This window comes from Rhinoderma darwinii, chromosome 4 (genome assembly GCF_050947455.1).
Source record: "Rhinoderma darwinii isolate aRhiDar2 chromosome 4, aRhiDar2.hap1, whole genome shotgun sequence".
Lineage (NCBI taxonomy): Eukaryota > Metazoa > Chordata > Amphibia > Anura > Rhinodermatidae > Rhinoderma > Rhinoderma darwinii.
In genome coordinates, this window is record NC_134690.1 from 299,645,902 (window position 1) to 299,934,259 (window position 288,358).

General features: G+C 42.7%; 1 protein-coding gene across 1 annotated transcript; it reads right to left on the bottom strand.

Annotated features, from left to right (window-relative positions):
- Positions 1-19,220: 19,220 nt before the first annotated feature.
- On the bottom strand, positions 19,221-173,921 carry SNX9 (sorting nexin 9). The gene is made up of 18 exons (XM_075862664.1): positions 173,668-173,921; positions 119,018-119,104; positions 90,001-90,075; positions 88,925-89,032; positions 79,923-80,076; positions 78,410-78,563; positions 72,756-72,840; positions 71,215-71,340; positions 70,756-70,873; positions 61,435-61,565; positions 50,349-50,452; positions 46,510-46,613; positions 41,457-41,534; positions 40,684-40,760; positions 38,989-39,078; positions 35,244-35,358; positions 35,061-35,152; positions 19,221-19,986 (listed from the first exon to the last, which is right to left on the bottom strand). Exons 1-18 carry the CDS (start codon positions 173,677-173,679, stop codon positions 19,939-19,941), a joined length of 1,758 nt encoding a protein of 585 aa, XP_075718779.1. The 5' UTR covers positions 173,680-173,921; the 3' UTR covers positions 19,221-19,938.
- Between the last annotated feature and the right edge of the window lie 114,437 nt (positions 173,922-288,358).

Here is a 288,358-nt window from a genome sequence, read left to right on the forward strand (position 1 = left end):
AACAACTTGGTCAGGCAAAGGCAGTCCATCTACCGAGGCTACGATCAATGGCCTTTCCAGACGGACAGTGGGCAACTGGAGAATATCCACAAGGTCTTGACAAATGAAATTAGCTGCAGAGCCAGAGTCCAGGTAGGCAGAAACCGGATGGAGCCTCTCGCCAGCGACGATGGTCAAGGCAATAAACAGTTTGGAAGAGAGTTCACGATTAAATGCAGTAGCACCCAGGGTTGTCTCTCCAACCAAACCTAGGCTTTGGTGTTTTTTTGTTTCTGTGGACACAGACGCACAACATGGCCAGCGAGGCCGCAATACAGACAGAGTCCAGATGTGCGCCTGCGCTGTTTCTCTTGTACAGACAATTTTAGGCGATCCACCTGCATCGGCACCTCGGGCGTAGCAGTAGATGAAGGCAAGAGGGGTTATTGGAAGTTGGGCACCAATCTAGGAAGTCGTCTCTCCTGTTGCACCTCATGAGACCTCTCCCTGAGCCTTATATCTACCCGAGTAGCCAGCAGAATCAGGTTGTCCAAGGCAGGTGGTAGGTCTCGGGCAGCAAGTTCGTCCTTGATCCTGGGCGACAGGCCATGCCAGAAGGATGCCACCAAAGCCTCATTGTTCCAGGACAGCTCTCCTGCCAGGGTCCAGAACTGGATGGTGTATTCGCCCATGGAGGTGTCCTCTTGGCGAAGGTTGAAGATAGCCATGGCTGCCGACGAGACACGTACTGGCTCCTCAAAAACAGTATGGAGCAACTGCATGAACCCCTGGAAGTCTCGGGTCCCTGTCGTTCCCAGATTGGGTTTGCCCATGCCAGGGCCTTGCCAGCAAGTGGAGACATGATGAAGGCGATCTTGATTCCGTCCAACGGAAATGCTCGGACGTGCAGAAGAAAAATGGATATAGCTTTGGTTCAGAAATCCCCTGCAGGTATTTGCGTCTCCATGGAACCGAGAAGGTAATGGCAGCGAGAACCAGAGATCTGAATCGGAACCATCAGGAGATGTAGCAGAAGGTTCGGTCAGAAGAGCTTGTATAGAGGCAGAAATGGAAGCAGCTAGCGCCCCTAGCTGCTGCGCCATGGAGACCACTGACATGGATCCTGCATTTCCGCCAGCATGGCTTGGGAGGGTGACATGCCCTTAAATTGACCAGCGGAGTCCATGGCTTGAGCGTACCGTCACGAGGCGGGGTGTGGACCCACTGGGCCGTACCGCGTAGTGGGATGGCAGCTGGCCAAACAGGTAAGATATAGAGTCTATAGTCCAGAAAAGGGTACCTGAGGCAATGTAGACAGTAGCAAGGCAGGCTCGGCTGGGTCCAGGCAGCAGGTAGACGTCAGGCGTGGAGTAGTGGAACAGGCGTAGAGATGCAGCAAAACACGACAACAGTTCAGCACGGCAGTAGAGCAGGATGGTACTGATAGCACGGGAAACAGGATACAGGTACGGGGAACACTGGGAAGCTGGAAGACACTTAAGATACCATTTGCAAGACAGACTAAGGGAAACAACAACAACCCTCAAGCGAGGATAAGAAGGGCGGTGACCTTCTTATAGTCCAGGAATTCAGGGGTTGATGATGATGATTTCCAGGTGCACGCGCTGGCCCTTTAAGAGCAGGCACGAGCACGTGAGCGCACCCTCCGGGAGACAGGCTCGATACTCGGAAGTGAGTGCCGGCGCCTCACAGGGGGACCACGCAGCACAGCAGCAGGACATCCCCCTGGAAGTGCATCATCTCCGATGCGGGCCTCAAGATGGACCCTGAGAAGGTTAAGGCTGTCCTGGAGTGCCCACGCTCCCAAGTCTTAAGGGCCATTCAACGCTTCCTGGGATTCGCCAACTTCTACCGGCTGTTCATCCCCAACTTCTCATCATTGACAGCCCCCATCTCTTCCCTCACAAGAAAGGTATGAATGCCAAAGTGTGGACTCCGGAGGCTGAAGCCGCATTTGAGACCTTGAAAAAAGCCTTCACGTCAGCCTCCATTCTTCACCACCCTGATGTGTCCCTACAGTATTCTTTAGAGGTGGACGCTTCTTCTGTTGGTGCTGGCGCACTTTTGTTCCAGAGAGGTTCTAAAGGCAAGACTGTGGTGTGTGGCTACTATTCCAAACCTTTTTCTTCCGCAGAGCGCAACTACTCGAGAACTCCTAGTTCCACAGTGGCTCCTGGCAGTTCATCAGGGACTTTCGAGGTAAGGGAGATTCTAGCCACAAAGAAGGTGGGAGGAAGGACATTTTATTTGGTGGATTGGAGGGAATTCGGTCCAGACGAGAGGTCTTGGGAGACAGAGGAGAACATTGATGCTCCTGTCCTCATAAGGAAGTTTCTCTCCAATTCTGGCCCCAAGAAGAGGGGGCGTAAGAGGGGGGATACTGTAACGTCTATAGCCGCAGTCTGTCATTCTAACTTACCCCTTGATGACCGCGGCCATGGATGTCCTGCTGCTGTGCTGCGTCATCCCCCTGTGAGGCGCCGGCACTCACTTCCGGGTATCGAGCCTGTCTCGAAATCATCATCATCAACTCCTGAATTCCTGGACTATAAGGGGGTCACCGCCCTTCTTATACTCGCCTGAGCGTTGTTGTTGTTTCCCTTAGTCTTTCTTGCAAATGGTCTCCTAAGTGTCTTCCAGCTTCCCAGTGTTCCCCGTACCTGTATCCTGTTTCCCGTGCTATCAGTACCATCCTGGTCTACTGCCGTGCTGAACTGTTGTCGTGTTTTGCTGCATCTCTACGCCTGTTCTACTACTCCACGCCTGACGTCTACCTGCTGCCTGGTCCCAGTCGAGCCTGCTTTGCTACTGTCTACACTACCGTTCAAAAATTTAGGGTCACTTAGAAATTTCCTTATTTTTGAAAGAAAAGCACAGTTTTTTTCAATGAAGATAACATTAAATTAATCAAGAATATACTCTATACATTGTTAATGTGCTAAATGACTATTCTAGCTGCAAATGTCTGGTTTTTAATGCAATATCTACATAGGTGTATAGAGGCCCATTTCCAGCAACCATCACTCCAGTGTTCTAATGGTACATTGTGTTTGCTAACTGTGTTAGAAGGCTAATGGATAATTAGCAAACACTTGAAACCCCTTGCGCAATTATGTTAGCACCGCTGTAAACAGTTTTGCTGTTTAGAGCTGCTATAAAACTGACCTTCTTTTGAGCTAGTTGAGAATCTGGAGCATTACATTTGTGGGTTCGATTAAACTCTCCAAATGGCTAGAAAAAGAGAGCTTTCATGTGAAACTCGACAGTCTATTCTTGTTCTTAGAAATGAAGGCTATTCCATGCGAGAAATTGCCAAGAAACTGAAGATTTCCTACAACGGTGTGTACTACTCCCTTCAGAGGACAGCACACACAGGCTCTAACCAGAGTAGAAAGAGAAGTTGGAGGCCTCACTACACAACTGAGCAACAAGACAAGTACATTAGTCTCTAGTTTGAGAAATAGACGCCTCACAGGTCCTCAACTGGCAGCTTTATTAAATAGTAGCCGCAAAACGCCAGTGTCAACGTCTACAGTGAAGAGGCGACTCCGGGATGCTGGCCTTCAGGGCAGAGTAGCAAAGAAAAAGCCATATCTGAGACTGGCTAATAAAAGGAAAATATTAATATGGGCAAAAGCACACAGACATTGGACAGAGGAAGATTGGAAAAAAGTGTTATGGACAGACGAATCGAAGTTTGAGGTGTTTGGATCACACAGAAGAACATTTTTGAGACGCAGAACAACTGAAAAGATGCTGGAAGAGTGCCTGACGCCATCTGTCAAGCATGGTGGAGGTAATGTGATGGTCTGGGGTTGCTTTGGTGCTGGTAAAGTCTGAGATTTGTACAAGGTAAAAGGGATTTTGAATAAGGAAGGCTATTACTCCATTTTGCAACGCCATGCCATACCCTGTGGACAGCGCTTGATTGGAGCCAATTTGATCATACAACAGGACAATGACCCAAAGCAGACCTCAAAATTATGCAAGAACTATTTAGGGAAGAAGCAGGCAGCTGGTATTCTATCTGTAATGGAGTGGCCAGCGCAGTCACCAGATCTCAACCCCATAGAGCTGTTGTGGGAGAAGCTTGACCGTATGGTACGCAAGAAGTGCCCATCAAGCCAATCCAACTTGTGGGAGGGCCTTCTGGAAGCATGGGGTGAAATTTGTCCTGATTACCTCAGCAAATTAACAGCTAGAATGGCAAAGGTCTGCAATGCTGTAATTGCTGCAAATGGAGCATTCTTTGACGAAAGCAAAGTTTGAAGGAGAAAATTATTATTTCAAATAAAAATCATTATTTCTAACCTTGTCAATGTCTTGACTATATTTTCTAGTCATTTTGCAACTTATTTGATAAATATAAGTGTGAGTTTTCATGGAAAACACAAAATTGTCTGGGTGACCCCAAACTTTTAAACGGTAGTGTACATTGCCTCAGGTACCCTTTCTGGACTATAGACTCTGTACCATACCTGTTTGGCCAGCTGCCATTCCGCTACGCGGTATGGCCCTACTGTAGTGCCTTATAAAGTGAGAATGCATAATTTCCAAAAGGCAATTCAATAACTTAACCCCTTCGACCTCAGTGACGTAGTATTCCGTCATGCTGACCGCATCGGTCGCGCTCAGTGACAGAATAGTACGTCATGGTGTAAATGCATTGCCATTTTCCGCAGGCGTGTTCACGAGCTGTGACAGCTGCTCAATATGCCGGGACCTGTCGCGATGGTCCCGCCTCGTCGATCGCCGCTATTGGTCAGTCAGTGACTAACTGACCGATAGCGGTGATCTGTCTCTAAACATCCTCTACCTGACATCACATCCTGCTGCAACCGCCTTGAACGTCTCTGTTGGAGATAGCAAGGCATTCAGAGTGGTTGTGAGAAGAGGGAGAGAAGAGCAAAGAACGGAAAAAGTTATAAAACTACCACTACCTACTCCTGTTCCCTTCCTCCTTGTGTTCCCCTCACATTTTTGATCAGTGATCTCCTATTACTGACCACTTCTTAGTCTTCAGGACCAAATTTCTTGGTCACTGGGGATTATTTTTTCTTTCTAAAATATATAAAACCAAAAACCTAATAAAATGAAATAAAAAATTGTTAGTTTAGACAATTTAACTGGTTAGTTTAGTATTGGGGTTAGTTAGTGTCAGGGAACCATCAAAAAGCGTAGTTAGGTAAAGTGTCAGGCATTTAGTGTCAGGAATCCATCACCGTAGTTAGATCTAGCATTAGGGGTCCATCACCGTAGTTAGGTTTAGCGTCAGGGAAGCTTGTAAAAATCTAGTTAGGTTTAGTGTCAGGGAACCGTTGCCGTAGTTAGGTTTAGCATCAGGGAAGTTCAAATTCTAGTTAGGTTTAGTGTTAGGAACCCTCGCCCTTGTTAGGTTTAGTGTAAGGGAAATCCACTTGTTCTATAAAATAAAATATTTATTTTTATATATATATATATATATATATATATATATATATATATATATATATATATATATATATATATAAAAAAAAAAGAATATAAAAATTAGTTTGGATAGTTATCTGCAGCATCTCAGCTAGTTAGTTTAGGCTTAGGGTTAGTTAGAACCGTCAAAAAGCAGAGTTAGGTATAGCGTCAGGAAATTTAGTGTCAGGAAATTTAGTTTCAGGAATCGATCACCGCAGTTAGGTATAGTTTTAGAGATCAATTACCGTAGTTAGGTTTAGCATCAGGAAAGCTCGGAATAATCCAGATAGGTTTAGCGTCAGGCACCCCATGCCTGTAGTTAGGTGTCAGGGAAGCTCGGAATAATCTAGTTAGGTTTAGTGTCAGGGAATAGTCGCCATAGTTAGGTCTAGTCTCGGGGAAGTTCAAATAAAATCTAGTTAGGTTTAGTGTTAGGAACCCTTGCCCTAGTTAGTTTAGTCTCAGGGAAGCCCACTCGTTCTATAAAAACACATTTTTTGGCTAGTTTAGGTAGCAGCCTATCGCTCCTAGTTAGGGAAGCCTTTTTTAAGCCTTTGATATTTTATTTGCTGTATAAATAATAATACATTTTACACGAGAGTGCATCAGGGTATACCTACAAATTTAGGATATATGAAGTGAAGAACACCAGTATTCAGCCCCCAGAATGCCCCCCTTCACTGGAAGTTAATGCAAAAATTGTGTGGGATTTGGTGCACCCATTTCTGGACCAGGGTTACCCCCTCTACTTGGATATTTTTTATACCAGCGTCCCACTCTTCAAGTGCCTTGCTTCCAGAAGTACTGCGGCATGCGGCACTGCTAGAAGAAATCTGAGAGGCCTCCCTAAGACTATGCTTGGGCAAACACTCAGAAGGGTTGAGAGCAGGGCACATTCTAGCAGCAACATATTGTGTGTCAAGTACAAGGACAAGACAGATGTCCTTGTATTGACAACAATACATGGCCACACCAGTACCCATACGTGGTACCAGTACAGAGACCCCAAACCAGACTGCATCCTGGACTACAATAGGTACATGGGAGGGGTGGACTTGTCAGATCAAGTCCTGAAGCCCTACAGTGCCATGCAGAAATCGAGGGTGTGGTATGAGAAGCTGGCCGTGTACATCATACAGATGGCATTGTACAATGTGTACGTGCTACGTCGATGTGCAAGCCAGAGGGGAACTTTCCTGGAATTTCAAGAGGTGGTTATCAAGAACCTAATCTTTAGGGACCAAGAAGGGGGGCACCCAGTACTTCTGGAAGCGAGGCCACACGCATCGTACCTGGGCAACACTTTCCAGGAGTAGTTCCCCAAACTGGCAAGAAGGGAAAAAGTCAAAAGAGGTGCAAAGTCTGCTTTAAGAGGGGGATAAGGAAGGACACAATATACCAATGCGACACGTGTCTCGAAAAACCAGGGCTCTGTATGAAAGATTGTTTTGGAATTTATCACACATCCCTTGATTTTTAATTTACCCTGATGCACTCCGCACAGCTTATCCCCCTCATATTTCCCTTTTGAGCCCTGCCGTGTGCCCAGGCAGCAGATAACAACTACATGTAGGGTATTGCCGTACCCGGGAGAACCCACATTACAGTTTATGGGGTGTATATCTCCGGTGGCGCATGCTGGGCACAATATAATCGGACACAAATGGCATATATATATATATATATATATATAGAAACTCACAAATCTCAATCTGCACCATCTGCTGCGTATTATCTTTTACACAGTACCTGTGGGTTCACAATGCTCACTACACCTCTAGATGAATGTCTTAAGGGGTGTAGTTTTAAAATGGGGTCAATTCTCGGCGGTTTCAACTGTACTGGTATCTCTGGGGCTCTGCAAATGCGACAGGACACCCGAAAACCAATCCAGCAAAATCTGGACTCCAAAGAACGCATAGCAATCCTTCCCTTCTGAGCCCTCCCATGGGCCCAAATGGCAGTTTATCACAACAAATGGGGTATTTCCGCACAAATTTGGCAACAATATGGGGTATTTTATTCCTTGTGAAAATATGACATTTTTAGCCAAAACTATGTATTATTGGAAAAAATTTCATTTTTTTAAATTCTCAGCCCAATTCTAATAAGTTCTGTGAACAAACTGTGGGGTCTAAAGGGTCACAACACCCATAAATGAATTCCTTGAGGGATGTAGTTTCCAAAATGGGGTCACTTCTGGTGGGTTTCCATTGCTTTGATACCTCTTGGACTCTACAAATGCGACATGGCACCCGAAAACCAATCCAGCAAAATCTGGACTCCAAAGAACGCATAGCAATCCTTCCCTTCTGAGCCCTCCCATGGGCCCAAATGGCAGTTTATCACAACAAATGGGGTATTTCCGCACAAATTTGGCAACAAAATGGGGTATTTTATTCCTCGTGAAACTATGAAATTTTGAGCCAAAACTATATATTATTGGAAAAAAATATACTTTTTTTAAATTCACAGCCCAAACTCAAAGAAGTCTTGTGAAAAAACTGTGGGGGTCTAAAAGGTCACAACACCCATAAATGAATTCCTTGAGGGTGTAGTTTCCAAAATGGGGTCACTTTTGGGGGATTTCTACAGTTTTGGCACCACAAGACCTCTTCAAACCTAGCATGGTGCCTAAAATATGTTCTAAGAAAAAAAGAGGCCCCAAAATGCACTAGGTGCTTCTTTGCTTCTGGGTCTTGTGTTTTAGTCCACGAGCACACTAGAGCCACATGTGGGACATTTCTAAAAACTGAAGAAACTGGCCAATACATATTTAGTAGTGTTTATCTGGTAAAACCTTCTGTGTTACAGAAAAAATGGATTAAAATATAATTTCTGCAAGAAAAATGAAATTGACAAATTTCACCTCCACTTTAACTCCTGTGAAACGCCTAAAGGGTTAAGAAACGTTCTAAATGCTGTTTTGAATACTTTGAGGGGGTCTAGTTTTTTAAAATGGGATGTTTTATGGGGTTTATAATACATAGACCCCTTAAAGCCACTTCAGAACTGAATTGGTACCTAAAAAAAATGGCTCTTGAAATATTCATGAAAATACGAGAAATTGCTGGTTATGTTCTAAGCCTTGTAACTTCCTAGAAAATAAAATAATGTTCAAAAAATTATGCCAATCTAAAGTAAACATATGGGAAATGTTAATTAGAAACTATTTTGTGTGGTATAACCATCTACCTTACAAGCAGATACATTTAAATTTAGGAAAATGTAAATTTTTAAAAAATTTCGGTAAATGTTGCTTTTTCTCACAAATAAACACTGAATGTATCGACCACATTTTACCACTACTATAGAGCCCAATGTGTCACAAGAAAACAATTTCAGAATCACTTGGATAGGTTAAAGCATTCTGAAGTTGTTACCACATAAAGTGAAATATGTCAGATTTGAAAAATGGGCTCTGAGACTTAAGGCCCAAACTAGGCTGCATCCTTAAGGGGTTAAATAACCGAAAGAAAGGGTGTAAACTGATGCTAAAGCATTAACTTTTAAGAATACATTGCCTACAGTTCAGGGCTTATGGTAGAAAATTATTAGAGTCTCGTAAATTAGAGAGGAAGGCGGCTGTAAAAGAAACAGTCAATGAGATACTCATCTGCTTGCCATGGTAAAGTCAAGCAATTCACTGTGTAGCTGGTTCAGGTGACTAGGTGTGGTGAGGTACTATCAGTAGGTCTCTAATTGCAATGAAGACTGGAGACTTCACTGGTTCTGGGGAGACAGATTTACCACGATCAGGACAGGTATCCTCTGGGTCAAAAGTGGAATCAAATCTCATTTGTTGGAAGCATTTGTGGACTCTATCAGGCGACAGGATTGTATGAACTTTGTCCTTGTAAGGGAAGATCAATTTAAAGAGAAACCCCCACTTGAATCTAATAATCTTCGCTTGTAGAACTGCCAGAAAGGGCTTGAGGGCATGTCTTTTACTAAGGGTATGTGCACACGGTAGCAGGCTTTTACGTCTGAAAAGACAGACTGTTTTCAGGAGAAAACAGCTGCCTCGTTTCAGACGTAAATGCTCCTCCTCGAATTTTGCGAGGCTTCTCTGACAGCCGTAAATTTTGAGCTGTGCTTCATTGAGTTCAATGAAGAACGGCTCAAATTACGTCTGAAAGAAGTGTCCTGCACTTCTTTTGACAAGGCTGTATTTTTACGCGTCGTCGTTTGACAGCTGTCAAACGACGACGCGTAAATGACAGGTTGTCTGCACAGTACGTCGGCAAACCCATTCAAATGAATGGGCAGATGTTTGCCAACGTATTGTAGCCCTATTTTCAGACGTAAAACAAGGCATAATACGCCTCGTTTATGTCTGAAAATAGGTCGTGTGAACCCAGCCTAATAGTTAAGAGAGCGAGATCCAGAAATAGTGTACGATAATAATGGAATTTAGTGATAATGTCTCGAAGTGTGCATCCAAACTTAAGTACTGTTAGGGCTGTGTACATTCTTAATTTCCAGGCATTTAACCGGGATATTAGGGGCTTGTTCATGAAAAAACCCTATAAAAAAAAAACCAGTGCTAGTGTATTGCAGGTCCACAATATGTTCGGGGGCTGTATGCGCACGTTGCAGCACCTAGCGTGGTATTCGAAATCTTCCAACTTATTTTGGAGTTTGTCATTTTCATTTTGGGCATCCGCCAGGTCTTGTTGGAGGGTCACTTGTGAGGCCACCATTTTATCCACCCTGTGTTCAAGGAAGCCGGTGTGGTTGCCCAGCACCACGAACCCTTGAGGGTATGTGCACACACACTAATTACGTCCGTAATTGACGGACGTATTTCAGCCGCAAGTACCGGACCGAACTCAGTGCAGGGAGCCGGGCTCCTAGCATCATAGTTATATACGGTGCTAGGAGTCCCTGCCTCTCTGCAGGACAACTGTCCCATACTGTAATCATGTTTTCAGTACGGGACAGTAGTTCCACGGAGAGGCAGGGACTCCTAGCATCGTACATAAGTATGATGCTAGGAGCCCGGCTCCCTGCACTGTGTTCGGTCCGGGACTTGCGGCCGAAATACGTCCGTCAATTACGGACGTAATTAGTGTGTGTGCACATACCCTTAGTGAGGTCTGTTGTGATTTTAGTGGAGGTCTTACTCAGCGTTTTCTACAGGAGTGTATGAAACTGTTGGAGCAAGCGGGCTGGGTCCGAAGACAAGGACAGAGGGCTCCTATCTGAGCACTTATGAGAAGAATTTAAACAGGAGTCTGCAGAGTCCTGCAGGGAGGATCTGGGGGTTTTGTCTACGGGAGGGTGGCTTGGCGCCATCTTTGAATGATAGGCCTATGCGGAGGATTTAGCAGATTTTACACAGAGTGGCGTGCCTGTGCGGTAAAATCATGTTAAGTCGATTACTAGCAGCTAGTAAGGGTAAGTTCACACGATAGACTAAAAACGTCTGAAAATACGGAGCTGTTTTAAAGGGCAAACAGCTCCTGATTTTCAGAAGATTTTTAAGCTAATCGCGTTTTTCACGGCCGTTTTCAATAGAGTCTATGAAAAACGGCTCCAAAAACGTCCCAAGAAGTGACCTGCACTTCTTTTGCGTGGCTTTTTTTTTTACGAGGCCGTTTTTCAAAACGGACGTGTAAAAAAACGGCCCTTCGGAACAGAGATCCGTTTTTCCCATTGAAATCAATAGGCAGATGTTTGGAGGCGTTCTGCTTCCGATTTTTCGGCCGTTTTTCGGGAATTTACGGCCCGAAAAACGGCCGAAAATAGGCCGTGTTAACATACCCTAAGAGTGGGAATCCTAGAGAGTTCAGCCGCCATTCGACCACAACATATGTCCCTGATCAACTCATCAGTAGCAGAGCACTTTCAATGAGCGACCATTCAGCTTGAACACGCGCATGTGCCGCATGGGGTTATTTATTTTAGTAAATAGTGGACTTAGAGTTGTCCTGATAACTATGTACAAATATATCAATGGACAGTACAGAGAACTATTTATACCCAGGACTGTAACTTTAAGGGTATGTTCGCACGGCAAACAAAAACCGGCCATAAAATACGGAGCTGTTTTCAAGGGAAAACAGCCTCCGATTTTAGGCGTTTTTTATGCATCAAATGTTTTTGCAGCTGTTTTTCTATTGAGACAATGAAAAACGGCTCAAGAAGTGACATGCACTACTTTTTTACAGGGCTTTTCCCATTGAAATCAACGGGCAGATGTTTGGAGGCATTCAGCCTCCTGTATTTTCAGTCGTAAACGCCCTGAAAATAGGCCGTGTGAACATACCCTCAGGGTATGTTCACACGCTTACTAAAAAACTTCTGAAAATACGGAGCTGTTTTCAAGGGAAAACAGCTCCTGATTTTCAGCCATTTTTTTTAGCAAAACGCATTTTTCTTTGCGTTTTTTAAGCTGTTTTTCTAGAGTCAATGAAAAACAGCTCCAAAAACGTCTCAAGAAGTGACATGCACCTCTTTTTCGCAGGCTTTTCTTTTATGTGGCTGTTTCTCAAAACGGCCGCGTAAAAAAAATGGCCCGTCTGAAAATATTGATATTTTTCCCATTGAAATCAATGGGCAGATGTTTGAAGGCGTTCTGCTTCAGATTTTTCGGCCGTTTTTCGGCCAGTTACGGCCCGAAAACAAGCTGTGTGAACATACCCCAACAAGGAAACATTAACTATGTTTAGACCAGAGAAGGTTTCTACACAGAGAAGGGGATTCCTTACTATAAGGCCTTATTCACATGAACGTGTCCATTTTGCGCACGTAAAAAACGCAGTTTTCTAGCGTTGCAGTTCCGTGTGACATTCGTGTATACGCGTATGTCACCCGTACATCACGCGTTTTTTTACATCAGCAAAAAAAATAAAGGTGTTTTTCTTTTTCACATTTCTTTAGCAACTGTTGCGTGAATCACGGATAGCACACGGATGACGTCCGTGTGCTGTCTGTGATTTTCACGCACCCATTGAATTCAATGGGTGCGTGATGTGCAAAAAACACACAAGAATAAGACATGCAGTGAGATTCACGCAGCTGACACACGCTGCGTGAAAAACACAATGTCTGAATGGTCCCATTGAATTGCACAGGTCCGTGTGACGTCCGTTTCAACACGCGTAGCACGGACGTGAAATACGCACTCGTCTGAATAAGGCCTAAGAGCAGTGAGACTATGAAACTCTGCCAGAGGAAGTTGACATAGTTAATGAATTGAAATTCTGGATGCCTTGTATAATTAAGTGATTTTATTCTTCATCCAATTTTTATTGTGTTTCACTGTGTGTTTTGCATTCTGTTTCTTTAACCCCTTTAGGACACAGCCTGTTTTGGCCTTGTGGGGACACTTTAGGTGGTGGTAACTTTGGAATGCTTTAACCAACCAAGCGATTCTGAGATTGTTTTCTCGTGACATTTATTACTTTGTTAGTGAAAAAATGTGGTCGATAAATTCAATATTTATTTGTGAAAAACTTCAAATTTTAAAGAAAATGTGCAAAAATTTGCATTTTCTAAATTTAAATGTATCTACTTGTAAAACAGAATAGTAATACCACACAAAATAGTTACTAGTTAACATTTCCCATATGTCTACTTTATGTTTGCATCGTTTTTTTCACGTCCTTTTATTTTTCTAGGACGTTACAAGGCTTAGAACTTTAGCAATTTCTCACATTTTCAAGAAAATTTCAAAAGGCTATTTTTTCAGGGACCAGTTCAGTTGTGAAGTGGTTTTGAGGGCCTTATATATTAGAAAATCCTCATAAATCACAGCATTTTGAAAACGACACACCTCAAAGTATTCAAAACAGCATTCAGAAAGCTTATTAACCCTTTATGCAAATCGAAGAAAGGAACTGAGGCACTCAAGATAATCCAAAGAAGTGTATTTGATTTATTCACCAAGCATAAAAACACTTGCAACGTTTCAACCCATGAATGGGTCTTTATCAAGCATGCTTGATAAATATCCATTCATGGGTTGAAACGTTGCAAGTGTTGTTATGCTTGGTGAATAAATCAAATACACTTCTTTGGATTATTTTTAGTGCTGCAGTTCTTTTCTTCTATTGCATATTGATTGTCTGCCTTAGACCTGGGATTCTTTGCTGCGTGCACCACCCATGTTTGGGGAGTTGTCCTTTCACACTGAAGAATTTTTTGTGGCTGTGCTTCTGTTTTCCTGAATATGTTAACCCTTTAGGAGTTTCACATGAATTAAAGCAAAGTTGAGGTGAAATTTACAAATTAAATTTTTTTTGCTGAAATTCATTTATAATACATTATTTTCTGTAACACAGAAGGTTTTACCAGAGAAACACAACTCAATATTTATTTGCTCAGATTCTGCAGTTTTTAGAAATATCCCACGTGGCCCTAGTGTGGTAATGGACTGAAGCACCGGCCTCAGAAGCAAAGGAGCACCTAGAGGATTTTGGGGCCTACTTTTTTTAGGTATATATTTTAGGCACCATGTCAGGTTTGAAGAGGTCTTGTGGTGCTTAAAACAGTTGAAACCCCCCGAAGGTAACCCCATTTTGGAAACGACACCCCTCAAGGGGTTTTTCTAGTGGTATAGTTAGCGTTTTGCAGAATTTAATGGAGTCTGGGAAGATGAAAAAAAAAATTTTTATTGCTAAAAAACATAGAATTTTTTTCATTTTTACAAGAAATAAAGGGGAAAAAGCACCCCAACATCTGTAAAGCAAAACAGTGGAAACCCCCCAAAAGTGACCCCATTTTGGAAACTTCACCCCTCAAGGAATTTTAAAGTTAGCATTTTGACCCCACAGTTTTTTTTTGTAGAATTTAGTGGAATTAGGCCGTGAAAATTAATATCAACAATTTTGTCCACTAAAATGTTGCATTTTTTAATTTTCACAAGGGATAAAAGAGAAAAACCACACCAACATTTGAAAAGCAATTTCTCCCATTGTTTTTGGGGTTTTGTTTTTACGTCTTTCACCATGCGGTAAAAACGACAACTCAATTTTATTCTGCGTCTCAATAAGATTATGGTGATACCAAATTTATATAGATTTTTTTTTTATATTTGACTACTTTTACAAAGAAAAGACTTTGTTAAAAAAAAATAGTTTTCTATCATCACATTCTGAAAGGCTGGCATAGTTTTCCATTTTTTATTTTTTTTTGCGGTGTTCACCGTGCGGGAAAAATAACATTATAGTTTTATAATTTAGTTAATTACGAACATGGGTATACCAAATGTGTACTATTTTTTAAAGTTTTCATTTTTTCATGAGCTTTTTTTTTTTACACTTTTGTTTTTGACTTGCAGCACTGATTGCTGCTAGAATACATTACACTACCTAGTAGTGTAATGTATTCCAACTGTCAGTGTGACCAGAAGCTGGTCCTCATAGGCTTCCATACATGGCAGACCCAGAGGCCGTTGTCTGGCCTCTGGTTGCCATGGCAACCCCGATTGCATGGGGGCTGCCGATGTGCTACAAACCCCTTGAATGCGGCGATTGCAATCGATCGTGGAATTTAATTGCCAAAATCAGCGGCGACAGCTGACCTCCTGGTTCCCGATGCACTCTGTCGCCAACAGTGTACATCGGGAACGATGCAGTGACTTCCTGTCACTGACAGGAAGCCTATCATGACCACCCGGAGGACACGGAAGCCATCGTTTGCCATCGGCAAACCCAGCGATTTCAGGGTGGGGTCTAGAAACCCCTAAAACGCAGCGAACCGATCGTAGCATTTAAGCGGTTAATTACCGAAATCAGCGGCAAAGGACCGCTGGCCGTCAAGAGTGGAATGTCAGCTGTCGGAGACAGCGAACCTCCCGGTTCCCGATGCACGCTGTCGCCGACAGTGTGCATCGGGAACGACTCGTAACTATACGTCCTCGTGCGGGAAGTAACCTCCCGCAACGACGTATAGTTACCGAGCGGTGCGGCTAGGGGTATAAAGTGGAGAAAATAATATTCCTCACACTGACCGTTGAAAACATCTGAATTGATTCATTAGAACATTCACCGTATGTTTGGACTATTAGCTCCTTTATTCCTCCTGGAAGACTGGTGGTCAGAGATCATGTGAACTTTCTAATATTCACTTATTTGATCCATGTGGAGGAATTGATAAATTTTAGTTGTATTTTACGGATTCCTCTAGTTCTTTATGTTTAACTCTTGACTGAGCAAATTTTGGACTTGAGGACAGAACAATTTTTTTTATATTTTTCCTCTTTGCATCCCGGCGCTCATATCTTTTTATTTGACGTAGCTGTATGAGACTTTGTTTTTGTGGGACGAGTTGTAATTTAGGTAGGTACCATTCTGGGTACATTTACATTATTGTTTTAATTTATATAAATTTTTAATCAGGAAAAAAGCAGTTCCGCTTCAGTTTTAATTTTTTTCCCACATCATACGATCATAAATGAAGCTATAAATTTGTTGTGCAGGTTATTACGGTCACGATGATACGAAATATGTGTATATTATTTTAGGTAATTTTTTAACTTAACCTTTTTTTCAAATTAATTTTGCTTTTTTGAATCCCATAGGGGGATTTTTAATTTCAATTTTTTTTCGCTTTAACGTACTGGTTTTCCTCAGAAGGTATGTGCTTCGAGCAAAAGGGGGGTTCCCCCTTCTCATTTTGTTTTCAATGTCGAGATCAGGGGTTGTTTTGATCTCTGCCGTTAGAGTGGGGCGGTGGTGTTTATTACAGCCGTTTCCCCACTCCTGATCGTGCCTGTGCGATCAGAATGACGATTATCATGACGCAGCAATGTCCTGATGTATATAGGAGATAAATATAGGCAGAAAAGAGAGATTTCAACTGTTACCTATGTGTTCCCTATTGTTAGCCATTAATCGGCCACATCCTTTCATGCAAATAACCACTAAGATAGTCGGGGAGATTCATCAAAACTGTGCAAAAGAAAAAGTGAAGTAGTTGCCATTGGCAATCAATCAAATCGCTGCTTCCATTTTGCAAAGGGCCCCGGAAAAATGAGTTTGATCCCGATTGGTTGCCATGGGCAACTACTACACTTTTGCTTTAAACCAGTTTTGATATGTCTCCCCCAGTCTATCACAATTTTAAATCTTTGTAGAGGTTTATACTGTAACTTGAAGTTTATGTTTGTAGTGGTTGCCACCAGGAGTCAGATAACTGATCATCCATCGATGAGGCAGGACACCTCATGTCTTTGGCCAGGTTTAAAAATGAGGCAATAAGAAATGTAGTTCAGGTCTTTCTCAATGAATTAGAATATCATCAAAAAATTTATTTATTTCAGTAATTCCATTCAAAAAGTGAAACTCATTATAAAGATTCATTACCAGCATATTTTCTTTTAATGTTTATGATTATGTCTAACAGTTAATGAAAACCCAAAATTTAGTCTCTCAGAAAATTTGAATATTATATAAGCCCAATTTTAAAAATGATTTTTAAAACCGAAATGTAGACCTACTGAAAAGTATGTACAGTATATGCACTCAATACTTGGTCGGGGCTCCATTTGCATGAATTACTGCAATAACCCCTTAACGCACCTTGACGCAACTGTACCTCATGGTTTGCCCTGCTTTAAGGCACCATGAGGTACAGTTACGCCACGGTTCCTTCCTGTTACCCTGTCAAAACACATGGTGACAGAACAGTGACATCGGCTGTCATAGACAGCCGATAGTCACTGTGACTCGTCGGGGGAACAATCGCGCCGCGGCGCCGCCAGGGATCGCCGATTGGTCAGTCAGTAGTGACTGACCAATCACAGTATTGCAGCATGGTTACCCGGCTAAAAGAGCCGGGTAGCCAAGCTTGTCGATCGGCTGTTGGCAACAGGAGGCCTAACAATGGGTTAAAGGCGTTTTCCGAAAGAAAAATAAAAAAAATGTAATTTGAGATTCTGGTTAGGGATGGTGTAAGAACACTCCAAGCATTTTTTTTTTATTATTCAATTTACTTCCTGCATGCGTGCTTCGCTCGATTTGTGCTTTGCTTACCTCTGATACTTCCTCTTATTGGCAGTTTCCTGTAAGCCTCTTTGCCTAAATTCGGTGCAGGCGCTGTGACAGCAGAGGATCGGGTATGCGTGGTGAACACTATTTGTCTAGCAACCATGCATGCTCAGAGACGGCTGAGAAAGAGGATCCGGTCCACCCCTTCCCTTAGTGTATAGTGACGTCAGAAATTACGTACCCGTCCATTGAGCCGGCCGGAAAAGGGAAGTAATAGCTCATGTACGAGGCAGTGCCAGAAGTTCAGATTTTACTGTTGGAGACGTATCACGTGAACGGCTTTGGAATAGGGTGTTAGAAACAACAATGCAAACGCTAGTATATTACGAACTGCATTCATTTTAGATATTCAGTAATACGATTGGGTAAATTGGTTCCAGAAAACCCCTTTAATGCGGCGTGGCATGAAGGCAATCAGCCTGAGGCACTGCTGAGGTGTTATGGAAGCCCAGGTTGCTTTGATAGCGGCCTTCAGCTCGTCTTTATCATTGGGTCTGGTGTCTCATCTTTCTCTTGACAATACCCCATAGATTCTCTATGGGGTTTAGGTCAGGCGAGTTTGCTGGCCAATCAAACACAGTGATACTGTGGTTATTAAACCAGGCATTGGTACTTTGGCAGTGTGGGCAGGCACCAAGTCCTGCTGGAAAATTATATCAGCATCTCCATAAAGCTGGTCAGCAGAGAGAAGCATGAAGTGCTGTAAAATTTACTGGTAGACGGCTGCGTTGACTCTGGACTTGATATAACACAGTGGACCAACACCAGAGGATAGCAGTAAAAAAGGTTATATATGTTTTCAAAAAAACATATGTTAAACCTGGATATTTGAGAAAGCGCTACACAATTAGATTAGTAGATTTATATATCAGTTTTAACATATATGTTTTTTTGAAAACATATATAATCTTTTTTACTGCTATTCACTTGCGGCGCAATACCATTGTTGCCGGTACCTGGATACTAAAAGCTGCAACCTTGTCACAACACTGCTTACATCCCTAAGCTGTACCTGCCAGTACAAGCTCTTACGGTGAGTGCAACAACTTACCCTTGCTATCCATTACCCTACCTATCAAGGTTCATCTTGCACCATGTGGCGCTGTGTACTTTTTTCTTTTCTCAGACAACACCAGCAGATGACATGTCTCCCCAAACCATCACTGACCGTGGAAACTTCAGACTGGACCGCAAGCAACTTGGATTGATGCCTCTCCACTCTTCCTCCAGACTCTGGGACCTTGATTTCCAAATGAAATACAAAATTTACTTTCATCTGAAAACAGGACTTTGGACTACTGAGCAACAGACCAGTCCTTTTTCCACTTAGCCAAGGAAAGACGCTTGTGACTTTGTCCCTGGGTCATGAGTGGCTTGACACAAGGAATGCGTTGTAACCCATGTCGTGGCTCCATCTGTGTGGTGGTGGCTCTTGTGGCGATTAGCTGATTAGAGTGTGATTCCATGAGTCTGCAATCTTGAACTTTTACCCAATATTCAAATTTTCTGAGAGCCAAAATTTTGGGTTTTCAATAACGGTTAGTCTTAATCTTCAACATTAACATAAAAAAAAAATGCTAGAAATAGATCACTGTGTGTAATGAATCTATATAATATAGGAGTTTTTGAATTACTGAAATAAACTTTTTGATGATATTCCAATTCATTGAGAAGGACCTGTATGTGATTGTTGTATACCCTGCTCAATTACTGGGGTGTTAAAAGCTCATTTTATATAAGTAAACAAAATAAATGTTATCATTCATACATGAAATATCAGTTTCCCTTGTTTATTAATAAAAAAAGAAACATTTTTTTTTTTCCTTTCTTAATTTTTTTTTTACCTGAGTTGCACAACCAAGTTTAATTAAACATGAGGAAATATGCAGTTGTAACAAGGCTGGGCAAAGACAATGGTGTGTATCACATGTAAATTGCACAATGAATAGAGCACAACTAGAAATTATTATTTGCTGTGCCTATAGAAATTTTTCTTTTTCAATCGCACTTAGTGTTAGCGAATATAACGCATTACAATTTCTTGAATTTGAGATAGTTCAGAAAGGAAATTAAGGGTCCAATCAAATAGGCAGCTGTGATAGTCATTGGCAAGAAGGTACGAAATGGACCTGAGGATCTTTCTGGTGTCGATTCCTCAGATTGTTTTTATAGCACCTCTATTGTCGTCTTGCTGGGACCAGGCTGAGAAGCAGAAAGCCATGATGTTATGTACGATATTCTGATATTGACTAAACCTGGACATGCATTTAATAAAACTATGATATTTAAGTGCACTGGGAGAAGCTTCTTTCTGAAAAATATAACTGACTTCAACTTGACCATCTCAGCGAATGTACACTCATCTTCTGTATTTGCAAAGCAACTTGCAAGTTCATCCTTCTGAGGGCAGCGTACAAAGGGCTTGCAATGTTCACCATTAATACATAGAAAGGCACTTCCAATTATCCTTTAAATCTGGGTGTCTCATTATTTACATGACAGGAAAACGGCCAAGCGCTTGTTTTAGCTTCTCAGCAATCTGTAAAACAGAGAGGAAATAAATGTATTAACAGTGCTTAAAGAGGCTCTGTCACCACATTATAAGTGCCCTATCTCCTATATAAGCAGATGGGCACTGTAATGTAGAGGACAGTAGTGCTTTTTATTTAGAAAAACTATATTTTATACCACTTTATTAGCGATTTTTAGCTTTATGCTAATGAGTTTCTTAATGCCCAAGTGGGCGTGCTTTTACTTTCGACCAAGTGGGCGTTGTACAGAGTGTATGACGCTGACCAATCAGTGACCAGTCAGCGTCATACACTCCTCTCCATTCATTTACACAGCAGCATCGCGTTCTTACTAGTAAACGATGTGCAGCCACATACACAGACATTAACATTAATCAAGTGTCCTGATAATGAATATACATGACCTCCAGCCTGGACGTCATGTGTATTCAGAATCCTGACACTTCTGAATCTTTTCTGTGAGATTCCAGCAGGCCACGCGTAATCTCACGAGATTACGAGGTAAACGAGATTTCGTTTCCCTTGCTGGAAATCTCACAGAAAAGATTCAGAAGTGTCAGGATTCTGAATACACATGACGTCCAGGCTGGAGGTCATGTATATTCATTATCTGGACACTTGATTAACGTTAATGTCTGTGTATGTGGCTGCACATCGTGTTGTACTAAGAACGCAATGCTGCTGTGTAAATGAATGGAGAGGAGTGCATGACGCTGATTGGTCAGCGTCATACACTCCCCTGTACAACGCCCACTTGGTCGAAAGTAAAAACACGCCCACTTGGACATTAAGAAATTGATTAGCATAAACCAAAATCACTAATAAAGTGGTAAAAATATAGTTTTTTTTAAATAAAAAGCATTACGGTCACCTACATTATAGCGCCCATCTCCTTATGTAGGAAATAGGGCACTTATAATGTGGTGACAGAGCCTCTTTAAATCTTATGTATGTTTTTACATTTTGTGGCTTTTTTGTCTATAGCATAGTATTTTCTCACTTTGATCTCTCCATATTATATAAAATTCTCTAGTGTGGAAAAAAGTTCATACTAACAAAGATATCCCTTTGTTTTAAAAGACTTCACTTTTCCAAACTTTGTTTTTAAATATATTTAATGGTACAGTGATTAAATGAAAAACAGCTGAAAAATCGCAAGCAGAACGCCTCCAAACATCTGCCCATTGATTTCAATGGGAAATACGGCGTTCCGTTCCGATGGGGGCGCTTTTTTACACGGCCGTTTAGAAAAACGGCCATGTAAAAAAACGCCCACGGAAAAGAAGTGCATGTCACTTCTTGAGCCGTTTTTTTGGGCCGTTTTTCATGGACTATAGAAAAACCGCTCCAAAAACGTCCGGAAAGAAAGCAGCAAAAACCGTCTGAAAATACGGAGCTGTTTTCAAGGGAACACAGCTCTTGATTTTCAGACATTTTTTAAGCAAAGTGTGAAAATACCCCAAAGGTGGTGCATACAAGCTTACAGATATTATAATATTATTTTTCCTGCATCAGTGTCATGTAATAGGTTGTTTCTTATACAGTCGTCATTTATAGCCCTTTAAATGGTTTTTACTGAAAGTTAATTCGTTTATCATTTTGGTATTTTTAGTGACTGCTAGTCTTTCGTGTGTATTGGGAGAAAGTCCCCCATTGTACCTGGTTCCAAAAAAAAGTAAGGCAAACTCGGACAGGCATGTGCCCAGCACTCTCCATTATAGCCTCTCAAGCGTTAGGAAAACATCTGAGCACTAGTGTCAGGGATCATTAGCATGTATATTGCGTGCAAAAACATTATTACCCTAAGCTATATATATATAAGTATATTTCACAAAGAACCTGAATCTATGCAACAAGATGGAGCCTGCATCAGAGACAATGCCCATGGAGACACCGCCCTGGAATGCAAGAGGAGTGTGCAGATGAACGTCACAACTGAATAGAACCAATAGGGCTTAAGCACGTCCCACATTTCTAGGGAGGAAACTTGTAATTCTTGTGTAATAAAGCAGTTGCACTTCCTACTCCACTGAGAGAGGATCTGTACCAACACTACTCTGTCTGGTGTATTTCTTCTATGCATGCACTCAGTTTCAAATTTACAGAGGTGGTTATTTGGTGTGGAATAACAGGGAAAGGAACCCTGACACTAGGAACGTGCTATTAATTATGGACCAGGAAGGCTTCCAAAGATTATTATATATTGCCATCCCATCCCTTGTGGTTAGTGCTTGATTGGTGCATACTTCTAAGCTAGCACAGTTGCTAGATCTTAACGCTATTGAGCACTTGTGGGATGATCTTCACAATCATTATGGGAAAAATGCTCTACAAACCAGTCACACCCTTAGGAGCAGGTTTGAAATTTCTAGAATGCCAAGCATCTGGAAATTTAAAATTCTCTGCTGAATCTAAAGTGGGACGAATAGAAAATAATCATTTGACAATGTCTTATTTTAACCGCTTCCCGACCGCCGACGGTAAATTAAAGTCGGCGCTTGCTGGGCTTTGTGCAGCACCAACGTTAATTTATGTACCTCCTTATGTTGGCGATCGGGTCCCCCAAGAGTGTGTTTAGCACCCGGAACGGGCTGTTGCTATCAGCCTCTGGTCCGGGTGCTCTCATCAGGGCCTGATTGGTTGAGGTCCCAATCATGTAATCGCTATGATAGCCAATCATAGCGACCACAGGGTAAGTTTGTTGAAGTAACAAACTTTCCTGGCACTTAATGTTTATAACTTTCCCTCTCTCCTTGCCTCCTGTCAGTGTGAGTTCGGAGGAGAAAGAACACAGTCAAAAACAAATCACAGCTCCTCAGTTATCCCCACACAATTAACCGCTTCCCGACCGCTCACTAAATTCACGTCGGCACTTACTGGGCTCTGGGCAGCGCCGACGTAAATTCACGGTGAGTGTTGACAGCGCGATTGGGTGTCTCAGAGTAGCACTGACACCCAGATCGCTCTGTTAACACCGGCCTCTGGTCCCAGAGACATGATCGGGACATGATTGGTTCAGGTCCCGATCATGCGATCGCAGGGACAGTTTGTTGCAGTAACAAACTGGAAAGTTTTTTGCTACAACAAACTTTCCCGGGGACCGATTAAGGGTGCTGCCGTTGGTTGCCATAGCAATGGCCTCCGGGTCTGCCGTGCACGGAAGCCTATGAGGACCAGCAAGAGGATGGTCCTCACAGGCTTATTGTCAGTGTTATTTAGCGTCACCTAGGTATTGTAGTGTATTATCGCAGCTATCAGTGCTGCAGGTCTTCAAGTGAAAAAAAAGGTAATAAAAATGTTTTTATAAAAAAGTGTAAAAATAAGTTATGTTACCAAATAAAAAAATGCTTTTTTTTCCTATAATAAGTCTGTCATTGTAGTAATGTGTAAAAAAAAGGTACATAAAGTTATTATTAGTGAAAAAAATATTTAATATAGTTAAAGTCCAAAAAAAAAACCCTTTCCGTTTTTTCCTCTAAAGTAATGTCAAAAATAAAAAAAGTAAACAAAAATTGGTATTGCTGAATCCGTAAAAGTCCAAACTATTACAATATTCCATTATTTAACTCGCACAGTGAACGCCGTAAAAAATAAAGAATTTAAAATGCCAGAATCGCAGTTTTTTGGTCATCTTAGGGTTTCAAATTTTTTTTATAAAAACTGATCAAAATGTTCTATGTACCAAAAAATGGTACCAGTAAAAACTACAGCTCGTCCCGCAAAAAATAAGCCCTCACACCGCTCAATCGACCAAAAAAACGAAGTTATCTTGGAATGTGGTGAAACAAGAAGTTTTGTTTTTTAACAAATAGTTTTTACTTTGTAAAAGTAGTAAAATTTTATATATATATATTATATATATATATACTAATAGAAAGCAGCAGCACTCACTAGAAACAAATGTGTAGGTGCCAAGCAAGTCGTCCAGATCCAAGGACAAGGCAGTATATAAAAATAGAAATCTTGCAGCACTCCAAAAGTGTGAAAAATAAGTGGTTTATTCAGCCAACAAACAGCTGTTTGTTGGCTGAATAAACCACTTATTTTTCACACTTTTGGAGTGCTGCAAGATTTATATATATATATATATATATATATATATATATATATATATATAAATAAATATAAAAAACAAAAACTGTATAAATTTGGTATCACCTTAACCCCTTCAGGACCAAACCCATTTTTTCGAATCTGACGTGTCAATTTATGTGGTAACAACTTCGGAATGCTTTTACCTATCCAAGCGATTATGAGATTGTTTTCTCGTGACATATTGTAATTTATGTTAGTGAAAAAATGTGGTCGATCAATGCATTTCTTATTTGTGAAAAACACCAAAACTGAGAAAATTTGAAGAAATTATGATTTTTCTAATTTTTTATGTATCTGCTTGTAAAACAGATAGTAATATCACACAAAATAGATACTAATTAACATATCCCATATATCTACTTTATGTTTGCATCGTTTTATGAACATTCTTTTATTTTTCTAGGACGTTACAAGGCTTAGCAGCAATTTCTAATATTTTGAAGAAAATTTCAAAAGGCTATATTTTCAGGGACGAGTTCAGTTCTGGAGTGGTTTTGAGGGCCCTATATATTAGAAACCATGATAGAACACCCCATTTTGAAAACCACACCCCTCAAAGTATTCAAAACAGCATTCAGAAAGTGTTTTATCCCTTTAGGCCTTTAGGAATTGAAGGAAAGTAGAGGTGAAATTGAAATTTATTTTTTGCCAAAATTCATTTGAATTACCTTTTTTTCTGTAACACAGAAGGTTTTACCCGAGAAATGCATCTCAATATTTATTGCCCAGATTTTGAAGTTTTTAGAAATATCCCACATGTGGCCCTAGTGTGCTACTGGACTGAAACAAAGGCCTCAGAAGCAAAGGAGCACCTAGTAGATTTTGGGGCCTCCTTTTTATTAGAATATATTTTATGGACCATGTCAGGTTTGAAGAGGTCTTGTGGTGCCAAAACAGTAGAAACCCCCTAAAGTGAACCCATTTTTTAAACTACACCCCTCAGGGAATTTATCTAGGGGTATAGTTAGTCTTTTGACCCCCACAGGATTCTTGCTAAATGTATTTAAATTAGGCTGTGAAAATGAAAACCTTTTTTTCTGTAAAAACTTAGAATTTTCAAATTTTTGCAAGGAATAAAGGAGAAAAAGCAACCCAACATTTGTACAGCAATTTCTCCCGATTATGGAAATACCCCCTATGTGGTAATAAACTGCTGTTTGGACCCACGGCAGTGCTCAGAATGGAAGTAACGCAATTTGGATTTTGGAGCACTGATTTTACTGGAATGGTTTTCGGTGCTGTGTCGCATTTGCAACGCACTGGAGGAACCTAAACAGTGGAAACCCCCCCAAAAGTGACACCATTTTGGAAACTATACCCCTCAAGGACGTTTTCGAGTGGTATAGTTAGCATTTTGACCCCACAGTTTTTTTTTGCTTAATTTATTGGAATTAGTCTGTGAAGATGAAAATCTACTTTTTTTCTGGAAACACATAGAATTTTCTAATTTTTATAAGGAATAAAGGAAAAAAAGCACCTCAACATTTGTAAAGCAATTTCTCCAGATTAAAGCAATACCCCATATGTGGTAACAATCTGCTGTTTGGACTCACGGCAGGGCTCAGAAGTGCAGGAGCACCATTTGGATTTTGCAGCTCAGATTTTGCTGAATTGGTTTCTGGGGGCCATGTCGCATTTGCAGAGCCCCTGAAGTACCAGTACGGTAGAAATTCCCCAGGTGTGATCCCATTTTGGAGACTATACCCCTCAAAGAATTAAATTAGAGGTGTAGTGAGCATTTTGATCCCTCAGGTGTTTTATAGATTTTATTAGCATTGGGCCGTGAAAGTGGAAAAATATTTTTTACCAATAACACGTCGATTTAGCTCATCATTTTTCATTTCCACAAGGAATACAGGAGAAAAGACACACCAAAATGTGTTACACAATTTCTTCTGAGTAGGGAAATACCCCATATGTGGTTGTAAACTTCTATTTAGACACACGTCAAGGGTCTAAAGGGAAAAAGCGCAATTTCGTTTTTGAAGTGGAGATTTTACAAAATTGGTTTTTGGCGCCATGTTGCATTGCGCTGAGGTACTAGTACAGTGAAAACCACAGAGAAGTGACTCCATTTAGGAAACTACACCCCACAAGGAATTCATCTAGATGTGTAGTGAGCATTTTGACCCCAAAGGTTTTGCAGAAATTAGTGCACAGTAGATGTTGCAGATTGAAAATTGCCATTTTCCACAGATATGCTATTTCAGTGCCCAGTGTGTTGTGCCCAGCTTGTACCACTGGAGACACACACCCAATAAAATGTTAAACGGTTCTCCAGAGTAATACCCCATATGTGATCATAAACTGTTGTTTGGGCACACGACCAGGCCCAGAAGGAGTGTCATTTGGCTTTTGGAGAACAGATTTTGCTTGGTAGTAGTTTTGTTTAGTGTTTTACTGGTGTTTCAGTTTATAATGTGGGGGCATATGTAAGCTGTGCGGAGTACATCAGGGTATATGTAAGCTGGGCGGAGTGCATCAGGTCATAATAGGATGATGTAACAATGGGGTAAATGAATAATAAAATTAATTATCCATGGATAGTGACGTACGCTTTGAACCAATCCCGCAGGCCAGATTTTTGGGTGCAGGAGTCGCACTTCTAAAGGGTGTCCGTGGTATTGCATAAAATATCCGCACTCCAGCACTGCCTAGTCTTTGACTTCTTCACTAGCCCCATATGCAACACAGACCCCAAAATGTCATAGTTTCCCCTGCATTTACAACGTCTACCAGGGGGGGTGGGCTAGCAAATGAGGACGTGGGGTTTTAGGTAAAGAAATGTTGCACATATAAATTAGTCTGGGCCGTCGTTTTGCATTATTACGTTCCAAGAGTCATAACTTTTTATTTTTCTGTTGACGAGCTGTGCGAGTGCTTGATTTTCATGGGATGAGCTGTAGCTTTTATTAGTATAGTTTTGGGGTACATGTGATAATTTGATGGGTTTTTATTAAATTTTTTGGGAGATGAGGAGACCAAAAAACTGAAATTCTTTCACTGTTTCTTATAAATTTGTAATCGCGTTCTCTGTGTAGTATAAACAACATGTTTACTTTATTCTGCGGTTCGATAAGATTATGGTAATACCAAATTAATTTTGTTTTTATATGTTTTACTACTTTTACACAGTAAAAACACTTTTCTAAATAAAATAATGTTTTAGTGTCACTATATCCTGAGAGACATAACTTTTTTTTTTTTGTCGACGGAGATGTGTGAGGGCTTGTTTTTTGGGAGACAAACTGTCGTTTTTATTGGTACCATGTTGGGGTACGTGTGACTTTTTCATCACTTTTTATTAAAAATTTTTGGAAACAACGTGAAATTCTGCCATTGTTTTTTATTTTATTTCTTTACAGTGTTCATCATACGGGATAAATAATATGATGTTTTTCTAGGTCAGGCCGATACGAACGCTGCAATTTTTTTTCATTTTTTTGTAATTATAAAGGACTTGATCAGGGAAACGGAGATTATTGTTTTTATTACATAAAACTGTTATTTATTTATCTAAAACCTTTTTTTTATTTTTTATTTTACACATACTATTGCCATTGCAACAAACAGCACCCCGCTAAAATTTTGCGGGTGGCCAACGGGGTACATAGAGAGAGCCCTACCTCTCTGTCAACCATTTAAATGCCGCTGTCGCTATTGAAAGCGGCATTTAAGGGGTTAAACTGTGGCGATCGGAGAGAACTGTGATCGCCGCCGTTGCAGCGGGATGTCAGCTGTATATTACAGCCGACACCTGTTGAAGATGAAGCGCGCACAGCTCCTGTGCCCACTTCATCCTCAGGGCGTTACTGTACGCCCATTTGCGGGAACGCACCGCTAAAAAGGACATACAGTTACGCCCATTTTTGTGAAGGGATTAATCGTATTAAGTCTCAGAAAAAAATTAAAGCTGTAATTTTTACCGCACATGAAAGCCATAAAAACGAAACCCAAAAAACAATGGAGGAATAGCAGCAGTTTCCGATTTCAGCCTGCAAATCATTTTATTTTCAGTTTCCCAGTACATTAAATGGTACTTTAAATGTAGTCACTAGAAACTACAACAACTCCCGCAAAAAATAAGCCCTCACACCACCCTACTGACAGAAAAAGAAACAAACTTTATGGCTCTTGGAACACGGGGAAAAATAAAAGAAATGTTCAAAAAACTATGCAAACAAAGCAGACATATGGAATATGTAAAATCGTAACTATTTTGTGTAGTATTACTACCGGTTTTACAAGCAGATACATTAAAAATTATAGGTATCATAATTTTTGCAAATTTTTTGGTGTTTTTCACAAATAAGCAATGAATTTATTGACCAAATTTTTCAACTAACAAAGTACAATATGTCACAAGAAAACAATCTCAGAATCGCTTGGATAGGTAAAAGCATTCCAGAGTTATTAACACATACAATTAAATGTCAGATTTGAAAAAAACAGGGCTGGTCCTGAAGGCCTGTCCTAAAAGGGTTAACTACAATTTCTGATCAATTGATGAGAAAAAAAATATATAAAATTCCTTAAAAAATAAACATATTTCTTAGCGATCCTAAACCTTTGCACATTAGTGTAGATAAAGTGAGCCAGCTGGCACCTAAAGACCGTAATGTCAGACTTTATTTTAACCAGATTCTCTCAAGAGCACAGTATAGAATTAAGAATTTATCCCTTATGTTCACACGCAGTGCTTTCAGACGTAATTAGGGTTGTTTACACCTCGAATTACGCCTGAAAAAACGGCACTATTACGCCTCCAAACATCTGCCCATTGCTTGCAAAGGGATTTACGGTGTTCTGTTCCCACGAAGCTTCATTTTACGCGTAGCTGTCAAATTACGGCACGTAAAAAACGCCTGCGAAAAAGAAGTGCATGTCACTTCTTGGGACGTTTTTGGAGGCATTTTTCATTGACTCCATTGAAAAACAGCTCGAATAACGGCCGTAAATACGATTTCCAGACGTATTTTGCTAAGCGCGTGAACATACCCTTATACTATAAAAACAGAGGTGTCCACTCTTAGGCTACATTCAGATAAGCATGTCCGATTTGTGCGTGTAAAAAAAACTGAATTTTCCCTACATTTTATGTCCGTGTGCGTTGCGTATTGGCATCAGTGTGCTTTGCGTGTGGCATGCGTTTTTCACGTCCGTGCAAGCACTTATTTTTTATTTTTTATTTATTTCTCTGCTTTATTATGTAACCGATGCATGAAACACGGACAGCAGACGGATGTTGCCTGTGTGCTGCCCGTGGTTTTCACGCTCCCGTACACTTCTATGAGCGACTAGGTGCGCAAAAATGCACCAATATAGGACGTGCAGTGAGTTTCACGCAACGGACAGACGCATGTCTGAATAGCCCCATTGAAATTAATTGGTCCGTGTGATGTGCGTTATTTCAACGCACAGCACACGGATGAGTATTACGCTCGTCTGATTGAGCACTTAGCCTTTCTTTTAAGGACGCAGCCTAGTTTTGGCCTTAAGACTCAGAGCCCATTTTTCAAATCTGACATATTTCACTTTATGTGGTAATAACGTCGGAATTCTTAAACCTATCCAAGCGATTCTGAGACTGTTTTCTCGTGACACATTGGGCGTCATGTTCGTGGCAAAATTTGGTCGATATATTCAGTGTTTATTGGTGAAAAATTGCAAAATGTAGAGAAAATGTTGAAAAGATAGCATTTTTCAGAATGTAAATGCATCTGCTTGTAAAACAGACGGTTATACCACCCAAAATAGTTACTAGTTCACATTTCCCATATGTCTACTTTAGATTGGCATCGTTTTTTGAACATTCTTTTATTTTTCTTGGACGTTACAAGGCTTAGAACATAAACAGCAATTTCTCATATTTTTAAGAAAATGTCAAAAGCCTTTTTTTTAAGGTACTCTTCAGTTCTGAAGTGGCTTTGAGGGGCCTATGTATTAGAAACCCTGATAAAACACCCCATTTTAAAAACTAGACCCCTCAAAGTATTCAAAACAGCATTTAGAAAGTTTTTTAACCCTTCAGGCATTTCACAGGAATTAAAGCAAAGTGGAGGTGAAATTTGCAAATTTCATTTTTCTTGCTGAATTTCAATTTTATTCAATTTGTTTTCTGTAACAGAAGGTTTTACCAGAGAAACACTACTAAATATGTATTGTCCAGATTCTGCAGTTTTTAGAAATGTCCCACATGTGGCCCTACTGCGCTCGTGGACTAAAACACAAGCCCTATAAGCAAAGAAGCACCTAGTGCATTTTGAGTCCTCTTTTTTATTAGAATATATTTTAGGCAGCATGCCAGGTTTGAAGAGGTGTTGAGGTGCCAAAACAGTAGGAATCCCCCAATAGTGACCCCATTTTGGAAACTACACCCCTCAAGGAATTAATTTATGGTTGTTGTTACCATTTTGACCGCACAGTTTTTTCACAGCACCTATTTGAATTGGGCTGTGAAATGAAAAAAAATTCATTTTTTTCCAATAAGATGTCATTTTTTAGCAAAATTTCTATTTTCACAGGGAACAAAATACCCCATTTTGTTGCCCAATTTCTCCTGAGTGCAGCAATACCCCATTTGTGGCGATAAACTGCCGTTTGGGCCCATGGGAGGGCTCAGAAGGAAAGGAGCGCTATGTGTTCTTTGGAGTGCAGATTTTGCAGGTTTGGTTTTCGGGTGCCATGTCGCATTTGCAGAGCCCCAGAGGTATCAAAGCAATGGAAACCCACCAGAAGTGACCTCATTTTGGAAACTACACCCCTCAAGGAATTCATTTATGGATAATGTGACCATTTTGACCCCATAGTTTTTTCACAGAACTTATTTAAATTGGGCTGGGAATTAAAACAAAATTAATTTTTTCCAATAATATGTAGTTTTGGCTGAAATTTCTTATTTTCACAAGAAACAAAATACCCCATTCTGTTGCGTAATTTGTTCTGAGTGCGGCAATACCCCATTTGTGGTGATAAACGGCGGTTTGGGCCCATGGGAGGGCTCAGAAGGAAAGGACCACCATTTGGCCTACTGGGGATTTTCTGGTGCGAAGTCATGTATGCAGAAGCCCCTGAGGTACCAGTTGAAACCCACAAGAAGTGACCCCGTTTTAAAAACTACACCCTTCAGGCATTCATCTAGAGGTGTAGTGAGCATTTTGACCGGAGACATACACCCCATAAACTGTAATGTGGGTTCTCCTGGGTACGGCAATACCCTACATGTGGCTGTTATCAGCTGCCTGGGCACACAGCAGGGCCCAGAGGGGAAAGCCAAGGGGGATAAGCTGTGCAGAGTGAATCAGGGTAAGTAAAATTGGGGTAAATTATAAACCAAGGGATGTATGATAAATTTTAAAACACTCTTTCATACAGAGCCTTAGTTTTTCGGGACACGTGTCACATTGATATATTGTGTCCTCCCTTATCCCCCTCTTATAGCAGACTTTGCACCTCTTTTGACTTTTTCCCTTCTTGCCAGTTTGGGGAACTTCTCCTGGAAAGTGTTGCCCTGGTACGATGCGTGTGGCCCCGCTTCAAGAAGTACTGGGTGCCCCCCCCCCTTCTTGGTCCCTAAAGATTAGGTTCTTGATAATCACCTCTTGAAATTCCAGGAAAGTTCCCCTCTGGCCTGTACATCGACGTAGCACGTACGCATTGTACAATGCCATCTGTATGATGTGCACGGGCAGCTTCTTATACCACACCGCATGGCGCTTTAGGGCTTCAGGACATGATCTGACAAGTCCCCCCCTCCTATGTACCTATTGTAGTCCAGGATGCAGTCTGGTTTGGGGGTCTCTGTACTGGTACCTCGTACTGGTACATGGGTACTGGTGTGGCCATGTATTGTTGTCAATACAAGGACATCTCTTGTATATCCTTGTACTTGACACACAATAGTGTTTACCCTGCAGAATCTTAGGGAGGCCTCTCAGATTTCTTCTAGCAGTGCCGCATGCAGGACTGGAAGCGAGGCAGTTGAAGAGTGGGACGCTGGTGTAAAAATTATCCAGGTAGAGGTGGTAACCCTGGTCCAGCAGTGGGTGCACCAGATCCCACACAATTTTTGCATTAACTCCCAGTGAGGGGGGGGCATTCTGGGGGCTGAATACTGGTGTCCTTCCCTTCATATATCCTAAACCTGTAGGTATACCCTGATGCACTCTCACACAGCTTATACATCTTCACGCCATACCTTGCCCTCTTACCCGGCAGGTACTCGCGGAATTAAACCCTCCCTTTCAAATGTACCAAGGACTCATCAATAGAAATACACTTCTCGGGGGTGAATGCTTGGGAAAACAGGGCACTGAAACGGTCTAATAGGGGTCTCCGTTTATACAAACGGTCAAAACTGGGGTCATCTCGGGGTGGGCGCTGCTCATTATCAGTATAATGTAAGAAGCAAAGTATTGCCTAATTTATTTATTTTTTTAGGTTACAGTTGAGTTCTGAAGTTGCTTTGAGGGGCCCATATATTAGAAACCCCTATCAAACACCCCATTTTAGAAACTAGACCCCTCAAAGTATTCACAACAGCATATAGAACGTTTATGAACCCTTTAGGTGTTTCACAGGAATTTAGAGCAAAGTAGAGGTGAATTTACATTTTTTTTTTTGTCAGAAAATCCTCTTTATACCATTTTTTTTTATAACACAAAAGGTTTTATCAGAGAAACGCAACGTATTGCCCTGATTCTGCAGTTTTGAGAAATATCCCACATGTGGCCCTAGTGCGGTAATGGACTGAAGCACCGCCCTCCGAAGCAAAGGAGGACCTAGTGGATTTTGAGGCCTCTTTTTTATTAGGCACCATGTCCGGTTTGAAGAGGTCTTGTGGTGCCAAAACAGTGGAAACCCCCCAAATGTGACCCCATCGTGGAAACTAGACCCCTTGAGGAATTCATTGTAGTTTTCTTGGGGTACATGCGGCTTTTTGATCAGTTTTTATTCTATTTTTAAGTGGCGCGGTGACTAAAAAACAGCAATTCTACTATTGTTTTTTTATTCTATTTTATTTTACAGCGTTGACCGTGCGCTATAAATGACATTCACTTTATTCTGCGGGGCGATACGATTATGGCGATACCATATGTTTATAGTTTTTTTTTATGTCTTATGGCGTTTGCACAATAAAATAAGTTTTGTAAAAAATCATTCACTTTTTGTGTTACCTTATTCTAAGATCCAAAACTTTTTTATTTTTCCATCAATAAAGCCATGCGAGGACTTATTTTTTGCGTAACGAACTGTAGTTTCGATCAGTACCATTTTTAGGTACATGCGACTTTTTGATCTCTTTTTATTCAATTTTTTGGGAGGTGAAGTGACCAAACAATTGTAATTGTGGTACGGTTTATTATTATTTTATTTTACGCCGTTCACCGTGCGGGATAAATAACGAAATAATTTTGTAGTTCAGGCCGTTACGGACGCGGCAATATCAATTATGTATAGTTTGTTTGTTTATATTTTTTTATTAATAATAAAGGACTGATAAGGTAAAAAGGGGGATTTTTACTTTTAATACTTTTATTTTCTTATTTTTACACATCTTTTTTTTTACTTTATTACTTTGTCCCACTAGGGGACTTGAGGGCAGGAGGCCCTGATCGCAATTCTAATACACTGCACTACATGCGTAGTGCAGTGTATTAGAACTGTCAGCTACTCACTGACAGCAAGCATAGTGGGTCCTGACTTTGTCAGGACCCACTAGGCTTCCGTTGATGGCATAGCCGGACGCCATTGTTTGGTGTCCGGTTGCCATAGTCACCAAGGCCGTCGATGGCAGCTTAACCCCTAAAAAGCCGCGATCTCTATTGAACGCGGCTTTTAAGGGGTTAATCAGTGGGGATACAGTGATCGGTCCCCGCTGTAGGAGCTTGACAGCTGCTGTACGAGACAGCTGTTGTCACAGCTCCTGTATGTGTCGGAAGGACGGCCGAAATGGCCGTTACTCCCGAGACGTACTATTAGGTCATGGAGCGCGAACGGCACAGCTACCATGACCGAATAGTACGTCCAGGAGCGGGAAGGGGTTAAAGTTGTGTTAAGTTATACAATTTGTCAGGATACCAACTCAATACAAGCTCATGCCATCCAGTAAAACAAACATATGTTAACGCATACTTTTTTTTTTAACATGGGAGTCTACGGTTAAGAGATGTTATCCAACTGAGGCACCTGTTACACCGATCCAGGAAAAATGTATACAATAAACGTATACTTTTCTTTTAACATAGGAGTCTATGAGCGACGGATGGCATCCATCTGAGGTATACTTGTTTTGACATGTTTGTTTAAGATCTCATGTCATACATCTCAGGATACATCGGATTTAGAGGTAAGTTAAGGGAGGACACATCTGTAGAAAGTAATACTGTAAAGAAGTATGGAAAATGTTATCATACTCTGATAATGGTAATTGTAACACCCTGCTGTCAGTTCCCAAGAGGAATAACAGAGGAATGCCACAGTTCAGAGTTCTAAGGAAGGCTTCTCCAGACTTGTTATTTTATGGAGAATACAAGTATTTACTAAAATAGACATGTCAGGACAGCTGACAGGTCCTCTATAATATTACATAGAAGACTAACTGGCTTTAGGACCCCAAAAAAATAAAAATCAACTGCTAACCTAATATTCTGATAATCTGACTAATCCATGTTGACGGTTAGAAGGCTTTTATAATGGTGGCACACAGTGGCCTCATTAACCAACCAGACTCAAGCTATCATTTTAATATTGGATTCAATATGTCCTTCTAGGATTCTCTGTAGATACTGAACTGCTGCGATGTTAGGCTCACATCTCATTACCTAAGCCGAACTTTGCATTTCACAATGTGCTATCTTATTTGTTTCTTGACATAGCATATGATAACGTACCATCAAAATTCATAGAGATGTACCAAATAAAGCTGGCATTCTCCTAGAATGTTAGTATTTAAGCATTTAGGAGGACAATAAAATGCAAATCTTACCATTTCATAAAACTCTATCTGCTGCTCCAGGTACAGACGAACGACGCTGTTATAATCATAAATTCGATTGGAGTGAAAATGATTCATTTCAGCTGTAGGCAAAACAGAAGACAGGACATTGATAAACACGAGGACCATTTGTCTCACACTAGGCCTCTTGTCCATGCGGAATACATAAGTTACCTTGAAGTGCAAATGACATTGTGCTCACTCTCTTCACCATGTTTAACTTTTCCTGTTGTGTAATTTTACTGGTAGCCACCAATTTGTCACTTTCTTTCACCTTTTCAATGCCTGCCTGCAATGTTTAAAGACAGTACAATGTTTGAGAGGACAGGCACATATACAGTCAGTAACAGTAGAAACCATGATGTGGCTGGGGAACACTGGGACGTGTGCTGCATGAATCTTTATAGTCGTCCTGTAACACAGGTTGCCCCTAGTCAACATCAGGACACTTTCAACGACTTTTTAGTTGCAAATTTTCTAGCCCCATGTTTTTCTTCTTTCCATTGAGGGTATGTGCACACACACTAATTACGTCCGTAATTGACGGACGTATTTCGGCCGCAAGTCCCGGACCGACCACAGTGCAGGGAGCCGGGCTCCTAGCATCATAGTTATGTACGATGCTAGGAGTCCCTGCCTCGCTGCAGGACAACTGTCCCGTACTGTAATCATGTTTTCAGTACGGGACAGTAGTTCCACGGAGTAGCAGGGACTCCTAGCATCGTACATAACTATGATACTAGGAGCCCGGCTCCCTGCACTGTGTTCAGTCCGGGACTTGCGGCCGAAATACGTCCGTCAATTACGGACGTAATTAGTGTGTGTGCACATACCCAGAAAGAGAAACAGATGCATTGCAGTCACATGTAAGTCTAACGGTCACGTGACTCAACGTAATATGATCGATAACAGTTGTCTAGTCACAAAAGTCTGCATGTGGCCATAGCTTAAGACTCTGTTCACATTAGCATCATAGCTTCCATTCTTAGCCATGACAGCTTCGAAGGGTTCATTTTGAAACGGATCCTAACAAATCCCATAGACATATAATGGGTTTGTGAAGATTTTGAAATGGCAAAAATAGCGATGCAGACTGCACTATTCTTGCCACTAAAAAGCAATAGAAACCTGATGGAAAAGAGACTAGTGCTCATGCGAACCAAGCCTTACAGGGATAATTTATGCCCTTATCGATCACCATTCATCTTACTGAATTTGTGCACATTTTCTAGGAAACGTTGTGATTTAGACAAAGAAGCCTTTTTATATTTCCCTTGAAGAGTTGGTCTCCCACATTGAAGAGGCCTTGCCAGCGCCCCTTTCAAATAAGCCTTTGTCAATCTTGTATTGTTTCCCTGCCTTTGATGACTGGGAGTGCATTACAGAAGAAGGTGGACAGGTAAAATGCTGCAGAGCCAGTCCAAATTTAACACATTAAAAATGGCGGCACCCATTGAACATTTGTAATAGGCATACCAAATATAAATATAGATATTATTTTAGGAAAAAGGTTATGGTTAAAATATAAGGCTACTTTAAGTAGCCGGTTCCAATAAAAATGTGAGGTGACAGAGCCTTGTAAATTTCAATGCATCACCTAATTATTTTTAAATGTAATAATTAAAACACTATACAAAAACATATTGAAGAACATTTACTTTTCAAAATCCACCAGAATTCTGTCTCAAATTGAGCCAAAATTCTGGCATACATGCATTATTCACAGTTATTGATATTTATTTATTTTGCACATGCTCCAAAAGGGGCTTGGCTTAGAAATTTTGATTTTGAAAATAGCGGTGTAAACTAATCCAGCTAATAGATGGTGTAAGGAAAAGAAAAGTGTCAGCATGTCTATATAGATATCTAAAATGTATCATACAGCATTAACCAATTTGATAAGTTTGGCGCATATTCTGACTGCCTGGTATAAGTTTACGCTGTCCTATTAAATGGCCCAATACGGCAGTGAAAACGAGCACCGATCAATGAGACAGCTTGTTGATCGGCGCTCGTTTGCTCCTTTCACAAGGAGCAATGCTTGGTTATGTTACTCCGATCGTTCGTCCTCATACATTTACATCATGTGAGCAGCACATTTCCCCGTTTTCACAGGGAGAGGTGCTGCCGACAACGATATTTAATTCTGCATAAACGAGCAGATCAGCCAATGAACAAGTGTCTTCTGGTTTACACATATGAATGTTTGTTTGCCCGATAATTGGCCCGTGTAATAGGGCCTTTAGTCAGTTTTAATAAATCTGCCCCATTGTTTTTTTGTAATCTGCCTTTATTTTCTGATTGTATTTTCTTTACGTGATTGTGAGAGCCGCCATCTAGCCTGAGCCATTAACACCAGTTACAGAGATTGACGTTTTTTTTATTGTCCAAACCAGTCCAAAAAACATCTCATTGACTATTATGGAAGATTTCTGTAAGCGTGCTCTGTGACATGTGCCGAGGTCCCTGTGCAAGGAAGCAGGAAGAGGGAGGAGGAGATGAGCTGTATCCATCACGTCAATGGAGGATCCTGTGTTATTCAGCCTCCAGCTGTATAATAGAGGTGTTCCCTTTCATTGTAATCCTGCCCAATGATAGCATTTAGATGACCGAGATGAACAGTGATCTCTACAGAACACATTTTCAAGATATGGTTGTTTTTTTTTTACACAGATCGTGACATAGAAAAAAAATTTTTAACATAAAAAGTGGATTTAAACAATAGGTCATTTTCTTCCGATAGATTCCCTTTAAGCTTTAATTGCAATATGTAAGCAGATCATATATATATGTTGTTTGCGATATTCCCTCTTGAAAGATGGCGGTTTTGAATACCAAACGGTCCGTTCGCATTTACGCATGAACGAAAATTGCCTAAATGACGTTGTTTGCGTAAATGCGAACGGACCGTTTTCCCTCTTGTTGGAATGACATGTTGGATCTTATAAATTCCCCTTTTGAGATAACTATCCTCTTTTATGTAACAAAAATAGGTTATGGTTAAACTATGGATTTACCTGGCTGGGATTGCGATATTCCCTCTTTAAAGATGGCGGTTTTGAATACCAAACAAGGGATGACGTCTCTATAGTTGAATCTCGCGAGACATACTTGAGGTTCTGCTGCTCCATGTTGCCCTGACGTTATTTGATTTGACGTCCAGTTTATCCAATCTATGCGCTCCCTGCGGGCATGCGCAGTATGGTTTGTTTAACGGCGGTTTGGATGACTATGGACGATTACGTGCGTTACATATGAGTCTCATGATTACCTTTTTTCCTTTCATAGATCGGTGAGTGCCAGCTGATCTAATTTTTAATCAATTACACTGTGTTGGTTTAATCAATTATAAAGATCAATTTTTATATGTTAGCCATGTTGCATCATCTGTTTGTATTATTGCATCATGTAATAACTCATGTTCACTATCTGAATTTTGTTTCACTTGTCACTTAATATTTATAATATTTATGTATTTTTATATTTTTTATTAATTATGTACTGATTTGTAACACTGATTGTCTGGGCTTTGCCCCCTATATATACACGTGTATGCTTTAACACACCTGACTTGAAAAAGCCTTCATAGAGAAGGTGAAACGTTGCAGTGGATGCTGGATGAATAAACCAGAGTTTTTTTGAGTGCTGCTTCTATCTCTCTTTTTTGGATACACGTTTGTGCAGGGAGAGGTAACTCCCTGTTTGAAAGCTGAGCACCAGCCTTAACAGGCAAGGAATCACAGTGCTGCTCCTACCCTTGATTTGTCTATATATATATACACACACACACATATATATATATATATATATATATATATATGAAATGAATCACCCTTATTGGATCTGGCAAACTATCGAACATTAATAATTATAACTAAACAAAATAATACAAAATAAATAAAAAGTATTTTTAAAGCACCTTGTGAGCAGAGATTATGTCTGGAAAGCAGCTTAAAAAGCCCTTGTACTCATGATTGGTTTCCATCAGGTAATGAAGATCTTTTTTCGGCTGAAAAAAAACAAAAAAAACAAACAATTTAATTAATAAATAACTGCACTTTTCTTCTCCATGTAAATGCAACATTTAACCTTCTTTCATTTAAATTTTGTCACATGAAAATCCCGCAAAAGCTATGTATACCTTAGACATTTTTATTAAAAAACAAACAAAAAAAACCAACTATTTCAGTCAGTGTGATATGTGCAACTTTCTAAATACTTTTTACTTTCTGAGATACATCTGCATATCCTGTATGCAGAGCAGCTGTATCTAGTGTTGAAACCTGTACCTGTCAGGTCAGCAGGACTGATGGGTTTAGTGTCAACGGGTCCTGATCGAGCTCGACCGATCAGATCTAAGTTCATAACTTAGATGTGATCGATAACTGGTGGATCCTGCATGACCCGCTGACACTAAACCCGTCAGTCTCGCTGACCTAACGGATTCAGGTCTCAGCGCAAGATACAACTGCTCTGTATACAGGATACAGAGCAGATGCATCTCAAAAAGTAAAAATATTTTTTAATAAAAAGTAATTAGAAAGTTGTACCAAACACACAGATAGATATTTTTGAAAAACAAAACAAACCCAAAAACACACATTTCAAAGGTGTGATGCAATCTGCATGAAAATGTTTCTATTTTTGCCTCAGTTGCAAAAATTTACAAAAGCACCCTTGTGGGATATCATGATCTTTCTGAATTTGATCAAGTTTTGTGATTTGCCCATGCATTGGGTTTCTGAACAAATTTATCTATTAGAGGTGTTAATAGCAGAAATATATTTCTTTGGCCTATGATATTTCAAATCTCTTACATTCTGAAAATGGGTATGTTCAAGCTGTAGATGTTCAGGTATAGGGTCTAGGGGAAGAAGCACTGACCCACACCAATTTATGGTTAGGCTCAATCGTTTCCCAAAGTTTGTGATAATAGAGATAAATGGGGCAATGGAGCGTACCACATCTCCAATGTATAGCACCAGGTCGTTCGCATATAAGGATATAGGTTCTTACCCAGAGGACAAACCAACAATATCAGGGGTACTCATAACTTAACAGGCAAGGGGTTCAATGGCCAAATCAAAAAGGAAGGGAGAGAAGGTGTTCACTATTTATTAGAGGTTGTTTAATAAAAAATAAGGGCCAGTTCACACAGAATTTTTGGATGAGTTTTTTTTACGAGGAAACCGCACTGCAAAACGCACCAAAAACGTCTGAAAATGCCGCCCTATCATCAATGGGAGGCAGAGAAAGCGTATTTCACTTCCTTTTTTGCCCGCGGCGCTCAATGGCGGCGGGCAAAAAACGCTGTGAAAATCGGCGTGCAGGCAGAGTAAAATCTGCCCCAAAATTCCAAACGGAATTATATGTATTTATTTATTTTTTTTAAATCATGTTTATTGTTTTTTTTCCTTTGCGCCGTTATTTATTATTATTATGAAATTTATTTCACTGATGTCAGTGTGAGAGGGCAGATTTTAGACACCGCTGTTCTCCTGCTGGTGTTCATGTGGGCACAACTGATCAACATATATCCAGGAAAAGGCTTACATGTAATCCTATATGTGGGAACGGGTTAATCAAACATGCGGCTTGTTATATATTATTTTACCTGCTCTTCCACCAGGTTGGCTATTGCTTCATATGTTTTTCCAGCCTCCGTGATAGCATTGTTTAAATCAGTTTCGCCTAGAGAGCAAAAGACGTTTCTATTTAAATGGTTAAATTAAACTACAGAAGGCTGCGTTCACATCTGCGTTAGGGCTCCTTTCAGTCAGAACTTGAACCGGATCCGTCACCATTGAAATCAATGGCAATCCCAAAAAATCAAATGGTGATGGAAACCTCCGGTTTCCGTTTGTGTCAGTCAGGGCTCGATGCGCCGGAAAATTTCGACAGAACGTCAGAAAGGAGCCCTGATGCAGATGTGAATGCAGCCTTACCGATAGCAAATGTAAAGTGAACACATCATTGATAGAGAGAGATATTCTTTACAGCCATTTAAGGCTATGTTCACATCTGCACTGGATGCTCCTTTTGGAGCTTCCATCGCAGATCTGGTCCAAAACGTCACAGAATGCCAGACACCATGGCGAAAACCCTACAGAACCCATTTAAGTCAATGAATTCTGCTGCGTGCTGTTGGTGTCCGTCATGCAACGATCCAGTACTTACGGTTTTTCGATGTTCTGCTCCTATGATGGAGCAGAGAAAAGCAAAACCGAAACGCAGATGTGAAAGCCTTATCGATAGTATAAGCAACTTTAAAAGAAAAAAAAACGATTCTAGATTTACCATATTTTAATGTTATTTTCCATCTTTTTTTTTCCCCTCCAAAAATAATGAAATACAAAAAGAAACAAACCATGCACCAACAACATATACCTTGGTAGCCACTGCTGATGAAAACTTGTGACAAATTCTGTAATGCTTTCCCAATCTTCTGATACTCCTTGGGTAACGCTATAATAAAAAACAAAACAAAAAAAACAACAACCAAGCATGTTTCAACAACAAAAACAATTTTCTGAAAAGTTAGTCCAATGAAATCATTTTTATACTCTTATTTTACCTTACCGATTCTTCTCCATTACATTGCGATAATTGTGCCTACCAATCGCAGCCAGTCATTATGACTTGTTATTCGTAGTGACAGCATTGAGCAGGCAGGGATTGTCTGCTATGGTCACGTGATACCTCATTACTCTCCACCACAGACAAACAGTGGTGGGGGGAGCAGAAGGGGAGGGGGACATAAAAATTCTTTATTTTAGTCCCACTAACTTTTTGGAAACTTTTAATCCGCTTTGCCTAGGTAGGCTGTTGTTTTGTTGAAACTCACACCTATGAGAGATGGTGTTTTTGTTTTAAAAAAATCTTGTTATTTAATGGAAATATTACATTTACTTGTAATAGTTTGGGCACGTTATTTCACCCTAACAGAGAATGCAATATGGCCATTTAGAAGTTAACATTCAGGCCAGTGCTACACCTAGACTTTTTGCAGCGAGACTGATGATTTTAACTATTGAGTGACAGCTGCAGTCCAAACGAGTACATTGAGTCGCTTACAATCTTGTGGACTGTAGCTGCCACTCAATAGTTAAAATCAATCAGTAGCGCTGCAAAAAGTATCAGTGTAGCCCTGGTCTAACAAATACACACATGGTTGGGAAACCAGAAAAAGGACTGTTGCAGTACTGAGAGATATAAAATACACCCACACACACCCACAACTCACAGCAAATAAAATGTTGTCATTGGGAATTTCTCAGTAGTGCAGACTAGGCCTGTAACTTCTAGCAATGATATCTAGGCAGAGACCCAATACATTACCCCCTTAATGACCAGCCTATTTTAGACCTTAACCAGTTCAGGACCGGGCTATTTTGCGCCTTCAGGACCAGACACCGTTTAGCCCTTTTTAGCACGTGTTAGTTAAATGGCTATAACTTTTTTATTTGTTGGGCTAACGACGTGATTTTTGCGAAGTTTTTTCCGTAGACAATGCTGGTTTCTTTTTTTTATCGTTTTTATACACACCTTTTTTGGTATTTTAGAATTTTTATTTATAAAGTTTGAAAATAATAGTAAAAAATATACTTTAAGTTTCAGCAATTTTTTTTTTTTTTGGTAATAACAGTTTTACCCTAAAATAGACCTTTTATTTGTGATAGTCATTGTCTACCGTAAATTTTAATATATTACATGTCTATATTAGGGTAATTGGGTCAGCGCTAGCGTTACAACAATGATTGGCGGGGGAGACAGGACTTTTTTTTGGGGGTGGGTATTTATTATTAAATGTTTTTTTGCACTTTACTTTACTATTTTTTTATTACTATGGTCTGTCCCTCAAAGGTCAAACAATACCTTTGGGGAACTTTACATCTTTTTTTTCTTTCTTTTACACCATGTTTTTCCACTGTAACTGGAGCTGCACAGCGGCCCCAGTTACAGGGGAAATCAGCCCTCTCATAGTGACGATTGTCACTAACTGGGCTGTGCTGGGTCTAGTAAGACTAACGGCACCCGGCGATCATGTGACCAGCTGCTGTCTCTATTCCTATACACAGCGTTCATTGAGCGCTGTGTAAAAAGACATCGGAGAAGACAGAAGCAACGAAAGCTGCTCCTATCCTCTCCTCAGGGTCCCCGGCAGTCACTGACAGCCGGAAACCCGACATTCAGCTGCCCGATCGCGCGGGCAGCAAGTTAAAACCCGAGCCGTAAAAAGTCTATGGCTCGGGTTTTAAGGACCCTGACCGCTGGCCGAAAAATACAGCCAGTGGTCGGGAACCAGTTAATGACCACACGGCCCTAATATACAGGTGCTTCCTATATATAGTTCATTACAATGTATTGCAGAACGGTTAGCAAAAACGCAAGCAGTTCAGCAACAACTTTGGCATTGTGGTCATTACCCGCATGCGGTCGTACATTATGAAGATGCGGTCAACCGCACAAAAAACACATTGTAATATAATAGCAGCAGTCTGTCCATAACAAAAATGTCACCATTGACTTCTATTGAAAAGTGACTGGCTGCAGTTTAACCCCTTAACATTTTTCCATCGTCTCATTCAAAGAGCTATAACTTTTTATTTTTGCGTCTACATAGCTGTAGAAGGTCTTGTTTTTTGCGGGACAAGTTGTAATTTTTAATAGCACCATTTTGGGGTACATAGAATTTATTGATTAACTTTTATTAACTTTTTTTTGGGGGGGGGGGGAATAGAAAAGAAACTGCAATTTCGCCACACTTTTTTGCGTCCTAAATTTACACCGTTTATCGTGTGGTATAAATAACACATTAACTTTGTTCAGCGGGTTGTTACGATTGCAACGATACCAAATTTATATAGATTTACTACTTTTACATAGGAAAAACAATCTTTTTGAAAAAATTTTTGTTTTTGTGTCGCCATATTTGAAGAGCCATAACTTTTTTTTCGCTGATGCAGTTGTATGAAGGCTTTTTTTTTTGTGGGACGACTTGTAGTTTTTATTAGTACCATTTTGGAGTAGATTCGACTTTTTGATCACTTTTTATCACATTTTTTTAAGGCAGGATTCAAAGAGAACAGCAATTTTTACATTGTTTTTTATTTTATTTTTTACGACGTTCACCGTGTGGGTTAAATGATGTAATAACGTCATAGTTGGGGTCGTTACGAACGCGGCGATACCAAATATGTGTACGGTTTTTTACTTTATTTTGTTTTTTAGTAATAAAGCAAGGGGAAAAAGTGGGTTTTTCATTTTTTTTTCCAAAACGTTTTTCTTTTACTTTTTCACTAGTCCCACTAAAGGACTTTACTATGCGATCGTTCGATCGCATTTATAATACACTGCAATACTTCTTTATTGCAGTGTATTATGCCTGTCCGTGTAAAACGGACAGGCATCTGCTAGGCCATGCATACACTACAAGCAGACCTGGGGGCCTTTATTAGGCCCGGGCTGCCATAGGAGACACAGACACTGGGCGATCTTATCACCGGGTGCCGGTGGGATGAGAGGGAGCTCCCACCCTCTCTCCAAAAGAACTCAGATGTGGCGCTTGCTATCGAGCGCTACACATCTGAGGGGTTAAACGGGTGAGATCGATACTTACATTGATCTCAGCCGTTCGAGCAGGGATGGCCCCAGCCCTCAGCTACCTCTGGTAGCTGAGAGCAGGGAGATTTAACGGCTCCCTGCTGTTTATTTATTTCGATGCAGCGCCATATAAATGCTATTGCATCGGAATAAAGCCCATTAGTGGCCACCGTAAAAACACTACAGGGCGGTCACGAACGGGTTAAAGCATATGATCCTGATAACTTATTTACATAAAATCAGTACTATAAGTGAATACATGAAACTTAATAAATCGTATTGGGGGAAAGTAGATTCTTAATCTTCCAGCAGCCTGTAGCCTCCAGTTGTTAGGATCCATGAGGTTATGGATGCATGAACCTACCTCAACTAAGGCCCTGGTCAAACGGCCGCAAAATTCTGCCTCCCATTCATTTCAATGGGTGTCGGACGCTTCTTTTTCACACTACCTGATTTTTTTCGGCTAGAGGGAAAAGAAGTGTCCTGCTCGATCTTCAGGCGGATTCCACCTGAACCTCCTATTGGAGTCAATGGGAGGAGGAATCTTCCTGCCGACTGCAGGAATAGTTCTCCAGCGGATTTTGTAGCTGGACTCACCACGCAAAATCTGATGTGAACTGACACTAAGGCAGGAGTTGTCAAATAATTTCAGTATGGAATCTAAAGTTAGATGATCTACTAGGGTTCCAGGGACAGGCACATGTGATGTGCAGAGGATACTGATGCACCCTTTGTGAAAGTCCCTCATACAGATGCCTGTGTGTGACAATTATAGTGATAGCAGCCATTTTTTATTTTTTTTTGCACTTGCTCCACAGTTAGGCTGAGTTCACACGGGGCGGATACGCTGCTTAAAAGCACGAAGCGTATTCGACCTGTGCGCCGCAGGGAATTCCGGGTGAAAAAACACACCGAACCATGGAAAACCCAGGAGCATGTGATTGGCTGCAGCGGCGGTCACATGGGGTGAAGCGTCATCCCAGGAGGCCAGCCTGGAGGAAGAAACACAGACTTCTGTGTAAGTATAAGATTTTTTTTTTCAGAGTTGCATTTTCTGCGGCAGAATTGCTTCGAACCAATGGGGAAAACCCAGAACAAATCAGCAGCGTTTATGCAAATATAATTGACATGCTGCGGAATAAAATTCTGCACCACAGGTCAATTTCTGAGCGTTTCTTCCACTCAGTATTTACGTAGTGTGGATGCGATTTGTTCTATCTCATTCACTTTGCTGCCACTGTATTATACTGCGGTTTTTTCGCAACTAATTCCATGGCGGAAAATCCACAGTATTTACGCAACGTGTGAACTGACCCTTAGGCTAGAGTTCACACAGAGCGGATACACTGCGTAAAAGCGTGTCAGCATTGTGCCTCAGTTTCTGATCGGCTTTTCTCACAAAGCCGAGCGAGTGGTGTATGGGGTCATAGACTTTCTTTTTAGCGAACGGTGGGAGTCTTACCCCTCTGATCATAACTTCTGACATGTCACTATGACATATCAACACTTTTTAAAAGTTTACTTACCCTTTAAGCAAAGTTTGATCAAATTCCTCAACGGTAATTTGAAAAACCGATATGAAATTATAAGGGATTATAGTATATTGTTCCTAATTGTGCTAATAAATGCAGTCCAACTAGTTATTAATGAAGGTGTGCGGGGGAGGGGCATGCTAAAGTAAATGTAATAATTCAAAAACTGCGTTATGTAGTTACTCAGGTTCAATTTCCCTGATCTTCAAACACAATTACGATTGAGAATGACAGTATGAGTAGGAGTATTCAGTATGAAAACTATGCAATAATAATGGACAATTTTTTTCACGTCATCAACGTACGTCCTGTGCATCGCTTCCAGTGCTCCTGGCCTACGTTAAGCAAATCCTTCACACCATCATCCATTGCTTTGGTGAACCTGCTGACTGCTTCACACTTTTGTTCCCTACAGAAAGAAAAGCACAATCAGAATACAATCCCACAAAGTACTTTTTAAATTACATTTTTTCAATAAAAAAATGCTAAACTGGAAAAGCTTCTTAACCTGACATTTTCCAATCCCCAGAAGCAACTGCAAAAAAAAGGTCGTTTTCTAAATACTAAAACACAAGAAAGACTAATTAGTATGGGGGAAGATGCTTGCGAGGAACAGTGTGCCATTTTAGTCTTCCTCCAGCTGTCAGATGCAGTTAGTTCCTAGCATAAAAGCTCCACTAATCCAATAACATTCGTATTTTCCATAAAATGTTTATACACTGCTTACGGCATAGCAGCTTCATGAACCGGCATACTGCAATAGGGACGACCTAGAAGACGTTGGGAGGAGGGACACTATAGTTAATAGATACTGTTAAGATCTATATGTTGATTTCTGCCAAATGCAAACTCAACAAACAGGAAATCCTGGTATTCTGTGTAATCTTGTGACAAACGATTGGAGCTTTCTTATCATTTAGAACAGGACTCAAATCAAATAAAAACACTAAAATGTTTAACCCCTTCTTCCCACAAAAAACTTGCAATTATTTTACATTATACATTGCGTAAAGAAAAGTTTTTTTGAATAAGAAAGTGAGGGCTGATTTTATGACTTGGGGAGATTAATTGTACATGAAAGCGCAACTATATTTTGGCAAGTAAGACTAACAATTCTCTGTGTATTCCATCTTTAGCACTTTTACACGGGTCAATGATTGGGTAAACGAGTGTTCATTATGCTGCGTGGGGGCAGCCACGGGTCCATTACGCTGCGTGGAGCAACCACGGGGCCATTACGCTGCATGGGGGCAGCCACGGGGCCATTACGCTGCGTGGGGGCAGCCACGGGGCCATTACGCTACGTGGGGGCAGCCACGGGGCCATTACGCTGCGTGGGGGCAGACAGGAGGTTATTATGCTGTGCGGGCCAGCCACGGGGCCATTACGCTGTGTGGGGGCAGCCACAGGGCCATTACGCTGCGTGGGGGCAGTCACGGGGCCATTACGCTGCGTGGGGGCAGCCACGGGGCCATTACGCTGCGTGGGGCAGCCACGGGGCCATTACGTTGCGTGGGGGCAGCCACGGGGCATTACACTGCGTGGGGGCAGCCACGGGGCATTACACTGCGTGGGGGGCAGCCACGGCGCATTACACTGCGTGGGGGGCAGCCACGGGGGCATTATATTGTGTGAGGACAGCCACGGGGGCATTATATTGTGTGAGGGCAGCTATGGGGACATTATATTGTGTGGGGGGGCATTATACTGTAAGGGCTCTACAGTATAAGGGCATTAAACTGTGTGGGCTGAACTGGGTGTGTATGGGCAGGGATTGGGCGGGGTTAGAGACGTGTCTTAATGAGGGAAAATTTGATGCAGTTTTCCCTCTTGCTTGAAAGTTGGGAGGTACGGTGTTCATGCTTACATTTGTTCTCGATAATTGCCTTAAACGGGAAAAAGATCAGCCAATGAATGAGCAAATTCTCGTTCATTAGCTGATCGCATCTTTTATGTGGCCAAAAAAAATAATCGCTAGTCAGCAGCACATCAAAATGTGTTAAAACAGTGGATGTGCTACTGACATGATGCAAATGTATTGGGACGAAATATCGCAGTAACGATCATTTGTCCCTATACTAAACGATCATTGCCCCATTTGAATAGAGCAAAGATCGCCGTTTCGACATGCTGTATAGTCGATCGGCGATCATTATAGGTGGTCAACACGAGCGAATATCTGCCAAGTAAAACCACCTCTAGGGCACTGCAAAAATGTGTTCCCTATATGACCAAATTTTGGTATTCTCCGCTTACATTTTTTTCCTTTATAAAAATTGGGTTATTTCATCAGTTAGAGTAAGATGTGGTATAGCTCCTGCAAACAACCTTGCCCTTTTCTCTGCTGTTATTGCTTCAGTGGAAGTTCTGCCATAAGCTAGATTTATTGCTGGGGATGTGCTATTTACCCCTATCTCCACAGCCAATTTTCCTCCCCACCTTCAGAAAGCCATAACTTTTTTATTTTTCAGTCTACATAATGTACTATATAATGTACTGGGAAACGGACAAAATATAGATTTTATTTGTGGGGTGAAATGGGCAAAAGACAGGTTTGTTTGTTTTTTAGCAGAGGTGACCAAAAAACAGTAACGGTTTTAAATAATGTTGTACAGTAATAGTTCGGACTTTACGGATGTGGCGAAACCAGTTATGTTAATTTTCATTTTTTGTAACATTGCCTTAGGGAAAAAAAAATATTTTTTTACTTTTAATATTTTCTTAGTACATTAAAAAAAAACTTCATTTAATTGTCTTTTATAACTCCCGCCAGGGAACTTGAAGAAGAAATCGTTGGGTCGCTTGCACTATATACTGCAACACTAATGTATTGAAGTATTATGATTTTGATAGGCCCCTATTAAGCCCTCCTCTTTCGAACGGCTTAGATGTAGTGATCGCTTTTGACCGCGGCATCTAAGTGGTTAAACAGCAAAAGCAAAGTGATCCTTTACTCCGCCCGCTGCAGTGCCGCGTCAGCTGTAGCATACAGCCTACACCCAATTAGAATGAAGCATGCTCAGGCCGTGAGCACGTTCCATACTTCCTTTTGACGGCTGTCACGTACATATACGTGCCGTGTCGTTAAGGCCGCAGCCAATTAACTTTTTAATTTTTATATTTACAGAATATTCCACCATAGTTTACTGTGGTCTTTTTTTACGCTGTATACCGTACAATAATTAATAATGTGTTAGCTTTATTCTGTGGGTCGTTATGTTTACAGGGATACCAATATGTATCGTTTTTTATTCCATAAATGCTATTCTAAAAAAAAGTTACACAAGATACTCACGTATCAGAATATAATTTTTACTGGATTTAACCTTTATGTACTTAGACCATTATCATTATTGCATATTGAGGGCCTTCTGGGAGGGGAATAAGAGGAATAGAATAGCTTTATACCTTGAAAGATCTCATTAATTGAGGAGTCGGTAGGATAAAATTCCTATGATAACAGTTGTAATATAGGACTTTAATATAAATAAAATCTAATATTTTGGGGTTTGCAACATACAATATAAGAATACTGGAAAGACCCCAGTAGTTGGCAGGTATATGAATGAATCAAAGAACTGATGTGCTAATGGCACAATGAAACCCAATTTCCCAACTACTAACTGAACCATAGTAAAATATAACTTTTAATGATATGCTGTAAAAATGTCCAAGGAAAGACAAAACGACTGACGCAAAGAATTACAATTTATAGCTAAAGTCAGCAGGCACATGCTCTGTAGGAACTATGCCTTCACTGTGGCAGGATAGCGTGTGATAAATGCAAGAGTATAAATGCTTAGATCAGCAGCCGCAGACTGCTGAACATACGCTGGTATTGCCGTTAATCGTGGTATAGAGGCTAGTCTGACATAGCTGTTAAAAGTATCTTAGCCCCCCCCCCCCCCCCCCCCCCCGACATGTAAACACATTAGATCCTTTCATAAGGGTAATACTAGTGCCCTTCAATTTTGGGGCATCACACAAATTAAATTGTGTCCCAGAATTGTAATTCTTTGCATCAGTCGTTCGTTTTTCCTTGGACATTTTTACAGCATATCATTAAAAGTTATATTTTACAATTGTTCAGTCAGCATACAATATAGAAACTTTTTAAAAAAAATTAAGAACAAAAAAACATTACACTTCTGTTATGTCCAAGTCAGGTGCTTCTGGTTCCATTGTGGAAAAAATCATACTGCCCACTAGTTCATCTTTCTCTGCTTTCCTCTTCCCGGTCTTCCACTCCTTAAAATTTGAAAAGAGATAAAGTAACATTTCCCATCATATATAAAAGTTAAACACATAATCAGAAAAACAACAAGTGAGTTAAATTAGGTTTTAATTATAATATATATTCTCTGGCCACTAGAGAAGTAACAATAAGCTGACACTTCCTCTTTGCTGTATAGATCGGATCAGTATGAACATTATAATTAGAGGGCGGGGGAATTTAAAGGACAGATCTATCGTACTGTTGGAATAAGGCAGGATAGCAACATTATACACCATTCGCACAGATAATGTTCTAGTTACATCTCCATTGTCACTCTCGGTCTCTGGAAGATGGGGGTTTACTCCATTACTTCCTGGAGATTGTACAATTATTTTTTTTAAATAAATAGCTAAAACATTTAATAAAATTATAATTAATGGAAATAATGTAAACTAAATAAATACATAAGACATTGTCTTTAAATTCTTCCCAACATTTGACGTAAATGTACGTAATGGCCGGGAAGGGGGAGTATGGAACAGGTACATGGGCTGAGCCCGTTCCATACTAAGTGGGTGTTGGCTGTATTTTCTAGCAGACACCTGACTTTAAAGGCCAACATACAATCCCGGACATTTATACCATTTATACCCTCAGATGCTACAGTCAAAAGTGACCGCGGCATCTGAGCAGTTAGAAAGGTGGGGGACCCTCTGTCATACCAATCACTCGCTACCCAATCACGGGGTGCCGATGGCTGTCATTTTGGTCTGGGGGCCTGATGAAGGCCCCCAGGTTTGCCATCTTTGTGCAGATGCAGGGAATAATAGAAGCCAATGAAAATTACAATACACCGCAATACAAAAGGTATTACAGTGTATTGTACCAGCGATCAAACAATTGCTTCTTCAAGCAGGGGTCAGAAACCTTCGGCACACCAGCTGTTGTAAAACTACAACTCCCAGCATGCTCTGACAGCCAACTACTTTATTATTCCAGACAAAGGCTGTCAGGGCATGCTGGAAATTGTCGTTTCAGAATAGCTGGAGTGCAAAAAGGTTGCTAACCCCTGCCCAAGGGGGACGGAATTAAAAAAACAAAACCAAAAAAAACAGTTAAATAAAGTTTTTAAAAATGTACAAAAAAAAAAATTACATTAAAAGTAAAAAAATCCTTTTCCCATTTCTCCCCTAAAGTAATGTAAAAAAAAAAAAGAAACAAAAGATAAACAGGATTTGTATCGCCGTGTCCGTAAAAGTCCAAACTATGACAATATAACATATCTTATCCCGCATGGTGAATGTTGTAAAAAGCAAAATCTGCCCGAATTGTTTATTTTGTCACCTTAGCTCCCACAAATATGGAATAAAAAGTGATCTAAATGTTGTATGTATCCAAGAGTGGTAATAATAAAAATTACAGTTGGCCCAGCAAAAAAAAACAAAACAGGCACAGTAGAAAAAAGTTGGCGCGTCTAGTCAGTCTCGGTAGGGAGCAGGTACGCAGAGCAAAATGAGACAGGAGTTTCTTATCCAAAATTTGGCCCGCGCTCAGTAAAAAAAAAGGGAAAGCAGTCTGTTTGTATAACAAGTTAGGAAGGTGAAATTACGGCACTCACCCGTGGGGTTGTATTTCTTTATTTTATTGTGGCATCCAGCAAAAATAAAAGCGTACAAGGGAGGGAGAAGCAGATTGCGTGCCAGGTTACAGCCTGTTTTGTGCTAAGTGTAGCGCTTCTTCTGACCTAAAAGACTATTGCTGGCGGCGTTCTTTTAAACTACCGTCAGCTGCAACTTCCTTAGTAACGCTTGTAGCAACAGTTTTACACTCCCCTTTATGTTAATCAATCTCGAGAGGAGAAAATCCTCATTTCGTCACGGCAAGGCGGATACTTGAATTCCCACGTGATCACATCATAGATGCCGCTGGAGAGGGATCATCTCTGTTGCAGCTGCGTGGGAGAGTATAACTAAATACGAGGCGTACTAATAAGGTGAAGAGGCATAACATACCTAGCCTGTCAAGCAAATTATCCTTCGTTTCACAGAACCTACTACGGACCAGGGTGTATTTTATTGTAGTACTTAGTCTAAAGGAGATTAAATGGTTTTTTTTTATAGCTACATTTCTCAAACAAGAAACCCCTTCAATTAGGTGCCAGTGTCTGAAAAATCAAATTTTTTGTTATTTGGGCTTGACAAGTATATTTGAAAGTAAAAATGAATCTCTGTTCCTCTTTACTTTTATTATTTCTTTTTTTTTTATAATTTCTCGGTTTTAGTAAATCATTTTAGTTTTTCATAAAAGCAGTATTCATTGCTTTATCTAATAGCGGAAGTGCAAAACCTCTTTCCAAAAGGCGTTTCTTTAGATAATTCACCTGTTTGATGAAAGATTCTGTCATGTGCATGGCCGCGGGCCGTCAGGCTCACTCACCTCCTGACGGCCAGAGCCATGGGTCTGCGAGCGCTGGCCCCAGTCTCCTCCTCAGGAAACGCCAGCGCTCACTTTCACTCACCTCGGCCGGGTCCCATAGTTTGCGTGCGCACGCACGTGCCCGCTCTTAAAGGGGCAGCGCGCGCACCGGACTTTAATGTAAAATTAGCTCATGAGTACCCTGGACTAAAAGAAGGGCCCGGCCGATTCCTCCCATGCCTGAGCGTTGTTGTTGTAAGCAAAGTTTGTCTATGCAAATGGTCTCCTAGTGTTTTCCAGTTCCCAGGTTTTCCCGTACCTGTATCCTGTATTATCTTGGTCAAGTGCCGTGCTGAGCTGTAGTCGTACTGTGCTGCATACGACGCCTGTCCTGCTACACCACGCCGGACGTCTGCCTGCTGCCTAGTCCCAGCCAAGCCTGCCTTGCTACTGTCCGAGCTGCCACGGGTACCCTATACGAACTATAGACTGTTACATGCGCCCTGTTGGCCAGCTGCCATACCGTCAAGGCGGTACGGCCCAGTGGGTCCACAAACCCAACGTCACAGATTCATCAGTATCGTTTATCCGTCTAAGTCTTATAACTTGACCGTATGGAATCCCTCTCTTGACGTGTTGAGGATGGAAACCTTTACCCGTAGTAAAGAATTAGTAGTTGGTTTTCTGAAACCTTCTGTATGTAAAGTATTTCCTATAATTTTTAATTTCACGTCAAGGAAGTCCAATTCCGCGGGGTCAATTCTAGACATAAATCTCATTAATTTTGTTGGAGTCATTCAAATAGGCAACGAAATAGTAAAACTCTGTTTCTGTACCGAACCAGACCATAAAAATATTGTCTACGAATCTTAAAAATAATTTCATTTGTCAGGAAAGGGTTTGTGATGATATACCTATCTTCAAAGACCCCTAGAAAAATATTGGCCAGAGTGAAAGCCACAGGAGTACCCATTGCAGTACCATTATTTTGTATGTACCAAGTATCATTAAACTTGAAGCCATTATGGGTAAGAACGAAGTGCATCACAAACAGAGGAAGTGTAGTTTTCACTCTTCGTTGCTGAAGAGAGAACCTTTCTAACTGTATCAACACCTGTGTCATGAGGAATTCTAGTGTGAAATGCTCTCAACGTCACTAGAAGTCAGGTAGAAATTATCTTCCCAAGTAAAATTCTTAATAGCATTAAGGAAATCATTAGTATTTTTTAGGTAGGCTGGAATATTTTTCAAAGATGGCCTTAAAAGCCAATCAATATATTCCTTTTGGTTTTGAAGGAGACTCCGGGTATAATTTTTCGTCCGTTTTCCGTGACAAACAGACATTTTCTTTTCTACATTTTTCCTTAAGAAGGATTGTAATTTTATCTGGAATTTACAGGTAGAATCCCCTTTTAATTTTGAATACGTGTTTGTGTCTGACAATTGTCTTAAGGCTTCAGATAGGTAGTATTCTTTAGTCATAAGGACTGTATTACCTCCCTTATCTGCTTTCTTTATTATAACATCATCCATTTTTTCAATGAGCGCAGTGCCCTTTCCTAATATTTTCTGATATTACAGTTGTTTTTAAATAGGATCCATTCCACCTCATTTTTTTACAGCTATGGAGAAGAGGTCTAGACTACTGCCTGACACTATAGGGGGTGAAATAGTAGGGATTATTCCACCCTTGAAATAATCAATTCCAGTTGTTGTATGAGTAATCTTAGTATCTTCATCTGGGAGGTTGTCTACTAATGTTATAAGACAGACTATTTCCGACTGAGAAAAATTCTCATTTACACTGAAGCCTAGCGGGCCCACCTGACATGGTATTTCACATTCCTTTCTAATGTTAGAGTTATCTGTTGGTAAATTAGTGTTTAATACAAATTAAATTTCCTTACAACCTTAAATAAATTCATCTCAAAGTCTACAATAGTCTACTAGAGACCCTTCTCTAGAAGACTAACCACAGTCCTTATCGAAGGTCTGTAAGGTTGACGATATTTGTAATAGAGTCATTCTCCAACACCCCTACTTGTAACGGGTTTCCTTTTCCGGCCAAATTTTCCTTCCTTTTTTTCCTCCTTGTCTTCTCCCCCTCGTCTGATGCATTTCCTAAAGGGGCATTTGGGTTCTTTTGAATTCTAATGGAATCGTCCGATACACTCGAGTCAGAATCTGTTGTCCAAATGTCATTGTTTATATTTTTTCTTCCGGAAGAGTGATTTTTCTTTTTTTGCTGCCGTTTATTACCCCAATCAAAGACTTTTCCCAGATCAAAATTTTTCTTATCTCTAAGGAATTTATCTTTTCTCAGCTTGAATCGGGACAAGCCTTTTTTCTAGCTTCTTGAAGAAGTCATTCATTTGTTGTTCAGCAAGTCTGGTTCAAAGTTCCAATTTAGTTTTACAAAGCTCAGCTGTAATTTGTTCGTACTCCTTTTAATTTCTTTTTAGAATAATCTTCACTAAATTCAACGAGTGGATTAAATGGGCTTCTTTCCACTCTGCCTGGAAGGCTGTATCATCTTGATAGAGGGAAGCTTCTTTAAAGGCTCTCCGGCCCCTATGGGCTCAGTTACAGGAAATGTATGATTGTAACGAGTTAATAGTCCAGAAAATACGCACTTCCTTCTTAGAAAGTTGATGGATTCTGCCATGGAGGGTTTTAGTGCTTATTACTTGTAATTCCTCTCTCAAGTTACAAAGTGAAAAAAACGCATCTGCGTCCTCCCTTCCAGCTTTAAAAGCTGATTCTTGAGAACCTCCTGCAATTTCCATATTGCTATCTCTGTTGACTCACCGGACGTGGTGTGCTCAAACTTAAAGAGCAGTCAATCGACATAAACCAGGCCCAGTCGAAAAAAGTTGGCACTACCAGTCAGTCTTTTAAGGTAGGGAGCAGGTACGTAGAGCAAAATGGGACAGGAGTTTCTTATCCAAAACTTTGGGCGGTGCTCAGTAAAAAAAAGTGAAAGCAGTATGTTTGTATAACAAGTAGTGAGGAAGGTGTAATTACAAAAATATTATGGCAATACCAATAGTAGTTGGCGGGAAAGGTACATAAATTTACACCAAAAAAAAAAAACTGCCAGGAAGGCAAAAAAATGCCTGTTATTTTCCCAATTATACTGAACAAAGTATGACTAATGGATACAATCTTTATTAACCCCTTCGCGCTCAGTGACGTACTATTCCGTCATGGTAACCACATCGTTCACGCTCCATGGCGGAATAGTACGTCAAGGGAGGAACGGCCATTTCGGCCGTCTTCCCAACACATACAGTAGCTGTGACAGCTGCTGTCTTGCACAGCAGTTGCCGCAGCTCCTATAGCCGGGACCAATCGCTGTGTCCCCGCTGATTAACCCCTTAGAAGCCGCGTTTAATAGCAAACGCGGCTTCTTAGGGGTTAAACCACCCTCGATGGCCCGCTACATGATAGCGGGCAGCGATGGTTGCTATGGCCTAATAATGGCGTCCAGCTATGCAATCTACGGAAGCCTAGTGTGTCCTGGCAAATTCATGACTCATTATGCTTGCTGTCAGTGAGTAGCCGACAGATCTAATACACTGCACTACGCATGTAGTGCAGTGTATTAGAATTGCGATCAGGGCTTCCTGCCCTCAAGCTCCCTAGTGGGACAAAGTAAAAAAGTGTAAAAAAAAGTTGTGCAAAAATAAGAAAATAAAAAGTTATATCGGCACATGTGTACTCCACAGTCAAGGCTGTCCCAGTTGGTCAAATCCTCAGGATGAGGTGGATTTGCTCATCAGAAACTAAATTTGAGAAGCAATCCAAAGATTTAGAAGAGATTCTGGGAGAGAGGATATAGTCATAGGTGTATCAAACAGGGATATATACGAGCAAAAACAGTAAAGACCCCCGAAAAGTTACCCCATTTTGGAAATTACACCCCTCAAGGTATCTAGGGGTATAGTTAGCATTTTGAACCCACAGTTTTTTTGCTAAATTTATTTGAACTAGTATGTGAAGATGAAAATCTACTTTATTTCTGAAACAACTTAGACATTTTTATAAGGAATAAAGGAGAAAAAACACTTCAACACTTGTAAAGCAATTTCTCCCGATTACAGCAATACCCCATATGTGGTAATAAAGTGCTGTTTGGACCCACATCAGCGCTCAGAAGGGAAGGAGCACCATTTAAAATTTGGATTTCTGATCTTGCCGCAAAAGTTTTCAGTGCCATGTCACGATTGCAATGTACTGGAGGGACCAAAACAGTGCAAACCCCCCAAAAGTGACCCCATTTTGGAAGCTACATCCCTTAAGGAATTTTTCATGGGGTACAGTCAGCATTTTGATCCCAACATTTGTAAAAAATTTCTCCCGATTACGGATATACGCCATAAGTGGTAATAAACTGCTGTTTGGACCCACAGCAAGGCTTAGAAGGGAAGGAGCGCTATTTGGCTTTTGGAACTCAGATTTAGCTGAAATGGTTTTCGGGTGTCATGTCGCATTTGCAAAGTCTCTGAGAGGCCAAAACAGTGGAAACCCCCCAAAGTGACACCATTTGGGAAACTACACCACTTAAGGAATCTATCTAGCGTTATAGTGAGCATTTAGAACCCACAGGTCTTTTGCAGAATTTATTAGAATTAGGCCGTGAAAATGAATATCAAAATTATTTCCACTAAAACTTTGAATTTTTTGAATTGAATTTTCACAAAGGATAGAGGAGGAAAAAAGCACCCCAACATTTGTAAAGCAATTTCTCCAGAGTACGGCTATACCCCACATGTGGTCATAAATGTTTTTTTCATTAGAAATTAATTAACCCTTTCCAGATTGATCCATTTTTTGCTTTTTCTTTTTTCCCTCCCCACTTTCCAAGAACCATAACTTTTTTATTTTTCTGTCAATAAAGTGGTGTGAGGGCTTATTTCTTGCGGGGGGAGTTGTAATTTCAATTCACACCATATAAAGTACCATTTATTGTATTGGGAAACTGAAAATAAAATTCTTTGCAGGCTGAAATTGGAAAAAACTGCGAGTCCTCCATTGTTTTTTTGGGTTTTGTTTTTACTGCAATCACCGTGCAGTAAAAACGACAACTTAACCCCTTAATGACCAGCCTATTTTAAACCTTAATGACCAAGCCATTTTTTACGTTTTTCCATCGTCACATTCCAAGAGCTATAACTTTTTTATTTTTGCGTCGACATAGCTGTATAAGGTCTTGTTTTTCGCGGGACAAGTTGTATTTTTTAATAGCACCATTTTGAGGTACATATTTATTGATTAACTTTTATTAACTTTTTTTCGGGGGGGGGGGGGGGAATAGAAAAAAACTGAAATTTTGCCACTCTTTTTCACGTCTTAAATCTTCGCCGTTTACCGTGTGGTATAAATAACACAATAACTTTATTCAGCGGGTTGTTACGATTGCAACGATACCAAATTTGTATGGTTTTTGTACGTTTTACTACTTTTTACATAGTAAAAACGCTTTTTTTTTCAAAATTATTTGTTTTTGTGTCTCCATATTTGAAGAGCCATAACTTTTTTTATTGTTCCGCCGATGCAGTTGTATGAGGGCTTTTTTTTTGTGGGAAGACTTGTAGTTTTTATTGGTACCATTTTGGAGTAGATGCGACTTTTTGATCACTTTTTATCACATTTTTTTTAAGTCAGGATTCACAGAAAACAGCAAATTTTCCATAGTTTTTTATTAAAAATTTTTACGGTGTTCACCTTGCGGGTTAAATAATGTAATAGATTTATAGTCGGGGTCATTACGGACGTGGGGATAACAAATATGCGTAACTTTTTTACTTTGTTTTGGTTTTTTAATAGTAAAGCATTTTGTAAGGGGAAAAAGTGGGTTTTTAATTTTTTTACCATTTTTTTTAATTAACTTTATTAAACTTTTTTTTTTACTAGTCCCCCTAGGGGACTTTAATATGCGATTCTCCGATCGCTATTATAATACATTGCAATACTTTTGTATTGCAGTGTATTACTGCCTGTCCGTTTAAAACGGACAGGCATCTGCTAAGTCATGCCTCCGGCATGACCTAGCAGGCATTTGCTACAGGCAGACCTGGGGGCCTTTATTAGGCCCCCGGCTGCCATCGGAGACACAGACACTCGGCGATCTGATCGCCGAGTGTCGGTGGGGGAGAGAGGGAGCTCCCTCCCTCTCTCCAAAACCACTCAGATGCGGTGCACGCTATTCAGCACCGCATCTGCAGGGTTAAACAGGTGAGATCGACACTAATATCAATCTCACACGTTCGAGCAGGGACGCCCCCAGCTCTCAGCTGCCTCTGGAGATTTGACGGCTCCCTGCTCGGTTTACTTTATCCTGATGCAGTACCGTAAAAAGGCATATGCATCAGAATAAAGCCCATTAGTGGCCGCCATTAAAAGGCGTACTCGCGGTCACTAACGGGTTAAATTTTTTCTGCGACTCAATACTATTACAGTGATACCAAATTTATATCACTTTTTTTTATATTTTACTACTTTTACAAAGTAAAAACTATTTGATAAAAAAAAAAATAATTGTCTTGTTTCACCATATTGTGAGAGGCATAACTTTTTTTAAATTTTTTGGTCGATTGAGAGGTGGGAGGGCTTATTTTTTGCGGGACGAGCTGTAGTTTTTATTGGTACCATTTTTTGGTGCATACAACTTTTTGAGCACTTATTACATTTTTTGGTAGAGCCAAGGTGACCAAAAAACAGCGATTTTGCCGTTTTAAATTCTTTATTTTTCACGGCGTTTACCATGCGAGTTAAAGAATGGTATATTGTAATAGACACAGCTATACCAATTTTGTGTATTTTTTTACATTACTTTAGAGGAAAAAAATGTGAAAAGTTTTTTTTTGGTCTTTAAATATTTATTTTATTTTTTTCACTAATAATAACTATTTACTTTTGTTTTTACACATTTTATTAGTCCCCCTACGGGACTTGAACCAGCAATCAGTAGACAGCTGGTACAATACACTGCAATACTAATGTATTGCAGTACATTGTCATTTTTTACAGGCTCCTGTAATAGCGCGATCACTGTTCCTGTCCGTTAGTCCCGGGTGTCAGCTGTAATAATGCACAGCTGACACCCACAGCGTATGGTACCGGCTCAGCACATGAGCCCGCTCCATATATCACTCCCTAAAATACGACATGCTATTAAGTCGTGGTGCGCGAAGGGGTTAATGCCATTTTAGTGCACTATATGTTATGCCCAGTTTGTGCCACTGAAGACAAATACCTCATAAAATATTAATCGGGTTCTCCCAGGTTTGGCGATGCCATATCTGTGAACATAAACTGCTGTTTGTGCACGCTTATGGGGCTCAGAAGGGAGGGAGCGGCATTTGGAGCGCAGATTTTGCTTGCGTTTTACTGGTATTTCAGGTAATCTGCAGACATGTGGCCAGTGTCGCACTGATAAATGGTGCCCAATCTTATCCGCTTCTGAAACTCTTTGCACATTTAGCATCGCCATGTTCGGAGAGCCAGAACTTCTTTATTTTTTCTTCACTAGAGCTGTGTGAGGGCTTATTTGTTGCGGGACAATCTGAAGTTTTCATTGGTACCATTTTGGGGTACATGTGATCTTTTTCATCACTTTTTATTAAATTTTTTGGCAAGCAAGGTGACTAAAAATCAGCAATTCTACCAAAGTTTTTTATTCTTTTTTTTACGGCGTTCACCCTGAGCTATAAATGACAATTTTACTTTATTCTGTGGGTCGATACGATTACGGAGATACCATATGTATATTGTTTTTTTATGTTTTGCAGCATTTGCGCAATAAAACCACTTATTTATAAAAAAAATATATATTTTTTATATTACCATATTCTGAGAGTCAAAAAAAGTGAATCTAGCATTGTTTTTTGACGTATTTTTTTTTGCGGTGTTCCCCGTGTGGGAGAATTAATATTATAGTTTGGGTTGTTACGAACGCAGTGATACAAAATATGTGTACTTTTAACGTGTTCAGTTTTTTTCTTATAATAAAAGACTTCTTATAGGAAAAAAAGCATTTTTTGTTTATGTAACTTCTAACTTTTATTTTTACACTTTTTAAAAACATTTTTATTACCTTTTTTTACTTGTCCCTCTAGGGGACATTTAGACTGATCACTGCTAGAATACATTACACTACCTACGTAGTGTAATGTATTCGAACGGTCATTGTGACGTGACAGTCACTCTGACAGGAAGACTATGAGGGGCTTCCGTACATGGCAGCCCGGAGGCGATCGTCTGGCCTTTGGTTTCGTGGCAATGCATGTAGGGGCTGCCAATCTGCTCTAAACTTCTTAAATGCGGCGATTGCAATCGACCGCCGCATCTAAGGGGTTAATTGCCAAAATCAGCGGTGATAGGCAACACGGAGAGCAGGGCAGACACCCTGCACAGTTAACCGCAGCTGCGGTGTAGGGCCACGCGGCGGTTAACCGATAAAGCGCGGACGTAACTGCACGCCCAGGGGTGTGAAGTTACTGCTCACCTGCATTTACGCCCAGGTGCGCGATGGGGTTAAAAAGACAGACCTACCATATAAGCAGAGAATTAACATATTATTGCACTGTCAACATACCTTCTCATCTCGAAAAGTAAAGAACTGTTTGAAAACATCACTCTCGGACACAAGAGGATGGCGGCACATTCGCGACATCCAAGCCTGTAACCTCTCCATGCGCATCTTAATAAATTCTTCTTCAAAACGACCTAATATACATAGAATAAATATAATTAAGAAAAACTCATATAAAAAAAAAGTTTCCGTTAATTTACGAGTATATTTTGGAAAAAAGGGTAATAGAGATAAAATATCATGCATAGAAAAAAATATGTAGTGCAAAGTAGAAATGGATGCTGCCCTTTACAACCAATCAGATTCTCTTTCAATTTACAAATGAGAATTAGAAAATAAAAGCAAGCACCTAATTGGTGGCCATGATCTTACATGACACCCTTCCAGTCTAACTGTACACACTCAAGTAGATCAAAAAAATCAGGCAGCACTCCAAAGATAATGAGCAAATTAGTGGTGGTGCTTTATTAGTCCATTAGTCAATGCAATGTTTCAGCTCAGCACAAGAGCCTTTCTCAACCACTTGCTTGAGAAAGGCTCTTGTGCGGAGCTGAAACGTTGCATTGACTAATGGACTAATAAAGATGTTTGGGTCTTATGGTCGCGACCCTGGCGGGCTTGCACCCATCCACAACTCTTTAGACTGTGCGGCTAACATCTTTTTGGTATTGTACGCACAAGGAGAGGAACCGGAACAGAAAGGAGGTAACAAGGTGTCTAGGGCTCGGAGCATGAACCACCTTGGTGATTTCACTCACACTGGGAGGGGAGAGAGGGTATCTGTGGGCCAGAGGCGGCTCAGGTACTAGATCCAGTGCTGGGAAGGAAACAAGAAAAAAATAGTAATTCAGGGTTACCAGAGATGCCCGTATCTAGGGTTGCTTTCCAGGAGAGTGATCAGGCCAATGTGCTGCAGCTTTCTCCTTTTCCTGACAAGCACAGAGTAGGATGTGTGGGGGAGGCAGGAGGGTAGAGACTTTAACAAGAGTATCCAGTTTGTGGTCCAGTCTAGGCCCAGGACATGAGAGACGGGGAAAGTACAGGAAGCACCCATACGTACTAAGAGGCTCAGGAGTCTCCAGGAAAAGGAGGTGACCAGCAATAGACAATTGAAAGAGAATCTGAAAAAAGGTGATGTTACTACTAAGGTAGTAGATGATTCTACAAAACCATTTCCTAATACAATGCTTAACAACTGTGATGGGCACAAAAGTCCTACATTGAATGCAAGTGATGTTCTAGAAATCAAAAGTTCAGAGGTTCTCTCAGTGAATGGGCAGAGAACACTGGCTTTAGGCTTTCTGCAGCACAATGCCATAAGTCACCAGGGTGCCCCAGCACAGGTTTGACAGCAGTGAAAGCAGTGTTAAAGTCATTATGTTCAATGTAGCCGGATACCCGATACCGGGTAGTGACTTTTGGCTGTCATTTGAGAACAGTAATTGGTTTGAGTACATTTAAAATGGCTTGTGCCATTTTCAATTCATGCAATCTAAAATGAATCATAACCATATGTAACTGGCCACAATATAGTTAATTTCTGGCATAAAGGCAATAATCCCTTTGGACTGGTGAGGAATTTTCATTGCATGTTGTTTGGGGAAATGTATCATGGATAGCAGAACCAAAAGCTGGCGGATATCAGTTGAAGAGACAGTGTGACTTTTCACATTAAGCCTAGATTATACAAGCTTCAAAAGATGTGCCAATGGAGATCAATTTATCCAAACTAAGTGCCATATTGAGGTGAATTAGGGGACAATGAACCATTTATAAGGTGTTTTCAAATCTTGGACATTTATTGCAAATCAACAGGAGATGAGAAAACCCCTTTAACATGTTTTGTTCTTCCCCCTTATCTCACTGTCCAGTCATCAGCAATGAATGTGCCTAATGAACACCATTCCCACAGTGAAGCACGGTAGTGGCAGCATCATGCGGTGTTGATGCTTTTCATCAGCAGGGAATGGAAAACTGTTGAGGGTTGAAGGAAAAATGGATGGCAGTAAATACAGGGTAATTTGTCTACCAGTGATTTATGACTGGGACAGAGGTTCACCTTCCAACAGGACAATAACCCTAAACATCCTGCTAATGCTGCACTGGAGTGGTTAAAGGGAAAACATGTACATGTCTTGGAATGGCCGAGTCTAAGCCCAGATATCAATCCAATATAGAATCTATGGCATGACTTGCAGACTGCTGTACACCAAAACAACCCATCTAACTTGAAGGAGTTGGAGAAGTTTTACCTGGAAGAATCGGCGAAAATCTAGATATGCTAATAAACACATACTCACAAGAGACTTGCATCAGTAAATGCAGCAAAAGGTGGCTCCACAAAGTACTGACAAAAATACTTCACAGGATATGTCATAAATGTCAGATAGATGCGGGTCTGACCTCTAGGACCCGCACCTATCTCTAGAATGGGGCCCCCTATACCCCGTTCTACTGCTTTGTGTTGTGGCTGAAGCGTGTGATTCGCTATGCTGTTTCCATAACTCCCATAGAACTGAATACTAGTTACAGAAACATCGTAGCTCACATGCTACGCTGCTTCCGTAACTGCCATTCACTACTATGGGTGTTACGGAACATGCGGGCATCAATCTGACATGTCATATCCTGTGGATATGTCATAAATGTCTCTGATGAGAAAACCCCTCTAAAGAGGCTCTGTCACCAGATTATAAGTGCCGTATCTCCTACATAATCTGATCGGCGCTGTAATGTAGATAACAGTGGTTTTTATTTTGAGTAAAAATAGCAAAGTTTTGTTTCAATTTGTATAATTAGGAATTATTTTAAAAAATGTATATATATCACAGAAGATTTCACTTGCATTGACCTCTGTCCCCAGTAGGGTTCACAATCTTATTTTCTGCAAACACACACTTTACAGGACATCAATTAAAGGAGTATTCCCATCTGGGACATTTATGGCATACTCACAGGCAGGGGCGTAGCTAAAGGCTCATGGGCCCTGGTGCAAAAGTTCTTCTTGGGCCCCCCCAAATTTCTTCTCATGGTCGACGGTCCGCAGCCTTCAGCTGCATCAATGGGTCTCCTAAGTGACTCAATGATGCAACACTAGCAGCCAGGGGCGTCACGAAGATCTTAAAATATCAGGGGCAATATATATATATATATATATATATATATATATATATATATATATATATGAGACAGCATATCTATAGCACTACGACCCTATAGATATTGATAGGATTAGATACATTGGCTCAGCAGACAGTATCACACATGATAGGCTTAGATACAGGGCCCATTCGCTGACATTGCGGCTCCAGCGTTGGACCCCGGAAACGTAAGTATAAGAATTATTTTGCTTTTTTATGTGTTACAAATTCTTTTTGGGTTTGTGTTTTTTTACTGGTTCGGATGTTGGACTACTTTGATGGCGCCGTTTTTTTATTCTCAATAAAATGGTTAATGAGGGTTCTGTATTTTTTTTTTTATTTCAATAAAATATTTTTTCTGTATATTTGTATTTTTTTTTAACTTTATTGCTACCGCCTTCGTAATTGTCGCCCCCACACAACCCTCATTAACCATTTTATTCAAAATAAAAAAAGCTGTCATCGAAGTAGTCCTCGAATCCAAAGTAGTCCAATGACCGAACCTGCAAAAAAACACAAGCAAACAAAAAAAAACATTAGTAACACCCATTGTAGGCTTAGATACAGGGCCCACGTCTGTTGGACTCTGTGTTTAAGCCCAACATGAGCTAGGCTTAGATACAGGGTCCAGCAGACAGGATCACACATGGGCCATGTATGTAAGCCTACCATGTGGTTGGCTTAGATACAGTGCCTAGCAGACACCCACTGGGACCCCCGGCTAATCAGCTATTTTGAAGGGGGAGCAGTGCTCGTACGAGCATTGCTTCCCCTTCATTCCGGTCACTTGTTCACTCTGTGAATCGCCGACACACCGCGATTGGATAAGAGATAGATAGATAGACTTTGTCTGTTATGCTAAACAGTCAGCCCTGAAGTGTGACTGCTCAGCATGACAGACATACACAGTGAAGGGGTTAATAGCTGCATTACTAGCTGCTACTTACATACATCGGGTGTGGGCTCAGAGAGCAGCAGGAGTCAGGATTCCTGGGAGGAGCAGACATACACACCATCTTCTTGCTGTAGCCATTCCTTTCCCTCTGCACAGGCCACGAGGAAGAGGGAAACAGCTACAAGCGAGCTGATTGGGTGGACAGCACAGTGGGCGGGCAAGAGTCTTCCCCCTCCGTGCAATGACTATTTCACCGCCGAGCTGCCACCAATGCTTTAAAATACATTACTGGGTCTCTTTTGTACCCCAGCAGGGACCCAGCAATGCAGAGGAATCATTGTAGCACTACTGTGCTACTGCGGTGAGGGGTGCCTGCGGGCCCCCCCTAGCTGGGGGCCCGGTCGCAGTTGCGACCGCTGCGAACCCTATAGCTACGCCACTGCTCACAGGTAATGTCTTATATGACCGGTAGATCCAGGTCCCACACCTATCTCTTGAACAGGGCCCCCTGACCTCCGTTCTACCTTCTGCCGCTGTCTCTGTGACCCAGTCACTGAGTTATGAGGTTGCCGGTTTTCACGGAAAAGGCCGAGCTCATTTTGCTACTCTGTTATCGGAACTACTATAAAAATTTGTGGAAGATCCGAAAAATAGCGAAGCACAGCCAGTTACGCAGTTTCTGGAACTTGGAAGCTACTGATGCCTGATGAAGACCACAGTGCGTGGTTGAAACGCGTTGCAGCAACTGAATGAATTTTACATTGTTTTAATGGTATATCGAATAAAATCGTTATTAAGAAAATCCTGACGATTTTGTGAGGATATCAGTACAATTCACACCTGAGCGCCCGTCCAGAGGAGCAGCTTTTTCTTTCCAATTTGCATTAAGAAGAATATAAGGGAATTGCTGAGAGGAATAGCAGTTCTCTAATATACAAGATTCTCCAGGGGTAAACCTTTATTTCACTCCAAGGAGTGGCAGTGATGTGAGCTAGTCGTCGAGTATGAGTAAAGTCTTGATTGCTTTAGTCTAGATGTTTTTTTTTCTTCTTTTAAAATGATTATTGCGAAGCTTGATATTATTATCTTAAGGTTAAAATAGAACACTGGCTTTCACGGTTTGCCACAGCCGTACTCTCTCTCTTGCTAAAGCAAAATATCTCCTGTGAGCAAAGTTCTTTTCCGGTCTGGTCTTTCTGAGTCATCTGGCATAGACACGAAAGGAAAAACAGTCTCCTGAGCCAGACATAATGTAGAAAACACATGCTGTTAGTTTCATGCAACCTGTGGCTCACTCAAACTATTACTCATTACAAGTTCCCAGTATGACCGGTCAGCTGGGAGAAGTGGTTCCAAAAGAGGTGACAATCTACACTATGGCCTAAGACCCCAATATCCAGAACCTAATAGAAGGCCAAGACCCCAACGTCATTTCTAACTGCTCTTTAAAGAGAACCTATCAGTTGAGAGGAAGGAAAAAAAAAAACCTCAGAAGTTAACAGTATAAATTAAATTTAAGAATTATTTCCTATACATGTGATTAGCATTTCCCTCAGTATTACAGGGACTCAGCTTTTACTTTCATTTCAGCAGAGTGAGTTCCATTTTGTCGATTTGTTGGTCCTTAGAACACAATGGTGGAATAGTTTCACCTACATTTCCCACAAAATTCACCAAAAGTGAATTAAACCTGGCAAATTAATTCCCCAATGGATCCTACGGGTCCTTTTACACCGGCCCATTTTGGCAGTAAAAAAGAGTGCCAATCAACGGCATCATCTATTCTCAGTAATGCATGGGGACGAGCGCTCGTTACTGCGATTGCTCGTCCCCATACATTTCTATCAATATTTTCTGCTGCAGAAACGATACGATCAGCCGATGAACGTATCAGCCGGTTCATCGGCTGATACTTGCCCTGTTTACACATTTTCCCGATAATTGGCCCTTGTCAAAGGGCCCAATTGGGAGTCAAGAGAAAACTTTACTTCCCCCTAGCCAAGAGGTTTAACTTTGCTTTATGCAAAATATTGTTATTTTATCAGTCATGTAATAAGATCCTCCTGTGTATTATGCAGCCCAGCTAAAGGAGGAGGAGACAGCTGCTTTTAAAGGGTTAATCTCTGGCTGGATTCACACAGATACAGAAGCAGGAACACAAGATATCCCATGAGTGACAGGTTTCCCTTCCCTCTACTGCGGCTTCCAAAACGTCTAGTGAAAGACTCTTCAGAAAAACCAGCAGCTTCCTCCTCTGACTAAGGGCCAGTTCACACTGAGTTTTTTAACACTTTTTTTTTTTGAAGCGTGGGAAAACGCGCCAAAAAACGTCCGAAAACGCCTCCCATTGATTTCAATGGGAGGCGGAGGCGTTTTTATGTATCTTCAGGCGTTTACGCCTCTGACCTACCATTGACATTGGCGTTTTTTGCCCGCGACCCTCAAATGGCCACAGGCGAAAAACGCCGCCAAATCGGCGTGCAGGCAGAGCAAAATGTGCCTCAAAATTCCAAACTGAAATTTTGAGGCAGATTTTCTGCCTGCAAAAAACTCTGTGTAAACCCGGCCTTATAATACACCGGATAACGATCTTACATAATTGCTAATATAGAAACATTTGGAATGAAGTAAAATAGCAGCAGAGATCTTCACGGTGTACACATGCTGCACAAGGAGTCTCACCCTGCACCCTAGTCTCTCTCAGCTCAGAAGCAGAAAGTCTCAGAGCGGTCAAATTCTAGTGAGACTGACAGCCGACTAAACGGTCTCAGCTCCTATAGGGCCAGAGCTTTTTCACCAAATTACAGAGAAAATATTTGAAGTTTCTCCTTTCTTCATAAATTTTCAAAATTAGTAATAGGTCGCATTTTGCTACGATTTCACGGTAATTAACAGCAAATTGACCGCACTGTCTGAATATACCCTTAAAGTGGCTCTGTCACCAGATTATAAGTGCCCTATCTCCTACATAATGTGATTGGCGCTGTAATGTAGATAACAGCAGTGGTTTTATTTTGAAAAACGATCATTTTTTAGCAAGTTATGAGCTAGTTTAGATTTATGCTAATGAGTTTCTCAATGGACAACTGGGCGTGTTTTTACTTTTTACCAACTGGGTGTTGTACAAAGGAGTGTATGAGGCTGACCAATCAGTGACCAATCAGTGACTAATCAGCATCATACACTTCTCATTGTTCCACAGCACAGTGTGATTGTGAAGTGAAATAAGCTGGGCTGGAACAATGAGAAGTGTATGATGCCGATTGGTCACTGGTTGGTCAGCGTCATACACTCCTCTGTTCAACACCCAGTTGGTAAAAAGTAAAAACACGCCCTGTTGTCTATTAAGAAACTCATTAGCATAAATCTAAACTAGCTCATAACTTGCTAAAAAATTATCGTTTTTCAAAATTAAAACCACTGCTGTTACCTACATTACAGCGCCAATCAGATTATGTAGGAGATAGGGCACTTATAATGTGGTGACAGAGCTTATTTAATTAACTAAGCCAGCTGGTTCTACTGCACATAGTGAATGGCCCCCGAACTCCAATTGCAGGTGCTGCAAGAGAACACGAGGTCTCGGTTATCCTCTGGAAGTAATCAATAGTGGTTTATATTCAAATACTGCAGGCAGAGATTTTGAAAGCCATGAGGAAGGGACTTGAAAAATGTATTTAAAAACTGCACACATTTTCACCATACAATGAATAAACTTTTAGGGGTGAAATAAAAGCTGTGTATATGCCAGTTTCTAAAAAAACAAATCACAAGGAACAAAAGTGAAAAGCATCTATCCAAATATGCTGAGTTATCAACTATAGTGTGAAACCTCCAGGAAAGGGATTTCCTTGTGTTAGCATTACATTTTTGGTACATCCTTGTATTGTGACAATGCTTGCAATAAATCTGTGCAAGACTAAAAAGTATATTAGGGTCTATGTGACGGTCACAGAAACGCAAGTGCACAGAAATAAATGGCAAGAGTAAACTCTTAACTCTACAACAAATAAAATGTATAAACCAACAAAACAGTCCTCAGATTCAATACAGGGGCACTGATAAAAGAGAGAAGGCCCAAACAAATGCTGTTCACTATAGAAAAGCACATAGCTGAAGAGTATTGCTCATGTTCAACAAAAGTAGAGGGACAATATAAAAGCAAGGTAGAAGAAGATTTACATGTTGTTATCTCTTCAGAAGTTTTAAAAACCAATAACGAACAACAAAAAATGAAACAACCAACAGTGCTTCTTACGCGATTGTGACCCAAGAGCCAAGGGTCAGTAAGACTAGGTTCACACCTAGCTAGGGCCCATTTTACAAACACTCCTGTCGCATACGATGAATGTATCCATAGGCCCCAATCACCCGTCGTATGGCAAAAGAGTGTCCTTTTGGCATATGACGGGCTGTTATTAATAGTTGGCATACCTTTTTTGAGGGGTATGAAACTGCATAATAGATTTCAGTATTCCAAACAAAAGGTATACAGTAAAATACAAAAGCAAAAAAACATATACCATGGTATACGCGGTTTTTTTTTTGTTTTTTTTCAATGGGGGCCTAAAAGTGTGTATACCTATAAGGTGGGAGTTGACGCAGCTTTTCTTTAGAGGTATACATCGGGAGATCCTGCCAATGTATACATCCGAAATAGGGCTCTGACATGGTGTGAACAGAGCCTGAGGCATATGTTGTTTTTTTTTTACTGTGTACTGCACAAAAAAAAGAAAAAAAACTACTTATTCTGCTAGAACAGGATGCAGCAGGATAGCCATAGAGTTCGATCCTGTAGACATTGACTTATATTGTTAAAAAAACAACAACAAAAACAAAACAAACAATATATGTCTGGATTGATGAATGATACCGATTTTCAGTCGCCGAAAATTTTTGCAACAAAATCTGCCACATGTGAATGCATACTTAGGGTATCCCTGGTTATATTAGTCTGACATTTTTTTTCCGGCTACCAACAGTTGTGAAGCCACACGCAGTTCCTGAGTCACTGTAGCGAAGACACCTGTACAGATTGACTAAAAATAATTCGGAGTTGTTGGTAGATATTAGATAAGGTCTTAATACAAGGGTACATTCACACGTGGCATATTTGTTGCCGAAATTTCTGCAACAGTCCCATACATCTAAATGGGGTTTGTAAAATCCATGCACATCTGCAGAAGCAGACCATTCAGATGTATAGAATGGATTGTCAGCCTGCATCAAATCTGCCACATGTGAACACACCCAGTATGTCAAACCTGATCGCAATTCTTAAAACGTTACCTGTGACTTGTTTGTCTGGAAGAGAAGGAATAGGAATAGCTAAGCCAAACTTCACCAAGAGACGCTCATACAGCCAATCAAAGTGCTTGTATCTGTGGTTTACTGCCCGATTTGTGCTCTAGAAGAGATAAAGAATGAGCTGTAAACAAAAGAGCAGAATTACTGAAATCAAGACCTTCTGACAGTGGAGTCAGGTGGTAGGTGGTAGGTGGTGGAAGAAGTTTTGAGACTATGGATTCAGACCATGGAGGGGGCATTAAGTTGGCCACTTTCACATATGTCAATTGGCTGATATCTTGAATTTCAGACAAGCATTCATTATCTGTCTGGTTGAACTGGAAAAATGTGTCACCATGTATTTTTGTTCGCATTACAATATTAATGTATTTTATATAGGAGTATAATGATAATTAGGCGAAAAATGTCAGTTTATTATCTTGCAAGATGCAGCTTACTTACCGTTGGTGTTAGCTGATATTCTATATAACTCTTCAGACCGTACATTTTGGTTCCCTTACGTGGATCAGCTACAACACAGTCAAACGTTGAAGTTGGGTAGACCCACATTGGCCCATAATCTCCCATCTGGAAAAGCCATGCCATGTTAATCAGGTTTTAAATTTTAGTAACATTCTTAAAAAGAATAGTGTTAAGGGTGCATTCACATTAGGCAGTAATAGTGTGGCAAATCAATGCACGGTTAGGGGGAATTAACATGCTGCAGATGTTTAGTGCGGATTTGGCACTAAAACTCTGCAGCAATTTACAGTAGAATACAGGAGGATGGAGTTATAAAAAACCCCTCTACATGTAAATGAAAACATCTGCACGGAATTGAGGGTGAGCTGCAGATTTTTTTTATTTACATGTCAATTCTGATGCAGAATTGTAGTGCAACGCATAGGGTGAAATCTGCACCACCGTAACAACCTGTACAATACATTTCTAACATCATGTTTTTTTTAATTAATTTTAAAAAAAATTATAAAAACTGAAGCAGATTTGCTTTTTTTCTATAATAAAAAAGTAAAAATTCTAAAGTTGATGTGCCAAAAGATGGCACATAAATAGAATACAAGTAAAAAAACAAAGCCTTATACAGCTACATCAAGCAGAATTGAAAAAAAGTTATGCAAAGTGGCAAGGTAAAAAAACCTTTTCATGTCCTCAAGGCTAAAACTGGCCCGCCAATCAAGAAACTGATATTTTTGGAGTAAGTATTGCAAAACGTCATTTAAAAAAAAAAAAAATAAAATAAAGTGATGCAATGGTCGGTTATTAGAAAAAAAATAAATAATAATTTAACCACAGTGTTTTTCGGCTGTGATTTTGCAATACTTATGCCCAAAAAAACTGCACATATAAATTACACCCGACTCGAAGTCCTATAATTTTCACCAAATGTAGATCACATGTGCACAGTCAAGATATAATATGCCTTCTAGTTTGAAGAATTTAAGGTTGCTTGTACACCAGTCAGTATTGTGTCGTTTTTTTTCCCTGGGAATATCACACAGTGGCAAAAAAACACTGCGGCTATACAAAACTGAGACAAAACTGCCAACTGTTAAGGGACGTTTAGGCCGGGTTCCCACAGGTCGGATACCCTGTATAAAAACCACGCCACGTATCGGCCTGGAACACGGAGCATCTGAAAAACTGCACCATGTCATGGCACATTTTTTGGGCCGGAATTTCCGCTGAAGAAAGTAGAAAAAATTAAAATGGGAACACCTGCAACAGAAAATCAACGAAAACGCAGCATAAATTGACATGCTGCAGATTTAAATTCCGCACCACAGATCAATTTCTTATTGTTTTCACTGGATTTTTTTTTCGCAGCGTGGGCATGGGATTTTCCAAATCTCATCCACTTTGCGGCTACTGTAAATGCTGCGGAATTTGCGAACAGAAAATTCCACAGCGATTGCGCTACGTAGGAACCTTGCCTTAAACTTTTAACCTTTAGCAGCAGAACACACTAGTAGAGAAAAACTTACAATTATGGAGATTTTTTCTTTTGGTTTCGTGGTCTGTTTGGATAACAGAAACTGTTCAATACCAGACTTTCCAAAACCAGGAAATCTAACAAATGAAAACAAAACATGTAAGAATGGTGTCAGTGCTAAGGCTTTGTTCACATCTTCGTCGGGACTTTGTACATCGGTTCCGTCTGAGATTTCCGTCAGGGGGATCCATGAACGGAATACAAACTGAAACAAACAGAAACCATAGGTTTCCGTTGCATCACTATCGATTTCAATGGTGACTGATCCGGTGCAAATGGTTTCCATTTCTCACCGTTGTGTAAGGGTTCCATCGTTTTGACGGAATCATTACTGTAGACGACTGTCAAAACTATGAAACCCTTACACAACGGTGACAAACGGAAACCATTTGCACCAGATCCATCACCATTGAAATCAATGGTGATGCAAACAGAAACCTATGGTTTCCATTTGGATGCCATTCATGGGTTTCCCTGACGGAACCCATGAAAGGAGTCCCAACGCAGATGTGAACGAAGCCTAAAATGTACATAAGCATGTTGATAATGTTTTAAAGATTAGAATTTTAAACTCTGTTTATTGTATACAATATACAAATGACAATCATAATAGACATTGCAGAGGATACAAAAAGCCATACTAATATACAGAAACCTGCGACAAAAACAAAAACAGTCCTGCTCCAACACACGTCACATTTTAGCCAAGAGTGTCACATAGATAAAGAGGAATAATCCAAAGTAGAACAAACAAGGTCACTGCACGCAGGCGGGAAAAGGTACATGAAAATATATAAATTATATAAAACAGATGACAAAATAAATTAAAAAAAATAATGAAACGAAAGAATCCAGCATGAAGCAATGCATGAATCAGAAGGAGAACAGGATATGGTACATAATCGGAAGTCAATAAATCACACAATGCGTTTTGTGGTAAGGAAGCTCGAAGGTCGCCCACGCTAAAGGAGGTATGAGAAGATGAGCACCAACCTCCACAGACTTTCATAAACTTATGTTGACATCCTCTGGGTTTATACACCAAATTTTCACATGGGACTATAGAATTGATAATTTTTTTCCACTGGGAAATCCCCGGAGAGAGTTCACCCATCCAACGAATGCTTATCGCTTACCTGGTTAAGAACAAGGCTTCACGGAGAAAAACTCCCTCATAGTGGGACCAGACATCAAATGTAATCAGCCCTAATAAACATAGTCCAGGTTCACAAGGAACCAATCTGTTCAGAATCGAGGAGAGCAGGTTTGTTACTTCTCTCCAAAAGTGTGCTATGACTGGACACAACCAAATCATGTGTTCAAAATAAGCCTGTTCTTGGCAGCATCGAAGGCAATTTGAGCTAGATGCTCTGCACATATGGAGTAGCCTAGTCGGTGTAATATAACATCTGTGTAGAATTTGTGTTTTAGTGTGTGAAGGAAAACATAGAAACATACAGCCAATTTAAAAGCGGACTGTAATTCTGCAATTTGGAATATCAAAAGGTGTCTGTTGGACCCTTTCATGTGAATAGAGTGTCGGCCGAAAAAAACGTTCGTTTTTTTCGGTCGTTTTGCATCCGTTTTTTACCTGTCCGTCTTAAAAACGGATGAATTTAATTTGTAAATTTTTTGCCACACATTTCTCTCTAGATAATGCCACATACTGCCCTCTTCAGATACTGCCATGGCCCCCTGTAGGTAATGCCACACAGCCCCACTGTAGGCAATGTCACACAGCCCCCTCCTGTAGGTAGTGCCACACAGCCCCCCCTGTAGGTAGTGCCACACAGCCCCCCCTGTAGGTAGTGCCACACAGCCCCCCGTAGGTAATGCCACACAGCCCCCCCGTAGGTAATGCCACACAGCCCCCCCGTAGGTAATGCCACACAGCCCGCCCTGTAGGTAATGCCACACAGCCCGCCCTGTAGGTAATGCCACACAGCCCCCTTGTTGGTAATGCCACACAGCCCCCTGTTGGTAATGCCACACAGCCCCCCTGTAGGTAGTTCTACACAGCACCCATTTACATAGCATCCACCATAGATGGCACCCCCCTACCTTCCTGCAGATAGTGCCACTGTAGGGGATTGTTCCAGGAGAAGTCCCTAACTTCAATGTTCATATATGGAGAGTGAAGTCAGCGCCGGGAATTCCGTTTCAGGAGTAGGGGAACGCGCCAGGAGAAGTCCCTGCCGTCATTGTCAATATATAGACAGTGAAGTTAGGGACTTCTCCTGGAGCGGAATCCCCGGCCACAGCTTCGTCAAAGCGGTTGCCGGGGATTGGGGATTCTGCTCCTACAGGGAGCAAACAAATACCCTCCTCCTCACAGTGTGAAGTGCATGTGGGGAGGAGAAGAGAGCGAACGAGCGGCAGAAAAAACGGCCGTGTGTCGGATCACATCAGAGTGACAGCCGTTCTTTACATGGCCCCATCGACTTCTATGGGAGCCGGGAGATCGCCCGAAAATAGAGCACGCCCCAGTTTTTCACGGCCCCATTTAGGGTCTATTGTTCATACAACAGCCGTCACACGGCCGGGAACCTCTGTCGTGTGAATAGGGTCTTAAAATGTTGCCCATAGTGACCATTTATGTACGTAGGGAGGGTTACACAAGAAAAAATATATGTATAATGAACATAAGCAAGTATTAGGCATGTGCAGTGAACACATTGTAAAACAATTCACAGTTAAAGCGTAACGAACTTTTCTGATGACTTTTTCTAGTATATGCTTTCATATGTGTGTACGTGAAGAATAACACTATTTTTGATCATGATATTTACTTGTATTGTGCATTTTTTAACAGTTTTCCACTCTATCTTTAATTCTCAGTTTTCTGAGCTGGTGGGTGGGGCCTAACCACTATCATGTCTGCCATACACAGCACACAGAGAAGAGAACATCCTGGTCCCCTATCTCTAAATATAACATATATAGTCATACTCCCCTAGAACTCCATTATGGAGCAATCCCTGGTTGTCTAACCTTGAGTCTCTGCCGGGTGTGGCCATATGGACTGGGGCGGGGGTCAGGTTTCTGGGTCAATTATACATTTATACATATATAAAGATAGTGGTTTTGTATCCTTTTCTGAGCTTGAGGAGCGGTTTGGAGTCTCGAGAAAGGCCTTCTTTCACTATCTCTCATTATTTGATTCTATTATAAGTGCAAGAGACTTTCTGATACAGTCTCATTTTATACACCGGATCTACTATACAGCGGTCAGATAACAGAGAATTGGAGCCCGTTTTGGATAGAGGCTTTAGGTGTCAATCCGATGTTGGCACATACCTCCATTGTATATGGCTATGTTCTAAGATTTTGCCCTTTTGGTCTGAGGTATTGGAGTTCCTTCATGTTCACTTTGAATTCTCTAGGCCCCCACCCATGTGTGCCTCTTAGGCATTATGAATGAGGTTATACAGGACCATTATGATAAAATATGTTTTTGCTTTGTTCTGTTTTGTGCTAGAAAGTTTATGAATATGCCTTGGAAAGCCACGACGTGACAGAGTTTGGTACACTGGATGCAGCTAGTAAATGAATATGTACCTATGTATCAAAAATTGTATCTCAACAGGAAATGCCCTGACAAATTTGGAAAGATTTAGTCTAGGTGGTTGGAGACCTCAGACACTGCAGTCTAATTCATACTTATATTAAAACGCTGGGATGGGAACAATTTGGGATGAATGGAGCACTAGGTCAAACGGAGTGCGACTGTTTCCTTTTTGGGCAATAAATACGGCCACCTTCGTCTTATTTAACCCCTTCCCGACATTTGACGTATCCATACGCCAAAGTCGGGTAGGGGGAAGTATGGAGCGTGCTGGAGCACGATCCCGCTCGTTTAGTTAAATGCCGCAGTCAATAGCGACTGCAACATTTAAATTGTTAGAAAGAGGGGGCGACCCTCTCTAACAGGTCATCACGCAATCGAGCGGGGGGGGCGGGGCGATGGTTGCTATGGCTGCCTGGGGCCATCTTTGTGCTCCTATTAAGCGCTGCCTCCGGCAGGGCTTACTAGAAGCCTGTCAGAATCACGATATACTGCAATACATTAGTATTGCAGTATATTATGCAAGCGATCTAACGATCGCTGGTTGAAGTCCCCTAGGGGGACTAATAAAAAAAAGTAAAAATGAGTAAAATAGTGTTTTTTTTATGTAAAAAAAATAAAAAGTTAAAAGTTTCAAAAAAAAAACCTTTTCCCATTTCCCCCCTAGAGCATAGTAAAAAAATAAATAAACATAATTGGTATCGCCGCGTCCGTAAAAGTCTGAACTATTACAATAGATCATTATTTAACCCGCACGGTGTACGCCGTAAAAAAAATTTAATGTTTAAAAGTGATCAAAACGTCGCATGTACCCCAAAATGGTATCATTAGAAACTACAGCTTAGCCAGCAAAAAATAAGCCCTCATACCACTTAATCAACGGAAAAATAAAAAGGTTATGGCTCTCGGAATTTGACGTCACAAAAGAAAATTTTATTTTTTACACTTAGGATTTTACTTGTAAAAGTAGTAAAAATATAGAAAAAAAACTATATAGATTTGGTATCGCCGTAATTGTATTGACCCATAGAATAAAGTTAACATGTTGTTTTAATTGCACAGTGAATTCCGTAAAAACAACGCGCAAAAAACAATGGGGGAATCGCTGTTTTTTTCATTTTCTACCCCACAATTTTTTTTTCCCCCTTTCCTAGTACATTATATGGCATAATAAATGGTGCTAGGAAATACTACAACTCGTCCCGCAAAAATCCAGCCCTCATAGGACTATATCGACGGTGGGGAGGAAAAAACTAAAATGAAAAACCTGAAAAAGGACTGCAGCGGGAAGGGGTTAATCGTGACTTTTGTACATTGATGTCATGTTCTTCTATATGCAAATTGCCTACTCAGGAATGTTAATGTAATATAAGTATTGGTGCCCCGTTTATTGCCATCAAGTTTTGGTTGGTAATTAAGGCTCTGTTCACATCCTTGTTGGGGTCCCGTTCTGACGTTCCGTCTGAGCTTTCCGTCAGAACGGGACCCTGAACAGACACAAACGGAAACCAGAGGAAGCCAGAGGTATAAAATAATTAAAATGGCAGAATCATCTCCCACAAAAAAATTCCACCCACAAATTATTTTTTCCCAGCTTCCCTGTAAAAACAACAACTCGTCCCGCAAAAAACAAGCCCTCATACAGCTATATCGATGGAAAAAAAAAAAAAAGGAAGAAGGAAGAAGAAAAAAGAGGAATGGCTTTTGGAAGATGGGGAGAAAAAAAAGCGAGAATGGGAAAAAAAATGAAAAATGGCTGCGTCTCCAATCGGTTAAAGCCGACATAATAAGTATGTTTAACCAATGCGTACACACTCAAGTGACCATTTACCTGTTTATGGTGCACATGTCCCGCTGCTGAACAGGGAGTGACACTGCAGTGACTTTTGCTAAGCAATATCACAAAAGTTGCCCAGCAAACAGTGTGCGATTCTAAATGATCTATTACTAATAATACAATTAGAAATGTCACTTTTTCCTGGTTCTTATTAGACACACATCAGTTCTATTTGTCATATTGGTAAAAATGATATTTATCAATATTAAATCAGTATCTAGTACAAATATTAAATATTATGTACTTGTTAAGAGGTATCTTCATAGAGCTTTGCTTCCCTGCTCCTCTTTGGGCTGCCCCTGCATCTGAGGTCTCCGAATCTTTGTACCCAAGGTAACCTGGGGGAGAGGATTTTGGGTCATCCCATTCATCATCCCACTCATCATCATCAACAGCTCCTAAAAAAAAAAAAATATCAAAATTATAATATAATAAAAGCATGGGAATTTCGTATCATTCACATAATACTCATATTTAGGCAAAATAATTTTGTATTTCGACAACATGATAAAGGAGCTACAGGAATATGGTTGGGGAGAAGAAGAAAAAAGTTATTCAAACAAGTCATTGTAAAGTAATACATAGTTTCAAAATACTTTCTGTATCAATTCTTTGCGGTTTTCAAGATCTCTGCTTGCAGTCAATACATAAGAATAATCACTGTTTACTTCCAGTGGATAAAAATCTGTCCTGGTAAAGTGATGGACACAAGGTGCAGGAATGGTTACAGTTACAGTAGGTGTATCAGAGCGGTGTCTTCCAACAAGTCGAGTACCTGTGTGATCATCATCATCAGAAATTTACCCCCTGGGCGTAGACAATGAAAGTTCCTATGGAATGACTACAAGCAGAGAAAGTATGGGAGTGAGAGTAGGGTGTTTCTGTTTTGGGTTTTACCCGGCTAGACCCATTAATGAAACAAGGGGTAGGAGTAAGTCACTATTTTTGATTTAAGGAGGAATGTAGAGAATATTTTGAATACAGTTACAGAAGTTGTGGGATTTCACACCAGGACAATTCTTTTAACTCTAATATGGCACATCTTCCAATTATCTAACTTATGGAACGGTCGGCCAAAAACTCTCTCCCCCTAGGGTTAGCATGCATGTAAATTTGAATGTGGAGAGGGACATTAGCCGCAGCCAGAAACATTTGGGAGCAGTTTATCACCCAGGAGCACTAAGGATAGGGCATGTTGAAATCAAAACATGGGGTACTGACGGTCTGCATCCATTTAAGACCCACAATGGACCTATAGTATAAGGAAATGGACCTGTAAGCTAAATAACAGAATGGAATTTCTTGAAAGAAAAGTATTTGCATATTTTTTCATTTCTTTGCTACTAGAAAATACTTCCCACAACTAAAAAAAGGAATTATTTTGCAGATCTGACATAAGTATTCTCTCATTTGGACACAAAAGAGCAATTTCTCATGTTCTATTCTTTACAGACATGTTTCTTATGCACTGCGTAGTTCATGTTCATTTTATCCAGTAGAGCCGTACTCTCCAACTTGTTGCAATGCTACAATACCCAACATGCTGGAAGTGGTAGTTGTGCAACTGCTGGAGAGCCACAGGTCAGAGACCACTGTAGTAGAAGTAATTGTGAAATAGGATTTTGGAAACATATTAAAAGAACAAAAAAAGGCCATTGTTCTATGAATTTTAATTTATAAGCAATTTCCTAAAACACTGTTATTAGTTGGATGCACATTAGAATTACAGATTCACATCAGTATCATGTTTATCTCACCTGGACCCTGGTATGCCTGTGGATGACCAAATGCAGAATCCCAGTTGTTTGATGTGGAATTTTTCTGGCTTGAACCCCAAGGATCACCTGAATTTTCGGTTGCAGAAGGCATAGGTGGATTCCAGCTTGACCAAGGGTCGTTTGTAGCTTGCACCTTAATAATTGAACAGCATGATCATTTTCTGATAAACAAACAGAATAGTGCAGTATCAGCTATAAAAACATAAAAATAAACTTGCAACTATAATAATTATCCAGTTATTAGGGAGCAATGATCTGCCCTCATTAGTGGGCAGGTGATGGAGGTCACTATGAAGGTCACCAAGAAACAACCCTGATTAAGTGATGGGAGTTTTTGCCAGGTCAGTAGTTGTTTTATGGGAAAGTGACAAAGAAAAACTTATATGAAATCTTGGGTACATTTTCCAAAAGGAGACTGAAATCAAGTGAAAAAAGGTCATATAATCAAATGTGACGAAAACAAAGTTATATTTGTCATCAATTTTATTTTTCTTCTATAATTCCATGCATTTGGAATGAAAAAACAAACAAACATTTAATGCATTTCCGATTGAAAATCAATTTCAGCTACTAAAAAGATTAGTCTAGGGAAAACAGCTCCTGATTTTCAGACGTTTTTTAAGCCACACGCGATTTTTGCTGCATTTTTTACTTCCGTTTTTTGGAGATGTTTTCAATAGAGTATATGAAAAACGACTCCAAAAACGGCCCAAGAATTGACCTGCACTTCTTTTTCGCAGCCGTTTTTTTACGTGGCCGTTTTTTATAATGGCCGCGTAAAAAAGCAGCCCGTCGGAACAGAACGCCGTTTTTCCCATTTAAATCAATGGGCAGATGTTTGGAGGCATTCTGCTTCCGATTTTTCAGGCCATTTTTCGGGCGTTTATTGCCCGAAAAAGGGCCAAAAATAGGCCGCGTGAACATACCCTTAGGGACAACCCGTTGCTTCTCTGTCGGGAAAACGTAGGTCATGATCAGGCGCCACCTTAATCTTTCAGCCCAAACCTCCCTTTATCTCCCGTTTTGTCATAATTACAATTTCCATGTGGGCAGGGCACACCCGATTTTCCATCGGTGGATGTCGCAGGGCATTTTAAGGTGGGGGATTTGGTGGACATTTCCACGCATAAAGCGCTCTCGTTCTCTCAAGCTTGCGTTAAACATTAATTCATACGCCCACATTTCCATCACTTCTTGCAGGTACAAAGCTATATCATTGGTGTGTTGCGCTCCATTTCGGAGGAGGACTGGGTCGACAATTTTTGTCGTCGGCTTGTCACCTTGACTGAATCCCGGAAACAAATCTTCACTTACTACTCGCTAGTCCGGAAACAGGTTGATTATCAGACACTCAACTCGGGATTGGGGCGGTGGACTTCTCATGACTGAGTTTACACCTGATTTAATCCATCGCATTCTTGGCAAGGCACTGAAATACATACCGGCTATTTACTACGAGGAAAAGTTCCTGAAAATCGCACATAAAGGCTACATCTCTCCCCTACAAAACTTCCATATGGGAAATGTCCCAACCGCAGCTTGCTACAGGTGCAGATGTGGCTAACTTGTACCACTGCTTATGGGTCTGCCTAGCGTCCCAGTCATTCTGGAATAGGATACTGCTTTTCACCCACACACACTAAGCAACAGATTCCCCTAACCCCCAGTTGGGCTCTTTTTGGTCATCTGCCTGACATCACTCCTCCAGTCTCCCGGCCCTAAAAGAGGCTCATTTTCTGCATTTCCACTGCTGCCCGGAAAACCATCCTGCAGACCTGCCTGGGCCCAGGCGTCTCTTACCTCCGTTTATTTTTAGAAAAGTTGGTCTTTCTATTACGCATGGATAGGGTGAACGCCTCCCTCCAAAAAGAATAGAGAGTACGTGCTTTCTTTGGGACCTGGCAACCCATAATCCACATCCTCCCCACACACACATTAAGACCAGAGATTGTTTTAGTCCCACCGTCTGGTTCCTGGAACGGACGTAAGTTGGTGATGATCCTCTATAGTGGCCCGGTATAATCATACACACTAAGTGATTGTTTTACTTTTTTCTCATCGGTCTATCCCTTTGAACCATTGGGGTGTTTATGGTCTGCGCGTCCTCATATCCCTATTACTCTTCCTCCTTCCATTTATTTCCATAATTTTTTTCTGCTCGCTACCGCTAAATGCCTGCCTTTAATACACAACTGCAGCTGAAGCCCTGTAGTCTGGAATTCTGTGCATTGAGAATAAGCAGACACCACACCCTCCTGTATTTCTGCAGGCTCCCTAGTAAGGGTATGTGCACACACACTAATTACGTCCGTAATTGACGGACGCATTTCGGCCGCAAGTACCGGACCGAACACAGTGCAGGGAGCCGGGCTCCTAGCATCATACTTATGTACGATGCTAGGAGTCCCTGCCTCGCTGCAGGACAACTGTCCCGTACTGTAATCATGTTTTCAGTACGGGACAGTTGTCCTGCAGCAAGGCAGGGACTCCTAGCATTGTACATAAGTATGATGCTAGGAGCCCGGCTCCCTGCACTGTGTTCGGTCCGGTACTTGCGGCCGAAATACGTCCGTCAATTACGGACGTAATTAGTGTGTGTGCATATACCCTTAGACTCACCCTGGATGACCTGCTCCCTGGAGCCATCATCGGAATGTCCCCTAATTGGCCAAGAGATTTTTCTCTTTCTGGACCTTAAACCTCTCCACCCCTTTTTTTTTCCACCCCTCCCCCCTCCTTTCCCTTCTGTTCCTGTTTGCCGTGGAATTCCATGGCTGGTTGTAAAAAGTTGGAAAGTAGAAAAAACATGTTTAACCCCTTAATGACCGCCGATAGGCCTTTTCACGGCGGTCATTAGTGGGCTTTATTCTGATGCAATAGCCTTTTCACGGCGCTGCATCAGAATAAACAGAGCCGGGAGCTGTCAAATCTCCCTGCTCTCAGCTGCCAGAGGTAGCTGAGGGCTGGGGGCATCCCTGCTCGAACGTGTGAGATCGGGATTAGTATCGATCTCCCCCGTTTAACCCCTCAGATGCGGCTCTCAATAGCGAGTGCCGCATCGGAGTGGTTTTGGAGAGAGGGAGGGAGCTCCCTCTCATCCCACTGACACCCGGAGAGTGTCTGTGTCTCGCCGAGTGTCTGTATCTCCGATGGCAGCCGGGGGCCTAATAAAGGCCCCCAGGTCTGCCTGTAGTGAATGCCTGCTAGGCTATGCCAGAGGCATGTCCTAGCAGATGCCTGTCCGTTTTACACGGACTGGCATAATACACTGCAATACAAAAGTATTGCAGTGTAATATGCGATCACCCGATCGCTTTTGTAATAAAGTCCCCTAGTGGGACTAGTAAAAAAAAAGTTCAATAAAGTTAATAAAAAAATTTGAAAAAAAAAATGAAAAACCTACTTTTTCCCCAAAATGCTTTACTATTAAAAAAAACCAAAACAAATAAAAAAAGTTACACCGATTTGGTATCGCCGCGTCCGTAACAACCCCGACTATAAAGCCATTACATTATTTAACCCGCATGGTGAACGCTGTAAAAAATTAAATAAAAAAACAATGGAAAAATTGCTGTTTTCTGTGAATCCTGACTTAAAAAAAAATTTGATAAAAAGTGATCAAAAAGTCGCATCTACTCCAAAATGGTACGAATAAAAACTACAAGTCGCCCCGCAAAAAGAAGTCCACATACAACTGCATCGGCGAAAAAATAAAAAAGTTATGGCTCTTCAAATATGGAGACACAAAAACAAATAATTTTGAAAAAAAAAAAGAAGTGTTTTTACTGTGTAAAAGTAGTAAAACATACAAAAACGATATAAATGTGGTAACATTGCAATCGTAACAACCCGTCGAATAAAGTTTGTGTTATTTATACCACACGGTAAACGGCGTAGATTTAGGACGCAAAAAAGACTGGCGAAATTTCAGATTTTTTTCTATCCCCCCGCCAAAAAAAGTTAATAAAAGTTAATCAATAAATAATATGTACCCCAAAATGTTGCTATTAAAAAATACAATTTGTCCCACAAAAAACAAGACCTCATACAGCTATGTCGACGCAAAAATAAAAAAGTTATAGCTCTTCGAAAGTTTTCGATGGAAAAACTTAAAAAATGGCTTGGTCATTAGGGCCCAGAATGCAAGCAGGGGGAAGGGGTTAAAAAAAGAAGTGTACAGGGTCTTAATGTACCTTCGTATGAATTTTTCTATCGGATTCCCTATTACGCTGTATTATGAAGGTATTCGTAACTAAAAGCTTTACTAGACGAGAATAACGCTGTGATACGGCGCCATACAAAGCACCATATCGCGGTACAGAGACGGACTACAGCTCCATAGTTTGGTTCTCTGCGTGCCTTTGTACATCTTCCTGTACATTGCTCTGCCATATGCAAGCCCTAATTGGTGACCTTAAAAAAGAGCTATTCAATAATCTCCAATAAAAAAAGTTTAAAAAGAAAACTTGGACAGCTCTAGCCCATTTATAATGTTTAAACTCTAGTCACAAAAGCCTTCACTGACAGGCTGCCAAAATATTTTCAGAGGGGACATATTTTTGTTATCATATTCAACAAGTAGAAGGGCAACCTTGACCTAATGCTGAGGTTTGAGCGCAGTTATCTAAAGCTAACTGTGCCTGTACGGATAAGAACATAATAGCAGAGCTATTAGTAGACTTCTAGACATTATTCTTCAGAACAATGGAGCTTGATATGGAGTTCATTATACAAAAAGTTTCCCTCTTCAGATAACAGTAAGGGCAGCCATATTGGTTGTTACTTTTGAATTATTTTCCGATAAAACGGTCACTTTCTTATCTATTTAATATGCTGACAAAGTGACAGTTGACCATCGATTTGTTAAAATGTGACACCCATGATAACTGCACTCCCGCAGCAAAAAAAAAAAGAAAAATGCAATATTGTTAAAGCAATCAATCGTCAATCTTGTTGACTTTCACGAAGAACAATGGCCTATAGTATTTGGTCAGCGAAACCATAGGGTTCTTAAGTAGACCTCACATTACCACAAAAAAACTATAAAGCATGTTTCCGATCACCCCCGATGTCGTATAAATGGCCATCAATCTAACTTACATTATGTAATGTGCTGAGTTTGTCTTTAAACCTTAGTACTTTCTTTATAAGTTCCTACAAAAAGTTCCCCTAAAATTCTTATTGAAGGCACACCTAGCATCAACACAAAGCTAAAGCAGCCATTTTGCTAGTGATGACTTGGACAATTACCAGGAATAGGCACCATCATGAATGTCAACTGTAGGTCGTATCTAAATCTTAACTAATGTGTGTAGTCCAATAAACTATTAAATGTTTCTTTATTCAAAAAATATAAAATATATTTAATGCAGTTGTTTCACTCTAAAAAAAAAAACGGCACCCTTTTCCTTAGAACGGCCAGAATCTGTAATATTACACGGTGCTCATTCAATTATTGATCTCTTTCGGAGCTGCTCTCCGCACTCGCTAATAGAAGCGGGTCCCAAGGAAATTACATCCTCTATGAGATCCATATTTCCCGACAGGGTATATGGAGACAGGTCGTCTTCATGGGCCATGGTTACAAATGTAGCAATGAAACCAGCTTTGTCAGAAGCCTATAAGAACAGAAAAACTACTTTTTAAAATTATTTTTCTTTTTCTGCACAGACATTTAAACTATCACCTATGTTCATTTTAATTCCATATCAATGTTTTCAATCTCAGCCCACCTATGTGCACTGCACAAGGCTAGGGTCTTAACCCCTTAATGACCAAGCCATTTTTTACGTTTTTCCATCGTCGCATTCCTAGAGCTATAACTTTTTTATTTTTGCGTCGACATAGCCATATAAGGTCTTGTTTTTTTGCGGGACAAGTATTTTTTTAATCGCACCATTTTTAGGTACATATTATTTATTGATTAACTTTTACCAACTTTTTTTTCGGGGTGGGAATAGAAAAAAACCTGAAATTTCGCCACTCTTTTTAGCGTCCTAAATCTACGCCGTTTACCGTGTGGTATATATAAACACAACACCTTTATTCAGTGGGTTGTTGCGATTGCAACGATACCAAATTTGTATAGTTTTTTATGTTTTACTACTTTTAGGCCTGATTTACACGAGCGTGTGCGTTTTGCGCACGCAAAAAAAGCCGCGTTTTGCGTGCGCAAAATGCACTTAACAGCTGCGTGTGTCTTCAGTGTATGATGCGCGGCTGCGTGATTTTCGCGCAGCCGCCATTATTAGGACACTCCATTTGGATGTTTGTAAACAGAAAAGCACGTGGTGCTTTTCTGTTTATATTCAGAGTTTGACAGCTGTTGTGCGAATCACGCAGTTCGCACGGAAGTGCTTCCATGAGGCATGCGTGGTTTTCACGCACCCATTGACTTCAATGGGTGCGTATGCGCGAAAAACGGCGAAATATAGAACATGTCGTGAGTTTTACGCAGCGGACTCACGCTGCGCAAAACTCACGGACTGTCTGCACTGGCCCATAGACTTGTATAGGTCCGTGCGACCTGCGTGAAAAGCACGCGCGTCGCACGGACGTATATCACGGTCATGTAAATGATGCCTTACACAGTGAAAACACTTTTTTTTCAAAATTATTTGTTTTTGTGTCTCCATGTTTGAAGAGCCGTAATGTTTTTATTTTTTCGCCGATGCAATTGTAGGATGGCGTTTATTTTTGCGGGACGACTTGTAGTTTTTATCGGTACCATTTTGGAGTAGATGCGACTTTTTATCACATTTTTTTTAAGGCTGGATTCAAAGAAAACAGCAATTTTTGCATGTTTTTTTATTTAATTTTTTACGACATTCACCGTGCGGGTTAAATGATGCAATAAGTTTATAGTCTGAGTCGTTACGGACGCGGCGATACCAAATATGTGTAACTTTTTTACTTTATTTTGTTTGTTAACAATAAAGCAGTTTGTAAGGGGAAAAGTGGGGTTTTCGCTTTTTTTTTTCACTTTTTATTAAACTTTTTTTTTCACTTTTTTACTAGTCCGACTGGGGGACTTCACTATGCGATAATACGATCACATTTATAATACACTGCAATACTTCTGTATTGCAGGCGTATTATGCCTGTCCGTGTAAAACGGACAGGCATCTGCTAGGCCTTTATTAGGCCCCCGGCTGCCATCGGAGACACAGACACTCGGCGATCTTATCAGTGGGATCAGGTGTCAGTGGGATGAGAGGGAGCTCCCTCCCTCTCTCCAAAACCACTCAGATGCGGTGCACGCTATTCAGCAGCGCATCTGAAGGGTTAAACGGGTGAGATCAATTCCACATGCCTCACATCAGAAAACGGAAGAACTTTTTTTTTTATTGTTGGCAAAAGTATCGTTTTGATATCAAGTATCGCAATACTACACAAAGTATCGGTATCGAGTCCAAATTCTGGTATCGTGACAACCCTAGTAGGTGGTCTCAGGTATCTAGAGCCATGCTGACTGCAGTGCATCCCACATTTGCTGGAGGGTGCGTGGGGAAGGATCCATAGAGCAAACAAGACGATCGAGGTGGTCCCACAGATGCTCAATTCAAGTCTAGCGAATTAGGAAGCCAGGGATGTACTTGGAAGTCTTGGTCGTGCTCTTCTAACCACTGTCGGACATTTCTAGCCGTGTGACATGTCGCATTGTCTTGCTAGAAGATTTCATCTGCCCCAGGAAAGACAAACAGCATGTATGTGTGGACGTGATCTGCAATGATGAATTCATACTCAAATCAGTTCAGAGCCTTCCACATGGATGAGTGGCCCAGAGAATGCCGTGAAAAAACTCCACAGACCATCATGCTGCTGCCACCTGCTTGTGTTCTTCCAGCAATGGCTGCAGGGTGCTTGTTCTCTGATGTTTCTCCCCTGACACGCCAATGTCCATTTGTTCGATGAAGCAGAAAAATGTGACTCATCAGAGAAGGCAACCCTTTGCAAATCATCGGTGGTCCAATTCCGATACAGCCGTGCAAATTGAATCCTTTCTTTTCGATGCACCTTTGTTAGCATAGGAGCAGTGACCATCAGCCCCATACGCAGCAGGGTTCGCTGAACTGTTTTAGACACACGCCTGGTAGCCCCCTGGTTGATTTTCACGGTGAGCTGCTCCACTGTAGCGTGTCGTTTGACCCTCGCGCACTTCATAGCCAGCTTTCACGGCTCACATCAATGGCATGTGGTTATTCCCAATGGTGCCATTTGTCCACTCACGATACACTTTCACCGCAGCAGCACATGAACAGTTCAAACTGCGCGGTTTGAGAAATACAGCCAATCTTGGTCCGAAAGCCAATTATCATCCCTTTTTGCAACTCTGATAAGTCGCCCCTTTTACCCATGGCAACAATGTGCTATATGTGTTCAGTCAGCCTATCGCACACCTTATATACTCACCAAGTCAGCCCACTACACATCACTTCCTTCATGAGCTAAAGTGGTATAGCCCTTTAAACAGCACATGCATAAAATAGTGTCACTGGGGCCCAAAATATGTCCGGTATTAAGGGGTTAGTGGATCCATACCCAAACTTTGTTTATTTCATAGAAGAAAAACGGACTTCATACCACTTATACTGTAAATGCACATCAAATGACAAAAGTAGAATTGCGTAAGGTGATGGGACCAAAACATTAGTAAGAAGTAACCATGCCCCTGTATGTCCTTTGCCTATGGCAATTTTGTCATGGTTTCCCTATGATCACATATACTTACTAACACTTTTGTTATAATACAGAGATCATGCCTTTTGTCATTTCCAGCTATGATACTATTTGTTACTTTCAGCAAAAGTTATTGACTCACAAGTAAGGTGCTCTGGTGTAGTGGTGCACACGTAATTTATTACTCCTCAAACACAACTAAATTGTTTTTGTCTGCACATGAAATCCTTGCAGAATCTTGAAACTTAGAAATGGCCTTCTGAAAATGACCTGCCACAAGAAGGTTCTTGCTACAAACACACCTGTTCACCATTATTGGTGGAAGCATTCTGAGCAGTACTTCCAGAAAGAGAATCCAAAAAGGCCAAATCTGCAGTTGAATTACTGGAAGGAGCATCATCCGACGTAAACTAAAAACAAATGAAAAAAACAAAAAAAGTTAATTGGAAAAAAAATAAAAATAATAATTTATTTTTCCAACAAGCCAACAACCTATAAATTACCATACCTATGTGAAAATACTAAACAATATTACAAAAAGCCATACTTGATTAGGTTGTTTAGTGAATTAAAGATTTGAAAGTGGTAAAGGAGTTGTCTCATCAAGACAACCCCTTTTCATATGCCCTGTTAGGGTACATGGACATCATAGAGGGCTACACATCCAAAATCAACTCACAAATGGCATGAAATTTGCAGCGCCACATAGAATATTGCCCATAGGTGAAAACGTACTGAGCAACCGCACAAATATTGTTGAATTTTGTTAACCATTTTACATTTGTATTTCACTTAGACTAGCCCCCCCCCCCCTTCCAGCCTAAACCAGAAACTTTAAGGCATCCTAGAAATTGATTATAGAAGGTGTTAAGTTGACTGAGCAATATTAGGGTATGTTCACACGGCCTATTTACGGACGTAATTCGGGCGTTTTTGCCCCGAATTACGTCTGAAAATAGCGCCTCAATAGCGCTGACAAACATCTGCCCATTGAAAGCAATGGGCAGACGTTTGTCTGTTCACACGAGGCGTAAATTTACGTGCCGCTGTCAAATGACGGCGCGTAAATAGACGCCCGCGTCAAAGAAGTGACCTGTCACTTCTTTGGCCGTAATTGGAGCCGTTATTCATTGACTCCAATGAATAGCAGCGCTAATTACGGCCGTAATGGACGCGGCGTTCAAGCGTCTGCACATGCCGTTACGGCTGAAATTACGGGGATGTTTTCAGGCTGAAACATCCCCGTAATTTCAGCCGTAACGGACGCCCTCGTGTGAACATACCCTTACTGTGAAGTATAAATCCTGGGGATTTCTGTTTTCAGGGATTGGTTTCTAAAATATTTGCAGAAAATGAGAGACTAAAATATATCACTTACCTCAATATAATCTGATGGCACCAGCCCTCTTTCACCTTGGTTATTCTTTGCTTCTATCCATCCTCCACCAATGTCCTGCAATTGGTGTACAAACCTCAGACTTACATGTGAATTTCATACAAAGTTACTACATGGCTGTATGCGTCAGCATTGAGAAAATTCACGGCTTTAAAGGGAATCTGTCACGTTGAAAATGCAAACCAATCTGCGGGCAGAATGCTATGGAGCAGTGGATGCTGAGCAGGTTGATATTTTTGTAGCAAAAAGATTCAGTATAATTTGTCATTTATTCATTTAAACCTCTGCTCATTCTGGGGATAAGAGTCCAGTGGGCGGTCCTTGATAGCTGTCACTGATTGACAGCTATCTCTGTATTCACACTCATACAGGGAAGACTGTAAATCACGGTGTCGGACAGACCACTGGACTACCAACACCAGAATGAGCAGATGTTCGAATCTTTCCTTATATAAATATACACAAACTTGCTCACCTACTCCTGCTCTATAACGTGCTGTCCACAGATTGCACTGAGTTTTCAACGTGACAGGTTCCCTTTAAAAAGAAGCCATCACTCGTACTGGGGCACCCATTGTATTTGAAAACCCATTAACCCCTTATGAAATTAAAAATTAAACTAAATATATATTATTTAAAATTATACCACAGTTCACATTCATTATAAAAATGACATCTCCCAGCAAAAGTTGGGTCTCGAACTTCTGGGTAGCGGTATCCCGGTAACCCCTGCATCTTCCCACAATCCTCTCAGAATGCAAGATGTCACTGGTTATTGCGAAAGCTCATGTTCTGTTTCAAAGAGGTCTATTTACTATATTGCGATAGTAATTACCGATCGATAACTGCTGTGTTAATGCATACTGATCGGTAAATGCTATATTATTATTAATAAGTAATAGAGCTCTTTTTAGGCGCATTCAGAGCCTAAATGCCTGAGGGTTGTGGGAGGATGCAGGGATACCCATACCCTGATCTTTGGGACCCGACTCCTGCGGCGTGTCTGGTCACTTGGATAGTGAAAGTAAGTCATATACGGAGGTATCTTTTATTTTAATAACATATTTAGAAAATGTTTAATTTCTTAAGGGGCTAATAGCGTTTTAAATAAACAAGTCCCCCTTTACAGGTGATAGGTACTCTTTAAGTGCCAGATATCTTAAGAATTAAAACATATCACGGAGGTTTACATTTGGTTCCTATAATAAAAAATGTCATAGCATTTGGGAAAGAAAAAGATAGATATATATCTGTGGACATGTTGGAAAGGTTGGGGAGATGGAGAGGAAGACTAGGAAGTGATGGGGGATACCACAGAGCAGGGCCGGCATCAGCACCTAATGGAGGGCCCCATTCGGCCGCCGGGGGCGGACGCTGCCATCATGGCTCCTCCAGGAGTAGGATAATGTGGCTTAGGACGCAGATACTATTGAACGCTATGGCAGAGCAGGGAGGTATCTGCCCGCTCTGCAATTTACTACGCTACAGACTCCCATAAAGAGTGCTAATAGTGCACTGGGGAAGCCCAGACATCACTGTCTATATATGGACAGTGTTGTCAGGAGCAGAGTATTGTCCCAGGCAGAGTGCTAGTAGCGCTCTGTCCAGGACCTTGGCTCTGGGGTTGCCTCTGACATGTCGGGGGCTTGCCCAGAGCCGGATGAACTGGAGCAGAGCCTTTACTAGCGCTCTGTCCAGGACTTCAGCTCTGCTCCTCACATCACTGTCCATATATGATATGCAGTGATATCAGTAGCAGAGCAGGAGTCCCAGGCAGAGTGCTAGTAGTGCTCTGCCTGGGACTATGGCTTTGGGGTTGCCCCTGACAACACGGTCCATATATGGGAAACCCCAGCCATAGCATAGGTAATACTCTGGATGGGGATTCCACTCCTAGAGGGAGCCCAAAAGCCTCTCCCTACCGGGAGGGCTGTGTGGCCCTACAAGGGAGGAGGGGGCTGCGTGGCATTACCCGCGAGGAGGGGGCTGTGTGGTACTATCTACTGGGGGCACTAAATTTATGGGGTTCAAACTGGGGCCTAGCTTCCATATGGGGGCATAAACAGGGCCTAACATCTATGTGGGGGCACAAAGTGAAGTTTTCTGCCATTTTACTGCCGCCGTAAGTTCGCCCGCAAAGGGGCCCACTAAGTCTGTGTTGCCCATGGGCCCACATAAACCTGGAGCCGGCCCTGCCACCGAGGGAGGCACCACAGGAAAATAATTAAACCACTAAGGAGGTTTGTTCAAGTATTAAATAAGTACTGTAGATTATTTAGCAAAACAGTCAAATATTCCATTGAGCAATTCCAATTATAAGCTCTCTTTACCGAATACATTCTTCCACTTAACCATGCGCCTGCAAACAGTTTCTTGTTGATTTTTATAAAAAATACACATTGATGTTCATATAAAGCATATTTCTGCTGGATTCAAAAAACACCTCATAAAAAAAAGAAGTGTCACATGTCACTTCTTGAAGCATTTCACAAGGTAATTTTCCATTGACACTATAAAATGCGCTTCAAAAATGCTTTCAAATATCAAAAACGCTTTGAAAAACAGCTCCAAAAATGCCTGGTTTCAGAGGCGGATTTCTCTTGAAATCGGTCTTGTATTTTTCTGCCTCTAACATATATCGTGTTAACACACCCTAAATATTAGAAATGAGTCTTTTAGTAGAGCCGAGTAACCAATGTACAGCTGCCCCTTTACATTTTCTTGGTAGGACAGGAGTTACCATTCTAAAATAATTCTCTATCTAGTTATTCTAGTGCTTAACCCCTAATACAATGGATTCAGACATATAAAGAAGAAGGTAATCTCATCCATTAAAGAGGTAGTAATAAAGTTATTGGACTGTGAACTTTCTAGTTATGTGAAAGCTTACCAAGATAAGATTTGTCAAGAAATGATGTCATTGTATAAGTGAAGCACATGACATCCTATTTTTATCTGGTGTGACGTGCGGCATATTACGTTTTGTGAATAAGAGGGAGCACATGACTATCATTTTAACTGGCAAAAGAAAGAAAGGAAGTGATGGCACAATACTGGCATATAAATGTAGTAGTGCACAATATTGCGACTTAAAAGCATATAGACTGACTGGATCAAGCACTGCGTTTTGGGATGTGTGGGAGACACCAAACTATACCAAAGTTAAGCATCATGCACACGACCTTTTCCATTTTACAGATCGAAAAACACGTATTTTAGTGGCTTCCGTGTGTTAATCTAGGTCACTGGGACTTAATCAATCAATAACTAGTGGAATGTCCCAGAACACTAGGAACATTACCAATAACCACTTCATTGCCATTATCATTAACCCCTTCACTGCACTAGAGAAATGGCCCTGGTCATGAGAAACGGCCTAAAAACAAAGCAGGACAATCATTGTCCTGTTTTGCTTTAAACTGATGGAGACAGGAAATACTACTTTTGATCTCCTGTCTCCATATTTGAACCGCTCTCTCTGGGTTTTGCACGCGGACGCTCGTGAGTCGGCTGGTGATGTGTTATCACCATGCCCACCCATGTTAGCCGGGGGTGAGCGCCACTCGCCCCCATTTAGGAGCGTACCGACAAGTTTTAAATAGGCATTGTGTCGGTACGCTCAGCAGAGCAGCCTACCTCCATCACCACTCCCCCGACAAGGAGCACAGCTGGGACCTGCTCTCATCACTCCACCAACAATGCTCTACTTACCTGCTCCCCGGCTCTGCCAATGGACTTCTCCTGCTCCCCGGCTCATCACTCTAGCTCCAGCAACGTCCTCCTCCCCTGGACAACAAGCGATAAGTATCAAGCGCAGCAACAGCTGCATTTAACCCTTTCACTCCCCTGGACAATGAGCAACCCTTTCACCCCCGTACTAGCCCCACACTTTAACCCTCTCTCCCCTACTCTACAGCATTTCCCTGATTTAACACTTGCTTCTCCCCCCTACACAACGAGCTGGTGCCCCTGAGTTAACCGTTTACCTACCTGCACATCCCCTGGTACACATCCCTTCTTAACTCTTTCCCATCTGCCTGCACAATCCCATTGTTAACCCTTTACCGGACTATTCCCTGGTAACCCTTTATCTTCAACATCCCTTGTTAACCCTTATTGTAGGAGGAAGCAGGACAAATAGTGTGTGTATTGTAACGTAACTTATATGTATGTTTAGGTAAGTGGGTGGTGGTATAGATTAGGATTTGTAATACCTTATACTGTACCACGTGTAGTGTATTCAATACATTACATTATTATGTGTATTGGGATACACGGATACTATACTGTGATTTACTGTGTTTGGTGTATTTTATCCAGGTGCGATTATTTTGTATTAATAAATACTACCTTTATTTCTATTATACGGTCGTATTCCCTTAATTAATAGCAAAAGCAATTATATGGACGTTGGTATAAGAAAAAGGTAGGGGAACTAAGCATAACCCTAGTGACCCTGATATAAAGGAGGTAGTAGTAGTGGGTGACAGTAGCCGGTGAACCCTGCTACCACTCCACCCCCTTTTACATTGGCGAGCCAGCCCAAAAACAGTTTTCAATTTTTTTTTTGTGTTTTGTACAATAACATTGTGTTAAAACGTGAAGTACAGATAGGCGGAGAGGCGTGGACAGGTAACGTACGTACACAGTGTAATGTTGGGTTATACTGTGCGCCTAGACCTTTTGAAGTTCAGACGATTAAGGCCTCATTCACACGACAGGGTCAGAGTGTCGGCCGGGAAAAATCGGCCATTTTTGGCCGATTTTCCCGGCCGGTTTGCATCCGTTCCGGGCCGTGTTGCCGTTTTTACCGGCCGATTTGGACCCGATTTGCAGCCGTTTTTTTCCCTGACCGTTTTTTTAATCGGATGAATTTCATTTAAATTTCTTGCCACACACAGCCCTTTGTAGATAATGCCACAGCCCCCCTGGTAGGGAATGCCACCCAGCCCCCTGTAGGTAATGCCACCGAGCCCCCTGTTGGTAATGCCACCCAGCCCCCTGTTGGTAATGCCACCCAGCCCCCTGTTGGTAATGCCACCCAGCCCCCTGTTGGTAATGCCACCCAGCCCCCTGTAGGTGATGCCACCCAGCCCCCTGTAGGCCATGCCACCCAGCCCCCTGTAGGCCATGCCACCCAGCCCCCTGCAGGCGATGCCACCAAGTCCCCTGTAGGTGATGCCACCAAGTCCCCTGTAGGTGATGCCACACAGCCCCCTGTAGGTGATGCCACACAGCCCCCTGTAGGTTGCACCCATCCCCCCCTTCCAGGAGAAATCACTGACTTCAATGTCCACTGACTTCTCCTGGAGAGGAATTCCCTGCCACAGGTCGGGAATTCCGCTTCAGAAGTGAGTGACGTCACTGTGTCCATATATGGACAGTGTAGTCACTCACTTCTCCTGCAGCGGCATCCCCGGCCATAGAGTTGGGGATTCCGCTGCAGAAGTGAGTGACTTCGCTGTGTCCATATATGGACAGTGTATTCACTTCTCCTGTAGCGGAATCCCCGGCCCATAGAGTGAGGAGGAGGAGAGAGAGTGCGGGACACATTCCGGTGATGGCCGTGTATTACCCGGCCCCATAGACTTCTATGGGAGCCGGGCGGCCGGCCACCCGGCCGAAAACAGGGCATGTCCCATTTTTTGACGGCCGGTTTTCCCGGCCCGTCAAAAGATCGGTCGTGTGAATAGCTCCATTAGGGGTCTATTATTCCTAATGCAGCCGGGTGCCGGCCGATTTATGAACGGCCGGCACCCGGCCGGGAAACCCTGTCGTGTGAATCCCGCCTAACACAATTTTATTTAAGGCTTAATACAGGATATAATTGGAAGCAGCGAACCGAATTTTTTTTTTTACGTTATTAATGTGTTTTATTTTGCTTTGCGGTGTGCTGCTCTTTTGCAACAGGTACAGAAATGTTTGCAAAAGTATCGACGTCGGTGTCCAGCTGATAGGAAAAAGGCGTTCTGGAAGAAAAAGGACCTTTTCAAAGCAGCAGTGGACAAGGAGGACAACGCAGACTGAGATGACTTCTGGAACATGGAGTATGGATTTCTCCACACTGAAACACCTGGCCAAAACAGTACATTCAATCCAATAATACCCACAACAAACAAGTCAACTGGAATGCTCTGGTCCACTCTGCTGGACGAGGCTTATACACGTGATAAGATGTGCATTAGCAAGAGGAGCGTTTTTAATAAAGCCTCTAAACGACTCCACATGCTCACTAAACTTGTGTTTATCAGGAAGCCTGAAAACTCAGAAATGAAGAGTGATTCCCCAAATTTTCACTGCCAGTGTTGTGTCAACAATGTGAAGCAGGTTTGTGCTTTGCAGACTCAACTGGCAGAGAATGCCCAATGTAAAATTGTTAAAGATAAGACAATTTGCATGCTGGAATCAGAGGTAATAGTTTTGAGAAATCATGGTGATGATATGGATGCACAGCTGACGGAGTCTTATGCTGTGATCAATGCATTTAAGGATAAGGCGACATCTACGGATGTGATCATTGCCAAGTTAAATAATGAGCTTGCTGCTAGGTCACAATTGGTAACCAGTATGCAAATATAATAAAAGGACTTATCAAAAATTTTACCAGCCTGGTCTTTTTCACAAAAATCAAGGCCTGATTCCACTGTAAGTTTGCCCTCTACAGGGCAAAAATGGGGAAGTAGAAAGAGTGATAGATCAGATGTCCCAAATCGTGATCCCATCCAGAAACCTGAAGGTAACACTGTTATGAAAGTGTTACACAAATGTAAGCGTACGATATTTAAAAGTGCGTCCCTAGCCATTCAGAACTTTAAAAGATGCCGGTTGAAGTCCAGCAGAGCATGTACTGTTAAATGTTTTGCATGTGCCGCCATATTGCGAAGTACAGCGAATCTTTGGGTAATAAGAAATGTGGTCCTGTTAAATGTTTTAAATGTGGTCAGATGGGACATATTTCTAGCAACTGCCACAGCATATGCAACCATGGAAAGCCTAGCGAAATGGGAATAGAAAATGGCCACGTTACAAAAAATGGTCGGTTTAGACAAAATGGCGGCATAAGAGTCTCCTTACAGCCTTATGCACGAGCCACGTGCTCAAAGGTCTAAATGACCAACCACAACTAGGGAGGAGTTTAGTAAGTTGGCCATGTTCAGTCAGGTGTTAGGTGTGTGATGTTTGTTTATGTTGTGTTCTGTTTGTCCCCAGTTGTCCGTTTGTTTTCATTTTGTGGTTCCTTCAAATATTCTATTGTGGTGTATCCCTGGTTATCAGTAATATGTATTTATACTATATAGGTGTTGCCTGTATTTATAATCCATAATAAGAAAGCCACTCCAGGAAAATAACTACATAATCAGCCATTGGATAGTGGTGTATTTGCGAAATGTATGGCGGATTATTTTGTGTTTAACTGGAGTGTTCCTTTAGGAAAGTTTGGACAGGGGGGGGGGGGGGGTAACCCTGGCATTACACCCATATCTTGATTTTAAGATAATGGGTTTGGCAAGACAGGGATATAGTTCCACAAACCTGAGAATTGTGAAGAACCACAAAATGGTGCCCTCATCCACAGCTCCCCTCGTGTATCCGGACCTATGAGGGCAGCCACCTAATCGGTTTGATACAGATGGAGGTTGGAAGAAGGAGGGTGCTATCCTCTGCCAAGATAATTATGACCGGGTGCTTAGACACCAGTGTTGGGATACCGAGGGGTCCTGTGAAATGAAGGCCAACCCAATACCCTTTTCAAAGTTCAAATACATGGATAAAGGGTATTGGTATCAAATGCAGAATGTTTCATATACCATCCACGAGACTAACTGTACCGGACGAGGCATACTCCTCCCAGGAGCATATTGTACTGTTAATCCCGTACTAGGCATTGATGTAGAGGATCAGAAGGGAAGAACTCCGGTGACTCCTGAAAAGAGGCTCAACATCAGTCGAGACACCCCTGTAAGACTCCAGACGACTCTGAACAGAGAAAGATCCTGCTAGACTTCAGTGAGGAAGAGAATGTCGTGGAGAAACTGAAGGATTTCCAACATCAAGCCACCATTCAGTTGGAACATGACACAACGAAGATCGCAGGAATTGTAAACAACCTTGACATGGACTCGGAAGTGTCTTGGTGGGAGAGCTTGTTTGGATATAGTCCCAAGGCCACTTCCTTCTTTAACTTGCTCATCCACTCGGTGATAATCATTCTCATTCTCGTAGTAGTCATGTTCTTCGTGTACAGACGAATTAAAGGACTGGTTGACCAAGTACAACAAGGTCAAGCAGAAAGCCACGAGTATATTCGTAGAAGGGGTTTAAGGACATAATGATACAGTCCTGCAACCCAGAATTGTTTATTATGTGTGCATATATATTTGTAAAGTGTAAATCTGAATCAATGGGTCGTACAAAAACGTTCAAACTGTACATATAGACATTCTAGGTGTAGATATGTGTCCGCAACATAGGCATACTCAGTGAGGACATGCCCGTCCCACAGTGAGTGAGTGAAATGTGTACGAGTAGGCAGGCATATATTTACGGCCTGTAGTCACCCCATTTACATGTGTACCTTTTACGTGTTTATGGAGGATTAGTGAGAGATGCTGTCTAGCATGAATCTCTATATGTACATATACCTATGGTTTGGGAGGGAATATTTTTTGTATGTTTGGTTATTTTACACTTTGTTTGTATGATTGGGTGGTGTGTAGGAACCCTTAGGGACAGGTAAGGCGCACACACACACATCCTTGTAAGTAATTGCCACCCCAAACTTAGAACTGGTATAGCCAATTCGATGATGGATTGAATGTTAGAGGGGAAATGGAAGGCGATGCTCCGCCCCAAAATTAGATTCCTAGGTACCAAGACATCACCTCCTCCTCAGGGATGTTAACCTTTCATGACAGAGACCTGGATATCGGCCCACAAAGATTGTTTAGTCTTTAATCAAGATGCTGGAAAGATTTGGAAAAGTAACGGATTGCCTACAAAAGGTTTTCGAAAGGCAGGCTAAGCCATTCCAAGGCTGACCGTGAGAGGGCATAAGCAACCTTACATGGGTCGGCATGCTAAAATTGGATCGGCCGCTGGAAAGGCCTGCTGACGCCTCTAAAGAGGAAAAGATTCATAAAGAAAGATCAAGATCCAAGAAAGAAGAACATCCAGGACTTTGAGCTTTGAGTTTCTATGGACTATGAGGTTTCGTCTCAACTTCGTTCTATGGACGAGGAGGTTTAGTTTCTATGGACACTAGACTCCTGAGTCGGAGGACTGGCGGTAAGGTGTCCTTGAGGAGAGAAGTGATGACAAGTACCTAAATCCAAAAGTATACTTTCTTCTATCTTAGACCATTACCAGTAAGGGTATGTTCACACGGCCTATTTACGGACGTAAATCGGGCGTTTTTGCCCCGAATTACGCCCGAAAATAGCGCCTCTATAGCGCTGACAAACATCTGCCCATTGAAAGCAATGGGCAGGCGTTTGTCTGTTCACACGAGGCGTATATTTACGCGCCGCTGTCAAAAGACGGCGCGTAAATAGACGCCCGCGTCAAAGAAGTGACCTGTCACTTCTTTGGCCGTAATTAGAGCCGTTATTCATTGACTCCAATGAATAGCAGCGCTAATTACGCCCGTAATTGACGCGGCGTTCAAGTGCCTGCACATGCCGGTACGGCTGAAATTACGGGGATGTTTTCAGGCTGAAACATCCCCGTAATTTCAGCCGTAACGGACGCCCTCGTGTGAACATACCCTTACAAGGGAGTTTGAGGGGGTAATTACAACCCCACAAACACTTGCCCAAGCTGCATTGTCGTGTCCCCAACAACAGGGGGACTTTATTTATGTATGATATATATATATATATATATATATATATATACACACACACACACACACACACATACATACACACACACACACACACACACACACACACTACCGTTCAAAAGTTTGGGGTCACCCAGACAATTTTGTGTTTTCCATGAAAACACACACTTATATTTATCAAATGAGTTGCAAAATGACTAGAAAATATAGTCAAGACATTGACAAGGTTAGAAATAATGATTTTTATTTGAAATAATAATTTTCTCCTTCAAACTTTGCTTTCGTCAAAGAATGCTCCATTTGAAGCAATTACAGCATTGCAGACCTTTGGCATTCTAGCTGTTAATTTGCTGAGGTAAATCGGGAGAAATTTCACCCCATGCTTCCAGAAGCCCCTCCCACAAGTTGGATTGGTTTGATGGGCACTTCTTGCGTACCATACGGTCAAGCTGCTCCCACAACAGCTCTATGGGGTTGAGATCTTGTGACTGCGCTGGCCACTCCATTACAGATAGAATACCAGCTGCCTGCTTCTTCCCTAAATAGTTCTTGCATAATTTGGAGGTGTGCTTTGGGTCATTGTCCTGTTGTAGGATGAAATTGGCTCCAATCAAGCGCTGTCCACAGGGTATGGTATGGCGTTGCAAAATTGAGTGATAGCCTTCCTTATTCAAAATCCCTTTTACCTTGTACAAATCTCCCACTTTACCAAAGCAACCCCAGACCATCACATTACCTCCACCATGCTTGACAGAGGACGTCAGGCACTCGTTCAGCATCTTTTCAGTTGTTCTGCGTCTCACAAATGTTCTTCTGTGTGATCCAAACACCTCAAACTTCGATTCGTCTGTCCATAACACTTTTTTCCAATCTTCCTCTATCCAATGTCTGTGTGATTTTGCCCATATTAATCTTTTCCTTTTATTAGCCAGTCTCGAATATGGCTTTTTCTTTGCCACTCTGCCCTGAAGGCCAGCATCCCGGAGTCTCCTCTTCACTGTAGACGTTGACACTGGCGTTTTGCGGGTACTATTTAATGAAGCTGCGAGTTGAGGACCTGTGAGGCGTCTATTTCTCAAACTAGAGACTAATGTACTTGTCTTGTTGCTCAGTTGTGTAGTGAGGCCTCCAACTTCTCTTTCTACTCTGGTTAGAGCCTGCGTGTGCTGTCCTCTGAAGGGAGTAGTACACACCGTTTAGGAAATCTTCAGTTTCTTGGAAATTTCTTGCATGGAATAGCCTTCATTTCTAAGAGCAAGAATAGACTGTCGAGTTTCACATGAAAGCTCTCTTTTTACAATGTCCCGCACAAGGGTACCTGAATTGTACAGATGGTGGCCGCAGCTCTGGCACAGATGAGATGGGTGCAGCAGATGGCGCCAAACGTGGCGGATGACACAGGAGCCGCAAGTTGCGCCAGACGTGGCGGATTCCTCCGGATGTGGCAGATAACACAGGACGTGGTGGATTCCTCCGGACGTGGCGGATGACACAGGACGTGGCGGATGACACAGGACGTAGCGGATTCCTCCGGACGTGGCAGATTCCTCTGGACGTGGCAGATGACACAGGACGTGGCACGGATAGATACTAGGGTAAAGCACGGGAAATAGGAACAAGGTACGGGTAACAACAGGAACGGGAAACACTAAGGGGCCATTTGCAAGACAGACTGGGAAAACTAACAACGCTCAGGCATCGAACTAGGGGGCTGGACCACTCTTATAGCTCAGGGTAGTCGCGGGTCAAAGCTCGTTCAAGATGTCCGGTGCGCACGCTGCCCCTTTAAGAGCGGGGACGAGCGTGCGCGCGCACCCTGCGGGCTCCGGCGGAGGTGAGTGGATGCAAGCGCTGGCGTCTCCTGAGGAGGAGGCTGGGGCCAGCGCTTGCCGACTCGTGGCTGCGGCTGTCAGCGGGAGGCTGGAGCTGACAGCCTGCAGCCACGGACATTACAGTATCCCCCCTCTTACGCCCCCTCTTCTTGGGACCGGAGCAAGAGAGAAACTTCTTTAGAAGAGTAGGGGCATTGAGGTTCTCCTCTGGCTCCCAGGACCTCTCTTCTGGACCAAACCCCCTCCAATCCACCAAATACAAGGTCTTTCCTCTCAATCTCTTGGTGTCCAAGATCTCCTTTAAATAAACTGCCGGTAGAAATTGGCGAATCCCAGGAACCGCTGTATGGCCCTTAAGCCTTGGGGACGTGGCCACTCCAGGACAGCCTTCACTTTCTCAGGATCCATCTTGAGGCCTGAATCCAAGATGATGTAGCCCAGGAAGGGCAGAGAACTCTTCTCAAAGACGCACTTCTCCAGCTTGGCGTATAAATGATTCTCCCTCAATCGTAGTAAAACCTGACGAACATGCCTCCGATGAGTCGTCTGATCTGGGGAGAAAATCAAAATATCATCGAGATAAAACAACAACACAGACATAGAGTAGATCTCGGAAGATGTCGTTAACGAACTCCTGAAACACTGCTGGAGCGTTACACAGTCCGAAGGGCATCACCAGGTATTCGTAGTGCCCGTCCCGGGTGTTAAATGCCGTCTTCCATTCGTCACCCCGGCGAATCCGGACTAGATTGTAAGCCCCACACAGGTCTAGCTTAGAAAAAATTTTGGCCCCTCGTATGCGATCAAATAGCTCAGAGATGAGTGGCAACGGGTATTTGTTTTTGACTGTGATCAGGTTGAGGCACCTGTAGTCAATGCAGGGACGAAGGGATCCATCCTTCTTTTTAACGAAGAAGAATCCAGCCCCGGCCGGGGAGGAAGATTTTCGTATAAAACCCCTCTCCAGATTCTCCTTTATATAGGCCGACATGGATAGAGACTCAGGCAAGGAGAGAGGATATACCCGTCCACGGGGAAGAGAGGCATTAGGAAACAGTTCAATGGGGCAGTCATAGGTGCGATGTGGAGGCAGCGTCTCAGCTTCCATTTTGCTGAAAACATCTGCATACTGAGCAAAATGGGGAGGAAGTCCCGACAGCGACTGAGGCAGAGAAGGCTTGACAGGATGGATCTGCAACAGACAACGACCATGGCACTTGGAGCCCCATTGGAGAACCTCTCCAGAATTCCAGTCCAGGACTGGGGCATGAAGTTGAAGCCAAGGCAGGCCCAGCAGAACAGGATTGATGGCCTTGGGCAAAACAAGGAACTAAATAAATTCAGAGTGAAGTACTCCAACCTGGAGCTTCAACGGCTTGGTTCTAGAGATAATGGGATCAGGCAGAGGCAGTCCATTAACTGAGGCCACAGCCAAAGATGTCTCCAGGGGAACTGTGGGCAGCTGAAGATGATCCACAAGCTCTTTCTGGATGAAATTTGCAGCAGAGCCAGAGTCAAGATAGGCCGAGACTTGATGCGTCCTGTCGCCGGATACCAGGGTCACAGGAATAGTCAGTTTGGAAGCGAATGCTCTGTTAGATTCTGTTCCACCTAGTGTTGTCTCTCCAACCAATCCTAGGCAATGGGGTCTCTCCGGCCTCTGGGGGCACAGACGCACAATATGGCCTCCATGGCCGCAATACAAACAAACAAAGTCCAGAAGTGCGTCTGTGTTGTCTCTCCTGGGTAGACAATTTAACATAATTACTCTGCATCGGGTACTCTGGTGGGACGACTGAGGAGGATTGCGGGACAGCAGAATCCAGCCTAGGAAGTTCTCTCTCCCGGAGAACCTCTTGGGAACGTTCCCGGATCCTCATGTCGACACGGGAGGCGAGTAGGATAAGATCGTCCAGGGTAGATGGCAGATCGCGAGCAGCCAGCTCGTCCTTGATCCCTGAAGACAGTCCCTGCCAGAATGTAGCCACCAAAGCCTCGTTGTTCCAGGTCTATTCAGCAGCCAGGATACGGAACTGAATGGCATACTCGCCCACGGAGAGGTCTCCCTGGTGTAGGGTCAGCAAGGATGCAGCAGCCGAAGAAACTCTCCCAGGTTCCTCAAAGATCGAGCGGAAGGTCCGTAAGAAGCACTGCAAGTCCCGGGTCTCAGGTCCCTGATGTTCCCACAGAGGATTGGCCCATGCCAGGGCTTTGCCGGTAAGGAGAGAGATGATAAAGGCGATCCGGACGTCATCCGAGCAGAAGGACCTGGCATGTAGTCTGAAATGGATCAGGCACTGATTCAAAAATCCCCTGCAGGACCTCGGATCTCCGTCATAGCGTGGAGGTAGCGGCAAGAAACACAGGGGGTTGGTACCGGTACAGACAGGAGGTGTAGCAGGCGGAGCCGCAGGAACGGGTGCGGTGATGACTGTGGACGGAGCAAGAAGCCGATGGGCTATGGCGTTCACCGACAGGAGGTGCTGGTCTTGTCGTGGCTGGAGATCCTCCATCTCAGCCAGCATGGCTTGTGTAGTCAACGTCTCAGTTTGACCAGCGGGGTCCATGGCCTGAGCGTACGGTCACGAAGCGGGTTAGTGGACCCACTAGGCCGTACCGCCGCAGCGGGGAGGAAGCTGGCCAAACAACAGGACACCCCAGAAATACAATGTCCCGCACAAGGGTACCTGAATAGTCCAGATGGTGGCCGCAGCTCTGGCACAGATGAGATGGGTGCAGCAGATGGCGCCAAACGTGGCGGATGACACAGGAGCCGCAAGTTGCGCCAGACGTGGCGGATTCCTCCGGATGTGGCAGATAACACAGGACGTGGTGGATTCCTCCTGACGTTGCGGATTCCTCCGGACGTGGCAGATGACACAGGACGTGGCGGATTCCACCGGACGTGGCAGATGACACAGGACGTGGCAGATTCCTCCGGACGTGGCAGATTCCTCTGGACATGGCAGATGACACAGGACGTGGCACGGCTAGATACTAGGGCAAAGCACGGGGAACAGGGAACAAGGTACGGGTAACAACAGGAACGGGAAACACTAAGGGACCATTTGCAAGACAGACTGGGAAAACTAACAATGCTCAGGCATCGAACTAGGGGGCTGGACCCCTCTTATAGCTCAGGGTACTCACGGGTCAAAGGTCGTTCAAGATGTCCGGCGCGCGCGCTGCCCCTTTAAGAGAGGGGATGAGAGTGCGCACGCACCCTGCGGGCTCCGGCGGAGGTGAGTGGATGCAAGCGCTGGCGTCTCCTGAGGAGGAGGCTGGGGCCAGCGCTTGCCGACTCGTGGCTGCGGCTGTCAGCGGGAGGCTGGAGCTGACAGCCCGCAGCCACGGACATTACAACACCTATGTAGATATTGCATTAAAAACCCGACGTTTGCAGCTAGAATAGTGTTTTAGCACATTAACAATGTATAGAGTGTATTTCTGATTCATTTAATGTTATCTTCATTGAAAAAAACTGTGCTTTTCTTTCAAAAATAAGGAAATTTCGAAGTGACCCTAAACTTTTGAAGGGTAGTGTATATATATCTCAAAGAAGAAAAACCAGCACGCAGGTGAGCTCCTGTGTGCATGCTGTCAATGGGATAGCTAATCCAGCATCAATATGGTCAAGGAGGACACCGCACCACGGAGACTCTTTAGCAGTGTAAAAAGGTTGCTGTAGATTTATTCACAGGTACATAAAAATAAAAAGTGCATACAGAGCTGCAACGTTTCGGTAGGCAAACCCACCTTTGTCAAGCATTGCATAATAATTCCCTTAATATGCTGTCCAGTAATTTGGCAACAGAGATCACAGTACTGTAAAAAAAAAAATCATAAGAAAAGGATAAAATGCTTAAAAGAGATAACCCATTCGATTTTATTAATTCAGGATCTGGTAGTTAACTTGATGATGAAAGCAAAGGATGACTACCGGATAATAGTGCTGTATTCTAAGATCTCCCATCAACCATGCCAATTCCTCGACTGGTGTAATACTCTGACTGGTGTAAATTCTCCCATCACACTTCCGGTAGGCGGGGCATCCAGGATGGCCGCATTTTAGTTGAGCTCCGGAGCTGTGATTAGAATCGGGCCGAAATCACCGACAAGCGCTGCAGAGGCTTAGGTGTCGGGGGAAAAGTACGACCTACCTGAGGAGAGCCATATTACTCAGCCAGAGTCCGCTCTGAGAGAGAGCAGGAGGAAGAAAGCCGGAACGACGAGGATACGGGGCCGACATCTTGCCCTCATAACCGGCCGGGAGCTGAGTCGGTGTGCCGTGTGGGAGAGCGGAGGCTCGGCATATGGGAGAGTGAGGGGAACAGAGGAGACCCTGAACCCCAGGAGGAATGGAGACACACGACGGGGGAGCACGGAGATACAGCCGACAGCCACGTGGCGCAGGACAGCACGTGGTCAGAGCAGAGGCTGCAGCACTGAGACGGAGCAAAGCACCAGGACTACCACACAGAAGCACCAGCGCGGGACAGATAAGTAACCCATATATTCATGAATATCTGTGACTGTTGGACCTCTGAACTAATTAACGGGAGGTGAATCTCAGTGGAAACTTTAAGTGCACCCTGTGGGGAGGGGACAGTCTGCCTGGAATACTGGTTGGAGAAGACAGGCGGGGAAGAAGTGAAGGAAGGCCGCAGGGTCTGTGCTTCAGCTTGTATACTTCCGCCACAAGGGCGCGGTGGGACCGGCCACGGAGGGGAGACATATAACAGTTTAAAATAGAGCTGTTGGGTCATAAAGTACGCAAGCTATCAGAGCGACACAGACCTACTTGCTCTGAACTCAACATGCAAGAGACTGTTCTCTCACTTTTGAACGCTACCCTGATGACACACATGTGAAAGCATAACTAGTTCCTCCACAGTTTATACATATCCAAACTGCCTCATTATCAACCATAGTGCCGCGGAATACTGGGTTCATGGACAAATACCTACAAGCAGCTGGGACACCTAGGTCTACACGCTCATCTGCAATGCCACACACATCTGCTGGTCACTCTTCTACCGCCTCCGCCACACAAAGAAAGCAGGGGAAAGGGCTGTCCAAAGGTACCAACATGGATAGCGCCTCACAAAAGAGTGAATTATCAGCGGCAATTTCAGCATCTGGGGACATAACTCCACCAAACCTCTCCGGTCCACCTAGCCCGACATCCTTGCATCTGGCAATACAGTCTCAGGCGGCGGAGGTAGCGCAGGAGGTGTCGAGTCTTCTGGCCCCGATATTTGAAAGGCGTTTGGATCTCATACAAACTTCTATAAATATCATGTTGGCACAGGTGACCACAAATTCGCAGAAAATTGGGGAACTGGAAAACAAATCTTTATCGTGTGAGATGGAGGTTACCCGTTTGGAAACATTATCGACGGAACAAGGTGGCCTTATACAAGCACTACGGGAGAAGCTGGATGATCTCGAAAACCGGGAGCGGCGCAATAACCTGCGGTTTGTAGGAATTCCGGAGGAGGTCACAAACTAGGCACTTACCACGTATCTCTCTACAGATATACCTAGGGCCCTGCGAGTACAGCTGCCAGAGGACCCGCTATCCATCGAAAGAGCACATCGCTTGGGAGCCCTAAGAGAAAACGAAAATGGCGGGAGGCCTAGAGCGGTCATGGCCAAATATCATAATTGGACAGTAAAGGAGAAAATTTTGAAGGCCTTCAGACAAACCCCGGAGCTTAGAATTAATGGGCACAAGATCCTGCTGTTCCAGGATTTCTCAATACAAGTATCCCAAAAGCGTAAAGCTTTTACGCCCATATTTAAGTACTTGCATGAGAATAACATCCGATTCCAACTGCTGTACCCAGCGAAGCTGAAAGTCACGGAAAATGGTCGGACCAGACTGTACGAGACGCCTGAAGCTGCGCATAGAACATATCGCCCAGCGGAGGCGGTTTTATCAATGTACCGGCTTTACGTGAAATTTCCTGTGGAGGAAACGGTTTTCCCAACTGGTTAAGAGACTTTAACATTGTTTCAGAGGTCTTTGACTTCTGTTGATAGAGTGCCCTAGGCACTGGTTTAAGATAGTTTCTAAATGTGCAAATGTATTCTGGTTTGATTGTATGTTGACCCTGCCGCCTCTCTTTTATAGATTTCAACAGTTTGTCAGGGACCGACCGGGGTCCCCCTGCCCTTCTTTATCAGATAATCCCCACGCTCGCTGGGACGGGGGGTGGCATCGTGAAGACAGAGAACAGCGTACACATGTCGAGAATCTGGGACACAGGATGAGTACCATATCACACACACCTAAGGACTATAGCTCAAACCCAACCTTGCATATGGTATCATGGAATGTGGTAGGGCTGAACACGCCAGAGAAAAGACGTAAGGTGCTTGCTCACCTGAAACGTCAGCAGGCAGATATCATGCTTCTCCAGGAAACACACTGGCGGACAGGTCATTATTTGCCTCTAAGGGCCGCCTGGCTGGAGGACCAAATAGTGTCTACATACTCCTCCAAAACAAGGGGGGTGGCGATATATTTTAGGAAAGGCCTGCCATATTCCATAACGGACCAATTTGCAGATAACAACGGCCGATTTGTTTACATAAAGGTCCAAATACATCAACGCACATATACCTTACTGAACATCTACGCCCCAAATCAGCCTAATGACAGCTTTTACCCTAAGATAGTGGATTTCTTGGCCCAAAGGGACAACCCCAATTTGATGGTGGCCGGGGATTATAATGTGACCACACACCCAGCCATAGACAGGTCAGGATCGGATCATGCCACAATACCGCCTAATTTGCACATAGCCACGTTTATGGAACAGCTATCTCTGTGTGACCCATGGCGATTACACAACCCCAGAACAAGGGATTACACTTTTTACTCATGATTCCTTTTCACGAATAGATCTAATAATGCTTGACACGCAATTATTCCCAGAGGTGGTACGCGCAGACATACACCCTATTGCAATTTCAGATCACGCACTGATTTCCATAACGCTAGGGGGCCAACCTACGAAGCCTCTTACAAGGATCTGGAGGTTCCCTGCTCATTTATATGAATCGGAAGATTTTAAAGCATACCTAGCAACACACTGGCATGATTATATCCAGGACCATAAGAATCAATTAGATGAGGTGGCACTGATATGGCTCACGTCTAAAGCGGTAATGAGGGGACACATAATTAGCTACATAGCACAAGAATTTTTAGAAGCGCAGAGCTTGTTGAACACATTTTTACAGGGGAATGCTATGTGGCAGGTGAAGGCCACACAAAACAAATACTATAGATGGGGTAATAGAGTGGGCTCCCTTCTGGCGCACGTAACACGCCCGGCTCGCGGGAATGGTAAAATTCTACTGGCAAAGGACCCGGCTGATGGTTTGACAAGCTCTGACACGGGGAAAATAGAATCGATCTTTACTAGTTATTATGAAGATTTATACAGGGCGGAACCAACGGATATGACAGCTATTGATAAGTTTTTGGACTCAGTAGCGATGCCAAAGCTGACAGAGGAGCATAGGACCTTATTAGAGACTGCTATTACAGAGGATGAGGTGGGAGTGGCTATTTCATCTGCGCATAACAAAAAATCCCTTGGGCCTGATGGCTTCCCGATAGAATATTACAAACTATTGTCTCCAGACATTGTCCCATATCTCACGAACCTATTTAATAAGATTTATTTGGAGGGTCTAACGCCTGACACATTTACAGATGTCAGAACTATATTGCTCCCTAAGCAAAATAAGGATCCGACTTTGCCCCAATCATATAGGCCCATATCACTGCTTAACCAAGACTACAAGTTATTGTCTAAAATATTGGCGACCCGAATACAGACTTTCCTCCCGGCGGTGGCACACCCGTTACAGATGGGCTTTGTCGCGGGCAGATATACTTCCAAAAGCATACGAGCTGAGATTGCGGCGACGGTAGTTGCACAGGAGGAGGCTCATCCCCCCAACTACGTTGCGGAGTTTAGACGCGGAAAAAGCGTTCGATAAAGTTTCCTGGCCGTTTTTGGAAGAAACGCTAAATAGACGAAACTTTGGAAATATCTTTGTGGAATACTTGCACTCACTGCAATCACAGGCCGGTACGCAGATACTTATTAATGGACACCTTTCTCAAAAGTTGGATATATTCAGGGGTACGAAACAAGGGTGCCCGCTCTCGCCCATTTTATTTAATCTGTCACTAGATCCCTTGCTCTATCACATATCGTCTTCATCCATATTTAGGGGTATACCTATCGGGAACAGTGAACTAAAGGTTGCAGCATATGCTGATGATCTTTTGCTGGTGATTGAGAACCCCAGGACCAGATTGGCTCAGATATTAGCGGAACTTCAGGCAATTGGTAAACTTTCGGGTTATACGTTAAATATGGATAAAAGAGAGGCTTTAATATTAAAAGGCCCAGCTAGACCCCTATGGACATCAGGATTCACCCTGAAATAATGTGTAACAGTGCAGATTACCAGACACCCAGAAAATGTATACAAACACAATATCACGGCATATATTTCTAAACTAGAACAAACAGTAAATCTCTGGAAACATTTCTCGCTCTCGTTCATGGGGCGGGCTAACGTACTAAAAATGGTAGAATTTCCCAAACTTTTATATATTTTTCAGTCGTTACCTCTGTATCTTCGACCAAAGGATGAAAAATATATTAATCAATTATACAGGGGTTTTATTTGGGCGGGAGGCAGACCGACGATTCCATTTCATGTCCTGAGACAGCAAAAGTTTAATGGGGGCATTAATTTTCCAGATGTTCGCACATATAATTTGGCAGCCCTTGCTATCTGACTGGGCACGAAACACAGTGTACTATACCACACCGCACATAGACCAAGCCTTCCTACCGCATATCTCACTCATGAACCTGCTACATCTGCCCTATGAGCAAGTACCCCAGGGGGCAAAAGGGAACCCGATTTTAATGGCTATTTGGAAAATGTGGAATAAAGTGCGTATGATACTACATCTAGACTCACAAGTCTCACCATCCCTTACTCTGGTTGAGAACCCGAAATTTCAGGGGGGTAATTCGCACCACATATTTACCACCTGGCAGAGGGGGGGTATAATTGACGTATCGGACCTGTTGCATCCTACACAACACACGATATTATCACTCTCGGAACTGCAAAGCAAATTTCCAAATGTGTCCTTTCCTTTTTTTAATTATCTACAGGCACATAGCTATGCGTCTTTGGTAGTGGGTAAACTCTCACAGAATTAGTGGACGTCACCCTTTCAGAGAATAATACTTATCCCTGGGTTGAGGTCTGCACAGATCTCAAATGCATATAAACTACTGCGCACACCTATAGATTATTCTGCAACGCAATTGGGCCTGGCAAAGTGGAGCGAGGATGACTCTTCACTAACAACCTCAGTAATTCTGCGAGCCACTATCGATGCTTATAAATTTCTACCATCGGCTAGATATATGGAGATGTGGCTGAAAGTGATCCATAGAGCGTATTTGACACCACAGAGGGGGCATAGAATGGGGGTCTACTCATCCTCTGACTGTTTTAAGTGTGGTCAACAAGAGGCGAATTTGTACCACTGTATGTGGCTGTGCCCGCTGATTCAGAGTTTTTGGGAGAGAGTTAAAAAATTTGCATTAGAGCACATGGCGGGACCTTTTCTCGGTGACGCCTTGTGGGCACTGTTGGGTAGTACAGAGGCGGACCCACAAGAGCACACTAGGCGGGAAACCCGCATACTACACATGATAGCTGCAGTGGGTAGAAAGGCAATACTACAGGTTTGGAACCACTCACAGGCACCAACCTTTCGCATCTTTCTGAATAAGTTATCGTTTGTAATGAAAATGGACTGGGTTGAAGCCTCCCATCACAAAGAAAAACAGGTACAAAAATTTTTCTCAGTTCTGGGAGGGATTCATCACGCTGTTACCACCGCATATTAAGGATAAAATACATACGTGCTTTTGCTCAACAACGTGGTACCAAAAACAAATACTGTCGGGGGAGGCTCCAGTATGATACCCTGAGAGGTGCAGGGAAGACATGACGCTAGCGCAGAGACCAGACGACATGGGATAGTGGGACAGGGGGAGAAGTGCGACTTCTGGAGGAGGAGGAGGCGGCGGGTCTATATCTGCTGAATATGTTGATTATGTTCAGTTGACAGCGCACCACTATAATATCTCTTCCGTGAATAAAGGCTTAGTATAATTGACCGGAAATGGTTTGAAGGGGAGTGGTTGAATTTAACATGACATGTATAATACTGAAACCTGAAGTGGATGCTGTATTGTTGTTGATAAAATGTTGAAAAATGAATAAAAACATCTTTTAAAAAAAAAAAAAAATTCTCCCATCAGTCTCCTACTGGGACATGGCACTCAAAATCTCTCACGGGATCTTAAACCCTTCCCACTCCTTGATATACTATTAGGTCATGGTAACTGCATCGTTTGCGCTCCATGAACTAATAGTACGTCACGGGAGAATCGGTCATTTCGGCCATCCTCCCGGCACATACAGGAGCTGTTACAACTGCTGTCTCATACAAGTCAGGACCCACTATGCTTGCGGTGAGCGAGTAGCTGACAGCTCGAATACACTGCACTACGCATGTAGTGCAGTGTATTAGAATTGCAATTACGGCCTCCTGCCCTCAAGTCCCCTAGTGGGACAAAGTAAAAAAAAAAAGTTGTGTAAAAATAAAATGGTTTAAAAAAAAATAAATAATTGGAAAAATCCCCCTTTTTCCCTTATCAGTCCTTTATTATTAATAACAATACATAAATAAAACTATACATAATTGGTATTACCACGTCAGTAACGGCGTGAATTACAAAGTATTTCGTTATCTATCATGCGCGGTGAATGCGATAAAAGAAAATAATAATAAACCGTACCAGAATCACAATTTTTTTGTCACTTCACCTCCCAAAAAATGGAACAAAAAGAGATCAAAAAGTCGCACGTACCTAAAAATGGTACTGATCGAAACTACAGTTCGTTACGCAAAAAACAAGCCCTCACACAGCTTTCTTGTGGAAAAATAAAAAAGTTATGCCTCTTAGAATATGGCAACACAAAAAGAAAATTATTTTTTATAAAAGTATTTTGTTGTGCAAACGCCATAAGACAAAACAAAAAAAACTATAAACATGGTATCACTGTAATCGTATCGCCCTGCAAAAGTATATGTCATTTTATAGCGCACAGTGAACGCTATAAAAAAACAGGAATAAAAAACAATCGTAGAATTGCTGTTTTTTAGTCACCACGCCTCTTAAAAATAGAATAACTGATCAAAAAGTCACATGCACTGTTGATAAAGAAAAAAAAAAAAAAAAAGTCACATGCACCCCATGAAAAACTACAGTGAATTCCTCAAGGAGTGTAGTTTCCACAATGGGGTCACTTTTAAGGGGTTTCCCTTATACTGGTACTTCAGAAGCTCTGCAAATGTGACATTGTGCCCAGAAACCAATCCAGCAAAATCTACATGGAGCCCTGCCGTTTGTCCAACCAGCAGTGTATGACCACATATGGGGTATTGCCGTAATCGGGAGAAATTGCTTTACATATGTTGTTGGGGTGCTTTTTCTCCTTTATTCCTTGTCAAAATGAAAAATTTGTACTGAAGAATCTGGGCAATAAGTATTGAGTTGCGTTTCCCTGGTAAAACCTTCTGTTTTACAGAAAAAAAAAATTGAATAAAAAAGGATTTTCTGACCAAAAAAATGAAATTTGTAAATTTCACCTCTACTTTGCTTTAAATTTCTGTGAAAAACCTAAAAGGGTTAATAAACTTTCTAAACACTGTTTTGAATACTTTGAGGAGTCTAGTTTCTAAAATAGGGTGTTTTATGGAGTTTTCTAATGTATAGGCCCCTCAAAGCCACTTCAGAAATAAATTGGTGCCTAAAAATAGAGGCTTTTGAAATTTTATTCAAAATATGAGAAATTGCTGCTAAAGTTCTAAGCCTTGTAACGTCCTAGAAAAAAAAAAAAAAAGAATGTTCAAAAAATGATGACAACATTTAGTAGACATATGGGAAATGTGAACGAGTAACTATTTTGGGTGGTATAACCCTCTGTCTTAGAAGCAGATGCATTTAAATTCAGAAAAATTAAATTTTTTAAAATTCTCGAAATTTTGCAGTTTTTCACAAATAAACACTGAATATATCGACCAAATTTTACCACTAACAAAGCCCAATGTCTCACAAGAAAACAATCTCAGAATCGCTTGGATAGGTTTAAAGAGGCTCTGTCACCACATTATAAGTGCCCTGTAACCTATATAATGTGATTGGCGCTGTAATGTATGTAATGACCTATTTTAGATTTATGCTAATGACTTTCTTAATGCCCAACTGGGCGTTTTTTAGCTTTGAACAAGCGGCCGTTGTAAAGTGAAGTGTATGACGCTGACCAATCAGCGTCATACACTTCTCTCCATTCATGTACTCAGCACATAGAGATCTTGCGAGATCACTATGTGCTGTCACTTAGGCCGGATTCACACGAGCATGTTCAGTCCATAATATACGGTCCGCAGGTCGGCCGCATTTCCCGGACCGCTCGGGCTATTATCCCGGAGCTGGGCTATTATCGTCATCGTTATCTATGACGCTAGGAGTCCCTGCCTCTCCGCAGAACTACTGTCCCGTACTGTAAACATGTTTTCAGATAAATATTGCTAGGATATGCCATTAATGTCCTATTGACTTGGTTCAAACCGCTGTGACCCCATGCAAATTGCTAGAACGAAGTGGAAGCGGTGCTATGAAAATGCCTTGTCACTTCAATTCTCGCACAACTTTTCTGCCGCGTGACAAAAGTAAAGAAATAGTATCCCTTTTACGATTCACCAACACTAAAAGGGAAAAAGGTAACTTTTCCCGGAACAGGTGCTTTAAAGAGGCTCCAGCCGCGCCAGGGTGATTATCCTCCTCAGCAGCAGTCTGGTCACTCCTCCGTCGCTCCGGTGAAGGAACTGCAGGAGGAAGTTACGTCACAGCATGATCTTGCGAGATCACGCTGTGCTGTGCTGTGAATAAAGCTGGGAATGAATGAAGAGAAGTGTATTGCGCTGATTAGTCAGCGTCATACACTTTTCTTTACAACGCCCACTTGGTGAAACGAAAAAAAAAACACCCAGTTGGGCATTTATTAAAAATGTGCATTAATCTAAAAATGATCAGAACTTTGTCAATAATAAACATTTTTGTAAAAAAAAAAAAAAAAAAACTAGTTACCTACATCAAAGTGCCTATTAGATTAGGTAGGAGATAGAGAAGTATTAAACTGGTGACAGAGCCTCTTTAAAGAGAACCTTTCACCTCCCCAAACCCTGTCTCATGTAAAATTATTTTTCTAACTCGCTTTGTTATTTACATATCGGTGCCGTTATATTTGGCGCCCGATATGTACATAAGCCCCTGAACAGTCAATGGGGCGTTTCTAACGCACTAAAAGGCAAGGGATGTCTCCACTCGGACACTGTCCAATCAGCTGCGGACAGTGTCAGGGCGGCTAGCGCTGTGTTCTCTCCCGCAAGAACACACACAGACTTGGTGGTTGTGCTGCAGATAGCGTGGGCGCGCACATCGACGGATGTAGGTAGATCTGCTTCTCCTCCTAGTCTCTTCTCTATCCATGGCGGCAGGAGTGGTGATGTCGATGCGCGAGTGAACGGCCGTGCGTGAATGTGCGCACCCACGCTATCTGAAGCACAAATACCAAGTCTGTGTGTGTTCTCGCAGCTGATTGGACAGTGTCAGAGCGAAGACATCACGCCCCCTTGCCTTTTAGTTAGTTAGAAACGCCCCACTGACTGTTCAGGGGCTTATTTACATTCCTGTAAAATGAAAAGAGCGATGGTATTCCTGAGTCATTTCCATACATAGTGTATTATGGAGGCTCAAAAGTATCCTTGGCCAGGTACTCATGCTAACTCCCACAATGAATTAATTAAATCATTAGGTTAAAAAAAAACAAAAAAACAATCAGGGACAGCAAAAACACTAGGTGTGGCCGATTCTGGCAGATTCGTAAAGCGAAAAAACACTGAAAAGTCAGAAAAACAACTGTGGTGGGTGAAAATTTGGTCAATAAATTCATTTGCAAAAATTATGATTTTTCTCATTTTAAATGTATCTGCTTGTAAAACAGATCGTAATACCACACAAAATAGTTACTATTTCACATATTCCATATGTCTACTTTATATTTGCATCGTTTTTTGAACATTATTTTATTTTTCTAGGACATTACAAGGCTTAGTACTTTACCAGCAATTTCTCACATTTTCAAGAAAATTTCAAAAGGCAATTTTTACAGGGACCAGTTCAGTTCTAAAGCGGCTTTGAGGGCCTTATGTACTAGATAAACCCCATAAATCACCCCATATTAAAAACTGCACCCCTCAAAAGTATTCAAAATAGCATTCAGAAAGTTTCTTAACCCTTTAGGCGTTTCACAGGAATGAAAGCAATGTAGAGGGGAAATTGACAAATTTATTTTTTTTTGCAAATCATTTGTAATACATTTTTTTCTGTAACAGAGAAGGTTTTACCAGAGAAACGCAACACAATATTTATTGCCCAGATTCTTCCGTTTTTAAAAATATCCCACATGTGGCCCTAGTGTGATAATGGACTGAAATACCGGCCTCAGAAACAAAAGGAGCATCTAGTGGATTTTGTGGCCTACTTTTTTTAGAATATATTTTAGGCACCATGTCGGGTTTGAAGAGGTCTTGTAGTGCCAAAACAGTGGAAATCCCCCAAAAGTGACACGGCTTTGGAAACGGCACCCCCTCAAGGAATTTATCTAGGGGTATAGTTATCATCTTGACCCCACAGGTCTTCTGCTATATTTATTCGCGTATGCCTGTGAAAGTGAAAATCTACTTTTTTTCTGAAAAAAATATAAAAAAAAAATATTTGCAAGGAATAAAGAATAAAAAGCACCCCAAAACTTATAAAGCTACTTCTCCCGATTACAGCAATACCCCATATGTGGTACTAAACTGCTGTTTGGACCCACGGCAGAGCTCAGAAGGGAAGGAGCGCCATTTGGATTTTGAAGCACAGATTTTGCTGGATTGGTTTTCAGTGCCATGTCGCGTTTGCAACGCCCTGGAGGGAGCAAAACGGTGGAAACCCCCCAAAAGTGACCCCATTTTGTAGACTACACCCCTCAAGGAATTTTTCTAGGGGTATAGTTAGCATTTTGACCCCACAGTTTTTTTGCTGAATTTAGTGGATACTCCATATGTGGTAATAAACTGCTGTTTGGACCCACGGCAAGACTCAGAAGAGAAGGAACAATATTTGGCTTTTGGAGCTCAAATTTAGCTGGAATGGTTTTCGGGTGTCATGTCGCATTTGCAAAGCCCCTGAGGTACCAAAACAGTGGAAACCTCCCAAAAGTCCCTTTAGGGGACTGGAACGAGCGATCATTAGGTCACTGGTACAATACTCTGCAGTACTAATGTATTGCAGTATAATATAATTTTTACAGACTCCTGTAACAGCGCGATCGCTGTTCCTGTCCATTAGTCCCGGGTGTCAGCTGTAATACACAGCGGACACCTGCAGAATATGGTGCGGGCGCAGCGCATGAGCCCGCTCCATATATAACCCCCCGCACCACGACATGCTATTAAGTCGTGGTGCGCGAAGGCGTTAATGCGCAGCGGATGGTGCAAAGTGAAAATTAAAATTTTCCACTGATATGCCATTTTAATGCACAATATGTTGTGCCCAGTTTGTGCCACTGAAGACAAATACCTCATACAATGTTGAGCGGGTTCTCCCGGGTTTATAAAATATCATATATGTGGATGTAAGCTGGTGTTTGGGCACGCTGTGGGGCTCAGAAGGGAGGGAACGCCATTTGGTTTTTGGAGCGCAGAGTTTGCTTGGTAACTGTTCTGTTTGGGGTTTTGCTGGTATTTCAGTTTATGATGTGGGGGTATGTGTAAATTGGGCAGAGTACATCAGGACATAATAAGAGGGTATAATAATAATAATTCGGTAAATAAATAATAATCCGCAGATATGTGGCCAATGTCGCACTGATAAATGGCGACCGATCTTATCAGCTTTTGGACACTGCACAATTTCTGTCGCTATATTCGGAGAGCCAGAACTTTTATTTTTTCTTCACCGGAGCCATGTGAGGACTTATTTGTTGCGGGACACCCTGTAGTTTTCATTGGTACCATTTTAGGGTACATGTGATTTTTTTTATCACTTTTTATTAGATTTTTTTGGCAAGCAAAGTGACAAGAAAACAAATTCTGACAAATTATTTTTTTATTTTTCAGTCAAAAAAGCTGTGTAAGGGCTTTTTGATCACTTTTTAGTCTAGATTTTTGGAGGGTTGATGACCAAAAAAAATTGTGATTCTGACATTGTTTTTTTTTCCGCTGTTCACAGTGCGGGAAAAATAATATTATCGTTTTATAGTTTGGGTCGTTGTGAACGCGGTCATACCAAATATGTGTACTTTTTTTTAACATTTTCATTTTTTTCCTATAATAAAAGACTTATTATAGGAAAAAAAGCATTTTTTGTTTTTGTAACTTTTATAACTTGTTTTTACACTTTTATAAAACATTTTTATTACTTTATTTTTTACTTTTTACTTGAAGACTGGCAGCACTGATCGCTGCTATTATACATAACACTACCTAGGTAGTGTTATGTATTATAAACTGTCAATGTGACGCTGAGAGTCACACCGACAGGAAGCTTATGAGGACCGGCCTCCGGCTGGTTCTCATAGACTGCTGTGCATGGCAGACCCGGGGGCCGTTGTATGGCTTCCAGTTCTGCCTTATAACCGATTGCAGCACCAGCAATCGGTCCCCGGGAAAGTTTGTTGTAGTAACAAACTTTCCAGTTCGTTGCTACAACAAACTTTCCCTGCGATCACAGGACCGGGACCTGAACCAATTAGGTCCCGGTCATGTCTCCGGGACCAGAGGCAAGGGTTAACAGCGCGATCCAGGTGTCAGCGCTACTCTGAGACACCCGGATCGCGCTTTTAACACTTACCGTGAATTCACGTCGGCACTGCACAGAGCCCAGCAAATGCAGACGTGAATTTACTGTGGACGGTCGGGAAGCGGTTAAGATGTGATCGCACCATGCACTAATATCACAGACAGTTATACAGTACATGTAGCAGCGTGATCACATATTTATGTATCCTTCATTGGTCAGGTCAAAATAAACTAGACATTAGAATAAAGCAATAACAACGACCTTTAAATTATTTCATTTTTTCTCACCTTATTGGTTATTGTAATAATGTCCCCTTCTTTCACGGTTAGCTCATTATTTCCAGGTTCAGCGGCAAAATCATACAAAACTTTAGCCTAAAGACGTAACAAAGATATACATATTATTCACCTTAAAAATTTGTGCTGGTATAGATTTGTCATTTCAGATAAACTAAAAATACCTGCTGACTCAGATCTGCTCATCAGAATTTCTCTGTTCTCTATCCTAGCACAGTAAATCAGAAAACCTCATGAAAGTTAAATGTCCTATTTAAATATGTTCTTGCAGATAAAGACATTTGAGAATAAAAACGAATAAACATCGAATTGCTTCTTCTACTTTCGGAAACAAGATAAACAGATCAGGCTTTAATGTCAAGTTCTCCTGTAAGACTCATGTTGGAAGACATCAATACAGAAATTTTGCAGCCATTCACAATGCTGTATTTTTATTCTCGTATTTCAGTGCAAAGTACAGATCTCAGTACGTGAATACTAAGAAAAAAAGGAGCTTGCTATTTAGAGTTGTATATTATCTTTATTTTTATCTGCCATATTAAAATACAGAAAAACACTGAACAACATAGATCGAAACAAAAATATCAACGGATTGTTGTGTGTGTCCATTCAGCTCTGTATTTCAAGGGTATTAGAATACATTCATGAGGCCTAATAATGCAGTAATTGATGTGGGCTATATCACACAAGCTTTTCTAGAGTACAGTACATACACAGTGATGCAGAATATTTATTTTTCCTAGGAAATATATAGTCATTTTAGCAATTAGAATACTTCACAATAGCAAAATAATGCCTAAACAGCAAATACACTGCATAAAAAAAGTTATACATTCCACAGAAAAGTCCACTACATCAGATATAAGTAACTAAGCAACTATTTCTCTCTAATACGGAATAATTAATATGAAGAATGAGAACTCTTATTTTTCTATCATTGTGTGCTAGGTTTTCAACTATCTCTTGTAGTTAGATCCAGGGAGTAGTAGTAACAGAAGTCGTACCTAGAAGTACTGTGCTTTACAATGGTACAATAAAATATGTATGGCACAGGTTTAATGCACTGGACTCTTGTTGCCTACTATTGATTGTACAGAAACGGCCAGGCACATAGGAGAGAAGACGTTTTTTCACCACTTCTGTCTTTTCTGATTTATCATGAACACTGTGGGGGGAATTTAACAATTTTTCAAAGCCAGTTTTATGGCATAGAAATGTCCCAAAGACAAACTCACAATTTGCAAGATATGGTCAGTGATGGCAAGTGCTTTTCAATGCCGGATTTCCCAGCCAAAGCATCGGAAGTGCTCCGGCCGGGGACTCCGGCCCTGTAGAAGCCCTTGACATCACTGTCCATATATGGACAGTGAAGTCAAGAACTTTACGATGTCGGAGTCCCAGGACACAGTGTTGGCAACTTTGTGGCCAGGCATTCCAGTCCTAAAGAAGCCCTTGACATCACTGTGCATTTATGGACAGTGATGTCAGAAGCTACAATACCGGAGTCCCCAGCCAGAGCACTTCCGGTACTCAGGCCGGGGACTCAGGTATTGTACCGTAGCTAGGTAGCTAGGATAGGCCCTGAAGTCACTGTGCATATATGGACAGTGATGTTCGGGGCTTCCTCAGGCCCAAAGTCTGTTGGCAGAGCACTCCTGATGTTCTCCCCTAGGACACCAGCACTGACATAACTGTGCATATATGGACTATGATGTCAGGAGCTTCCTGACGTATACATTTAACATATACATACAGTAGCATCCATCACCCAGAGGCTCCCATGTTTAAAAAAAAACAAACAAACTGTATACTGATATATACCAGTGTGACAGAGACCAAAAGCACACTTTGTCTAAGTCGGGCTAATGGAGCCCTAGGATCACGTTCATCATGTACGTCGGGAGCTTTCCAGGGCACAAACGTGATGTGTAGGGTGCCTAAATTTGGCAGCCATGATTTGCTACAGTCCATATTTACAATACCACTTCAGTTGTGCTGCCTTATAAATAATCTTAAGCTTCCTTGTATATAAGTATTGTGTTTCTGGATCTGTTTAACTTCATTTAGTGTTTTCTCTACCTTATTCAGAGTATTCGTTTAATGTCTATTGACAAATTGCACAATCTGAAATATGTTGATACTCAACTGTACTTTATATACTAAATGCTTAAGATCTCACACAAACTCTGCACCTTGTACCACATTTCCACAAAACCACATTCACTCATAAGGTTAGCATCTCGGCTAAATTATTACGTTACTAAGTAATTAGGATTTTAACCCCTTAATGACCAAGCTCGTTTAAACCTTAATGACCAAGACAGATTTGTCAAATCTGGTATGTCTGATTTTATCAGAGAATAACTCTGCGAAAGTTTTGAATATCCAAGTAATTCTGACATTGTTTTTTCGTCACATGTTGTACTTTATTTTAGTGGTAAAAGTAGACAGATACGATTTGCGTAAATGAATTAAAAAATAGAAAAATTGAAGACGTTTTGAAAAAATGTAACATTTTCTTATTTTTTACTGCAATATGTCACATATGTACATACAACTGTACAATTTTTTTTAAGTAAATATAGATTTCCATCTCTTTACTTTAAAAATTATTTTTGAGCAAATTTAGAAGACTTACAAATGTAATAATAATTTTATACATTTTGAAGTACATTTTGTTTTCCTGCACCAAGCCAGATTTTCAGAGGCTCATAGGTGTCACAATGATGGAAACCCCCACAATTGACCTCATTTTGAAAACTACACCCCTTAAGGTATTTATTAAGTGGTGTTGTAAGTATTTTGACACCACGTTTTTTTTTAAAGAATTCATGCCACGCAGGTGTAAAAAAATATAATTAAAATTTTTTCACAAATGTGTCATTTTAAAGACAGATTTCTTTGTAAAGCGAACATGAGAATGAAGAAACACACCCCAAAATCTATCACCCGGTTTTCAAAAACCTCCCCATTGTGGCCCTAATGCGTTGCCTGGACACACAGCAGGGCCCAAAAGGGAGGGAGCACCTGGAGGCTTTCAAGACTCATATTTTGCTTGAAAATGTTGTAGGCCCCACTTGGTACATTTGGAGAGGCTTTGAGCTGCCAGAAGGATAGAAACTGCCCATAAACTACCCTATTTAGAAAACTGGACCCCTTAAGGTATTTAGGGGTGTAATGAGTATTTTGACTCCACAGGTTATTTGCTAAATTGAATGCATAGCAGGTGAAAAAAAAAAAAAAGTCACTTTTTTCATAAAAGTATCACTTTGAAGACCGATTTCTTTGTAAAGCGAACATGAAAATGAAGAAACACACCCCAAAATCTATCACCCTGTTTCTCCGGTTTTCAAAAATACCTCCATTGTTGCCCCAATCTGCTTATTAGACGTGTGGCTGGGCCAAAAAGTGGGAGCACCCTTTGGCTTTCAGGGCACAATTGAATAAATTTCTAGGCTCCATATCATGCATTTAGAGACATTGAGATGCCTGAACAAAAAAACAAAAACAAATAAACACCCATAAATGACCCCATTTTAAAAACCAGACCCCTAAATGTATTCATCTAGTGGTGTAGTGAACATGCTGACAAAAACATTTTTAAAGGAGGAAATAATGGGTATTATTTCAGACACTATGGTATATGTTTTCTTCAAATTCTTATTACATTTCCACATGAAATAGGGGAGACATGTAGTAAAAGTTTATTTTGTTATAAATTGCCACATTAATAAATTTGTGCGGCATACAAAGGGGAAGTGAAGCCGTGTATTCATAACGGATGCATGTCGCTATAGACGTATTTGCCTGTGATGACTATGTCTTGCTAAAGAAGCAGTTGTTCCTCATCTGTGCCATTATGATGTCATTGTGGACAGAATTCTGTCCTAATAGAAAATCAGTCAGAGAGGAAAAAATAAACTGTACTGGAGTGATGAGCAATATTGTAAAAAAAAAAAAGAAGGAGGAACATGTATATAAACTATGTAGCAAACTTGAGTCTGTTCACTAGATAGTGAGAAAAACAGAGGTCCCAATTTCCCAGCCACCATAGAATTGGTGTCAGTAGTAGCAGTTAAAATATAACTTTTATTAATGAATCAAACAGACAGACAACAACAAAAGGTTAAAATTGTATCAGAAGACGGCTCGTATGTATCGTGAGATCAAAGTGCACGCACCCAGCACATCGCTGGACGCAATGAGAGAGACTGATTCGGCAGCTGCAGACTGCCGTTCGTAGAATCAGTCCCACACAATTAGAGAAAGTAACTAAGCCGTCAGTGATTATTAAGATGGCGATAGCCCCCCCGACATGTTTCGTTGCAGAAGCAACGTCCTCAGGGGATAACACGGGGCTAATGAGCGCGCGTGTGAATTCCTGCTCCTTATATAAACTCGTATACCTGACGTATGTGTGACGTGTGTGGCAACGGCTCTCCTATCTGCCAATCAGGCAGTCATGAATGACGAGCCCCCACGCCGAGGAGAGTGGCAAGGCAGGGAGCCAATAGAACACCGTGACATTATGTCAAATCATAACGGGAGCTGTGCGCATGCGCACAGCAGCCGAAACGGGTGATTGTTATCCAGAGAGCTCTATATGCAGGAAGAGTGACAAAAAGGGCAGCCAATAGAGAGTCCAGAACGGCGCTCAAATGAGGTGCACTAATCAAAAGAGTAGATGACGCCGAGATCCTCAATAAGTGGTGGCAATAGATGCCACACAAGAATAGCGCATAAATCACGTAATAATTACAACATGAACATCACAATATCCGCAAGGAGAGCACAAATACAATCACGAGTGTCACACATAAGATAAATATACACAAGTGCATAATAAGAAATGTTCCCAAAGGAGTCTAATAAACAGAACTAGATAGTAGGGAAGAGCAGGGAGCAGATGAAGTTGTCTGTTATGTCAATGACAACAATCAATAGTAATACCTACCGAACATTAATGTAGTATAGCTAGATATGCATCAAGACTATATGAGTAGTAATCAGTGTGTCTCATGAACTGTCAGACCGACAGAGGTATCACATGAAAGAAAGAGGGATATTCAGCAAGAATGGTATATACAGCAAGAAAGGTTTACTGCAAGGGAAGAAGATAGTTTAGTATTTTTTACAGGAAGGCCATAAAAGTAAAACCCTCATTAAGGCCATTGGGGCTCAAAGAGCCGAGCCTATGTATCCATCGAGCCTCCTCCTGCAGTAGTCTCTTATCTAGGTTGCCGGCCCTAGGGCCAAGTTTTAATTGCGTAATGCCCCAGAATTGAAGGACCTTAGAATCGCCCCCATGAACAGATCTCACATGTCTCGAAATGGAGGTATCCTCTTTCATATTAACACTGCTGACATGTCTGGAGATCCTTCTCCTGAGTTGCTGAGTGGTCTTGCCAACATACAATTTGGGGCACGGACATCTGGCAACATATACAACGTCAGTGGTTTGGCAATTGATAAAGTGTCTGATGGTAAATTGACGACCGTTTAGGTGGTTGGTGAAACACTTGGTCTTAGGCATGTATATACAGAAGGAACATCTGCCACAGGGGAAGGATCCCACTGTGGGAGATGAAAGCCATGTATCACGAGGGATGAGTGGTCTGGAGTAATGACTCCGCGTTAGAAATTCACGAAGATTTCTACCACGTCTGAAGGTCACATTCGGAATGTCGGAAATAGCGTCCGCTAAATCCGGATCAGACCGTAAAATAGCCCAATGCTTCTTTAGAATCTCAGAGACCTGAGTGGAACAGGTGTCAAAATTACCAATACACCTGATGTTGGAAGTTTCAGATCTTTCCTCTATTTTAGTTCTGCCATAAAGCAGTTCCTCTCTAGGGGTGGCCTTAGCTCTAGCATAAGCTCGATGTAGAATTTTTTTGGGGTAGCCTCTTGCCAAGAATTTATGGAAGAGGGTGTCACATTCTAATTTGAAAGTGTGTTCCTCGGAACAGTTCCTTCTGGCCCTGAGGTACTGACCAATGGGTATTCCCCTCTTAAGTACTGGTGGATGAAAGCTGCCATATTGTAAAAAGCTATTGGTAGCGGTCTTTTTTCTAAAGACATTAGTGTGGACACCGCCACCAGAATCCAGAGAGATCTGAAGATCAAGGAAGTCAATGGTATTTTTATTTATGTGGTGAGTGAATTTCATGCCAATGTCATTGTGATTAAGTATATCCATAAAATCAAGAAAAAGTGTAGTGTCACCATCCCAGAAGATCAGTATATCATCAATATACCTCCCCCAGAAAAGTATGTGACATGTGAAAAAAAGTAAATCTTCGTTAAAAATTAAAGTGTCTTCCCACCACCCTAGAAATAAATTTGCATATGTGGGTGCGCAAACTGTGCCCATAGCTGTGCCTTTTACCTGATGGTAGAATTTGCCATCAAATAAAAAATAATTGTGGGTGAGTAAGAATTTAAGAAGAGAAAGTATCAAAGTGTTGTGTGCCTGAAATTGTATTCCCTTGGTGTTCAAAAAATACTGTACCGCCTGTAAACCCAAATCATGCTTAATATTAGTGTAGAGTGATTCTACATCCACAGTGGCAATAAAAGTGGTGTCAGTGACATTGATCCCCTGGATTCTGGTGAGGGTGTCCTTAGTGTCCCTCAAAAAAGAGCATATAGAGCTCTCTGGATAACAATCACCCGTTTCGGCTGCTGTGCGCATGCGCACAGCTCCCGTTATGATTTGACATAATGTCACGGTGTTCTATTGGCTCCCTGCCTTGCCACTCTCCTCGGCGTGGGGGCTCGTCATTCATGACTGCCTGATTGGCAGATAGGAGAGCCGTTGCCACACACGTCACACATACGTCAGGTATACGAGTTTATATAAGGAGCAGGAATTCACACGCGCGCTCATTAGCCCCGTGTTATCCCCTGAGGACGTTGCTTCTGCAACGAAACATGTCGGGGGGGCTACCGCCATCTTAATAATCACTGACGGCTTAGTTACTTTCTCTAATTGTGTGGGACTGATTCTACGAACGGCAGTCTGCAGCTGCCGAATCAGTCTCTCTCATTGCGTCCAGCGATGTGCTGGGTGCGTGCACTTTGATCTCACGATACATACGAGCCGTCTTCTGATACAATTTTAACCTTTTGTTGTTGTCTGTCTGTTTGATTCATTAATAAAAGTTATATTTTAACTGCTACTACTGACACCAATTCTATGGTGGCTGGGAAATTGGGACCTCTGTTTTTCTCATTGTTCATTTATCCCTGCCAGCCACTAAGGGTCTTCCTTTTGCTTTTCATGTTCACTAGATAGAACACCTGCAGGGCTGTCATGACAAGCTTTTTTTTTCTTTTTATTTCAGTGACTGGTTGTACAGCGTCTCTTTAGCTCCACCAATCCCTATAAGTGACGCGGTACACCATAACAGGCCCCTGCCCGGCAAGGTAGGAACCGCTATGTGCATAAAACATATATATATATATATATATAAAAGGGGCAGTGTCCAAAACCATCTTTAGGAACAGTAAAGGATCACTAATCCCCAAAATGATGTCAGTATTTCCAGAAGCATTGTCGGTGCAAGAGGTCCTGCGAAAACCTGAATGTAGTAAAGCCCATAGTGTATTGATTAGGAACAGCTCGATTATTAGTGATCCTCCAAATTAAAAAAAGATCATGCCCCTATCACCATACACAAATATTAATAAAAAATAACAGCTTTGTTCGGCAGGACATAGTCATAAAAACACTCAAAAGAAACAAAAATGATCAAAAATACGAAAGGGGTAAAATATTTTCTGAAAAAATTAACTGTATTACTTCTCCCAAAAGAATTCCTCCCCACTTGGAAAGACCACAAACTAAGATGAAAATATAAATTAAAATTTACTTCCTAAAAAGACCCCCCTCACCCATTTGGCATTCCCTAAATAAAATTATCAATTGTAAACTGTGTGGTACGTTTCAAAACAGGGGTAGTTGCAGAGTCCTGGTTGAGATGGGCACATCGGGCAGTAGAAGAGACTATCCCTCCTCCTACCATGCTAACTGTAAACCCGGCATCTTTTTTGGGGATATCTTGCGCCTCGGTGGAACGGACAGGGTGAAGAAAGTGGCGCTCTGCAAGTCTTTGCACATCCTAAGACTCGTAGGGTTGTGCAGGGGCATTGGATTCAAATAGTAGATGCTCAATAACATCCTCCTGGAACTGAAGGAAGGTGAGCGTCCCTTGGGATTATTTTTATAAAGAACAAACCCATTATATGTAGCAATCTCAATTCGGTAGATTGCTACCTTTTTATACCAGGCCCTGGTCTTCCGCTTCACCGGTTGAAGCACCTAGTCCGACAGATCTAGTCTGTCACACAGACAGGCTTATGCTTTTCCATGGTGGCCCCCCTCTCTCTAACTGCCACCGTGGTGTCTGGATGCAGAGTGGACAGCATATAGACGTCCTTCTTGTCATTCCACTTTACTGCAAGTAACTGCTCACTTGCCAGTTGAATGACGCCCCGCTTTCCACACGTCTGGACACCAATTGCTTTGGTAGTCCGAACCTGTTTTTATGGACCGTCCCGCAGGCCCCTGTATTTGCAGCATGGAGAGATTTAAAAAGGGGGACACTGCTATAAAAGTTATCAGTGTAGACGTGGTGTCCTTGGTGCAGGAATGGCACCATTAGGTCCCACACAATTTTTCCGGATGTGCCAATTGTGTCTGGGCAGCCTGGGGGGGATTAATTTGGCGGTCTTTACCTTCATAGATCAAGAAACCGCAGTTGTACCCTGTTGCGCTTTCGCACAATTTATATAATTTAACGCCATATTTGGCACGTTTGGAGGGGATGAACCATTCCTGAACATTAGCCCTGCCTTTGTTTCTGGGTAGGGATATCTGCAGGCTTTCCTTTTTATGTTATTTTGTTCAGTTCTCTAGTTACTATTGCATAGGTCTATAGACCCCTATGTCCGTTTTATTGCATATTATTATTTTGCTCATTTCCAATATTCGATTGTCTGCAATATATTTCTACAGTTGTTACTATGGCAATGTCTCTATACTGTATTTCGTGGAATGTCCATGGTTTGGGAACGGTGCATAAACGTGCATCAGTATTCTCACATATTAGACGATCCAACCCCCACCTCATAGGCCTACAAGAGACTCCCTTCACAGCGGATAAGTCAGACTGCCTTAGGAAACTGTGGGTACAATGGGCATGTCTTTCTTTCAATACCTCTTACTCGAGGGGAGCCTCTCTCCTAATCCATCACTCTATATGTTGGTTACAGGTACGCAGAGACCCCGTGGGCAGATTTATATTTGTTTATGCTGAAATTGATGTGTATCTATAATCCTCCACAAGCTAATACTGCTGTTCTTCAGGCGGCGATTGCTTTTGCCCATCAGTTTCCTACTTCTTATGTTTTATTAATGGGAGAATTTAATCAAGTAATGTCCTCACCTATGGACCGCCACCCCCGGGTTCTCACCCCCAATTTGGCACCTATGACCCCTTTAAGTCAACTGATAGGGAGTGTGGGTTGGATCGATCTATAGGATCCGCAGGTTCTGGAATATACCGGTCACTCCTCTGGGCGGCACGCTCTCTCCAGAATAGATTATGCCTTTGGTTTCCCGAATTTGTCACTGTATACTTCTTCGGTGTCCCATGACCGCAGAGGCATCTCGGACCACAGTGCGATACTTGTTAAACTGGAATTTCCAGGGCGGCCTTTGATACCCAATTGGAAGTTGCATTCTTTCTGGTTGACATTGATCGGCCCCTCAGATCGTATTCCAGATCAAATAGTGTATTTCTTTCAGGTTCATGGTCTCCCTATCCTCCATACCCTAAAATGGGATACCTTTAAAGCTTACCTGCGTGGCTGCTTGCGGTGCACGATCTCCTACATAAAAAAATTCACAGCCTACTTAGAACCAGACATGGAGAAATGTGTGGCTGCGGCGGGATCGTAATAAGTTTAAGACCCTACAGAAGCTCATTAGGCTGGATGGTTGACTCTGACTTGTTTATATAGACACCAACTCCACCTTAAAACGAAGAGCAAACTTTTTTTTACACGCCAGTATTATTTTGAAATGGGCAATCAATCCAGTCAATTGCTAGACCACTTAATTAAGCAGGAAAACACCTCGAATTCAGTTCTAAAGATCAGAGATGATAACGACCAAATCTTGACAGAGGATGGGTGCGACTGCCACCAGATTCAAAGAATATTATGACGCCCTATATAGCTCCTCCACCAATCACACTGTAGATGATCTTCTGGCCTATTTGCATGATTTATCCTTTCCTACTTTATCACCAGAACAGGTCACTCTGTTAGTTGCTCCCATCTCTATGGAGGAACTTCAGGAGGCCGTTCGGGATATGGCACCTCATTAGTCGCCTGTCCCAAATGGACTTACTATTGAAGTCCCGTGGTTACTTGATACCCTTAATCAGGCCTTGCTCACCCGTTTACTTCCTTCCACATTTTATGAGGCCTCCATAATAGTATTATTGAAAGCTGGTAAAAACCCTGAAGATTGCGGTTCATACCGACGGATTTCCTTAGGTCAATGTAGATTATAAAGTTCTAACCAAAATATTTGTTAAAAGATTAAATCAAGTTATTTTGACAATCACTCGGATCAAACCGGGTTTATGCCCAGGAAGTCTACCTCTATCAATATTAAAAGGGTACAATCATATAGGTGGGCAGGGCACAGAACATGACATGGGCTATAGCATGATTAGACACCATGAAGGCGTTTGATTCTGTTGAATGCCCGTTTCTTATGGCTTGCCTACAGTGCTTTGGTTCTAATTTTATGGCTTGGATCGAACTACTTTATAAATCCCCTACAGCCAATGTGGTGGTTAATGGCATCCCCTCTGATTCTTTTGCTCTTGCCCAGGGTACAAGGCAGGGTTGCCCCATCTCCCCAGCTTTATTTGCAATAGCCATAGGGACCATAGCTATTCGTTCACGATCTGACTCTTACGGGGGTGCAATGGGGGGGCGGATTAGTATAGTGGGCCTATATGCAGATGATATGGTACTCTTTCTGCGTAATCCCAATGTATCTTTTGGTCTTGTTATCCGTTTGCTTAATTCATTTGCACAGTTTTCTAGGCTACAGGTTAATTGGCAGAAATCGGCCATTATGTATACAGCTAATAACCCGCTTTCAGATCCATTAGTATCCCATGGATTGGCTGTAGTAGATAAATTTGTATATCTGGGAATCACTATGGTTCATAATCATACTGCTGTAAAGGCTGAAACTCTAGACCCACTACTAACTCATATAGGAATGAAGCTAAAATTATGGCCTATACATCCTTTATCGGTAGCGGGATGCATTAACCAGGTGAAGATGGTCATTCAGCCCAAATGCCTTTACACATTGCAGCATGTACCGATCTCAGTTCCTCGGTCTTACTTCCGTTTGATAAACTCACAGCTCATTTTCATTCATTTGTGATTCCTCACGATCTGCACTTAAACGAACTACCCTACAATGCCCTAAGGTGGATGGAGGAATGGCCTTATCAGATATACATATATATTACCTGGCGGGCCAATTACGTGGATTGAGGGATTGGTTGGTAGGTGCACCGGTTTTGGATTCTACTCATTTCCTGGCCTCCTTGGTAGCTGGAAACAGTTTAGTCAGTTATTTAGAATACCCCCGTTTACAAGTCCGACTAAGCTGCTCCCCTGCATAGAGAGGCTTTGGCGGTGTGGCGAGCTTCTAAGGCTTTATTACATTTTAGTGATACTCTCCCAGATTTACCTTTGTGGCAAAACCCCACCTTGCCATCCCTACAGACCATACCAGACCCTCAATTATGGCAACGCATGGCTGTCGGGAAATTTGGTTATGTGTTCAGGGATGCATCCTTCCTCACATTAACTCAATTAGAGGACTCTTGCCAATTCCCTCAACTTGCAATAGTATAGATACCTCCATAAAGTACAGTTAAGTTTACCGCTCAGATGGCACTGGTAACAGTCCAATATCATTCAGTATGGACACTCTCTCCCAGAAAAATGAAGTGGACAATCCGAAAACCAATGAGGGTGTCGATGGGAATTCTTATCCCTGTAGTCCCACAGAGCTCTTTATCATCTCTCGACGTTCAAAGAACTCCTGGTTGGAAAAGGAACTAATGTCTCCAATAGATGGAAAAAAGGAAGACACATAGTGCAACACCCTCTGAAAAAAAGATTGCTCCACGCCAAGTTTAATCCACTCACAGAAGTAACAAGAAATAAAAGCATCAAGGTAAGTAAAAATCTTTAAACTATCTAGACGGCACGCCAAACACACTCGCCCTGGACAAGAGTACTTGATTTCCTTACATCCCTTCTGCCTGTCCCTGTGCCCTCTTCCCCTAAAGTAGCTTTATTTGGGATTTTGGATGAAGAACAATGGCCACACTATACCGGAGAGAATCTTTGTTTCCAGCCAGGAAAGTCATAGCGATGCACTGGATGGCAGACAGACCGCCAACACTCTCACAGTGGAAAACACTGGTAAATACTGCTGTATCCTATGAAAGATTGGTGTTTCAACATCTGGGTTGCCCTACTAAATTCGATAAAGTGTGGGGCCTATGGTTGGGAACGGCTGACTCCATCGCTATAGAAGACTTCTAAATTAAAAATGTACTTGGAGTTTCTAATGCTAGCACTCACTGATTAATTTTGGGTGTTTGCTCTATTCTCATTTATGTATCTGCAAAATGGCATAAACGAGAAGTTGTTTCGGATTCCCTTTGTTTTGTTTATTTTTTGGTTCTCCGAAAGAAAAACAGTTCCTATAATGTTGCTACGATGCTATATTCTTTATTTTCTCTACAATTGAATGTAACCTTTTCCTATACATCTGAGATGCTATATCAATGTGTATTTTATTCGGTTTGCAACATTTTTAATAAAACGAATTTAAAAAAAATAAAATTATTTTATAGATAGCCCCCACATGTGGTGGATTTGTTGCTGTTTTTTCCGCAGTGAATTTGCAGCAAAATACACGGGTTATGTGCAGATTTTGGTGCGGATTCCCGTGCTTTGATATCGGTGCAGCAGATGTCAAATCTCATCCACATGGCTGGGACTGTAATCCACTGTGGATTTTCCTTGCACAATTAAGTAGCACTTCCGTCCCGTATGCAGGGGCCTATAGGTTTTTACAAGTGTTTTCCCCCCACTGAAGTCAACAACCGCAAACAAAAACAAGGCTAGCCAAAGACCGTTTACAAATGAGATTCCCTGCTTGTAACATCTAGTAAGGGCTTAACAGAATTGCTGCGTATTTTCCATCCGGAATTGTGAATGAAAAATACAGCTGCAGAAAAGTGGGTGAGATTTACCAAATCTCATCCACATGCTGCGTAAAATTTTCAAGCAGAAATTCACCTGCGGTGCATATTTTTTGTACTGCAGCATGTCAATTCCTGCTGCGGAAAGTAGACTGAATTGCTGTGTTTTTCAGAGGAGATATTACCATCTCCCAGCATTAAAAAAAACAGCAAATGTCGCACCATTTTCTGCAGTAAAAAACGCAGGAAATGGTGTGGTTTTTCTTCAGCGGAATTTCTGCTAGTTTCTGCGGAATTGCTGTAGCAACTCTGTTACATATAGACACGACCTTGCTGTGTTTTTTTTCTGGCGCTAAAAAATAAATAAAAATAAATGGACCAGCAAAAACAGAAAGCAAAAAAATTTATCAGTAGTGTTATAATGGGAATGCATTTAGGAGTAAAAATTGCACCAAATTGTCCAAAATGGTGCGCATGGCATGATTTCATGCTTGACTAATGTCTCATTTCTTTAACAAATTTGGTGCTTTTTATTTCAGGCCACCGTCGCGATCACATCATGATATCACTGCTGGTCTGAACGCTCAAATGATCAAACTGATAATTCCTGCCCAGCATAAAGAGCAGCAAAATAAGAAGTCGAGGGAAGTGCCAGCCATTATACAGAGGTAAACGGGGAGATGGGACAACCCCTTTACATCTTCCTACATCTAAAGTTTCTACAGCAGAAATTTAACTAGAATAACATTTTCTTTTTATTGCTGTACCCACATAGGTTATAGGTTTTTATTTTGCTAATATCTCATGGGGAGCAATGCAGTTATCAGGTATTTATATGATCATCTGATCACAATTCAGGCTATCCGTTTCAATGGTTTCCTTGTCAGGGAAAGAGTTATAGACTTTCTAAAATGCCAAACTAAAAACATATTTGAATTTGTGATCAATGTTAAATCCAGTAAAGAAGAAACAGCAGAAGTCACAAGGTTGAATGATGCACCTTAGCAACTAACTCACCTCTGTACCTAGAGAACACAAGACTGTCCCCTGGTAGAGCAAACAGCAGCCATTGTATTCTGATCAGCAGGCGCTGACTCATGCGGTTATGTATTACTCAGCAGGGACCCTGGCTGCTTTATCATTCAGTTGTTTTCTTATTTATACATGTAGAGCTCATCTCTAGAACGAAGTTCTAAAACAGTGATGTCATTGCCTCTGTCGCAGATTGTTCAATTTGACAGTATAAAGGCCCTATTACCTAGGCCAATGATCGGGCAAACGAGCGCTCACATGAACGCTCGTTCCCGCTCATTGACAATTGTGTAATAAGGGCAACGATCAGCCGATGAGTGAGCAAACGCTCGTTCATCGGCTCATCTGCTCTTTAATGCAGACTTAAAAATCATCGTTGTTGGCAGCACATCTCCAATTGTAATCAGGGAGATGCTCTATTGACATGATGTAAATGTAAAGAGCGCTCTTCCCTATACATATCCAATCATTGCTGTGCCCACACGATCGCCGCGGGAGCCCGGCTATGACTGACAAGAAACCTTCAATCTCAGCCGTTTAACCCATTGAATGCTGCAGTCAATAGCGCACGCGGCATTTAAATCTATTGACAGAGGAAGCGATCTCCCTCTGTCACCAATCGGCTGCCCGCGAATGCGATCTCCGGCCGCCAACGAGTTGCCATGGCAGACGGGTGTCTAACAAAGACCCCTAGGCCTGCCCTGGCTGTATGCCTATTAAGCTGTGCCAGAGGCATGGCATAATAGATTGCCTGTCAGTTGTACACTGACAGAAAATTAAGAGTTATAACTCTTGGAATGTGAAGATGAGAAAAATAAAAAAAGAATGCTTGGTCATGAAGGCCAAAATAGGCCTGGTCGTTAAGGGGTTAAAGCAGATTCCCAGTTATAACAGCTCAAGTGGATATGTCTCTCATGATGCTATATTAAAACTGTATATAAAAGAAAGCTTTCCACTCCCAGAATTTGGGCCTCTTTATCTGAAGGTTACATCTAACAGGAGGATCATAAAAAGAAGAAAGGGGAAAGCAGGGACAGTGCATTTCTATAAACTAGAATGCATCCATTAACCATTACTTTGTATAAAGTAGGGGGAAGGGCTGGACCCCCTTGCGGACTGTTCATTTCTGGTTATCCTCCCTGAAATTTCTGCAAAGACAAACATAGCTATAGTACACTAATAGCAATGATAATGTATTTTTGGTTTAGTTAGATTCAAAAATGCTTATAAAGTTTTACCTACGTCTTACTTTAGTCCTTACTACCTTCACTGTAGTTTAGGGGGAAAAATTATTCAGATCTACTATTACTGACCAGCAATGGTAGCAGAGTCATAGGATAGTGACATGTATACAATTACTTTACATCTAATATGAACATGAAAATGTCAAAGCATAATTATTGCTTCTCATGTTGGTTATTTGTACCCTATATGTATATGTTATTTGTCATTAAAAAGCAGAATTCAATAAAAACATATTTGGGGGGGGGGGGGAGAGGGTGTTATCCATCTGGACATTCGATTCTTTAAATGTAGCCACCTCAGCAAACAGTTGATCGCCAACGGGACCAGCTGATCTATTCCCCATATGCATGCGCACACTGCAAGGCAAATGTCCTATTACATGGTGCGCATTCAAATGAATAGGCAATCATGCAAATCATGGTTGCATCAAGTCCACCAGAGTGGAAGATGCCCCAGAGCTGGAGAAGCCTAGGCCACCGAGCGCACACAGCAGTTTCCAAATCTCCCAGAGAACAAGGCAAATATGTTGTGGATATTTCTACCCTATAATCAGTTCTATGCATCTGAATGAGGTTGTTTCTGCAGCATGCGCGTTGTTTTTTTGAAAGCACATTTAGATGAATGGGACAGTTGCAGTAATGTCTGCAACAAATCTGACGTGTATGAACGTGGAAGACAAATTTATGCACAGCTTCCTCTTCTCTGCAAATGGTTACTGTAAAAACACCTATTCTCAGTGGATGGGACTGGGACTGGACCCCCCCCATGATCAAACATTTCTAGCATATTCTATAGATCAGGGCTTCTCAATCTGGTGCCTCACCGGCCAGAACATGATGGTGTTTGGGGCTCACCATCGGTTGTAGTCCATGCCAAAATTCTTAATAATTACCTCAATTCATCTCAAAATGTGTCTCCTGAACCCAGTAGAACATTAAAATAAGCACATGGGGAGTCTTATTCCAAACCAGAGATTGGTGCAACCATGAAAAGACCTGTGCATCACTTATGAAAACGGAGTACCCGGCCGCCTTACCAACAGGGATGCGTCTCACCAGTGAGGCCCACCTTGAAGTTTGCGAAGCCTTGCTATCGATATTCTTAAGAGGTTTATGGTGGGATAACCCCTGGTCATGGACAGTATGATTTTTTGGTATCTGTGGAGTATGTTGGTAGTATATAAGCAATGGGAAAGTGCTCAAATTAAATTCAGATGCCGGCATGTGAAATATCTGCCTGTTTATGGTCTTCTTTACTAGATCACTCTAAAGTCATCAAATGACTGCCCTTCGTAGAATTCAACCCCTTCTCGATATAGCCGGGTAGGCAGAGTTTGGAGCGGGCTTATTGTTTTGAAAGTCAAGAGCTTTTTTCTAAATATGTAAATGAGGCTTTATTAGACAACCGGGAGGTAACAACAGCGATTCTCCTGAGGTGGAGCTACCACACAGCCTCTGATGCTGTCCTATCAGCATGAAGCTGCTTCACAAAATGTGAGACAGTCTAGAGGGAAGGGGGGATCAATTAGAACAGCCATATCTCGGGCATATGAAAGATGAGATTCTAATCTTTCATATGACATCAGGATCGCAGTTCTAGCTGGGACACAACCGGAGATGTCGCCAGTTAAAAACATAGTCGGGAAGGGAACCTGTGTACTAGATCATTAGGCTGTGTTGCTAGGCAGGGAAGGGGGAGAAGCTGTGTGATGATTGGACAGCGTCATACAGAAAATATTAAGGCATTATACACTGGCTGATAATCGGCCGGTACAACGAGCGCCGATTAACGAGACATTGTTGATCGGCGCTCATTTGCTTCAGTCACACAGAGCTATGGATGGGTACGAGCCGTCTTTACTCCGATTGCTCGTCCCCATACGTTACGTCGGCAGCGCGTCTCGTTGTTTACACAGGGAGATGTGCTGCCGACAACGATAATATTTAACTTTTTCAAAACGATACGAACAGCAGATGATCGAGCATTTTTTTGTTCATCGGCTGATCACTGCCTTGTTTACACAGGGCAATTATCGGCATCGAGCATTCTATGAACACTTGTCTGCCCGATAATCGCCCAGTATAAAAGCCATTTTACAGTGCAGAGAGTGAAAAGACAGTCACCTCCTATTTGGCTACTAGAGCCAAATTACCATATTTCGAAAAAATGCTCATAACTTCGCAAATAATAAAAATTTTCTTAAAACAAATCACACTGTAGTTATCAGCAGCAAAGCGCCTATTAGATTAGTTAGGAGAAAGGGAATTAATAGACTGGTGATGGAGCCTCTTTAAGCCCTGACAGAGGCCCTCCAGAGGCAGGGCTGAACAGGAACCAGTAAATAGGTATTGCAGTGTATTGTACCAGCCATCAAACAATTACTTGTGTATGTCCCGTAGAGTGATATAAAAAATAAAAAAGAAGATTTTAAAAACAGTTCGTTTTTAATAATGTACAAAAACAAATATTGACCCCTTCCCGCCCAGTCACGTACAGTTACGTGTTAGCGCCTTCACGTAACTGTACGTGATGGAGCAAGCTCAGAAGCTGAGCCAGCACCATCACAGCGGGTGTCAGCTGTATATTATAGCTGACATCCCAGTGTAACGGCCAGGACCGGAGCTAGCCTCCGATCCTGCCGATTAACCCCATAGATGCAGCGATCAAAAGCGATCTCTGCATCTAGGTGGTTAGATCGCACCCGATGGTTGCTATGTCAACCATCGGCACTCATTAAGGTGCCGATGGTTGCTATGGCAACTGGAGGCCTAACAATGGCCTCTTGGTCTGCCTAGTACAGAAGCCTATTAGGCCCCATCCAGAGGCGAAGCCTAATAGGCTTGCTGTCCATGAATAACTGACGGCTCTAATACACTGCACTATGTAGGTAGTGCAGTTTATTAGAATAGTGATCAAGGCTTGATGCCTTCAAGTCCCCTGTAAAAAAAAAAAAAAAAAAGTCTTTTATTGTAGGTAAAAACTGAAAACATAAAAAAAAAAAAAGTGCACATATTTGGCATCACCGCAACGACCCAATCTACAAAGACATCACGTTATTTATCCCGCATGGTAAAAAGAATTTTAAAAATTCCAGAATCGCTGTTTTTTGGTCACCACCACGCCCATAACAGAATAAAAAGTGATCAAAATGTTGCTTGTTACCCCAAAATTGTACAAATAAAAACTACAGCCCGTCCTGCAAAGTACAAGCCCTCCCACAGCTTTTTTGACGGAAGAATAAAAAATGTTTGGCTCTCGGAATATGGTGATACAAAAAATAAATGATTTACAAATAGTGATTTTATTGTGCAAACACTGTAAACTATAAAAAAAACTATATACGCAACAAATAAGCCCTCACACAGCTCCGGTGGAGAAAAAGTTCTGGCCCTCAGAATATGGTGACGCAAAATGTGCAGCGTTCCAAAAGCGGATGAGATTGGGCACCATTTATCAGTGTGACACTGGCCACATATCCGATTATGATTTATTTAACTAATTATTATACCCTTTTATTATGCCCTGATGTACTCCGCACAGCTTACATATGCGCCCACATTATAAACTGAAAAACGAGCAATACCCAAAACAGAACTACTACCAAGCTAAATCTGTGCTCCAAAAGCCAAATGGCGCTCCCTCCCTTCTGAATCCTACAGCGTGTCCAAACAGCAGTTTACCATCCACTGAGCGTTCATTTCTAATAAATAAATAAAAAAAAACATGTGGGGTCAAAATGCTCACTACACCCCTTAAAAAATGCCTTGAGGGGTGCACTTTCCAAAATGCGGGTCACTACTTGGGGGTATTTGACACCAGAGCCCTGCAATTGTGGGCCAATGCTGCGAAAAATCACCAAAATAGGCCTCAAATGTGCATTTGCTCTTTCAATCCTAAGCCCTGTCATATGTCCATGCAAATGATAAATGCCTTGACGGGTGTAGTTTACAAAATAGGGTCACTTCTCAGGCTTTTTCACTCTACTCTGGTACCTCAGTGGCTCTGCAAACACGACATGGCGCCCGTACACCAATCCAGCAAAATTTGCGCTCTAAAAGCCAAATGGCGCTCCTATTTTGAGCTCTGCCATGTGCCCCAACAGCAGTTTAGGGCCACATATGGGGTATTGTCATAAGCAGGAGAAATTGAGTAACACATTGTGTGTTGTTTTTTTCTCCTATTACCCCTCTTGAAAATAAAAATTGGGAGCTAAAACTAAAATTTTTGGGGAAAATGTTTTTATTTTTCATTTTCACTGCCTAATTCTAATAAAATCTATGAGACACCTGTGGGGTAAAAATGCTCACTACACCCCTAGATGAATGCCCTCAGATGTGTAGTTTCCAAAATGGCGTCACTTCCCAGGGGTTTCTACTGTACTGGTACCTCAGGGACTCTACAAATGCGACATGGTGCCTAAAAACCAATTAAGCAAAGTCTGCATGCCGAGTAGCAGTCCTGCCATTCTAAGCCCTGCTGTGTGTCCCAACTGAAGTTTCTGACCACATAAGTGGCTTTGCCGTACTCGGGAGAAATTGCTTTACAAATGTTTGGCGGCTTGGTCTTCTTTATTCCTTGGAAAAATTAGAAAATTCTATGTTTTTTTCAGAAAAAAAAAAAAGTAGATTTTCAACTTCACAGGCTAATTCCAATAAATTCAGCTAAAAACCTGAGGGGTCAAAAATCTAGCTCTACCCCTAGAAAAATTCCTTGAGTGGTGTAGTTTCCAAAATGGGGTCACTTTTGGGGAGTTAACACGGTTTTGGTCCCTCCAGTGCATTGCAAAAGTGTCATGGCACCGAAAACCATTCCAACAAAATCTGTTCTCCAAAATCCAAATGGCGCTCCTTCCATTCTGAGCCCTGCCATGGGTCTTAACAGCAGTTTATGACCACGTATGGGGTATTTCCATAATCAGGAGAAATTGCTTTACAAATGTTGGGGTGCTTTTCGACTCCGCTATTGATTCCGTCGGAAAACTGGAAACCTGCCGGAATGGTGACGAACGGAAACCATTAGCGATGTTTCCATCACCATTGATATCAATGGTGACTGAAACGGAAGCTGTGGTTTCACTTTCACTTTCCGTTGCGGGGTTCACCCGACGGAAACCTCAGACGGAACCCCGGAACGGAAAGCAAACAGTGATGTGAACAGGCCCTAAGGCCGATGCTTTGTCCATTAGCAGACTAGGGCCACATGTGGGATATTTCTAAAGACTGCAGAATCTGGGCAATAAATATTGAGTTGCGTTTCTCTGGAAAAACTTTGTTGCACAGAGAAAAAAAGTCTTCCAATTATTTATTTTTTGCCAAAAATAATTTGTATTTGTAAATTTTACCTCTACATTGCTTTAATTCCTGTGAAATGGCTGAAGGGTTAAATCACTTTCTGAATGCTGTTTTGAATACATTGAGGGGTGCCGTTTTTAAAATGGGGGTTTCAAATATATAGGCCCCTCAAAAACACATCAGAATTTAACTAATCCCTGAAAAAATAGCCTTCTGAAATTTTTATGAAAATGTGAGATATTGCTGCTAAAGTTCTAAGCCTTGTAACGTCCTACAAAAATAAAAAAGGACGTTCAAGACACGATGCAAACATAAAGTAGACATATGGGAAATGTTAATTAGTAACTATTTTGGGTGGTATTACTATCTGTTTTACAAGCAAATACATTTAAAATTTAGAAAAATCCAAATTTTCTCTAAAATTTTGGTGTTTTTCGCAATGATTTTATAGACCACATTTTTCTACTAACATAAAATCCAATATGTCACGAGAAAATAATCTCAGAAAAGGTTGGATAGGTAAAAGCATTCCAGAGATATTACCACATAAAGTGACACACATCAGATTTGAATAATTGGGCTGGTTTGAAGGGGTTAAAAAAAATCCCCTAAAGTAATGTAAGAACAAAAAAAAAAAACTAAAACAATAAACATAATATTTAAGATAGTCATGCCCATAAAAGTCCAAAGTATTACATTATAACATTTATCACACACCGTAAACACAAACAAAAAAAAACAACCACTAGAACTGTTGTTTTGTGGTCACCTTAGCTCCCCAAAAAATAGAATAAAAAGTATTTAGAAAGATGTACCCAAGTTTGCCCTGGAGAAAAACAATCCCTCACACCGCTCCATCAGCAGAAAAATGAAAAAGTTATGGCTCTCAGAATATGAGCGAAACGCCAGAGCGCAACAAAAAAATACAACAGATCAATCACAGTTTTTTACTATTTTAGCTCACAAAGAAATTATTTTTTGTTAAAAAATGACTGCGGCGGGAAGGGGTTAAAGAAGTCCACTTTCAAAGGAGAGTTTGAGGGGAAATGATAATCTTTAGTTACATAGCACCAACATATTCCACAACTCTTCACAATTGGAGAAGTAACAAACAAGTAAACAGAACAAATGAACCAATTGACTACGCTATACCATACAGCAAAATAGAAAGTATACTGACATATACTAGCCCAAATCTCTCTAAGGAGCCCTCTTTAGGCATCCGTCGGATAAATGGAGGTCTATGGATACGTTCAGCCTATGCGCCGGGAGCTTTCAAGACGCATACCTAGAACGGACGCTAAAAAAATAAAAATAAAAATAAGTGTGAGTAGGCCCCGACAATCTACACGATATTCCAAAATTCTTCTGTTTTGGAGAAAAGAATATCCATGTACTGTATACAATGAAGCAAAGGAGAGAATATATATATATATATATATATATATAAAAATGGAACGTACATGCTTATTCAAAATTTTACCCGTTAGGGATACTTTCTGCAAGGAGTATATATCCCCCTGCACAGTGCTACAAATAGAGAAAAAAAAGTGTCAAACAGGAAAGAGAATTTGTTCTCAGACAAAAATATTACTTTCATTCTGGAAATTATTACTGCATACAAGAGGACCGCAAGCTGAAATCACGTGAAGAGTTACACAATGTTGCTTGTTTTCCAGCCTTTTTTTTTTCCATTTAGGCAGCATTTTAACATTTCACTGTAACTGGTTGTGTAACTGGTTGTGTATGTGTAATAAAAACACAACAGCTTGAACAAGACATCTCAAGCCTGTATAAGGCCTCATGAACAAGTACATTTCCGTTAGTATTATGGTGCACGGTCCCATAATAGTTGGCTTATCTCGCACGACATTCCCTCCTGGAAGCACTTAACACAGTAGATGCTGAATTTTTATTTTTTTATGCGGACTCCACATAAAAGCCTGCGTATGCATACCCCCATAGAAATACATGTTTGTGTGATACTTGAACTGTATTTTCAAGTGCAAATGTTCTACATCACACTTGTAATAGCAGATTAGATGGTATTTGCAGACTATGGCCCACCATGTTCAAACAGCCACAGTTTAACTACTAGACTTACACTGCTCACAGCAATTGAAAGACTGAAGAAAGTTGTAAACAGTAGCCGGAACTCCCAGAAGGCCCGCATGTTATTATCAGGATGCTCCCGCACACGTAAATCTAGTATATTAGGGAACCTCGTAAGTAGTAATACCAGGGAATTGCTAATTCTGCTATTCTGTAATATATTCGTTATAGGATAACTACTAGAAGTTCAGTGTACATTAAAAAAAACAAAAAACGTGAAATGCTTCATAATAGGTTACGTAACCCTTTTAACCACGAGTGACAGATATCTGTCACAAGCAGGTGCTAGTTCCCACATCGAGACAGATATATCCCTCGCTCGTATCTTGTGGGTACTGCCACTGTACCCACGAGATCAGCAGCATGCCTGTTATATACAGTCAGGCGCCGACCGCAACAGCAGGAATTGAAAAGTACTCGGATTCTGGCAGTTTAACAAATTACAGTATTCATAAGAAAAACAACCTGACCAATAAAGTTAACTCCGTAATTACACGGCCAGATAAACGGCGTACAAAAGAAAAAAAAACGCCAAATTATTTTTTTCAATTCCCTCCAAAATAAAAACGTGAATCAATAAGTCTTATGTACCCCAAAAGAGTACTAATGAATACTACACCTTGTCCCGCAAAAAACATGTCCACTTATGGCTACAGTGACAAAATAATTAATAAAGTTGCGGCTCTTGAAATGTGGCATTGCAAAAACAAGTAACTTTTTACAAAAAGGGTTTTCTAGTGTGCAAACGTAGTAAAACATAAAAAAAACAATGTACATTTAGTATCACCGCAATCGTACCGACCCATAGAATAAAAGGTAACATGTTATTTATGCAGTGAACGGCGTAAATTTAAAAACGGAAAAAACACAATGCTGGAATAGCTGACATTTTGCAAAAATTAAAACCAACATGCTATGTGCACCCAAAAATGGTGCAATTAAAAAAAATACAACTCATCCCGCAAAAAACAAGCCCTCATACGGTTATGTCGACCGAAGAATAAAAAAAAGTTATGACTTAGAAATGCGATGGTGATAAAAAAGAAAAATAATGCTTGGTCATTAATGGAAAAAAATAAAAAGGCCTAGTCATTAAGGGGTTAAGCTTTCTCATAACAGTGCTCCCCATGAGAACATGACAACACTTACTGTTCTGCGCTATGGGTTTGGCCTATAAGGGACATTTTACGATTCCACATTGTTAATGGCTTAATAATGGCAGTTATATATAGATATGAGTGGAAATAGAGAGTTGGATCCATACTGTCCCTCTAAATGTTGTCATGGGGACACAGGAGCAGGGGAGCTGCAGTAATTGGGCATTTAACTTCAAGCTCTTATAAGAAGTTATCAACTCCTTTTTGACATCTGTACTTTAGGACTTTTATTTAGCCCTTCTCATAGATTTCCATGAAATTGGCCCTATATGCGTGTACAACTTGACTGAGACCCAGTGAGGACAGAGCCTGATGAGTGAAACGACTGTGTACAGCTCCTGAAGAATATGTTGGCGCGATGTAAAAAACAGTAAATAACGAAACTATTGTATGCCTTGTAAGTGCTAAAGACAACCTGCAGTAACCACTTTACTAGAACGTCAGTACATTATGACGACAACAGCTCATAATCAAACCTACAAAGTTACTAGCATAACAGCAACAGCTTAATGGCAGGAGTAGAACATTATTCCAATTAAAAGGCTGCTGTTATTTCATTGAACTTCTGATATCTTATAGGGACATGTAAAAAAAAAAAAAAAAGGGTACTAGCAAGATATATATTTTTGCATCAATGCGTCACCAAATTTTTATCCACTTCCCAGCCGTCTGACCGTTTTTAACGGCCGTTTGCCTTCTGTTTTTCATGGCCGTTACAGAAAGTTTTTTTTGGTCCCAACCCTCTGAAGACACTACAGTGCCCATGTTCATAGTATCCACATTGATAATGCCAGTGCCACCTCCCTGTAGATAGTGCAATTGGGGCTCCCTCTAGGAACAGAATCTTTTGCCATAGCTTTGTAGAAGCTCCGGCCGGGGATTCCGCTCCTGAAGGAGCCACTGACGTCACTATCCATAAATGGACATTGACGTCAAGGGCTTTCCCAAGACAGGAGTCCCCCACCAGAGAGCATGCGATGCTCTGGTCAAGGACTCTATAGTTGAAAGTCCTGACGTCACTGTACATATATGGACAGTGACATTAGGGGCTTCCTCGGACTCAGCGCTTGAAGACGTTTTTAACAGCCATCACAAGGATTCATTTCTGAAAAACGGCCGGTAAAAACAGATCCATTGAAATCTATGGGTTGCGAAAACTGACAAAAATAGAACGTTATATTTTTTAAAGGACAGTATTCACAGGCCATTAAAAAACACCCGTGTGAATACACCCATAGAACTACACTGTTCTAAAAACTGCCGGTCGATGGCCGTTAAAAAAAAAAATACAAAAAAAAACAAACGACTGTCATACGGCCATTTTTAACTGGAATGTAAAAGTAGCCTTACAGAAAAAGTATAAAAACAATTAACTCAACGTAACAGCAAAGTGAGTTATAGTATAATTGTATTACTCCTCACAAGACAGGACTTCGACAACGAAAAAATGTAATCTTCATCTAAAAGCCGAGAGGGCTGTACCTTATGGCTTCTGTAATTATATATAAAAAAAAAAATATGTAAAACACGGGTGGGGAGAGATCAAAACTAACGCAAAGGTAAATTGAAGCAGCTTCCCATAGAAAATAAATCAGATTGAAGTGGAGGAACCAAATTGTTTGCTTTGGGCAACTGTTGTATTTTTCCTTCGCACTTGATTAAATAAATCTCCGATCTCCATGTCAAATTCCACTTAAAATAACTGATTAATCGTCCACTAATTTCTGCTTTTCTTGGGGCTTCCACCTATTCTGAATGTCTGGTTTATGTTTTGCAAAGGTCCTTGAGCCACACACGTCAGGTAACTAACTGGTTAACAATCAAATGGATATAAACATTAACGTGTGCCAGCAATTTCTAAAACAGCCAAATCTAACTAATATTATAGTGGAACTCCAGATGCGCCAAATTTTCTAGGTCACAGCTTTAAAAGCGATTCCCTTTAGGTTATTAACAGAATCACTAGCTGTGGGAACGATCTGAACGTACAATATGGCGACCGGGGAAAGGGCGGTGGTCAGCCATAATATAGCAGCGAAGTCTCAGAGAATGGGAATTTAATTTAGCAACACATTTATTTTATTTTTTTAATACTCTTACAACAAAGACAGTCATAAGAATTCCATTAAATGTCCAAAATTAGAAAAGGCAAATAATTCTTATTACAGATAATGAATATAAAACGTAAGCAAACATTTCAAGAATAAGGATACAAATGTTACTCACCATGTACAATTTAGGGAGAATGTGCTTTGTGGATACTAAGCAAACTCCAAATGAATGTAGACAAACCCTTGCAGTGCTTTAAGACTCAACATTACAAGGGTGTATCCAATGTGCAGGAAAATTACTAAAGTGCCTCTTCCTAGTAAAGTACAGCCAAACCCTAGCTTCACTCCTGCTACTTTTATGGCAGTTCCAAAGGAAAACACAAGATCAGGACACCAAGAGATGTAAAGTTCTGAGAAAAATATCACACATGGAGCCTTGCCGTATCTGGATGTTTCAATGAAAATCTTTACATAAAAAAAGAGGTAAGTGAGAAATGCACAATTTTCTTCTATGAAGTCCAGCCTCTCTCTATGTAGAGGGGAAAGCATTCCTTAAAAAATAAAAATACAACGTAATAGAAATACTACATATAGCAAAAATGGTGAAATGCAGCTAGAAACTAAAGTACTAGTGCAACTGCTGATTTAAAGAGGCATAGAACGCTGTTTGTAGAGAAGTTTAACCCCTTAATGACCAGCCTATTTTAAACCTTAATGACAAAGCCATTTTTATTTTTGCGTCGACATAGCTGTATAAGGTCTTTTTTTTTGCGGGACAAGTTGTACTTTTCAATAGCACCATTTTGGGGGACATATTATTTATTGAATAACTTTTTTTGGGGGGGGGGGGGGAGTATAAAAAAAAAAACTGAAATTTCGCCACTCTTTTTCGCATCTTAAATCAACGGCGTTTACCGTGTGATATAAATAACGCAATAACTCTATTCAGCGGGTTGTTACGATTGCAACGATACCAAATTTGTATAGTTTTTGTATGTTTTACTACTTTTACACAGTAAAAACGCTTTTTTTTCAAAATTATTTGTTTTTGTGTCTCCATATTTGAAGAGCCGTAACGTTTTTATTTTTTCACCGATGCGGTTGTATGAGGGCTTTTTTTTGCGGGAAGACTTGTAGTTTTTATTCACAGAAAACAGAAATTTTTCCATAGTTCTTTATTACATTGTTTACGGCGTTCACCGTGCGGGTTAAATAATGTAATACATTTATAGTCGGGGTCGTTACGGACGCGGCGATACCAAATATGTGTAACTTTTTTACTTTATTTAGTTTTTTTTAATAGTAAAGCATTTTGTAAGGGGAAAAGCTGGGTTTCATTTTTTTTTTAAATTAACTTTATTAAACTTTTTTTTTACTTTTTTACTAGTCCAACTAGGGGACTTTAATATGCGATTCTCCGATCGCTATTGTAATACACTGCAATACTTTTGTATTGCATTGTATTCCTGCCTGTCCGTTTAAAACGGACAGGCATCTGCTAGGTCATGCCTCCGGCAAAAAAGATTCAGAAGTGTCAGGATTCTGAGTACACATGACGTCATGGCTGGATTTCATGTGTATTCATTATCAGGACACTAGTAATGTAAGGGTATGTGCACACGTAGTGACCAAAAACGTCTGAAAATCCAGAGCTGTTTTCAAGGGAAAACAGACCCTGCTTTTCAGACGTTTTTTGACCAACTCGCATTTTTCGCGGCGTTTTTCGCGCCGTTTTCGCGGCGTTTTTTACGTCCGTTTTTGGAGCTGTTTTCATTGGAGTCTATGAGAAAACCGCTCCAAAAATGTCCAAAGAAGTGTCCTGCACTTCTTTTGACGAGGCTGTATACGCGTCGTCGTTTGACAGCTGTCAAACGACGACGCGTAAATAACAGGTCGTCTGCACAGTACGTCGGCAAATCCATTCAAATGAATGGGCAGATGTTTGCCGACGTATTGTAGCTCTATTTTCAGACGTAAACCCAGCCTTAGGGCTTGTGTATGTAGCTTCACATAGTGATATAACTATATCGCTAGTGCAGTGTAAATGAATGGAGAGGAGTGCATGATGCCGATTGGTCAGCGTCATGCACTCCTCTGTACAACGCCCACTTGGTCGAAAGTAAAAGTACACCCACTTGGGCATTAAGAAAGCTCATTAGCATAAACCAAAATCGCTCCTAACGTTGTGAAAAAAGATCGTTTTTTTTAAATAAAAAGCATTACTGTCACCTACATTACAGCGCCCATCTCCTTATGTAGGAGACAGGGCACTTATAATGTGGTGACAGAGCCTCTTTAAATGTAATTTTTTGCTTATGCATTCTTTAACAAAATGTAAGCTGATCTCTGGCTTTGGTGCCATAGCAACCAACCAGTTTTTTTGTTGTTTTTTTGTTGTTTTTTTTTGCTCAGATTGTTAAGGCGCTAAACCCAGGAATACGTAACCAATAATATTTTAGTAGGCATTAAGGTCATCCGTGCCATATCATGATATTGTAATTGGATTTAAGTTGAACCAGACTGCCTTTTATTTCTAACCGTAATATTACAAAGGAATATTTTCCTGATGTATTCAGTAGACTTTGGTTTCCTGCGAGTGATTCTTCTTAGACGCCATATAAGATTTCATGAATTTGAGAAGGTTGAAATGTAATAAACAGGTCACCGCAGCTAGAACAATGAACGTGACATTTCCAAATCCATATCTGGAGCATTCACAGGCATCTATAACAAAATGTTAAATTTCACCTTTTCCCAAAAATATTCCTCATAAGGCCTGAATAATTCCTAGCTGGATAAAGTTTCACAAAAACCATAGATCCACATGGATGCCACATACACATCTCAAGTATGGACCGGTAAAAAAAAAACACGAGTCTTAAATAACCATTTCTGTGAAAAGTTTTGTTCACATCTGCATGGGGTTTCCATTCCTCTGCTCAGTCATAGGGGCAGAACAACGAAAATACTGAAAGCATCAAATCCGTTGCATAAAGGACACCAATAGCGCCTGACAAAACCCATTGACTTCAAAGGCACCGTACACTTTTTTTTTTTTTAATAACAATGTCTATCAATGTGATTGGTGCAACTCTGTAATTAGTCTTTATTAAAAATAATACAGCAGAGATGTATCTTGCACTGAATCCTGTATCTGTTAGGGCCACGGGACTGACGGGTTCATTGTCAGCGGGTCCTGCAGATCTCTGACACGCAGGATCCAGCTGTTACCGATCACGGTTATAAAAATAAAAAAAGTACGTAGCCTTTAATGGGTTCTGTCGGGTCTCCGGCATTGTGCAAGTTGTTTTGCCAGACAAAACAGCACAGCAAGTTGCGCTATTTTGTCCAGAATTTTTGGCCGGATCTGCAACGGAGGCTCCTAACAGAGCCCCCAACTCAAATGTGAAAAAAGCCCGATCTGTGCTCGATGTTACAAACCTGAGGCGTGCAAGCTTTTCTGCTCCAATGCGTTTATGGCAACACCTAGCAGTTCTTATCACAAATCACCAGAGGACATTGCAGGGAATAGTCAAATGTAACTGTAACTTTAAGAACCAGTAATGGAAGGCAAGAAATAAGGGCCCTTTTACAAGGGCCAGTGATCGGGCAGGCGAGCGTTCATACGTACGCTTGTTCTCGATCATTGCCCTGTGAAAACAGGGTAACTATCAGCCGATGAACAAGTAAACACTCGCTCATCAACTGATCAGATCTTCTATGCGGTCATAAAAACTGTCACTAGTCGGCAGCACATCTCCCTGTGAGTGGGTTGACGTGCTGCCATCATGATGCAAATGCATGCAGTCAAATGATTGTATGAACGATAGTTTGCCCCATACAGAACGATTGTTGCTCCTTGTAAATGGAGATAACGAGTGCTGTTCGACATGCTTTATTGTCGATTGGTGCTCATTTTTCCAGTCCAGAATCGGGCCATGTAAAAGCAACTTAAGTAATTAACCCCTTAAAGCAGCACGGTCACCAGTTTATTAATTTCCTATCTCCTAACTAATGTAATAGGCGCTTTGCTGCTGATAACTACAGTGTGATTTGTTTTAAGAAAACGTTTATTTTAAGGGTATGTGCACACGATAACTGCAATTACGTCTGAAATGACGGAGCTGTTTTCAGGAGAAAACAGCTCCTGAATTTCAGACGTAATTGCATGCACTCGCGTTTTGCGGGGCGTCTTTTACGGACGTAATTTGGAGCTGTTCTTCATTGGAGTCAATGAAAAACGGCTCCAATTACGTCCCAAGAAGTGTCCTGCACTTCTTTTGACGAGGTTGTAATTTTACGCTCCGTCTTTTGACAGCGATGCGTAAAATGACAGGTCATCGGCACAGTACATCGTAAACCCCATTGAAAGTAATGGGCAGATGTTTGCCGACGTATTGGAGCCGTTTTTTCAGACGTAATTAGAGGTGTAAAACGCCTCCTTTACTTCTGAAAATAGGTCGTGTGAATTCAGCCTAAGTTATGAGCATTTTTCTAAATATGCTAATTTTCATATAGCCAAATAGGAGGCGACTTTCTTTTCCCTCTGGGGGTGTGTAATGTTTTTTGTATGACGCTGTCCAATCCGTGTACAGCTTCTCCCCCTTTCCTGCCCAGCAACACAGTGTGATCTTATAGCAGAGTTTCCCAACCTTTTCGGACATTAGGCACACCGGGAAAAAATGTATTTCCTCAGGGCACCCCTACCAAAAATCGTTTTGACAGAAAACTGCTAAAAACAAGCATTACACTCATAGGGGTATGTTCACACAGCGTTTTTTGTAATGCAGATTTTGAATTGACAGCGTTATTTGATGGCTTTTTTTTTTGCCTGCAATTTTTTAAGCTGTTGAAGCTAATGCAAGGCAAAAAAGCCCTCCAAACGAGTGCCGCAGGTTTTTTCTGCCTCCTATTAATTTCAATTGGAGGTCGGAGGTGGAAACCACTTGAAGACCATCAGCCCACCACTCACAGATGCCCCCTGTAGGTAGTGCCACACAGCCCCCTTCCTATTGATAGTGCCACAGTAGCTCCCTGAAGGAGCGGAATCTACCTGTGGCCGGGGATTCCGCTCCTAGACGGAGTACTTGATGTCTCTGTCCATATATGGACAGTGACATCAGGGGCAACTCCTGAAGCGGAATCCACGTCCATAGGGTTGCAGACTCTGTGAATGGGGATTCCACTCCAGGAGAAGCACGACGTCTCTGTCCATTTATGGATAGTGACGTCAGGTGCTTCTCCTGGAGCCGAACCACTGGCTACTGCCCTGGCAACGCTGTGGACGGGAATTCCGCTTCAGGTGTTGCCCCGGATGTCACTGTCCATATATGGACAGAGACATCAAGTGCTCCATCCAGGAGCGGAATGCCCAGCCACAGAGGGATTCCGCTCCTTCAGGGAGCTACCGGAAGGGGGGGTGCCATCTACAAGGGAGCTGTGACAAAATCTCCTCCTCACATGCACTTCACGCTGTGAGGAGTAGGGATGTCACGATACCAGAATTTGGACTCCGATACCGATACTTCGTTTAGTATTGCGATTTCGATACCAATTTCGATACTTTTGCCAACAGTAATAAAAAAAAAAAATTCTTCCGTTTTCTGATGTGAGGCGCGAGGTGTGATGAATTTTGAACGCGCCTCACATTAATAGTAATTAATCCCATCATGTTTCTCAGTCATAATGGGTTAATGTGCGAGGTACATGATGGGGTTAATTACTATTAATGTGAGGAACATGGAGGGTAAATTCATCGCACCTCCTGCCTCACAATAATAAGTGAATGAAAGCCGTGTTTATTTCATTTTTTTACAGCGCACACATCATAAATGATGCAGAAAAATTGTTGTGCGCGCCATTACTGAATGTGTGAATATTTTATGTATTGAGACTTATTTTAATGTTTATTGTAAAAAAGGTGAATGTGTATTTTTTTTAAATTTTAACAATACTTTGTTTTTAAACTTCAATGTACTGACATATCAGATATATGTCAGTACATTAGCCTGTGGACAGAGAGCACACAGGCTGTTGTTAGGACATACTTGGGTATGTCCTAACAACATGAAATATGGTAAGACAGCCCTGGGGTCCGTCAATAGACCCTGGGCTGTATGCCCATATATGGTATGGCCCTCGATCGCGTCACAGGAATCCAGGGGCATCCCCCCTTCTCACTTTCCCCTGAATGCTGCAGTCAGCTGTGATCGCAGCATTCAGGGGAATAACGGCGGAGATGAGAGGTTTCTCTGATCTCCGCCGTTATAGAGCGGGGCTGCGGCTGTGTAATACAGCCATTGCCCCGCTCCTGACAGAAAGTGCGCGCGCGGTCAGCATGAGGAGGTGCGGCCGGCGCTGCACTAATGAGCGGCGGTTCAGGCACTGAACACAGAACATGGGGGTGTTTTGCAGCGCGCCCGCCATGTTCGGTCTTCAGTGCCGCCGCTCATAAGTACAGCGCTGGCCACATCGCATCATCCTGACCGTGCGCACATGTTATCAGGACTCAGGAGCGGGGCTGTGGCTGAATTACACAACCGCAGCCGCGCTCCCATACATTCATGTATTACTATACTGAGCTGTGCGGCTGCGCAGCTCAGTATCGAAATACAGGAAATAGCGGTATCGAACCGTTTAGGGATGCAAAGTATCGAAACAGTATCGAAGTTTCGATGCACCGTGCATCCCTAGTGAGGAGAGAGCACGGCCGTGGTTCAGAGTTGTCTTGCAGCACCCCTGCAGAGTTCTCGCCGCACCCCGGTTGGGAACCAGTCTCTTATAGTATACAGCTTCTATTCCCGACTGTGCATTCAACTGGCAATATCTCCGGTTGTGTCACAGCTAGAACAGCGATCCCGGTGTCATATGAAAGATTATAATCTTCTCTATCATATGCCAACGCTGTGGTCCACAGCCCGAGATATGGCTGTTTGAAGTGATCCCCCCCCTTCCCTCAAGCTTTAGTCTCTCACACTGTGTGAAGCAGCCTCATGCAGATAGGACAGCGTCAGAGGCTGTGGGGTAGCTCTCCCTCAGGAGAATCATTGCTGTTACCTCACAGTTGTCTAATAAAGGCTCATTTACATATTTATAAAAAAGCTCATAACTTTTAAAATAATAAATGTTTTGGGACACCATTTTCACTAGCATTATCAGCATAGCTCCCAACCATCCCGGATCCGGTGGGACAGTCCCGGTTTCTCACCACTGTCCCAGGCGGTCTGCAAAATGTCCCCCTGGGCGCTGCATCAAAACAGCTGATCGCTGCTGACTGCAGCAGCGATCAGAAGAAGGCAGGAGTCTTGCGGTGGTGTTCTCACTGGGATTGATGCCGGCACGGGAGTGGACCAGTACAGTCACCTGACCTCACAAGACTCCTGCCTTCTTCTGACGGTGAGTAACATCAAAGCAGAGCGGAGTGGCAGCAGTAGGGCCGGCTACCTCTACCGCTCTTCGCTCTGGCGGCATTGTGGCTCAATGTATAAGGGAGTTGTGTGGCGCCACCTACAGGGGGGCTGCGTGTGGCGCCACCTACAGGGGGGCTGTATCTGGAGCTATCTACAGGGGGCTGTGTGTGGAGCGATCTACAAGGGGGCTCTGGTGGATTTTTCCATTGACCGGTAGCAGAGTTTGTCCTGCACCTGCTGCCGTGATGAGCAATGTTATACCCAAGTTAGGAAAAGTAACACAAAAAGACGATATAACCTGAAATATAATATCTGTGATATCCAAACAGTGCAGAGATCCGCAGTGAGAATGTGTGCTCGTTATTTGCAGAAGGATCTGGTAGTGATTTGATGTGTTTATACGGGATATTGGGCGTGGCTTAAAATGTCCCTCTTTTCCGAATTCAAAAGTTGGGAAGTATGTTATCAGTGTGACAGCGCCTATCAGATTAGGTAGGATATGGCATTACTAAATTAGTGACAGAGCCTCTTTAAGGAAGCATTTTGGTCTCAAGGATATTTTTCATTTTTGCTGATGTTGCTTTGTAATTTCATGCATGCGCGTGTGTGTGTGTGTGTGTGTGTGTATATGTGTATATATATATATATATATATATATATATATATATATATATATACACACACAATTTTTAGTACTTAGAAATTAGCATTTATATGAATTAACATGGCAGATTTATTGCAGAAATTTCTGCAATAGATAAACGTGTTCCACACGTGAATGGGGCGGTTTCTGCAGCATGCACAAGGATTTCTGCAAGCCCCAGTCATAAGTATTGAACAGTCGCAGACTATTTTGCAACAAATCTGCAATGTGTGAATATACCCTTAGGCCCCCTGCACACGCTGCAGATTTAGTTGCACAAGGAACCTTCAGATGAAGGGTACTGATTTTTAGTCGCAGTAAGGCCGGATTCACACGAGCATGTGCGTTTTGCGCATGCAAAAAACGCGGCTTTTTGCGCACGCAAAAGGTACTTAACAGATCCGTGTGTCAGCCGCGTATGATGCGCGGCTGCGTGATTTTCGCGCAGCCGCCATCATTATGACACTCCGTTTGGATGTTTGGAAACAGAAAAGCACGTGGTGCTTTTCTGTTTACATTCATAGTTTGACAGCTGTTGCGTGAATCACCCAGTTCGCACGGAAGTGTTTCCGTGTGGTGCGCGTGATTTTCACGCACCCATTGACTTCAATGGGTGCGTGATGCGCGAAATACGCACAAAGAACGGACATGTCGTGAGTTTTTCGCAGCGGACTCACGCTGCGTAAAAATATCCAGCAACTGTATGCACGGCCCCATAGTCTAGCATAGGTTCGTGCGATGTGCGTTAAAATCACGCGCGTTGCACGGTCGTATATCCCGTTCGTCTGAATAAGCCCTAAGGAATATTCAAACGTAGCAGTTGAGGTGTAGAATATACTGTAGTTGTATGGGCTGTAACAATTAAGTGGATATTTATGGTTTTTTATTCATCTTTTACGATTTTTTTTTTATTAAAAAATTTATTTATTAAAAATCATGTTATTTTGTGTCCCACAAAGAAATTTTTTCATTCTATTTATTCGGAATAATGAATTAGAATACCTATGTATCTGAAGGAATCGCCTAATGTATGCCCTATTGGGGAAGCACAGAGCTGTCCCTTACAACCATAATCCATGGCAATCAGTGGTCCTGGATCACAGCGCGGTACATTTAAGGCGCAGGATATGAAGGTGTTAAAGACTTTTTTACATTTCACAACATTGTTTTTATTTCAATTTATTTTATGTTGCTTATATAGCACCAACATATTCTATATCACTGTATAGAATTATTCATCACCCTCTGTCCCCAGTGGGGCTCACATTTGAAATTCTCTATCCCTATGTTTTTGGAGTGTGGGAGGAAACTGGAGTACATACCTTAAATATGTGATAGGTGCGAGGCTCACCTCTAGGAGCCGCACTAATGTGGAGAAAAGGGGTCCCCCGGCTCACCTGGTTGCTGAATCCAAGCGAATCATGAATGAGAGGTGGCCGCGCATTTGCTCGACTCTCTCTGTTCAATTCTATGGGAGTTACAGAAACAGCCAAGCTCCTTTGCTCTATTGTCTCTGTAACTCTTATAGAACTGAATGAAGAGAGCAGCGCACAATTTATTCTCCGTTTCAATGCACCGGTCGCCCTGACCAACATCATTCACACACTATAAGGCCGGATTCACACGAGTGTGTGTTACCACCATATGATGCGCGGCTGTGTGATTTTCGCGCAGCCGCCATCATTATGACACTTTGTATGTTTGTAAACAGAAAAGCACGTGGTGCTTTTCTGTTTTCAATCATACTTCTTACTGCTGTTGCGCTAATCACGCGCGTCCCACGGAAGTGCTTCCGTGTGCTGCGCGTGATTTTGACGCACCCATTGACTTCAATGGGTGCGCGTTGCGCGAACAGCGCTGAAATATAGGACATGTTGTGCGTTTCAAGCAGCGGACACACGCTGCGTGAAAATCACGGACTGTCTGCACGGCCCCGTAGGCTAACATAGGTCCGTGCGTCGCGCGTTGCACGGACGTATTACGCGCTCGTGTAAATCCTCCCTAAACGTGTACGTTGGGAAAACACCCTTTATGTATATAGTTAAATTTGATATTGAACAAAACGCGAGTAGAGCTCTTGGCTGTGTCCGTCAGTCCCACAGACTTTGAATAGAGTGGCAGCGCGCATTTTCGATTGCCGCTCCATTCAAACTTCTCACCACGGTCATACAGTGAGGAAGTATGGGGGACTCAGGACCCCCATTCTAGTGTTCCGTGGGAGTCCCAGTAGGGGGGTCCCCAGCAATCATACTTTTATCACCAGACCTAGGTTAGATGATAAATGTCATTTGTGGGAAGACCCTTTAATGCTACTTCAGACTTTTTGCTCAAAATAGTTAAAATTACTTAAAATTTTCTTGGCTGCCTTAAGTCCTACTTACATGAATTGTTCAAACAACTCTCCAGCAGGAGCACAAAAGTTCCCTCCGACGATCATACAGAAAAAACCTGCCGAAGTTCTGCAGTTGTTCAGTGTCTGAAAAGTAGGGTAGAAGTGCTGGTGGCAAACATTGATACACACTAGCCCTCCAAAATACCAAGTGAAACCACTTAACACCACGGTAGTTTGGAGGTCTGATGAGGTCAACGATGTACTCTAGTTGCTGTTGCCGACCTGACATATTTCAATCGCTGCTCAGAAAACATAGAAAAAAATATTCTAATTCATTAAAGGGGTTGCCCCACGAAAATACTTTATCACCTATCGACAAACATATCCCTTCCTTTCTCCCATCCCTTAGTCGAACTTGTAGACAAACGTTTTTTTTCAGCAGCACTATGTAAATGCTGATTTTCCGTGCGGATTTGCGCATGTTACCCTCGGCAAATGCCTCAGAATCAGCATTGGATCTGGGGGTTCGGGATCCCCGTTCTAACGATCAGTGGGAGTCCTAGCGGTAGGACCTTCACCGATCATAAAATTTTCACCTATCCTGTGGATAGCTGATACATTATGAGTTTGGAAATACCTCTTTTCAGGTAAACGCCCGAAAAATCGGAAGCAGGCGGCCTCCAAAAATCTGGCCATTGATTTCAATGGGAAAAACTGCGTTCTATTGCAACGGCGTTTTTTACGCGGTCGTTTTTAAAAATGGCCGTGTAAAAAAACTGCTGCGAAAAAGAAGTGCATGTCACTTCTTCAAACGTTTTTGGAGCAGTTTTTCATTGACTTTATAGAAACACAGCTCCAAAAACGGCCGTAACAGACACCGCGAAAAACGCGAGTTTGCTTGAAAAAAAGTTTGAAAATCAGGAGCTGTTTTCCCTTGAAAACAGCTCTGTATTTTCAGACGTTTTTTAGTAAGCGTATGCACATACCCTAAGAGACCCAGCGATGTAGCTGAAAGATGTGGGTGGCACACGGCCATAAAGAGAAGGCCCAAGCTGAACTTTTGCACCAGGGCCCATAAGCCTTTATCTACACCCCTGGAAATATCCATAAAAAAAACACAACAAGATAGACATCTTAATAGAAACTGAATCAGCTCTTAAAATAGTTTGCAAACTGTTATCATCTATTATTAATTTCACCACAAAGGGTGGAGATTTATTTAGCAAGAGAAAAATATGGGGCTGAGTTAGTTGTATTCTTCCACTTGCAGAACAATTGCAACAGTTGGGCCTCATGCACACGACCGTAGCCACGTGCACGGTCGTGATTTTCAGGTCGGATGGCTGCGGAGTCTCACCCGTGGGCCGCCCGTAAATCGCCGTGCACATGGCCGCGACCATTCATTTATATGAGCCTGGATCGCAAAACACGACCGTAATAATACATGTGCATTCTTTTTGCGGTCCAGGCTCCTGGGCCATGCACGGACCGTGGAAACCAGGGTCGTGTGCATGGGCCCATTGAAATGAATGGGGCCGCAATTCAACCGCTTGATCCTGCATGTCACTGAACCCATCAGTGCCGCTGACCTGAAGGATACAGGTTTGAGTACATGATACAGCTGCTCTGTATACAGGATACCAAGCAGCTGTATTTGAAAAAGTAAAAAAAATTCTTAATAAAAATTAAAAAGTTGCACCAAACGCACAGATGCGCTTTTATATAAAAAAATTATATATATAATTTAAAACATTTTTTTCAAAAAGGTGTACATAGCTTTTAAGATGAAAGGCTGGCTTAGTGCTACAGAGCTTAGAAGGCACCACATACGGTCTTGGCTTTTAACAAAGATGTCATAATTTTTATCAAAACCATCAACATGGTGACTCCTGTGACTCTTCAGGAATGTAGAACTAGTCTGCACCATATTCCTAAACTGTTAATGATTTATATCATTTCTTAGTACTGAAGGGATATGAATTTTTATAGGGTTCATTTGCACTTTAGTATGGTAAATATTGGAGTCCGCTCGTACGGTTCCCACATGGACTGCTAATAAGGCCGTGTGAATGGAGCCGTACTAGTGATGAACCCTATATAGGAGTGCGAAGCAATGTAGCTGTAGACAAGCGCCAACTGACCCTAGCCAAGGTTACTGGTGACAGTGCACCTTGTGTAGCAGGGTATATATTGCTGTGCAGAACAAGAAAAATTATAAATGATCTCCCAAAAAACGTACACCGAGGTTGCACTAAATATTTTTCATCAGAATAAGAAAATACTCCTTTTAGCATTCTTAAGGAGAATGTTCAGCCAAGGAGGAGTATAATTTGTGGTAATTACATTTAATAGTACTTAAAATATAGGTATTATTAACAACATAGGCGGTCTATATATGTAGTAACACGCCATCTGTTGTACCACAGCAATTACTCAAAGTTACTTGCCAACATTTTTTCGATGGCTGCAGGAGAAGTGGCACAATTTACCTCCTCTCTCCTATAGTTAAAGGTTCAATGGGGACATGGAGTCGGCTCAAAATGCACTGTAAAACTGTGGTATTACTACAACTCGAGGGGGACTTCAAGGTTTCCCTATGGGAACCAGCGTTGAAAGTGATCTTTCAAAAAATCCAAAATGGTCAGATGGTTAATCCCACCCACAAGTAATTGCGGTAATGCCACAATTTTACCAAGAATCAGGACAATTTTGACTTTAGTGCAGAATGGTTAATGCCTTATGGGGGTTTTTTTTTTTACTTTCCTCTGCATCAATAGGGGTAAAACACAGTTCTATCATTTCTTTCGTCACTTCCCTTTCTCCCATCCCTTGGTTGAACCTGATGGGCATATGTATTTTTTTTATCAACCGTATTAATTATGTAACTAGTTTTGATAAAAATCTCGACTACAGCTCATCTAGCTGCCAAAATTCGTGGTCTATTTAAACAATGATCTTGTCGCTAACAACTGTCAAGCATTAGGTTTGTGTATTTCTAGGCCTTGTGGACATGGTCATAGTTGGGATCTGTATTATATAGATTCTAAATATGGCACTTATACTGTACCTCGGTCAATCTTTACTTTTTATTACAGAGCTGCTCTCCCCTACAGTACTCCAAGGAGGCACAGCGAATGTAATACAGTTCCGAACAATCGAAATGATAATTGCCCAGTGTAAGGCAATTGTGTACATGCACAAAAATATCAACAATAAAGTTTATCATTGAACAAAATCAATTAAAACGGCATAAAAACCATTGATATTGGCAATGGCATCAGCGGCAGCAACATTTAGGCTGGGTTCACACGACCTATTTTCAGACGTAAACGATACGTATTATGCCTCGTTTTACGTCTGAAAATAGGGCTACAATACGTCGGCAAACATCTGCCCATTCATTTGAATGGGTTTGCCGATGTACTGTGCAGACGACCTGTCATTTACGCGTCGTCGTTTGACAGCTGTCAAACGACGACGCGTAAAAATACAGCCTCGGCAAAAGAAGTGCAGGACACTTCTTTCAGACGTAATTTGAGCCGTTCTTCATTGAACTCAATGAAGCACAGCTCAAAATTTACGGCTGTCAGAGAAGCCTCGCAAAATGCGAGGAGGAGCATTTACGTCTGAAACGAGGCAGCTGTTTTCTCCTGAAAACAGTCTGTCTTTTCAGACGTAAAAGCCTGCTACCGTGTGCACATACCCTTACAATACATTTGCCTGCCTAGTGCATGGCTCTCACATGAGCCATTACTCGTCATGGACTGCGCTGCCTGCCGACTTTGCTCTGATAAAAAAAAAGAAAAAAAAATTGTCAAATATTCAGAACAATTTTTCCATTTACTAATCGTTCATCAGTGATTGGAAATATTGTTCCGTGTGACTGGGCCTTTAGTCACAATCCTATGATTACTATTCTTTAGGAGAATAAAATTTGAGACCTCAGTGTTCGCAGTACATGCCGAAAAACACCACTTATCAGGTAATCCAGTTAAATAGGGTATTTATCATTCGAAAGTAAATTTCAAACAGATCTTGAAGCAGCAAACATTCCGCTAACGACAGCGCGTCTAATGACATCGGTTGGAACTACAGAGACAAGTGGTTGTATGAACCTCTGGAATGCGAATTCTTAACGGACAGGTACAACAAACACGCTATAGGCTTGCCTGTCACATGAATCTGTATAGCACTGATGAATGGAAACACACCATTAAATAAACAATATTTGAGGTGTACACAAAAGCTAAATTGTAAACTATTGGAAGTAATTCATGCATTCTATGCCCAACACCTCAACAGGTCACATGGGAGTCTGAATCCTATTTGGTATTGTCTAATGTTTATCCAAGGACAGATGGACTAAGTACAGTACAGTAGGTTTTTTAAATTTCTTTTATACTGATGCTGTCATAACAGCAGACTGTTGTGTGTGTGTGTGTGTATATATGTAACTCGGCTGTATCCAGCAATAGACCAAAAATTTTTTTTAGCAAATCGCTCCACTTTGGGCCATGCCTTTCTGTCTTTGACAGGTACCATAGCATATATTTATTTTTTTGTGGCGATGAACACAGTAGCAGGTCAACATACCTTCGTCACGTAAAAACCTATGGAATGTTACAGTATAAATTTGTTTTTGGTATATGTCAGACATATGGCCCAAACCTGATGTGAACAGAGACATAGTGGATTAAACTGCATAAACCGATTCATTTTCTGCAATCAACATTAGAACGGAAAACACAATTTTACCGGAAACCATTCACATTGCGCTATACTTTTCGGTAAAAAAAAATAAAAAATGTAATGACCGTATATATTATATAGGTGTGTTTTACATATTATTCTATTCATTTTCATAGTATTTGGCTGTGGTCGTTGTAATGGCTGCTATAAGTTGTAGTTACTTTTTGAATACTGAATCTGTTAAACCAAAATAACTCAGACATGCCTGAGAAGAGAGTTAGGACAAGATAAGGACACATGGAAAAGAAGTATTACCTGTTAGGAAAAGTGGTGGAGTTGCCTATACCAACCAACCAACTTCCATTCTTCAGAGGCAGAGTGAAAGCTGCAACACTATTGCTTGCAATGAGCAACTGCTCCACTTTTCATTAGCACTATTTCTCTTTTGTTATATCAGTTTTTATAGTTACAACAACAAAATGTTCCAAAAACACTTTGGAACATTATAAGTATACAAGCGGGAACAACAAGGAACTCTCTACCGGAGTCCATACAAGGAGAATGTGAAACTTGGAGTACCTATGCCACTTTTAGGGCTTGTCCACACGTAACGCAGAAATTCTGCTGCGGAAAAAACGCACCATTTCCTGCATTTTTTACTGCACAAAATCGTGCAAATTTTGCTACGTTTTTCTCAATGTTGGGAGATGGTGATATCTTCTCTGAAAAACGCAGGAATAAACATGCTTTGCTTCTACTGTATTCTGCTGCGTATTTTCCTGTCCACAATTCCGCTACATGTGGACATGCCCTTAAGCTGGATTCCCATGTAGCGTAAACGCTCCGGAATTTCCACAACCGAATTCTGTGCGGAAATTCCACAGCATTTACAGCAGCAGCAAGGTAAGTGAGATTTAGAAAATCTCATGCCCATGCTGCGAAAAAAACAAAACACTTAGGCCCCAATTCCCCCGAAAATCCACAAGACAATTGCGGCCCCATTCATACCTAAGGGGCCATGTGCACGGTCCGCGATTTGCGGGCGGCTCACGTGTGACACTCCACGGCCAGCCGACCTGAAAATCACGGCCGTGCACATGGCCATTATTTTCTATGAATTTATATATAAATTTGGACCAACTGTTTCATTGTTGATTTATCCACAACAGAAAGTAGACCCCCCCCCCCCCCCCCTCCCTGCCCCAAGGTATTCATTTAACAACATAAAGATTTGAAAATCTGCAGTGTAAAATGGCTGTGTGGATGAGAAAAATCTCACTTGCCTTGTACTGTAATCCGCTGCAGACTTTACCTGTGCAAATCAGCAGGCACGTTTGACGCGGAAACTGCGTCGTAAAATGCGCCAAAAAACGGCCGAAAATGCCTCCTATTGATTTCAATGGAAGGCGGAGGCGTTTTTCCCGTGAGCGGAAAAACTGCTCGCGGGAAAAAGAGACATGCCCTATCTTCGGCCATTTACATCTCTGACCTCCCATTGACATCAATGGGAGGCAGAGAAAGTGTATTTTGCGGCGATCTTGCCCGCGGCGCTCAATGGCCGCGGGTGAAAAACGCAGCGAAAATCGGTGTGCAGGCAGAACAAAATCTGCCTCAAAATTCCAAACAGACTTTTGAGGCAGAATTTCTGCCTGCAAAAAACCCAGTGTGAATCCAGCCTAAGGGTATGTTCACACGGCCTATTTACGGACGTAATTCGGGCGTTTTTGCCCCGAATTACGTCTGAAAATAGCGCCTCAATAGCGCTGACAAACATCTGCCCATTGAAAGCAATGGGCAGACGTTTGTCTGTTCACACGAGGTGTATATTTACGCGCCGCTGTCAAATGACGGCGCGTAAATAGACGCCCGCGTAGAAGAAGTGACCTGTCACTACTTTGGCCGTAATTGGAGCCGCTATTCATTGACTCCAATGAATAGCAGCGCTAATTACGGCTGTAATTGACGCGGCGTTCAAGCGCCTGCACATGCCGGTACGGCTGAAATTGCGGGGATGTTTTCAGGCTGAAACATCCCCGTAATTTCAGCCGTTACGGACCCCCGCCGTGTGAACATACCCTAAGGCTATGTTCACACAGAGTATTTTGGGGGAGGAATATCTGCCTCAAAATTCCGTTTGGAACTTTGAGGCAGATATTCCTCTCCCTGCACGCCGATTTTCGCGGCAATTATCGCGCCGTTTTTCGCCCGCGGCCATTGAGAGGTCGGAGGCGGAAGCGCCCGAAGATAGGGCATGTCGCTTCTTTTTCCCGCGAGGCAGTTTTACTGCTCGCGGGAAAAAGACGCCGACGCCTCCCATTGAAATCAATGGGAGGCGTTCTCGGGCCGTTTCTGCCGAGTTTTGCGACGCGGTTTCCGCGTCAAAAAACTCTGCAAAATACCCCGTGTGAACATAGCCTAAGGCTGGAGATACATGGTGACTTTGGCCGCGACACAGGTCGCACAGTCAGAGACCGCTATGTCCCATAGCAGACACCGCAAGTAATGAAAATCAATGTGGTCGCGTTGCGACCTGCAAGTAACTGCAATACGACAGTTTGGATTTCTTGCAACTGTCACTACGCAGCAACTTGCACGTTGCGAAACATCCACATTGACTTTTATTATTTGCAATGTAGGATACGGGACATAGCGACCTTTGGCGGGGCAACGTGTCGCGGCCAAAGTTGCCAGGAGGCAGACAGACAGACAGATAAATATATTTATTGAAAAAAAGTTTACTTACTAACAAACGTTTCTGTGATCGTGGTCACAGAATTCACATGACCAAAGACCACACTGACAGATGTATCCCAGAGCTAAATGCTGCCGGGGATCAGCAAACAAGCCAACTCTGCAGGACGTTCTGGAACGTCCTTGCAGAGTTAAAGAGGCTCTGTCACCACATTATAAGAGCTCTATCTCCTACATAAGGAGATGGGCGCTATAATGTAGGTGACAGTAATGCTTTTTATTTAATAAATCTATCTATTTTTACCACTTTATTAGCGATTTTAGATTTATGCTAATGAGTTGCTTAATGCCCAACTGGGTGTATTTTTACTTTAGACCAAGTGGGCGTTGTACAGAGGAGTGTATGACCAATCAGCGTCATGCACGCCTCTCCATTCATTTAGGCCGGACGTTTATAGTCTATGGGCGGTCCGCAACTTAAGGAAAAACATTTTTATATCAATTTGCTTTTAGTGTTTTATTTTTAAAAAAATTATTTATTTGTGTGTGTTTTACTTTTATTTTTTTTCACTTTTTCTTCCCTATGGGGGCTGCCATTTTTTTTTTCCATCTCTGTATGTGTCAATTAACGACACATACAGATATGGAATATGGCACATACGGGGCCCGTTCCATCCACTATGCTGTACGCCGTCTGTGTGGGAACGGCGCATGCGCCGCTCCCACACAGTCCAAATTGAAGGTCTTCGGCCGAGCAACGTCCGGCGCCATTTTCTTGTGGACCGGAAGCTGCGGCCGGACAGTAAGATTACTACTTCCGGTCGCGGCTTCCGGACTTGTGCACTTGGAGCGGAGGGAGCAGACTGAGCGGACGGACCGGAGGGAGCGGCGGCGGCAGGAGCAGGTAAGTTAGGTCTGTGTATGTACGTGTTTTACTGTGTGTTTACTAGTGTATGTAAACCTACTACACTGTGTGTTAGCTCAAAAAATGGCGCCACACAGTGTAGGAGGTTTGACCGTTCAATCCCCTCCTTTTTCCTGGCACTAGCCAGGATAAAGGAGGGGGGATTCTGTGAGCTCACTAGAGCGAGTGAGTTTTCTCAAATTTTGCAGCATAAAGCAATGTGGTTGCTTTACCACATGCCAATGCTGCAATTTTGGGAATTGCTCCATCTAGTGACCAGCACTGGGAAATGTTATAAATTAGAATCTAATTTATAATATTTCCTGACTCGTGAAAAAATTAAAAAAATTAGTGTATATGTGATTAAACATTGTTCTAACTGTTTAACCCCTTAAGGTCTAAGCCTATTTTGGCCTTGTGGACACAGCCGATTTTTTCACATCTGATATGTGTTACTTTATGTGGTAATAACTCCAGAATGCTTTTGCCTATCCAAGCGATTCTGAGATTGTTTTCTCGTGACATGTTGTACTTTATGATACTGAAAAAATGTTGTCGTTAAATTCAATATTTATTTGTAAAAAACACCAAAATTTAGAGAAAATGTGCAAAAATCTGCATTTTTCTAAATTGTAATGTATCTGCTTGTAAATCCGATAAAAATACTACACAAAATAGTTACTAGTTAACATTTCCTATATGTCTACTTTATGTTTGCATCGTTTTTTTGAACGTGCTTTTATTTTTCTAGGACGTTACAAGGCTTAGAACTTTAGCAGCAATTTCTCGCATTTTCAAGAAAATTTCAAAAGGCTATTTTTTCAGGGACCAGTTCAGTTCTGAAGTGGCTTTGAGGGCCTTATATATTAGAAACTCCCTATAAAACACCCCATTTTAAAAACTGCGCACCTCAAAGTATTCAAAACAGCATTCAGAAATTATTTTAACCCTTTAGGCATTTCACAAGAAATAAAGCAAAGTAGAGGTGACATTTACAAATTTCAACTTTTTTTTTTTTTACGAAATTCATTTGTAATACAGTTTTTTTTTTCTGTACCACAGAAGGTTTTACCAGAGAAATGCAACTCAATATTTATTGCCCAGATTCTGCAGTTTTTAGAAATATCCCACATGTGGCTCTAGTGCGGTAATGGACTGAAGCACCGGCCTCCGAAGCAAAGGAGCTCCTAGTGGATTTTGGGGCCTCTATTTTATTAGAATATATTTTAGGCACCATGTCAGGTTTGAAGAGGTCTTGTGGTGCCAAAACAGTGGAAACCCCCCAAAAGTGACCCCATCTTGGAAACTACACCCCTCAAGGAATTTTTCTAGGGGTATAGTTAGCATTTTTAGCCCACAGGTTTTTTGCTAAATTTATTGGAACTGGTCTGTGAAAATGAAAATATACTTTTTTTCTGAAAAAACATACGATCTTTTCGTTTTTACAAGGAATAAAGGAGAAAAATCCCCCCAACATTTGTAAAGCAATGTCTCCCGATTACGGCAATACCCCATATGTGGTAATAAACTGCTGTTTGGACCCATGACAGGGCTCAGAAGGGAACGAGGGCCATTTGGATTTTGGAGCGCAGATTTTGCTGGATTGGTTTTCGGTGCCATGTCGTGTTTGCAAAGCCCTGGAGGGACCATAACAGTGGAAACTCCCCAAAAGTGACCCCATTTTGGAAACTAAACCCCTCAAGGAATTTTTCTAGGGGTATAGTTAGCATTTTGACCCTACACGGTTTTTGCTGAATCTATGGGAATTATGCCGTGAAAATGAAAATCTAAATTTTTCTAATAAAATTTAGTTTTAGCTCAGATTTTTTCATTTTTACAACAGATAAAGGAGAAAAAACACCCCAATATTTGTAAAGCAAACTCTTCTGAGCACAGCAATACCCCATATGTAGTAATAAACTGCTGTTTGGACACATGGCGGAAGTTAGAAAGGACGGAGCGCCATTTGACTTTTGGAGCTCAAGTTTTGCTGGAATGGTTTGCGGCCCCATGTCACATTTGCAAAGCCACTGAGGGGCCAAAATAGTGCAAACCTGGCAAAAGTGACCCCATTTGGGAAACTATACCCCTCGTGGAATTTATCTAGCGGTATAGTGAGCATTTTGACCCCACAGTTTTTTTACTGAATTATTGGGATTATGCAGTGAAAATGAAAAATCTACATTCTTTCCACTAAAATGTTGAATTGTTTTCATTTTCACAAGGAATAAAGGAGAAAAAGCGCCCCAATAATTGTAAAGCAATTTCTCCCGAGTACGGCAATATCCCATATGTGGTTATAAACTGCTGCTTGGATACACCGCAGGGCTCAGAATGGCAGGAGTGCTACTTGGCATGTAGATTTTGGTTGATTGTTTTTTGGGTGCCATGTCGCATTTGCAGAGCCCCTGAGGTACCCGTACAGTAGAAACCCCTGAGAAGTGACTCCATTTTGGAAACTTTACCCTTCAGGGTAATCATCTAGGGGTGTACTGAGCATTTTGATCCCACAGGTGTTTCATAGATTGTATTAGAATCAGGCAGTGAAAATGAAAAAAAAAAAAAATGTTTCCCAAAAATATGTCGTCTTGCACCCAATTTTTTTCCCCACAAGGGGTAATAGGAGAAAAAACAACACATAATTTGTTACCCAATTTCTCCCGAGTACGGCAATACCCAATGTGAGGCCCTAAACTGCTGTTTGGGCACATAGCAGAGCTCAAAATGGAAGGAGTGCCATGTGGCTTTTAGAGCACAGATTTTGCTGGACTGGTGTAGGGGCGCCATGTCGCATTTGCAGAGCGCTCTTAGGTACCAGAGTAGAGTGTAAAACCCTTAGAAGTGACCCCATTTGGTAAACTACACCCCTCAAGGCATTTATCATTTGCCTGGACATATGACAGGGCTTAGGAGTGAAAGGCGCATGCGAGACCTATTTTGGCGATTTTCGCAGCATTAGCCCACAACGGCAGGGCTCTGAGGTCAAATAGTAAAACAAACCCCCAAGTAGTGACCCCCATTTTGGAAACTGCACCCCTCAAGGCATTTTATTAACGGGTGTAGTGAGCATTTTGACCACACAGGTTTTTTTTTTTTATATTAGAAATGAATGCTCAGTGGATGGTGCAAAGTGAAAATTGCAAATTTCCACGGGTATGTGCCATTTTAGTGCACAATATTTTGTGCCCAGTTCGTGCCACTGAAGACAAATACCTCAAACTGTTAAGCGGGTTCTCCCGGCTATGGCGATGCCATATATGTGGACGTACACTGCTGCTTGGGCACGCTGCAGGGCGCACCATTTGGCTTTTGGAGCGTGGATTTTGCTCGCTAGTTGTTTTGTTTGGGGTTTTGCTGGTATTTCAGTTATGATGTGGGGGCATATGTAAGCTGTGCGGGGAACATCAGGGTATAATAAGAGAGTATAATAATGGGGTAAATAAATAATTATCCACAGATATGTGGCCGGTGTCACACTGATAAATGGCGCCCGATCTTATCCGCTTTTGGACACTTTGCACATTTTGCATCGCCATATTCTGAGAGACAAAACGTCTTAATTTTTTCTCCACCGGAGCCGTGTGAGGGCTTAATTGTTGCGGGACAATCTGTAGATTTCATTGCCACCATTTTGGGGTACATGCGTTTTTTTTGTTTTTTTTTTATCACTTTGTATTTCACTTTTGTGGCAAGCCAGGTGACCAAAAACCTGCAATTCTGATGATTTTTATTATTTATTTTTTTTACGGCGTTCGCCATGCGCTATGAATGACAATTTTACGTTATTCTGCGGGTCGGTACGATTACGGCGATATCATATATATATATATATATATATATATATAGTTTTTCTTATGTTTTGCAGCGTCTGCACGATAAAAGCACTTTTGTTTCAAATTTATTTTTGGTGTCACCATATTCTGAGAGCGATAACTTTATTTTTCCGTCAAAAAAGCGGTGGGAGAGCTTGTTTTTTGCGGGACGGGCTGCGTTTTTTAATGGTATAATTTTGGGGTACATGCAACTTTTAGATCCCTTTTTTTTATTATTCTGTTTTGCAAGGGGTAGTGACTAACAAACAGCGATTCTGGAATAGTTTTTTATTTAATTTTTTTTACGGTGTTCACCGTACGGGTAAAATAGCGTGATATTTTTATAGTTTGGGTCGTTACGGATGCGGGGATACCACATATGTGTACTTTTTTTTTAATGTTTTTTGGTTTTTCCTATAATAAAAAGACTTATTATAGGAAAAAAGGCTGTTAGTGTTTTTTAACATGAAACTTATTTTTTTTTTTACTTTTTTACAACATTTTTATTAACTTGTTTTAACTTTTTCTTTTGTCCCAATAGGGTACTTGAAGGCATGAAGCCCTGATCGCTATTCTAATACACTGCACTACCTACATAGTGCAGTGTATTAGAGCTGTCAGCTATTCACTGACAGCAAGCCTATTAGGCTTCGCCTCCCGGCGGGGCCTAATAGGCTTCCGTACTAGGAAGCGATTGTTAGGCTATGTCATTAGCAACCATAGGGTACGATCTAATCACTTAGATGAAGCGATGGCTACAGCTAAGGGGTTAATCGCCCGGATCGGAGCCTTGCTCCGTTCCTGGCCATTAGGGCACGATGACAGCTGTGACAAACAGCTGACACCCGCGCCCGTGGCAACCATCGTGGTTGCCGACAGGCTACAAGCCACTTCGATGAATCGATCACGTTTATCGATGCATCGAAGGGGTTAATCGGCCGGATCTGAGCCTAGCTCCGGTCCTGGCCGTTGCAGAGGGGCGTCGGACAGCCGATTCCAGGCGGTGATAACGCTGGCTCAGCTTCTGAGCCAGCGTCATCACATACACACGTCATAGAGCAGTGATTAGTCAGTCTGCTTTGACTGACCAATCACAGCGATCGCTGGCAGGAGACCGCTGTGAATGGTCCCCTGCCGTCTTACTGTGCCGATCAACTGTCATAAACAGTTGACGGCACAGTTCTGTCACCTTGTCCTTTGACAGGGTGATAGTTTTTAGCCAGGACGCACCGGTAAAGCACTTCAATGCAGGACGTACCGGTGCGTCCTGGTGCGCTAAGGGGTTAACTAAAAAAAAAAAATTCTCGAGAGATCACCCTGTGACGTCACTCACTTCCTGCCCCAGGTCCTGCATCGTGTCGGACGAGCGAGGACACATCGGCACCAGAGGCTACAGTTGATTCTGCAGCAGCATCGGCGTTTGCAGGTAAGTAGCTACATCGACTTACCTGCAAACGCCGATGCTGCTGCAGAATCAACTGTAGCCTCTGGTGCCGATGTGTTCTCGCTCGTCCGACACGATGCAGGACCTGTGAGTGACGTCACAGCGTGATCTTTCGAGAACACACTGTGTGTCTGCACTGCCAGAAGCTGGGCGTTCTGAAGAGAAGTGGATGATACTTCTCGTCAGAACGCCCAGCTAGTAAAAGAAGTAAAAACGCCCCGATGTACGCACATAATACACGCCCAGTTGTACTTTTACTTTAAACACACCCAGTTGTACTTTTGCAAGCCTCATTTGCATAAATACAAAAATGGTCATAACTTGGCCAAAAATGCTCGTTTTTTAAAAATAAAAACGTTACTGTAATCTACATTGCAGCGCCTATCTGCTGCAATAGCAGGGGTTGCAAAATCTGGTGACGGAGCCTCTTTAAAGGGAACCTGTCACCAGCATTTTAGCTATAAAGCCAGCAATACCTGGTGAAAGTGGGTGAAAAATCATTGTCATCTAAGCTATAAATATGTTCTAAGTAAGCTCTGTAGCTTTAGTATTCCATTTTTCAGTGGTCCCACACCGTATGCAAATGAGCAGAAAAGAGTCAAATCTTCATCTGAAAAGAGTGATTTTCATTCCTCCAGCGTCTCAGAGTGGGCTCCACCTCCTTTTTTGATTGACAGCTCCTTAGCCAATCAGGGCCAGACAGGTGGCAATGGTGGGCGGGGTTAAGAAGCTGCATCCCAGAGGGAAAAATAATTACCATAAAAGGCGGGAAGAGTTTAAACGACGATATTTACAGACAGAGGAGGACTTCAGGAAAGAAGAGAACAGGAACGAACTCTGGACAGCTGCGGCCATTGAGGGGTCAGGCGAGTTTAACAGGTAAGATGCTGATGACAGGATCCCTTTAAGTAGCTCAGGCTGTATAGTAATAAGGAGTTGCACGTGCTTCGTGCACCCAGCCCTGCTATGTGCATGAGACAATGGGCAGCTGGGTTGGAATTTTAAAATAAACATGTTTGTTTTTGGAAAATAAGGGTAAGGCCACACGGTGCATTGTTGACGCAGTTTTGTTGCAACTTTGTTGCGTTTGAAAACCGCATGCAGTCAACTGCATGCATTTTTCATCTTTGTAATGCTGTAGTTCTGTTGCGTTTTTTAACCCCTTCCCTCTTTGGTCACTTTTGACCTTCCTGACAGAGCCTCATTTTTCAAATCTGACATGTTTCAGTTAATGCGGTAATAACTTCGGCATACTTTTACCTACCCAAGCGATTCTGAGATTGTTTTCTCGTGACACATTGGACTTTAGGTTACTGCCAAACTTTGCTCGATACATTCAGTATTTAGTTATGAAAAACATTTAGCAAAAAATTAGCATTTTTCTAAATTTAAATGTATCTGCTTGTAAGGCCGGATTCACACGAGCGTGTGCGTTTTGGGCACGCAAAAAACGCTGCGTTTTGCATGCGCAAAAGGCACTTAACTGCTCCGTGTGGCAGCCCCGTATGATGCGCGGCTGCGTGCTTTTCCCGCAGCCGCCATCATTATGACACCTTGTTTGTAAACAGATAAGCACGTGGTGCTTTTCTGTTTTCATTCATAGTTTGACAGCGGTTGCGTGAAAAACGCAGGTCCCACGGAAGTGCTTCCGTGTCACATATGTGCTTTTCACGCACCCATTGACTTCAATGGGTGCGTGATGCGCGAAATACGCCCAAAGAACGGACATGTCGTGACTTTTTCGCAGCGGACTCACGCTGCGTAAAAATCACGCAACTGTCTGCACTGCCCCATAGACTAATATAGGTCCGTGCTACGCGCGTACAGTCACATGCAAACAATCACCCGGCGTGCCACCAGAGCTGGATCGCCAGGGAAAGCATAGGCAAATACTGCCTCTTTTGTTAATTTATCTCATTTGCAGCCATTGCCTAATTTTTTATTTTTTTTTTAGAACCCAGATAACCCTTTAAGACGACATAGAGCGGGATACCCCACTCAATGCCAGAAAAGAAAGCTGCTCTGTAAGAACGGCTGCCACTCTGGCAGACCCGATGCGTTCACACATTTCCTCAGACAACCATTCATTTGAATGGCTGGCTTGTAATTCTACATCAGATGATCGCTAGCTTCTTTTTAAAAAGTGGTTGCCTTCATTACACACCGCCTTAAAACCTTTCCCTGCCAAGGACGTACCTAATATGTCCTGGCAGGGAAGCAATGAAATAGCCAAGGGCGTTTCTAATGTGTCCTTGCTTATATTGACCCTAGCTCAAGCTAGATCACAGCTAGAGACACAATCCTGTTCTAAAGCAAGGAACCTTTCCCTAATGAGAAGAATTTTGCCCGAGCTAGAGAAAGTTCTATTGGGAGCTGTATTTACTTGCAGCTTTCACTTCAGAGCAGGGGGGCTAGCTGGGGACATGCAGGGAGGAGGAGGATCAGTAATCCTTCTCCTGTCACTGTATGGCTTCAGATGACTCCCAGGGGAGGACTAAAACTTTTGTTAATGTTATCAACTCCCCTTAATATGGATAAATCCATCATTTTCCGTGTCAATGTTTAATGCAGATGTGAATGAGGTGTATGAAGTGTTAATATAAGCATTGAATGAGACCTAACCAATTCTATATGTATAGGTAAACATATGGGGGTATTCCAGACTGAAGCATTTTTCACCATTCCACTGGATAGGTGATAAATGCTAGACTGGTGGGAGTCCGACTGCTGGGACTACCACCGATCACCATAACGAGGGAACCCCTGCCAACCCATTCTCCCCAGCCACAAAACAGCAGCTAGGAAGAGGTTGAATAAAGTGGCGGCCAGGCATGCGCCCTACCACTCCATTTAGACTATATGGCGCTGACGGAAAAAGCCAAGAAATGTGCTCGGCTGTTTCAGTCAGTGCCATCAAAACTGCTCTGAGCTTGTGGTGTCCATGCCACAACAGGTCAATGTTCAGGTAGGTGCTACGTATCAAAGTGGCATCCACATGACTACCAGGACCCAGCAGAACACTGCCTCCGTCAGCTTGCCTTCTTCCCATAGTGCTTTCCCTGTGCCCAGGTAAGCAATGTGCACGCACGTAGCCATTCACATGATGTAAGAGGAAGCACTAGATGAGTTGGTAGCCCACACTGATGACTAAGCCTTCTGTTACCAGCTAATAGAGAGCAGGAATGCCAACTGGCTGAATCGTGGATTTATCACTATTTATTTCATTTTACTGGATTCTTCTACGTTGCTGCTTGAGGGGGTCCCAAGAAAAGGGGATTGTGCTACCTGCAAGAGTTTTTAAGAATACTACACCAGCTAGATATTACATGTGCGAATATGATATTCTGACTTCCCATTCACACACAGTACAGTTTGGAGCACAAGCGGTTTTCTCCTATGAATCACATACTCTACATCTGGCATTTTACCCTATTTTCTTAAACAGAATAAAAAACAAAAATGCATTAGGTTAAATTCTAACAAAATCACAGAAAATAAAATCGCTATTGCAATAAGGTGTCGCAGAGACCAGAAGTTTATTCAGGCAACACGTTTCAAAATTGAATTTCTCGCTCAGAACTTCTGGTCTCGGCAGCGCTTAATCGCAACAGCGAATTTATTCTCCGTAATCTTGTTGTCTTTATTCCCGGCCAACTGGTCTTCGATGAAATAGCCGCTAGACCTAAAAGCATTCCTTAGCGTTGTGCCTAACCTAGAACAACCACAGTAGGCAAGTGAATTTCATACCCATCCCCCAACCGAAAATATCAGAATTTAACCTGAAATGCAAAAAAGCACGCCATGGGGTGAATTCCGCCGGTAATGACAGTGCGGTAATGACAGTTTCACACCGTGCCAGTAGCACCCATTAGTGAGCCCAGCCTGAACTCAGCCCAGGTTTAAACAGTGGAAAGGATAAAGCAGTCCACTATTGTGAATGACGACCTAGTAGTACTGTACAGGAGTAGTCACCGGTCCCATGAGGTAGTGTGGCAGGACTTTTCGGTGAAACTCAGCTGCTCTTTGCCCCAGGGCCCCTCCCACTTCCAGGCTCGTGACAAGTGTGACCCCGGGCCTGGCTGCAGGGTGAGAGTACATAAGTGGGGGACATGGTTGCTCATATACCGTGCCCTCTTCACCTCAGCATCCATCTTTCTGTCCTCTCCACTCTGCCAATTTAGATCAGTACGGGAACTGTCAATTCAGTGCCCTCCCCCCGCTGCCCACCTGGATGTGGACTTGTAACTTTCCCCCTGCCCCCTTTGGACTGCCTCTATTAGGAATTTCTCGTAAGCCCCTCACCTCCCCTCATTCGCAATAGCACTGTGAGCTCGGTGTTATGCTTCTATTTCACTGACCACTCCGGCTTCTGTCAGTGTCCCTCATTGTGCTGCCCTGCCTGTCTCTTCCCCTCCTCCTGGTCTTCAGAAAACTAGCCCTTCCGCTCCCTCCAAACGAACTACCCGCGACCCCGGTAACCTACCTCCCCCTGTGAAGCTCAGCTTACCTTTTTGGCCATGCTGTGCCCCTCCAGATCACTTGTACCCCGGCAGCCAGAAATACAGGGAAGCTAACACAGCACTACCTCTTCCTGTCCCAGCCTCTCTCAGCCTGTGTGGTGTGTGTGTGTGTATACAGGCCTGCTGCTGCTGACTCCCTCTATCTACAGCACGGCGCCATTACCAAAACTACCCAGTGCCACAATCTTCCACTAAAGCACATATATATTGTGACGTTTTATATATACAGCCTTTACCAGCCGCTGAATGCGGCACAAGTATCCAAGAGGTGCTGCTAGCTCACTTCCTGTGCCTAATAAACTATCATATGTGCACCATGTTTTTAATCTCCATGTGGGGGAAATTAATCAAAACTGTCTGACAGTAACACTGAATTTGTTGGCCATAGCAACCAATCGCAGTACAACTTTAATTTTTCTATAGCAGCTTAAAAAATGAAAGCTGAGCTCTGATTGGTTGCTATTGGCAGTTTTAGGGCCCCTTTACACTGGCAGATCCTTGCCTAATTACAGGCGCTGATCAACAATAGTGACATGTCGGTCGGCACTTGTTTTCTCCATTTACATGGCGCAATGATTCTGGCTATATGTTGGCGGCATTTAGGTCATATTATCCCCATACAGTTTGCTTATATGTCTATATGACATTACAATATTGCCTGTACATATAAAATGAACAGACGTGTTCGGGCATACCCGGGTAAGGGATTGTGCCAAGATAAACATTCATAGACTGTCCACAGAGTAGATGATAAACGTCTGATCGCTGGGGCCCCCCACCGATGGAACCACCACCGTTCACTAGAATGGGGGTCCCAAACCCCCGTTCCTCCCCACTGCATGACCGGAGTGAGGACAACTTTGAAGGGAGCTACGATTGAGTATGTGCGGTGTTTCTCTCAGCCCCATAGACCTTGAATGTGTAGGCAGTTTGGCCGCTGCTCCATTCAAGCTCCTCCTGCGGACAGTGAAGTGAGGAAGAACAGGGGGATGAGGACCCAGTGATCGGTGGTGGTCCCAGCATTGGGGCCTGCATGATCAGACATTTATAACCTACTCTAGATAGGTAATAAATGTTGGCACACAACCCCTACAACCTGGCTGCCAGTATAAAGCCAGCAGCCTCAGCGAATTGCAGTGTACTTGTGTATAGGGATACTGAATCAAAATGGCAATTTTTTTATTTTATTTTTTTGAAGATATAGTGCATAAATAATGTAGTACATTTATAGAAGACCAATATGGCTGAATACTGAAGTAATGCTCTGTCACCAGATTATAAATGCCCTATCTCCTAAATAATCTGATTGGCGCTGTAATGTAGATAACAGTGGTTTTTATTTTGAAAAACTATCATTTATGAGCAATTTTAGATTTATGCTAATTCGTTTCTTAATGCCCAACTGGACGTTTTTTAACTTTGGTCATCGTCATACACTTCTCTTCACAACGCCCACTTGGTCAAATCGGCATCATACACTTCTCTCCATTCATGTCCATTTGTACTCAGTACAGCGTGATCACGCTGTCCTGTCACATACACCCACAGTAACTTTACAGAGGGGTCTTGAGAGTGAATAGACATCGCCTCCAGCCAGGACGCGATTTTTATTCACACTCCCAACACTTCGGTAACATTTGTGTGGGACTTAATAGCTGCACAGCGTGATTTTGCTGTGCTGTCATTCATAGCGTGATCTCGCGAGATCACGCTGTGCAGCTATTAAGTCCCACACAAACTTTACCTAAGTGTCGGGAGTGTGAACAGACATCGTGTCCTGGCTGGAGGCAATGTCCATTCACTTTCAAGACACCTCAGTAATGTTAATGTGGGTGTATGTGACAGCACAGAAAGATCACACTGTGCTGAGTACAAATGGACATGAATGAAGTGAAGTGTATGACGCTGATTGGTCAGCGTCATACACTTCTCTTTACAACGCCCACTTGGCCAAAAGTTAAAAAACGCCCAGTTGGGCATTAAGAAAGTAATTAGCATAAATCTAAAATTGTTCATAACGTGGTCAAAAATTATCGTTTTTCAAAATAAAAAACCACTGTTATCTATATTACAGCACCAATCATATTATGTAGGAGATATGGCCCTTTTAATGTGGTGACAGAGCCTCTTTAACCCCTTCCCGACCACCCCACGTAGATTAACGGGCTACAGAGCTGGTCCTTGTGCCTGCAGCCCGGCATCTCCCAGTACAGGATGCTACTAGCAGCCTTAGTACTGGGGGAAAACATCGGGTCGGATCACAGCGGTGATCCGAACCGATTAACCCCTTAATTGCGGCAGTCAATAGTGACTGCCGCATTTAAGTTGTTATGGCAATATCGGCACCTCGCTACGCGATTGCGGGGGCCGATTGTTGCGGCGGGTGATTGCTATGGCAACTGGAAGCCTAACAAAGGCTTCGGGGCTGCCATTTATTGAAGGCGATTACCTCCTGCCAGAGGCAGGACCTAATATGCCTCCTGTCAGTGTGAAACTGACAGGTATAATACCCTGCAATTCATAAGAATTGCAGGGTATTATAACAACGATCCAACAATTGGATCTTCAAGTCCCAAGAAGGACTAAAAAAAAAAAAAAGTTAAAAAAGTTACAAGAAATGTACAAAAGTTAAATGTCAAAATAATAACATTTAAAAATTGCCTTTTTTCCCTCATAAAGTCCTTTATTATTGGAAAAAAAAATAAAAATAAATAAACTATGCATAATTGGTATCGCTGCGTCCGTAACGGCCTGAACTATAAACATATAATGTCATTTATCCCGCACGGTGAACGCCATAAAAAAAATAATTCAAAAACTATACCGGAATCGCTATTTTTAGTCACTTCAGCTCCCAAATAATTTTCATAAATAGGGATCAAAAAGTCACATGTACCAATAAAACTACAGTTTGTTCCGCAAACAACAAGCCCTCACACAGCTTTTCTGATCGAAAAAGAAAAAATTTGTGGCTCTTAGAATATGGCGACACAAAAACGACAATTTTTTTTTAAAACCGTGATTTTATCGTGCAAACACCATAAAACATAAAAAAAACTATATACAGTGAAGGAAATAAGTATTTGATCCCTTGCTGATTTTGTAAGTTTGCCCACTGTCAAAGACATGAACAGTCTAGAATTTTTAGGATAGGTTAATTTTACCAGTGAGAGATATTTAAAAAAAAAACAGAAAATCACATAGTCAAAATTATATATATTTATTTGCATTGTGCACAGAGAAATAAGTATTTGATCCCTTTGGCAAACAAGACTTAATACTTGGTGGCAAAACCCTTGTTGGCAAGCACAGCAGTCAGACGTTTTTTTGTAGTTGATGATGAGGTTTGCACACATGTTAGATGGAATTTTGGCCCACTCCTCTTTGCAGATCATCTGTAAATCATTAAGATTTCGAGGCTGTCGCTTGGCAACTCGGATCTTCAGCTCCCTCCATAAGTTTTCGATGGGATTAAGGTCTGGAGACTGGCTAGGCCACTCCATGACCTTAATGTGCTTCTTTTTGAGCCACTCCTTTGTTGCCTTGGCTGTATGTTTAAGGTCATTGTCGTGCTGGAAGACCCAGCCACGAGCCATTTTTAATGTCCTGGTGGAGGGAAGGAGGTTGTCACTCAGGATTTGACGGTACATGGCTCCATCCATTCTCCCATTGATGCAGTGAAGTAGTCCTGTGCCTTTAGCAGAGAAACACCCCCAAAACATAATGTTTCCACCTCCATGCTTGACAGTGGGGTCGGTGTTCTTTGGGTCATAGGCAGCATTTCTCTTCCTCCAAACACGGCGAGTTGAGTTAATGCCAAAGAGCTCAATTTTAGTCTCATCTGACCACAGCACCTTCTCCCAATCACTCTCAGAATCATCCAGACGTTCATTTGCAAACTTCAGACGGGCCTGTACATGTGCCTTCTTGAGCAGGGGGACCTTGCAGTCACTGTAGGATTTTAATCCTTTACGGCGTAATGTGTTACCAATGGTTTTCTTGGTGACTGTGGTCTCAGCTGCCTTGAGATCATTAACAAGTTCCCCCCGTGTAGTTTTCGGCTGAGCTCTCACCTTCCTCAGGATCAAGGATACCCCACGAGGTGAGATTTTGCATGGAGCCCCAGATCGATGTCGATTGACAGTCATTTTGTATGTCTTCCATTTTCTTACTATTGCACCAACAGTTGTCTCCTTCTCACCCAGCGTCTTACTTATGGTTTTGTAGCCCATTCCAGCCTTGTGCAGGTCTATGATCTTGTCCCTGACATCCTTAGAAAGCTCTTTGGTCTTGCCCATGTTGTAGAGGTTAGAGTCAGACTGATTAATTGAGTCTCTGGACAGGGGTCTTTTATACAGGTGACCATTTAAGACCGCTGTCTTTAATGCAGGCACCAAGTTGATTTGGAGCGTGTAACTGGTCTGGGGAGGCTGAACTCTTAATGGTTGGTAGGGGATCAAATACTTATTTCTCTGTGCACGATGCAAATAAATATATATAATTTTGACACTGATTTTCTTTTTTTTTTTTTATATAATCTATCTCACTGGTAAAATTAACCTAGCCTAAAAATTCTAGACTGTTCATGTCTTTGACAGTGGGCAAACTTACAAAATCAGCAAGGGATCAAATACTTATTTCCTTCACTGTACATATGGTATCGCCGTAATCGCATCGACCCGCAGAATAAATTAAATATGTCATTTATAGCGCACGATGAACGCCGTAAAAAAAAAACAATAGAAGTTTTGATGGCCTAATTCAGCAAAAAACCTATGGGATCAAAATGCTCACTCTACCCTTAGACAAATTCTTTTTAGGGCTGTAGTTTCCCAAACGGGGTCACTTCTGGGGGTTGTCCACTGTTTTGGTCCCTCAGGGGCTTTGCAAATGCGACATGACACCCGAAAACCAATTGAGTAAACTTGATCTCCAATAGCCAAATAGCGCTCCTTCGCTTCGAGCCCTGCTGTGCGTTCAAACAGCCGTTTATTACCACATATGGGGTATTGCCGTAATCAGGAGAAATTGCTTTACAAATCTTGGGGTGCTTTTTCTTCTTTATTGCTTGCAAAAATGTATAATTTCTAAGTTTTATTGAAAAAAATTTAGATTTTCATTTTTACGGACTAATTCCACATAATTCAGCAAAAAACCTGTGGGGTTAAAATGCTCACTACACGCCTTGATGAATTCCTTGAGGTGTGTAGTTTGCCAAATGGTGTCTTTTTGGAGGTGTTTCCACTGTTTTGGCCCCACGAGACCTCTTCAAACCTGACATGGTGCCTAAAATATATTCTAATGAAAAGGAGGCCCCATAATCCACTAGGTGCTCCTTTGCTTCTGAGGCCTGTGGTTCAGTCCATTAGTGCACTAGAGCCACATGTGAGATATTTTGAAAAACTGCACAATCCGGGTAATCTATATTGAGTTGCGTTCCTCTGGTAAATCCTTTTGTGTTACAGAAAAAAATGGATTAAAATGAATTTTCCGACACAAAAAAATTTGTACATTTCCCCTCTACTTTGCTTTAATTCCTGTGAAATACCTAAAGGGTTAATAAACTTTTTAAATGCTGTATTGAATACTTTGAGGGGTGTAGTTTTTAAAATTGGGTGACTTATGGGGGTTTCTATATAAAAGGCCCTCAAAGCCACTTCAGAACTGAACTGGTACCTATAAAAATAGGTTTTGGTAATTTTCTTGAAATTGTGAGAAATTGCTGCTAAAGTTCTAAGCCTTGTAACGTCGTAGAAAAATAAAATAATGTTCAAAAAACAATGCAAATATAAAGTAGACATATGGAATATGTGAAATAGTAACTATTTTGTGTGGTATTACTGTCTGTCTTACAAGCAGATAAATTTAAAATGAGAAAAATCCATAATTTTTGCAAATTTTCTCTAATTTTTGGTGTTTTTCACAAATAAGCAATGAATTTATTGACCAAATTTTTCCACTAGCATAAAGTACAATATGTCACGAGAAAACGTTCTCCGAATCGCTTAGATAGGCAAAAGCATTCCGGAGTTATTACCACATAAAGTAACACATGTCAGATTTTTGAAAAAATGAGGCTGGTCCTGAAGGCCAAAATGAGCTCGGTCCTAAAGGGGTTAAAGTATTGAAAGCCAAGGGTTCAGAAAAAGTATTCCAGGCTTACAAATATCTCAGTAGGAAATGAAATCAAGTTAGCAAAGTTATCTACAGAAAAACAATTAGCTAACAACATTAACCCCTTAATGACATGCCACATACATGTACGTGACAGCCGTTAAAGGGAAGTATGGCGCGGGCTCACGGGCTGAACTCGCTCCATACTTAGCGGGTAATGCCTGTCAACTCACTGCAATGAGCGGAATCAAAGATCACTTTGATTCCCCTGTTTAACCCCTTAGATGCCATGGTCAATCGCGACCGCAGTGTTTAAAGCGTTGGAATCAGGGCGCTGCACCCTCCAACGTGCCATCCGCCCCCCGTGACGCGATTTTGGGGTGCTGATGGTGGTTATGGCAGCCTGTGGGCCTAAATAAATTCATTAGGCCCCCAGGACTGCCATATTTGTACTCCTTTAAAGCCCTGCCTCTGGAGGGCTTCAAAGGAGACAGTATAGCGATATACTGCAATATATTAGTATTGCAGTATATCATGCAAGCGATCCAATGATCGCTGGTTCAAGTCCCATTGGGGGAATAATGAAAAAAAAACAAACCTTTAAATGTTCCAAAAAGAATAAAGTATTAAAAGTTAAAAAAATAAATAAATATATATTCCCCCTAAAGCAATGTTATAAAAAATAAATAAAAGTTAACATAACTGGTATTGCTGCGTCTAAAAAAGTCCACACTATTACAAAATAACGTTATTTAAAGAGGCTCTGTCACCAGATTTTGCAACCCCTATCTGCTATTGCAGCAGATAGGCGCTGCAATGTAGATTACAGTAACGTTTTTATTTTTAAAAAACGAGCATTTTTGGCCAAGTTATGACCATTTTTGTAGTTATGCAAATGAGGCTTGCAAAAGTCCAAGTGGGTGTGTATTATGTGCGTACATCGGGGCGTTTTTAATACTTTCACTAGCTGGGCGCTCTGAAGAGAAGTAACATCCTCTTCTCTTCAGAACGCCCAGCTTCTGACAGTGCAGATCTGTGACGTCACTCACAGGTCCTGCATCGTGACGGCCACATCGGCACCAGAGGCTACAGTTGATTCTGCAGCAGCATCAGCGTTTGCAGGTAAGATCGACTTACCTGCAAACGCTGATGCTGCTGCAGAATCATCTGTCAGAAGCTGGGCGTTCTGAAGAGAAGAGGATGTTACTTCTCTTCAGAGCGCCCAGCTAGTGAAAGTATTAAAAACGCCCCGATGTACGCACATAATACACGCCCACTTGGACTTTTACTTTTAAACACACCCACTTGGACTTTTGCAAGCCTCATTTGCATAACTACAAAAATGGTCATTTTTTAAAAATAAAAACGTTACTGTAATCTACATTGCAGCGCCTATCTGCTGCAATAGCAGATAGGGGTTGCAAAATCTGGTGACAGAGCCTCTTTAACACCCAAATTGCTGTTTTTTGGTCACCTTAGCTCTCCAAAAAATGTTTATAAAAAGTTGCATGTACCCTAAAATGTTACCAATAAAAACTACAACTGGCCCCGCAAATCCCTCACATCGCTCAATCGAAGGAAAAATAAAAAAGTTATGGCTCTCAATTTAGCAAATATATATTTTTTTTAAATAAAAGTAGTAAAACCTAAAACAAACATTATCAATTTAGTATAGCCGTAATCTTATCAACCCATTGAATAAGGTGACAATTTAGTTTTTACCACCTGATGGACACTATAAAAACAAAACCCCCCAAAAATGGCGTAATCTGTGTTTTGCCCATTTCACCCCAAAAACTGGGTTATTAAATGTGTACTTTTCATCAGTATTTACTGATGAGCTGCCGTTGCCAGATATTCAGGGGGACAGTACTAAAGGTTCTCCACCCAATATTACTTGCTTAACACAGGAGGAAGTACAGCGGAGTCTGAGCAAACGAAATATAGATAAAGCCCCCTGGCCAAGCCGGCATTCATCCACATGTATTAAGGGAATTGAGCTTGGTAATGAACAGACCCAGGGGCATGTAACAGGTGGTAACTGCAACCGGGGCCAGAGGGGAAAGGGGTTGCGGTTAAATAGTGCGAGTGCCGCTTACTGTGGCAGAGCAGAGAGCCATTGGCTCCCTGCTCCTCCATTATCTCTGGTAAGCCACAGACAGTTTTAGACCTGTGGCTTACCAGTGGGTTCTGAGGACTTCAGCCTGAGGTCACAGATTGCATCACTGCATTGGCCATGCAGTGGCCCCCATTGGCTCCCTACCCCTCCATTATATCTGGAAAGGGTTGTTTTAGACCTGTGGCATACCAGTTCCTGTGGACGCCAGCCTGAGGTCGACGTCACTGCATCGTGCCGCCTATGCTGGGCAGCAGTCAGAAGATGCAGCAGCTGGTCATGGGAACGGGATTAGTTGAGGTTTTTTTTAAATCTCATTGGGACACTTCTAATGGAGGAGGGGGCCTAACTACTATAAGGGGGCACCGATCTACTATATGGGAGCACATATCTACTATATGGGGGGCCTAACTACAATATGAGGGAGAAGAAAAAAGAGAAATGATCCAGTGCTGTATAGGGATAAAAGGGATACTTCGTTCCCACTGTTATTGATTCAAAAATTCTTTAAAAATTGTCAAGAGACGCAGTGTCAGGGTGGTTTGAAGTGCGGGCTATTGCCAAAGCCTACGCGTTTCCAACACCGACAGTGTTCTTATTCATGGCAGAAATACACTGATCGTGTGTGCCTGCCTTGTCCATATCCTCTATCAGTGATTGGGGCGGGAAATGAGGGCACCTATCAACAATATGGGGGCACCTAACTACTGTACGGGGGCACCAACCTACCATATGGGGGGCATCTAACTACTATATGGGGCACAAGAGAAGAACAGTATGGGGGTACAAAAAAGGACTACTGTGTGTAGGCACAAAGTGGGACTTACTACTGTGTTCTGGCATAATTACTGTTTGGGGGCACTAAGAGGAGCACTATTACAGTGCAGGGCATAAAGGGGGTACTATTACTGTTTAGGAATAGATGGGAAAGATGCTGGAAAATTATTTAGGCAAAGATGTCTGTGCTGTAATTTCTGTACAGACAAGTTGTGACTGGAAGAAGTCGTCAAGGCGGTCTGGCCCAGATGAAGAAGAAAGAGAAAGTGGATGACTCTGAGAAGACATCACCTGTGAGTCACTGGATGTAACTGTACTGTATTCACTTATATAGTCTGCAAAGTGCCTGTATAGAACTGGTATCTACTACTATATCGTCATTGTATGATGGTAATATTTGTCTTCGTATAGTGGTTTGTATTCAGTATGATTGCATTATTCAGTCCCTATCTAGTGATATGTGGTCATGATGTGACTGTATTATTTAGTAAAAGTATAGTGGCGTTATATAGTCACTATGTGGTGGTAATATGTGGTCATGGTTTGGCAGTATTATTCAGTAACCGTATAATGGTAATATTCAGTCACTTGGCGGTGGTAACGTGGTCATGATTTGGAGGTATTTTTCAGTAACAGTATGATGGTATTATAAGGTCACTGTGGTCATGGTGTGGTGGTATTGTTTGTCCCTTCTATAGTAGTATAATTGGTAATATTCACCTTGTTATACTGGGATTTGTTCAGTAGCGGTATGGTAATATTTGTTCCTTGTATAGAGGATAGTGGTATTATGTGGTAAATTTATGTATTATTTAGAAGTAAATAGAAAATTATCTTATAGCTATGTTGTCTTTGAGACTTTCAACGACATTGAGGGCTTGCATCTGGGGGGGTATTTGCTAAATTTTCCTTAGGGCTCATAGGTACGGTTGCTGGAGTGGAAGAGAAGTTCCACTCCATCTTTAGGACAGTCCAGGGTTTGGGCTGCATTAGCTGCCAGCTAAGAAGGTTCCTTTTAAAAAGGTGTGATCTATTCACAGAGGGCTCCCAGTCTGGAGAAGACCGACATTGCCAGCCTGTGGGAGTCAAAAGTTCCGGTAAGTATCTATAGACAAGGAGAAAAAAACAAAAAACACCCGGCGCACATCGTGATGTATGTTTCTTTGCCTGATGAAGAGATCGGTCCGATCTCGTAACACGTAGCATTTTTATCCATCAAACATATATCTTATTTAAACTTCTTGCCTTGGATTGCCTTCAATGCCACAACATTTGGACAGCGCAGGAGAATTTTATCCACTTTTTTCTCCATTTATCTCTAAAAGATCTGGTAAGAACATATGTTTGTGAGGTGCTGGGCAGAAGGCCTTTCACCCTGATAGCTAGGAAAGCTATATGTTTAGTTTGAGGCTGGACGGCCTAGGGTTCATTTTTGTACGGTTTTGTAAAAACTGCTTTTCACGTTTGAAGCTGGTTGCGGCCAGTTTCAAACCGAATTCACGGTGTTGGAGTGAAAATCTTCTAGTGTGCCAACCATCTTGACCCCGGAGATGGCGATCCTGTGAGCTAACTTACCCCAAGTTGTGTGTGTGTGTATATATATATATATATATATATCACACAAATAATGGCAACAGTACACTGCAAAGACTAATGCCACCTAAGCCACTAAATATAAATAAATATGCATTACTGCTACATCTACCTACAATAGTGAGCGTACATTTTGATAAAATTTTGTGAGCCCACCTGCCACGACAAGGCGACCTCTGAGGTGATAACCTACGCTGCACATACACCCAGAACTGGGACTAAGCCTAGATAAGATATATCTGGGGGTGGTAGGAACCAGCATTAAACTACTTAAAATCACCCAGGGCAGAATGGGAGGCATGCAAGATCAAAAAATGGAGGCAATCACTAACCCCACATACAGTGGATATAAAAAGTCTACAAACCCCTGTTAAAATGCCAGGTTTTTGTCATGTCAAAAAAATCAGTACAAGATGAATAGTTTCAGAACTTTTCCCACCTTTAATTTGACCCATAATCTGTATAATTCCATTGAAAAACAAACTGAAATCATTTAGAGGATAAAAATAACAAAACTACAATAATGTGGTTGCATAAGTGTGAACACCCTCTTATAATTGGGGATGTGGTTGTGTTCAGAATTAGCCAATCACATTTAAACTCAAGTTAAATAGTAGTCAGAACACAGCTGTCATTATTTAAAATGATTCTGAGTAACCCCATATAAAGGTCAGCTGTTCTATTAGGATTTTCCTGACATTTTCTTTGTTGCATGTGACAGCAAAAGCCATGGTCCGTAAAGAGCTTATTACACATCAAAAGGATCTGATTGTTGAAAGGCATCAGTCAGGAGAAGGGTACCAAAGAATTTCCAAGGCATTCAATTAGATATACCATGGAACAGTGTGAAGACTGTCATCAAGAAGTGGATTACATTTGGCCCAACAGTGGCATTACCAAGAATTGGACATCCCTCAAAATTTGATGAAAAGACAAGAAGAAAATTGGTCCAGGAGGCTACCAAGAGTCCTACAGCAACATTAAAGGAGCGGCAAGACAGGGGCGTGGCTTAGACCTGGAGCTGGCCGGACTCTTTTTGCTGGTGCTACCATTCTTGCATTATTATACCCAGCAATCCTCCTGCGTACGGGGTCTCAGCACTCATCTGGGAGGTGAACCCTCACCAGCGGAGGCGGGTGCACCGCTCTACATCCGTATTTGGGTCTCTGCTCGCTTTTGGAGGTTGGAACCTATTGACCTGCCTGAAGCGGCGGGCTCTCGTAGCGCCAGGCAGCTGGAAATCGAAAAAGGCTGCGCATCAGCCACTGTTACATCTCCTCCTGTGTGCTCCTGGGTCTACGAGGTGAGCTCCCCAACAGAGTGACTGTCTCCTGGAGCGATAACCCTATTCAAGTCAGGGTTCTGCGGCTTGACATTTTCGGGCCTGGTCCGGGGCTGTATCCCCGGCCTGGATTGTTTGCAGTGGCCGGACGCAGGCTACTTCCAGCCGGACCGGAACATTACAGCTCATCTGGAGCACTACAGACACCCCAAAAAAAATGGCCCAGGCGTATGGGGTCAGTATGCCTGATGAGCCCTGCTTGCCAGCCTCAAACAGGGCCCGGTCGGCCATTACACAGCGGCTCATGCTGGTCGCGGCTGCCATTTTGGCTCCATCTAGGCGGTCCTTCCCTGCACCTTCTGCGGCCGGACAGCCTTGGACTGTACAACGTACACTGGTCAGTCCCCTCCTTGGAGGCATCCTCCCCCCTGTATGCAAGCTCTATGCCATTTGGGCTCACTGGATAGCGTTTCTCCAACACTGCAGACCCTCACTTACAATAGGTAATCCGAATGCTCCCTGCCTTGTTGTGCCTAGATGCTCACTGGGACTGTGCCATTGAACCCCAGTTATATTGATCTGATGGTCCGATACATCACGTGGCCTTATCTACACCTTCTTCTGTGCTGTAGACCTAACCTTTGCTCTGTTGCCAAGATCGCGTGACCGCGCCAACCCTGTTTGTTGGTCACCCTAAAAAGCACTGTTTTTTGCCGACCTATCCAACGGGTCCCCCCGCCTGATGAAGACCCTCTTGGGTCCCTATACTGTATTCACTACTGTGTAATGTAACGCTTTAACATTGTCTGGGTGCTGAATCCCCTCCCAGGGGTCTAAATACGCATTGGTTCTCCATACACCTGGACTTGCAGCTACTTAACTCCCAGTCATGGCGCCTCCAAAATCACAAACCAAATCAGCCGCTAAACTGGACCAGTTTCGCAGAGCGGACTCCTTGGCGTCTACACCTTCACAGATTGCTGACCAAACCCCGATGGAGTCGGAACAGCCAGCCTCTGCTGTGTCGGACTCTAATCCTGATACATTGAAGGTACTGGCGATTATTCATACATGTCAAACCACCCTCACCACTCGTATTGAGGAGATTAAGGTTGATATCTCTCTTCTATGCCAAGATGCACAGCACATCAGAGAAAGGGTGGCGGAGGTGGAAAATAGAGTCCGTACTTTGGAGGACCAAGCCCCGCCAATCTCTAGACGTCTTGGAGAAATTAAACAGGGCCTCACCAGATTACATCAGCACCTGGACTATCAGGAGAATAGACTGAGGCACTGTAATCTTCGCTTTATAGGCTTGCCAGAGGGTTCGGAAAGGCTCCTCTCCTGAATCTTTCTTGGAAAATCTGCTCACTACCACCTTTGGCAGACAGAAATTCTCTGTTATGTTTACAGTGGAGAGGGAGCATCGTATTCTGTCCAAACCTCCACTTCCGGGAGCGTCGCCACGCACGTTTATTGCTAAATTCCTCAACTACCGAGACAGGGACACTATCCTTAAACTCACAAGTGAAAAAGCATCAATTCCGTATGCCAACTCACAGATCCCAGTTTACCCTGATTTCTCTATTGAGGTCCAGAAGAAGAGAGCTTTGTTCCTCACTGCCAAGAAAAAGCACAAAGAACTTAATCTCAAATATGCAATGTTGTACCCTGCAAGACTGAAAATTCTGATGGATGGCAGATCACATTTCTTCACCACTCCCCAGGAGGTCCTTGACTGGTTGGAAACTCGACCTTGTGGTCAGGCTGGTTCTCCTCCTCGTCCGGATGCCTAATTGCTGACGTTTGTAGCTGTGTATCTCTACTGTCCCGCTGTTCCAAGCTTCTAGACTACTTCTCGTCTCCGACATCCTGTGAGGGAACTGTGGATCATTCGTTCACTGTATGAAGACCTTCATACTTCAGTATCTTTTTTTCTACTGGGGTGGGGGGTTGCGCCCTTGCACCCTTTCATATGCTATTTGATAGTTACCGGTTGTAATTGGTACTACTGTTACGACTACTTGTGGTTTAAGGGATCCAAGACTTCATGCCTGCGTGCATGATAGTAGGGTGGGGAGGGGATTTGTTTCTACCTGTTTTTTTTTTTTTTTTTTTTTTTTACATGTTTGTTTCCACTATGCATATCACACTTCTAACTTTTCCAGGTCTCAGGTATATTCTGCTGCTCCTATGCTGGTTCATACTGAAATGTTTGGCCTGGGTTTGCACTTTTACTACCATGTTTTCTGACTTATCCTTTTTAACGTTGACCCTTGTGTTTCGGTATTTACAAAAGCATGACTGTGATATTATATGCCTTTAGGAGACCCATATGACGGATGACAGGCTCCGTCTTCTAAATAGACCCTAGATTGGTTGGTCATACCATTCCACATTCTCTAATTTGGCCAGGGATTTCTCACTATAAAACGCTCTATCCACTTTCACCTGATAGATATGTCCTCAGACCCAATTGGTAAATTTGTTCTGATACACTGTCTCCTTTATCATAAACCATACCACCCAACTTTTGAATTTGGAAAAGAGGGACATTTTAAGCCCCGCCCCCTAACCACGCCCAATATCCCACATAACCACATCAAATCCTGGGCAGATCCTTCTTCAAATAATAAGAGCATATTCTCTCTAGACTTACAAAAAAAAACTATGGATGTCACGGATATTATGGATCAGGTTATGTCTTCTTTATGTTACTTTTCCTAACTTGGGTATAACATTTGCTCATCATGGCAGCAGCAGCTACAGGACAAACCAAAAGGCTGAAAACAATGAAAGTCAAGAGAGAGACCCTGTGGTGGATGACTTTCGAATTAACAGGTAGCAGAGATATATAATGGGGAATTTTTTTTACCATTTGTGTAACTCTGCTACCGGTCAATGGAAAAATCATCCACCAGAGGGAAAAATGTTTCCCCATGGTGGAATACCACAAAGAAACACCTGGGAATCAGACATGATGGGGGAAACATTTTTCCCTGCGGTGGATGACTTTTCAGATGACCGGTATCCGAGTTACATGAAGGGGAATTATTTTTCATTGACGTCTAGTTTCTATTGCAGAAAGAAGTTTGTTTTTTTCTATTCTTCATATTACTAACTTTATTTTTTTTGTTTTGCAGGTTCTGCTGGACTGTTTGGACTCCGCTGTAGATTCGTTGGACTACTTTGATGATCTATAAGTAAATAAAGAAGCAAAAGGCACGGCGCCACATAGTGCAGGTCAATCAGACTAAAAATAAATGTAAAACGTAGTTAATGTGCTCACCACGTAGTAGTTGGTAAAGGCAATAAATAACTCCACTGTGCTGCTGACAGGATCCAAAACCGGTGAAAACGAATGGTCACCGCTAATTGAAGCATATGAAGGAAGAAAAAAGGAGGATCCTATAGGGCGCTGCTGCGTGGTTGTGGTGGAAAGTCAATGAAAGATAGAAGATATATAATAATAATAATTATTTATTGAACAATAGGTGGCTACGCGTTTCAACACTGAACTAGTGTCTTCCTCAGGCCATTAAAAACATATACAAAGGGGTTCCTTATATACCCATAGGTATTAGACAAACAAGAGTCAGAGGTGGGAGAGGTTAAGAGGTTAATTAGAACGTCATGATTAACAGCTGTATCAAAGGGCTAACTTAGAAAAAATCATTAACACATGGAATAACACCTACACAGGGGAAAGAAAAAAAAAAAAAAAGCGGGAATCACACCCGTATTAGTTTCATAGAATAAATGAATGAATTAATACATAAATAAATGTTGAATCCATCATACACAACATTGAAATAGTGTATAGACAAATATACATGTAAAAATATCATTAAAAGCAAGAAATGCATTACATTAAATAATGAATTGACAGAAAAATAAATATATATATATATAAGCGCGTATAGTTTGATACAGTAAATGTTTTTTAGTGTCTCTAATGTTATTGTAAGATGATGTAAACAACAATAAAGAAAATAAAATATATAAAAATATATATTTTAAAAACCATCAGATGTATAAAACCGGTGTACAAAAACGCAAAGTGTCAATGGTAGCCAAATCAGCTTAACATACGATTTTACAATCAGAAAAAAACACAATAATGGATAACCATTGTGATGTGACAAAACGAAAAAATAGGGACTATAAGTGTAAACAGAATTTAACAAATATATATATATATTAGAAAAAATAATAAACACTTAGGAGAAAATAAATAGATATTTTTAAAAAAAATATATACATAAAAGCCGCAATGGTTTGATAATAAGGACAGTTCACATTACTAACCCCCTTGGTAACATGCAAACCGACCCATTAGTGTAAATCATAAGTCATTAATATTTGAAATACTACTGCAGAAATATCTGTCACTTACACGACAGAAATTTGGAATGTCAAACACAAGCGCTAAAATGTGCCGTATTTAAACGGCATTTAAACATAGTAGTGTTGTCAAAGTGACAAAATAAAAAGATTGACAAATGTCAATCTTTTATTAGTAACAGAATCACAAAAAGCTATCAGCGAAGTGCAAAATATTAGAAGGAGTAAACAAATATAACTATAAGCAACAAAGGAAATAATCAGATTATTAAAAAAATGATCCTAGTATAATACATAATATTTGTGTTTAAAATATAAATATAAAAAGAAGAAAAGAATAAATAGATGACCCATAGTCAGCCATATTTAGACGGTACTTATGGATGTCTTATATTGTCCACCCATAATTTGAAAATATTAAATATAGTAATCCACAAAGTCACAAGGAGCAATTAATGAAGGGCAAAATTTTAGAAAAATAGTTATTTAAGGGCAACCAAACAATGAATTTTCGATTAACCAACAAGAATTAACGGGTTATTAGAATAGTATGTGATATTATCTCCGTAGCTAAGCAACCAAGAGGATCGTCAACAATATTACAGAATCACTAGGGCCAGGGTTAAAATTCAAAGGGGACACCTTCAAGGGGTCAACGTTATATATATTCATGTAAATCAAATGTATATATACAAATGTATATCGAATCAATAACCTTTGTAACCTATAATAATAAGATTAAATATAAATATCTATATAAAATTTTTTTTTTTTTTTTATAACGTATACACGAAGAAAGTTTATTGAATAAAGGTCTCTCCTTTTGCCCTACTACATCAGCGGATTCTTTTGAACTTTTCATGGACCTTAATAGGTTCATTAGAAAACTAACACTAATGAGGCATTTTTCTATTTTAAAATCTCATTCATTACCTTCTAATAGCATCGATCCGAATATGATTGATACCACTTCTGCATTTGTTCCAGTAGATGTGCGTCCAAAATCAGATTTTTATCCATTACACCACCAAGGTTCTTTTATTGATGCCTTCTCCACTCTGGTGGGTAATGATTTTAGAATATTGGATAATCCCCGTACTCTAACAGACAATCTTACACGACATGAGAGAAGGGCTGTTAAATCATTACGTAACAACATAGACATCGTAATCCGCCCCGCAGATAAAGGGGGCGGTATTGTGATTCAAGATAAAAGTAAATATCTGAATGAAACTTCACTTATTTTAACCGATAACACTTTTTATCATAAATTATCTTTTAATCCTTTGACATCTTATATACATGAATATAAAGTTCTAATTGACACAGCTGATAGTAACGGGTTACTTACAAAAAAAGAAAAAAGATTTTTACATGTTCCCTTTCCTAACATACCGTTTATTTATCATCTTCCGAAAATACACAAATCTCCTACTAATCCCCCTGGACGCCCTATCATTTCTGGAATCGGTTCATTAACAAGTAATCTCTCCCACTTTGTAGATTTACATTTACAACCCTTTGTGCATAATTTACCCTCTTATTTAAAAGATTCTGATCAGTTAATAAGAGAATTATTAAATCTGAACACTGATCTAGATATATTTCCAATACATTTCCTAACAGCTGACGTGAATGCCCTTTACAGTAATATTCCACATAACAAGTGCCTAGAAGTAATTAATTCCGTTTTAGCAACTAGCACGGCCATTCCAACAGCGCAGGCTAGCTTTTTAAGTAACTGTATTAAATTTATTCTGACACACAACCTTTTTACCTTTGGGAATGAGTTTTTTAATCAAATTAAGGGTTGTGCCATGGGTACACGCTTTGCACCATCATATGCGAATTTATATATGGGAGCCTTCGAGGAAGAATACATCTATGGAGACCACCCTTTTAAAGATAACATTTTATTGTACAAACGTTACATAGATGATCTCTTTTTTATATGGAAAGGTGATAAGAATGGGGCTTTTAAATTTATGGAGATTCTAAATGATAATAACTTTGGATTATCTTTCACACACACCTTTTCCGTAACATCAATTGACTTTTTAGATCTAACCATCAGTTATGACCTTGCTAACCATGTTTTTAACACCAAAACTCATTTTAAGTCAGTTGATGTTAATAGTTATTTAGATTTTAAAAGTGCGCACTATCCCCCTTGGATAAAAAATGTGCCCTTCGGACAATTCCGAAGGGTTAGGAAAAATTGCACTAAAGACAGTGATTTTAATAGAGAATGTACGGTCCTTGAAAAGAGATTCAGGGAAAAGAATTTCCCGACTAATCTGATTAAGGGAGCACGGTGTAAAGCCGCTAAGCTGTCTCAAGAGCTTTGTATTAACCATATCCGTAAGAAAACTGAGTCTACCTATAGAAATACTAACTTTATTACGACTTTTAACAGTGAGAATAAAATTATTAGAACTATTTTTTATCCAAACATTGGAATATTTTAAAAAATGATCCTCATCTGGTTAACGACTTATCAGATATGCCAAAAATTATTTTTAGACGGGCACAGACTTTGAGAAACATCCTTGCGCCCAGCAGAGTACGCAAATCTAAACTACCAAGTTTTAAATTGTTTCCTACTATTTGTGGGGCTTTTAAATGTGGTCACCCACGTTGCTTGTGTTGTAATAACATCCTTCATAGACGAACCACTTTTACATCTACAGTCACAAAGGAATTTTTTAAAATTAAAACTTTTCTTAACTGCGGCAGTTCATATATAGTATACCTGATTGAATGTCCTTGCCACTTGCAATATGTTGGTAGAACCACGCAATGCCTACGTACTAGAATGAATAACCACAGATTCAACGTCAACACTGGGTTTCTCAAACATAGCCTCTCCCGACATTGTGCCTCTTTTCACAACAGAGAGTTTGACACATTAAATATTATTCCTATTGAACACATTTCATGTGATGTCCCCAATAGATTTTATAAATTGAAACAAAGGGAAAACTATTGGATTTTTAAGTTACAGACATTGAATCCACGAGGTCTTAATGATATTTCAGAATCTTCCTTGGACTGATGTCCCACTGACCTCTCAACTCATATGGAATTTTATTGTATAATGTTGGTCAATTTTTTAAAAAAAAATTAATTTTATATAGATATTTATATTTAATCTTATTATTATAGGTTACAAAGGTTATTGATTCGATATACATTTGTATATATACATTTGATTTACATGAATATATATAACGTTGACCCCTTGAAGGTGTCCCCTTTGAATTTTAACCCTGGCCCTAGTGATTCTGTAATATTGTTGACGATCCTCTTGGTTGCTTAGCTACGGAGATAATATCACATACTATTCTAATAACCCGTTAATTCTTGTTGGTTAATCGAAAATTCATTGTTTGGTTGCCCTTAAATAACTATTTTTCTAAAATTTTGCCCTTCATTAATTGCTCCTTGTGACTTTGTGGATTACTATATTTAATATTTTCAAATTATGGGTGGACAATATAAGACATCCATAAGTACCGTCTAAATATGGCTGACTATGGGTCATCTATTTATTCTTTTCTTCTTTTTATATTTATATTTTAAACACAAATATTATGTATTATACTAGGATCATTTTTTTAATAATCTGATTATTTCCTTTGTTGCTTATAGTTATATTTGTTTACTCCTTCTAATATTTTGCACTTCGCTGATAGCTTTTTGTGATTCTGTTACTAATAAAAGATTGACATTTGTCAATCTTTTTATTTTGTCACTTTGACAACACTACTATGTTTAAATGCCGTTTAAATACGGCACATTTTAGCGCTTGTGTTTGACATTCCAAATTTCTGTCGTGTAAGTGACAGATATTTCTGCAGTAGTATTTCAAATATTAATGACTTATGATTTACACTAATGGGTCGGTTTGCATGTTACCAAGGGGGTTAGTAATGTGAACTGTCCTTATTATCAAACCATTGCGGCTTTTATGTATATATTTTTTTTAAAAATATCTATTTATTTTCTCCTAAGTGTTTATTATTTTTTCTAATATATATATATATTTGTTAAATTCTGTTTACACTTATAGTCCCTATTTTTTCGTTTTGTCACATCACAATGGTTATCCATTATTGTGTTTTTTTCTGATTGTAAAATCGTATGTTAAGCTGATTTGGCTACCATTGACACTTTGCGTTTTTGTACACCGGTTTTATACATCTGATGGTTTTTAAAATATATATTTTTATATATTTTATTTTCTTTATTGTTGTTTACATCATCTTACAATAACATTAGAGACACTAAAAAACATTTACTGTATCAAACTATACGCGCTTATATATATATATATTTATTTTTCTGTCAATTCATTATTTAATGTAATGCATTTCTTGCTTTTAATGATATTTTTACATGTATATTTGTCTATACACTATTTCAATGTTGTGTATGATGGATTCAACATTTATTTATGTATTAATTCATTCATTTATTCTATGAAACTAATACGGGTGTGATTCCCGCTTTTTTTTTTTTTTTCTTTCCCCTGTGTAGGTGTTATTCCATGTGTTAATGATTTTTTCTAAGTTAGCCCTTTGATACAGCTGTTAATCATGACGTTCTAATTAACCTCTTAACCTCTCCCACCTCTGACTCTTGTTTGTCTAATACCTATGGGTATATAAGGAACCCCTTTGTATATGTTTTTAATGGCCTGAGGAAGACACTAGTTCAGTGTTGAAACGCGTAGCCACCTATTGTTCAATAAATAATAATTATTATTATATATCTTCTATCTTTCATTGACTTTCCACCACAACCACGCAGCAGCGCCCTATAGGATCCTCCTTTTTTCTTCCTTCATATGCTTTGATGATCTATGTTTTTCTTATAAATAAAATGGTCACAAGAGTGTTGTCTGGGGGAGTTCTTATTTCAATAAAAAAATATTTTCTTATGTGTCTGTTTTTTTAATAGTTTATTAGCGCCTGGATAATGGCAGTTGTCTGATTGACAACGTCTATATTTTTTTTATTGATATAAGAACTCCCCCACACAACCCTCTTTGACCAACGAATCTACGACATAGCCAAAACAGAACCTGGAAAAGTTAGTAATATTTACAAGGGGGGCTGTGTATAGATAGCGCCACACAGAGCCCCCCTGTAGATAGCGCCACACAGAGCCCCCCTGTAGACAGCGCCACACAAAGCCCTCCTGTAGATTGCGTCACACACAGCTCCCTTGTAAATATCTCCACACACGGCCCCCCTGTAGATAGCTCCACACACAGCCCCCCCTTGTAAATAGTGCCACACACGGCCCCCTGTAAATAGCGCCACACACAGCCCCCCTTGTAAATAGCGTCACACACCGCCCTTGTAAATAGCGCCACACATAGCCCCCCTGTAGACATCGCCACACATAGCCCCCCTGTAGACAGCGCCACACACAGCCCCCTGTGGATAGTGCCACACACAGCCCCCCTGTAGATAGCGCCACACACAGCCCCCTTGTAAATAGCGACACACACAGCCCCCTGTAGATAGCTCCACACACAGCCCCCCTTGTAAATAGCGCCACACATGGCCCCCCTGTTGATAGCACCACACAGCCTCCCTGTAGATAGCTCCACATACCCCCCATGTAAATAGCACCACACACAGCCCCCTTGTAAATAGTGCCACACAGCCCCCTTGTAAATAGTGCCACACACCCCTTGTAAATAGTGCCACACACAGTCCCCCTTGTAAATAGCGCCACACACAGCCCCTTTGTAAATAGCGTCCCACACACATACCCCTTGTAAATGGCATCAGACACACCTTGGTGCCACACAACCCCCCTCCCCCTTGTACATAGTGCCACATAACCCCCCTCCTCCCTGTACACAGTGCCACATAACCCCCCTCCCCCTTGTAAATAACGCCACACACAGCCCCCTGTAGATAGCTCCACACACAGCGCCCCTTGTAAATAGTGCCACACACAGCCCCCTGCAGATAGCTCCACACATCCCCCCCCCCTTGTAAAGCGCCACACACGGCCCCCTTGTACATAGCACCACATAGCCTCCTTGTAGATAGCTCCACACACCCCCATGTAAATAGTGCCACAAACAGACCCCTTGTAAATAGCGCCACACACAGCCCCCCTTGTATATAGCGCCACCCACAGCCCCCCTTGTATATAGCACCACACACAGCCCCCCTTGTAAATAGCGCCACACACAGCCCCCTCCTAAATAGCGCCACACACAGCCCCCTCTTAAATAGCGCCACACACAGCCCCCCTCCTAAATAGCGCCACACACAGCCCCCCTCCTAAATAGCGCCACACACAGCCCCCCTTGTAAATAGCGCCACACACAGCCCCCCTCCTAAATAGCGCCACACACAGCCCCCCTCCTAAATAGCGCCACACACAGCCCCCCCTCCTAAATAGCGCCACACACAGCCCCCCTCCTAAATAGCGCCACACACAGCCCCCCTCCTAAATAGCGCCACACACAGCCCCCCTGTAGATAGCGCCACACACAGCCTCCCTTGTAGATAGCGCCACACACGGCCCACCTTGTACATAAAGCCACATACGGCCCCACTTGTAAATAGCACCACACATCGCCCCCTTATACATAGCACCACACAACCCGCCTCCCCCCTTGTACATGGTGTCATACAACCCCCCCTCCCCTCGTACATAGCGCCACGCAACCCCCTCCCCCTTGTACATAGTGCCACACAAACCCCTTCCCCCTTGTACATAGTGTCACACAACCCCCCCTCCCCCTTGTACATAGTGCCACATAACCCCCCTCCCCCTTGTACACAGTGCCACATAACCCCCCTCCCCCTTGTAAATAACGCCACACACAGCCCCCTTGTAAATAGTGCCACACACAGCCCCCTGCAGATAGCTCCACAAACAGCCCCCCTTGTAAATAGTGCCACACATGGCCCCCTTGTAGATAGCACCACATAGCCTCCTTGTAGATAGCTCCACACACTTCCCTTGTAAATAGCGCCACACACAGACCCCTTGTAAATAGCGCCACACACAGACCCCTTGTAAATAGCGCCACACACAGACCCCTTGTAAATAGCGCCACACACAGACCCCTTGTAAATAGCGCCACACACAGACCCCTTGTAAATAGCGCCACACAGAGACCCCTTGTAAATAGCGCCACACACAGACCCCTTGTAAATAGCTCCACACACAGCCTCCCTTGTAGATAGCGCCACACACAGCTCCCCTTGTAGATAGCGCCACACACAGCCCCCTTGTAGATAGCGCCACACACAGCCCCCTTGTAGATAGCGCCACACACAGCCCCCTTGTAGATAGCGCCACACACAGCCCCCTTGTAGATAGCGCCACACACAGCCCCCTTGTAGATAGCGCCACACACAACCCCCCTTGTAGATAGCGCCACACACGGCCCACCTTGTACATAAAGCCACACACGGCCCACCTTGTACATAAAGCCACACACGGCCCTACTTGTAAATAGCACCACACATGGCCCCCTTATACATAGCACCACACAACCCCCTCCCCCTTGTACATAGTGCCACACAACCCGCCTCCCCCCTTGTACATGGTGTCATACAACCCCCCTCCCCCTTGTACATAGTGCCACATAAGACCCTCCCCCCCTAGTACATAGTGCCACATAACACCCTCCTCCCCCTAGTACATAGTTCCACATAACCCTCCTCCCCCTTGTACATAGTGCCACACAACCACCCCTGAGCCCCCTTGTAAATAGTGCCACATAACCCTCCCTCCCCCTTATACATAGTGCCACATAACACCCTCCCCCCTTGTACATAGTGCCACATAACCCTCCTCTCCCCTTTTACATAGTGCCACACAACCACCCCTGAGGCCTTCCCCTTATACTTTGTGCCAATCTGCTGCCAGAGTGGTAGAGGTAGCCTACTGCTACTAGTCTGCGCTCTGCCTGACGTCACTCACCGTTAGGAGAAGGCAGGAGGTCTTGCAGCGGCGTTCTGACAGGCGTCAATGCCGGCCTGAGAGTGGACCAGTCCAGTCACCAGACCTGTCATCTGACCGGTGAGGTAAGTTGACAGGTCAGGTGACTGGACTGGTCCACTCCCAGGCCAGCATCGACGCCAGTCAGAACGCCGCCGCAAGACCTCCTGCCTCCTTCTGACGCTGATCGCTGCTTCAGTCGTCCGGCATGCATGGCGTCTGTCAGCAGGGATCAGCTGTTTTCATACAGCTGCTCTGCACCCCCCTCCCTTCTCTACCTCCAAGTTGCGCCCAAGGCACCGCAGCGCCGGAGGGACATTTTTCAGACCGCCCGGGATGGCGTGACAGCGGTGAGAAACCGGGACTGTCCCGCCGTATTGGGAACGGTTGGGAGCTATGCATAAACCATTTATCCTGACTGGAGTTTAAGTTCCTCCTCCCTTTTCCCTTGCCACTATTAATGCCATACTGTCGTTTTTATAACCAGCCACCTGTCTGTGCCTAGTATCTGGCTGGCTGATTTTAACTCCACCTGGGATAAGCATTTAGACAAGTTCCCCCGACCTGGCTAAGACCCTGTATCTCCGGCTCTCTCCTCCCTCCAGTCTCTCGTTTTAGAGTTCACTATTACAGATCACTGGAGAAACCCTCTTACCCAACAATATTCTTGCTTTACTCATCAATTTGAGGCTTTATCACGTATTGACTTAATGCTACTACATGCCTCCATCCTGACGGCTGTGGACTCTGCGGAGTATCTTTCCAGGTCGGTTTCGGATCACTCCACTGGCCGTTTACATATTAGACTCCAAAATATACCCCCAAAAATCACTGGCGACTGAACCCCTTCTGGCTGAAAATTCTCCCCTCATCTGACTATTTCCAGGCTGTGGCATCAGTTTTTTCTTGTCAATGGCGGCAGTGCTTCTCCTTTAGTTGTGTGGGACTCCTTCACGGCATATGCTCGTGGGGCACTCTCTGTGGCAATTAAGGACTTGAATTGAGGTTTTGCACATAACGAACGCCAAATGGCCAATGGTGCTTTGGCGGCCAAACTCTAGTTTATCAATGATCTGACCAGGGATCAGAAATCGGAATGGCTTTGCAAGGTCCGTTTGTACTAAATCTCCTTAAATAATATGGCTCAGAAAAAAAGCCTTCTTTTTCAAGCAATCATATTATGAACATGGTGAAAAATGTGGTAAACTTTTAGCTTGCAAAGGTGATCGGCAACCCCCTGTTATATCCTTGCTCGAGGTTCCAGATGGTACCCAGTCCTGTGAACCGCAGGTAATTTTATCCACCTTTCGCTCATATTATGAAACATTATATTCCTCACACATCTCTGCATCCTCCACAGATATCGCTGATTATCTAGAGCAGATAAACCTCCCCTTGCTATCATCTGCCCACAGAGCGTATTTAGATGGCCCCATTACTGCACAGGAGATTCTGGAGTCCATGGCCTCCTTCCAGACATCTAAATTACCCGATAGTGATGGCCTGCCTATCGAATTTTACAGGGCCCATGCTGATTTTTTGGCTACACGTCCCTTGGATGTTTACCAGGCGGCTTTGAACTCTGGGGAACTGCCCAATTCAATGAGGGAGGCAACTATAGTAGTATTGCCTAAACCTGGTAAAAACCCTATATTATGTGATTCCTACCACCCCATCTCACTCCTCAAGACTGACCTTAAAATCATGGCGAAACTTCTGGCTAGACTACTAAATACGGTTATACTGTCTTAGATTAATCCGGATCAGACGGTCTTCATGCTTGGCAAAGCCACGGCCATTAACCTTCACCAACTGTTCACTCATTTGCAGTCCACTCATGAGGATGTTGGTGCTCCTGTCATAGCCTCCCTGGATGCCGCTAAGGCCTTTGACTCAATAGAATGGATTTTCCTTTTTTTAACACTTGCGAAATTTCGATTCGGACCAGATTTTATAAAATGGGTTAAATTATTATACTCTGCCCCATCCTCACAAGTGGCATTAAATGGCTGGACTTCACACCCTTTCCCTTTGTATAGAGGTACCCGACAGGGTTGCCCTCTCTCCCCTCTATTGTTTGCGCTGGCAGGGGAACCTCTCGCAGAAATACTCAGACAAGAACCCCGTATTATAGGTTTTAACCACCCCCTGTGCAAGAAAAGGTCAGCATGTATGCTGATGACACTGATGTTATATCTCGCTAACTCTGGGGTGTCCCTGCATATAGTACTTTCCATAATGACACGTTTTGGCTTGATGTCTGGTTTACACATAAATTGGTCTAAGTCCCATATTTTACCATTAGATATATCTGTCCTTGTTGCCTCGTCGATCTCTACCCCATTCCTCTGGTCGACCTCTATTATGTATCTTGGTATACAGATTTCAAGATAAATTTTTGACTATGAAGAATTAAATATCACCCCTTTTTGGTTTCCTTTCTGCGTGCCAAGATTGCCAGATGGAACCAATTGCTCCTATCTACAGCTGCAAGAGAAGTTTAGTTAAGATGACCTTAATGCCTAAAATCATGTATATTCTCCAGCAGTCTCCCGTGTAACTTCTAGCCCGTATATTACAGCTTATTGAACGTTTACTCATTTATTTTGTATGGAATAATGGTAGATCGTGGGTGGCTAGCCGGCGTCTATATGCCCCATGGGACGAGGGTGGTGTATCTTTCCCCCAGTGTTAAATGTACTATGTAGCTAGTCAGTAATCCCACCTGGCAAGATGAGGATCGGCCGAGCGTGTAAGGGTTCAGACTCCAATTATTTCCCCATTTGGTACACCTTTTGCTCACCATTTGCATATTTTGTTTTGTGGCCGGCTACATACCGGTGGAAACTTACGTTACCACCCGATCCTGAATCATGCTCTAATGGTGTGGGATGTTTCCCAGCGTATGTTCTACTCTACTGGCATATCTAGGCACCCACCTCTGTCACACTGTAAAGCTATCCCAGAATTATTGCAGCGTTCCCTTGATATCTCCTGGCATAAGAATGGTATTTGGTATCTCTCCCATATGTATTCTGGTATTAAGACATTCCCAGAGCTGCAGGAGAAATTTACACTCCCCTCCTCCCAATTGTTCTCCTATTTGAGGGTGAAACATGCATTTGAGACTCAGCTGGGCCCCAGGGAAATAACGTACCAAAGCTTCCCACTTCCTAACCTTCTGCTTTCTCCCCCAGTTAAACACTTGATTTCCCAACTTTATAACCTATGATCCGACGAGTTTAGAGAATCTATGCTCATACCTCTAAAGGCAAAATGGGAAGGTGATGTGGGTACACTGACTGAGGATGAGTGGGACCGAACCCTCTCCTCCCCTAAATTTGTATCATCCAACTATAACGAGCGAGTCACACAATTTTACATACTGCATAGGGCGTATTACACCACCTCTAGATTACATGGCTTCCATCCCGACTACCCTGACGAATGCCCTAAACGTGGACTTAGCTTGGGCTCCTTTTATCATTTGGTTTGGTCCTGCCCTAAGTTTGCCGGGTTCTGGGATCAAGTTGTGAAGTTTCTGAACGATGAGTTGGAGGTCTCCTGTCCCACTATGACCTAAGACCTGTCTATTTACTCCTGATCCTGCGGACTATGACTCCCATCATATCCATACATTTATTGTAGACATTATGTTATGCTAAAAAACTGTTAGCCAAAACGTAGTTGTCCTGTCGTGCACATACATTTGCAGAATGGCTGTCTCTGGTTGGTAGTATGTTACCCCACAAAAAATGGTTATTCCAATATAGATACTGTCCTCTCAAATTCACCAAAATTTGGGATAGATGGCTGCAATCTCCTATTACTGTCTGCTCCCCAATACATAATTTTGGACTCTCCCCCGAGCCCTTGATTTGTTTGCTGCCACGGATGTGGCTCATATTTGCCCATGTCCAGTTTGCCCCTCTTACATTCCATGTATACATTATACACTATGGACCTCTACTTTCAACGTGCTATAGATATAGATATCTTTCGCTAAATATTACCTGACACGTTTATGTTCTATTTTTATGCATCTCTACATGTGGAAACTGTTCGAGTTTTAGTTAACTTGTTAACCCTATGTATTATGCATTAGGCAGTGATTGACACACTGGACTATATAAATATTCAAAGAGCGTGAAATTACAAGATACCCTGCTCGCTTTATATTGCTTTGTCTGCTATTGTTTTGTATGACATTTCTTGACTTGATAACTTTCATTGCCATAATTGTCTGAACTTATGACTTTTCTGACACATTGCGGTATTAAATTATTCCATTCTTCGTACTTGCAGTTGGCCTGTTGTCTACAAATCTCAATGCTTTGTTTTTACTTCTGCTGTTTTACAATAAACTTTATTTGTAAATTTAAAAAAAAAAGGAGCTGCAGGACTTTCTGGCAGGTACTGGTTGTGTAGTGCATGTGACTACAAGTCTGCCAAAAGCATGTGGCAAAACGTATTATGGTCTGATGAGACTATGATTGCACTTTTTGGCCATAATTCCAAAACGTATGTTTGGCGCAAAGCACTGCCTATCACCAAAAGAACACCATACCCACAGTGAAGCATGGTGGAGGCAGCATTATGCTTTGGGCTGTTTTTCTGCAGCTGGAACAGGGGCTTTAGTCAGGGTGGAGGGAATTATGAACAGTTCCAAATATCGGACAATATTGGCACAAAACCTGCAGGCTTCTGCCAAAAAGCTGAAGATGAATTTCAACTTTCAGCACGACAATGACCCAAAGCATACCTCCAAATCAACAAAAGAATGGCTTCACCAGAAGAAGATCAAAGTTTTGGAATGGCTCAGCCAGAGCCCAGACCTGAAATCCAATTGAAAATCTGTGGGGTGACCTGAAGAGGGCTGTACACTGGAGATGCCCTCACAATCTGACAGATTTGGAGTGGCTTTGCAAAGAAGAGTGGGCAACAATTGCCAAGTCAAGAGGTGCCATGCTTATAGACTTCTGCTGTCATAAAGTCAAAAGGTAATTCAACAAAGTATTCGTTTAAGGGTGTGCATATTTATGCAAAGCCATTATTTTTGCTCTTTTATTTTTATTATTCCACCCTAAAAGATTTCTAATTCCACCTATTGATGATACGTGGTGTACATTCAATTTTATATAATATGTTACTACCTGCAAGAACAATTAAAAATAAACAATTATACATTTTATTGAGTATTATTTCAAATGGACTAATAGCCAAAAGACTCAGGTAACGGGCATAAGCAGTTGGCATCAAGGTGAATAGGAGAGTGCTAGTAACAAAGTGCATCAGCTCAGTTCGCAAATATCTGACAGCCCTCTCATACAACCATATAATTATGCAAACTGCCACTAGAAATTGGGATTAATTCGGACAAATATGTACAGGAAGGATAATGCTGAGAATAATCTATTACGATGGGAGCGTTGTCACCCAACAGCCCTGAAGAAGGGTATACCCAAGAGCCAATATCTAAGTGCTCGACGTAACTGCTCCTCGATTTCTGATTTTAAGGATATGTGCACATGCTAACTGCATTTACGTCTGAAATTAGGGAGCTGTTTTCAGGAGAAAACAGCTCCTGCATTTCAGACGTCATTGCTCGTACTCGCCTTTTGCGAGGCGGCAATTACAGCCGTAATTTGGAGCTGTTCTTCATTGGAATCAATGAAAAACGGCTCAAATTAAGTCTCAAGAAGTGTCCTGCACTTCTTTTGACGAGCCGTCTTTTTTACACGTCGTCGTTTGACAGCGACGCGTAAATGACAGGTCGTCGGCACAGTACGTCGGCAAACCCATTGAAATGAATGGGCAGATGTTTGCCGACGTATTGGAGCCGTATTTTCAGACGTAATTCGAGGCGTAAAACGCCTAGTTTATGTCTGAAAATAGGTCGTGTGAACGCAGCCTAAGACTTTAGCCCATATGATGAGAGATTCAAAAGAAGAAGTTATCCTGAGGTAGTCTTAAAGAGTGCATACCAACATGCCCTAGGTTGTAACAGAGACCAGCTCCTTAAACCTAAACAAAAGTAGACCCAGGCAGATCAGCTTAGAATTATAGGGACGTATGATACAGCCAGTTGGGAAATCCGTAAGATCCTAGAAACATATTTGGGGAATTTAAGGGCTGACCCTGATGTGGGAGACTTGGTAGGAGAATATCTACTCCAATCCAAATGACCATGTGGTTGACCTCGTCCACCAAGGGCACCCATCGATGTGGGACATGCAAGGCGTGTGACTCAATTCTGATGAGTAAAACCTTTAAGAGAAATTCTACTGGGAAGATCTATGAAAATAGGTCCATTATCAACTGAAAAACCAATCGTTTGGTCTATCTCTTAACGTGTATCTGTGTAATGTCCGTGGCTGCGGGCCGTCAGCTCCAACCTCCCCCTGACAGCCGCAGCCACGAGTCGGCAAGCGCTGGCCCCAGCCTCCTCCTCAGGAGATGCCAGTGCTCGCGTCCACTCACCTCAGCCGGATCGCGTCCACTCACATCAGCTCGTGCTCGCTCTTAAAGGGGCAGCGCGCATCGGACATTCTGATGACCCTTGACCCGTGAGTACCCTGGACTATAAGAGGGGTCCAGCCCCCTGCTTCTATGCCTGAGCGTTGTTGTTGTTCCCTATAGTTTGTCTATGTGATGGCCTCCTAGTGTGTTCCAGTTCCTGTACGTGTTCCAGTCCCTGTTCCTGTTCCTTTCATTACCATACCATCCTGGTCGAGCACTGTGCTGTGCCAAAGCCGTGTCGTGCTGTTCCACGTATGACCTGCTTCACCTCGCCTGACGTCTACCTGCTGCCTAGTCCTAGCTGAGCCTGCCTTGCTTCTGTCCAAGCTGCCACAAGTACCCTATACGAACTATAGACATTGTCCTGCACCCTGTTGGCCAGCTGCCTTACCGCCAAGGCGGTACGGCCAGTGGGTCCACAGACCCTTTGTGACAATCTGTAATATCCAATACATAGGAAAAACAATTAGAGCATTTAGGAGACTTATCAGGGATCACGTATGCAATATTCTTAGGAAAGTGGATACCCATGTTTCTCGGCATGTGTGTGATGTTCAGCAGGGAGATCACAGAGTGATCAAATTCCAAGAAATAGAACAGGTTCGCCCATCTGGCAGAGGTGGAAATTGGGACAGACGTATTCTCCAAAAGGAGACCCAGTGGATTTTCAGAATGGAGACGACAAAACCACTGGGTCTAAATGAACAGATTTCGTTTACATGTTTTCTTTGACTATAGGGACTACTAGAGCTACTACACCGTGTTCCAAATTATTATGCACATTGGATTTAAGTGTCATAAACATTTAATTATTCGTTTTTCAATTAAACTCATGGATGGTATTGTGTCTTAGGGCTCTTTGGATCATTGTAATCAATCTCAGACACCTGTGATAATTAGTTTGCCAGGTGTGCCCAATCAAAGGAAAACTACTTAAGAAGGACGTTCCACATTATTAAGCAGGCCACAGGTTTCAAGCAATATGGGAAAGAAAAAGGATCTCTCTGCTGCCGAAAAGCGTGAAAAAGTGCAATACCTTGGACAAGGTATGAAAACATTGGATATTTCAAGAAAACTTAAGCGTGATCATCGTACTGTGAAAAGATTTGTGGCTGATTCAGAGCACAGACGGGTTCGTTCAGATAAAGGAATAATGAGGAAGGTTTCTGCCAGACAAATTAATAGGATTAGGAGAGCAGCTGCTAAAATGCCATTGCAAAGCAGCAAACAGGTATTTGAAGCCGCTGGTGCCTCTGGAGTCCCGCGAAACTCAAGGTGTAGGATCCTCCAGAGGTTTGCAAGTGTGCATAAAGCTATTATTCGGCCACCCCTAAACGATGCTCACAAGCAGAAATGGTTGCAGTGGGCTCAGAAATACATGAAGACTAATTTTCAAACAGTGTTGTTTACTGATGAGTGCCGTGCAACCCTGGATGGTCCAGATGGATGGCGTAGTGGATGGTTGGTGAATGGCCACCATGTCCCAACAAGGCTGCGACGTCAGCAAGGAGCTGGCGGAGTCATGTTTTGGGCTGGAATCATGGGGAGAGAGCTGGTAGGCCCCTTTAGGGTCCCTGACGGTGTGGAAATTACCTCTGCAAAGTACGTAGAGTTTATGACTGACCACTTTCTTCCGTGGTACAAAAAGAAGAACCGTGCCTTCCGTAGCAAAATTATATTCATGCATGACAATGCACCATCTCATGCTGCAAAGAATACCTCTGTGTCATTGGCTGCTATGGGCATAAAAGGAGAGAAACTCATGGTGTAGCCCCTATGTTTCCCTGACCTCAACTCTATTGAGAACCTTTGGAGCATCCTCAAGCAAAATTTCTATGAGGGTGGGAGGCAGTTCACATCAAAACAGAAGCTCTGGGAGGCTATTCTGACATCCTGCAAAGATATTCAAGCAGAAACTATCCAAATACTCACAAATTCAATGGATGCAAGAATTGTGAAAGTGATATCAAAGAAGGGGTCCTATGTTAACATGTAACTTGGCCTGTTAAGTTTTTTTTTATTGAAAGAGCTTTTGATTTCTGTAAATATGACCTCCCGATGCTGCAAATTCAACAAATTTAAAATTTTAGTTCTCTTTACAACCTTTAAAATGTTTTGATCTCTGTTGTGCATAATAATTTGGAACGTGGTCTATATGGCTTTAAGCTCTAGTTTTCATTTTTTGGGTCTTTAGATCTTGGGTTCCTATGATTCATTTCTATATATACTAGGGATATCCCGACTAGACCTCTATTGTCCAATACCATTAGCCTTATGATATAGACATCATCCTATATATATTCTCCCTCTGGTCAGCACACTTGAGAGGTGTACATCGAATTCCTCCACCTTTTGACATCTTATGTACCATGTTGTGGCATACTCATTACTCCTTTCATTCTTTGTTTATTCCTACGATGGGGTTATATAATCCCCTCTTGGTAGACCGTCCTCTTACTGACATCCATGATCTACCATATGGTTCCTTCCATAGTGTGGTTTATGTGTACGTTCATCTCTTAACCTGAGTTGCAACCTCCCTGATTTCTCATTCTCCGCTCCGTTGGTATTTCCAGCTAACAGTATAAATAAGTCGCTTGGGTTTCCTTGGTGATCAGGGACGCTAAGACGTCCCACCAATACTATTGGCGGCTCACTGACAGGAGGGCCGTCCCTGGTCACGGACGTCACGTATGATACCCTGAATTGTGATTGGCCGCGGGCCCCCGATGACGCTGATCCTATGGCCGGGATTAAGTCCATTATACTCGGCGTTCTCCCGGCGCGAGAGCGTCCAGATATCAGTGTCGTTCGCACGCTGGGAGACCCGATACAGCACTTTTCAGTGCAACAATTTACTCAGAAATACATAAACTGGGTTAAGTCTTAAAATACAGCAGAGGACTGCCTGGTTGCTCGTTACCCCTGAGGACGCACTCTTAATAAAATAGAGTGTAAAAACGCGTAGGGACACTGTTTATTTAGGCAGGTGCAATTTCTAGTGGCAGTTTGCATCACAATTATATGGTTGTATGAGAGGGCTGTCAGATATTTGTGAAATGACCTGATGCTCTTTGTCACTAGCACTCTCCTATTCACCTTGATGCCAACTGCTTATGCCTTTTTATGCCTGTTACCTGAGTCTTTTGGCTATTAGCCCATTTTAAATAATACTCAATAAAATGTATAATTGTTTATTTTTAATCGTTTTTGCAGGTAGTACCCTTAAAGATTTCAGTTTGTTTTTCAATACAATTGTACAGATTAAAGGTAACACTAAATGTGGAAAGCGTTCTGAAATAATTTATCTTGAGCTTATTTTGTGTGTGTGCGCGTGTGTGTCAGTGTGTTTGGTGCAATTTTTAATTCGTTTTTTTTAAAAAATATTTTTAGTTTTTTAGATACAGCTGCTTTGTATCCTGTATACAGAGTGTCTGTATCTAGCTCTGAGACCTGAATCTGTCAAGGCTGGCGGGACTGACGGGTTCAGTAGCAGCGGGTCCTGCGTGTCTCTGACACATGATCCACCTGTTATCGATCACATCTAAGTTACACACTTAGGCTTCGTTCATATCTGCATCGGGCTTCCGTTCATGGGTTCCATCAAACCTTTCCGTCAGGGGAACACATGAACTGAAACCAAACAGAAACCATATCTTTCCGTGGTAACTCTTCCGTTGCTAATGGTTACCGTTTGTCTCTGTTCCGTAAGTTTTCAATTTTTTCGGCGGAATCAATAGCGTAGTCGACTATGCTATTGATTCCGCCCAAAAAATCATGGGTTACCGTGACGGCAAGGTCTGACGGAACCCGTGAGTGAAAGCCTAACGCAGATGTGAATGAGGCCTTATGTGTGATCGGTAACAGCTCGATCCTTCGTGTTAAATGCATTTGCGGGGCTTTGGGGCCCACTTAGATATGTTTTGCCCCACCCCCCCTGTGCTAAACCCCTAGCTATTCATCTGGTCCAAATAGTTAAATCTTGGTTTCGTCAGACCACAGAATCTTGTTTTTCACAGTTTGAGAGTCCTTTAATTGCTTTTTTGCAAACTCCAGGAGGGATTTCATGTGTCTTTTACTGAGGAGAGGCTTCTTTCTGGCCCCCTGCCATAAAGCCAAAATTGGTGGAGTGCTGTAGTGATGGTTGAGCTTCTGGAAGCCTCTCCCATCTGCACACAGGACCTTTGGTCAGCCAGAGTGACCATTGGGTTCTTGGTCACTTCTCCTACCAAGGCTCTTCTCCCCCCGATTACTTAGTTTGGTGGGGCAGCCAGCTCTAGGAAGTGTCCTCTGGGTGTTCCAAACTTCTTCCATTTAAGAATTAATTTTTCAGTGCAGAAGTATTATTATTATTTTTTTTTTGTACCCTTCTCCGTATCTGTGTCTCTACACAATCCTGTCTCTGATCTCTACAGGCAGTTCTTTCCTCCTCATGGCTTGGTTTTTGCTCTGACATGCATATACAGACAGGGCTGTGTCTTTCCAAATCATGTCCAATCAGGGGCGTAGCTAAAAGCTCATGGGCCCGGGTGCAAGAATTCAGCTTGGGCCCCTCTACCCCTCCCCAACACCACCATCATCAGACCCCTGCGCACGCCTATGCCTAGACGCCTTGCCAAACAGCCCCCATAGTATAATGCCCTTACACAGTATAATGCCCCCATATCTACCCCCACACAATATAATGCCCCATAGCGTATAATGCCCCATACCGTATAATACTCCCCATATCAGCCCCCACAGTATAATGCCCCACATAGCTGCCCCCATACAGTAAAATGCCCCACATATCAGCTCCCCATACAGTAAAATGCCCCCCATATGAGCTTCCCATACAGTATAATGCCCCCAGTATGAGCTCCCCATACAGTATAATGTCCCCCATATGAGCTTCCCATACAGTATAATGCCCCTCCATGTCAGCTCCCCATACAGTATAATGCCCCCCATATCAGCCCCCATACAGTATAATGCCCCTCCATATCCGCTCCCATACTGTATAATGCCCCCCATATGAGCTCCCCATACAGTATAATGCCTCCCATATCAGCTCCCCATACAGTAAAATGCCCCCATATGAGCTCCCCAACCAGTATAATGCCCCCATATGAGCTTCCCATACAGTATAATGCCTCCCATATCAGCTCCCCATACAGTAAAATGCCCCCATATGAGCTCCCCATACAGTATAATGCCCCCATATGAGCTTCCCATACAGTATAATGCCCCCCATATGAGCTCCCCATACAGTATAATGCCCCCCATATCAGCCCCCCATACAGTATAATGCCTCCCATATCAGCTCCCCATACAGTAAAATGCCCCCATATGAGCTCCCCATACAGTATAATGCCCCCATATGAGCTTCCCATACAGTATAATGCCCCCCATATGAGCTCCCCATACAGTATAATGCCCCCCATATCAGCCCCCCATACAGTATAATGCCCCCCCATACCAGCCCCCATGCAGTATAATGCCCCCCCCCCCCCGCAATATCAGTCCCCCATACAGTATAATGCCCCATAAGTGCATAATAGAAAAAAAGCATAATGACTTACCTATCCTCGTTCCCATGCTGGGTGGAGGATCCTTCCCCGCCTCCGGTGTGTGCTATGAGTGACTCGGCGCAGACAGGCGCGATTATGTCGCTACATCCCGCCTGCCTGCGTCGAGCCGCTCAGGGCACAGTGAATGCTGGATCAAGGAGACGTCAGCTCCTTGCTCCAGCATTGAATGGAACCGGGACCGCTGTGAGTGACTCGCAACCCCCCGGAGATCTTCAGACGAATCCCCAGGGGGATGCGACCCACAGTGTGTAATGTATTGTATTGTACTGTGCAGTTTGCGGTGGAGAGAGGAGGGGGGCTGTCACTTAACGGGCCCCCCTTCTCCACCGCAAACAGCACAGTACAACACAATACATTACAAGGCAATACATTACATTACAATACATTACAAGCCAACACAATACAACACAACACAATACATTACAATACAGGCTCTGCAGCCCACCTGGAGTCCTACGCACCAGCTCTTCCACTGCACTGGCTGGAAGACGTGTCACGTGACAACACGGTCACATGGTACACTAAGTGTACCATGTGACCGTAACCATGCGGCTTCACGGCACAGAAAATTAATTTAAGAAGCATGCTGTATGGCTGCGACCCCTATAGCTATGCCACATTTGCCTGCATGTCTAAATATGTGCCTTTTTATGTCTGTACAGTATATATGTTTTAGAATGTGCATGTCTATTTATGTGGTTAATTTTTGGTTTGAGGAGGGCAGCTATAGAGAGTCCTGCACAGGGTGCCATCCAACCTAAGGCCTGCCCTGCTCAGATTCGTAGTTTAAAGGGGTTTTACGAGTTATTTTTTTTAAAAATGGCCACGGTAGGAGGGATGCATGTTGTTTCAGCACCGTCGCTCTGTTCCTCCATTCCACTGTTTATTGACATAGCTGCAGTATTAACGTGCCCGTATACCCACGTGCTCACTGCAGCCAATCACTGGTCTCAGTGGGTATACAGCACAGGATCACTGAGGCCATTCTTGGCTGCAGCGATCACATGGGTATACGGGCATGTCATTGCTGCAGCTATGTCAATAAACAGCGGCGAGGAGGAACGGAGCAGTGGCGCTGGAACGACTGGGATTTGTGACGTGCGTAATGGCATTTATTTTCTCTTGCATCCCTCCTGCCTTGGCCAATTTTTTTAAATAACTCAGAAAACCCGTTTTAAGAAGCACTACAGCCATTTCTGGACAGTGCTAAGGGAAATGGTGGATCCACAGCACCACTGGAGGGCACCAGGTAAGGTATGTATGTATTATTTTAGCATGTTGTATGTCTCAGTCCCAGAGACCAGAGGGTCGCTTCAATTGTATCCGCGCCCCTAGGACGTGACTACAGTTGAAAGCGCAGGCAAGGCAAGGGAACCATCCATTCCCTCCCAGCCATTCGACGCGTCTCTTGCGGCGCAGGTGGTGCAATGACGTCATCGAGTCATCTGGCCTCCTTCCACTGGAGCAGGCCTGATCAGAAAAGACCAAGCCTGCATCAATGGTAAACATAAATGGTGATCGCGGGCCGAGGCTAGTATCTCCTAGCGCCAAGACTCCTTTGTATTTAAAGGAGTCCCCACAATAGTTTCATAGTGCTGCACGCACCCAAGATGTGACAAAATTACAAAGCTCAGTAAATTAAGCAATGACAGCTCTGAGCTGTCATTGGTTAGTTTACATCATGAGGTGGCCGGTTACCGAAGTACATTGGCTACTTTTAGGCCAATGACCCGGGGATAACCTGGGACCACGTGATGTAAAGTAACCAATGACATCTTAGAGCCGTCACTACTTAATTTACTGTCACAGACCCTGTAAAGGGAAGTGTCCCTATTTATATATATATGTATGTATATATATATATATATATATATATACATATATATATAGTGTGTGTATGTATGTGTGTGTATATGTATATATATATACACATATATATAATATGTATGTGTATTTATAATACATACAGTGAAGGAAATAAGTATTTGATCCCTTGCTGATTTTGTAAGTTTGCCCACTGTCAAAGACATGAACAGTCTAGAATTTTTAGGCAAGGTTAATTTTACCAGTGAGAGATAGATTATATATATAAAAAAAAAAAGAAAATCACATAGTCAAAATTATATATATTTATTTGCATTGTGCACAGAGAAATAAGTATTTGATCCCCTACCAACCATTAAGAGTTCAGCCTCCTCCAGACCAGTTACACGCTCCAAATCAACTTGGTGCCTGCATTAAATATAGCTGTCTTAAATGGTCACCTGTATAAAAGACTCCTGTCCACAGACTCAATTAATCAGTCTGACTCTAACCTCTACAACATGGGCAAGACCAAAGAGCTTTCTAAGGATGTCAGGGACAAGATCATAGACCTGCACAAGGCTGGAATGGGCTACAAAACCATAAGTAAGACGCTGGGTGAGAAGGAGACAACTGTTGGTGCAATAGTAAGAAAATGGAAGACATACAAAATGACTGTCAATCGACATCGATCTGGAGCTCCATGCAAAATCTCACCTCGTGGGGTATCCTTGATCCTGAGGAAGGTGAGAGCTCAGCCGAAAACTACACGGGGGGAACTTGTTAATGATCTCAAGGCAGCTGGGACCACAGTCACCAAGAAAACCATTGGTAACACATTACGCTGTAATGGATTAAAATCCTGCAGTGCCCGCAAGGTCCCCCTGCTCGAGAAGGCACATGTACAGGCCCGTCTGAAGCTTGCAAATGAACATCTGGATGATTCTGAGAGTGATTAGGAGAAGGTGCTGTGGTCAGATGAGACTAAAATTGAGCTCTTTGGCATTAACTCAACTCGCCGTGTTTGGAGGAAGAGAAATGCTGCCTATGACCCAAAGAACACCGTCCCCACTGTCAAGCATGGAGGTGGAAACATTATGTTTTGGGGGTGTTTCACTGCTAAGGGCACAGGACTACTTCACCGCATCAATGGGAGAATGGATGGAGCCATGTACCGTCAAATCCTGAGTGACAACCTCCTTCCCTCCACCAGGACATTACAAATGGCTCGTGGCTGGATCTTCCAGCACGACAATGACCCGAAACATACAGCCAAGGCAACAAAGGAGTGGCTCAAAAAGAAGCACATTAAGGTCATGGAGTGGCCTAGCCAATCTCCAGACCTTAATCCCATCGAAAATTTATGGAGGGAGCTGAAGATCCGAGTTGCCAAGCGACAGCCTCGAAATCTTAATGATTTACAGATGATCTGCAAAGAGGAGTGGGCCAAAATTCCATCTAACATGTGTGCAAACCTCATCAACAACTACAAAAAACGTCTGACTGCTGTGCTTGCCAACAATGGTTTTTTAAATATAATCTATCTCTCACTGGTAAAATTAACCTAGCCTAAAAATTCTAGACTGTTCATGTCTTTGACAGTGGGCAAACTTACAAAATCAGCAAGGGATCAAATACTTATTTCCTTCACTGTATGTAGTAATGTTCAGTCTATAGAAGATGTTCGTGAATTACAAGCTGATTTGAACACACTAAGTGTTTGGGCGTCCACTTGGCACATTAAGTTTAATGTAGATAAATGTAAAGTTATGCACCTGGGTACGAACCACCTGCATGCATCATATGTCCTAGGGGGAGCTACACTGGGGGAGTCACTTGTTGAGAAGGATCTGGGTGTACTTGTAAATCATAAACTAAATAACAGCATGCAATGTCAATCAGCTGCTTCAAGGGCCAGCAAGATATTGTCGTGTATTAAAAGAGGTATGGACTTACGGGACAGGGATGTAATATTACCACTTTACAAAGCATTCGTGAGGCCTCATCTAGAATATGCAGTTCAGTTCTGGGCTCCAGTACATAGAAAGGATGCCCTGGAGTTGGAAAAAATACAAAGAAGAGCAACAAAGCTAATAAGGGGCATGGAGAATCTAAGTTATGAGGAAATATTAAAAGAACTAAACCTATTTAGCCTTGAAAAAAGACGACTAAGGGGGGACATGATTAACTTATATAAATATGTTAATGGAACATATAAAAAATATGGTGAAATACTGTTCCATGTAAAACCCCCTCAAAAAACAAGGGGGCACTCCCTCCGTCTGGAGAAAAAAAGATTCAACCGGCAGAGGCGACAAGCCTTCTTTACTGTGAGAACTGTGAATCTATGGAATAGTCTACCGCAGGAGCTGGTCACAGCAGGGACAGTAGATGGCTTTAAAAAAGGCTTAGATAATTTCCTAGAACACAAAACTATTAGCTCCTATGTGTACAATTTTTTCCTTCCCCTTTCCCAACCCTTGGTTGAACTTGATGGACATGGGTCTTTTTTCAACCGTACAGACTATGTAACTATGTCCTATTTTCATCTACATAAATGTGACTAATGTTTGAAGTCATCCAAAGTGACCGACTATGAGGGGAATCTCCAATTCAAACTTTGTAGTCTAGGGGTAACCATTGGCAATATTGGGAAAGGCACCCAGTGAGATAAGTAAAAGATCTCTATCCAGAATGTACTTTGTGTACATGGGAATAAAAAGTACAATCTCGTTTGTGTGCGTGTGTCAAACGCCAGGGATCACAGAGGTTAAATTGATCCATTAAGTCCAAGAGAACCGCGGGCACTGCAGTATCTTGTCTAGATATACCAGAGTCATCAAATTCACATTTGAGAGTGGTATTAAAATCACCACCTATTATGAGAGTGTGGAGCGTTTTCTGCAGAAGGAAATTCATAATCGAAGAGAAGAAGTCAGCATTAGGATAATAAGGGGCATATAAATTGAGGATACTATATCTGGAATCATTGATCGTTATATCCAAGTACAGAAAACGTCCCTCAGGGTCAGAATATGATTCATGTATGATACATGGTAATGATCTGTGTAAGAGAATAGCCATTCCTCTAGTTTTGGAGGTATGAGATGCGGTCACACAGTCTCTTTTTCTATTCGCTTTCAGTGTACCCTCTCCGTTTTTGCTCCAGTGTGTCTCTTGTAAGAAGTATACTTGAAGCCGCAGTCTACGTAAATGTGTGATAATTTTTTTCCCGTTTGATTACCATGTTAAACTGATTTTATGGAATGTAATAAGCTTTAAGTGCCTGGGGTAGTGTGAGTGATGATGGTGCATCTAAGTGTATAGTACTCATCCTGTTCCCGTGGGAAGGCGTAGGTATCATTGGATCCATCATACCACAGAGACTATCCGTTTAAGCCAACGAAGGGCCTCCTTGTCCACTGAAGTCTGAGTGTCCAGGAGGGGGGAGAAGGGAGTAAAACATCTTGGAAAAGGAAAAAATAAAGAAAGATTAGCAAATGAGTATAATAAGTACAATAACATGTAAGAGATCAAAAATGCAAAGAAGGAATGGTGGGGATCTCCTCCAAGATAATTAGCAAATGTCCTAGTAAGGTGCTACTCTAATCAGGCATCTTCTGGCCTCATCTCGATTCTCTTATAACGTAAATCTCCCATTTTCATTGACCTTCAGACGGCCCATAAACCGTATTTGGAACTGGATTTTTTTTTGGTTGTAGAGATATTTACATATTAGAGGAAAGGTGTTTTGTTTCATTTTGCCGTGACTGCTGCGGCAAGTTCTGTAAAATAAAGATCTTTCGGCCATGCATCATCAGTGGGTTCTGTTTTCAATAAGCTCAAGGAACCTGTTCTTCTATCGCCCAATTTAAGTATTTGGCTATGACTGGTCTTGGTCTAATGTCTCTCTCTCCGCTCAGTGGGCCTAGGCGGTGAGCCCTCTCAATACTTAGAGGATCATGTAGAAGGCACAGTTGGAGTGCTTGTGAAAGGTCTTTGGTGATCTAAAGAGTAAGCTCATCACTTGGAATTCTTCCCGAATACCAATGAAGCATAAGTTATTTAGTCTGTATCTATTTTTAAAATCATCCAATTTGTCACGTAGGACAAACTCAACATTTTGTTTTTGGGACATAGTCTGATCCAGTTCCGAGACAGTAGTTCTGCATGTTACAATTCTGTATTTAAGATCCACAATTTTCTGAGCGTTGGTAGTTTTTTGTGCTAGTGCGGAATTTACGGAAGCATTAAGAAAATCTAGGCGATTATTCAGCATCAGTAATATGTGGCGTGAGACTTCTTGAGCCATGCTAACAGTTCGACCATGTTCAGAAACTGGCGAAGATTCAGGAGACTGTGCCGAAGACAAATGGGGGGGGGGTTGATGTCCTCATCTGTGAGGAGTTCTATAGACCTAGGGAGCAAAGCTTCATACTGCTGGGCATATGGTATTTTCCCCTGTTTATGGTCTTTCAGCCATTTGCCTTTGTCATTTTGGCTTGAGATGGTCGAAGAGTGTGCGACTGACTTGTGATTAGTGATTTAGTGGTTAAGGGAAGTCCAGATCAATGAAGTTTGGAGTTAAGTTGTCATCTATAAAGTAGTTAATAAGTCTAGATATTAGAGAGATCCAGTCAGGACCACTTCAACAGTCGTTATAGGAGTACTAATCAAAATAATAAAGCACGGGGGAGGCCTCAAATGTTTGAAAATTTGCACAGTCATGGGACAACTGAACAGCAGGAGATTGCGGAGCAGTGATCTATTTTAGTCTATAGTCTATTAGAACTGCAAAATGGCTCATTTAGTATTCCTTAAATATGATGAAGAGTAGGTACTGTATGTAAAACCCCGTGGATGGGGGCACAATGCAGAAGAAAAGTTTAAGCATAATCACTGCTGGAATGTACCAGTCCTTTAGAACTGCAAAATGGCCCATGTAGTAATTAGTATATTTGATGAAGACGGTCTGAAGGAGAGGTGTGAGCGCGATTGTTCCACAAGGCGTCATGCTGTAAGACACTACGCAGCAACACGTGGTCTTCTTGGCTTCTGGGCCACTGAAAACTCCTGCTGATGCATTGTTTCTGATGCCTTCTCTTGATGTTCCCCGATGTCTCCGACCGCCCAGCAGATGCTACGTCCCAGTCTGTGACCACTCCCTTTTTCAGTGGCCTTTGTCTGGTACCTGGTCCTGTTGGTCTCCGTCTGTCTGAGTTTATGTTGCCTGGTTCCAGTCTCCGGTCTCGTGGTTGTTGGATGGACTGCATCGCTGGATGGCAATTCCTGTTTCACCATACTCTGCATCCTACATCCTAGGCCTTGAAAAATTGTCAGAATGACTAACTTACTCTGAGATAAATCTGATAATACATTATTTATAATCTACTCTGTATTTTTCACTGAGAGAAATATCCGGGGAAAAGAAGATCCATCACGTTATGATTGTTACGTTTTCACTTTCCCATTATTGGATACGACATGTTTTGATCGATTTTAGAACATATCCACAGTATGAACTTGAGCATGAGCTTGGGGCTCATAAGTTAAGGGTGAAGGCGAGAAGGAAAGGAAGGGAGAAATGAAAAAAAAAAACAGGGAGGAGAAATTTAAACTGTTAAATCTGCTGCAAGGCGGGAGACTAGGTGTCTATATCAATCGTCTTTGCTGGTGGCCGTTTATAGATCCAACAAGAGAAAGTGGACTATAGTGGACTGTATTCCTTTTTTTTTTTCTCTTTTTTTGGATAAATCCCTGTTGTAAAAAACTTGGTCATGTTACTTATTGTATAGGGGAATCTACTGTTTAAATCTGATACGAGCAAATTTTATGTGCTGCAAATTTTATGTTCTGCTTTGTTGGGTCGTAATTTGCTGAAGAGCAAAATGGATAAATATGTGTCCTCCCCAATAACCGCGTATAGAGGACCCAAAAGACTCAGTGAGGCTAGCAAGGGGAATCCACGTACAGAACCAGTCTAAACTAGTTCATCATCTGGTTGCCAGGATCTCCAGGTTGGTGGAGAACAATCCTACATTGGCTGACATAATAAAAGCAGTTAAAAGGAGCAATGAAGCTCTTAATAATATGGTGCCGCAAATCTGAGATAAAAAATTATGTTTCCATCATTCATTCAGAAACAAATATAATGAGAGAAAGGGTAGTAAAAATTAAGCAAAGTGTCAGTCAAGTTAAAGACAGTATAAAAGAGGTGATGAAGGAATTAAATAAATCTAAATCAGATTAAGAACAACTGACTAAGAAACTGGCCGAGTTGAAAGATAGAAAATGTAGATCAAACATTAGGATAATGGGGATGTTGCAGGGTTGTGAGGGAAATAACTGTACTCAGCATATACAGAAATTTGTTTGGTGAAACAGTGGGAAATGGGACAGTTTCAGAGCTTTTTTGTTTAGAACGAGCTTACTGGGTTCCCTTTAAAACTCCAGCAGTAGGAGCACCCCCTCGCACTATAATAGCTAAAAGATAAGGACTCTATAGTGAAAAAAATGAGAAATTTAACGGCACAAAAATATTTTATCTTTTTAGATTACTCGATAGCAACCCAAAAAGTTTGAAGCAACATTTTTAATATCTAGCGAAGACTTAGGGATGCAAACATTCAATATTCCATGATGTATCCAGCAAACTTAAGGGTCATAATCGAGGGAAAAGTAACCTTTCTGGACTCAAAATTGGAGGGGAATGGCTGGATTTGATTGGGATTAAAAAGCAGAGGGGGGAGAGAGGAGTGGAATGAAGGGAATAGAGGTTGGAAGGAGAAGGGCGGGAGAGCCTTGTGCCAAAGAGAATAATGGAGGAGCATCGGAAAATGCAGAATTAAGTTTATAATGTGGGGAGTTGAGGTACCGAGGAGACGTTTTATCGCCAAGTAGAGTGATACTGGTCGGCCCAGTACCTGGGTCTCCGTGTCAATGTGGGGAGTTGGGAGGTATCTATAGTTGCGGGGAATTATGTGTGTTGTTTTTTTTGGATATAATATTATATGGCTACAATAGTGATATGGAATATTAGAGGTATGGCCGAAAAACTGAAGATATGCTGTATTTAGAATAATTGGGAGAAAATTGGCAGCCATAATATGTCTCCTAGAAACACATATGGTACAGGAAAAGATAATATGCTTAGACCAGGGGTCTCAAACTCGGCCAGGTAAGTGGGCCGCATATAGAAAAAATGGGAAGTTGACGGGCCGCATTACTTTCAAATTTGATACAATACAAAATTATTGCTAATCAATTAGTTATTTGAACGACTATAAGACTATATTACTAGAATAATAATACTACATTACTATAATAATACTGCTAGGTTTAAAATTTGAGATATTTCTCCACGTGCTTATTTCAACAATCCAGCTTTCCAGTTTAAGTGTCGCTAAATGCAGTCCGGCGGCTCAGTTAGCACACATGTCAAGATTGGGCAGCCCCTTTTTAGATAGTGCCGCAGTGCCCTCTGTGGATGCTGCCACAGTGCCCTCTGTGGATAATGCAACACACCCCTAGATAAGGCCACAGTGCCCTCTGTAGATAAGGCCACAGTGCCCTCTGTAGATAAGGCCACAGTTCCCTCTGTAGATAAGGCCACAGTGCCCTCTGTAGATAAGGCCACAGTGCCCTCTGTAGATAAGGCCACAGTGCCCTCTGTAGATAAGGCCACAGTGCCCTCTGTAGATAATGCAACACACCCCTAGATAATGCCAGTGTCCTCTTCAGATACTGTCACACACCCACTTGTAGATAACGCCACAGTGCCCTCTGTTTAGGCTGCCACAGTGCCCTCTGTAGAGGCTGCCACAGTGCCCTCTGTAGAGGCTGCCACAGTGCCCTCTGTAGAGGCTGCCACAGTGCCCTCTGTAGAGGCTGCCAAAGTGCCCTCTGTAGAGGCTGCCCCAGTGCCCTCTGTAGAGGCTGCCCCAATGCCCTCTGTAGAGGCTGCCCCAGTGATGTCAGGGGCTTGCCCAGAGCTGGAGTCCCGGAGCAGAGCCGCTTCTGGCACTCTGCCTGGGATTCCAGCTCTGCTCCTGACATCACTGTCGATATATGGACAGAGATGTCAGGGGCAACCCCAGAGCTGGATTCCCAGGCAGAGCGCTAGTATGCTCTTCCTGGGACTCCAGCTGTGCTCCTGACATCACTGGGACTCCTGCTCTGGGGAAGCCCCTGACATCATTGTCGATGTATGGACAGCGATGTCAGGGAATTCCACAGAGTCCCGGAGCAGAGCCTGTACAAGCGCTCTGCCCGGGACTCCAGCTCTGGGGAAGCCCCAGACATCGCTGTTCATATGTGGACAGCGATGTCTGGGAATTCCACAGAGTCCCGGAGCAGAGCCGACACCAGCGCTCTGCTCGGGACTCCAGCTCTGGGGAAGCCCCAGACATCGCTGTTCATATGTGGACAGCGATGTCAGGGAATTCTCCACATAGTCCCGGAGCAGAGCCGAAACCAGCGCTCTGCTCCGCTCTGGGCAAGACCCTGACAGACTGTCCATATATGGGCAGCGATGTCAGGGAATTCCACAGAGTCCCGGAGCAGAGCCGACACCAGCGCTCTGCCCGGGACTCCGGCTCTGGGGAAGCCCCAGACATCTCTGTTCATATGTGGACAGCGATGTCAGGGAATTCCAGAGTCTCGGAGCAGAGCCGATACTAGCGGCTCTGTGTCCCGCGGGCCGCAGATGACAGCCCCAGGGGCCGCGTGCTTGAGACCCCTGGCTTAGACAAAGTGGATTGCATCTCAATATCACTCTACTTTCTCAAATTATGCGCAGGGAGTAAGTGTATTAATACACCCGTAGCATAAAATTTAAGTGTAAGGAGCATAAAATAGACGTAAATGGCAGATATGTATTTTTGAAATGTGAACTTGAAGGTAAAAAATTTCCTTTGTGTACATTTCACCTAATTTTTCAATGGAGGCATTGATACATCTATATGAATTTTTGTCTAAAGACGTGGAGATATCTACTATTAAGTTAGGTGCATGGACCCACTAGGCCGTACCGCCTTAACGGTATGGCAGCTGGCCAACAGGACACAGGTCAAAGTCTATGGTACAATAGGTGTACCGGTGGCAAATTGGTGGGTGATGAGACTTTGGCAGCAGGCAAAGGCCAGGCGTAGTAACAGGCCAGGCGTAGTGCTTAGCGCAGCACAACTCCAACTCTATACGGCACTTGGTTCTGAATAGCACGGGACACAGGATACAGGAAGCAGGAACGGGAACATTGGGAACTAGGAAACACTAAGGGACCATTTGCAGAGACAAACATAAATAACGACATCAATGCTCAGGCAATGCAGTAAGGGCCAGCGCTCACTGATCCGTGGCTGCGGCTGTCAGGAGGTGAGTACACCTGACGGCCCATGGTCATGGGCATTACACCTACATTAATATTTGGGGATTTTAATGGGGTAGTTAACGAGTAATTGGATAGATGGAGGGAAAATTTTATTAATCCAAAAATACAAGAAACACAATTAGCCAAGGTCATGAAAAAATTTCAATGGATGGACATATGGCGGCACATGAACTCGGAAAAGAGAGAATATACTTGTTATAACGCCACACATAGGGTATTTTATCAAATAGATCTAGTAGTTAAGGATCTGCCAGGCACAGCTTCTGTATCCACGCCCATAGGTATTCAGTCTGCACCTGCTTCTATGTCTGTGAGACTGACTCCATCTTCCACCACTCAGGTTGGCAGGCTTAGGAGTGGGAGAGCCTATTACAGCCTGGCCAGACGGAGCTAGCTCCCACCCTCTGTCTATTTATACCTGCCTTTCCTGTTCCTCCTTGCTTCTGATTCTTCTCTGTTGGTTTCCTGGCCCTGCTGAAGCTTCTTGAACTACTTGTCCCTGCTTCGTATTGACCCTGGCTTACTGACTACTCTTCTGCTCTGCGTTTGGTACCTCGTACACTCCTGGTTTGACTCGGCTTGTTCACTACTCTCCTGCTCTACGTTTGGCACCTCATACTCTCCTGGTTTGACTCGGCTCGTTTACTACTCTTGTTGCTCACGGTGTTGCCGTGGGCAACTGCCCCGTTTCCCTTTGTTCTGTGTTTCCTTGTCTGTTGCCTGTCGTGCACTTATTGAGTGTAGGGACCGTCGCCCAGTTGTACCCCGTCGCCTAGGGCGGGTCGTTGCAAGTAGGCAGGGACTGAGTGGCGGGTAGATTAGGGCTCACTTGTCTGTTTCCCTATCCCTGTCATTACATAATCACAAGCCCATATACCTACTCTACCCTGGTCTCTCACACCACTATGGACCCCCTTGAGACCCTGGTTCAGCAAATGCAGGGTCTCTCCCTACAGGTCCAGGCCCTGGCTCAGAGGGTCAACCAGCCTGATGCTACCATGGTAGTACCCCTCACCTCACCTCTTGAACCCCACCTCAAGTTGCCTGACCGGTTCTCAGGGGACCGGAAGACTTTTCTCTCCTTTCGGGAGAGTTTTAGGCTCTATTTTCGTTTAAAGCCCCACTCCTCAGGTTCTGAGAGCCAGCGGGTGGGTATAATTATGTCCCGGCTCCAGGAAGGGCCCCAAGAATGGGCCTTCTCCTTGGCTCCTGACGCCCCTGAACTTTCCTCCGTTGATCTTTTCTTTTCTGCTCTCGGACTCATTTATGACGAGACTGACAGGACTGCCTTTGCCGAGAGTCAGCTGGTGACCTTACGTCAGGGTAACAGACCTGTTGAGGAGTATTGCTCTGACTTTAGGAAGTGGTGCGTAGCTTCTCTGTGGAATGACCCTGCCTTAAGGTGCCAGTTTAGGTTGGGTCTGTCGAACGCCCTGAAAGACCTGTTAGTTAGCTATCCCTCTTCTGACTCCCTAGACCAGGTTATGGCTTTAGCGGTACGACTTGACCGACGACTCAGGGAACGACAACGTGAACGTTTTTGTGTTTTCTCCTCTGACTCCCCCATGATGCCTCCCGAGGTTCCGTTGCTTTGTTCTTCCACGGAAGACTCGGAGGTACCTATGCAACTCGGGGCCTCCGTGTCCCCCCAACAACGTAGAGAGTTCCGCAGGAAGAATGGTCTCTGCTTCTATTGTGGGGATGACAAGCATCAAGTGAACACCTGTCCTAGGTGTAAGAATAAGCAGCCGGAAAACTTCCGCGCCTCAGTGATCATCGGGGAGGTCACTTGGGCGCACAGGTATTTCCTGTAAATATGAAAATATTTAATCTTGCTTCCCTTTCAGGTCTCTTTTGGTGGTAGGTCTGCTACCTGCAGTGCCTTCGTGGATTCAGGGTCGTCTGGTAATATCATGTCTGTGGAATTTGCTATGTCTCTAGCTATGCCTTTGATTGATTTGCCTAAACCTGTCCCGGTAGTGGGTATCGACTCCACTCCTCTTGCTAATGGTTATTTTACGCAGCATACCCCTGTTTTTGAACTCCTTGTTGGCTACATGCATTTGGAGCAGTGCTCTGTACTGTTGATGCAGGGATTATTTGGTTTTAGGCCTTCCCTGGTTGCAGTTGCATAATCCCACGTTTGACTGGAATACTTGGGATCTTACCAAATTGGGTAATGAATGCTTGACGTCATGTTTTTCTGTTAATTCTATTTCTCCCCCTGAGGAGGTGAACACGCTACCTGAGTTTGTTCAGGACTTCGCTGATGTTTTCTCTAAGGAGGCCTCCGAAGTGTTACCTTCTCATAGAGAATACGATTGCGCTATCGATTTGGTACCGGGAGCTAAGCTCCCTAAGGGTAGGATATTTAATCTCTCTTGTCCCGAACGTGAAGCCATGAGAGAGTATATCCAGGAATGCCTGGCCAAGGGTTACATTCGCCCCTCTACTTCTCTGGTAGGTGCTGGCTTCTTCTTCGCAGGGAAGAAGGATGGTGGTCTTAGGCCATGCATTGACTACCGTAACTTGAATAAGGTCACTGTAAGGAACCAGTATCCCCTTCCTTTGATTCCTGATCTCTTTAATCAGGTTCAGGGGGCCCAATGGTTCTCTAAGTTTGATCTATGGGGGGCGTATAACCTTATCCGCATCAAAGAGGGGGATGAGTGGAAGACTGCGTTTAACACGCCCGAGGGTCATTTCGAATACCTCGTCATGCCCTTTGGGTTGTGTAATGCTCCCGCTGTCTTCCAAAATTTCATAAAAGAGATTTTAAGAGATTACCTGGGGGTATTTCTTGTAGTGTACCTTGATGACATACTTGTGTTTTCCAAGGACTGGTCCTCCCACATTGAGCATGTCAGGAAGGTGCTCCAGGTCCTTCGGGAAAACAAACTGTTTGCGAAGACCGAAAAATGTGTGTTTGGGGTGCAGGAGATACCATTTTTGGGTCAAATCCTCACTCCTCATGAATTCTGCATGGGCCCCGCCAAGGTCCAGGCTGTGGCGGAATGGGTCCAACCTGCCTCCTTGAAGGGGTTACAGTGTTTCTTGGGGTTCGCTAATTATTACAGGAGATTTATTGCTAACTTCTCGGTCATCGTTAAGCCTCTTACGGACCTCACTCGCAAGGGTGCTGATCTCCTCCGCTGGCCTCCTGAGGCTGTCCAGGCTTTTGAGGTCCTTAAAGGAATAGTGTCGCCCCAAAAAAATATTTTATATCAGTTTGATGTTAGTGTTTTATAAAAAACTTTTGTATTTATTTGTGTGTTTGTGTGTTACTTTTTTTTTTTTTTTTACTTTTTCTTCCCTATGGGGGCTGCCATTTTTTTTCCATTTCTGTATGTGTCAATTAACGACACATACAGACATGGAATACGGCAGCTACAGTCCCATAGTGAATGCGAACGGGGCCCGTTCCATCCACTATGGTGTACGCCGTCTGTGTGGGAACGGCGCATGCGCCGCTCCCACACAGTCCAAGTTGAACTGAGCGCCGTCCGGCGCCATTTTGCTGTAGACCGGAAGTCGCGGCCGGACAGTAAGATTACTACTTCCGTCGCGGCTTCCAGACTTGTGCACTTGGAGCAGCGGCAGCAGACGGAGTGGACGGACCGGAGGGAGCGGCGGCGACAGGAGCAGGTAAGTGATTTCTATGTATGTTCGTGTTTCAGTGTGTTTACTACTGTATGTTAACCTTCTACACTGTGTGTTAGCTCAAAAAATGGCGACACACAGTGTAGGAGGTTAGACCGTTCAATCCCCTCGTTTCTCCCGGCACTAGCCAGGATAAAGGAGGGGGGGATTCTGAGAGCTCACTAGAGCGAGGGATTTTTTCCCAATTTTGCAGCATAAAGCAATGTGGTTGCTTTACCACATGCAATGCTGCAATTTTGGGAATTGCTCCATCTAGTGACCAGCGCTGGGAAATATTATAAATTAGAATCTAATTTATAATATTTCCTGACTCGTGAAAAAAATAAAAAAAATTAGAACAATGTTTAATCACCTACACACTAATTGTTTAACTAAAAAAAAAATACATTTTTTGCTAACAACACATTCCCTTTAAGAAGTGCTTTATCTCGGCCCCGGTGTTGGTTCAGCCCAACCAAATGGAGCCATTTATCGTGGAGGTTGATGCGTCCGAGTTGGGAGTGGGGGCTGTCTTGTCCCAGGGTACCAGGTCCCTCACCCATCTCCGTCCCTGTGCCTACTTCTCCAGGAAGTTTTCGCCCACTGAGAGTAACTATGATATTGGCAACTGCGAACTCTTAGCCATTAAATGGGCATTTGAAGAGTGGCGCCACTTCCTGGAGGGGGCTAGGCACCAGGTAACGGTCCTTACCGACCACAATAATCTGGTTTTCCTAGAATCGTCCCGATGGGCGTTATTTTTTACCAGATTCAATTTTTTGGTTACTTATAGGGCTGGTTCTAAAAATATTAAGGCTGATGCACTGTCGCGTAGCTTCATGGCCAGCCCTCCTTTGGAGGAAGATCCTGCTTGTATTTTGCCTCCAGGTATAATCATTTCCTCTATTGAGTCTGATTTAGTCTCTGAAATTGCTGATGATCAAGGTTCAGCTCCTGGGAACCTTCCTGAGAACAAGCTGTTTATTCCCCTGCAATTCCGGCTAAGGGTACTTAGGGAAAATCATGACTCCACACTATCTGCTCATCCAGGCATCCTGGGTACCAAGCACCTCATTGCCAGAAACTATTGGTGGCCTGGGTTGCCTAAAGACGTTAAGGCCTACATCGCCGCTTGTGAGGTTTGTTCTAGGTCCAAGACTCCCAGGTCCCGACCAGCGGGCTTACTACATTCTTTGCCCATTCCCCAGAGACCTTAGACCCATATCTCCATGGATTTTATCACCGATTTGCCTCCATCTCAAGGCAAGTCGGTGGTGTGGGTTGTAGTAGATGGCTTCAGTAAGATGTGCCACCTTGTGTACCTCAAAAAACTACCCAATGCTAAGACGTTAGCTACCTTGTTTGTCAAACATATCCTGCGTCTCCATGGGCTCCCTGTCAATATTGTTTCTGACAGAGGGGTACAATTTGTTTCTTTGTTTTGGAGAGCCTTCTGTAAAAAGTTGGAGATTGATCTGTCCTTCTCCTCTGCCTTCCATGCTGAAACTAATGGCCAAACCGAGAGGACTAATCAGTCTCTAGAACAATATTTAAGGTGTTTAATCTCTGACTGTCAATATGATTGGGTCTCATTCATTCCCCTCGCCGAATTTTCCCTTAATAACCGGGTCAGTAACTCGTCAGGGGTCTCCCTCTTTTTCTGTAATTTTGGGTTTAATCCACGGTTCTCCTCCGTTTCACCAGGTAGTTCCAACAATCCTGAGGTAGAGGTCGTTCATCGGGAACTGTGCACAGTCTGGGCCCAGGTTCAGAAGAACCTAGAGGCGTCCCAGAGCATACAAAAAACTCAGGCAGATAGAAGACGTTCTGCTAACCCTTTGTTTATGGTCGGGGATCTGGTGTGGCTATCGTCAAAGAACTTGCGCCTTAAAGTCCCGTCCAAGAAGTTTGCTCCCCGGTTTATAGGGCCGTACAAGGTCATTGAAGTCCTCAATCCTGTCTCCTTCCGACTGGAGTTGCCCCCACCTTTTCGAGTACACGACTTTTTTCATGCCTCCCTCCTTTAACGCTGCTCCCCGTCCTTGGCTCCCTCTAGGAAACCTCCTGTCCCCGTTCTCACCCCTGAGGGGGTAGAATTCGAGGTGGCCAAGATTGTGGACAGCAAGATGGTCCAAGGCTCCCTCCAGTACCTGGTCCATTGGAGAGGATACGGGCCTGAGGAGAGGACTTGGGTACCCGCCCGGGATGTTCACGCTGGGGCATTGGTCAGGAGGTTCCACCTTCGTTTCCCCAATAAACCAGGTCCATCTAGAAAGGGTCCGGTGGCCCCTCATAAAAGGGGGGGGGGGGTACTGTTAAGGATCTGCCAGGCACAGCTTCTGTATCCATGCCCATAGGTAATCAGTCTGCACCTGCTTCTATGTCTATGAGACTGACTCCATCTTCCACCACTCAGGATGGCAGCATTAGGAGTGGGAGAGCCTATCACAGCCTTGCCAGACGGAGCTAGCCCCCGCCCTCTGTCTATTTATACCTGCCTTTCCTGTTCCTCCTCGCTTGTGATTCTTCTCTGTTGGTTTCCTGGCCCTGCTGCAGCTTCTTGAACTACTTGTCCCTGCTTCGTATTGACCCTGGCTTACTAACTACTCTTCTGCTCTGCGATTGGTACCTCGTACACTCCTGGTTTGACTCGGCTTGTTCACTACTCTCCTGCTCTACGTTTGGCACCTCGTACTCTCCTAGTTTGACTCGGCTCGTTTACTACTCTTGTTGCTCACGGTGTTGCCGTGGGCAACTGCCCCGTTTCCCTTTGTTCTGTGTTTCCTTGTCGGTTGCCTGTCGTGCACTTATTGAGTTTAGGGACCGTCGCCCAGTTGTACCCCGTCGCCTAGGGCGGGTTGTTGCAAGTAGGCAGGGACTGAGTGGCGGGTAGATTAGGGCTCACTTGTCTGTTTCTCTATCCCTGTCATTACACTAGTACTAGAAAATAAAAGGGCTATATCTATGTTCCAAGAGATAAAATTTGAGAGCAGATCCATTTCAGACCATGTCCCGGTAATGGTTAAGTTCGGGTTTAAAGAGAAAAATGCGGTAGAGAATTCAGACTAAACCCATATTGGCTAACTCTGTTAGACGATCAGGAAAGAATGGAGAAAGAATTGGACTTATTTTTCAGTGAAAATATAGGGTCAACTTCAGAATTGGTTGTGTGGTATACCGGTAAAGCGTTTCTCAGGGAAATGTTGTTCCGAGAAATAGTGAGGAAAAAGAGAACATTCCATATAGATTAATATGAAAGACGTAAAGAAATAAAAGCAGCAGAAACCATCTATATAAAGGAGAAGGGGGATAGAGAAAAAGAAAAGGTGGGAGAACGCCATAGAAGCATTAAGATGCTATCTCTGCGATAAGAGCCTGAGACAAGGACTGTTTATGGTGGCAAAACGTTATGGCCTAGAGGGGAGACCAGGGAAACTACTGGCCATTTTGCTTAAGGATCCGAGGAATAATTATTGTCTCTGAGATAGGAGATAATAGTGGTTCATTGGTCAGTAGTACAGAGGATGTGAAGAAGGTATTCTTAAGGTTTTATAAAACGCTTTATACAACTAGAGCAACATACACTACCGTTGAAATTTTGGGGTCACCCAGACAATTTTGTGTTTTCCATGAAAACTCACACTTATATTTATCAAATGAGTTGCAAAATGACTAGAAAATATAGTCAAGACATTGACAAAGTTAGAAATAATGATTTTTATTTGAAATAATAATTTTCTTCTTCAAACTTTGCTTTCGTCAAAGAATGCTCCATTTGCAGCAATTACAGCATTGCAGACCTTTGGCATTCTAGCTGTTAATTTGCTGAGGTAATCGGGAGAAATTTCACCCCATGCTTCCAGAAGCCCCTCCCACAAGTTGGATTGGCTTGATGGGCACTTCTTGCGTACCATACAGTCAAGCTGCTCCCACAACAGCTCTATGGGGTTGAGATCTGGTGACTGCGCTGGCCACTCCCTTACAGATAGAATACCAGCTGCCTGCTTCTTCCCTAAATAGTTCTTGCATAATTTGGAGGTGTGCTTTGGGTCATTGTCCTGTTGTAGGATGAAATTGGCTCCAATCAAGCGCTGCCCACAGGGTATGGCATGGCGTTGCAAAATGGACTGTTAGCCTTCCTTATTCAAAATCCCTTTTACCTTGTACAAATCTCCCACTTTACCAGCACCAAAGCAACCCCAGACCATCACATTACTTCCACCATGCTTGACAGATGGCGTCAGGCACTCTTCCAGCATCTTTTCAGTTCTGCGTCTCACAAATGTTCTTCTGTGTGATCCAAACACCTCAAACTTCGATTCGTCTGTCCATAACACTTTTTTCCAATCTTCCTCTGTCCAATGTCTGTGTGCTTTTGCCCATATTAATCTTTTCCTTTTAGTAGCCAGTCTCAGATAGGGCTTTTTCTTTGCCACTCTGCCCTGAAGGCCAGCATCTCGGAGTTGCCTCTTCACTGTAGACGTTGACACTGGCGTTTTGCGGGTACTATTTAATGAAGCTGCCAGTTGAGGACCTGTGAGTCGTCTATCTCTCAAACTAGAGACTCTAATGAACTTGTCTTGTTGCTCAGTTGTGCAGCGGGGCCTCCCACTTCTTTTTCTACTCTGGGTAGAGCCTGTTTGTGCTGTCCCCTGAAGGAAGTAGTACACACCGTTGTAGGAAATCTTCAGTTTCTTGGCAATTTCTCGCATGGAATAGCCTTAATTTCTAAGAACAAGAATAGAATGTCGAGTTTCACATGAAAGCTCTCTTTTTCTAGCCATTTGGAGAGTTTAATCGAACCCACAAATGTAATGCTCCAGATTCTCAACTAGCTCAAAGGAAGGTCAGTTTTAGAGCTCCTCTAAACAGCAAAACTGTTTACAGCGGTGCTAACGTAATTGCACAAGGGTTTTCAAGTGTTTCCATTAGCCTTCTAACACAGTTAGCAAACACAATGTACCATTAGAACACTGGAGTGATGGTTGCTGGAAATGGGCCTCTATACACCTATGTAGATATTGCATTAAAAACCAGACGTTTGCAGCTAGAATAGTCATTTACCACATTATCAATGTATAGAGTGTATTTCTGATTAATTTAATGTTATCTTCATTGAAAAAGACTGTGCTTTTCTTTCAAAAATAAGGAAATTTCTAAGGGACACTAAACTTTTGAACGGTAGTGTATACGGAAGCTTCGGTGAATTAATATATTAATGCATTAGGATTCCCTAGACTTGATGAACAACAGAGGGAATGGTTGAATAGACCCATAGAAATTATAGAAATACGGCAGGCAATAAAGAATATGCCCTCAGATAAAGCATCTAAACCGGATTGTCTACCTATAGAGGTATATAGACACTTTGAGAAATGTATGGTGGAAAGATTAAAAGGGATACTTGAGTGTGCTGGATGATTGAGTAAACTCCTGTCAATGTATGACGCAAATATTGTATTGATTTTAAAATCTGATAAAGATGAAAGAGACCCGTCTTCATATAGGCCCATATCCATTATAAATACGGATGCTAAAATATTAGCGAAAATCTTGGCTAACAGACTTAACAAAATTAATACAGCATCTAGTTGACAGGGACCAATGTGGATTTATGCTGAACAGGTCAACCCAGGATCATTTTCGTGCACATGCAAATATACAGGCGGGCTGCCCGGGGGGGGGGGGGCACTCCATACTGTCATTAGACGCTACAAAGGCGTTTGACAGTGTGGAGTGGCCATACAATTGGAGAGTGCTTGAACGGTTTTGGCCTGGGAGAAACATTTCTAGGATGGTTAAAAATGCTCTATTACAGTTCTCGGGCGAGGATTTGTATAAACAGAGTTTTTAGAATCTTTTCATCTAAGTAGGGGTACGAGGCACGGTTGTCCTCTCTCTCCCCTACTCTTTGCCCTGGCCATAGAACCTCTGGCTATTAAAATTAGAGAAGATCCATTTATTGGGGTGTTTTGTAGTGAGTGGGAGAGAGGACAAATTATTCCTATATGCGGATGATCTGCTATTATTCTTGGCAGATACAGTTAATAGTCTTCCACACTTGAGGGATATGTTAGCAGAATATGGGAGTTTCTCAGGGATAGAAATTATCTGGTCAAAATCAACAATTCTCTCTCTGGATCCAAGGATTAGTGTGAACAGTCTAGAAATACAATGTGTAGATCCTACAGGGTATTGGAAACACCTTGGGATTAAATTGACTGCAGACCCTAAGCGATATATAGAATTTAATATTGTCCCACTATTCGCCAAAAATAAGAAAAAGGTTGATATCTGGAATAAGATGCCACTCTCAAAATCCGATTAAAATTGGGTTGATTAAAAATGGTAATTCTTCCTCAAGTACGTTATATCCTTAAGAATACCCCGATTTGGATAGGTAAAAAAATATTCAAGAAGATAGAAAGGAGTGTGAACGAAATAATCTGGAATCGCAAAAGAGTTAGGATAAAACTAATACATCTTACCCGGCCTGAAAAGCAGGAGGGCCTAGCAGTCCCACATTTTCATTGTTATTTTTTGGCCACACAGTTAGCACTGGCATTACTTTGGAATAATCTAGACATGTTAAGGCTATGTTCACACGGAGTATTTTGGGGGAGGAATATCTGCCTCAAAGCTCCAAACGGAATTTTGAGGCAGATATTCCTCCCCCAAAATACTCCGTGTGAATAGCAATGATCGCGCCGTTTTTCGCCCGCGGCCATTGAGCGCCGCGGGCAGAAAACACGCTTTCTCCTGCCTCCCATTGAAGTCAATGGGAGGTCGGAGGCGGAAGCGCCCGAAGATAGGGCATGTCGCTTCTTTTTCCCGCGAGGCAGTTTTACTGCTCGCGGGAAAAAGACGCCGACGCCTCCCATTGAAATCAATGGGAGGCGTTCTCGGGCCGTTTCTGCCGAGTTTTGCGACGCGGTTTCCGCGTCAAAAAACTCGGCAAAAGACCCCGTGTGAACATAGCCTTACACAGACAATTAAGGGTATAGGACACATGACAAGATGAATGTAAGGGTCTGGCCATCTAGGATGCACCAGTTGGATATTGACTTATATAGAGGGGAGGTATAGGTGGGGAGGGGAGTAATTTACTTATGAGACTTTGTTTCGAATAGCTAAAAACAGCTTCTTCACTTTATCTCATCTCGCCTTTTTAATCTTATTTATTTATAAAAATGTTGCATTCTCAGGAATACTGCCTGTGCCATGCGCATCACAGGAAAGACCGCGGGAGCTCAGGGAGTTAAATGCATGGCTTAAGTCTTGGTGTAGAGGAGAAGGCTTTGGGTTCCTAGAGCACTAGCCTGACTTTTCATTGGGGTACAAACTGTATTCTGCAGATGATTTGCACCAAAATGGAAGGGGGTCCGCTGTGCTGGAGGAGAGAATTCTAGCTGGGGTGGCGGAGTATTTAAACTGGGGCTGAGGAGGGCGGTAAATGTAGAAAATAAAGGGGTAGTTAGGTTAGAGAGGGGTCAGACTATATTGGTGGGGGGGGGGGGGTAAACAGACTGTGGGGAGAGGACTAGGCAACAAGATAAGGAGAACCTTTCGTTACAAAACAGCAATGAAAATAAAAATGCCCAAATAATGTCAAATAATCACATTGATACTGAAAGTGAAAAATTTAAAGGCAATTTAAAGTGTATGTTCACAAATGCCAGAAGTCTAGCAAGCAAAATGGGGGAGCTGGAGGCTCTGGTACTGGAAGAAGATATAGATATAGTAGGTGTTGCTGAAACATGGCTAGACTTTTCACATGACTGGGCTGTAAATCTACAGGGTTTTACACTGTTTTCGAAAGACAGGGCGAATAGGAAAGGCGATGGTGTATGTCTGTATGTGAGAAGCGATACGAAGGTGAGAGTGAAAGAGACATTAGAGCAGGAGTCTCAAACTCGGCCGGGTAAGTGGGCCGCATATAGAAAAAATGGGAAGTTGACGGGCCGCATTACTTTCAAATTTTGATACAATACAAAATTATTGTTAATCAATTAGTTATTTGAACTACTATAACACTATATTACTACAGAGTCCTCTGCAGATGCTGCCACAGAGTCCTCTGCAGATGCCGCCGCAGAGTCCTCTGCAGATGCCGCCGCAGAGTCCTCTGCAGATGCCGCCGCAGAGTCCTCTGCAGATGCCGCCGCAGTGCCCTCTGCAGATGCCGCCGCAGGGCCCTCTGCTGATGCCGCCGCAGTGCCCTCTGCTGATGCCGCCGCAGTGCCCTCTGCTGATGCCGCCGCAATGCCCTCTGCTGATGCCGCCGCAGTGCCTTCTGCTGATGCCGCCGCAGTGCCCTCTGCTGATCCCGCCGCAGTGCCCTCTGCTGATGCCGCCGCAGTGCCCTCTGCTGATGCTGCCGCAGTGCCCTCTGTTGATGCTGCCGCAGTGCCCTCTGTTGATACTGCCGCAGTGCCGTCAGGGGCTTGCCCAGAGCTGGAGTCCCGGAGCAGAGCCGCTTCTGGCACTCTGCCTGGGATTCCAGCTCTGCTCCCGACATCACTGTCCATATATGGACAGAGATGTCAGGGACAACCCCAGAGCTGGAGTCCCGAGCAGAGCGCTAGTATGCTCTTCCTGGGACTCCAGCTGTGCTCCTGACATCACTGGGACTCCTGCTCTGGGGAAGCCCCTGACATCATTGTCGATGTATGGACAGCGATGTCAGAGACTTCCCCAGAGTCTCGGAGCAGAGCCGATAATAGCGCTCTGCCGGGGATTCCACTCTGGCGAAGACCCTGACACGCTGTTCATATATGGGCAGTGATGTCAGGGAATTCCACAGAGTCCCGGAACAGAGCCTGTACTAACGCTCTGCCCGGGACTCCGCTCTGGGGAAGACCCTGACACACTGTCCATATATGGGCAGCAATGTCAGGGAATTCTGCAGAGTCCCGAAGCAGAGCCGATACTAGCGCTCTGCCCGGGACTCCGCTCTGGGGAAGACCCTGACACACTGTCCATATATGGGCAGCTATGTCAGGGAATTCCACAGCGTCCCGGAGCAGAGCCAATACTAGCGCTCTGCCCGGGACCCCGCTCTGGGGAAGACCCTGACACACTGTCCATATATGGGCAGCGATGTCAGGGAATTCTACAGAGTCCCGGAGCAGAGCCTGTACTAGCGCTCTGCCCGGGACTCCGGCTCTGGGGAGGCCCCAGACATCGCTGTTCATATGTGGACAGCGATGTCAGGGAATTCCAGAGTCTCGGAGCAGTGCCGATACTAGCGGCTCCGTGTCCCGCGGGCCGCAGATGACAGCCCCAGGGGCCGTTTGTGAGGCGGTTGAAACCTTGTGGGTGGAATTACAAAGGGAGGTAAACACTGAAAAACTTACTTTTGGTGTAATCTATAGACCCCCCCCCCCCCCATATAACTGAGGTGATGGAAGTTCAGCTATATAAACAGATGGAGCGGGCTGCACAGGCTTGTACTGTAGTAATAATGGGAGATTTTAATTACCGGGATATTAGTTGGTGTCATGGTTCGGCTTCAACTACAAAGGGGAGACATTTCCTCAACCTGTTACAGGAAAATTTTATGGGCCAGTTTGTGGAAGACCCGACTAGAGGTGAAGCTCTGTTGGATCTGGTCATTTCTAATAATGCAGAGCTTGTTGGGAATGTCAATGTTCGTGAAAACCTCGGTAACTGTGATCACAATATAGTTACATTTTACATATACTGTAAAAAACAAACACCGGCTGGGAGGGCAAAAACACTTAATTTTAAGAAGGCCAATTTCCCCAGGTTGAGGACTGCAACTCAGGATATAGACTGGGAAGAACCTGATAAATGGGAGATTTTCAAATCTACTTTGGGTAATTATAGTGCAAAATTTATTCCTTTAACCCCATACCATTTTTTCAGCAGAAACAGGGCTTTATTTTGGTGGTATATACTATAGGTTTTCTTTTTTGTTTTTGTTTTTTCAAAATTTTACAAAAATGCAAAAACATGCTTTCTTCAATTTTTTGTGTAAAAGTTTTTAAATAAATAATGTTTTGACTTTTGCATGCCTCTAGATTTATTTCTGAATTTGTTCTGATTGCTTGGATACCAAATATGTTGGTGTATGTCATCTCACGGGCACTTGGCAAGGCCTCAAACTAAAGGTGTCCAATTTGGCCTAAGGATGACTGTTTCCAAAGCTGTTTTGTAGGCACCAGAGAGTCTTTGCAGAGGCCCTGTGATGTCAGATCATAAAATACACTTAAAAAATGACCCAATCTGGCAAAGAAGACCCCCCAGGGTTTTTACCTATTGGTATAGTTTGTACCTAGGCCCTTCAGATTTTTTCAGATTTTTGTTGAAATATGACATAAAATATATAAAATGTTTATGTATTATCACAGACCTGAAGATATTCATCTAGGGGAATAGTGAGAATGAAAAAAGAAAAAAAGTTTTTCCCTACAGATGTAAAGACCAGCCCCCCCCCCCAGAATTATCATTGACAGGTTCACTTTCGCATAAGGAATCCCTCCCTAGTTTGGCTTTCGCTAATTCAGTAATTTGCTACTGTATGGTAGGTCTCAAAGCATGGGTAATTACACAGTCCTGGTTTTGAAGGGCAAAAGGGGCAATAAAAACATGAATCGCTTCTTCGGCCATGTATTCGGCAAACTCTGCATCTCTTCTGCCGATACTTTTGCATCTCGGTGGCAGGGAGAGGATGTAAAAAGTGACGCTCCGTGAGTCTCGGGACATCTTCTGATTCATGGCGTCCTACTTCCCCTCCTTCAAATGAAAGATGTTCAATAATTTTTTCTTGGAATTCCAGATATGTCATGGTTCTCTGGGCCTTTTTGAATATTATATAGGAATTGAAAGTAGAAACCTGCATCAGTTATATTGCCACTTTCTTGTACCAGGCTCTAGTTTTCCTTTTGATCAAATAAGGTTGGAGAGCCTGGTCTGAAAGGTCGACGCCACCCATGAACCTGTTGTACTCTGTAATACAGAGCGGTTTCTGTCTGTTCGCTGTAGCGCTTCTCTCTGACAGTGACCTTGCGCATAAAAACCTGCCTCCGATCATTGCACGTAAGTGCAAGAAGTTCATCACTTGCGAAAGCAATTGATTCCCCCTTTGCCAGGCGCATTGAGAGAAGTTGTGGTGGCAATCCTTTGCGGTTTCTGCGAACCGTCCCACAGGCCCCTATTTTGTCAGCGTGAAGGCTTTTGAAAAGTGGCACGCTAGAATAAAAATTGTCAGTGTATACTCTGTAGCCTTTTTGGAGGAACGGCTGCATAAGGTCATAGACTATTTTTCCACTGACACCAAGGTGGTTTTGTGGGCATCCTGGGGGATTTATTTCACGGTCTCTGCCCTCATATATATTGAAGCCGCATGTATAACCGGTCTTACTCTCACATATTTTGTAAGGCTTTACGCCATATCTCGCTCTCTTTGATGGTATGTACTGCCTGAAACACAATCTCCCCTTAAAATTTACAAGGGATTCATCCACACTCAAGTTCATGTCAGGAGTGTAGGATTTTAGAAATTAATCTTTTAGCGCAGAATAAAGGGCCTCAGCTTGTGCAGGCGATCGTGCCCGGGATCACTTCTTGGGAGGCTTTCTAAATTATTACTAAAATGCAGGAAATGCATTAATGCCTCATACATACTGCGGGACATTATTGACGAAAAAACTGTGGTTTCATGAATAGGACTTGCTGCCCAGTAAGAACTGGTGGACGTTTTTTTTACAATGCCCATATTCAGAATGAGCCCTAAAATTTTTTTTATCTCGCGGAAATTGGTAGGAAACCAGACCCTTGCATAACCACATGCAGGCTTTTCCGTCAAAAACTGCCTCGCAAAAAGGTTCGCCTGGTCTACAATTAATTTTAAAAGCTCACCCGTAGAAAAAATATGAAAAAAATTGTGTGGGACAAAATTCGTGGTGTCAATGTTTATGCCTGGAGTTTACATAAATTGGGGCACCTGAGGGATAAAGTTTTCTGCAGGATCCCAAAAAATTGGTGGTACTATGGGATTACTAGTTCCCGCAGTTGCACCTGTGGCTTCGGCAACAGAGGCATCTTTCATAGGGGGAGTTGTTGCGGAAGCGTCCAAAGCAGTAGTTGTAGTTTCATCATAACATATTTCCGCTTCTGAAGCGGTTCCTGTGTCACTGCCTGAATCAGGGCACAAAATAGCATAAGTTTGCTCTGCGCTGTAAAGTTTGCGCGCCATTCTAATATGTTTCCTCTCTAATAACAGCTTTTTGTAACTAAATATTTTTTTTATAATTACTTTTTATGACATTTACTATAAAAATTGAAATAAACACTGACTAAAAAAACAGGGGGGAGGTTGTTACAATGTAATGTAATATTTTTTTCACTGTAACGATTTGTTTCTATTCTCTCCACAGGTCTCTGTCTCTCCTCTCACAAAACCACAACTGAGAGGAGAGACGGAGAGCAGAGGAGAGAGCCCGCTGTTTACATTCAGCGGGTGGTGATCGCTGTGATAGGGTGTTCACAGCGATCACCTCCTCCTATCAGAGGGTCCCCTGACGTTGTATCCAAGCCTCCAGCTGTCACCTAACAGCTGAGGTTTGGAGATATCCGCGCTGCTTGCGGTGCTGTAGAATAAAGTCCACTAATGACCGCCGTGAAAAGGCTTCTCGGCGGTCATTAAGGGGTTAAGTAACAAGTATAAACGACTAAAATTAAACCCCACATGGCTTACACCTTTTGCAAAAAGGGCAATACATGACAAAAAAAGGGCATTTGAAAAATATAAATCTGAGGGTACAGCTGTAGCCTTTGTAAATTATAAAGAGCTTAATAAAATTTGTAAAAAGGTAATAAAATTAGCAAAAATACAAAATGAAAGGCAGGTGGCCAAGGATAGTAAAACAAATCCCAAAAAATTCTTCAAGTATATAAATGCAAAAAAGCCAAGGTCTGAACATGTAGGATCCCTAGATAGTGATAATGGGGAGTTGGTCACAGGGGATCAAGAGAAGGCAGAGTTACTAAATGTGTTCTTCAGCTCTGTATATACAACAGAAGAAAGAGCAGCTGATGTAGCCCTTGCCAGTGCTGTTAATATATCAGTTGATATACTGAATTGGATGAATGTAGAGCATGGTCCAAGCTAAATTAAACACAATAAATGTACACAAGGCCCCGTGACCAGATGGGTTACACCCTAGAGTTCTTAAAGAGCTTAGTTCAGTTATTTCTGTCCCCCTCTTCATAATATTTAGAGATTCTCTAGTGACTGTTATAGTGCCAAGGGACTGGCGCAGGGCAAATGTGGTGCCTATTTTAAAAAAGGGCTCTAGGTCTTCCCTGGGTAATTATAGACCAGTAAGCTTAACATCCATTGTGGGGGAAAAGTTTGAGGGACTATATACAGGATTATGTGACAAAAAATAGTATTATAAGTGACAGCCAGCACGGTTTTACTAAGGACAGAGGCTGTCAAACCAACCTGATTTGTTCAGTTCAGTTCTGGGCTCCAGTTCATAGAACGGATGCCCTGGAGTTAGAAAAAAATACAAAGAAGAGCAACGAAGCTAATAAGGGGCATGTAGAATCTAAGTTATGAGGAAAGTTTAAAAGAAGTAAACCTATTTAGCCTTGAAAAAAGACGACCAAGGGGAGACATGATTAACTTATATAAATATGTTAATGGCAAATACAAAAAATATGGTGAAATCCTGTTCAATGTAAAACCCCCTCAAAAAGCAAGGGGGCACTCCTTCCGTCTGGAAAGAAAAAGGTTCAAACTGCAGAGGCGACAAGCCTTCTTTACTGTGAGAACTGTGAATCTATGGAATAGTCTACCGCAGGAGCTGGTCACAGCAGGGACAGTAGATGGCTTTAAAAAAGGCTTAGATAACTTCCTAGAAAAATAAAATATAAGCTCTTATGTGTAGAATTTTTTTTACTTCCCTTTTCCCATCCCTTGGTTGAACTTGATGGACGTGTCTTTTTTCAACCGTACTAACTATGTAACTATATATTTTATTATTTAGTAGTTCTCTCTCCCTACGGGGAGAGTAGGAGTTAGCTACCCTAACATGATAATAGATTATAGTAAAAGGACTGCAGTCGTTGACATACTCTTCAGAAATGGAGGAATATACTTAATTGGTTCCTCCAAGGAAAATAACAAATTGGAATAATAAAGTGGCAATGGAACTCTTCCCCTCTCATGAGTGGGAGAGGAGAGGACTAGAAGCCCCCCTAAAGCAGGGCCCACCTCATACTCATATATTGTGGGGGGGGGGGGACTGACAGATGGTGTATTCCCTCCACGAGATGTGATCTATGAGGCATATTGGAGGTGGTGAAGAAGGATCGAGAAGGTGGAAGAGAAGGAAGAAGGAGAGCAAAGGAGAAGACCAAGAAAAGAGATGTATCTACCCCATTGAAATATTTTTTTTATTTTTCTCTCTCCTCCCTTTTTTATATATTATTGTGTATCTTGATTTCTGTAGATGGTAAGAGAGGGGCTATTAATAAGAATTTATCTTATGGGGCATTATGGGCGGCCAACCCCAGGATAATAAAAGTTAATTGTCTTGTGTAGCGTCCATTGCCGCGGACCGTCGGGTTTATTCACCCCCCGGCGGCCGCAGCCATGGATCTGTGAGCGCTGGCTGGCATCTATTGGAAATAATCATAGTGTGCACAAGAGGAAATCATCATCAACTGCCCCTGATTTCCTGGACTACAAGTAGGGCCCTGCCCCTTTACGCCTTGTCTGAGCGTTGTTAGTGTATCCCATGTCAGTCTTGCAAATGGTCCCTTAGTGTTATCCCGTTTCTGTTGTTACCCGTGCCCTGCTACCTGTATCCCATGCTGTGTTCTTGTTCCTGAGCTTATTAGTGTTGGTGTCGTGTCCTACTGCACTTGCTGTCGTCTGCCACGTCCAGTGTCGTCTGCCACGTCCAGTGTCGTCTGCCACGTCAAGTGTCGTCTGCCACGTCCAGTGTCGTCTGCCACGTCCAATGTCTTCTGCCACATCCAGTGTCATCTACCACTTCCAGTGTTATCCACCATGTCTGGGGCAACCTGCTGCACCCACCTCCATCCATGCTGTAGCCTCGGCCACTGTCTGGACTATTTCCAGAGAAGTTCTTCAATGGGTTCCCAGATGCGTTGGCCGAGACGGGCACTACGAATACCTGGAGATGCCCTTTGGACTGTGTTATGCCCCTGCAGTCTTTCAGGAATTCATCAATGATATCTTCCGAGATCTCCTCTATGTCTGTGTTGTAGTCTATCTCGATGATATTTTGATTTTCTCCCCAGATCCGACGACTCATCGGAGGCATGTCCGTCAGGTTCTACTGCCATTAAGGGAGAATCGTTTATATGCCAAGTTGGAGAAGTGCGTCTTTGAAAAGAATTCTCTGCCCTTCCTGGGCTACTTTTTCTCAGATCAAGGTCTCATGATGGATCCTGAGAAAGTAAAGTCTGTCCTGGAATGGCCACATCCTCAAGGCCTGAGGGCCATACAGCGTTTCCTGGGATTCGCCAATTTCTACCGGAAGTTTATCCCAAACTTCTCATCACTGACTGCCCCCATCTCTACCCTTACCAAGAAGGGTGTGAACGCCAAGGTGTGGACTCCAGAGGCAGAGTCTGCATTTATTAGCCTCAAGAAAGCCTTCACTTCAACCTCGATCCTCCATCATCCTGACGTGTCTCGGCAGTTCTCATTAAAGGTTGACGCTTCTTCTGTTGGTGCAGGTGCACTTCTGTTCCAGAGGAGCTCAAAAGGAAAGGCAGTTCTATGTGGCTATTACTCGAGACTTTTTTATTTTGTAGAGCGCAACTACTCTATTGGGGATTGGGAGCTACTCGCCATCAAATGGACTCTGGAGGAGTGGAGACATCTGCTAGAGGGTGCAGCTCACCCCATCTTGATCTACACCAACCACAAGAACCTTACCTATTTCCAGTCGGCTCAATGACTAAACCCCCGTCAAGCCAGGTGGTCGCTGTTCTTCACACGTTTCCAATTTGTACTCCACTAACGTCCCGCTGACAAGATTGTGAGGGCCGATGCCCTATCCAGGTCATTTGAGACAGATGAGACGGTGGAGTCCCTTCAAAGTATCATAGACCCGTCCTGCATTGTTTCTGTCAATCCTTTGCAGGATAGAGACATCCCTCCAGGGAAGACTTTTTTTCGGTTGGCAGACAGGAGAAGAATTCTCCACTGGGGACACAGATGTAAATTGGCTGGGCACGCTGGTGTTCGTAAGACCCGAGACCTGATTACTCATCACTTCTGGTGGCCCACGCTAATCAAAGATGTTGTGGGCTTTGTCTCTTCCTGCACGGTGTGTGCTTCTAACAAGGTTACTTGCTCCAAGCCTGCCGGCCTGCTCCAACCTCTGCCTGTACCCAGTGTCCCCTGGAAGCACTTTGCGATGGACTTTGTCACAGACATTCCTCTCTCAGCAGGATGCAACACTGTCTGGGTGGTGGTGGTGGACCGGTTTTCGAACATGGCACAATTTATACCGCTGACCGGCCTACCTTCTGCTCCCCGACTAGTGAGTCTCTTCATTCAGCACATCTTCCGCTTGCATGGCTTGCCCCTTCACATCGTGTCCGATCTGGGGGGTTCAATTTACCTCAAAATTCTGGAGAGCCCTCTGTAAACTCCTGGATGTGGGATTGGATGTTTCCTCAGCCTATCACCCCCAGTCCAATGGGCAAGTCGAGAGGATCAACCAGATCATGGAGCATTATCTCTGCCACTTCACCTCCTTGCAGCATGATAACTGAGTAGACTGCAAAAGGGTAGGAGGAAGGACTTTCTATTTTGTGGACTGGAGTGGGTTTGGTCCTGAGGAGAGGTCTTGGGAGCTGGAGGAGAACCTCAGTGCCCCTACTCTCATTAAGAAATTCCTCTCTCGCTCTGGCCCCAAGAAGAGGGGGCGTAAGAGGGGGGATACTGTAGTGTCCATGGCTGTGGACCGTCGGGTTTACCCACTCCCAGGCAGCAGCAGCCATGGATCTGTGAGTGCTGGCTTGCATCTCCTTCCAAGGATTGTCCAAATAGCAAAAATGGGCAGCACAGTAGAACAACAACCTCCAGGGTAGCAGGGTGCAGGCCTTCGACTTAAAATCCACAGGTTTCAGACAAATTGTACAGATAGAGGCAGCCCTCCAAAGATCATATCAAAATATTTTTTATTCACCCATCAGTGCAGTAGGATGCAACGTTTCAGCTGCAACGTCGCATCCTACTGCACTGATGGGTGAATAAAAAATCTTTTGATATGATCTTTGGAGTGCTGCTTCTATATCTACTTTTTGTCCTTCCCAGGAGACGCCAGCGCTCACTTCCGCTCTAGTCCACTGTGTCATTTAGGGTGCGCTCGCATGCTCGTGCCTGGCCTTAAAGGGCCAGCGCGCGCACAGGAGGAAATTATCATCATCAACTGCCCATGATTTCCTGCACTATAAGAAGGGCCCTGCCCCTTTACTCCTTGCCTGAGCATTGTTAGTGTATCCCATGTCAGTCTTGCAAATGGTCCCTTAGTGTTATCCTGTTCCTGTTGTTACCCGTGCCCTGCTACCTGTATCCCGTGCTGTGTTCTTGTTCCTGAGCTTATTAGTGTTGGAGTCGTGTCCTACTGCGCTTGCTGTCGTCTGCCATGTCCAGTGTCGTCTGCCATGTCTAGTATTGTCTGCCACATCCAGTGTCATCTACCACTTCCAGTGTTATCCGCCACGTCTGGCACAATCTGCTGCACCCACCTCCATCCGTGCTGTAGCCTCGGCCACTGTCTGGACTATTTCAGGTACCCTTGTATTACAAACTGCTATAGACTCTTGCATAGACTGTGACTAGGCCAGCTGCCTCTCCGCTACGGCGGAGTGGCCTAGTGGGTCCACATACCCTGTGATCGTGAAATCTTGTACCCAACAACATTCTTAATAATATATTGTTAGTATATTTTACGATATTCCCAATGTTATGGAGAAGTAGAATGTTGGTTTTTTTTATGGTATGAAACGAAACTAATAAAAAATTTATAGAAAAAAAAAAGATGGAGGTTGGTCACAGTAGGTATGTCAAACCTCGTGGATATGGGCACAAAAGAGAAGAAGTTGAAGAGTATCACTGCTGGGTTAAATCGATACTTAAGAACTGTAAAACAGCCCATTTAGTAATCAGTCTATATGATGAAGGGTGGTTTCAGCAAGTATATCAAACCCCGTGGTTTGGGGCACAATGCAGAGGAAAAGAGCAGAAAGTAATCACTTATCTGAACCCCACTATGGAGAGTCTCAGGGGGTCACTGTTAATCGTAATCCATCTGCTGGGTTCTTTCCTCCCAGTGTGACGTGACTTGTATGGAGGCCTCCGGTTTCACTGGAAATGGCTTTTAGGGCATTGAGGTGTAGCACCACCGGTGCAGTGCACAGGGTGTCTCACAGTCAGGATTATAAGGCCGGGTCTGCGGCCTACTTCTCTAGTTGCGGTTACGGCCGTGTCCGTGACTTGCCCCCGGTATTTATATAGCAGAAGGAGCAAAGTGAAGCGGACGACAATGCTCTTCTCCTCTAGAAAGATGATGTAGAGCGTGGTAAGAAAATGGCAGTTCTCGGCCGAGAACGCCGCCAAATATGTTCTGTACCCGATCCTCAGGTAGACTTCAGTGAAGCAAAATAATAATCCCTAGATGGCCACCCACTATGTGGGCAAGGTATGAGGTGCAAGTGGGAGCATCCGGGCACTTGATGGCTCAGAAATTTGGCTGAAAAATTATGAATACGTTTTCAGTAATAATTAGCAAAACCCAAGAACCTCTGCAGAGCTTTCAGTGAAGTGGGTTTGACCCAATCAAGAATTGCCTGAACCTTAGCGGAGTCCATACGAAAATCATGAGGTGATAGCACACATCCCAATAAATTAACTTCCTGAACTCCAAAAAGACATTTATCAAATTTCACGTAAGGACAATTTTCCCTCAGTACTTGAAGGATGGACCTTAAATGGTGAACATGAGAAGACCAATCGGAAGAAAACACAACCAAAAAGTGTCTAATAAAATTTGTGAAAATATCATTAACCAGGTTTTGAAAAAACGCTGGAGCAATACTTAAATGAAAAGGCATGACCAAATACTCATAATGACCATCTGGAGTATTAAATGCTGTCTTCCATTCATCCCCTTTGTGGATACAAACCAAATAGTAGGCCCCACGTAAATCTAGTTTAGAGAACCACCTGGCTCCTGAAATCTGATTAAATAGGTCCGAAATGAGTGGAAGAGGTTATTTATTCTTAACAGTAATCTTATTAATTAACGATAGTCGATACAGGGTATTATACCGCCATCTTTCTTTTCAACAAAGAAAAAACCTGCACTCACCGGAGAAGTAGATGGACGAATATGACGCTTACGGAGAATGTCTTTAATATAATCTTTCATGGCCTGTCTTTCCGAATCAGAAAGATTATAAATCCGCCCCTTAGGCAGCTTTAGATTAGGGAGAAGTACAATGGGGCAGTCATACGGCCTATGAGGAGGGAGAGATTCACAACCGATTTCAGAAAAGACATCCTAAAAATCTTGAATAAACGTAGGCAACGATGGTGTGTTGCGAGATACATTAGTAGTACACAAAGACATGCAAGAATCATAACATTTAGAATTCCACTTAATCAGATCTGCTTTTACCCAATCAATAACCGGATTATGTGTCTGCAACCATGGAATACCCAATATTACCTCAGAAGGAAAATTTTCTAGGATAAAGTAAGTGATTAGTTCAGTATACAAGGTAGAACTTGACTGACCCCTAAGAGAGTGGAGTATTATCTATACCAGAGACTTTGACTGGGGTACTCAACTGAACAAAGGGGAAAGCTAATCTTTTTGAAACCTGAAAATCTAAGAAATTAGCCGCAGAACCACAATACAAAAGCTTGACCAGCAATACAAAAGTTTTTAAACCATACATTAACAGACTAAAGGATCTTTTGAGAAAATGTGGGAAAAAGCTGACAGCCCAGATGGCATTCCGGGGACCATCTAGGCTCTGAAGCCTTCCAGAGATAGATATTTTGGAACAGTTCTTGAGTATATGACCAGCGTCCCCGCAATAGAAAAACGGCCCTCTGCGTTTCTGAATAAGTCTCCGTTCTTGAGATTATATAGTGGGGCCCAACTGCATGGGCTCTTGTGCATTAGATGAAAGAACGTCAGCGCAAGGAAGTGGAGAGGCCATTGCTGATTTTTTATTTTTGCGCTCTCATAGTAGTCGGTCAAGACGCAAAACAAGAGTTATTGTAAACTCTAAAGTCAAGGGCGGAGGGTAATTTTATTAGATCCTTCAAGATTTCAGAAAGGCCTCAGCAGAATTGACATCGAAGTGCTGCATCATTCCACTTTGAAGAGACGGACTGCCGTCCTAAATTCTGAACAATAATCTTCAACCAGATGCCGTCCCTGCTGGAGAGATAACAGATTGGCCTCTGCAATTGCAGTGATATCTGGTTCTCCATATATTACACCTAGGGCCTCATAGAAAGTCTCTGCAGAAAAAAATTCAGGGGCATCAGGTCTCAAAGAAAAGGCCCAGGTTTGAGAATCTCCCTGCAAAAGAGAAATGACGACACCAACTTGTTGCCGCTCCGTTCCAGAGGAGAAAGGTCTTAGTCGGAAGTACAACTTACAACTCTCTCAAAAATTAACAAAAGACTTACGATCACCAGAATAACGATCAGGTAAGTTCACTTTAGGTTCGACCGGAGTTGCGACTGGAATGACTGCTTGGGGCTGCACAGTTTCATGATGTTGAATCCTTCCAGCCAGACATTGTACCAGCTGAGTCAGATCATGCATCTGTTTCACAAGGGCATGCATAGGTTCCATAGTGGGATTTTTTTTTTTACATTTTTAAGGCTTGTGAATATGTTAAGGAATCGCTAGTTGAGCAATTCCCAGGGTGTAAGTTTATGGAATTGCTAGATGAGTGATTTCCCAAAGGCTGCTGGAGACAGTCGGGAGTAAGCATGCAAATAAACCTGCAACACCAAATCAGTCACAACTCTGATCAACAGAGTCTAAGGCTACTTTATGGTGTTCGCCAGAGCCTACCGCAAGGCAGGTTGGTTTTTGCTGCATAGAACACAGGTTGTTTTAACAGAGTTCAGTGTTGGATAAGAGGTGCAATGCAGGCTATACCAGAACAGGTAAGAAGATGGCCAGAGGGTAAACAGAAAGTCAAAATCCAATAAGCAAGTGGATGTCAGGAATAGCAGAGGTCAGAACCAGCCAGGAGCAGAAAATCCAAATCTGCAAACAAGGGGTAATCCAGAGACAAGCCAAGGTCCAGTTCCAAGATGTCAAAAGGTACAGGGTATAGTCAGTCAGTAGCTTGATCAAAACACATGCAGACAGGAAAATTCACAAGCAAAGAAAAAAGGGGAAGAAGCCAGGTATAAATACTCCACCCTTATACCTGACAGGAAGAAATACTGAGAAGTGCGATAGGCTCAATAAGTAAAACCAGAACCAACCAAGAGCTAGACTAGTAGTCCTGGCGATTTTAAAGGAACAGAAGTTTCCTAACAGCTCTTCTATGGGACAATAGAAATATTGGTGAGTTTGACGGCCTCCCGAACTTGTGGTTTTGGAAAAAGCATCACATCACAGGGATATCACATTTGTTTAATAATGCACAACTAAAAAAATTTACGGAACGGTAGAGACTGTACTTGGTCCCTGATTATGGTATGTTTAGATATTTTAAAATTAAACACGCCTTTGTGGCCATTAAATAAAAACTACGGTTTGTTCTTACACCTTTTCAATCATTAGAATGTTTAAAAAATAAGAGGATTTTTGTCATGACTATATAAAAAATTTATTTTAGAGGATGAAGGAAATCATATTAAATCTCAAAAAAAAAATCGGATAAGGATATTGCCATTATGATCGATTGGGGGTTAGTTCATAAACATATCTGAGAAGCATCATTAAATCACGATCACCGATTTTATTTGTTTTATGATCAATCATAGACGCTGGGGTTAAGGAATAATGATACTTGTCAGAAATGCGGTATACATCAAGCGGATCTCATCCACTTGTTGTGGCGTTGTCCCAAGCTACGTAGATACTGGAGTGGAGTAGCCGCATCTATTTCTAAATTAATTTGGAAAGCGGTTCCAATGGAACCGAGGCTATTTATTTTGGCACCTTTGCTCTTTTAAAAGACTGTGGTTGTAGCAAAATATTAGAAAGATTTTGTTGCTGGCAAGTTTGGCTATCATTTATAAATGGATTTCAAAAGATTTCCCACGGGAAGTAGAATGGCACCATAAGGTGAATAGAGTGATGCTTTTAGAAAGATCATATTAGTTGACGCTAAATAAAGAGGAAGGGGAAATTGTTTTTTTATAAGATCTGGAACAGATGGATAGTGGAACTATCCCCAAAACAGAAAAATATCTTAGAGCTGGTTTAACCCGTTAGTGACCGCCCAATAGTGTTTTTATGGCGTCCACTAACGGGCTTTATTCCGATGCAATAGCCTTTTTACGGTGCTGCATCGGAATAAGTAAACAGAGCAGGGAGCTGTCAAATCTCCCTGCTCTCAGCTGCCAGAGGTAGCTGAGGGCTGGGGGCATCCCTGCTCATCCGGGTGAGATCGATATTAGTATCAATCTCACACGTTTAACCCCTCAGATGCGGCGCTCAATAGCGAGCACCACATCTAAGTTGTTTTGATAAGATCGCCTCTCTCTCTCTATCTCTCTCCATATTTGCAAAAAGTCCTTGAAGGTCGAGTCAGCTGCAGGCACCTGGGACAAAGTAGAGACGGGAAGAGGTATTCAAGGATATTGGCCGTAGACTATGAAGAACAGGGTGGAGGTGGTGGACTCACTAGTATGGTTATTATAAGAGAACTCTGCCCACGGGAGCAGCTGTATCCAGTAATCATGTCGTCTGGAAACATAGTGCCGCAGATAGTTCTCCACAATTTGATTTATCCTCTCGACTAGTCCATTACACTGGGGATGATAGGCCGAAGAGAAGTCCAACTTTACCCCAAGTAGACTGCAGAGTGCTCTCCAAAACTTTGAAGTGAACTGGACCCCTCGATCCGAAACAACATGCAGGGGCAAGCCGTGTAGACGGAAGATGTGTTGTATGAAGAGGTCAGCCAGTCGAGCAGCAGAAGGCAGGCCAGTCAGGGGAACAAAATGAGCCATTTTAGAGAATCGATCCACCACCCCTCAGTTCACACTGCAGCCCGCAGAGAGAGGGAGGTCCGTGACAAATTCCATTGCAACATGCTGCCAGGAGGCATCGGGCACAGGCAGTGGCTGGAGCAGACCAGCTGGTCTGAAGTGGGCAACTTTATTTGCTGTGCATACCGTACATGAGGAGACAAAGTCCATGACATCTTTGGGCAGCGTGGGCCACCAGAACTGACGGGCGATTAGGTCTTGGGTCTTACGAGTACCCGCGTGACCTGCCAGTTTGGAGCTGTGACCCCAGCGAAGGATTCTTCCTCTGTCTGCCAGAAGTACAAAAGTTCTTCCTGGAGGAATGTATCTAACCTGCAGAGGGTTGGACTGCGCCATTCCAGTAGGTGTCTCCACTCCTGCAGGGCCAGCTTGATGGCCAGTAACTCCTGATCCCCAATCGAGTAGTTGCGCTCTGTGGAATAAAACAGTTTGGAATAGTAGCCACATACCACAGTCTTGCCTTTAGAACCTCTCTGGAACAAAAGTGCGCCAGCACCAACAGAGGAAGCATCCACCACTAAAGAAAACTGTAGGGACACATCAGGGTGGTGAAGAATAGAGGCTGACGTGAAGGCTTTTTTCAAGGTCTCAAATGCGGCTTCCGCCTCCGGAGTCCACACTTTGGCATTCATACCCTTTTTTGTGAGGGAAGAGATGGGGGCTGTCAATGACGAGAAGTTGGGGATGAACAGCCGGTAGAAGTTGGCGAAACCCAGGAAACGTTGTATGGCCCTTAAACCTTGGGGGCGTGGCCACGCCAGGACAGCCTTTACCTTCTCAGGGTCCATCTTGAGGCCCTGATCGGAGATGATGTAGCCCAGGAAGGGAAGAGATTTTCTTTCAAACATGCACTTCTCCAGCTTGGCATAAAGATGATTCTCCCTTAAACGAAGCAACACCTGGCGGACATGACTCAGATGAGTTACTGGATCTGGGGAAAAAAATCAAAATGTCATTGAGACACCACAACACAGATATAGAGGAGATAATGAAAAATGTCATTGACAAATTCTTGAAACACAGCGGGGGCGTTACACAGAACGAAGGGCATCACTAGGTATTCATAGTGCCCATCACGAGTATTAAATGCGGTCTTCCACTCGTCACCCTGACTAATCCGAATCAGGTTGTAGGCCCCCCCGCAAGTCCAGTTTAGAAAAAAATGTTTGCTCCCCGTAAGCGATCGAACAGTTCCAAAATGAAAGGCAAAGGGTACCTGTTCTTTACCGTGATCTGATTGGGGCTTTGGTAGTCAATGCAGGGACGGAGGGATCCATCCTTCTTCTTGACAAAGAAGAACCTGGCTCCGGTCGGGGATAAGGATTTACGAATGAAGCCCCTCTCCAGATTCTCCTTAATGTAGGTCGACATAGACTGAGTTTCTGGCAGGGAGAGAGGGTATACTCCACCGCGAGGATGAATCAGGAAACAAGTCGATTGGACAATCAAATGCACTATGAGGCGGCAAGGTCTCTGCTTCCTTCTTGTCAAAGACAAAAGCGAACTGAGAGAAACAAGGATGCAACCCTGCCAATGACTGATGCAGAGAAGGCTGCGGTGGATGGATATGACCCAGACAGCGGTCGAGACACTTGGGACCCCACTGGAGAACCTCTCCGGAGTTCCAATCCAGGACTGGGGCGTGCAAACGAAGCCAAGGGAAACCCAGAAGCACGGGGTTGATGGCCTTGGGCCGGACAAACAGGGAGATGAGCTCAGTGTGAAGAGCTCCCACTTGAAGTCTCAATGGCTTGGTCACGGTAACAACTGGGTCAGGCAAAGGCAGTACATCTACCGAGGCTACGGTCAACGGCCTTTCCAGGCGGACAGTGGGCAACTGGAGAAGATCCACAAGGTCTTGACAAATGAAATTAGCTGCAGAGCCAGAGTCCAGATAGGCAGAAACCGGATGGAGCCTCTCGCCAGCGACGATGGTCACGGCAATAAACAGTTTGGAAGAGAGTTCACGATTAAATGCAGTGGCGCCCAGGGTTTTCTCTCCAACCAAATCTAGGCGTTGGGGTTTTTTGGCTTCTGTGGACATAGACGCACGACATGGCCAGCGAGGCCGCAATACAGACAGAGTCCAGAGGTGCACCTGCGCTGTTTCTCTTGTACAGACAATTTTAGGCGATCCACCTACATCGGCACCTCGGGCGTAGCAGTAGATGAAGGCAAGAGGGTTTGTTGGAAGTTGAGCACCAATCTAGAAAGTCATCTCTCCTGTTGCACCTCATGAGACCTCTCCCTGAGCCTTATATCTACCAGAGTAGCCAGCAGAATCAGGTCGTCCAAGGCAGGTGGTAGGTCTCGGGCAGCAAGTTCATCTTTGATCCTGGGCAACAGGTCATGCCAGAAGAATGCCACCAAGGCCTCATTGTTCCAGGACAGCTCTCCTGCCAGGGTCCGGAACTGGATGTTGTATTCGCCCACGGAGGTGTCCTCTTGGCGAAGGTTGAATATAGCCGTGGCTGCCGACGAGACACGTCCTGGCTTCTCCAAAACCGTATGGAACAACCGCACGAACCCCCGGAAATCTCGAGTCTCAGGTCCCTGTCGTTCCCAGATTGGGTTCGCCCATGCCAGGGCCTTGCCAGCAAGTAGAGACATGATGAAGGCGGTCTTTGTTCCGTCCAACGTAAATGCTCGGGCGTGCAAGGAAAAATGGATATAGCGTTGGTTCAGAAATCCCCTGCACGTACTTGCATCTCCATGGAACCGAGAAGGTAATGACAGCGAGAACTGGGAATCCGAACCGGAACCGCCAGGAGATGTAGCAGAAGGGTCGGTCGGAGGAGCTTGTATAGAGGCAGGAATGGAAGCAGCTAGCACCCCTAGCTGCGGCGCCATGGAGTCCACTGCCACAAGAAGTTGATCCTGTCTTGTTCGGAGATCCTGCAGGTCCGCCAGCATGGCTTGGGAGGATGACATGCCCTTAAATTGACCAGCGGGGGTCCATGGCCTGAGCATACTGTCATGATGAGGGGTGTGGACCCACTGGACCGTACCGCATAGCGGGATGGCAGCTGGCCAAACAGGTATGGTACTGAGTCTATAGTCCAGAAGAGGTACCTGAGGCAATGTAGACAGTAGCAAGGCAGGCTCGGCTGGGACCGGGCGGCAGGTAGAGCAGGCATGGAGAAGCAGCAAAACAAGACAACAGTTCAGCACGGCAGTAGACCAGGATGGTACAGATAGCACGGGAATCAGAATACAGCATACAGGCATGGGGAACACTGGGAAGCTGGAAGACACTTAGGAGACCATTTGCAAGACAGACTGAGGGCAGATTTACACGAGCGTGTGCGTTTTGCGCACACAAAAAACGCGGCGTTTTGCGTGCACAAAAGGCACTTAACAGCTCCGTGTGTCATCACATAGGATGTGCGGCTGCGTGATTTTCGCGCAGCCACCATCATTATGACACTCCGTTTGGATGTTTGTAAAGAGAAAAGCACGTGGTGCTTTTCTGTTTGCAAACATACTTTTGACTGATGTTGCTCGAATCACGCACCCTTTGAATTCAATGGGTGCATGATGCGCGAAAAACGCAGAAATATAGGACCTGTCGTGAGTTTTACGCAGCGGACACACGCTGCGCAAAAATCACTGACAGTCTGCACTGCCCCATAGACTAATATAGGTCCGCGCGCGGTGCATGAAAATCACGCGCGTTGCACGGACGTATATCGCGTTCGTGTAAATCTGCCCTAAGGGAAACGACAACAACACTCAGACGAGGATAAAAAAGTCACCCTTTCACACCGTCACCCACACATATTACAACTAATCTACCTACATAATTGTATAGATCTAAAGGGAGGATCAGATTTTTTTTTTTATTGCAGAGTAGCTCTGCAATGTAATTTCTTTCCTATTAGGCAGAAGGCCTCCACAGCTTATAGGACACTGCTTCTGGTAATCTGCCTAGTTATCTACACTGTAGAAAGTTTGTAGCCAAAAAAGTAGTCCAGTGAAAAACATTTATGGCATATCAAAATACTTCTGGTCATTGGAGATCTGGAAGCTAGGATCTCCACCAATTAGGACAAATGGGTCCTGTGTCTCCTATTGTTTCCCTTAAAGTCTACAAACACTTTTTTTTTTTCTCTATTGATTTTGGGGTAAAAATTATTTTCCCAATAGTTCTTTATTAAAAATGTTGTAATGTTTTGCTTGTGCAGCCTGCATGTATTCACATTCATTGAAGGCTGCGCTATCCGGTTTCTGATCAAATCCGCCAGTGTAGTGCACTGATGGCCCGATCTTCAGCTGGTCTATCTGCTCTTCTGAGCGCTCATAAATGCTCATTTTAGCTGGATTATTATCAGGTTGATCATAATACAGCTAAAATTAGTGTTTATGAGCTTGTGTATGTAAAATACTAAACAGAGCCAACTCTATAGTTATGTAAATGAAATAATAAACTTACGTTTACAAAAATGATGTACAGTAGTTTGGGCCAAAAATTATTTTGAGGCAATCCCACAAGCAGTGTTAAAGAAAGCCACAGAAAAATTATTTTAATCATAATTATCTATAATTATATATTTTTAATGTATATCAGAATTGTGTTAAAACCATAAAACAAGCCACACTGGGAATATTGTTGCCAACATCACGGGGACATAGTCAGATAGTTATCACATAGGTCTAGTACAAGGGGGATGACATACTGATATATTAGTAAAGTGCAATAGAGCCAAACAGTACAATACAGTATAAAAGCCTAAGCAACAAAAGTACATTCATACATACATCATTAATTTCTTTCCCCAAGTAATGGTGGTCACCCAGATGACACCAACCCCGATGTTTGTTTCGGCGCAACCCTTCATCTTGGGGTGACATACAATATATATGTAATAATATTAAAGTGACTAGTGAAATATATATATCTAGATATGCCATAATTATTTATTTTTTATAGTACACAATGCAATATAAGTAAATAAATATTTCAAACTCATACATGGGAAAAGCACACATTAAACAAATACATTTTTAATGTGAATAAATACTAAAGTAATGCATACATAATTAATAGTCCAAGCTTGAGAAAGGTCCTATTGTAGGACAGAAACGTTGCACCTTTGCTTGATGTGGACTGAATAAACTTCACGATTTTTCTTATTTGAGTGCTGCAAGACTTTCTTTATTCATATCTGTACTTAGTCCAAGGATCGGGACTACTTGCTGGGCACCCAGATATATATACAATTCCTTCCTAAAGTGAGTGCTGCTGTTTTTCTTCGTTGTGTGTATGTATATATATATATATATATATATATATATATATATATACATACACAGTGCCCACCAAAAGTTCCGGAACACCCTCATAGCTTTTGAACGAGGGAAGAGGGTTAAAATTTGGTGGGATTTATTGGGGTTCTAAAATCTACCAGTTAATGCCAAACTGGTGCCCTGGTGGGCAGGGGCAGCAAAATCTTAAATGGCACGGGGGGTCAAGTGTGGGCTCATTCGAAAGCTCTTTTCAATACGAAAACAATGCCATAATCGATTTTGAGATAGGATTTTTTTTCGCTGAGATATTTAACGTTAAAGTTATCATCTTCATTAGCGGATACCGCCGGTGTTAGCATTACCCAAAATGTACTGCGCAGGTAAAATCCTAAATGTGTGTGGGCGCGTGTGTGTGAGCTTGGGAATGTCACATCACGGTGACTTTAAATTACATATAATTACAATCGGCCTCGGCGATACAAAATGGACCTTGTCTACGATTGTAACATGATTTCATGTGTACACATTTCGGTAGTCGCTTGTTGTGCTCCACTCAAGACAGATATATGAGGATTATAATGTACAGTGAGCAGAACATCTAAAGCTTTTTCATCATTACTAGCATGTTTGGGTCTTCCGGATCTTGGTGTGTCTTTAATTGAACCGGTTATTTTGAAACGATGAACAGTTCTTTTAACAGTTGACAATGAAATTGGATCACGGATAGGATAAGTGGCATTGAATAAAGCCGCTACTTCTCGATAGGATCTTATTTTTTCTTCGCCATACCCTCTCATCATCAATAAAGTGATCCTTTCCGTTTCGGTCAAATGCATTTGGTGATTGTGACAATAGAAATGTGCAAAAATGAAAATTACTCTCCGTATTAGCGCTCTCTGAAATTCACAAGTGACTAAAGAAATGTGTATACATGAAATCATGTTACAATCGTAGACCAGGTCCATTTTGTATCGTGAGGCCGATTTTCAACCCTCTACCTCGAGCCATTCAAAAGTTATGAAGGTGTTCTGGAACTTTTGGTGGGCACTGTATATATATATATAATATATATATAGGAAATATATGGAAATGTCAGCTCACCCTCCTAGGTGCACGAAGAAAACAGCGATCTCCACGCTGTAGAAACAACAGTCCAGAAGGAAAAGGTTCAGCACTCCTTGTGGAATATGAAAAAATCTTCTTTATTGGTTAAAATAGATAGCCAGCAGAAGACTGAACAGCAAACAGTGGACAAAAAACATAAAACATACGTTCCCTCTGACGCGTTTCTAGCTCTCAAGAGCCATTACTCATAGATTTTTCACTAACCAAGGAGTGCTGTCTCGTGTTCTGGAGGATTGGATCAATATCTAGGGACACTGGTCACATGCCCCAACGAGAATATTGCACCGCGACCTTACGAATTTGGAAGAACTGTGCTGCTTCTTTACCTTTTTGCTATATATATATATATATATATATATATATATATATATATATATATAATGTGTTGTGTGTCTGTATGTATGTGTATAAAGTAAATAAATGTGAATATTAAAAAATAAGCCCATTATAGTCTGTCTTTTCGGTGAATAAAATCCGCTGTGATTAAATTTCAGTGTAAATTGTGCAGGGAAATTTACCCATGCATACACATTTTTTTCACTGGGTTTTTATTTATTTACCAACTTTTGTTTTGTTTTAACTTTTTTGAAGAACTATTAATAAGAAAGTACAAGATCAAGAACATAGAAGTTATTCCATAAAGAAAAGGACGAAACAGTTTTAAAAAAATAGAAGTGTACCAAGCATATTTGTAAATATAAATTTATTTCAGTAATTCCATTAAAGAGCACTACAGTCAGCCCCTAACTAGCATGTACTGGCAGGGAACAATATATTTAACATATCTATAAAACACATTCTAAAACAAAAAAAATCTGCTCATTTAAAGATATTTCTTGATTTAACCCCTTAGTGACCAGCCTATTTTAGGCCTTAATGACCAAGCTATTTTTTACTTTTTTTCCATAGTCTCATTCAAAGAGCTATAACTTTTTTATTTTTGAGACGACATAGCTGTATAAGATCTTTTTTTTGCGGGACAGGTTGTATTTTTTTCATAGCACCATTTTGGAGGTACATAGAATTTCTTGATTAACTTTAATGAATTTTTTTTTTTGGGGGGGGGGGGGGGATAGAAAAAACCAGCCATTTCGCCACTCTTTTTGCATCCTAAATTTACGTCGTTTACCATGTGGTATAAATAACACAATAACTTTTTATTCAGCGGGTTGTAGCGATTTGCACCGATACCAAATTTATATAGATTTTGTATGTTTTACTACTATTTTGGGTAGGTGGTCCCGCCTGAGGCTGTCAGCTCACCTGGCCTCATGGCAGGTGCGGCACTGCACCTGCCATGAGGCCAGGTGAGCCGACAGCCTCAGGCGGAACCACCTACCCAAAATTGGGGGGCGGCATTTTCAGCCCGGGACGGACTGGACGGGGGGAGGGGCCATGCAGACGCACATAGCAGACGTGCCGAACGTCTGTAACACTCCTCCTCTCTGACGCTGTACACAGCACATGCAGCCAGAGAGGAGCAAGTCTGCAGGAGGAGCGATGAGCAGCATGAGGTAAGTTCCTGCCTTGCTGGGACCGGGACCCGTGACGCGAGTATACTGCAAGGGGGGGTCTGGGCATTTTACCGACAGCAAAGGGCTCTATGGGGCTGGAATAATCCACCCCATAGAGCCCTCACATCACTATAATGGAAGGATTAGTGTGGGTGGGGGAGCGTTTGACTGTCTGACTTACTGCAGAGAGCTCTATAGGGGGGGATTCTGCCACACCCCCCTTTAGAGCAGTCAGTCAGATGCTCAGACCCCCCTAACCTTTCAGTATAGTAACTAGTCAGGGCTCTATGGTGGGGGATAATTCCCCCCTATAGAGCCCTCTGCTGTTAGTAAAACGCCCAGATCCCCCCCCCTTGCAGTATACTCCTGGCAGGGGCAGGAAGCTGAGTGCAGTATAATGGCTTTGTAGCTTTCCTGTGCTTAATTATCGTGGGAAAGCTACAAGCGGGGCTGTGACTGGTGAGTCTCACAGTCACTCCCAGTGCACACTGCATGCGGCAGCCAGTCTGACTGAGTCTCTGACCAGTCACCACCCACACGCAGCAGACAGACAGGATAGACTGATAAACCCTCAACTACTACAGTTTCACAGGCATTGACTTTGATGGCTTCTATAGTGAAGTGGTCAGCTTGTCTGCCTTACATATGGAAGGTTGCTGGTTCAAATCCCAGTTGGGTTTTTTTTAAATAATATCTTACTTGTATTGGGCTTTGTTCACACTAGCATTAATATACGTTTACCTCTCTTCCGTCAGAGGAAGAGAGGATCGATACGTTAAACGGAAAGCAACGGCTCCATTAGAATTACCATTGCTTTCAATGGTAATTCTTTTGTATCAGTTGCTTTCCGTTTGTCTCCGTTCGCTAGGTTTCCGTTCTTTTGAACGGAAATAAAAGTTCTGCAGACTTCACTTTTGTTTCCTTTAAAAAAAAAACGGAAACTTAGCGAACGGAGACAAACGGAAAGCAACTGATACAAAAGAATTACCATTGAAAGCAATGGTAATTCTAATGGAGCCGTTGCTTTCCGTTTAACGTATTGATCCTCTCTTCCTCTGACGGAAGAGAGGTAAACATATATTAATGCTAGTGTGAAAGAAGCCTTAGGGCCTGTTCACATCAGCGTTGGCTTTCCGTTCTGGGGTTCCGTCGGAGGTAACCCCGCAACGGAAAGTCAAACTGAAACCACAGCTTCCGTTTCCGTCACCATTCGAGCAGTCGACTGCGCTATTGATTCCGTCACAAAAACGGAAACCTGCCGGAATGGTGACGAACGGAAACCATTAGCAATGTTTCCATCACCATTGATTTCAATGGTGACTGAAACGGAAGCTGTGGTTTCAGTTTGACTTTCCGTTGCGGGGTTCACCCGATGGAAACCTCCCACGGACCCCGGAACAGAAAGCCAACGCTGATGTGAACAGGCCCTAATCCTTCCCCATAAACCTGCCCCCACTAATTAAAATAAATATATTATATAATGTATATAGCGCTGTATCCTGTATCCGTCAGGTCAGCGGGACTGACTGATTCAGTGTCAACGAGTCCTGCAGGATCGAGCTATTACCGATCACATCTAAGTTCATAACTTAGATGTGATTGGTAATGGGCGACCTAATGGATTCAGGTCTCAGCGCTATATACAGCTGCTCTGTATACAGGATACAAAGCAGCTGTATCTCAAAAAGTGCAAATCATTTTCAATAAAAAGTAATTAAAACTTGCACCAATCGAATTAATAGATATCTTTATATATCATACTGACATGTCAGAAGTTTTCATTGGTGGGGGACTGAGCACTGAGGCCCCCACCGATCGCTAAAACGAAGCAGCAGAAGTGCTCGGGTGAGCGCTGTGCCGCTTTATTTATAATCGACTTTCAGCCGAGTGAGCGGTGTACAGACTCATAGACTTTCTATTGAGCCCGTACACTGCTCCAAGGAAAGCTAAATAGAATTGAAGCGGCACACCGCTCACCCGAGCACTTCTGCTGCTTCGTTTTAGCGACTAGTGGAGGGTCTCAGTGCTCGGACCCCACTGATCAAAACTTCTGACATTTCAAAAGTTTTTAAAAAAGTTGTTACACTTTAAAGAGAATCTTTCACCTGCCCACAGATTTGCATTTGAGTGCAGCATGTAATGGTCAGGGCTGCACAAACTCTGTGGCACTTTATATTTTTTTTCCTACCCTCTTTCCTTACTTAGATATCGGTGCTGTAATATTTGGCACGCGATATTTAAATAACCCCATGAACTGCCAATGGGGCGGTAATTGGCAAGGGGACGTGTAACATCGCTGTGACACTCCCCAACCCGCTACGGACAATGTCAACAGCATGAGCTGGAGAGAGGAGATCATGTGCGCACGCACTCTCTCACTCTTCAGCTCTCGGCAGGCAAGTACAAGACTGATCTCAGGTGAGAGATCAGTCTTGTCGTCCTTGTCTGCCGCTAAAGAGTGAGAGCGTGCGTGCGCGCACAGCTCCGATGCCATGGAACAGAAGAAGAAGAATTCACACTCTTCTTCTCCTCTTGTGCTCCTTAGTGGTGGCGGAGCTGCGCGTGCACGCATCTCTCTCCAGCTCCTGCTGTAACGCTGACGGTAGCTGATTGGACAATGTCACAGTGATGTTACACGCCCCCTTGCCAATTACCTCCCCATTGACAGTTCATGGGGTTATTTAAATATCGGGCGCCAAATATTACAGCACTGATATCTAAATAACGAAGGAGGCTAAGAAAAAAATCTAAAGTGCCCCAGAGTTTGTGCAGCCTTCCCCATTACATGCTGCACTCAGCTGCACATGTATGGGGAGGTGAAAGGTTCTTTTTAAAAGAAAGGTGTTATAATTATATATTTTTTATTTGATATGTTTTATTTTATGGGCCTAATTTTTCTAATTATTTTAATATGTTTCCGAAGGTAGCTATTTATTCATATGTTTGTACGTCTGTGGGGGCAGCCAACTTTATTTTTATTTTTCATACTGCTAATTTTTGTTTTGCAGGTTCCGCTGGACCATTTGGACTACGTCGTAGATTCGTTGGACTACTTCGCTGATTTAAGCTTTATTTCTTTTTTTTTTTAATAAAATGGTTAAAGTGGATTGTGTGGAAGAGTTATCATTTCAATAAAATAAATTTCTTTATGTCTCTGTTTTTTAATACTTCATTACCGCCTTAGTAATGGCAGCTGTCTGATTGAGAGCGTCCATTACTAAGAAGGGGCTTAGTGTTAGCCAGTAATAAAGCCCGAGGCTGCCAGGGGGTCCATCGCACACAATCTTAAAAAACTATGCAGCGCTGCTAGCTGCCGCGCTGCCCGCTTCCAAGGACGCAGATTCAGTTGGGTTGAATGCTGGAGCCTCGCTCCAGCATTCACTCTGCCGTGAGCGGCTCAGTGCAGGCAGGCGCGATGTAGTGACGTCATCGCGCCTGTCTGCACGGAGTCACTCACGGGACAGTGCAGAGGAGGAGAAGCATCCCCCACCATCGTGGGAACCGGGATAGGTAAGTAATTATGTTTTTTTTATTTATTAGGTACGCACATATGGAGGCATTATACTGTGACACATCTATGGGGTATTATACTGTGTCACAGCTATGGGGCATTATACTGTGTCACATCTATGGGGCATTATACTGTGTCACATCTATGGGGCATTATACTGTGTCACATCTATGGGGCATTATACTGTGTCACATCTATGGGGCATTATACTGTGTCACATCTATGGGGCATTATACAGTGTGACACATCTATGGGGCATTATACTGTGTCACATCTATGGGGCATTATACTGTGTCACATATATGGGGCATTATACTGTGTCACATCTATGGGGGCATTATACTGTGTTGCGGCTATGGAGGCATTATACTGTGTGGAGGCAGCTATGAGGGACATAATACTGTGTTGCGGCTATGGGGACATTATACTGTGTAGAGGCAGCTATGGAGGCATTATACTGTGTCGCAGCTATGGGGGCATTACACTGTGTTGTGGCTATGGGGGCATTATACTGTGTGGAGGCAGCTATGGAGGCATTATACTGTGTTGCGGATATGGGGGCATTATACTGTGTGGAGGCAGCTATGAGGGACATTATACTGTGTTGCGGCTATGGAGGCATTATACTGTGTAGAGGCAGTTATGGAGGCATTATACTGTGTAGAGGCAGCTATGGAGGCATTATACTGTGTCGCAGCTATGGGGGCATTATACTGTGTTGCGGCTATGGGGGCATTATACTGTGTGGAGGCAGCTATGAGGGACATTATACTGTGTTGCGGCTATGGAGGCATTATACTGTGTCACAGCTATGGAGGCATTATACTGTGTTGCGGCTATGGAGGCATTATACTGTGTCGCAGCTATGGGGGCATTATACTGTGTTGCAGCTATGGGGGCATTATACTGTGTTGCAGCTATGGAGGCATTATACTGTGTTGCGGCTATGGAGGCATTATACTGTGTCGCAGCTATGGGGGCATTATACTGTGTCGCAGCTATGGGGGCATTATACTGTGTCGCAGCTATGGAGGCATTATACTGTGTCACAGCTATGGGGGCATTATACTGTGTAGCAGCTATGAAGGCATTATACTGTGTCACAGCTATGGGGGCATTATACTGTGTAGCAGCTATGGGGGCATTATACTGTGTCACAGCTATGGGGGCATTATACTGTGTAGCAGCTATGGAGGCATTATACTGTGTCACAGCTATGGAGACATTATACTGTGTCGCAGCTATGGAGGTATTATACTGTGTTGCAGCTATGGGGGCATTATACTGTGTCACAGCTATGGAGGCATTATACTGTGTCGCAGTTATGGAGGCATTATACTGTGTCGCAGCTATGGGGGCATTATACTGTGTAGCAGCTATGGAGGAATTATACTGTGTCACAGCTATGGGGGCATTATACTGTGTAGCAGCTAAGGAGGCATTATACTGTGTCACAGCTATGGAGACATTATACTGTGTCGCAGCTATGGAGGTATTATACTGTGTTGCAGCTATGGGGGCATTATACTGTGTGGAGACAGCTATGGAGGCATTATACTGTGTCGCAGCTATGGAGGCATTATACTGTGTAGCAGCTATGGAGGCATTATACTGTGTCACAGCTATTGGCGCATTATACTGTGTCGCAGCTATGGGGATATTATACTGTGTCGCAGCTATGGAGGCATTATACTGTGTCGCAGCTATGGAGGTATTATACTGTGTTGCAGCTATGGAGGCATTATACTGTGTCACATCTATGGGGCATTATACTGTGTCACATCTATGGGGCATTATACTGTGTCACATCTATGGGGCATTATACTGTGTCACATCTATGGGGCATTATACTGTGTCACATATATGGGGCATTATACTGTGTCACATCTATGGGGGCATTATACTGTGTTGCGGCTATGGAGGCATTATACTGTGTGGAGGCAGCTATGAGGGACACTATACTGTGTTGCGGCTATGGGGACATTATACTGTGTAGAGGCAGCTATGGAGGCATTATACTGTGTCGCAGCTATGGGGGCATTACACTGTGTTGTGGCTATGGGGGAATTATACTGTGTGGAGGCAGCTATGGAGGCATTATACTGTGTCGCAGCTATGGGGGCATTATACTGTGTAGCAGCTATGGAGGCATTATACTGTGTCACAGCTATGGAGACATTATACTGTGTCGCAGCTATGGAGGTATTATACTGTGTTGCAGCTATGGGGGCATTATACTGTGTCACAGCTATGGAGGCATTATACTGTGTCGCAGTTATGGAGGCATTATACTGTGTCGCAGCTTTGGGGGCATTATACTGTGTAGCAGCTATGGAGGCATTATACTGTGTCACAGCTATGGGGGCATTATACTGTGTAGCAGCTATGGGGGCATTATACTGTGTAGCAGCTAAGGAGGCATTATACTGTGTCACAGCTATGGAGACATTATACTGTGTCGCAGCTATGGAGGTATTATACTGTGTTGCAGCTATGGGGGCATTATACTGTGTGGAGACAGCTATGGAGACATTAATTACTGTGTCGCAGCTATGGAGGCATTATACTGTGTCACAGCTATTGGCGCATTATACTGTGTCGCAGCTATGGGGATATTATACTGTGTCGCAGCTATGGAGGCATTATACTGTGTAGAGGCAGCTATGGAGGCATTATACTGTGTCGCAGCTATGGGGGCATTACACTGTGTGGTGGCTATGGGGGCATTATACTGTGTGGAGGCAGCTATGGAGGCATTATACTGTGTCGCAGCTATGGGGGGATTATACTGTGTTGCGGCTATGGAGGCATTATACTGTGTTGCTGCTATGGAGGCATTATACTGTGTCACAGCTATGGAGGCATTATACTGTGTTGCGGCTATGGAGGCATTATACTGTGTTGCGGCTATGGGGGCATTATACTGTGTGGAGGCAGCTATGAGGGACATTATACTGTGTTGCGGCTATGGAGGCATTATACTGTGTAGAGGCAGTTATGGAGGCATTATACTGTGTAGAGGCAGCTATGGAGGCATTATACTGTGTCACAGCTATGGGGGAATTATACTGTGTTGCGGCTATGGGGGCATTATACTGTGTCACAGCTATGGGGGCATTATACTGTGTAGCAGCTATGGAGGCATTATACTGTGTCACAGCTATGGAGACATTATACTGTGTCGCAGCTATGGAGGTATTATACTGTGTTGCAGCTATGGGGGCATTATACTGTGTCACAGCTATGGAGGCATTATACTGTGTCGCAGTTATGGAGGCATTATACTGTGTCGCAGCTATGGGGGCATTATACTGTGTAGCAGCTATGGAGGAATTATACTGTGTCACAGCTATGGAGACATTATACTGTGTCGCAGCTATGGAGGTATTATACTGTGTTGCAGCTATGGGGGCATTATACTGTGTGGAGACAGCTATGGAGGCATTATACTGTGTCGCAGCTATGGAGGCATTATACTGTGTAGCAGATATGGAGGCATTATACTGTGTCACAGCTATTGGCGCATTATACTGTGTCGCAGCTATGGGGATATTATACTGTGTCGCAGCTATGGAGGCATTATACTGTGTCGCAGCTATGGAGGCATTATACTGTGTCACATCTATGGGGCATTATACTGTGTCACATCTATGGGGCATTATACTGGGTCACATCTATGGGGCATTATACTGTGTCACATCTATGGGGCATTATACTGTGTCACATCTATGGGGCATTATACTGTGTCACATCTATGGGGCATTATACTGTGTCACATCTATGGGGCATTATACTGTGTCACATATATGGGGCATTATACTGTGTCACATCTATGGGGGCATTATACTGTGTTGCGGCTATGGAGGCATTATACTGTGTGGAGGCAGCTATGAGGGACACTATACTGTGTTGCGGCTATGGGGACATTATACTGTGTAGAGGCAGCTATGGAGGCATTATACTGTGTCGCAGCTATGGGGGCATTACACTGTGTTGTGGCTATGGGGGAATTATACTGTTTGGAGGCAGCTATGGAGGCATTATACTGTGTCGCAGCTATGGGGGCATTATACTGTGTAGCAGCTATGGAGGCATTATACTGTGTCACAGCTATGGAGACATTATACTGTGTCGCAGCTATGGAGGTATTATACTGTGTTGCAGCTATGGGGGCATTATACTGTGTCACAGCTATGGAGGCATTATACTGTGTCGCAGTTATGGAGGCATTATATTGTGTCGCAGCTTTGGGGGCATTATACTGTGTAGCAGCTATGGAGGCATTATACTGTGTAGCAGCTAAGGAGGCATTATACTGTGTCACAGCTATGGAGACATTATACTGTGTCGCAGCTATGGAGGTATTATACTGTGTTGCAGCTATGGGGGCATTATACTGTGTGGAGACAGCTATGGAGGCATTATACTGTGTCGCAGCTATGGAGGCATTATACTGTGTAGCAGATATGGAGGCATTATACTGTGTCACAGCTATTGGCGCATTATACTGTGTCGCAGCTATGGGGATATTATACTGTGTCGCAGCTATGGAGGCATTATACTGTGTCGCAGCTATGGAGGCATTATACTGTGTCACATCTATGGGGCATTATACTGTGTCACATCTATGGGGCATTATACTGGGTCACATCTATGGGGCATTATACTGTGTCACATCTATGGGGCATTATACTGTGTCACATCTATGGGGCATTATACTGTGTCACATCTATGGGGCATTATACTGTGTCACATCTATGGGGCATTATACTGTGTCACATATATGGGGCATTATACTGTGTCACATCTATGGGGGCATTATACTGTGTTGCGGCTATGGAGGCATTATACTGTGTGGAGGCAGCTATGAGGGACACTATACTGTGTTGCGGCTATGGGGACATTATACTGTGTAGAGGCAGCTATGGAGGCATTATACTGTGTCGCAGCTATGGGGGCATTACACTGTGTTGTGGCTATGGGGGAATTATACTGTTTGGAGGCAGCTATGGAGGCATTATACTGTGTCGCAGCTATGGGGGCATTATACTGTGTAGCAGCTATGGAGGCATTATACTGTGTCACAGCTATGGAGACATTATACTGTGTCGCAGCTATGGAGGTATTATACTGTGTTGCAGCTATGGGGGCATTATACTGTGTCACAGCTATGGAGGCATTATACTGTGTCGCAGTTATGGAGGCATTATATTGTGTCGCAGCTTTGGGGGCATTATACTGTGTAGCAGCTATGGAGGCATTATACTGTGTCACAGCTATGGGGGCATTATACTGTGTAGCAGCTATGGGGGCATTATACTGTGTAGCAGCTAAGGAGGCATTATACTGTGTCACAGCTATGGAGACATTATACTGTGTCGCAGCTATGGAGGTATTATACTGTGTTGCAGCTATGGGGGCATTATACTATGTGGAGACAGCTATGGAGACATTATACTGTGTCGCAGCTATGGAGGCATTATACTGTGTCACAGCTATTGGCGCATTATACTGTGTCGCAGTTAAGGGGATATTATACTGTGTCGCAGCTATGGAGGCATTATATTGTGTAGAGGCAGCTATGGAGGCATTATACTGTGTCGCAGCTATGGGGGCATTACACTGTGTGGTGGCTATGGGGGCATTATACTGTGTGGAGGCAGCTATGGAGGCATTATACTGTGTCGCAGCTATGGGGGGATTATACTGTGTTGCGGCTATGGAGGCATTATACTGTGTTGCTGCTATGGAGGCATTATACTGTGTCGCAGCTATGGAGGTATTATACTGTGTTGCAGCTATGGGGGCATTATACTGTGTCGCAGCTATGGAGGCATTATACTGTGTCGCAGCTATGGAGGCATTATACTGTGTCACATCTATGGGGCATTATACTGTGTCACATCTATGGGGCATTATACTGTGTCACATCTATGGGGCATTATACTGTGTCACATCTATGGGGCATTATACTGTGTCACATATATGGGGCATTATACTGTGTCACATCTATGGGGGCATTATACTGTGTTGCGGCTATGGAGGCATTATACTGTGTGGAGGCAGCTATGAGGGACACTATACTGTGTTGCGGCTATGGGGACATTATACTGTGTAGAGGCAGCTATGGAGGCATTATACTGTGTCGCAGCTATGGGGGCATTACACTGTGTTGTGGCTATGGGGGAATTATACTGTGTGGAGGCAGCTATGGAGGCATTATACTGTGTCGCAGCTATGGGGGCATTATACTGTGTAGCAGCTATGGAGGCATTATACTGTGTCACAGCTATGGAGACATTATACTGTGTCGCAGCTATGGAGGTATTATACTGTGTTGCAGCTATGGGGGCATTATACTGTGTCACAGCTATGGAGGCATTATACTGTGTCGCAGTTATGGAGGCATTATACTGTGTCGCAGCTTTGGGGGCATTATACTGTGTAGCAGCTATGGAGGCATTATACTGTGTCACAGCTATGGAGACATTATACTGTGTCGCAGCTATGGAGGTATTATACTGTGTTGCAGCTATGGGGGCATTATACTGTGTGGAGACAGCTATGGAGACATTATACTGTGTCGCAGCTATGGAGGCATTATACTGTGTCACAGCTATTGGCGCATTATACTGTGTCGCAGCTATGGGGATATTATACTGTGTCGCAGCTATGGAGGCATTATACTGTGTAGAGGCAGCTATGGAGGCATTATACTGTGTCGCAGCTATGGGGGCATTACACTGTGTGGTGGCTATGGGGGCATTATACTGTGTGGAGGCAGCTATGGAGGCATTATACTGTGTCGCAGCTATGGGGGGATTATACTGTGTTGCGGCTATGGAGGCATTATACTGTGTTGCTGCTATGGAGGCATTATACTGTGTCACAGCTATGGAGGCATTATACTGTGTTGCGGCTATGGAGGCATTATACTGTGTTGCGGCTATGGGGGCATTATACTGTGTGGAGGCAGCTATGAGGGACATTATACTGTGTTGCGGCTATGGAGGCATTATACTGTGTAGAGGCAGTTATGGAGGCATTATACTGTGTAGAGGCAGCTATGGAGGCATTATACTGTGTCACAGCTATGGGGGCATTATACTGTGTTGCGGCTATGGGGGCATTATACTGTGTCACAGCTATGGGGGCATTATACTGTGTAGCAGCTATGGAGGCATTATACTGTGTCACAGCTATGGAGACATTATACTGTGTCGCAGCTATGGAGGTATTATACTGTGTTGCAGCTATGGGGGCATTATACTGTGTCACAGCTATGGAGGCATTATACTGTGTCGCAGTTATGGAGGCATTATACTGTGTCGCAGCTATGGGGGCATTATACTGTGTAGCAGCTATGGAGGAATTATACTGTGTCACAGCTATGGGGGCATTATACTGTGTAGCAGCTAAGGAGGCATTATACTGTGTCACAGCTATGGAGACATTATACTGTGTCGCAGCTATGGAGGTATTATACTGTGTTGCAGCTATGGGGGCATTATACTGTGTGGAGACAGCTATGGAGGCATTATACTGTGTCGCAGCTATGGAGGCATTATACTGTGTAGCAGCTATGGAGGCATTATACTGTGTCACAGCTATTGGCGCATTATACTGTGTCGCAGCTATGGGGATATTATACTGTGTCGCAGCTATGGAGGCATTATACTGTGTCGCAGCTATGGAGGCATTATACTGTGTCGCAGCTATGGAGGCATTATACTGTGTCACATCTATGGGGCATTATACTGTGTCACATCTATGGGGCATTATACTGGGTCACATCTATGGGGCATTATACTGTGTCACATCTATGGGGCATTATACTGTGTCACATCTATGGGGCATTATACTGTGTCACATCTATGGGGCATTATACTGTGTCACATCTATGGGGCATTATACTGTGTCACATATATGGGGCATTATACTGTGTCACATCTATGGGGGCATTATACTGTGTTGCGGCTATGGAGGCATTATACTGTGTGGAGGCAGCTATGAGGGACACTATACTGTGTTGCGGCTATGGGGACATTATACTGTGTAGAGGCAGCTATGGAGGCATTATACTGTGTCGCAGCTATGGGGGCATTACACTGTGTTGTGGCTATGGGGGAATTATACTGTTTGGAGGCAGCTATGGAGGCATTATACTGTGTCGCAGCTATGGGGGCATTATACTGTGTAGCAGCTATGGAGGCATTATACTGTGTCACAGCTATGGAGACATTATACTGCGTCGCAGCTATGGAGGTATTATACTGTGTTGCAGCTATGGGGGCATTATACTGTGTCACAGCTATGGAGGCATTATACTGTGTCGCAGTTATGGAGGCATTATACTGTGTCGCAGCTTTGGGGGCATTATACTGTGTAGCAGCTATGGAGGCATTATACTGTGTCACAGCTATGGGGGCATTATACTGTGTAGCAGCTATGGGGGCATTATACTGTGTAGCAGCTAAGGAGGCATTATACTGTGTCACAGCTATGGAGACATTATACTGTGTCGCAGCTATGGAGGTATTATACTGTGTTGCAGCTATGGGGGCATTATACTGTGTGGAGACAGCTATGGAGACATTATACTGTGTCGCAGCTATGGAGGCATTATACTGTGTCACAGCTATTGGCGCATTATACTGTGTCGCAGCTATGGGGATATTATACTGTGTCGCAGCTATGGAGGCATTATACTGTGTAGAGGCAGCTATGGAGGCATTATACTGTGTCGCAGCTATGGGGGCATTATACTGTGTTGCGGCTATGGGGGCATTATACTGTGTGGAGGCAGCTATGAGGGACATTATACTGTGTTGCGGCTATGGAGGCATTATACTGTGTAGAGGCAGTTATGGAGGCATTATACTGTGTAGAGGCAGCTATGGAGGCATTATACTGTGTTGCGGCTATGGAGGCATTATACTGTGTCACAGCTATGGAGGCATTATACTGTGTTGCGGCTATGGAGGCATTATACTGTGTCGCAGCTATGGGGGCATTATACTGTGTTGCAGCTATGGGGGCATTATACTGTGTTGCAGCTATGGAGGCATTATACTGTGTTGCGGCTATGGAGGCATTATACTGTGTCGCAGCTATGGGGGCATTATACTGTGTCGCAGCTATGGGGGCATTATACTGTGTCGCAGCTATGGAGGCATTATACTGTGTCACAGCTATGGGGGCATTATACTGTGTAGCAGCTATGAAGGCATTATACTGTGTCACAGCTAGGGGGGCATTATACTGTGTAGCAGCTATGGAGGCATTATACTGTGTCACAGCTATGGAGACATTATACTGTGTCGCAGCTATGGAGGTATTATACTGTGTTGCAGCTATGGGGGCATTATACTGTGTCACAGCTATGGAGGCATTATACTGTGTCGCAGTTATGGAGGCATTATACTGTGTCGCAGCTATGGGGGCATTATACTGTGTAGCAGCTATGGAGGAATTATACTGTGTCACAGCTATGGGGGCATTATACTGTGTAGCAGCTAAGGAGGCATTATACTGTGTCACAGCTATGGAGACATTATACTGTGTCGCAGCTATGGAGGTATTATACTGTGTTGCAGCTATGGGGGCATTATACTGTGTGGAGACCGCTATGGAGGCATTATACTGTGTCGCAGCTATGGAGGCATTATACTGTGTAGCAGCTATGGAGGCATTATACTGTGTCACAGCTATTGGCGCATTATACTGTGTCGCAGCTATGGGGATATTATACTGTGTCGCAGCTATGGAGGCATTATACTGTGTCGCAGCTATGGAGGCATTATACTGTGTCGCAGCTATGGAGGCATTATACTGTGTCACATCTATGGGGCATTATACTGTGTCACATCTATGGGGCATTATACTGGGTCACATCTATGGGGCATTATACTGTGTCACATCTATGGGGCATTATACTGTGTCACATCTATGGGGCATTATACTGTGTCACATCTATGGGGCATTATACTGTGTCACATCTATGGGGCATTATACTGTGTCACATATATGGGGCATTATACTGTGTCACATCTATGGGGGCATTATACTGTGTTGCGGCTATGGAGGCATTATACTGTGTGGAGGCAGCTATGAGGGACACTATACTGTGTTGCGGCTATGGGGACATTATACTGTGTAGAGGCAGCTATGGAGGCATTATACTGTGTCACAGCTATGGGGGCATTACACTGTGTTGTGGCTATGGGGGAATTATACTGTTTGGAGGCAGCTATGGAGGCATTATACTGTGTCGCAGCTATGGGGGCATTATACTGTGTAGCAGCTATGTAGGCATTATACTGTGTCACAGCTATGGAGACATTATACTGTGTCGCAGCTATGGAGGTATTATACTGTGTTGCAGCTATGGGGGCATTATACTGTGTCACAGCTATGGAGGCATTATACTGTGTCGCAGTTATGGAGGCATTATATTGTGTCGCAGCTTTGGGGGCATTATACTGTGTAGCAGCTATGGAGGCATTATACTGTGTCACAGCTATGGGGGCATTATACTGTGTAGCAGCTAAGGAGGCATTATACTGTGTCACAGCTATGGAGACATTATACTGTGTCGCAGCTATGGAGGTATTATACTGTGTTGCAGCTATGGGGGCATTATACTATGTGGAGACAGCTATGGAGACATTATACTGTGTCGCAGCTATGGAGGCATTATACTGTGTCACAGCTATTGGCGCATTATACTGTGTCGCAGCTATGGGGATATTATACTGTGTCGCAGCTATGGAGGCATTATACTGTGTAGAGGCAGCTATGGAGGCATTATACTGTGTCGCAGCTATGGGGGCATTACACTGTGTGGTGGCTATGGGGGCATTATACTGTGTGGAGGCAGCTATGGAGGCATTATACTGTGTCGCAGCTATGGGGGGATTATACTGTGTTGCGGCTATGGAGGCATTATACTGTGTTGCTGCTATGGAGGCATTATACTGTGTCGCAGCTATGGAGGTATTATACTGTGTTGCAGCTATGGGGGCATTATACTGTGTCGCAGCTATGGAGGCATTATACTGTGTCGCAGCTATGGAGGCATTATACTGTGTCACATCTATGGGGCATTATACTGTGTCACATCTATGGGGCATTATACTGTGTCACATCTATGGGGCATTATACTGTGTCACATCTATGGGGCATTATACTGTGTCACATATATGGGGCATTATACTGTGTCACATCTATGGAGGCATTATACTGTGTTGCGGCTATGGAGGCATTATACTGTGTGGAGGCAGCTATGAGGGACACTATACTGTGTTGCGGCTATGGGGACATTATACTGTGTAGAGGCAGCTATGGAGGCATTATACTGTGTCGCAGCTATGGGGGCATTACACTGTGTTGTGGCTATGGGGGAATTATACTGTGTGGAGGCAGCTATGGAGGCATTATACTGTGTCGCAGCTATGGGGGCATTATACTGTGTAGCAGCTATGGAGGCATTATACTGTGTCACAGCTATGGAGACATTATACTGTGTCGCAGCTATGGAGGTATTATACTGTGTTGCAGCTATGGGGGCATTATACTGTGTCACAGCTATGGAGGCATTATACTGTGTCGCAGTTATGGAGGCATTATACTGTGTCGCAGCTTTGGGGGCATTATACTGTGTAGCAGCTATGGAGGCATTATACTGTGTCACAGCTATGGAGACATTATACTGTGTCGCAGCTATGGAGGTATTATACTGTGTTGCAGCTATGGGGCATTATACTGTGCGGAGACAGCTATGGAGACATTATACTGTGTCGCAGCTATGGAGGCATTATACTGTGTCACAGCTATTGGCGCATTATACTGTGTCGCAGCTATGGGGATATTATACTGTGTCGCAGCTATGGAGGCATTATACTGTGTAGAGGCAGCTATGGAGGCATTATACTGTGTCGCAGCTATGGGGGCATTACACTGTGTGGTGGCTATGGGGGCATTATACTGTGTGGAGGCAGCTATGGAGGCATTATACTGTGTCGCAGCTATGGGGGGATTATACTGTGTTGCGGCTATGGAGGCATTATACTGTGTTGCTGCTATGGAGGCATTATACTGTGTCACAGCTATGGAGGCATTATACTGTGTTGCGGCTATGGAGGCATTATACTGTGTTGCGGCTATGGGGGCATTATACTGTGTGGAGGCAGCTATGAGGGACATTATACTGTGTTGCGGCTATGGAGGCATTATACTGTGTAGAGGCAGTTATGGAGGCATTATACTGTGTAGAGGCAGCTATGGAGGCATTATACTGTGTCACAGCTATGGGGGCATTATACTGTGTTGCGGCTATGGGGGCATTATACTGTGTCACAGCTATGGGGGCATTATACTGTGTAGCAGCTATGGAGGCATTATACTGTGTCACAGCTATGGAGACATTATACTGTGTCGCAGCTATGGAGGTATTATACTGTGTTGCAGCTATGGGGGCATTATACTGTGTCACAGCTATGGAGGCATTATACTGTGTCGCAGTTATGGAGGCATTATACTGTGTCGCAGCTATGGGGGCATTATACTGTGTAGCAGCTATGGAGGAATTATACTGTGTCACAGCTATGGGGGCATTATACTGTGTAGCAGCTAAGGAGGCATTATACTGTGTCACAGCTATGGAGACATTATACTGTGTCGCAGCTATGGAGGTATTATACTGTGTTGCAGCTATGGGGGCATTATACTGTGTGGAGACAGCTATGGAGGCATTATACTGTGTCGCAGCTATGGAGGCATTATACTGTGTAGCAGCTATGGAGGCATTATACTGTGTCACAGCTATTGGCGCATTATACTGTGTCGCAGCTATGGAGGCATTATACTGTGTCACATCTATGGGGCATTATACTGTGTCACATCTATGGGGCATTATACTGGGTCACATCTATGGGGCATTATACTGTGTCACATCTATGGGGCATTATACTGTGTCACATCTATGGGGCATTATACTGTGTCACATCTATGGGGCATTATACTGTGTCACATCTATGGGGCATTATACTGTGTCACATATATGGGGCATTATACTGTGTCACATCTATGGGGGCATTATACTGTGTTGCGGCTATGGAGACATTATACTGTGTCGCAGCTATGGAGGTATTATACTGTGTTGCAGCTATGGGGGCATTATACTGTGTGGAGACAGCTATGGAGGCATTATACTGTGTCGCAGCTATGGAGGCATTATACTGTGTAGCAGCTATGGAGGCATTATACTGTGTCACAGCTATTGGCGCATTATACTGTGTCGCAGCTATGGGGATATTATACTGTGTCGCAGCTATGGGGGCATTATACTGTGTCGCAGCTATGGAGGCATTATACTGTGTCGCAGCTATGGAGGCATTATACTGTGTCACATCTATGGGGCATTATACTGTGTCACATCTATGGGGCATTATACTGGGTCACATCTATGGGGCATTATACTGTGTCACATCTATGGGGCATTATACTGTGTCACATCTATGGGGCATTATACTGTGTCACATCTATGGGGCATTATACTGTGTCACATCTATGGGGCATTATACTGTGTCACATATATGGGGCATTATACTGTGTCACATCTATGGGGGCATTATACTGTGTTGCGGCTATGGAGGCATTATACTGTGTGGAGGCAGCTATGAGGGACACTATACTGTGTTGCGGCTATGGGGACATTATACTGTGTAGAGGCAGCTATGGAGGCATTATACTGTGTCGCAGCTATGGGGGCATTACACTGTGTTGTGGCTATGGGGGAATTATACTGTTTGGAGGCAGCTATGGAGGCATTATACTGTGTCGCAGCTATGGGGGCATTATACTGTGTAGCAGCTATGGAGGCATTATACTGTGTCACAGCTATGGAGACATTATACTGTGTCGCAGCTATGGAGGTATTATACTGTGTTGCAGCTATGGGGGCATTATACTGTGTCACAGCTATGGAGGCATTATACTGTGTCGCAGTTATGGAGGCATTATACTGTGTCGCAGCTTTGGGGGCATTATACTGTGTAGCAGCTATGGAGGCATTATACTGTGTCACAGCTATGGGGGCATTATACTGTGTAGCAGCTATGGGGGCATTATACTGTGTAGCAGCTAAGGAGGCATTATACTGTGTCACAGCTATGGAGACATTATACTGTGTCGCAGCTATGGAGGTATTATACTGTGTTGCAGCTATGGGGGCATTATACTGTGTGGAGACAGCTATGGAGACATTATACTGTGTCGCAGCTATGGAGGCATTATACTGTGTCACAGCTATTTGCGCATTATACTGTGTCGCAGCTATGGGGATATTATACTGTGTCGCAGCTATGGAGGCATTATACTGTGTAGAGGCAGCTATGGAGGCATTATACTGTGTCGCAGCTATGGGGGCATTACACTGTGTGGTGGCTATGGGGGCATTATACTGTGTGGAGGCAGCTATGGAGGCATTATACTGTGTCGCAGCTATGGGGGGATTATACTGTGTTGCGGCTATGGAGGCATTATACTGTGTTGCTGCTATGGAGGCATTATACTGTGTCACAGCTATGGAGGCATTATACTGTGTTGCGGCTATGGAGGCATTATACTGTGTTGCGGCTATGGGGGCATTATACTGTGTGGAGGCAGCTATGAGGGACATTATACTGTGTTGCGGCTATGGAGGCATTATACTGTGTAGAGGCAGTTATGGAGGCATTATACTGTGTAGAGGCAGCTATGGAGGCATTATACTGTGTCACAGCTATGGGGGCATTATACTGTGTTGCGGCTATGGGGGCATTATACTGTGTGGAGGCAGCTATGAGGGACATTATACTGTGTTGCGGCTATGGAGGCATTATACTGTGTAGAGGCAGCTATGGAGGCATTATACTGTGTCGCAGCTATGGGGGCATTATACTGTGTTGCGGCTATGGAGGCATTATACTGTGTTGCGGCTATGGAGGCATTATACTGTGTTGTGGCTATGGGGGTATTCTACTGTGTGGAGGCAGCTATGAGGGACATTATACTGTGTTGCGGCTATGGAGGCATTATACTGTGTAGAGGCAGTAATGGAGGCATTATACTGTATAGAGGCAGCTATGGAGGCATTATACTGTGTCGCAGCTATGGAGGCATTATACTGTGTCACAGCTATGGAGGCATTATCCTGGGTTGCAGCTATGGAGGCATTATACTGTGTCACAGCTATTTAGGCATTATACTGTGTCACAGCTATGGAGGCATTATACTGTGTCGCAGCTATGGGGGCATTATACTGTGTTGCAGCTATGGGGGCATTATACTGTGTAGCAGCTATTAAGGCATTATACTGTGTCACAGCTATGGGGGCATTATACTGTGTAGCAGCTATGGAGGCATTATACTGTGTCACAGCTATGGAGACATTATACTGTGTCGCAGCTATGGAGGTATTATACTGTGTTGCAGCTATGGGGGCATTATACTGTGTCATAGCTATGGAGGCATTATACTGTGTCGCAGTTATGGAGGCATTATACTGTGTCGCAGCTATGGGGGCATTATACTGTGTAGCAGCTATGGAGGCATTATACTGTGTCACAGCTATGGGGGCTTTATACTGTGTCACAGCTATTGGCGCATTATGCTGTGTCGCAGCTATGGGGATATTATACTGTGTCGCAGCTATGGAGGCATTATACTGTGTCGCAGCTATGGAGGCATTATACTGTGTCGCAGCTATGGAGGCATTATACTGTGTCACAGCTATGGAGGCATTATACTGTGCTACAGCTATGGAGGCATTATACTGTGTCACAGCTATGGGGGCATTATACTGTGTTGCAGCTATGGAGGCATTATACTGTGTTGCGGCTATGGAGGCATTATACTGTGTCGCAGCTATGGGGGCATTATACTGTGTTACAGCTATGGGGGCATTATACTGTGTCACAGCTATAGAGGCATTATACTGTGTCGCAGCTATGGGGGCATTATACTGTGTCGCAGCTATGGAGGCATTATACTGTGTCACAGCTATGGGGGCATTATACTGTGTAGCAGCTATGGAGGCATTATACTGTGTCACAGCTATGGGGGCATTATACTGTGTAGCAGCTATGGAGGCATTATACTGTGTCGCAGCTATGGAGGTATTATACTGTGTTGCAGCTATGGGGGCTTTATACTGTGTCACAGCTATGGAGGCATTATACTGTGTCGCAGTTATGGAGGCATTATACTGTGTCGCAGCTATGGGGGCATTATACTGTGTAGCAGCTATGGAGGCATTATACTGTGTCACAGCTATGGGGGCATTATACTGTGTAGCAGCTATGGGGGCATTATACTGTGTAGCAGCTATGGAGGCATTATACTGTGTCACAGCTATGGAGACATTATACTGTGTCGCAGCAATGGAGGTATTATACTGTGTTGCAGCTATGGGGGCATTATACTGTCTCACAGCTATGGGGCATTATACTGTGTAGCAGCTATGGGGCATTATACTGTGGAGACAGCTATGGAGGCATTATACTGTGTGGAGACAGCTATGGAGGCATTATACTGTGTCTCAACTATGGAGGCATTATACTGTGTCGCAGCTATGGAGGCATTATACTGTGTAGCAGCTATGGAGGCATTATACTGTGTCACAGCTATTGGCGCATTATACTGTGTCGCAGCTATGGGGATATTATACTGTGTCGCAGCTATGGAGGCATTATACTGTGTCGCAGCTATGGAGGCATTATACTGTGTCGCAGCAACGGGGTACATTATACTGAGCAATTACAAGTGCTGCAGGTCCAAGGGGGGAGACGCTGTGTAGCACAATATACAAGGGGGGATTGTTGTATAGCACTATATAGAAGGGAGCTCTGTGTATCACTATATCTAAGGGGGATTGCTGTGTAGCACTATATACAAGAGGGGGAGGGCTATGTGACGCTATTTACAGAGGGAGAGGACTGTGTAGCGCTATTTACAGGGGGCTGTGTTGTTTTGTTTGACAATTATATTCAGGGGCGCAGTCTATGGTGCTATAATATTTAGGGGCATAGTGTTTGTACTATTTTATTCAGGGGCGCAGTGTTTGGTGCTATTATATTTAGGGGCACAGTGTGTGGCACCATGATAATATTATCTTTGTTTATCAGTGTGGAAATGTTGGAAAAGTGAGGAGCCAAAGACATTTGAGTGGCAAATTCTGCAGAAATGGGTCATGGCCGGGAAAAGTCGTCATGAAGTCTGGACTGGATGGAGAAGAGGAAAAAAACTACGTCGTCACCTGTGAGTCACTAGATTTATAGACAATCTGTCATCTCTACTGACATGTTTATTATAGGAAATCCTTGTATTTCACAAAGTCTTTGTGCAGTCCAGGACTGATAGACAAATAAGTGTTACTATTCCCCTTGTCAGGAGAATGTGTCCCTACACGGTGCGATACGGTCAGCGATGGTTGGAGACTGTCAGTATGTGGGGACACAGCCTTTTGACTAGGGGAGTAGTAACACCCATTTGTTAATGTCTGGACAAAAAGGAAGTGTTAACAATAGTTACAGGGCGGCGGTGGAGAAGGGGGGCCCAACTATGGGTAACAGCCCAGGGCCTATGGTCTACTTAATCCGCCACTGACCCCGATACCCACCGCCACCAGGAGTACCGGGAAGAGCTGGGTACGATCTAGCACCCGACCGTCTGAAGAGAAGGGCGGGAACTGGCGTGGCTGCAGGCTGGTACTATCAGGCTCGGAATGGCCAAAAACCATGGCCCTTCCCACCCTGGTAATGCTAGGCTGCTGCTGCCTTATTGTATCTGGCTGGTTATGAAAAATGGAGGGGATCTCACGTAATTTTTTTCTATTATTTTTTTTTTTTAAAAGACGTGGGATTCCCGCTATTTTTCACAACCAGCCAGATACAATAAAGCAGCTGCAGCCTAGCATCCCCAGGGTGGGAAGGGCCACGTTTTTTATCCCTTCCAAGCCTGGTAAAACCAGCCTGTGACCGCCCTGCTGCCTTACCGTCGCTTCAGATGGTCGGGTACTGGATCGTACTCCCCTCGCGGCAGTGAGAACTGGGGTAATAATAGGGGTTAGTGATAGCCTTTTTACTGGCTAACACTAAGCCCCTTCTTAGTAATGGACGCTCTCAATCAGACAGCAGCCATTACTAAGGCCATAATAAAGTATTAAAAAAAACCAGACAAGAATTTTTTTTATTGAAATCTAAACTCCCCCATGCAACCCTCTTTCACCATTTAATTTTTTTTTTAAAAGTAGATCATCGGAGAAGTCCAATGAATCTACGACGTAGTCCAAACGCTGCAGCGGAACCTACCAAAAAAAAGCAGTATAAAAATGTAAAAAACTTACATTTGCCACAATAGTCACTCGATATAACTATACTGTAATCACTTATATGGTTTGCAGATATCTTGTGTATAACTGGCATCTACCTCTATAAGGTCACTATATGGTGGTAATATTGGTCTATATATAGTGTGATTTATTCACTAACCGTATGGTGGTTTTTTTCTGACACAATGTTGTAGTAATATGTGATCATGGTTTGGTAGTTTTATTCAGTAACCGTATGGAGGTATTATTCAGTAACAGTATGGCGGTATTATTCAGTAACAGTATAAATGTATTATTCAGTAACAGTATAAATGTATTATTCAGTAACAGTATAAATGTATTATTCAGTAACAGTATGGGGGTATTATTCAGTAACAGTATGGGGGTATTATTCAGTAACAGTATGGGGGTATTATTCAGTAACAGTATGTGGGTATTATTCAGTAACAGTATGGGGGTATTATTCAGTAACAGTATGGAGGTATTATTCAGTAACAGTATAAATGTATTATTCAGTAACAGTATGGGGGTATTATTCAGTAACAGTATAAATGTATTATTCAGTAACAGTATGGGGGTATTATTCAGTAACAGTATAAATGTATTATTCAGTAACAGTATGGGGGTATTATTCAGTAACAGTATAAATGTATTATTCAGTAACAGTATGGGGGTATTATTCAGTAACAGTATGGGGGTATTATTCAGTAACCGTATGGAGGTGTTTTTCAGTAACAGTATGGAGGTGTTATTCAGTAACAGTATGGGGGTATTATTCAGTAACAGTATGGGGGTATTATTCAGTAACAGTATGGAGGTATTATTCAGTAACAGTATCGGGGTATTATTCAGTAACAGTATGGGGGTATTATTCAGTAACAGTATGGAGGTATTATTCAGTAACAGTATGGGGGTATTATTCAGTAACAATATGGGGGTATTATTCAGTAACAGTATGGAGGTATTATTCAGTAACAGTATGGGGGTATTATTCAGTAACAGTATGGGGGTATTATTTGTAATGTTGATCTTACAATCTATGTAAATTACTGTGGTGGGGAAGTGTGAGTGTGGCAGCAGATGATCAGGCTAAGAGGCAGTCTGCAGAGTGGCATGTGATGTACTTTGACATGTAGGTGATACTTACGTGTGGGATGTGGGCCCATAACTTGTGTACAGCCCAGGGCCAAAGATCATATTAATCCACCACTTGCATCAAGCCAGCACAGGCAGACCACTACAATACAGCAGGTAGAGCAAAGAAACCAGCCGCTTCAAAACAGCGCTAATTGCGATCCGTCCTGGACTGGCCTGAATGTAATTGCAGAGAGTGACGACGCAAATGAGACTGGCGGAGCGGTTTCCGTGCCCAAAAACTCGTCAAAATACTCTGTGTAAACAGGGCCTAACAAATAAACATCAAATGTTTTCCTATTTAAAAAATGTATATATTGCGTGTTTGATGTGTAAAGCTAGGAATGACAAAACTCCGTTAGATTTGGGGGGGGTGGGCGCCTTTTTATAGTTCGCCTCAGGCGGCAGACGGGCTAGGTTCACCCCTGTTTACTACATTTACACAGTAAAAAAAAACATTTTTTTCCCCAAAATTATTTGTTTTTGTGTCTCCATATTTCAAGAGCCAGTTGTCTGAGGGATTTTTTTTGCGGGATGACTTGTAGTTTTTTTTGGTACCATTTTGGAGTAGATGCAACTCTTTTATCACTTTTTATCAAATTTTTTTAAGGCAGGATTCACAGAAAACAGCAATTTTTGCATTGTTTTTTATTTTATTTTTTACCTTGTTCATCGTGTGGGTTAAATAATGTAATAACTTTATAGTTGGGGTCATTACGGACGCGGTGATACCAAATATGTGTAACTTTTTAAAGTTTTTTTTAATAATAAAGCATTTTTTTAAGGGGAAAAAGTAGGTTTTTCATTTTTTTTTCAAAATTAACTTTGTTCAACTTTTTTTTTACTTGTCCCACTAGGGGACTTCACTATGTGATCATCCGATCGCTTTCATAATACACTGCACTACTTTTGTATTGCAGTATATTCGTGCCTGTCCGTGTAAAATGGACAGGCATCTGCTGGGACTTGCCTCTGGCATGGCCTAGCAGGCATAATTAGTGGCAGACCTGGGGGCCTTTATTAGGCCCCCCGGCTGCCATAGAAACCACCGACACCCTGCGATCTTACGCAGGGTGCCGGTGGGGTGAGAGAGGGTACTCCCTCCCTCCTAAACCACTATTGAGCGCAGCATCTGAGGGGTTAAACTGGCAATCGATACTGATATCGATCTCGCCCGTTCGAGCAGGGCTGCTCCCAGCCCTCAGCTACCGGAGGTAGCTGAGAGCAGGGAGATTTAATGGCTCCCGGCTCTGTTTGTTTTTTTCCGATGCAGCGCCGCGAAAAGGCGTATGCATCGGAATAAAGCAGATTAGTGGCCTCCGTGAAAAGGTGTATTGGCGGTCACTAAGGGGTTAAAGGTAATGTGTCATCAGAAAATGACCTATGGCTTGAATCAAGTTTTTATCTTAAGCATATTTTTTAAGAATTGTTGGCAATGTTTTTTTTAAAATTATTTTCTATGTTATTATCGATATTAAAAAATAATCCCAAAATCTTGCCGTTTTCATTCTGGCCGCTGGGCCTCACAATAGATTAACACTTCCTGTTCTGTAGAGATCAATTTTCAGCAGTCATCTCATTATTATCACAGGCAGGTAACGACTGTATATATATGAATTTATATATATATACACTACCGTTCAAAAGTTTAGGGTCACTTAGAAATTTCTTTATTTTTGAAAGAAAAGCACCGTTTTTTTCAATGAAGAAAACATTAAATTAATCAGAAATACACTCTATACATTGTTAATGTGCTAAATGACTATTCTAGCTGCAAACATCTGTTTTTTAATGCAATATCTACTTAGGTGTATAGAGGCCCATTTCCAGCAACCATCACTCCAGTGTTCTAATGGTACATTGTGTTTGCTAACTGTGTTAGAAGGCTAATGGATGATTAGAAAACACTTGAAAACCCTTGTGCAATTATGTTAGCACTGCTGTAAACAGTTTTGCTGTTTAGAGGAGCTATAAAACTGGCCTTCCTTTGGGCTAGTTGAGAATCTGGAGCATTACATTTGTGGGTTCGATTAAACTCTCCAAATGGCTAGAAAAAGAGAGCTTTCATGTGAAACTCGACAGTCTATTCTTGTTCTTAGAAATGAAGGCTATTCCATGCGAGAAATTGCCAAGAAACTGAAGATTTCCTACAACGGTGTGTACTACTCCCTTCAGAGGACAGCACAAACAGTGGGAGGGGCTTCTGGAAGCAAGGGGTGAAATTTCTCCCGATTACCTCAGCAAATTAACAGCTAGAATGCCAAAGGTCTGCAAGGCTGTAATTGCTGCAAATGGAGCATTCTTTGACGAAAGCCAAGTTTGAAGGAGAAAATTATTATTTCAAATAAAAATCATTAATTCTAACCTTGTCAATGTCTTGACTATATTTTCTAGTTATTTTGCAACTCATTTGATAAATATAAGTGTGAGTTTTCATGGATGGAAAACACAAAATTGTCTGGGTGACCCCAAACTTTTGAACGGTAGTGTGTATATATATATATATATATATATATATATATATATATATATATACACACACCAATCGACTAAATCCTGCAGTGCAAAATTATGGAATCCCAACAAGCTGTTAGTGTGTTGAAACGTAACTTTTATTATTGTTATTATTAATAATATTACCTATTAAAAGTACAATTGTCCAACTTTTTTTAAATATCTATTACACACAACTTTTAACCCTTTCAAAACCGAGCTAATTTTGGCCTTCAGGACAAGCCCCATTTTTTTCAAATCTGACATGTCACTTTATGTGGTAATAACTCTGGAATGCTTTTGCCTATTCAAGCGATTCTGAGATTGTTTTCTCGTGACATATTGTATTTTATAACAGTGGGAAAATTTGGTCAATAAATTCATTGCTTATTTGTGAAAAACACCAAAATTTAGAGAAAATTTGCAAAAATTATGATTTTTCTAATTTTAAAATGTATCTGCTTGTAAAACAGACAGTAATACAACACAAAATAGTTACTATTTCACATATTCCATGTGTCTACTTTATATTTGCATAGTTTTTTGAACATTATTTTATTTTTCTAGGACGTTACAAGGCTTAGTACTTTACCAGCAATTTCTCACATTTTCAAGAAAATTTCAAAAGGCGATTTTTACAGGGACCAGTTCAGTTCTAAAGCGGCTTTGAGGGCCTTATGTACTAGATAGACCCCATAAATCACCCCATATTAAAAACTGCACCCCTCAAAGTATTCAAAACAGCATTCAGAAAGTTTCTTAACCCTTTAGGTGTTTCACAGGAATTAAAGAAATGTAGAGGGAAAATTGACAAATTTTTTTTTTTTCGCTGCAATTCATTTGTAATACATTTTTTTCTGTAACACAGAAGGTTTTACCAGAGAAACGCAACACAATGTTTATTGCCCAGATTCTGCAGTTTTTAGAAATATCCCACATGTGGCCCTAGTGTGATAATGGACTGAAATACCGGCCTCAGAAGCAAAGGAGAACCTAGTGGATTTTGTGGCCTCCTTTTTTTAGAATATATTTTAGGCACCATGTTGGGTTTGAAGAGGACTTGTAGTGCCAAAACAGTGGAAATCCCCCAAAAGTGACACGGTTTTGGAAACTGAACCCCTCAAGGAATTTATCTAGGGGTATAGTTAGCATCTTGACCCCACAGGTCTTCTGCTATATTTATTGGAGTTTGCCTGTGAAAGTGAAAATCTACTTTTTTTCTGAAAAAATATTAAAAAAAATAATATTTTCAAAGAATAAAGAATAAAAAGCACCCCAAAACTTGTAAAGCTACTTCTCCCGGTTACAGCAATACCCCATATGTGGTACTAAACTGCTGTTTGGACCCACGGCAGAGCTCAGAAGGGAAGGAGCGCCATTTGGATTTTGAAGCGCAGATTGTGCTAGATTGGTTTTCAGTGCCATGTCGCGTTTGCAATGCCCTGGAGGGAGCAAAACTGTGGAAACCCACCAAAAGTGACCCCATTTTGTAGACTACACCCCTCAAGGAATTTTTCTAGGGGTATAGTTAGCATTTTGACCACACAGTTTTTTTGCTGAATTTAGTGGAATTAGTCCGTGAAAATGAAAATCTCATTTTTTCTGAAAAAACATAGAAATGTTTAATTTTTACAATGAATAAAGGAGAAAAATCACCCCAAAATTTGTAAAGCAATTTGTCCTGATTACAGCAATATGCCATATGTGGTAATAAACTGCTGTTTGGACCCACGGCAAGACTCAGAAGGGAAGGAACAATATTTGGCTTTTGGAGCTCAAATTTAGCTGGAATGGTTTTCGGGTGTCATGTCGCATTTGCAAAGCCCCTGAGGTACCAAAACAGTGGAAACCTCCCAAAAGTCCCTTTAGGGGACTGAAACGAGCGATCATTAGGTCGCTGGTACAATACACTGCAGTACTAATGTATTGCAGTATAATTTCATTTTTACAGGCTCCTGTAACAGCGCGATCGCTGTTCCTGTCCATTAGTCCCGGGTGTCAGCTGTAATACACAGCGGACAGCTGCAGAATATGGAGCGGGTGCAGCGCATGAGCCCACTCCATATATGACCCACCAAACCACGACATGCTATTAAGTCGTGGTGCGCGAAGGCGTTAATGCGCAGCGGATGGTGCAAAGTGAAAATTAAAATTTTCCACTGATATGCCATTTTAATGCACGATATGTTGTGCCCAGTTTGTGCCACTGAAGACAAATACCTCATACAATGTTGAGCGGGTTCTCCCGGATATAAAATATCATATATGTGGACGTAAGCTGGTGTTTGGGCACGCTGTGGGGCTCAGAAGGGAGGGAGCGCCATTTGGCTTTTGGAGCGTAGAGTTTGTTTGGTAACTGCTCTGTTTGGGGTTTTGCTGGTATTTCAGTTTATGATGTGGGGCTATGTGTAGATTGGGCAGAGTAGATCAGGACATAATAAGAGCGTATAATAATTTGGTAAATAACTAATAATCCGCAGATATGTGGCCAATGTCGCACTGATAAATGGTGCCTGATCTTATCCGCTTTTGGACACTGCACAATTTCTGTCGCTATATTCTGAGAGCCAGAACTTTTTTTATTTTTTCTTCACCGGAGCCGTGCGAGGGCTTATTTGTTGCGGGACAATCTGTAGTTTTCATTGGTACCACTTTAGGGTACATGTGATTTTTTTATCACTTTTTATTAGATTTTTTTTGGCAAGCAAAGTGACAAAAAAACAAATTCTGACAATGTTTTTTGTCTTTTTTTTTTACACTTTTCACCGTGCGCTATAAATGACATTTTACTTTATTCTGCGGGTCGATACGATTACGGCGATACCAGATTATATCGTTTTTTATGTTTTGTGAACAGCCGCTCTCTCCAGTTCTGCCAGAAGAGCTGTCTGGCTTCGTTCTTGGGCAGGAGACACAGCGCTAAGTCCAGATTGTGTTCCATAGCCTGTGAAGTTGATAGGTTATTCGGTTCTGGGCTAGACGATATCCTAGAGAAAGCCTCGGACAGAAAAAAGGGTTTTCCTTCTAAAACCTGTTTTTTTCCAGCAAAGACGGCCCTTTCGGAAACCAGGGGAGAAACCCTCAAGAGGTTAAAAAAATAGAGGGCAATCCAAGATGGCAAAATCAGAGGCAAAAAAACAGAGACTTTATGTTTAATGTCAACGCTGGAGAAGCCCCCTCAAGAAATACTCAATGATGCCAGAGGGTCTGTAGGGGGCAGACTAAGATTCTTCTCACATACATGGTCAGGAATTACTTCAAGTTCATGGATATTGAATATTGTATCTCAGGGTTATCAACTGGAGTTCAGTTCCCTTCCCCCAGAGAATTTTGTATTAACACAAATATTAGCCCCCTTTTCTCGACAGCAGCAGCTGGAGGGAGAAATAGAAATCCTTCTGCAGAAACAGGTTGTGATTCCAGTCCAGTCTTCACAGCACAGCCAGGGTTATTATTCCCCTTTGTTTATAGTCCCCAAATCAAATGGGCGATCCAGAGTGATAATAAACCTGAAGCGTCTGAACGTACATATCCAGTAGAAGAAGTTCAAGATGGAGGCGATTACTTCCACCATCAATTTGCTCAGACCCTTTTAATTCACGGCCTCAATAGATCTACAGGATGCTTACTTCCATATACCAATACATCCAGACTCCCAAAGATTCCTGAGATTCGCGGTAACATTGAAGGGGAAGGTTCATCATCTTCAGTTCCAGGCCCTGCTGATTAGCCTCTCGACTGCCCCAGGATCTTCACCAAAATTATGGCGGAAGTATCTTCATCAGAAAGAGATATTAATCATCCCATACTTGGACGATCTATTAATATCAGCAGAATCTCATCAAAGATTAAGTTGCCATCTAAAGACAACACTTTTGTCATCTCTGCGCTGGCTGATCAACCTAGAGAAATCAGACTTGACACCAGAGCAATGAAAGGTATTTTTAGGGATTCTCTTAAATTCTCAGGTCCAGACTTCGTTTCTTCAAAGAGAGAAGTGAGATGCGTTACTCCGGAAGGTCACTTCCTTCATTTATTAAACATCGGCTTCTATGAGAGAGATAATGTCAGTGTTGGCGTTGCTAACCTCTTCCATTCCAGCAGTCAGATGAACCCATTCACTCTGATGTGGTGGACACAAGAAGAAAATTTATCAAGAGGTGTCCTGTGGTCACAGAGGTACTCAGTAGTCATAACTACAAATTCCTGTCAGTCCGGATGGGGAGCCCATTCAGGTCAGAACATGATCCAGGGATCATGGAACCTCTCTCTATCAAGAGCTTCATCAAACTTCAGAGAATGAATTGCAGTCTGGGAAGCTCTGAAAGCCTTAGAAAGTCTACTAAAGGGCAAAGACATCCAGATATTCTCAGACAATGTCTCTACGGTAGTATACCTGAACAAACAAGGAGGAACGAGAAGCCGGCTACTTTGTCAGGTATCAGAACAAAGTTTAATCTGGGCCGAGCAAAATGTTCTATCCCTAACACCTATACATTTAAGAGGAACAGTAAATCAGGTGGCAGACTACCTGAGCAGACAGACCTTGTTTCCAGGAGAGTGGTGTCTAAATCTGCAGATATTTCAAGACCTTATCAGAAGATGGGACAGCCGGAGGTAGATCTGTCTGCAAACAGGAAGAACAGGAAGGTAACAAAGTTCTTTTCCCTGTCCTAAAAGGACAATCCATCAGGAGTAGATGCCCTGTCTCAAACCTGGAGGGGCAAACTCCTATATGCTTTTCCTCCATTCCCTCCCATCCCCAGGGGACTGAAGAACATGATGGTGGAGAAAGCGAGAGTTATTCTAATATCCCCATATTGGTCCAAGAGGTCATGGTTTCCACTATTGCTGGGGATGTCTCAAGAAGCCCCTTGGCAGCTCCCTCCCAGGCAGGACTTGTTGTTCCAAGGACCAATCCTTCACCCAGAGGTGAACCAACTTCATCTAACAGCTTGGATGTTGATCAGGACATGTTGATGGAGAAGGGCCTTTCAAAAAAAGTGGTAGATACATTATTGAAGAGCAAGAAAAAGGTCACCTCCAAGACTTATCACAGGGTTTGGAGAACATTCCTCTCCTTCCTGAAGCGAACCTCTTCAACGGATTCTTTTCTCCAACCCAAGATATTCACTATCCTGGATTTTCTTCAGTCAGGTCTCGACTTAGGTTTAAGAACAAGTACCGTGAAAGTCCATACTGCAGCTCTCAGTGCCTTCCTGGATTCTGATAGCAACCATCCATGGCGGACCATCCATGGCTTAAGAGATTCTTCAGAGAAACTTCTCGTATGACGGCCCCAATTGTTTCCAGAGTCCCTCCTTGGGATCTGAATTTAGTACTCACAGCACTTACCAGACATCCTTTTGAACCAATTCGGGATGCTTCCTTGAAATTCCTAACCATGAAGACGGTTTTTCTTCTAGCAATAACGTCTGCTCGCAGAGTTTGAGAAATACAATCCTTCATATCTTCTCCTCCCTATTTGAACATCCTGGAAGATAGAATTATTCTAAAGCCTTTACCATCTTTTCTTCCGAAGGTAGCGTCCAGATTTCATCGTCCGCAAGAGATATCCCTCCCTTCCTTCTTTCTGCTCTTCCCCTAAGAATGAAAAGGAGGTGGAATTTCATATGTTGGATGTCAGAAGATGTATCCTCACCTATCTAGACAGAACAAAATCTTTCAGATGTCAGGAGCAATTGTTAATTCAGTACCACGACAAAAACCGAGGTCACAAGGCAAGCAAGATTTCTATTTCAAGATGGATCAAGGAAGCTATCTCCCATTCCTACCAAGTCATGGAGAAGTCTCCTCCTTTGCTGCTTAAAGCTCATTCAACCAGAGCTGTGTCTACCACCTGGGCTGAGAGTGCTTCTGCCTCATTGATCAGATCTGTAAGGCTGCGACATGGTCTAGTCCAAATACCTTTTTTAAACACATAGATTGGATGTAATTTCCAACCAAGACCTTAGCTTTGCCGTAAGGTTTAACAGGCTATTGTCCCGTCCCCCCCTAGAAAAAAAAATCTATGTTAATCCTCCTGGTGGTGCTGTCGTGGAGGTGTAGAGGGAAAAATTATTATCACTTACTGGTAATTTGATTTTCCTTTAACCTACACGACAGCACTCGGTTTTTTCCCACCATTTTCCATAATTTTATTAAGAGAATTTTAAGATTCTTAGTCTGCATATTATCAACTCTCAGGTACTAACTGTAGAGGATAAGGAGGAGGGGAAATTTAAACTGCGCCCTGTTGTTTCCTGGCCCTTGGAGGTGGAGAATCCCTCCTGGTGGTGTTGTCGTGGAGGTTAAAGGAAAATCAAATTACCGGTAAGTAATAATTTTTCGGCTGTTTTTTTACACAGCGTGTGGATGAGATTTGTTTAAATCTCATCCACTAATCTGCTACTGTAATACACTGTGGATTTTCCGCAATAAAATCCGTTGCGAAAAATCGGCAGTATTTACGCTACATTTGAACGCATAAATGGTCCCTGTAAAACATCTAAATAAAAAGGAGGCCAAAAATATCCACAAGGTGGTCCTTCATTTCTGAAGCCTGTGGTTGTTTGAGCCAAGTAGCACACAGAAAAGAATGGATTAAAATGAAATGCCAGTGGAAAAATAAATAAATGTTAAACTTCCTAAATGCTGTTCTGAATAGTTTGAGGGGTGCAGTTTTATAAAGGGTTGGTTTATGGGGGTCTCTAAAATATAGGCACCTAAAAAGCTCACCGAAGGAGCAGAATCCCACTGTGGTCGTGGATTCCGCTCCTGGACGCTTCACTTGATGTCTCTGTCCATATATGGACAGACATCAAGCGATCTTTTCTGGACAGGAATCACCGGCCACAGAGGCGCTATCTATATAAAGG

Coding starts and splice junctions, on each gene's coding strand:
- SNX9 (XM_075862664.1), bottom strand. Junction 90,076..119,017: donor TTATTACAATAACCAATAAG/GTGAGAAAAAAT, acceptor CACCAATTGCAG/GACATTGGTGGAGGATGGAT. Junction 41,535..46,509: donor CTGGAAGCGATGCACAGGAC/GTACGTTGATGA, acceptor TTTTTATTATAG/CGTTACCCAAGGAGTATCAG.